The sequence below is a fragment of the Lytechinus variegatus genome, chromosome 5, assembly GCF_018143015.1.
Source record: "Lytechinus variegatus isolate NC3 chromosome 5, Lvar_3.0, whole genome shotgun sequence".
In the NCBI taxonomy this organism is placed as follows: Eukaryota; Metazoa; Echinodermata; class Echinoidea; order Temnopleuroida; family Toxopneustidae; genus Lytechinus; species Lytechinus variegatus.
Window position 1 is genome coordinate 8,678,496 of NC_054744.1, and position 243,637 is coordinate 8,922,132.

Here is a 243,637-nt window from a genome sequence, read left to right on the forward strand (position 1 = left end):
TATATGGACCTAGTTAATAAAACTTGGCCATAAGGTTAATCAAATATTACTGAACATCCTATTAGAGTTTCATGTCACATGACCAAGGTCAAAGGTCATTTAGGGTCAATGAACTTAGACCATGTTGGAGGAATCAACATCGAAATCTTAACCTGAGGTTAAGTTTTTGAAATGTCATCATAACTTAGAAAATATATGGACCTAGTTCATGAAACTTGGACATAAGGTTAATCAAGTATCACTGAACATCCTGCATGAGTTTCACGTCACATGACCAAGGTCAAAGGTCATTTAGGGTCAATGAACTTTGGCCGAATTGGGGATATCTGTTGAATTTCCATCATAACTTTAAAAGTTTATGGATCTGATTCATGAAACTTGGACATAATAGTAATAAAGCATCACTGAAAATTTTGTGCAAGTTTCAGGTCTCATGATTAAGGTCAAAGGTCATTTAGGGTCAATGAACTTTGGCCGAATCGGGAGTATCTGTTGAATTACCATCATAACTTTGAAAGTTTATTGGTCTAGTTCATTAAACTTGGACATTAGAGTAATCAAGTATCACTGAACATCCTGTGCGCGTTTCAGGTCACATGACCAAGGTCAAAGGTCAATGAACTTTGGCCGAATCGGGTGTATCTGATGAATTACCATCATAACTTTGAAACTTTATGGATCTGATTCATGAAACTTGTACATAAGAGTAATCAAGTATCACTGAACATCCTGAACATCCTTAAATAAACAAAAAAAAAAATCTTTCTTCAGGAATCATGTTAACTGATGTCTCATACATGTGTCTTTTCCAAGTCCATAATACAAGTCAAACTGGTTTTGTAAAGTAGCGGGAATGCCGGGGTAATGCAGTTTTGCCACTTTGGGGTCTCCAAAAGTTATATATCTTAATAAAGTTGAAATATGGATTGAGGTAGGGTACAGTCGTCATGATTCAAGTGCCAGAGCTTCATTAAAGTAGTAACCTGCAAAGCAATTTCTCCTGTAAATTTTCCAAGAGAAACAAATTAGAACAAATAAAACAAATAGTGTTTTATCGATACCGAAATGCATTTTGCCCGTATATATCATAAATTACGGTGTGGCAGACACACCAACAAAAGCAATACGAGAAGCCGATGGAATCTATTGGCCCGAATTCACAAAGGTGGTTTTGAAAACCCACGGTTGAGTCCATGGTTTATGCAAATTTCATGTATAAATTACGCTAAATTTAGCGCGTATCGGGCGTGTGTATGAAAAATGTCCACTCCTGATGCGCGCTTTTGTCACAGTGCGCCAAATTGACGCCTGTTGCCGTGGTTATCAACGCTATTTTATTCATGAGTCCACTGTTTTTATTCATGAGTCCACTGTTTGAAGAGTTGATAACCACGACAACAGGCGTCAATTTGGCGCACTGTGACAAAAGCGCGCATCAGCATTGGACATGTTTTATACACGCGCCCGATACGCGCTAAATTAAGCATAATTTATACAGGAAATCTGCATAAACCATGGACTCAACCGTGGGTTTTTAAAACCACCTTTGTGAATTCGGGCCATTGTGTTGGGATTGTTCTATCTCGAATGACATACCATTGGTCGCTTTATTGTCCGATTCGTGAGTGTGACTGTGACATAGAGGTTGTTTTGGTCTCGTTTTAGCGCAATATCACCTCTTACATTTTGATATATTTGCCCTCTGATCTTTCTGAGCAAATTAAGACACTAATACTGTCATGAAGCATATCGATGTTTTCGCTAATATATTCTCTTTCATGTAGAATGTTGACATTGTGTATTAATTGCCGTTATTTATAAAACAGTTTAGGATTCATGAATAAGAATACTCTGTTTTAAATTATAATTTGCATAATTTATGTAAATTAGGTAATAATAAACAAGAATATCCCAATCATTTTATGACAATTTTCTTCCCTTTCTTACCCAAAGTCTTTATTTCCAATTTTAGGGCAGTTCTGGTTAAATATATATTATTAAATACTTGTTTTCGCTATATCGACATAATATGCAAATTTATGCAAATTACTTGCTTATTTGCATAGATACAGCTTGTCTCTTTGGATGATTCTTTGGACTCAAGGAAAATTTGTGCCAAGTGGGATATTTGTACTCAAAAATGCAGCGTTCAACCTCTTAACAAGTCTACTACATAGCATGTTCCACAATGTACTTTGGCAAACTGAAATACCATTCGTTAGTGGAGGCATTGTTGTTTTTTGTGGATGTAAATGAAAACCGCAATTCAAAAGAATATATCAATAATCAAGACATCAAATTTGGTGCTTATCTCATTAGATTTTAAACCACCATGTCATTTTAGTACAAATGACCTTCCTCTGATCATGCACAGAATCTTTTGATCATGCGCAGAAAGGAACTACGAACTGGCTTTTTGAGGTGATGACCCCTTTTGTGTCTTGCTAGAATGAAGTTCGGCAGAGACCTAGAGAGCACTTTTCTGGTTGGTCTGTTAGTCTGTTCCAAAATGTTATAGTTTTTGCTCAACTTGCTCTTATATCGTTATTTCTGCATCAATTAAGTTCACATACTTGGTGCATATGATCCTTGGGTAATACTACATGTATGTTCATGAGGATGATGGGGTCAAAAGGTCGAATAATATGAGGTCATGTCTGTTACAAAAATGTCAAGGTTTTTGTTCAACTTGCTCTCATTTATGTTGGTGCTTGGTACATATGATCCTAGGGTAATACCACATGTATGTCCATGAAGGTGATGGGGTCAAAGGTCAAGTTTTTGTTCAAATTGCTCTCATTTCTTTAGTTCTTCATCAATTATGTTGACACTTGGTACAATATCCTTGGGTAATACCATATGTGTGTCAATAATGGGAATTTGGGTCAAAGGTCATCTAGGGGTCCAAAGGTCAAGTTTTTGTTCAACTTGCTCTTATATCTTTATTTCTGCATCAATTAAGGTCACATACTTGGTACAGATGATACTTTGGTAATACTACATGTGTGTTCATGAGGATGATGGGGTCAAAGGTCATCTAGTGGTCCAAAGGTCAAGTTTTTTTACAACTTGCTCTATTTTAAAAATTTCTGCTTCAGGTGTTTTACACTTGATAGAAATAACCATTGAGTAATATCACACATGTGTTCATGAGGTTGATATTATATTGCAGATTTCATCTATCACGATTTCAGGCAAGACCCGTGGTTCATGAACCACCTTGTTTCATAATTCTAGTCGAATAATGCAAGTAAAAACTATTTGTAGTATTTCATTCCATATTCATCCAATACAACAAAGTTTCATTTTTGATTGTCAGAAATTGAATAGGAAATAGCCATGTAACCTGTCTCCATAAGGATGAATTTGATGATGATTAAATATGTGCAATTTTTTTAATGACTTAGTTGTTGTAGTTTTAAAGGAGTTGTTATGTTTATCCATGATTCAGTGTTGTAAAGTGTAAAGCACCAGAGAGAGAGAGAATGTGATATGCTTTTCACACTGCATTTCCTTAACCCCATACTGTCCTTAACCCCGGACTATCCTTAACCCCATATTATCTTCTTTTTTTTCGATTCACACTGTCTTTCTTAACCCCATACTATTTGCTTAGCCTGGGTTAATGCCTTACCACAGACTACTAGTATCACACAACTCATGAATATTGATGATTTTACCAGACAGAGAGCGATTAATGAATAATGTGCCATTTCTACTACTGTGATTGGCTAATGCTTAGCCCCACTTTTCCTGAGCTTTTTTCATTTCACACTGCATCTCTTAACACCGCAATTGTGGTGCTAGCACCACAATAAGCCGGCTAACCCTGCTTTTTTGCAGGGCCAGATCGTACCGTACTATTTACCGTGTTAGCCCACTTTGCTAAAACATAGTGTGAAAACAAAGTGGGCTAAGCTTAATCCCGGGAAATTGGTGGGGCTAAGAACCCCCTTAGCCCCACCAAAATCCCGGGGTTAAGGACAAAAAGTGCAGTGTGAAAAGCACATGAGAGTATGTGGGGGGGGGGGGAGGGGTGATTGGGAGGGAAAGATGTGAATATGGAAGCATTGTGGTGTAGCGGTTCGGACCTCGGACCATCACCTAATCAGAGGGTCGTGTGTCGGTCCATCAAATTTCTAGTGGACCGACACCATTTTCATTGGTGTTGATTTAGGTCCCAAGAAAGGGTAATCAGTCACTCATAACTTAGAGACAGCTTTATGAAACACCAACCTGGGGTAGGATTTGAACTCGTGACCCACTGATTATGAGATGCGAGTCATAACCACTAGATCATGATTCATTGGGAGGATGAGGGTATGCATCTGCATTGATTTTGTGGCATTTGCTCCGGCGACGATTGCTACGATTCAATGGTCAAAGGTCAAGTCCATCTCGGAAATATGTTGATTTGAATAAATAGAGAAAAATCAAACTAGCAAAAGGCAGAAAATTTCATCAAAATCGGATGTAAGATAAGAAAGTTATGACATTTTAAAGTTTTGCTTATTTTTCACAAAACAGTGAAATGTACAACTCAAATGAGACAGTCGATGTCCCTCACTCACTAGTTCTTTTGTTTCTTATTGTTTTAATTACTAGTATATAATATTTCATTTTTTATAGATTTGACAATAAGGACCAACTTGACTGAACCATATAGTATTAATCAATGCCCATTCCACGTGTTCAGGGAGGAATTAATTGTTGTTCCAATCGACAATGAGGAGAAAAATATAATATTCCATATTTCATATAGTAAAATACAAAAGAAATAGTGAGTGGATGACATCATAGTCTCATTTGCATACTGACCAGGATGTGCATATAACTGTTATGTGAAATTAATCAAAGGTTTAAAATGTCATAACTTTATTATTTTACATCCGATTTTGATGAAATTTTCAGTGTTATGCTTGTTAGATTTTACTTTTTTTCTATTCAAATCAACGTTTTGTTGGGATGGACTTCTCTTTAAGTCAAACATAATACCAATTCACCTCCATAACTAATTAAACCCCTAATCCTAATCTGTACATTATTCTGAACCCCCAAAAAACTCAGGTAATAATTTTCATGCAACAGGCCCCAGGTGGGTGTTTCATAAACTGTTCGTAATTTAAGAGCGACTTAAAAACGACTGGTGAACCTTTCTTACGCGCTAAATAATAGCCAATAAACATTTAATGGTGAATATCGTGTACCACAAGGAAGGATCACCAGTCGTTCTTCAAGTCACTCCTAACTTACGAACAACTTTATGAGACGGTCCCAGAGTAAATGTCACCTGTGCATAGTGTGTTTGAGACGAGGTATCCATTTACATGGTTAAACTAAATGAAAATGCTTCATTTCTTACAAATTCAATTGCGCCAACAGGCCTAAGCTTCCGGGGGGGGGGGGGGGTTAAAGAGAAGAATCACACACACACACACAAAAAAAAAAAAAACAACATTTGAATGGTGTGATAAGAGGGATATAATTCTATAATTGTCATGAAATTGAACAAACTGAAAACAAATATAAGAATAAACTATGGAATATGGAAATCGTAGGGAATATTGGTGCCACTCTGGATGTGGAACCCGGCTCTGGACTTGATAAAACAATGATTTATAACATGGTTATAAAGTCCGCCTTTTTAGTGCAAATACTGTTCCAACTCCCAAGAGTTTGTGCAACCATCACACCACCTCTGTCATAAAAATTTTGATAAAGTTTAATAAATCCAACAATATTTTCATGATTAAGCCTTTATAAGATTTTCTCTGAGTACAGGGCACAGGTTAAAGTAACTATTTATCGGAATTAAGTAACCATTTACCACAAAGTCGTAAATTTTGCTTTGGCCGGGTGCCCCCCTTATAGCAAGGCCCAAAGGTCGCTCGTTTGAGTGTGTGATGTCCCGTTGATTTTGAGAAGGCGGTGTTATAATAATCAAGGTACTAGTATCTAATCGTACCATGACGGCGATACAATCAGAAAATTCCTTTTTTTCTGATGTCGAAACGGAAAAGGAAAACAAGAAGACGCGTTTGATTTTCCGAGCCAAAACCAGAAACAGAAATGAGAATTTCAATTCGGGTGGGGGGGAGGGAGGCATGCTGTGAAAAATTATAATTAACACACACAAAAAAGACTAAAAATATTAGTACGGCTCTCAGAAGGGGGGGGGGGGGGTGGGCATGGGCCCGCCTCTGTGGTATGCTTAAATGATAGTTCACCTTGACAAAAAGTTGATTGTAAAAATATATAGCAGTGCAAAATGATAAAACACATTGCTGAATGCTTGAGAAAAGTCCATAAAAGAATAAAAAAAGTTATTAGAATATTAATCATTTGATTTGTGACGTCATATACGAACAGCTTTCCTACATATCGTACTAAAAATCAATGAAATGTCAACTGAAAATGGTCATTACTGTATACCTTCAGTACTAGTATATCAATAGACAAATCATTTCACACCCGTTCCTAAAAAGAACACAAAAAGAAGTCATCACAAACCGCATTAAAGATAAATATCTATGCATTTTATATTACATAACATCTGGGGGGGGGGGCTTTAATTGACGAGTGGATACCATGCGGGACCAAAAAAAAAACACATAAAAAGGATGTCTTTTTCAAGATAGGACACGTTACGTACATTACGTAATTTTTTTTTCATTTATTTATTTAATCACGGCATACCCACTTCAGCCTACTGGCTGTTCTTCTGTGAGTCCGTGCAAAGGTAAAAATCATATGAAACAACATATATAAACAAATTATTTGATGATAAACAAAAGTAGAGAAAATGCATAAAAATAAAACAATAAAAAACAACAATAACAATGAAGATTCATTTACAATATGAATAGGACAAAAATAAGGCAAATGACTTATAAAATCAAAGAAGTACGATAAACGAAATTTTGCAATGAAAATAAATCACATAGAGGTGAAGTAATAACGAAATTATATATATGAAAAAAAATAATAATAACCGGGGTTACGAACCTACGGAACCCCCCCCCCCCCCGAGATCCAGGATACTTAAAAAGAAAAGGGATGTGCAGGTGATCTGAAATGTGCAATTATGCTTTTCTTAAATATATTTATGTTATCTATATTTTTTATATTTTCTGGAAGTGAGTTCCATAGTTTTTATCCCCTAAAGGTAAGGCTCCTTAATTTATAATTTGTATGACTTTTGGGAATTGAAAAATTGTGAGAAGAATATCTGGTTCCATATCGTGGAATATATCTTTCAAACATACACAACAAATAATTTGGGGCATCATTATAATAAATTGTGTGCATCATTGTTAATTCTCTCTTGCTTCTTCTGACTGCAAGATTATCTAGTTTTAAACTGGATAACAATTGATCTGAAGAAAATCTTGGTTCTTTCCTAAGTACTGTTCTAAGAGCTTTGTTTTGTAATATCTGTAATTTCCGTAAGTTCGTAACTCCTGTGTTAGAGTAAATTATGTCGCAGTAATCAAAGTGGCATTGAATCATCGATTTAAAGAATATTTCTGCTTGATGTTGTGTAATTATTGGACGAATTCGCTTCAGTAAGAATAATTTATACATAACCTTTCTTCTTACTTCGTTAACATGCAAATTCCAACTTAAATTTTCGTCAATTATCATGCCAAGGTATTTACATGATGAAGTCCTACGGATAGGTTTGCCTTCTACTAATAAATATGCGTTTTGATCACTTTTACTAAGCTTGTTCCTGGTACCTATCAAAAGAAATTCACATTTTCCGACATTTAGTTTCAGTTTGTTGCAGTTCAAATACTCATAAACTTTGAAGATCTTTGTTCAATGTTGATATGATATCCAGTATATTATCGTTACTAAAATACATACAGGTGTCATCAGCATACATTAACACCTTACTTTCCTTGACTGAATTTGATAGGTCATTCACATATATCGAAAAGAGCATAGGCCCCAATATGGAGCCCTGTGGAATTCCACAGGTGAGTTCTTTTGTATCTGAACTTATACCATTCATTGTAACAAACTGTTTCCTTCCTGTAAGGTAATCTTTAAACCATTTTATAACTCTGGAGGACATACCTATGAAACTTAATTTCTTTAGTAGAATTCCATAATCTATGCAATCAAATGCTCTTTTGTAAATCAAGCATGACAATTCCAGTGATGCAACCGTTATCTATATTATGCAGTATATCTTCAGTAAGGTTTAATAAAGTAGTAGTCGTGGAATATTTTGGTCGGAAACCTGATTGATTATTGCACAGTAAATTGTTAGTGTTCAAAAACTCATACATTTGTTTAAAGACAATCTTTTCGATCACTTTTGCAAGTATGGGCATCACTGATATCGGTCTGTAATTATTTTTTTCTTGTTTATCTCCCTTTTTCTTAAAAATTGGGGTTACACGAGAAATTTTCCATTGATGGGGTACAATTCCTTGAATCAATGACATGTTAATGATTTGACTCAGAGGTTTTGCAATGAGTGGTGCTATCGTTCGGATAATCACAGCCGGTATCTCATCTGGACCTGTTGCTTTTTTATCAGAGATGCATTTTAACTCCTTTAAAACAGTGCTTTCAGAGACCTGAGTAAAATTAAATTCGTCGTCATATGTATTAGGCCAATATTTTTCATATGTCATATCCTGAGTTTGTTCGTTTATTTCAGCCTGTATCTTTTTACCGACTGAAATGAAATAATCATTAAATTCATTTGTGACTTGCTTATGGTCATGAACTACGTCGTCATTTAAACGAATTCGTGGAATACTATTACATGTCTTCTTCTTGTCTGGTAGAGATTGCTGCATAGATGACCAAATAGCATTTTTGTCAGATTTGTTTGATATGCAATTATCTATGAATGAGTGCTTTGCTCTTCTGATAGCACTAGTGACTTTATTTCTTAACTGTTTGTAATTTCACCAGTCAGTTTCATTTTTAGATCTCTTGGCTGTTTCTTTGGCATTATTTTTCTCATTAATCAGATCTAAAATATGTTGAGTAATCCAATTTGATGTCTTATTTTTCTTTCGCATTCGTTTAATAGGTGCTATAGAATCCAATATTGTATTCAATTTGTTCTCAAATAATCCATATACTACTTCAGGACAATCAAATTCTCCCAATGATTCAAAATCTACCAATGATTCAAAATCTACACTTCGCATTATCTCAAGAACCGTATCAGGGTTTAAATTTCTTACATTCCTCATGACTCTATATTTACGCATCTGTTTCACATTACGAAGTTTCCCTTTCACACAGTATACCATATAATGATCACTCAGTGTGCTCAGTGTGTTCAATACTCCACTTGCCTGTATTTGATGAGGGCTATTAGTTACAATAAGATCAATCAGTGAACTTGAATTACTCGTTACACGAGTTGGTTCTACTATTACTTGTTTACATCTAAAATTATGAAAAATTTCTAAAAGTTGTTTTGATTGCCATTGGCAGTTTGTTTTATTCATATCACAATTCATATCACCTAAGATTATAAAGTCTCTGCCAGTCCCATCGATCATTTCAAGGTTGTCTTCGAATTTTGAAAATAAGTCAGATTTAGACGATGGTGGCCTATACCAGGTGATAATATTATATGGTTTTTGTTTGTATTTATGTATTTCTATAACAATTATTTCGAGTTCTGCTGGCATAAATTCAGGTTTAAGAATATAATCCAATCCTTCGCGAACATACACGACGATACCTCCACCTGATCGGTTTCGATCACGACGTTCACATGTGTATCCATTTATTGCAATCTCTTCATCACTGATATATTCGTCTAGATGGGTTTCACTTAGCGTGATCACATCAAAACAACATTTACCAATTGTTATTTTCAATTCATCAAAGTAATAAGGGTGTCAAAAACACTAAAATAATGGAAAAAAGGGTATCTATTTCGCTAGGAGAGCTACGTGTTAGGGTCAAATTTGCGAGGGTATAAAAAAGACTAAAATGTTTTACAAATAATGTACCTTTGCCCCAACAGATAATGCAACAAATAACAAGTAGATTTTAAATTTAATTTTCCCTTTTTTTATTACAGGAAATTGATCATGTACTTAAACAAAATAAAACCAAATAATCTTACATTAATCTCTTGAAGTGTCTGATGTACAATCCAGGGTTATAGTTCACTGTTATAGTCCAATATATATATTCCAGGTAGGCTGGGAAGATTCCTTATTGATGATGGCGATGATGAAACTGATGTTGAAGTCCGATGAATAATAAAAGGCACTGTAACGAGTTGAAATGTCCGTGAAGACGATGTTGATGATGATTAACAGTCAAATTCAGCAATCCATGGGTTGAAGCGTGTTCATTGAACAGGTTGATGATGTTGATGATCTCGATGAGAACTGATAATTTCTCTCTCAAAATAACTGCAAACAGTTCATTGATGGTGGGCAAATAATTCCACACAATATAGATATTCCAGGGAGAAATAAACTGCTCTGATCTGGTGAAGTGATCTCATATGATGTGATGTGATCTCCTGCTCTCATATGATGTGATGTGATCTCCTGCTCTCATATGATGTGATGATCCTTGGAAAATCTGCCAGCCTTAAATACTAATTACAAGTATTCTAGATCATTCTCAAATTTCAACTAATCTACAAGCTTCTAGAATTCACTCTTCTGGAAGCTTCTTTATTTCTAAAACATTCTTGAATGACCTCATTGAAATCAACATGTGTAAACAAAATACCTAAGCCTATTCATTTCCACTACCAATACAATTCTATTGTTTGGCTTTTCCCTATTCAACAATAAAACTCCTTGGCCTATAAATAGGCAAGGCCTGCATAATAAAAAGACATTCTGGAAAGTTCTTTACAATTCTTGGCTATCCTTAAAGGGAAATAACTAAGAGATGAATGTAATTGCTTTTAATATTCTTTTACAATTATTCTTATATGTAACAGTGTCAAAAACACTAAAATAATGGAAAAAAGGGTATCTATTTCGCTAGGAGAGCTACGTGTTAGGGTCAAATTTGCGAGGGTATAAAAAAGACTAAAATGTTTTACAAATAATGTACTTTTGCCCCAACAGTGTTTATAGTCCGATTTGCGCTAGGTGTGGGAGGTGGCTTGGGGCCGTACTAAACCCAATGATATAGGTAATGGTAAAACGGACGTCTGTGACATATAACAATTAAAATATCTATGTCCTTGTTTAGGGGTTCAATTCTGGCAATACTTGCCAAGGGTACCGTTTTGTTTAAAATACTTGTTAAGGGTATAGGGTTTCACACGCCAATACTTGTTAAGGGGTGCATTTTCAGAATATGGAAAATACTTGTTTAGGGTGTTTTTTGAGACCCCATGGTCGCGCATGGTATCCACTCGTCAATGGAAGTGCCCCCACCCCGGGTATAACATTATGGAGCAGCTGCTCGTTTATGACGTCACAAATCCTAAATTTAAAAATTCTAATAACTTTCTCGATATTTAATGGGCTTTCCGTAATCATCCAATATTTTTTAAATTATTTTTTGTTTTACAACAAAATTTTCTTCATCCAAGGTAAACTTCCCCTTTAAATGCATTTCGTTGGCTTAGACCAAACCAAACAGTTGCGTCCCATAACAGACGTACAAGATGAGGGTTTGGGGCTTGATATCATACCCCAAACAATCATTTCACCTAAATATCTGCTTTTAATTATATCGATTAATTGTATCTTTATATTTTTACTGATAACAAATAAATTGAGATAAACCCAAGTTTCTCTCGTTTTCAACCTATCTTTAATAGTGCACCTTTTCAAAACTACGTCCCCCTTCAAACCCTTGTCCAAACCCAGCCCCCTTCAAAGATGCAGCGTCATCGCGCCGCTGGGTCCAATCTCAATAACATCTCCCTCTCACGTCCCTGATCGAACTGATGGTCCGTTAAAGGAGTACCAGACTGGCCTAAAGAATATAGAATTACAAAGGAATTAGATGAGTGCCCATTGACCATGACCATAACGTACTCGGGACTAAAGCAAAAACGCAATCCTCATCATCACAAGAGCTCACAAGAACTCCGGTGATGTTTCTCCTGCCCGCGCGCCCATATGCAGGAGTGTTTGTTTCGTTTTCCTCATTTCATTCCAGTCGTCTTTAATAATTATCCTTTAAACTACCCGCTCTCCGTATCAACAATATTTATTGCATTCCTTCGATTTTATAATGTTTGTTCGCAAGGTGATATAATTCCGATTCACACTACGGGCAGATTGTCATTATTTATTGAGTGGCAAGGTTACATGTTTGTTGAGCAGTTAGTACCTGCTTGCTTATCACTGAACTTTGTTGCTTCTGTCTGCTCTAAAATGTAAAGTTTAAAGGCTTCACTTAATTAGATTCCTTTAGCGAGGAAGGGGAAGGACAATCTGATTATTTTGTTATTCTACTTCCGGTCAGTGTACTACGCTGGCACAAGTGTATACAGATGGGGGGGGGGCTTATAGGATCATCGATCCCCCAAAACGATCAAGAAAAAAAGGGAGAAAAATTAGAAAAGGGCAGGAAAAAGGATCAAATGTCAAATGCGATATTATTTTCTGAATATTATGTCAATTTTTATCACAAAATTTCTGTTTGCTCGATCGCCTCGCTCGCTCGCAGCTTTTAAAGATTGGTTTGATCACGTTTCTACTGTTAATATTTAAACTGATACATCATTGTTGTTATTTTTTCTAAATCAAAGAACGCGAAGCCTTAATTTTTCATTGAAGTATAATAATATATTGATTTCAATGTCTATTCTTTTCCAGATTACCATTTTATTTACTATGCGTGTTTGTTTTGGGGGTTCTTTACATTATATATTTTGTGTCTTCGTGTAGAATGGTGTTTTTTAAACCACTAGAGCGCCTTTTTTGAGTGTTTTCATGAAGCTGGGGCACAAATTGTGACATTTCTGCATAACTCAATACTAATTATGCTACATATTTGTTTGTAGGTTTTACATTAATTAAGACCATACAGTTTTCTAAAAGTTTGGGGCCATTTAGCATAATTTTTAATTACCTTATTTCTGATCTCGGCCGTCGTTCCCATCGAAATTTGGCAAGCACATTCTTTACCGTATAAACTACAAGCCAGTATAACAGATTTTTCAAGATAATTATCTCTTATTTATTATGAATAAAATATTATCATGACCTTATGACCTTAAATTTGGGTGGATAACCGCTTTTTATTCTATTTTTGTTTTGCTAGCCAATTTTTTCAGCCCCTGGTCCCCCTACCTTTGGGAAGAGATTTCCACCCTTGCATGCACACGGATGATGTGTGGTCGACGTCAACGTCAGTATAGTCCTAACCCCGGGGGGGGGGGGCCACTTCCATTCACGAGTGGATACCATGCGCGACCATGGGGTCTCGAAAAGCACCCTAAACACGTAATTTCCATATTCTGAAAATGTACCCCTTAACAAGTACTGGCGTGTGAAACCCTACCCTTAACAAGTATTGGAAACAAAACGATACTCTTGGCAAATGTTCCCTGAAATGAACCCCTAAACAAGTAAAGGAATGTTTTATTGTTACGGGTCCTTCGGTCGTCGGCTTTACCTTATTTGGTTTAGTACGACCCCACCTTCTACACCTCGCGCAAATCGGACCCTAAACACGAAGTGTTGGGGCAAAAAAGACATCCTTTATAAAACATTCTGTCTTTGTTTTATCATCCCCGCAAATTCGACCCTAAACACGTAATTTTCCTAGCGAAATAGATACCCTTTTTTCATTATTTTTGTGTTTTTGACACCCTTATCACGTTACGTACGTAACGTGCCCTATCGTGAAAAAGACATACTTTTTACGTGTTTTTTTGGTCGCGCATGGTATCCACTCGTCAATGTAAGTGGCCCCCCGGGGTCCTAACCGAAGTTAACTCGGGTCAGACTCAAGCTAGGGTTACATCGGAACCGTATCAGCTGCGAATCAATCTGAATACACGTAATCGGGTGGTTTTGGGAGTATTCTGTCGAGAAAATTCACTCGCAGGAAGGATTTGGGAAAATTTGAATCCACCGAAGCCATCCGAATTCGGCAAGAATCGTTCCGAATTTATTCGGGCGAATTCGGTGTTGGTGCGCTGCAAAAACTCTGGTGTTGATTTAACACCAGCCCGGAATCTATATCATGTCCACACCGGAGAAGTATTGAAACAACACCAGTTTGGAATCAAACCGATGCTGTTTTAAAACTAATTGGTGTTGTATAAACACCTATCTGGTGTTATACCAAAATGAAACTGGTGTTGTTTAACACTTCTCCGGTGTGGACATATATAGATTCCGGACTGGTGTTAAACCAACACCAGAGTTTTTGCAGTGTGTAACCCTGGCTTAAACCAACCGACACGGGTGTCATTATGTCAGCATACCACCAACTACTGAGTTTTACAGACGACTCGCATAAAATAACTTTAGTTCATTCACCGATACAGTGTACGTTGTAAATATGAATATTTTTAGATTGTTTACCTGGACGACACTCTAGCAGATCACAATCAAGAACCAATATCAAAGAATCAAAAGGTTTTAAAGGAATGGTCTAGGCTGGAGACATTTTTATCTCAATAAATGTAATAAAATTCATACAGCAAAATGCTGAAAAATTGATCAAAATCGGATAACAAATAACAAAGTTATTGAATTTCAAAGATTTGCATTATTCCGGTGAAACAGTTCTAGGCATGTTTTGATGAATAGTCATTAGGTGGGCTGATGATGTCATATCCCCTCTTGTTCTTTTGTATTTTACTATAAATTAGGATTATTCAAAATTTTTCTACCAAGGACCTAAACAATTGGATTGACAACCGATTAAATGCATTCGTTATTTATTGCCACAATGGAGACACATCATTTATACATGTATGACAAAATGAAACATTTATGATTTCATGTAAAATTAACATAAGAAAAACAGGAAAGTAGGGATGTGACATCATCAGCCCACCTGATGAATATTCATGACGATGTGCACTGCTTTCACAAGACTTTAAAATTCAATATTTTAAATTCAATAACTTCGCTATTTGTTATCCGATTTTGATGAAATTTTCACTATTTTGCTCTGTGAATTTCACTCTATTTATTTAGATATAAATATTTTTAGCCCTGACTATCTCTTTAACTCACCATTAAAGTTTAATATTTTCCATCCTAATGTGTTGATTCAATTCCATTACCCAAACGAACTTCTCTCTCTCTCGAATGTAAATGTTATTGAACTCATCTTGAGCATAATACAAACACAATAACCTTTAGACAAAAGGAAGAAGGTCGTGAATTTTTGAGATATTACACTGCAAAAACTCTGGTGTTGATTTAACACCAGCCCGGAATCTATACATATATGTCCACAGCAGAGAAGTGTTAAACAACACCGGTTTTGGTATTAGTCTAACACCAGATAGGTGCTTATACAACACCAATTAGTATTAAAACAGCATCGGTTTGATTCCAAACTGGTGTTGTTTCGCTACTTCTCTGTGTGGACATATATAGATTCCGAGCTGGTGTTAAGTCAACACCGGAGTTTTTGCAGTGTATGGAATATTCTCTGATCGGGTGTAATCGGCGTGGTTTCCTAAATTTTAATGATAATTGAGTTTTTACCACATTCTATCCTGATTTGCATATTAATTTCAAAATGCATTTGCATACCGTGTATGATTTATATGCCTTTTTTCACTTTCCATTACACCCCTCTTCTATATACTTCCGGCATTCAGAGTACACTCTAAAAAAAGATTGAGCAAAAATTCACCCAATATTTGGTAAAAAGGGAACAAGGATATTTGCTGCGAAATTGTTTCCCCTTTGGGTAAAATGCAAGTTTAAAGGGTGAATTTCAACGCAACGTTACGTAAAGTTTACAAAGTATTTGGTATCATTTTACCCAACAAGAATACTTTTTTCCCATTTTACCCAATATTGGGTCAACTTCTTCACCTGTCTATACTTAATTTTATCTTAATTTCTTTCCTTTTCTTTCCAATGTTACCTTTGTTATTAATTAATCTTTGGTCATGATTTAAAGATGTTATAATTTGTAAACAAATTGTTGGCATTACTCCCACGTATTTAAGATCGCATGCTCAATCTGTAATGAAAATCGTAAGTCAGGTAAAGTGGTACTAGTGGGATTCGAACCTGCCATCTCCTGCTTGCCGGGCAGCGACTTAACCACCAGGCTATCCTGGTTTACGGCCAAGTCACGATGAACTGGAATTCAAATACCCTCGATCCTCTTAATTCTTTCTGACTCATAAATATGCAAATCGCCGTGGACAATAGATAGTAATAAGAGGCTTTAATTGGAGAAATTATAATTTGTGAAGAAATTTTCGATGATGATGATGATGATTTTATGATCTAAATATTCTGAATATTTTCAAACAATACCAATATTTGATAGGAGTATTTATGCACGATTTAATTAATAATCGGTTGCCGCATAGTTTTATTGATTATTTTTCATTTATAGACCATCCTTAAAATACAAGAAATAGAGAAAAGCGAAATGTTGATCTTGACAAAATTAATACAAATTTGGGAAAACAATCAATTTTATTTTCTGGTCCTACTTTATGGAATCATCTGCCAAGTAATATTAGAAACACCCCCAGTCGTAAGACATTTAGCAAATCGTTAAAATTAATACTACTGGAAGATTATGATTAATTTGGTATGGTAAAATACTGCCTGAAATAAAATAATTCTATATAAAGATTTTGTGAATAATTATAATAATTCAATGGTGTAAATATGTTTTCTAAAAATGATCGAAATTTTCTGCAACAGTAATAAGGAGAATTAGTACTGAATTTGATGTACAATATTGAGATTTAGTAAAATTTATTGTTTAAACTACCGTATGATAATGATATTATTCGGGGCTAACCTCGATTAGCATCTTGCTATTATGTCAGCTCCAATTACCAAATGTTTTGTTTATATGTGATGCACCATTCCTTGTAATTGTACCTGGCAGTGATATTTGGTAATAAATAAATTCAATTCAATAAAATTCAATTCAATGATAATAATAATAGTTTTGTATTTGTATATCTGTATCATCATGGGGCGATCACGACAGTAATTTGGACTGTTATTGACTCACGCCAATAATGTAGGCCCTAAATCATTGTACTTTTATTCTCAACACAATTTGAACTGCACTTGATTGTCATTTTTAGGGGTAAACATCCAAAGTACCCCATTATACACCTGTCACTAAACTGTCTAAACTTCATTGCACGTGACATGGGGAATAATGATTGAAAAACATATTGCATCGAGACAGTAGGGAGTTTCCGCGCCACGGCGCGGCGACGGATTCATGAACACGCACAGTATTTTGGCATCCAATTCGCAGACGCTTTTTGCAACGTTGAGAATCTATTGAAAATGCCCGTCAAATCACAATGGACAGATTTGAGGTCATTGTCGAAAGTTGGTGGACCGGGACAGCCTATCGTCTTAACTTAAGATTCGGACTGGACCAAAAAAAAATTGGCAAATATCATGTCGTTTGTCCAGATCCCATGACGACACTTTGGTGCACCGTTCTTCGACAAAGGCTGTTTTTTTTCATTGAAGGGCTTTTGACAAAAGATTCTCTGTGCTATAGAATTCGTCTGCGAAGTGATTGCTAAAATGCACTATCGTATTTAGCAAGTGGAGCGCCTCTGGCCGTCTCACCTGCATTACGCGATTCAATAAAGCAGCAGTGCTGACTTTGAAAACTCCTATAAAATAATCATTCACAAAAAACATCATTCATATTATGATACAATTAATGCTACGTACACTGACCCTAAATGATATTTGAACTTGATCATGTGACCTAAAATTTGTCAGTGATACTTGATTACCCCTATGTCCACATTTCATAAACTATATCCCTAAACTTTGAAAGTTGTGACATCAATTTAATTTGACCTCCAAAATGACCAAAGTTTATTGACCTTAAATGACCTTTGACTTTGGTCATGTGACCTGAGATGTTCAGTGATACTTGATTACTCTTATGTCTATGTTATATGAATCAGATCCATAAACATGTTATGAAGGTAATTCAACAAATACCCCCAACTTGGTCAAAATTCATTGACCCTTTGGACCGTTGACCTTGGTCATGTGACTTGAAACTCAGGCAGGGTGTTCAGTAATACTTGATTAACCTTATGTCCAAGTTTCATGAACTAGATACCATACTTTCTAAGTTATGATGTTGTTTCAAAAACTTAACCTTTTGTAAAGATTTGATATTGCAATATCAAATCTTTACAAAAGGTTAAATGACGCCGCCGCCGTCGGAAAAGCGGCGCCTATAGTCTCACTCTGCTATGCAGTTGAGACAAAAATGCCTGTCAAACAAATGAGAAAGAACACGCTAAGAAATAAAGGTTCAAAATTGAACCCCAACAGGTTGATGCAAAATCAGCACCCGGCAGCACCCTATGGGTTCAAAAATTGAACCCTGAGTTTAGGGTTCATTTTTGCACCCTGCGGGTTTAAAACTGCACCCCTAAATTTTAAGTTGAACCCCTAGGGGTGCAGTTTTGAACCCGCAGGGTGCAAAAATGAACCCAACCGCAGGGGTCAATTTTTGAACCCCACCCAATTCAGGGGTTCAATTTTTGAACCCATAGGGTGCTGATTTTGCATCAACCTTTCGGGGTTCAATTTTGAACCTTTATTTCTTAGTGTGAACAGCAAGGTCTTTGTTGAAAATTTTTGATAAGAAGAGCAGTTTCGTCCTGAGTTTCGGAGTTGATAAACATTTTTAGAATTTCAAATTTCTTGTGTACAGAGAAACTGCTGGTTTGATTCACCAATTTTTGACAAAGACCTCTTGGTTGTCTATTGTCATGCAGGACATTGGACAAAATTTTTTTTTGTTCTTGAATTCGTCGTGTATTGTGGAGCAAACACTTTGAATCTTTAATTTTCCAGATGATCGTAAAGTTATTTTATTTATTTATATTTATTTATTTATTCATATATTTATTCATTTATATAAAAAACATACAATTTACACAAATGAATGATACATACAGTGCACTTACCGTAGTTGATAAAATTTAGGAATATTGAACTAAGACATAAATAACCAAACTCTGATCTTGATTCAATGAATATTGGTAACAGAATTTTAAAAAATGAATTTATTATGGTTGCTTTGGGATGTATATGTCAATAAATATGCCATCTTTCATTATAATTCATGTACACCATGCAAGGCAATTACCTCTGCTGCACTGAATGGTACTATTATATGATCACAGAAGAGGCACCCAACTTGCATAAATTACGGCATTTTTTCGGTGCAAGTATAGGATTAAGGATACAAAATTTAAGGACATATAATTCATACAAAATGAATGGAAATGCAAATATTTTTGGTATCGACAAAACACTGATAGATTGCATTGGCTTATCTAATACGAGTTATGCTACCGACTAATTATACCAGGCTATATACATGTAATGACTTTGCATTATGTTCTCTGTTAGAAATAAATCAATACGAAAATGAATTTGACTGTCAATTTGTGTAACGCACAGATTTATAAAACACCCCGGGTAGCAAAGGCCTATTGAAATAAATATATCGGAAGACACATATTGATACCGCCATCCTCGGATTGTTTATTTTGAGGTCGAGTTAGCAATCTTTGCTATTTTATAGGTTCTTAAATCTCAATAAATCCCATACACGTGATACAATTTTATTGTTTAATGCCACCGTAGACCATTCTTTCTTCTTTCATTGCTATCTATCTATCTTTTAAATCAAATACTATCAAACGTGCCTTATTTTCGCCCTCGATTTTTATGCTTCAAACGAAAAAAAGAGTCATTTTTCTTTAAGCGAGACCCGATATTGAACGGCCAAGATGATTTGGGACCGATTAATAAGGAATCGTGTTCTCCTCTTAGTATGTCTGACGCCATGTTTATGTAAGTACTATTCATCACCTGTATTACGTAATCATAGATGTAGTTTTAAATAATAAACCATACGTATAATTATATTCATGGTAATAGACTTGAAATGAAATTAATGGCAAAGGCAGGGGCCGCGAAACGGTTTTAAAAGAAAGTCGGAGGGGAGGGGGGCGACAATGTAGAAAGTCATAATCAGATGGTCATTTTTTACACGTTTATTGAAAAAAGCCCCCGCCGCCCCCTACCCCCGAAAGGGTCCATTTCATTGACAAGGTTAAAAGTATTGCAATGGTAAGTCATTAATTTCGGTCGTCCTGATTCCCGTTGATATCTCGATAATTGCTTAGAATTTTTTACAATTATTATGACGTGGTCGTGATATAAAGCAGTTAGCACATGTTTTTTCCCCCTGTTAAATTTAAATTTACTTACGTGCAGTATAAATCTCATTTCTACAATAAGATATACTGATCATTTTACTATGCCAAAGGAATATAAAACATTTCGCACAATACATTTTATTCCAAATCACAATCCACAAATGGAGAAAAAAGGCATGTCCTTTGTAAGCATACTATGGATTCATTCAATCTATAGGAACATTGACGTCTAAATTGTAAATCTCGTAGCTCATATCTATACACGAAAGAAAAATCCTATGCATTTGCTATTCTTTGCGTATATGTAATGTAATGTTTTTGGAATGTCGCTTTTAGTCGAAAGCTTCCATTGAAAAAGGTTTGAAAATTTCTGGAAACATTTATGCATTGACTATGCTGACGATGTTGGCGAAACGGAAATATAGCACATAACAGGTATTTGGTTCTCTCTATTTTGGGAGGAAAAAAAACACAACAAAAGAAAAATATGTGTCGGTGAAAACCTCGGGGTGCTGCGTATATTATTCTCTGGTAGCTGTTAGAAATGGAGAAATGTAACCAAAATGACCTATATTTTGTAGTGAAACCTTTTTCTTTTTTTCAATTTGCTTGTCCAATTTCTCTGGACCAAAATAACCGTCATTTTGTAGTGAAACCCTTTTTTTTCCTTGTCAAATTTGCATCAGCAACCCCGTAAAAAATTGTTTCTAGGGCCCCGGTAAAACAACTTTTGCAATTAAAAAAAAAAATCCCGTTTAAAATAGAGCGTTCTTTTCCTTCCATGATTACTTGAACAATTTAATGTCAAGAAATCAAATATAATCAGGCCGTGTTCTTTGAATTAAAACGTCAAAACGCCTTACTTCCATAAAAAAATATAGAATTTGCAATTAGACGACTTCCATCGAGAGGGCAAGTCATGGGTCAAATTTTGAATACATAAATCTAATTTTGTGACAGATTCTTAGAAAAATGCCACATTTCACCCCTATTCATCTCCTTTCCCGTCTTTTTGTCGTTTTTTCTTGATTGTGAATCTGTTTTTCCTATTTTTATTACATTTTATTTATTTATTTATTTATTTATTTATTGACCATATGGTCCCAAGCCCCCCCCCCAATTAATACGCCGGTGCACCTATTAGTTATAAACTGACAAGGCACAAAAATGTGAGCTTAAAATGATAAAGGCTTCTGTATTTTTCTTTTGCAATAGACCGTGTTGCGCAGTCGACGACGGCGCCGCCAATGCTTCTCACCGGTTTCCAATGCGACTTCGAGATCAGCATCGTCGATGGATGGTGCGGTATCAGACAGGAGGTCGACGATGACTACGATTGGATCAGGAAGACGAGTGATGACCCAAGTTTCACGGACCCCCATCCTTCCGGAGATCATACTTACAATGTACCACACGGTATGTGTCGCTCAGAGTCGTATCTACGGGGAAGGAGGGGGGGGGGGGGGGGGTAAAATGGGCAAAAACGTAAAAGAAAAGAGGGAGACACAAGTCATTAAAGAAGAGGATAATTTTCAATGTAGTATATGTAGATTATGTTGCGCCGCCCCATGAAGGAGAAGTGTTAGATCTCTTAATCTATACAATTCTCATCTATTTCCTTAGATTGTTATATATTTTTTTTCAATTTTCATCTTGTATCCAATAAGACATACATATATTATACAATTGCACGAACACTTAACTGAATTAAACTTGAGCAATGAGAGATTAAAATATGATATAAAAATATGACATACAATATTTGAAAAAATGAACAAGTCACTATTTGAATAGGGTGGTCATAAAAAAATGGAATTGTCTAGATAACCACCATTTTCTAGATAATCACGTTCACACTTTAAAATTTGTATAGGCCTATCTATTTGAATTGTGTATATTTGTTTTCAAAATGATGTTTTATCTTTGAACATTTCTTTATAAATATGTTAATATTCATTTATACCATGGAATGTAATGATAGATGTATGTTCCCTACTGAAAGAACACAGTGTTTTCCACAGTTTGGAACACAATGTGAAATCACCTTCACACTGCTAAATTCCAGCATTTTAACAGCGTACATCACATACTCACATAGTCGGCCATGTGAACACGCTGTGAACAGTCACTCTGTCGAGGTGTCCACAGTATGAAAATATATTCACACTGTCGAATTTGAGCATTTTAACAGTGTGAATGATATCTTCCCAGTGTGAACAGACTGTGATCACACAGTGTGACACTGTGTTCTTTCTAGAAGGATTAGTATATTATATCATATTTTTCTGTTGCAAATAAAATAAAGTTTGAATTTGATTGGAGAATGTAAACTTGAACTTTGAAGTTCCTTTATGCACTAAACAAGTGGATGAAAGTCTATTTAATGTGCATTCTGCAAAATGATCTTACATTATTATGAATTTGCCGTTTTCTTTCTTCTAAACCAGGATAAAATATGAAAAGCATTATAACCATTTACATTATTAGTTTTATCAGATATTTTATATCATTGGTATTGTCGTTATCGCTGTTACTATCAGAACTGTTAACTTTCACTATCGGCATAGTACTGCTATTATTATCATTATTATTACCATTATTTCATTGCCAATAATCATTAAAGTTATTTTTATTATCATCATTATTACTATTATAATTATTGTCATAATTATCATGATGATTATGGTTGTACCATCATTAAATCAAAATGATTGTATTATTAGTATCATCATAACCATTATTTTCAACTATCACTTTATTTTCAATTTTCTTGCAGCACACTACCTTTACGCATCCTCCAGCAACGGACTAGAGGGCCAACTGAACATGCCCGATTTTGCCCAGAACACGGGACCGCAATGCTTGGAGTTCTTCTACCAGTTCGGCGGGGACAACTCGGGGCAGCTCAACGTCTACCAGTGGCTGTCGGCGACGAGTATGCCATCATCTACGCCTGCGTTGCAACTGATGGGCAATACCGACGATGTTTGGTTCCGTGGTCTTCTAACAATCATGCCACAGACGGACATCTATACGGTCAGTTGTTCATTTAGGCAATTGGGTTTTTGTCCCAAATATTTGAAAAGAAGAAGAAAAAAAAAGAGGATCATCTCTCCTTAACAAAGGCATTTAGGTTTCGTCTCTGTTACTTAGCTGCGACGTATATCCTGCGTCCTTACCCCCTACACTTTTTCCTTTTCCCTTTATTAAGGGCACCTGAGTGCGTGGGTTAACCCCGCTAACTACTCCCCTTTCTTGACCAGGCCAGCAGTAGTAAGGTTTTAAAATCCGAAATAAATTCTATTGTTTCCCCGCCGGTGCATATATTCAACCTTTCCTTAGAAAATGGTACAGTTCCAAATCAAATGAAGATAGCCAAGGTAATTCATTTATCAAAAAAAGTGATAAGTTGGATGTCTGTAATTACCGACCTATCTCTCTTTTGTCCACATTTTCCAAGATCCTTGAAAGAATAGTTTACGTTAGAACCGAAAATTTTTTGTCAATGCATAATATTTTATCTGATGTTCAATTTGGGTTTCGCGAAAAGCACAACACCACTCATGCCCTGATGAATTTTGTCAACAAAGTAGTCAATGCTCTAGACAAATCTAGTCACCTTGTGGGTATTTTCCTGGACTACTCCAAGGCCTTCGATACCATCAATCATGAAATCCTACTAAAAAAATATCTCACAATGGTGTGCGAGGGAATGCCTTGGAGTGGTTAAGGAGCTACTTATTCAACAGACATCAATACGTATTTGTTAAAGATCACAACTCCAATTTGAAATATGTTAACTGTGGTGTCCCCCAGGGTAGCTTGTTGGGCCCACTTCTTTTCACAATTATTATAAATTATTTCTGTAGATCATCCAAAATATTGTCCCTTATATTGTTTGCAGATGATTCGACCTTATTTTTTCTCATCAGAATCCACAAACTTAAGTTGATGTTATCAATTCTGAACTTATTAATGTTAGTGAATGGATAAGAGCCAATCGATTATCTTTGAACCTTAACAAAACAAAATACATGTTATTTAGTAATTCCATAGACAAGTTACCGATGAATATCATGTTTGATAATACCCCATTAGAAATGATACCTTACACCAAATTTCTTGGAATAACAGTTGACAGTAAACTTTCTTGGAAAAATCATATTGAAAATATATCGAAAATAATTTCACGAAATAGAAGAAATAGAAATTAAAGTAGATAAAAGGTAATTGCACAACAACCAGCATCAAAGAAAATGACTGGAGAATAAGATGAAAATTTGAATGCGTCATTTTATCGAGCAATTTATCCAGGTGACCGTTTCATAAAGCTGTTCGTAAGTTAAGAGCGACTATAAGAACGACTGGTGATCCCTTCTTGTGGGGAATGGTGTACACCAAAATGTTCATTGGCAATGGTTCAACTCAGGGGCCGCGGAACGGATTTCCAAGTGGAGGGGGGGGGGGGGGGCTGACCATGCAAAAAATCACAATCATATGGTCAGTTGTACGTTTTTGTACACGGTTTTGGAAAGAAGTGGGGGGGGTTTCAGCCCCCCCCCCCGCTCCCGCAGCCCCTGCAACTCGTAAGAAAGGTTCACCAGTCGTTCTTAACGTCGAACTTAACTTTCGAACAGCTTTATGAAACGACCCCCTGGATGGATGCGTCTATTAATTCTAACAACAATCGTTCTCCTCAGTCACAGCTCTGCATATCTTTACATGCTATGAATTATGAACCTATTCTGATCTGAGATTTATAGACTGTTGGTTCCTGATTTATTTTTTAGAGTATATAGGTCGAATTACCAACAAAATGGCGAATTATATATACATTTTAACATTCATAAGAATACCCCAGAAATAACCATTTTCAGACAAGCCTTGGTGTCTTTTATCCGAGGGTCGGTTCTTCAGGTAAACTTAAAACTTGAACGTCGCAAATTTGAATTGTATGATTATTGGGTCTCATGACATTTACTCCGGCGACCATTGGTCCGATGGAAAATCTGCATGTTAAGCTAGATATAAAATCTAACCCTCAAAACTTAAATAAACCCTAATCCTTATCTTTGCATTATTCTGAACCCAAAACTTTATTACAATCCTTACTCTAGCCTCATGCCTCTGAGATATTAAGGCCGGAGCAAACGTCGCAGGAGAAAATGTCGTGTCACCGATTATTGACTACCAAGCTTATTCAAGAAACGAAAAAAAAAACAACTTAAAATCATATCCTTTTCTGATACTAAGAAGCTATCTACGTAGATCCATTCTTGTGTCGAAGTTCACTCGATTTTATTATCTTACCTTAAATAGCTCTCTTTTACGACAAGCATGGAACCGGGTGTTAATGAGTGGTCTACAATTTATGACATGCTTATCTTGATGTAGTTGAGAGCACAGATTGTAGTTTAAATAGCTACCGTTTGGTATATTTCAGGGACGTATTAGTAAATGATAAGTGTTTCTGTGTTGGTTTGTGTCTGTCTGTGGGGGGAGGGGCTCTACCCCGAATCTGACCCCCCCCCAAAAAAAAATACACAAAATTTTCTCCCAACACTTTTTTTTACCTGCCCCCGTCACAAACTTGGCCCTCCATTTATTTTACACCGGACATGATTATGACTCTGTGGTAGAGCGCCCGCCTCATGAACGGGAGGTCGTGGGTTCGATCTCCGGCCGAGTCATACCAAAAACTTTCAGATTCGGACCTTCTGCCTTCTTGCTAGGTGCTCAACATCTAGATTGGAGAAGGGCAGGGTCCGATGGAAGAACAGCTAACAGCTGAGAGTGGCTATTCTGGGTAAATAAGAGTTATTATTATTATTATTATAATTAAATCCAGTACCGGCATTGTTATGTCTTCGATTTTACAGGTGTCCTTTGTTGGTGTTGCAGGATCGAACCAGAAAAGTTTCATCACAATCGATGATGTCAAAATAAGCGATGGTCTTTGCCCGATGGGTATGTAGATTTCAGAACCCCCTCCCGTCACCAAAAACCACACATCATTCACAATGGCGTCTTGTCTTAATATGTATAGCATAATATTTCTTAAGCTTTTTTTTAATAAAAACTTATGTATTATATTGTTCAGGATCGTTCTTCATTATTCATTTGCTGTTTTTTTTTTTTTTGGGGGGGGGCTGACGCATAAGAAAGCTGGAGTTTTGAAAGGGGCCTATTGTCAAAAATGAAGGAAAAATAAAGGGTAAAGGAAAAAAGAAAACTTAAGGAAGAAATAAAGAGGAAAGGATATTGTTTGAACTCTGCAATTGATATATTTCTTAACATAGGCAGCGGAAGCGGGGGGGGGGGGGGGGGGGGGGTGACCTGCCCCCCTTAAATTTGAGGTGGACCCCCCTAAATTTTTTGTGGTTCCCCCTAAACGTTTGGTTGATAACCTATGTGTTTTTTTGGTCGATTTTTTTTTACCTGTGTCCATTCCAAAATTCCAGATGGACCCCCTAATTTTTTTGGATTCCGCCGCCAATGTTTCTTAAGACTAAAGATGTTTTATTCTTATCAAATGTCCAGACAAACGACCTCCTCTTTAAAATGGTGGCTTAATGGTAGAGCGCCGCGGCCCCATGAACAGGACGTCATGGGTTGGATTCCTACACAAGTCAGAATCGAAGACTTTTAAAATGGGACCTTTTGTCTTCTCACGAGCTCTTCTGGTAATGCGCTCGACGTATTAGAAAGGAGAACTTGAGAAGGGTCATAATCACATTATGTCATGCAAGGCCTGCTTCGAGAACAGTTCATAAGAGGCTACCCTGAGGAAATAAGAATTATTACTATGATAATGATTAATTTTGTGATTTACATCCACTGTTGAATATCACCCAGTTAATTTTAGCTGCACGTTTGAAAGCGTCGGGTCGGGAGATGAAAACATGTGCTACTTCGTACAGGACCCAACGGATGATGAAGACTGGATAAGGAGTAAAGGGTCTACTGGTAGTACATACACAGGCCCATCAATCGACCATACACTCCAAACGGCAGAAGGTATGGAGGGTGATTAAAAAAAAGGGATGATGGCGATGACGACGGTGGTGGTGAGAGTTATGATGACGATGACGGTGATGATGATGGTGATGATGATGATGGCGATAATAATGGAGATAATGATGATGATTGTGATGATTGTTACGACGACGATGATGATGACGATAATGATGTTGGTGATGATGATTACGATGGTGATGATGACGGTGATTTTTATGACGATGATTATGATGATGCGTGACGATGATGATTATAATAATAACGATAATCTTAATGATAATGAAAGTAATAACAACTCTGTACTACTAATAAAAATTGTAATAATGGTGATGCAAATGATAATGATAATAACAGACAAAAATGATACAAATGACGACGCTGCCCATGTTAATATCAACAAATAAAGAAGGGTAGTAAAGCATTGAGGCACACATTAATTTTGTCAGTCATCTTATTTTACTTGAATTTGACAATTTTATCAAAAGTTGAAGTTATAATTATATTTGATAATTTTGATTAATACCGTTTTTTTTAAATCCCATCCTCTTCAGGTTACTACCTCTACGTCGAGGCATCCTACATGTCCATTGGACATAAGACCCGGGTAATAACACCGACTCTCCGTGGAGTGGCCGACGGGAGCCCGGACGCTTGCCTTACGTTCTTCTATCACATGTTCGGCGCGGATGTGGGCGAGCTCAAAGTGTACGTCTTGCCTCTCGGTACGAGCTTGGGCGACGATACCGTTCCGGATTGGGTCCTCTCCGGAAACAGGGGCGACAAGTGGCGAGGGGCCGAGGTGGATATCACCTTGGCTGACGATTTTGTGGTGAGTATTCATGGTAGGCCTATACCGCGTGACCTGACTCTTAAAAAAATAACAAAGTGGTCATAATCATACACGAACAAGACACTAAAAGGAGTAGTAGGATAGTAGTAATAATGGTAATGTGCAATAATGGTGATACTACACTACTACTACTACTACTACTACTACTACTACTACTCCTACTATATACTTATTCTTTTTCTTCTACTACTACTACTACTCCTACTACTACTACTATTACTACTACTTTATACTTCTTCTACTACAACTACTACTATTGCCTTTACTACTACTACTTGTACTACTACTACTAATATTTCTACTACTACTATTACTACTACTATTAATAATAATAATATATTTTATTACTACTAGTAGTAGTAGTAGTAGTATTACTACTACTACTATATACTTCTTCTTCTACTACAACTACTACTATTGCCTTTACTACTACTACTACTACTTGTACTACTACTACTACAGATATAAGTAACAGTGATAACAATTATAACAGTAATAATACCGATGATGATAATAATTACAATAATGATGGGGATGATAATAACAATAGTCATAATGATAGGAAAATAATAATAATGATAATGTTGGTGATAATGATAATACATTACGAGCAAACCAAACAAATCTACTTCTATAACCATAAGAATAAAAACGAAAGTATAATTCCCAAGAAATACCACCGAATATGTTCATATCTACCACTGATTAAGATATTCCACCATTGAACGGACTCGGTAAACTAATCCACCTTCTTCGCATCATTTTTTAAGGTCATGTATTTTTCATTTTTTTTAGTGTGATCACAGCGTGCTCACATAGTAGACTATGTGAAATTATTATTCACACTGTTAAAATACTCGATTTCAACAGTGTGAATATATTTTCACACTGTGGACACCTCGACAGTCTGACTGTTCACAGCGTGTTCACTGTTGTAGACTATCGATCTGATTATGGTTCACACTACAATTGTGGTTCATGCTACAATCTAACAGTGTGAAGGTAATTTCACACCGTGTTCCACACTGTGGCACACACTGTGAGACACTGTGTTCGTTCCACAAGGGCAACGAAAAAAAACATAAAATGTATACCCTCTATATTCCATCTCTTATCAGATTATTTTTGAAGGTGTACGAGGCGAATCATACGAGGGCGATATGGCGATAGACGATCTTGATTTTAGGAGAGGAGATCAATGCCCAGGACAACGTAAGTATACCCAGTTGTTGTGTGTCCGGACGATCAATTTTAGAAAGTAATTTGGAAAAATTTACAAGCGAAGTTTCATAAATTTTTAGAACAAACTGTTAGGAAATATTATAAAGAACAAAATAGAAGATGATTACAAGTATTGAATTAATATTTTTAGTGTAATCCAAAGACAAAAAAGACGGCTTCAAAAATATAAAGTGTCCGGTCACCCGAACCCCCAACCTACTGTGAATTTTATTGGTTTAAGTGGCGTATCTTGAGTAGAGCAAGGGGTATGTCCCCCGGGTTCCACGTAAAATGTTGGGCCGCGGAAGGGGGGCGGGGGACAAAAGTAAAGATCTAGAACTAGACTTATTGCACTAAAATTGCCCTCGTAGTTGTAGCTGTTCGAACTTTGCACCTTTGGTTTATCTTGAATTGGTCTCATATGCCAATTCATACAATTACCAGCTTGTCTAACTGTTAGGCCCCTACTACCATTTTGTCTTACCATCAGTTCATATACTCACTTTTGTTATAATGTATTTTATTGAAATATTTATACTTCTTGATTTGTATGATTTTTTATGAAGATTGTGGTAAATAAAGTTTCAGTTTCAATTTCAATTCAAGTTCATCCAGTGTTCACAAAGTTTGATTGCCATTTCGTCCACTCAACATTTCGTCTAAATGGACTATACCGGCTAACTGACCAGTTGATAAAATAGCCATTTAGTCCATATACCAGTTAGTCTAATTGGACTAGAGCTAGGCCTTGGGTGAAATGAATGAAAAGAAAATAGGTATTAGACCAACTGGTTATGAGCCGAAAGGGGCCGAAAGGGTCAAAGACGAACTGGTGATAAGACGAAGTGATTATTTCACCAAATGCTTATTGGACCAAATGGTTTTTCAGACGAAATGTTAATGAAGGGAATGGCATTTGACTAAATGAAGGTCGACCATGTGATGATTGGATGAGTTGGCAACAGAGGCATTTACCGCACCTTCGATCCTGTCTTTGTCCCGTACAGACAAGCCCCCGCCAGGTGACCAGCAAGGGACGTGCGATTTCGAGGAAGTGGAACTTTGCCTCTACACACAGAACCAGGATGATGACGTCGACTGGATCTGGCAGAACAGGGCCAGTCCGTATGTAAATGCTGGACCTCTCTATGACCATACCACTAATGATGAGTTTGGTGAGTTCAAAACTCCATTAATACATAACATAGTCCTCCGCCCAGTTTACGACTGGACCACCTTCCGATATTGAAACAGATCGTAGACCCTTATCTTATTTTCTAAAAACGTTAATGAAAACTTGAAAAGTATCTTTTTATTTGGGCTTCAAATCAATTATACAGATACTAAAAGAAAGTAAACAGTTTTGGATGATTTTTAGGTGTTGATCTACATCTACCACACTCCGACCAGGTGTGGTTAATTAGGTTTCCTCGAAATGCCAAAATTTAAAAAAGCGCCTTATTGCCAGCTATGCTAAATACCGGGCTAACATTAAATGCAAGCCTTAACGACATTGAAGGCGTTAAAATTATGAATGTTGCATTGTTGTCTCTTGCTTTCTTTCTCGTTAGGCTTCTATCTCTTCCTGTACGGTTTCGTTGGACACCGGGTCACCGCAAGGATAACATCTCCTTTCGTACCAATCCAGTCCTCACACACCTGTCTTCAGTTCTGGTGGTATCTCTATGGGTTAGACGACGAGTCACTCAGCGTTTATTGTGTCCAAGACGGAGGGCAAATGGGTGATCCTCTGCTCAGCATGTCTGGTGATTACGGTCCTTACTGGAGGAGGAGTCGCCATGAGATCCCGCCAGAACTTACTCCATGTCGGGTAAGGATTTTCAGATAGCTCTCTATCCGGTTAAAATTACACCATTGCGTACCGCAACTGGGCGGTTCCTGTACAAAGCCTAAAGGCCATCGCACACCTTACGACTGGTCCAAGATCCGATTGCGGAACAAATTGCATTTAGCTCATTTTCTGAAAATGTGAATGAAAAAACAATGTTTTTATTCGAGGTTCAAATTTACCGTAAGGATACTAACATAACGATTTTGGATGATACACGACTATATTTTGGATTGTCAATTGGTTTCAAATCGTAGCTAATCTTACGATTGATATGACGTCTTTACGACTAGATATTAAATTCGCTTTTATTATAATAAGGATGATAGCAGAGTCATTTATTTGAACATAATATATTCGTATGATGCTTTTAAATATTACACAGTAAGACATTCCATGTCTCAATATTAACATCAAATTCTACTACGTTTTATTTAAAAAAATCGGGTCGCAGACCAATCGTAAGGTGTGCGGTGGCCTTAAGGGGGATCAGAGGGAAAGAAAAAGTTAATGCATATCTTAGAATTACAGATGACTGAAAAACAATTTTCACATTGCGGTGGTACGTGTAGGCCTATATATATTTCATCTGTCAAGGAATGACACGTTCCATTCAACGACAATCACGCCATCATCAATGTTAGTGTGAAACCCAGCCTTGTTTTTATTTCTAACAACTATTCTCATTGAACAATGTGCACTTTGTCATAATCAAAGTTCAGCCTAGAGCCGTTTTTGATGTAATATACGTTTGAATCAAGAAAGTTGGGAGTGGTGTTAAAAGAAGAATAGCTAACTCTCGCCTTGAATAATTAGACTATTTCTTGGTTGCAGAAAAATGTTTCGTAGGTTCAAATCATGTGCAATACTGGGAAATGTAAAACGCTGATGTGACATGATTTTCCTGTGTTCATCGCAACCGGATCGCATATTCACGCACTTTTAGATAGAGTTGCTCTTAAACGGAACTCAAAGCAGAGCTGGCGGAACGTCAGGCTCATGCAATGTAAGTGGAGGGGCACCTATCGTTTGGCAGACAAAGGTGCCCCTCCACTTTCTTTGTCCGAGCCTGATGTTCTGACACCTCTGACTCAAAGAATGAAACGAAAACTATATTGCGACATTACTGATCAGTTGAAAATCATGCTAGGTTTGATTTGGGAGATTTGTTTGATTTCAACTGTTCATGCAACGGGTCTCTGTTATATCTTTTAGTTAGTCTTTGAAGGAACGACTGGCATTCACAATCGAGACGAGATTGCAATCGATGATGTTGATGTTTATCAAAGCCAACAGTGCCCACAAGGTAAGATCAACCAGTTCTTGTTTTTAGACATGTAGTAGGTTTTAGTTACAACAAAGAGAAAAGTGAGGAGTGTGTGAGAGAGAAGATTGTTTGCTGGGTGTGTGCGTGTGTGTGTGGGAAAGAGAGAGAGAGAGAGAGACAAAGAAAACTGATGATCCCTAAAAGAAAAAGGTTCTTCGAAATCATTAAATGATATTGACACACACACACACACCACAACCCACACTCGCACACCAAGACTCATTGACACCCTCATATACTCGCTCACATGCCCGCACAATCAAACAAAGTGAGCGAGATACATGGACCATAAAAACATGAAAGATTGTAAGATTTTATTGACTCCATTGGCCCCCTCTCGGGGTATGAGAGTACGAACATATTTACAATACATGAAAATAAAAAATAAGTGAATATTTACACAACCTGTACATGTAAAAGATGTCATTACTAGTCTAGAATGCATTAGATTCGAACAGATTCGTATTGTGATTACGAAGGAGATGATGATAACGATTATGTTTCGTCACCAGATTGTCCAGTAAGTACGCCCAAGGTATCAAATACCATGATAATTATTTTGGATATTGTTTAAGAAATGTTAAGAAAAGTGTGAAATAGATGAATGAATCAGAGGAATGTTAGTAAGTAAGAGGGTCTAAGAAAACAACCTTCCTTTTGAGGAGGAGCCGTGGTGTAGTGGTTCTGACTCTCGCCTTATAAACAGAGGGTCGTGTGTTCGAATCCCACCGCGGTCTGGCGTCCTCTGGCAAGGCGTTAATCCACACTTTGCCACTCTCGACCCAGGTGCTAAATGGGTACCCGGTAGGATGTGAAAGTCATTGTAGCTTGTCCAGTACTGTGTGCGCCTCACAGGCGACTGACTGGAATACTCCCCAGGGAGTGGAGGATGTGCACACATTGTGTGCGGGAATGACTGATTGAATCCGATGACCGGGGTAATAATATATCTGTAAATCGCTTAGACACGTCGTTCCGATGGATTAAGCGCTATATAAAAGCGGATTATTATTATTTGCTAATTTCCCATTGCACTCAGATCCGTATCCTGTTGACCCAACAACTACTCCGCCTACTACCAACAGTGTTAACTGTGATTTCGAGAACACCAATGACGCCTTGTGTTCCTGGACCCAGGGGATACAAGATGGGTTCGATTGGGTCCTCAACAGCGGTCCTACCGAGGATTACAATAGTGGCCCGGATGTAGACCACACTCTGCAAACCGATCAAGGTAATCCCTTTCTTCTTTTTCCTAACGCTTTGAGACCTTTGTAAGGTGCATTGCACTATACAAAAACTGTTTTATTATTATTATCCCTCTACAACAAAATGCCATCTTTAAAAGCATTCAAAAGTTTCTTAAATTGGTCGAACAAGATCTTCCCATTGACCTTCATGAGATTTGTATCGTCGGTTAAATCAATCTGAATGAATGAATGAATGAACTCTATATTCGGCACGCAGGTTCATTGTAATGAATATAGAGTACACAACTTTTCCTGCGCGCGCGCTGCATCTCCCTACCAACGCACTATCCCAAGATCGTCGCGCAATTTGGCGTCCATTTCCTCTCATGAGCCTGCGGGCAAGACATGTTGTCACACAAGGCGAGGGGTAGGAGGGAGGGTTCAAATGGGTATATCCAGTTATCTCGTAAATAAGAAAATCATGGTAAGTATTTTCATAATTTACATCAATAACTGGGATATACCCATTTGATTTGCTAGACCAACACGGATTCAACGTGAAGGGAGGCATGTCTAGACTAAGAAGTGCGTAAAAATAGGGAGATGAAGACACGAAGGCCGTTGCCTTAAGGACAGGGGAGGCGATAAAGCCTCATGTGAAGAAGTCCTTAAGAGCAAGGAGTGAAGGAAAGAGGAGCGTCAAAAGGCGGACCTCGAGAAGTCGTGAACGACGATTCCAAGAAAGAGCCCAAGAAGAAAGATACTAAGTATCATGGGCCCTCGGCCTAGTGTCAGGAGAACAACATCAACGGCTGACTAGAGCGTAAAATTCGGAATTTGTTGAAAATTTCAACAAGAATTGTGATCGGAAAACTGAAGCTTTTAAGGCTTAGTAAGTGATCAATCGAACAATCTGAGAAGGCGAGATATCTCAGAAGCCTCCGCGTGGGAGAAAGCGCCCAGAATTCGATATCTGTCTCAAATGCGTGAGGGCAGAACATGTGCAGAATTCTGATAGAGAGCTGTGGTAGAACGTTACTAGCGGTCCGAAGGGGACCAGGAACGACGGAGAGTAGGAATTTAAGAAGAAAACCACTCGTAAGGCAGTCAAGGGTCGAGAAAGCGACTGAGTGCCATCCTGTTAATAAGAAATGCCGCGGACCTGCTGCCTATGTAGAATAAAGCAGTCTGGTCAAAACAGCTCAACCGGGCGTGTCAGAGAAACAGGGCGGTACACATCACAACAAAAGTGTGATAGACCGAGTGATCGAGAGAGAACTCAGGATCCCCTTTCTCCCGTACTTGATCTTACGTGAAAGCGACAATCAAGAGATGTTCTAACGAACAGACATCGCCAGATATGATACCTCAACAGTTACGTTCCCAACGGAATCGAATGAGGTAGCAACGGCCCTGTCCTATCAAGTTAGGGACGGAAACTGGCTAAGAGTGTCGATGTCCTCGCTTGAAGAAACAAGCGAAGGAAGAAGGAGACTTGAGGAAAGTAATCACAAAAATTTCCATCAATCTGCGGTGAGAACCAGTTGTTTATGAAAACAGCCACAAGGCCTGGTCTCTCAGGTGATCGTAAGAGCAAGCACCGCCGGCGCCGGTTGCGGCAGCGTGGAACAGTCCGATATCGGAGAATAAGGAGTTCCAAAAAGCTGCGGGGGGCGGCAAAAATGACGCCCTAAGCAGCGGGGGATGAGCATCTAAGTTTCTAAGAGAAGAACTCCAGTGAAGTAAATCACTTACATGGAGAGACTCATCCACAGTCGGCCCGAGAAAAAGCGGGTCGTGGTTAGGTAGGCATAAGCATACATACATCCACGGTTACATCATCCTCGGTCGTGCGGTGACCATGGCCACATGCATTGCATGGAGGGAGGATGAAAGCAGCATGCGAGGCGACTCGAGAGTGCCGAGTGAAAAAGCTTCTAAATGAGAAGACGGTTCGACAAACGGGCACGGTAAGACATCCACCGTAGACCACTCCACACAAGGAGGAAACGGCGGAGACGCCCGCAAGCTTGACCCACATAGAGGGCAGTCTATAAGATAGACTGTTAGAGCTCGACCGATGGTCTGGCGGCGTACAGTTTGGTGTAAACTCGCCGACCCGGTACGGTGGGTGTGCCCAGAAGGTAGGCATAGAATGCCGACAGAGAAGTCTGGGGCTTTAAACAAGCTTGAACGCACGTACATAGCCAACAATCTCATGAGATGTACGGCGGTTTCTTTCCTCCGAGATGATGCTTACCCGACCGGGAAGGGCTCGGGGAACAGCTGTGAATGTCAACAGGAGGGATATCTAGCATATGAAAAGCTGATTCCCTCCAGGTATTCGGTGCGGGTGCTGCCGGCGGTGTCCGGGGGGACGACCGGTGATGGCAGCTCGGGCATGGCTCGAACGAGCCGCCCGAATACGAGACAAATAGGTTAACATAACCATAATGCACCGGGTGGTGAAGGCGTAGCGATTACTAAGCACAGGAGAACTTTTAATCGCCGTGACATTCAGATCCGATATACATACTCATAAGTCCGGAGAGCTATGAGATAGTGAGACATACCGCTGAGCGGTGATGGTGCTCATATCGGAGTCGCCCTCTCTTCAGCGGCGATCGCTGGAGGACGGGTGTCTGTACTAGCCCTGACTCTGGCCTTGCAAGGGTAGGAGCTAAGTAAGACAGGGCACCCTTACTTTCGAATAGAAAGTGAGGTTCAGGCCAGAAACCGACGGTCCCGTCGCCTGGGCGGACGGTCCGCGGACGTGATAGGTTGCCCTCTCAAAGCAGCCAAACATTCTCACGAGAGAAGTGCGGCATGCGGTATGTAAGAGATTCTTACCTCCAATCTACGGGCCCGCTTAGGGGGTAGAATGGAGAGAGTTACCGCTGAAGGAGTCGTCGCCGTACGTGAGCTTGACGTAGAGGGCGAATTCGGGAGTACCTGCATAATAAGAGGGAATACCCATGCAGGTAACTCGCCGATGGCTCCCCGGAGTGCGGGTTGGCGAGAGAAGTCTCAATCCGCTCAATACCCGACACCGGCAATAAGACCGCGGCGGTCTTATAATGACGGAGAACACGAGGGTAAGAACCCGTAATGCTCGGGGACGCATAGATGCAGCCTGAACGGATGCAACGTCCAGCCGTCGGTCACCGAGAGCTTGCCGACATATTGATGCTTGAAAGCCGTATGTCGGAAGCACCTGCATAGAAACGGGGGTCACCGTGTAGGTGAACAGCGTTTCAATAAATGCCCGGTGTGAGAGGACAGGTGATTGCTTGAGCCGCACAGTGCTTAGCAAGGCGGCTGAAGCTGATATGAAGCGTGGGTGAATTACCCGCACTGCTCATGGGGCCTGACCCACAATTATCGGGAATCTGGTGACATATTGGAGGGCGATGCCCGTATGTCGATAACACCTGTGTATTAGCGGGGATTTCCCTTGCAGGTGCGTGAGCCGGCGAATCATGAAATCGCCGGTGACTCTCCGAGGTGCAAGATGGCGAATGTCTGCTTAACCTGCCCGGTGCTCGACACGGCGGTTTTAGCTGACAGGGAGCATGAGGATAAAGATCCGTGATGCTCGAGGGCGTTCTGTTGTAACATGAAGTTACGACGCCTGGCCATCGGCACAAGAATCAGAAAGAAAGGTCTGCCCGCAAAGCGGGATTAGCGACCTAGACTTTCTTCTTGTTCTTCCTCTTCTGTGCGGCCCCCGCCGGGGGGCAGAAGAGGGTACAATCATCGGGAGTCTGGCGACATAGTGGCGGGCGACGCCCGTATGTCGATAGCACCTGTGTATTAGCGGGAATTTCCCTTGCAGGCGCGTGGGCCGGCGAATCATATTGCCGGTGACTCTCCGAGGTGCGAGACGGCGATTGTCTGCTTGACCTGCCTGGTGCTCGACACGGCGGTTTTAGCTGACAGAGAGCATTAGGATGAAGATCCGTGGTGCTCGAGGGCGTTCTGTTGTAACATGAAGTTACGACGCCTGGCCGTCGGCACAAGAATCAGAAGGAAAGGTCTGCCCGCACAGCGGGGTTAGCGACCTAGAATTTCTTCTTTTTCTTCCTCTTCTATGCGGCCCCCGCCGGGGGGCAGAAGAGGGTATAATGATCGGGAGTCTGGTGACATAATGGCGGGCGACGCCCGTATGTCGATAGCACCTGTGTATGAGCAAAGACTAGGCTCGATGCCGTGTAAGACCCCTCTAGGGAGCGTCGGCAAAGGGCTACCAGCCCCTAGTCGGAAGAGGCACCTGAGTCCGACCGTGTCGGACTCTCAATTCAATCTGACGCCGTCAGATTCGGCCGACGCCTCCTCTCGCTCGGCTAGCTCTCCCCGTGGGAGAGCTAAGGAGAGGAAGACAGGCGCAGTCCAGTCTCTGGTCCAGCCTCTGGTCCAGCGTCTGGTCCTCGGCTAGCTCTCCCCGTGGGAGAGCTAAGGAGAGGAAGACAGGCGCAGCCCAGCCTCTTGTCCCTTCTTCCGCTCCGGCGCCGGAGCAACCGAAGAAGAAGAAAAGAAGAAGAGGAGAACCACAGACGTAAGCCCCGCTCCGTCGGGCGGTCTGTCCTCTGATTCTTTTGATGGCCAGGCCTCTCAGCTTCTCAAGCTAATCTAGAGTGCCCTCCAGCACTGCGGGTTTTTACCCCCAGGCTTGCCTGCTTCAGCCGACGGTACTACTAACCGAGCGGATCAAGCAGACACCGGCCATCCAACACAACGAGGTGCCTCTAGCGATTCTCACGAACCACCGGCCCTCAAATAAATGGCCAGGCGTCGTAACCTCCTGTTACAATTAAACGCCCTCGAGTATCACGGATCTTATCCTCATACTCCCTGTCAGCTAAAACCGCCGTGTCCAGCATCGGGCAGGTCAAGCAGACAGTCACCATCTCACCCCTCGGAGAGTCACCGGCAATATCATGATTCGCCGGCTCACGCACCTGCAAGGGAAATTCCCGCTAATACACAGGTGCTATCGACATACGGGCGTCGCCCGCCACTATGTCGCCAGACTCCCGATGATTGTTCCCTCTTCTGCCCCCCAGCGGGGGCCGCACAGAAGAGGAAGAACAAGAAGAATTTAGGTCGCTAATCCCGCTTTGCGGGCAGACCTTTCTTTCTGATTCTTGTGCCGATGGCCAGGCGTCATAACTTCATGTTACAACAGAACGCCCTCGAGCATCACGGATCTTTATCCTCATGCTCCCTGTCAGCTAAAACCGCCGTGTCGAGCACCAGGCAGGTTAAGCAGACATTCGCCACCTTGCACCTCGGAGAGTCACCGGCGATTTCATGATTCGCCGGCTCACGCACCTGCAAGGAAAATCCTCACCTACACGGTGACCCCAGTTTCTATGCAGGTGCTTCCGACATACGGCTTTCAAGCATCAATATGTCGGCAAGCTCTCGGTGACCGACGGCTGGACGTTGCATCCGTTCAGGCTGCATCTATGCGTCCCCGAGCATTACGGGTTCTTACCCTCGTGTTCTCCGTCATTATAAGACCGCCGCGGTCTTATTGCCGGTGTCGGGTATTGAGCGGATTGAGACTTCTCTCGCCAACCCGCACTCCGGGGAGCCATCGGCGAGTTACCTGCATGGGTATTCCCCCTTATTATGCAGGTACTCCCGAATTCGCCCTCTACGTCAAGCTCACGTACGGCGACGACTCCTTCAGCGGTAACTCTCTCCATTCTACTCCCTAAGCGGGCCCGTAGATTGGAGGTAAGAATCTCTTACATACCGCATGCCGCACTTCTCTCGTGAGAATGTTTTGCTACTTTGAGAGGGCAACCTATCACGTCCGCGGACCGTCCGCCCAGGCGACGGGACCGTCGGTTTCTGGCCTGAACCTCACTTTCTATTCGAAAGTAAGGGTGCCCTGTCTTACTTAGCTCCTACCCTTGCAAGGCCAGAGTCAGGGCTAGTACAGACACCCGTCCTCCAGCGATCGCCGCTGAAGAGAGGGCGACTCCGATATGAGCACCATCACCGCTCAGCGGTATGTCTCACTACCTCATAGCTCTCCGAACTTATGAGTATGTATATCGGATCTGAATGTCACGGCGATTAAAAGTTCTCATGTGCTTAGTAATCGCTACGCCTTCACCACCCGGTGCATTATGGTTATGTTAACCTATTTGTCTCGTATTCGGGCGGCTCGTTCGAGCCCTGCCCGAGCTGCCATCACCGGTCGTCCCCCCGGACACCGCCGGCAGCACCCGCACCGAATACCTGGAGGGAATCAGCTTTTTCATATGCTAGATATCCCTCCTGTTGACATTCACAGCTGTTCCCCGAGTCCTTCCCGGTCGGGTAAGCATCATCTCGGAGGAAAGAAACCGCCGTACATCTCATGAGATTGTTGGCTATGTACGTGAGTTCAAGCTTGTTTAAAGCCCCAGACTTCTCTGTCGGCATTCTATGCCTACTTTCTGGGCACACCCACCGTACCGGGTCGGCGAGTTTACACCAAACTGTACCCCGCCAGACCATCGGTCGAGCTCTAACAGTCTATCTTATAGACTGCCCTCTATGTGGGTCAAGCTTGCGGGCGTCTCCGCCGTTTCCTCCTTGTGTGGAGTGGTCTACGGTGGATGTCTTACAGTGCCCGTTTGTCGAACCTTCTTCTTATTTAGAAGCTTTTCACTCGGCACACTCGAGTCGCCTCGCATGCTGCTTTCATCCTCCCTCCATGCAATGCATGTGGCCATGGTCACCGCACGACCGAGGATGATATAACCGTGGATGTATGTATGCTTATGCCTACCTAACCACGATCACTACGACCCGCTTTTTCTCGGGCCGACTGTGGATGAGTCTCTCCATGTAAGTGATTTACTTCACTGGAGTTCTTCTTTTAGAAACTTAGATGCTCATCCCCCGCTGCTTAGGGCGTCATTTTTGCCGCCCCCCGCAGCTTTTTGGAACTCCTTATTCTCCGATATCGGACTGTTCCACGCTGCCGCAACCGGCGCCGGCGGTGCTTGCTCTTACGATCACCTGAGAGACCAGGCCTTGTGGCTGTTTTCATAAACAACTGGTTCTCACCGCAGACTGATGGAAATTTTTGTGATTACTTTCCTCAAGTCTCCTTCCTCCTTCGCTTGTTTCTTCAAGCGAGGACATCGACACTCTTAGCCAGTTTCCGTCCCTAACTTGATAGGACAGGGCCGTTGCTACCTCATTCGATTCCGTTGGGAACGTAACTGTTGAGGTATCATATCTGGCGATGCCTGTTCGTTAGAACATCTCTCGATTGTCGCTTTCACGTAAGATCATGACAGAGACTTTTCGCCAGCTCCCTCTGGCGTACACTTGCTGCTGCTAGGGATTCCCCCGCCCAGCGGACATCCATCGCAGCCTAGCCTCACGGTGCTTCAATCAGTACGGGAGAAAGGGGATCCTGAGTTCTCTCTCGATCACTCGGTCTATCACACTTTTGTCGTGATGTGTACCGCGCTGTTTCTCTGACACGCCCGGTTGAGCTGTTTTGACCAGACTGCTTTATTCTACATAGGCAGCAGGTCCGCGGCATTTCTTATTAACAGGATGGCACTCAGTCGCTTTCTCGACCCTTGACTGCCTTACGAGTGGTTTTCTTCTTAAATCCCTACTCTCCGTCGTTCCTGGTCCCCTTCGGACCGCTAGTAACGTTCTGCCACAGCTCTCTATCAGAATTCTGCAGATGTTCTGCCCTCACGCATTTGAGACAGATATCGAATTCTGGGTGCTTTCTCCCACGCGGAGGCTTCTGAGATATCTCGCCTTCTCAGATTGTTCGATTGATCACTTACTGAGCCTTAAAAGCTTCAGTTTTCCGATCACGATTCTTGTTGAAATTTTCAACAAATTCCGAATTTTACGCTCTAGTCAGCTGGTGATGTTGTTCTCCTGACACTAGGCCGAGGGCCCATGATACTTAGTATCATTCTTCTTGGGCTCTTTCTTGGAATCGTCGTTCACGACTTCTCGAGGTCCGCCTATTGACGCTCCTCTTTCCTTCACTCCTTGCTCTTAAGGACTTCTTCACATGAGGCTTTATCGCCTCCCCTGTCCTTAAGGCAACGGCCTTCGTGTCTTCATCTCCCTATTTTCACGCACTTCTTAGTCTAGACATGCCTCCCTTCACGTTGAATCCGTGTTGGTCTAGCAAATCAAATGGGTATATCCCAGTTATTGATGTAAATTATGAAAATACTTACCATGATTTTCTTATTTACGAGATAACTGGATATACCCATTTGAACCCTCCCTCCTACCCCTCGCCTTGTGTGACAACATGTCTTGCCCGCAGGCTCATGAGAGGAAATGGACGCCAAATTGCGCGACGATCTTGGGATAGTGCGTTGGTAGGGAGATGCAGCGCGCGCGCAGGAAAAGTTGTGTACTCTATATTCGGCACGCAGGTTCATTGTAATGAACTAGCAAATCAAATGGGTATATCCAGTTATCTCGTAAATAAGAAAATCATGGTAAGTATTTTCATAATTGGTTTTAAAAGATCGTCACACTGTACTGCTGAATTTTGAATGGATATGAATTAAGGGTATGAAAATGAATGAAATGTCAGTTGGAAGAAAGTAAATGTTTAATTGACTTGAATTTAATGTAATTGAATTAACTTGTTGTGAGGGAAACAATAGCTCATTGCCACAGTCCCTATAGTTATTATTTCTAATTGATTTGAAATTGGAATATATTTGTCCGTTTCCTATCTCTTTTCGTGTCTATGTTATGTCTTTACCACTTGGTAAAAGGTAGGTAGGGGATGGAAATTAAAGGTATGGGATTTTATACACATTGCAATATGTAATTTTAGTATAAATGAAATATCTTCCCACCCTCCCCCTTCTTCATTTTCTTTCTCTGCTCCTTAATTCTCTCAGATATTCTTCGTTTTTATTTTTTTAACGATAACCCTTTCTTTAACCCTGAAAGGACACTACATGGTGGTGAATTCATACGAGAACATTCCCACAAATACCAGAGCAGTCTTGAGGTCGCCTTTAATCACACCCCTTACGAGCAAACGTTGTTTCAAATTATGGTACTACATGAGCGGATACAACTCGGACTTCTTGAATGTGTTCATCTTACCCTACGGCTACGTCCTACCCATGGACCCTAATTTGCAGATCTTCGGCAACCGCGGTCCTCAGTGGCTCCAGGCCCAGTTGACAATACCGTCATCCACACGGAGTTTCTATGTGAGCTTCTTACTTTTTTTTGTCGTAGATCGCATTTTTCTCTTTACACTCAAGTCTTCATCAATCTCTTTTCTAACTATTACATTCTCATGCCCTACGGGACGGCCCTGAGGTTGAAATCGCCTAAAGATAACAGGCCTTCCATTAAACATGATCATAATAGAGCTGCTATTGTTTGACATCTCGAGATTTACTTAAGTTGTTTGATATACAGTTTGGTAATGGTCAAGAAACACTTAACTTACATACGAAAGGCAATCTTCATCAACTGTTATTTCTTCCTTGCAAGTTCACGTCCTAAATGTCACGAGAAGCATACACCTCTTAGTCGATTACCCCGAAGTCCTCCGCCAGGTAGTGTTACTCCGGGCTGACGAGAGTGGTGGTTTTATTTATGATTTGGGGGTTTCGGAGTTTGGGAGGGCCCTAGAATTTTGATTTTGATGGTTTCAGAGATTTTTGAAGCGACAAATTCTTTTATGAGATTGTCCCAATGGGTGATTGTTTCGGGGGAAATGGGTTTGCTAATTGTATTGATATGAAGGTGAAGTTTACCTTGAATTGTTCATCGTGAGTCCTGTTTAATCGTTTTTTTTTCTTTGAGGCGTACTATATTTATGTGAGTGCCTTATTTGAACTAATGCATACAACCAGATACGATATCGTCTCAATGGCCTTCTGCCTTTGAATATCAAAATCGATGGTAGCTTTTGATGAGCAGGTAGAAATCTTTCTGAGGTATTAAAATAAATAAAATAGACCCTCTATCATCTAATTGTTCTTGAAAGTACATTAGATATCATTTTAGTGTGCACTGAATATGTGACTCGAGTGGGCAATAACAATGTGCTTACTTTTGTCAGCAGCATAGAGGTTGTCGCTCGTATCACTATCTCGTACACATGATAAAATGATGAACTCAAATTTTGTTTAATTATGTTGAGTGAAAATTTAGGTGATGATAAATAAGGATATATTTATGTTCTCCCTCAGATTGTAGTCGAAGGAACAGTTGGCGATTCAGTATACGCTGCTGATATCGCAATCGATGATTTCTCGATGACTACTGGTAGCTGCACAGGTAAACTTGTATGATTGTCTCAAGAAGATGATTCTGTCCAAAATAATTTTTTCTCAGAACGTTTCCTCACATTATGTATATATGAATGGTCACTAGGCCATGGTCCGTTTCATAACGACGTACAACTATAGTGACTCTGTCATTGTTGTAACTACATGTACCACGGAAACCTTGATTGTGCCAGAAGAGCAAAGTTACTCACAATAGTTGCTAGACTCTATGCAACGGGTCCAGTCATGTCGTTGGTGTTGTTTTATATCCCAACGCTGCCTCAGTAACACTTTACATAGAGTTCACACGATTCTGGAATAGCGTTGAGATAAGTTTATCAACCATAACCGAGACAATCATGTTCACATTTTGTACCATACACACTAAGAAATAAAGGTTCAAAATTGAACCCCGAAAGGTTGATGCAAAATCAGCACCCTATGGGTTCAATAATTGAACCCCTAATTTGGGGTTCAATAATTGATTCCTGCAGTTGGGGTTCATTTTTGCACCCTGCGGGTTCAAAACTGCACCCCTAGGGATTCAATTTAAAATTTAGGGGTGCAGTTTTGAGCCCGCAGGGTGTAAAAATGAACCCCAACCGCAGGGTTCAATTTTTGAACCCATATGGTGCTGATTTTGCATCAACCTTTCGGAGTTCAATTTGAACCTTTATTTCCTAGTGTGTAGACACAGTGGCCCGTTTTCTGAACTCGAGTTGAATTAAAACTGGTCAGAAATGGATAGCCAATTGTGACACAAATCTCTGACAGTATACAGGTTCAATTTACCAGCTAACTTCTCCCTTAAATAATTCATAACTATTTTCAAATAACAACTAAAATCGTTTTATTCATCATATAATCAGGGAGAAAGACCACGATAAACATGATAAATACTAGTATCCGATTTTAACGAAATTTTGACAATTTTCGCTTTAGACAAGAGCGGGTTGTTCTTTTAAATTTTGATACCCTTTGTACCCGCCACTTATCTTTACAGCAACATCAGATCCGCAGTATCCTTTTGTCGCAAACTGTGATTTTGAAGATGGCATGTGCGGTTACACGCAGCCCAGCGAGGATTATGAGAATGAAGACGAGTTTGACTGGTTCCTGAATTCTGGTCCAACAGGAACAGACGGTTCGGGGCCCGATGCTGACCACACAAAAGGGACAGCTGACGGTGAGTCGCTCTCCCGCGTTTTCAATGCAAGTTACCGATTTAAGAATACACATATGTTCCAAAACCTAACAAGTATGATGTTACAAGCTTACTATTAAACATCATGACCTTGCAAGGCACCATCTTTCCGTCAAAATTCTGTTGTGCGGTACCCCTGAAAATATCTTCTATGCCAAAGTTTTCCGTTTCTTTTCGTAAAGGCATGAATGCCGAATTCAGAAACTTCATGTTCTTTATGGGAGCGCTTTGGGTACTATATTTCGAGGTGGATACCATGGATACTGGCGGTATACAATAATGCTATATTATGATTACCCAAGCTAGTACTACAACTATAACGTAAATTAAGAATTGGTCCGAAGATTCGTATATCGGTAAACCGATTCATCAAAATTTCCGTATGTAGTTCACTGGATATATGATAGTACATTGAGATATTTGCAAGTTTGTGCGCTTAGACAAGAGTGACTTAAACAGTGGGATCCTCTAGTGATAGCAGGTCACAACTCCTCTCTAGAATTCTTCAACAAAGTTACCGTACATATTGATTCATTTATTCAATCAATCAATCATTCACTTCCGGTGCAGGTCATTACCTGTATGTAGAAGCTTCTCAGCCTCGTCGACCAGGCGATCGAGCTCGGATCATCTCCCCGCCCATCACCTACTTCAATGACAGTTACTGTCTGCAGTTTTACTACCACATGAGCGGGGATGACACCGCTTCCCTTTCGGTGGTGCATCGCGGCGACTATTATCCGGATGAAGAGATTGCGCGCCTTACCGGACCGGGTGGGAACAAATGGCAACCGTACAACGTTGATGTCAGTGTCAAATACGGACCAGTTGAAGTAAGTTATCAAGTGGCCAAGAACAAAACTTCTTGGGTGCTTAACCCGGATGCAACATACAATTTAAGTAGTTTATGTCTGCTATAATAATAAACAAGTTTCAGCTAGACCTTGCAGTACAGCATTTGTATCATGCATTATTGGCAAGAAAATTTTAAGGTGTACTTAATGCTTCCAAGCAACGCATGGTCTTCAATAAAGATCAAATTGACATCAAACGTTTTAAAACCAGAATTTAAAATATACCTCTGTTTGTGAAATGGTATATGAAGATGCAATGAAATGTTGATGGAATGCGTTATGATAATGATGTAATTTTTTTTTAATGATATGTTACTGCAGATTAGCTACGGCAAGAGGTTCGCTGTGTGTTAGATATAGAGCTCCTTGGAGTCAGCGCGTCCATGCCAATTTAAATTGTCTGGTAGAGAATCATAAAACTCGCAGATAAGCCTCAGCACTTACTGTCTAGGTAAAAGAGATAGATAAAAGAGATGGCTCACCTGACAGGTTCACCTGAAAGGTTCACGACTGTGACTTTTCAGAACTTCTTCTGTTTACTGTTTCCGGCAAGCATTCAAAGTAACACTTCCCGCGCGTTTAGCATCTTGATTCTTGTCTACATATTTGTCAATGATACAGCAGTTGTAATATTCTGAACCTAAGCGTAATATTCATCGATGTGGTTACTCAGGCGTATTGTTACCTTCCTACTCGATTTCCCAATATTTCCACTGTTTCTGATGACTTCCAATGTTTTGCCATCATCCACGAATCATGTCAATCATGGCTCTGTTTCGATTCTCGCCAAGATTGTTTTCACAGGCACGGTTGGAAACAGCTACCGAGGTGATATTGCTTTAGATGATATCAATTTCTTTCCCGGATCGTGCGGAGGCTTTCCTGCTACTTCGTTATGTAATTATGAATATGGATACGAGCACTGTGGCTTTACGCAGAGCACCGATGACCAATTGGACTGGATCTGGTATGATGCGTTGGCTGGAGAAACCCCTCCCGTTGATTGGCCAGGTAAGATTTTGAGTACTATGAGTTGAAAAAAAACGTACGTTCCATTCCTAATCAAGAAAAATGGTTCCAAACTCAATCTTAAATCCTTTGAATGAAAATTTGTAGGCAATTTGCGTTTAACTTTCTAGCCACATCGCATTAGTCTTTATAGCAATCCATGTAACTCGAGCTTAAATCCTTTGAATGAAAATTTGTAGGCAATTTGCGTTTAACTTTCTTGCCACATCGCAGTAGTCTTCATAGCAATCCATGTAACGAAATGGAAACTTGTGTCTATGCTATGTTTTTTGTGTGTGGGTGTGTGCATGTGTGCTGTATAATGTTACGGTGCGAGGGTGTGCGCATGCGTTCGTGTGTATGAGATGGGTATGGGTGAGGGTATGTTTAAAAGGGTGTTCGAGTGTGTGTGTATATGCGTGAGAGGGAAAGTGGGTGCGTGTCTGTGGATATGTGGCGCGGTGGTCGAGTGGTCTAGCTCTTGAATAGAGACATGAAGGTCGGAAGTCCTGCAGTACTACCCATGAGCAAGGTATTTGCAATAAAAGTCAACTTCCATGTGATAAAATAAGTGAACGCGTCGTGGTCGAGTGGTTTAGGGTGCTTGATTAGAGGCATAAAAGTCTGGGTTCGATCCCCTGTGCTACAGCTTTGTCGTTGAACAGTTACCGTAATCTGCGATTGGTTGTCAAACCATAGAGTTCATCCTTGCTGCATCGACCTTCAGAGGGCGAAAAAAGGAATGGGGAAGAATATCTGTCATCGGGTAGGCTACAGGGTCATGTGAATATTTGCGGGTGAGTGTGTGTCATTGTGTGTGTCTGTGTGGGGGATGTGAACGTGTGTGCATTTAATTGTTTGATACATTAAATGAGGAGTAAGCTGAAGTTACTAAATGAATATTTGGCATACTCAATGGATATTTGATAACGCCAGCAGAATAACCCAATGAGATGTTGTCTATCTTGGATGCTGAACAAGCTCGCTACCTTGGCGATGGGAAAGGGGCGGTGGTTAGATCTATCGCTACGTGCATGAGCCATGTGCAATATCCAATTTGTTTATTATGAAAAACTCAAGCATATTCCTGGAGCATTTGCTTCTGATTTGTGGAGTGTGTTTTCCTAGTGTATGAAGACGGAACGTGGTTACAACCGTCACATGTTGTATCGGCATATAATAGTACACCAAAACAAAGAGCTTCGGTTTTGCTCCAGTGAAAGAGTTTATTTATGTGATCAACATTTTTTTTTGTAGCTCATCCGGCCCAAAGTGCCAGATGACATTGCGGCTTGGCATCCGTCGTCTGTCATCCGTCCCCAAAATGCTTCTTCGTCATTTCAAGTCCGATTTCAATTCTGAAAATTTTGGTTCCATTTGGTAGAGCTTTATGTGCTAGGTTCACCAAACTTTTACACAGAATTGTGAAATTTTGAGAAGAAAAATTCTTATGCTAAATTATGCAAAATTAATTTATGCATATTTTCCAGAATTCACATAAAATGCTTCTTTTTCTTTGTTTATTGACCGATTTTGATTTTTTTTCGTCCATCTGGTAGAGCTTCATGAGGTACACCAAATTTCTACATTGAATGTTGAAATTTTGAGTAGAAAATTATTTATGCTAATTTATGCGAAATTTATTTATAAATCACAGAAAATGCCTCTTATTCTTTATTTGTTGACCGATTATAATTTTTCTTCCATCTGGTAGAGCTGAATGAGGTTCACCAAATTTCACGAAATTTTTTCGTAAATCACAAAATATCTTCTCTCTCATTTCTTCACAAATTTCAATAATCTTTCTACAATTTATGTCACCCATATAATTCTCTGCAGTGTCAACTGGGCTGAAATTATAAGTTGTGTTAAATTTTGTTGCGAGATGCCGGAAGAGCTCCACATCATTGATGTGCTAGTTTGTTTTTAGACATGCAAACCTGAGCTCCGTCTAACAAGAGTCACGATTGACCCAAAAACTCAATCATATGGAAATCCATCAGTGCCATATTTTTTTTCTACAGGAAATTTGTACAAGGTCCTTTGTAAGCAAAAAAGAAGCACACTGAATTTTCAAGAAAAAGATAAATATATGAATATACATTATATCTAGAATATTTTATAAAAATATTAATATTCATGTTAGATGTTGACGTTGCTGGCTTTCCATAGTTGTGGTTGGTCAGGTCAATTGTAACTTTTTGTGAGCAATCTCTTGATGGCATTACCTTCCATGTCACATGACCTAATAAATCTCTGCATTGCTTGATTATTATCTTTTTTCAGGATATGGGTCATTTATCTACGTCGATGGCTTCAATAAGACAGCGGGATCCAAGGCTGTGCTACAGTCAGAGACCATGTCACCAACGAATAACGACCACTGCTTTTCTTTCTTCTATAAACTGGAAAAAGGCATGAGTATAAGTTTTATCAGGGTTTCACAAGATGGATCCCGTCAGCAACTCTTGTCGTACAATAAGCCAGCAGAGATGACGTATGTCGAGTATAACATACCCATAGCCGAGCATCCCAACATATATAAGGTAAGGGAGGCGACCTGTTGGCTAGTTTTCGAGATTGCAACGGGGATGGATTATACAACATAGCAAATCTCTTAAAAATGCCCGTCCAAAATGAACAGCCGGGAGGTCGTTGTCGAAGATTGGTGAACCGGGATAGCGGATTTTCGTAAAATTCTGAGCCGACGAAAAATTGCGAATATGTCGTTTGTCCAGAGTAACGGATGATACCGCTGCTCTGATTCACTGATATTCGACAAAGACTGCTTCTTCATGAGGACAAACGCTTCTCTGCGTTCCGGAAAGCGTCTGAGTAGTAGTTGCAAAATTCTATATTATCAAGAAAAATGAAAGCATTTTTCTAACACACGATCACACGCACACTCACGCACCACCGAACACAACACAACCCCACGCAAAAACCGGGGTGTTAAAACTGACACCAGTTGGCGTTTCTACAAGACCACACGCTGAGGTGTTAAAATTACACCCTAGAGATTGAACATAACATAAAGGAGTGTTAAAGTAACAAGAAAGGTGCTATATTATGTTGGGTGTTGAACAAACACTGTAGATCTTACACCGGAATAAAATGACCGATGTGGTCCCATCTATGTTCACCGATTAACACCACAGTTTTGCTGTGTAGGAGTGTGAAGATGCATATTCTGTTGGACAACATAACAAGTCGTCTAGCAGAATATTGTTAATGTCACAAACTCTGATACACAGGTAGTTTAGTTTGCCAACGATGTCACCAGGCTTTTGATTATTTCATTTATGTAGGTTTACTTCGAAGCTACCGTAGAAGACGACATGACTGCGGGGCTAGCTGTCCTTGATAACACCTTCTTTATCTTCGGTGTTTGTGAGTCTGGTAAGTGTTTGATTATTTTAAATATTTTCATTAATGATCATTCTGGTGATTCTTTATCTTTCCCATAGCTTTTATTCACAATTAAGAGGATTCGTATGATTTACACGTCCAGTCCACCTTTTTTTTTACTGTAGCTTTTTGAACATTCTTATTCATTTTTCTTTCGATTATACAAATTCTGAAACTATTTATGAAGATAATCTGGGGCCCGTTGCAGAAAGAGTTGCAATCAAACACAACTCTAAAAAATCAATCGCAAGTCCCAAATGCGCGCTGTTGATTGGTTGAAAATCAAGTTGTGCATGATTTTTAGAGTTGCTATTGATTGCAACTCTTTCTGCAACGGGCCCCTGATTTGTAAATAAAATATAATAATAGAAACATAATTTGATTTGATTTTTGTTTTCAATTATTACAAAACTTACAGGTCAGCCAGTATCTGATTCAACTACCACAGTAGCCATTATCCTCGGTATCCTGCTCGGAGTGGCAGTACTCGTTTTGGTAGCCATGGGCGTCCTCCATTACCGCAAGACAGCGGAGAAGTCGGATTCTTACCCTGCAGCAATGTCGTACAAAAATGGCGGGTCCAACCCCACTCCAGTAAATTCAGTAGATTTGACTAAAGATCCCGGTATTGATAATCCTAATTACACAACAGCTCCCTTTTCATCTGCGTAGATCACAGCATAATTCCAAGTGTCTGTATGCTAAGAATCTTGGCTGTGGTTAAAGTGGTATGGACGGGAAGGGGAGTTCAGATCAGTGTCCGTTTTGCTTTTAAAATTAGCGTATTTTCAGTCGTGAGCGCTACTCAGTCGCTTTCTACAACGCACCAATCCCTGTGAAAATGCAAGTCAGATCACAATGGAGATCTGAGAGGTTTTTTTTTCGAAAGTTGGAGGACCGGGCTAGTTCAAGTTCAAGTCTATTTTTCATTTCCATTCACAACATTATAAGCAAATACAAATCAAACATACATAAATATAAAGTTAAAAAATACAAATGAACTATGATAACGATGATTACAAATCAATTACGAGTTCCAAAACATTTGTAAAATAGTTTTAACGGAATCCGATATGGAAATGAGGGGATCCACTAAAAAGCATTGCTTGTAGAGCGTGGATCTCCTAAGATAATATATTAAACATTTGAAAAATGGGACTCATTCGCAAGTGTAAATACGTTAAGTTAAAATACAATATCTGATGGGAATAATGATAAGATGGCTAGCAGATCGTCTGAAGATTTGGAACGGATGAAAACTTGCAATTATGCGGCTTATCCAGAGTCCTGGTGTCCGTTGCAGAAAGAGTTGCGTTTAAACGCAAGTTTAAAAAAAATCAATCGCATGTCCCAAATGCGCGCTGTTGATTGGTTAAAAATCAAGTTGCGCATGATTTTTAGAGTTGCGATTGATTGCATCTCTTTCTGCAACGGGCCCAAGGACGACACTGCTGTTATGATTCACCGATTTTCGACAAAGACTTTGTCATGAAGGGCTTTTGACAATAGATTCCCTGTGTTATAAAAAGCGGCTGCGTAGTGATTGCGAAAATGCACTATCAAAGTTTTATTGCTACCGAGTCACAGCAATAGCAACTGCAGCAGGTTCGAAGTATGTATATAGAATGCTGGTGAGCAAAATAATTTACATGACTCCTGGTTTTGCCCGTGTTCCCTTTTTGTGGAACCTTTAATAAGGGGGTTTGCAAAGGATTCTGTATTTTCTCGAGAAGTGCAACATGGTCATTGTAAAATCTGTAATATTGTTTTGAAGGCTTTCCTATATTTCTTTTTTTTTGTATTCCGAATTAACTTCCAAACTGTAGAGTAGCATATCTAATAATGTATAGTAACTGCATAAATTTGCCATTTTTATTTTATTTTTAAGGGAATAATTCTTGATTAATGACAACAGTAATTCTAAGTCCAGTTGGATACTTACATATGGATGGAAGGGCGGTTTCCTTGTGATCTTTTGATGACCGATGACCGGGGTAATAATATATCTGTAAAGCGCTTAGAAACGTCGTTCCGATGGATTAAGCGCTATATAAAAGCGGATTATTATTATTATCTTTAAAATATATCATCGATTAGTTATGTATCCTTTGCTATTTCTTAACGATTATTTGTTTTGTGCCCTTTTTAGATTGAAAGATATTTGTGGATTTTAAAATTGAAAATAATAATTTGACGTGATTATACTTATTCCATGCTTATCATGTCTGTTTTACTTGATTCATAAAAATTCCCCGAATGTTCGAGTCGAGAAGATTTCATTTTGTAAATATATTCTTACAATTGAAGAAAATAAAATAAATTTCAGCAATTCAATGCAAAACGTCCAAGGTCAACGCTGTAACGTAAAGATTTGCTTACACAAACCTAAACTATTGGGGTATCTTTGTATGTATGAATTTTGGGACCATTTTATATCACGCTTGATACTATACATCGTGTCCAGTGTTTACCGTAAAAAAATGTTATTGTAGCAACTCATACTAATATTTCTTAGCTCAAATACGGAGGTATACATTCTGTAAGAAATTAAGACGAATCAACAGTAGGTTTGGATGTGCAATAATTTGACTAAAATAATGATTTTTGATGGTATTGATATCATGAGCTATGAATTTTAATGGGAGTTTTATCTTTCCTTCGGACCTGTAAGAAAGGTTCTTTAGTCATGTTAGTGGATTTCAATAAACTCTTTACCCAATCTAAACGGATGTCAAAAACACATTTATTCTAAAACGTGTATGAAACTGAAACCTGGTCTATTTGATTTTCCTCATCAAAAAGTTACAAATTCACTGTGTTTAATTATTTTGAATTTAAAGAATGGTTTTCTATTCTGTAGCCAAATGAACTCGCTATAAAAAAATATCTGAAATGAATGAAAGTGAAGATCCAATGTGGATGGAAGTGACGATATTTTACATCAATGTATTTTGAATACATGAATTTACTTCTGCAGTTATCAACATTTTTTATGTACACATTCTATTTCTTTTAATTCATACAGAGCATTCACTGAATATACTAAACTGTAAAAATATTGGGTAAAAATTTTACCACCACGAGGGGAATTATGTGCCCAACCAATTTGGGGTAGTATTTTACCAATGCGGGAAGCATATTGTCCAGCAAGGTTAAAAAAATAAGCAGCAATTACTTTAAAATGGGCTAAATTTTCATCACACTGGATAACAAAAATGCCCAAAAGAAATGTCCAATGTTGGTTGGACATATGCATGGAGCACTTTTACCCAATATTTTTTAGAGTGTAGTCGATCCACAGGTCATCAACCCGTATTCTTTTTTAATATCATGTAGTCATGTTATTTTATGTTAGTATGATTTATCTTTTTCAGTATGTGATCTAAAAACCTATTTTCCGCTGCAACAAGGCTTTTTCCAGCAATTCGTATAAACATGAACATAGAGTAGAGCAGGGGTAATAATAGCCTCTTGTCCAGGCCCTGTCGGCTGCTTTCCGAGCGAACATGGCTAAGCAACGCCAGGCCTAATTCGCTTTGCGAATAAGGAAATCCCTCGCTTCGCTCCGAAAACAGCCGCCAGGGCCTCGACGAGAGGCTAGGGTAAAAATAATGATAGTAAAAATCATAAAAGATAAATAAAAGTAAAAAGGATTGAAATACACACCAGGTACAGTGGAACGGAAAATTGAATTGATACATATTAATAACAAACATACCTTTTAAAAAACTTAAAAATAAAAACCAAATAATCACATTCGACATTTTCATGTATAAAAAACTACTTACAAAATAATCCCAATGGATTAGAATTTCCATTAGAAACTATGGAAATGTATTTTTAGAAATGATATTTCAAAAAATGTCACAGAATTAAATTACAAGACAAATTATAAAGAATCTTGTAAATATTCAGCTGAACTGTTTGTAATTTTCTCATAACGTCACATAACATTCGTATTCATGAAATACCGAGATACAAATAGTTGTACTTCCATTTACAAAATACCTTACACGTGTCAGATAGCATATATTCAGTGTGAATGTGTAATACAAAATCTGAAATAAAATCACTAGAATTTGACCATTAAGATATAAAGATTTACTTTGCAAATGTATCGCAAGAGAAGAGCGACTTTTCATGAATCAATTTTATTGACGAATATATACAAGAACTGACTAGGAACTTAAGGTTACAAAAAATACCATCAGAGTTATTGACTTTTGGTGTAATAAGGCTTGAAATGCCCTTCATAGTGATAAAAGGTCATACAAGCAATAAAAGGTCCTGCCAATTATTCCAACTTACAAATTTAAAGGGCTTGTAATGAACGTTAAAATCCAGTAATAATATTTATGATTATTGTTACTAATGACGATTGAAATCTGTCAATACTTAGTTTCAAATAGTGTTAATAATCATATAGATCACAATCTTAAAAGATAACAAATGAAAGAAACCACGCCTAAAACTATAGATTTTCAATACCTTTGTTGTAGGGTCGTAACGGTGAAAGGGGTAGCGAGTACCCTTTAAAATTTAAAAATATTTTTTCTTCATGCGAACACAAAGCTCAAACAATAGAAAGCAAATATCGAAGGAAAAGAATAACCTCCAATGTGTATTGAAATTATGAATAATTACACACCTAGAGCATTTACCGGTCTCTCCATTCACCAAGGGACATCTACTCAAATTTCTACATCATAATTTATGAAAGGTCTGGTTTTGATAATGATCTATAGGCATTTTCAGATAAGGAAATGAAACGTTGATAGGGCCTACTATATCCCCAATCTTATTCCTCTCGGCTCACAGCCATCCCACTTTTCATGCATTCTTTACTAGGTTCTATTATTATCATTATTGAGTTATCATATTATTTGTTTCGGGGTACATAAACACAAGCATTTCCCTCTTTGAAAAAATAAATAAAGATGGTATACTTGTTCTGGCAGTATATGATAATTAAGTGGCCTTCAGATATAGCCGATTATTTTAAAGATTAAATAACATAAATGACAGGTATGGAGAGGGGCATAGTCATATTCAAAATGGGTTGTGTTAAATAAAATCAAGCACGAGTTAGGCTCTTTACGGAAGGCGTTTTTTTAAGCAGGGGGGAGTCTCCACTAAAATAACAAGTATGCTAAACAAGCGAGAGGACATAGATTAAGAACCCCCCAAAATATATATATCGTAGAAATAAAACAAATAATCGCATGCAGTGGTTGTGCCGGCCACTACCGCTTCGTCATCTATGCAAAATTGACGGACTTGGGTGGATTGTTGCGGAACTGAAGCACCCCCATAGCAATGAGTACGATTGCGATGACGAGGAAGATACTGAGAATGAGACAAACGACAATGCCCGACGAAGATGGATTCATTTTCTCGCTACCGGGATCTTGAGGAAACAAACAACAAAAGAAAAATATATATGGTATTCTAAGATTAGAAATGACCTTTTACTTGTAATCAGAATGAAATTCTCCTTCAAAATTTTATTCGGCAAATTTTTTTGAAAATCATACAACGTTGGTTAGATCAGTTTTAGACAGAGGCAGCCCCCATGAAGGAGCAGGGGCGACCGCCAACATGGTTTTCCATTTGGTGAAAAAGAATTATAGAAAAAAAATGAGAGAGAAGAATATATGTGTACCAGAAAGTGATAGATGAGACCTCTAACTCACTAACCCATAGCATTCAAAATGAAAATAAAACTGTTTCACCGTAAATCGCCCCCTCCCCCAAATTTTCATAATACCCTGGCTCCGCCCGTGGGTCTAGATTGTCAAAGACAGTTGCCGACATGTTTTTAATACTAATGGGTGGTATGAAGTGATAAGTTAAGGCCTACGCTTGGTTTATGTATAATGCCTCTTGACCTCGCACACGAAGTGAATAATACCATGGTCACATTTGCTCTACGGCGGCCGTACGGCGAGTCGGAAACAGTCGTTTCATTCATTTTTATTATAAACACCGACATGTAGCTGGTACTAAAAATGTTAAAACGGCTGGTTTCGACTCGCCGTACGGCCGCCGTAGAACAAATGTGACCAAGTGAATAACGGCTAACCCCTAAGAGGATCGACTCGTTAGCATATTTAACAAGGCAGTGGAATTCTCAGTGTTTTGAAATGTACAATGAACTTGTAAATTCTGATGGCTGACAGTGGTAATCCTAGTAGACAATAGAGAAGGAATGTGTTTACATGCGTTAATTTCATTGGGGTCATTCATGATCTTTCAAGATTCATTTAGGACTGGACTGCTCAAGAAATACGCTGTATGTTCTTTTCACAGACAGAACTAACCGTTTCTGGAAAAAATGGAAATTGAGAAAGGCTGGTAAATCCTTCAATTATATCAGAACTTAGAATTTCAGAGCCTAGAATTTATCTTCGTCTAGGGTTTATTTATGTTATGTGGAATTAATCATCTGTGGAATTATTTTCATGTCACCAATGAACTGTTTGCAACTATTTTAAGAGAGGAATTCTCAGTTCTCGTCAAGATCATCAACCCATTCTCGAAAACATTTATCAACTCATGGATTTCTGAAATCGACTGTTTATCATTATCAACTTTGTCTTCACGGACATTTTAGCTCGGTAAGGTGACTATGATCACCCATCGCAATTCTGCATCACTTTCGTCATCGCCAGCATTGTGGACTTACGGAGTTTTACCCAGCCCATTTGGATATAGGCCTACGTTTTGATCGGAATAGTTTCAGAACCGTCTCCTCAAGTTGCCTACTAATTGAGACGTAAGACAATTCGTTGTTTTGTTTTATTCTAATAATGAAAGAAACACAGAACATTTTAACTTTATTATCTACATTTTTAAAATGTTCATTATTTGTTGCATTGGTCTAATATCGTTACACCGAATAGATTAACTTGAACGACAACGGGGACAGATCCCATTCCCCCAACTTTTGGTAAAAATAGAGGAGGTTAATTATTATTATTATTATTATTATTTATTTCGGCAATGAAAATTGAAAGAAATTGGTACAGTGTATACACATTATTAACATAACAGAGTATAGATTGAGCACCCACTGGACTGCCAGGGTCAAATAAAGTTAACTTAATTACTGTAGTCAATAAAGACCATTTGACCCTATCCAGTGGGTGCTTACATAAAACAGAAGCGGATAAAAGAGTGGGTATGAACAAAAATGTTTAAGATCAATTATAATAGAATAAAATAACATAGGTCTACTTAATAACACTTCATCTTAACTTAGAATATCGAAATTAGCTGTTTAAATAAAGAAATAATGAACTCATGCAAGGGAACTTATGGTCATTCATTAGGCATGAAATTTTTCCTTAGTTCATTTGTCCATAAAATAAGTGAGTTTACAACCACCCCAGAGCGCAAACTTGCCGGCAATTCATCCCAGTAACGGGGAAAAGAATTGATGGCTGAAAGGTGAAGTCGATTTGTTCGCGCTCGGAGGTGGTTGAACTTCACGACCTCCAAGTGCCTACTGTTAATGACAATGGAACATCTAACTGCATCACAACGTACAATACCATACAAAGCCTTGACAACATAAATTAGTAATGAAAATTTCCTCCTTGATTCCAATGTTTGCCAGTTGAGTTTTAGTAATCTGTCCTTCGCATGAAAACTAATGAAAACTAATCAGTCGGTGAGGAATAGCAACCTTTTCAACATTGCATTCACTAACATAGCTTGCAAGATGTCCAGTAACGAAGAAATCACTAATATCAACTGAGGCATGAGAATAAATTTTTCCAGTCTTCCAAAAACTTTTCAAAATGGAATTCGTAACTGATGTCTTTAAGATCGATTAGTTGAGTCATGGGTGGTGTAAAGGCCACCGCACACCTTACGACCCAACCAGTCGCCAACTGGCTTGCGACTGGGTGAGGGGAGATGTGACGTCACAGCTCTTGTCAGCTTGAGCGTCGCAGACCGGTCAGAGACAAGTCGCAAGGAAAATGGGAAGGATTTGACATGTCGAATCCTTATTTCGAGGCTTATGACTGCCTTGCGACTCATCTCCCCTCACCCAGTCGCAAGCCAGTCGCCGACCAGTCGGGTCGTAAGGTGTGCGGTGGCCTTAAGAGGTACAAGTAGGGTATCAATACATAGCTGAGAAGTTGTTACTTTAAAATATGGTAACTCTTAATCGGAATGATTAATAATCTCTGGATATTAACCCTCAGAAATTTGATCTTTTCTTGATACGTACTGCAGCTCATTGCGGAAAGAATAGCGTTTGCCACAGTATGCTCACAGTGTGGAACACAGCGTAAAATCACACACTCTTTAATTTGGGCATTTCATCTGAGTGTAAATGACATATTCACATAGTCGACCACATGAACATGCTGTGAACAGTCACACTGTCGAGGTGTCCACAGTGTGGAAATGCATTCACACAGCTGAATTTGAACATCTTAACAGTGTGAATAGTATTTCACATATATAGTCCACTATGTGTGAACACACCGTGTTCTTTCCATAACGCTCTTAAACACAAAATGGTTTAAATTAAGGCAAGAAAATAACCAAAGATCATTCGCATATATAAAGAGACAAGATAAATTAAAGAAAAAATCTTTGAGGAATCACTCACATACACCACAGAAGTTAGTGCCGAGAAAGAAATTATCCAGGATCACGAATCCACCCTTCTGGCTTGTTGATGTAGCCTTTATGATAACCTACAAGGATTAAAAAGTATGAAACACCTTTTATCTCTTTTACAGAAACACTTGAAATACATTACAATAAGTTATGACGAAGTTGTGTTTTTTTTTACTCAAAATATGTCAATGATGTTTATCACCAGTAGAAATAGTGTACTTCATCGACGCATGTATGTCTTAAACTGTAACTGTAGAGTAACTCGCTCCCGACTGAAAATGTAATTAAAGCCATTATAATGGAGCCATTTTTTAACATGCAAAACAAGAGGACTGTTCACTAACAAAGTAAGAACGTTCGAGAGACAAAAAAATGTATGAATTCTGTGATTTTTACCCGGGGGGGGGGGCACTTACATTGACGAGTGGATACCATGCGCGACCAAAAAAAAAACACGTAAAAAGGATGTCTTTTTCAAGATAGGGCACGTTACGTACGTAACGTGATAAGGGTGTCAAAAACACAAAAATAATGAAAAAAGGGTATCTATTTCGCTAGGAAAGTTACGTGTTTAGGGTCAAATTTGCGGGGATGATCATAAAACAAAGTTAAAATGATTTATAAATGATGTCCTTTTGCCCCAACACTACGTGTAAAACTACGTGTTTAGAGTCCGATTTGCGCGAGGTGTGGAAGCTGGGGCCGAACTGAACCAAACTGTATGTAAACTGAAAGGTAAAGCCGACGACCGACGGACCTGTGACATAACAATCGCTGTACTTGTTTAGGGGTTCATTTCAGGGAATATTTGCCAAGAGTATTGTTTTGGGTAGGGTTTCAGACGCCAATACTTGTTAAGGGGTGCATTTTCAAGAATATGGAAAAAACGTGTTTAGGGTGCTTTCCAAGACCACTTGGTCGCGCATGGTATCCACTCGTCAATGGAAGTGCCCCCCCCCCCAGGATTTCTAGTCAATGAGAACTGGCCTCGTCTGCTACGTTCTTAGTTGTGCAGATGCTTTAAACTTGCCGTTCGGGCTTGTTACCCTGTGAGCATGGTTATGTTTGGCTTGACGTGCAGATTTTCACTCGTAGCAATTCTCACCCGACCAAATGCCATGGAACCATTCATTCCTGTGTAAGACCTATAAGCTTGCGTACTCATATCTTGGGACCAATTGTTGAGAGGCTTGAGATCAATCGCAACTATAAAATCGCAACTTCATTTTCAACCAATGAAACACGAGTATTATGAACTAATTGTTCTTGATTCCTTGAGTTGCGTTCAAGCGCATTTCTTTCTGAAACAGGCACTTGGGGGTGTTTCACAAATAGCCAAGGGTGACTTATGGGGTGTTGCGAGAAACTTGCGATCAGTTGCAAGTCAATTTTTGGTACCTAAATCAATCATATGTCTTGCAGTTAATTGCAAATTAGTGATTAATTGCTAATTTGCTCCTTGAAATAAGAGGTTTAATCTAATTTGCTACAGCTAACGTTGATCTATCAGTTGTAAACTTGCAACAGAATATTTGCAATTAATCGCAAATATTTTCTTGCAACACCCCCTTAAAGTGCTGACCCGTCGTGATTTAACGCGCATTCTCATTGATTAATACGCAGTAGTGGGCGTCCTCTTGGTATAATTTGACCAATGAGGGGATGTCTTTTATACTGCGCGCAAATAGGAATTTAAGTGCCACCGCACACCTTACGACCCGATTGGTCTGCGACTGAGTGAAGGGAAATGTGACGTCACAGCTCTTGTTAGCTTGAGAGTCGCAGACCGATCAGAGACAAATCGCAAGGACCCCGGTTTCATTGACCAGATGGCTGCCAAGGGTCTCAGATTCACCAAATTATATGTAAGAGATTCTGTCCGTACGCCCAGCAGATCGGCCACATAGGCTAAGGGTTTAAATCAGTGTAAATGTATATTACTACCTTTGTCAAATGGTATAGGAAATTACTAAGGAAGTTCATAAACTGCAGAAATACATGACTAAATACCTACTTCTTAAATAAAACATTATTTATGAAGAATATTTAACATTTTGAAAACATCTAAGGCTTTTCAATTAGAAAAATCAACTTCAACCACCCAACACTGGATTATAAAAAGGGTAGTAAATTAGGATCCAAATTCCAGGGGCTGATCCACTCTTTGAAAACGACACAAATGGACCCGCGCCTGCCACTCAAGTAGGAGTGGTGTCGGGTGGCTGGGGGGCGGTAAAATGCATTGAAATGAATGATACGTGCATATTGGCCTAAATGTTTGATACAATTACTTTTATCGGTTAAAACAGTTATTTTGCTATATCATTCTCTCTGTAGAACAGCTTCCTGTACTTGGTATATGCTACATATATTTTTCAATTCATGATAATTGATAATTAAGTTGAAGCCTACCCAATAGTCTTCAGCCACTCCCCTTGTCTCGACAAGGTACATTACACTTTTCATGTCGGTTGGTTTGGTGTACGACAGGAGGGTACTCTCCGAGCCATCAAGTGCCACTTGGATGACATCCAAACGCATGTCGCCTTGGATTGCGTAAAGCATCTCGAGGCAATTGTGATTAAGCCCCAGGCCATACCGGACTGTTTGAAACTCTGCGGCCTCACCTGGTTTTCGGTTGGTCCCATTGACATAGATGAATGAACCACGCCCTGGAGTGAATAAGGAAAATTAACATCTCCTCCTTGAAACAATACAAGATTCGACTTTTTATAATTCATCATGATTATGCTTAATTCGACTTTTTCGGCAATTCGTCACATTCCCTATTTTCAAAATAAAACCCCTTTTTTATATAAAACCTGCTTTAGTTCACGTGATATATTTTCTCCAATTAATTTTACAAATGGAGGAGGAGGTTTCAGGAGGCACTGACATCAACATGCTTATAACGAACTGGCTCATGCATTTTCCTTTTTTTCCATGAGGGAGGGGTCTGTCTCGTTTACATAACGACTTCATAATTGAAACCAAATAACTGCAACGTTGTCTTACACAAACTCCGGGGGTATTAAGTACCAAAGTAAAGAACTCTGCCTGCATCCTTCTCTGTTACGCATTCTTCTTACTTCTTATTTGTCAATACCATATATACATACACACACATACACACACATATATATGCACGTAAAACAGGAGACATGGATGCTAGACATAGCTTTCTAAATCATATACATGGCGACCTTTCGGCCTCGGGCCTTCCTCAGGCCTATGCACATTGGAACAAACAAAACAGAACAAAAACCATGCAAATAAAGTTATGACACAAAAGTATATACATGTAAATACATATATGTATATATCGTCGGCCTTATGCCAAAAGGGCCTTAACTGCTTTTGGCCATTCCGAGATAATGGCGTTTAAAGGTTTTGGCCTCTCTAATAATCAAAAGTTTGTGGTCGTTTTTTTTGCTTTTGAAGCCAATTTCGATAAACGTGTTAAGTTATTAAGTTTTACATGAAATATGTTAAATTTATTATAAAATATTCAGAACCCTTAAAATCGGGTTAAGGCCCTTTTGGCATAAGGCCGACGATATATAAATTGAGAGGATGTTATATGATAGATACAGCGGGAATAAAGCAATCGACGTAGCCGGGGTTTAGTTCGTCAGGTTTATTCACAACAAACTTTCGGCCATATTTTGGCCTTCTTCAGATTTCTGAAGTACAAGAGAAACAAATGCATAAACAAATGTACAAACAATTTAAGTAAGGCTAATTCACAAAGCATCCTCTCATATATAATAGAAAACACCTCGCAATGTATAGGTCTTTGCTCTTCACAATTATATATCTATTTATTTATAAACAGGGGATAGCTTTTTTCGATACCTACCAGGCCAGTCAATCGGAAACGTTTCTCCACTTGTCACGTCAAACCACTGCCAGTCGAGCTGATCATCGGGACTTTGTTGAAGTTGGCACAACCTAGTTGGGGCTAAACCATACTCGAATTCACATATGGTCTGAATGATTTGAGGACTACTGCTTCCGCAACTTCCTGGAGTAAGGGTTATGTCGTCGAGACCAATATCACCGCGAAAACTGTTGCCAACTGTACCTGTAAAGACAATCTAAAGGGAATTAAAAGAGATGGGTAAGTATGCATATAGGCATATTAATTTCTCAAAAAATATATCATGGACAAACTCAATGATGACAGTAGGTCTACAAAAAAAGATGAGGGAGTACTTGATTGCCTCCGCTGCCATAAACCTCTGGAATAGACTTCCCTGATCTCTTTGGTCTCTGACAGGTTCAAAGTCTTCAAATCATCAACCAAATACTTACTTCAGGCACGCTGAATTTCTCATATGTAGTTTTTAATTTTCCTGTATTATGTGTGTGTGTGTGTGTGTATATATATATATATATATATATATATATATATATATATATATATATATATATATATATATATATATATACATATATATATATATAAATATTCGAAAATAGAATCCATGAAACATAAGGACAGGTCCCATCACGCAAATGCCATGCATGCAAAATCAGCGCTATACCTGTCGAGGCAGGGTTTATGTCGTCCTTTACATTTTTGCCATCCCTATTTTGTAAAAGGTGTTTGACGTTCTAATTATCAATGTGTTGAATCAGAATCGCGGGGTGAAGGAATGTTTTCAGTTAACGGCCTGGTCCCACTGGCCAACGGACACATAACTGATACAGTGGACAAACAAAATTTCGGGATGGCTCCATCCCTTTCATCCGCTCCAGCCAATGGACAAAATGTGCAAACAATGAAATCACAGTGGACGGATGCTCGATGGATATAGAGCGTATGAAACACGGATGCAAAGAGTTCACAACGGACACATAAACGTTTTTCAACGGATGGCAATATCCTTTTCCGTTTTACATCCTCTCTGCATCCGTAAGTACAGTGGGGCCAAGCCTTAATGTTGTCAACATGGAAACATTTGGAACACTTCCCTAGAATAATCAGTGATCAAAAACACGTACTTGAATGACTCCGTACTTGGTTCTGATGTCAAGGTTATAAGGCTTCCACCCGTCCCCGGCCGGACCAGTCAGGCGTACAAGCTCCTGCTCGTCGTAGTAATCGCCACGCTGCACAACCGTCAAGGAAGCCGTGTCGTCACCGCTCATGTGATAGTAGAACACCAAGCAGTAAGTGGTGTTGAAGTAGTTGATGACTGGGGAGATGGCACGAGCTCGATCCCCCGGCCGACGGGGCTGTGAAGCCTCCATGTACAAGTAGTGACCTACGAGTGAAAATGACAGAACAATTATCAAGCTGTCCCTATCATTGTAAGTGCTAAATTAGCACTTCACTTTTCACAGTGTTGGCTTCCAAGTAAAACAAAGTAATGACCTATATTTTGGAGGAAACCCCATTTTGTACTTGTCAAGTTTATCGGGACCCAAATTACCTTCATTTTATAGTAAATCTGTTTTCTTGGCTTGTAAACAAATTCTTGGTAACATAATGACCTTCTTTTGGTATAGTGAAACCTTTCTCTGTTTTAGCTTGTCACAGCTATTGATCCGCTTTTGGTTATTTTGTTTTCCTCCCCTGCCTTAAGTGCCCTAATTGTTTTCATACATTGGTGTATGAAATATGATGATAATCATATTGATGACGAAAATATGATGAAAATAATGTTCATAACAATATTAATAACGATAATAATAACTATTTTATATCAAACGTTTGGGAGAAACGTTTTGTCTTCTCTAGAAAGTAGATTTGGTTCCCTTTAAGAATAAAAATTATCATATCAGTAATGATGATGATGTTAAAGATAATTATAATAATAATAATACACTGCTTTTAGTGATGAGAATAAAAAGTGGGGTATGTGTCAAAAATAGGAGCCAGACACGGAGTTATTGGTGGGTCGAAAAGAAAAGATCTAAAAACTGCGAGTTAGCAAGAATTTTGATTTTTTTTAGTAATCCAAAAATACTCATTTCCTTATACTATAGATTTTAAAATTAAAAAAGAATGTATACCGACATTATTTTTGTTCTTTTCTCTTTTTATCTGTACGCCAGCGATGATAATATTACATTACTTACATTGCCACTTCAGATAAGACCGTTACTCCTGTCTAACACTGTACTTCTACACTACTGCTGCTACTAATACTTCTACTTCTACTACTATTACTACTGCTACAACAACACCTACTACTACTACTTCTACCACTGCTGCTACTACTACACTACTACAACACTACTAGTACTTCTTCTACAACAACAACTACTACTATTACACTACTACTACTACTACAACTACTACTACTACTACTACTTCTACTACTATTACTTCTACTACAGCGACGACGACTACTACTGATAATAGATATAGTAATAATGAACAAAGAAATCCATGTAGGCCTACAATGGCATTTACAACTTTGGAAATATGAACATGGTGAGACCCATGACCATTTTGTTGGGAAACAAACAGTCTTCATCACACCTTCAGGTGTCCCTCTGGTATGGTCGGCACTAGGCCCAGATCCATCTGTTCCAGTGGGTCCAGAATTTATGAACCAATCAAACTCGTCTTTGTCCTGCCAATTATCCACAGGCTGGGTATAACCACACATGCCATCTTCGAAATCACAGTTGGCCACAAAGGGGTACCTTGGTGCAACTCCTACAATTTTAACAAGAAAAACGGTAATCAATCGTTGTGACCTCTTGAATCGTCTGTTTCTATTTTAATGAACCTTTTGGTATGCCTCTAGAATTGTCAGTATTTAGTAGGCACGTTCGTTGTTGTCTCATGTCTCATTTCTAAGAGCTTATGGTGACCTTTCATGCTTTTGAATGACTACACCAATGTAAGAAAGATCTGTAGCAGTTTATGTTTATCAAGCCATTGTAGTGTATATCTGTATATAATTTCTCTATTGTATTCTGATTGATAACGAATTTTATTTCATTTCAAAATTTCAACAGTTACAAAGCAAGCCAATTAACGTAATGAAATGAAATAGAAACCTTCTGAAAAGCAAAGCTTGTTATTAAAGGTTTCCTTCAATAAATAAGACATATCAGTGCAAAATACAAAGTTCAATATATATATAAAATATACAAATCATCATATCTTTCTTGTAGAAGTTGAAAATATATATAATATACAAATCATCATACCTTTCTTGTAGAAGTTAAAAGTAGATCCTTGTAATTAAATATATATTTTGTTATCATATTCTCTCAAGTAGAAGATTCTGTACTCGGTTTAGACTGCACACCTTAGGGGCCGCGGAACCGGGAGGGGGGGGGGTGCTTTTTCCAAAACCGTGTACAAAAAAGTAACAAGTGGAATGCCTCTGGCCGTCTCACCTGCATCACGCGGTTCAATATAGCAGCAGTGCTCACTTTGAATACTACTCTAACTCGCACAAGATGTTCAGTGATACATGGTTACTCTTATGTCCACTTTTTATGAACTAGACCAATAAACTTACAGAGATATGATGGTTATTCAACAAAAAACCCCAACATGGCCAAAGTTCATTGACCTTACATGACCTTTGACCTTGATCATGTGACCTGAAACTCGAACAGGATGTTCAGTGATACTTGATTACTCTTATGTACAAGTTTCATGAATCAGATCTATAAACTTTCAAAGTTATGATGGTAATTCAACAGATACCCCCGATTCGGCCAAAGTTCATTGACCCTAAATGACCTTTGACCTTAATCATGAGACCTGACACTTGCACAAAATGTTCAGTGATGCTTGATTACTATTATGTCCAAGTTTCATGAATCAGATCCATAAACTTTCAAAGTTATGATGGGAATTCAACAGATATCCCCAATTCGGCCAAAGTTCATTGACCCTAAATGACCTTTGACCTTGGTCATGTGACGTGAAACTCATGCAGGATGTTCAGTGATACTTGATTAACCTTATGTCCAAGTTTCATGAACTAGGTCCATATATTTTCTAAGTTATGATGGTAATTCAACAGATACCCCGGATTCGGCCAAAGTTCATTGACCCTAAATGACCTTTGACCTTAATCATGAGACCTGACACTTGCACAAAATGTTCAGTGATGCTTGATTACTATTATGTCCAAGTTTCATGAATCAGATCCATAAACTTTCAAAGTTATGATGGGAATTCAACAGATATCCCCAATTCGGCCAAAGTTCATTGACCCTAAATGACCTTTGACCTTGGTCATGTGACGTGAAACTCATGCAGGATGTTCAGTGATACTTGATTAACCTTATGTCCAAGTTTCATGAACTAGGTCCATATATTTTCTAAGTTATGATGACATTTCAAAAACTTAACCTCAGGTTAAGATTTCGATGTTGATTCCTCCAACATGGTCTAAGTTCATTGACCCTAAATGACCTTTGACCTTGGTCATGTGACATGAAACTCTAATAGGATGTTTAGTAATACTTGATTAAACTTATGGCCAAGTTTTATTAACTAGGTCTATATACTTTCTAAGTTATGACGTCATTTCAAAAATGTAACATTTCTAAGAGTCAAAGATATTTTCAAACAGGACCCAGATACTGGCGCAGTTTTCTGCACTGTAAAAACTGTGGTGTTAAAACTGACACCAATTGGTGTTAATAGAGGACCTCACCCTGAGGTGTTAAAATTACACCCTAACGATTGAACATAGCACCAAAGAGTGTACATGTAACAACCAAAGGTGTTGTTATAACACCTATAGGTGTAAAACTAACACCACCAATTCAACACCGGTGTAAAATAACTGATGTGGTCCTCTATGTACACCGGTTAACACCACAGTTTTTGCTTTGTGCTTACCTTGACAAACGCCATTTCCCAGCGAGAAGTCATCAACTGCTATGTCAGCTGCATTCCGTATATCTGCTATTGTTCCTTCAACGATGATCTGTGTCACAGATATTATAAAAAAACGAACAGTTTTCATTCTTCAGTGCGATAAAAAAAAATGTAACACAAACTCTGAGGGGTAATATCCAGAGATTACCAAATATTACATTTAAAATTTACCAAAATATGAAAGAGCAAATCCTCAGCTTTTTGTTGAAACACTACAGTACTTGAGTCTTACACTTTTCATGACTCAATTTAATAATCGATGTTAAAGAGATGAGGCTTAAGTGATGTCTCAGCTGAGTCATTTCTTTGTCAGATTTGTTTGAATAATTTTTTTTTACATTGTTCAATTTGAATATGGAGATAAATGAATCGAATGCCCCCCCTCTTTTTTTTGGGGGGGGGGTTGGGGTACGTCAGATAATGAAAGGTACTATTCCTCACCTACTAATCAGTTTCAGTTAACTTCACCCACTTTACCAAAACTTTGATTTTTTTTATATGTACCTCCGGTCTTTCATATAAATATATTCATCCACGCATTGTGTCGGGAGAAGAAAATGAGATTTTCTTTTTATATTCCGGCGAATGATAATTGTAATCAATGGTTCTTTAATATTAACTATCTAAATTTGAATTACTTTTATTGTGTTACAAATTGTAGTATACCTAGAACAGAAGAGGTTGGGGGTCAGAGGCGATTAAAAAAAGAGAGAAAATTTGAAGAGTAAGAAAAGTAATGTAGAGGAAGAGTATGAAATAGGAGGTATGGTTCCTGCAGCTTTATAACACCCCTTATTCATGTTATTATTCAAATGAGAAAAATATGACTTCACATAATTATTCAAGAGTCGGCTTGCCCCGTACCTTTCAAATATCCCTATCACCGTCCCTACTAAAGGTTTATCGTTGTCTCTTCTTGAAAAGGTCCACGCCTATTATGTTTATTTCATAGTTCTATGAATGTACTTAATAGTCGAACATTTAAATTCAAAATTACTCTCATCCGCATTATATATTTTTGTATGCTGTACAGTTGTATGTACAGTAACTTGTTTAAAGGATTTGAAGAGAGTCAAAAGAACCAAGTCGTTTTCTTTTGATTGGAATTTTATAATACTCCTCATTTCATATCACTATAGATTGGATTAAGGTCTGAAGATGCTCAAAAGGGGAGTGACTTGCAAGCTTACGTAGAAAGCCCTTCTAGACGAAGGCACCGACAGCCGTCCCTCCAACCACTGCGACTCGATGTTGCCGAATAGCTGAAAGTCGGGATCCTGAGATTGCGTGTCACCGTAGGGGACGATGTAAATGTTGAGGAAGTTGGTGTTCCTGCCGTCCATGTAGTACCAGAACGTGAAGCAACGTGCATCGTTTGGTGAAACCAGAGGTGAAATCAGCTCAGCCCTTGAGTTACGAGGTAAGTCCTCGTAAGAGTCTATCAGCATATAGTGACCTTGCAATCGGAATGAATACAAGGGAACTATATTAAGAGCCAACCTTTTCCCCGGATACATAGATATCTTAAGCGGAAGCGTAATAAGCCAACGATTTTGAGAGAGCCAGACATGCCGTCAAGGGGCAATAATTCTAAAACGCTGCTGCGAGCGAGGAAAAAATGATCTTTTTAATACGAAAATCTAACTTTGTGATGAATTCTTATATAATACTCACAAAAAATGTACTTCTCCACCCATTTTCCTTTTAATTCTGTTTCTTTTTTTTCATTCTTGGTCGTCAAATGGTGGGGAGGGGATATGGCCCCCAACCCACATCTCTGCACCACAGATCCTTATCAATTTGTTAAATTTGTTTGAATTACTATTATGATGATCACAGTGATAAAGAAACCACAGTGCCAGTACATGGTTACAAACATTAAAACTTTGTTGCAGTCATACCTACGAACCGACTCTAAACAAACCGATAAAAGAAATATCTTTGATCTCTCTTAATGAGACGGTTTCGTTGGTGTCACTCCGGCATTATACTAGAAAATGTTTCCTCCAGACATATATTGATACCTTTCTTCATTTTGTTAAATTTGTTTGGATATTTATGATAGTGAACAGACGGAACTTTTATATTTTCAGCTTCGGAATACATGAATAGGGAATGATTTTCAACTTACAGTTAGACAGTATCCATCACTCGCAGTTTTTAGGACACCTAAAACCCATCTTTCGTCAAAAAGGATTAACAATTTGTATAATTTAGGATTATTATCATATATATATACAATTCCAATCTAATATTTCTTTGCCAACGCTTTGGGCCTAATGGGAAAAGCGCAACATGGACGCAACCGTGTTTTGGACTAATCACGTATGGAAACGCTGATACTGACCTTAAAAGTGGAAGCATAAACACTGCCTAAGTAACAACGATAACGATGTTATTGTCATTGTCTCAAAGACAAAACATCGTGCATCGGCGCCAAGTGCCAACGGCGATTCCCCGCCAATTCAGACGAGCTGAAAAAGCTTCCCGAATCGAGATCGGGCTGTTCTCCGTTTCAATAACAGTAATTCCAGATGAACAGATTTATTTGAATCATACGCTCAAAATATTGACAGCTTTCCATACCTTGATCAGTTTGCAGGGTGTGGTCGACGGAAGGACCGTTGTCGTACGCTCGGGTTTCACCGCTGTATAGGACCCAGTCAAACCCATCTCGGATACCCTGGCTCCATCCGCACATGGCATCATTGGTGTTCTCGAAATCACAGTTGATGTTATTGGTCGTAGGAGGTACGGTCGTTGGAGGATTGGTGACAACTTATTGTGAATGTAATCAATAATAAAACAAATTATGTGTTGATGTTGTCTTACGGAGAGTGCGACCAAGCCCCGGACAAAGAACTCTACGTATATTTGTCGAAACATAGCTCAGTTATCCCGAGGCAATCTAATCATGGTCTGGTATTTGCATTCCTAATTGCTATCAAAATACCTGATTACTACAAGTATATCGATATATTTTGTTGATAAGATATAAATGTTGATCTACTTGATTATAAAGGACGAATATAGGACAAAAAATAGTAGCTGCATTTTGTCACTGTGCTTTAAGAACAGTCTTCACGAGACTTGCAAAATCAAATAAGAATGCAGGCGTTTTCCGACCAATCAAATCACAACGTATTGATATCAGTTATAATAACCCTTTCACAATTGATCCAGTTAGCGACATCCTGCAAAAGTTGCAATAGTTTTTTCCCCTACGGTGTTGCACAATGGATAGCTTTGTGTCTTGAGAGCTGCACTTGAAGTCGTTGAAGGCATTCGAACGAACCACAGAAGGTCGTGACTGGTCGCATCTGAACTTTGAAGATGTTCAAATTCCAAACGCGACCAAATGCAACCGATATTAACTCGCATCAGATCGTACCACCAGTCCTGCCGCGATCGCCTGCATGCGAGGGGTGTATCTGTCCAACGTTGCACCATTTGATGTGTTCTACAAGGAATCATTTAAGGTTATTTATACAATCATCAATGGGGTTCTTCACACCATCATGAACCTTATAGATTTTATAAAGAACCTGAAAGAACTCAATGCAGAACCAATGGCGATTCTAAGGGACTGTTTATATTCCATTTCTGCTTCTTTGTGGAAACAAAGGGTCTTGAAGAATGAAAAATAAACTTTGAATTGAAAGGGTGGTAAAACAAGTTCCATATACGGTACAGAGAAAGGTTCTATTCGGCGCCATTGATTTTCTAAGAGTATAGCATGACATACCTTGACCACACCTTTGGCCTTCTTTGACGGTGACATCGTCGATCGCTATGTCATCACGCATGTGGATGCCAGTTGTCCCTTCAAATACCAGCTTGAAAAAAAATAGGTTAAACAAAAGGGAGAATAGGGGGATTACTTTCATTGGTAGTTGAATAGTAAATAGTTCATGCAGGGGGTATGCAAGCCCTCAATTAGTCCACGTCCTGGACGATTTTTATTGATTAGGCAAACCAGGGGCAAACCCTATCGGACCGTACCGGTACCCCCCCCCCCGCGCACACATAACCAACACACACACGCCCTCCACTGAGTCACTTACCCCCAGTGAATCACCTAACCCACTGATGGGATGTAATGTGTTACGTGTTTGGTAGTCGTATCGTACAAAATAACAACAGTCCAGGAGGTGGACTAGCACTCAATGTAAGCAACGAGTGATTTTGATATAATTGTCTTCTTACTATGCCCAAACTATACAAACCTACGCTTATACATTTTTTTTGTTATGACGTTTGGTCAGTTCTATAATTTCTGGCTGCCTTTGAATTATAAATTTAGACACGACCATTGTATAGTCAATATCGACCTGTTTAAAATGATTTCACGTTTCATTTTTCCATCGTGTTTTTTGTTTGACTTGCTCCAGTGATTTTGTTCTCTTGTAAATTGAATGATTTCAGTTTATGTTCGATGGTGTCTTTTGACCACAATATATGTAACTATTCACTTTTCAAGTATGGATCGAGTGCATGTCACTTTTTTTTCTTGTCTGATTTGCTCTGAAGCGCCTTAGATTGAACGTGCGCTATATAAATCATATGTATTATTATTTATTGTAGGGCCTACACCTATCCATCCATCCATCTAGCTATTTTATATATATATTTATATATATCTATCTTCAAATCCATCCATATATATATATATCTATCTATCTGTCTATCTTCAAATCCATCTATCTATCTTTATCTGTCTATCTATCTGTCTATTTATCCATCTATCTTTCTATCTATATTTCTTACAATCCAACCTATTACAGTTTCTATCTATGTATCTATCTATCTATTATTCTATCTTCCCATCCATCCATCCATCCATCCATCTATCTATTTCACTATCCCTCTTTCTACCTATCATTCTATCCTCCTATCCATCTACATGATCTACACATCTACATTATCTATCTATATTGTTTTTCTTCTTGAAAATGTTCTTACCCTACAAGGGGTAAGTGAAGATGAAATCTCGTAGATGCTGTTTCTCCACTGATCACCATGGTTACCGGAAATGCTCAAAAGAGGTGTGTCTGGGATTTCATCACCATCCTTGATGCAGTAGACCCTAAGGATTTGTTCATCATTCCCGTAGAGATGCCACCAGAAATCAAGACAAGCTTGGCTGACCTGCTGCGGTATGGGTGGTGAGATCATCCGAGCAGTCTTGCGATGTCCCACCTCCCCATATATGTATAAGTAAAACCCTACAACAGAAAAGGGGTTAATACAGTTTTTATGTAGTGAATTCAGTTAATAACTGAGATTATTTATTACATATTACTATCTATATCAAGTAGCTATTGTGATTTTAAAAGGATAATTCTTGGATGTATGGAAGTATGGTCATACAAACGATAACACCAATAGTTCTACAATACCTGTTTCAAGAAACCTCACGAGATGCAGGCTTTTGCAGTTTTCAATCTGTGTTCTCAAACCAAACCTATTCGACAATGAAATCGTTTAGGTCTAATTAATCCCGAAGGAATTATTTTGTATTGATTATAATTGATAAGTTACCTCTTTTGGAATATAAAATCTAATTCTTAAAGAGGAGACACAGTTTCTTATAGAATGCAAGAATTGGATTAAACTCTGCACTCAATGAAAAATGTTAAACTTTGCAACTTGAAAAGGAGCATCCCAATGCAACACCGGCAGCAATTTTACCAGGTACGACTTTGCACCCCTGTGTTGTGCTCCCCTTTATAACACAAGTGCAACTCTGCACCTCTGTGGTGTTGTACCTTTATAAAGTACAACTTTGTACTTCTGTGGTATTTGTGTACCTTAATGACAGGTGCGACTTTGCATCTTTCAGACCAGAGAGGTGCAAAATAAGTGCTCCCAATATGAGATTACCAATGTCACCAACGTCTCAGAGAGTAATCTACCTACCAAATTCATCTTTGGTGGTATGGTCATAGAGAGGTCCAGCACTAACCCAAAGACCGGCCCTGTTCTGCCAGATCCAATCAACATCATCATCCTGGTCCTGTTCATAGCCACATATCTCTATCTCCTCGAAGTCACAGGTTGCCTGCTTGGCGTCAGAAGGTGGCGTGTCTGTGAAGAAAAGACTTATTTTAAAAATTGAATATTGTTGCGTCGGGTTGACGTAGGGCACACTACTTGTTCAACAGTTGCGAGTACTGTTTTGGAAGGCACAGTTTCCTTCTGTGTTGATGAGTAAGCTTCCAAAATGTTACTTTTGTTTTTATACATACCAACACCAACATTCATGGATTCAAGCAAATATTTGCTCAAGCAGACAGTTAATAAAAAAGAAACGTGCATGGATATTTCAAAGTTCAAACCATAGCTCAAATAAAGCACAATACATCAGTCAAATTACTCAATACAAAAAGCAACATATTTTCCTTCATGGCTATATGTATTTCTATTCGTTTTATAGCTTTTTAATTCAGATCGTATCGAACACTATGGAAATTAATACCAGTATAGCGTTATGAGAATTTTTTTTTTGTTTAGGGGACCGGACATGGCGTATGGGAGAAAGGTCCTAAAATTCGCTCGCCCGCAAGCAAATAATTTGACATTTTTATACAAAACTCTAATTTTGTGATAAACATTGACATGGCCCCCTAACACTCCCACATCTGTACGCCAGTGATTAAAACCCTTTCCCGATGGCATGCTTACAACAAGTTGAGTATTATTCCAATTTTTATGGAATACTATTCTGAATTACTCTCTAGATTACTGCAAAAGATTAAAAGATTTCAATCTTTCAAGAGTAAGTTTTTTGGGGAGAGAGTGTGCATCTTTTTTACATTTTCACTCCAAAAAGTTGAAAATTCACTTTTGAAAGATTGAAATTTTGTTCCATCAGGACTGATCCCTCATCTTACTCTGAGAGGGGTGTTGATTTATACTGAGAGGTTAATACCGACCTGAGACTTCCAAGATTTCATTCGGAGGAATTTACCTGTCTGTATCGAATGTGGACTTCTTAGATGTTGAATGCATGTGAAAATAAAGCCTAATACATATATCGTCACGTCGTAAATAACTATTGAAATCACCAGATCTCGTATAAAGGAATAATTCTACCTTAGACGGTTATAAGTAATCCTAAGATGATCAGAACCAAGTATTTAGCGGGACAAACACAAGACCATCCCGTTTTCCCCCCAGCAACCTTGTAAATAATGTGTGACATATTGGGGAGACTGCGCCTTTGAATGTTTTCTTACATATAGATGGTGCTATACAAATTCTGTTCATTATCATCATCATCATCATCCTCAGATTACTTACGATGACCGGGACACATTTCTCCCCTCTGAAAACTGATGTCATCCAAAGCGACATGGCCTATGTATGTTGGACCCCGCAGGTACTCAAACACAATCTGTAACATGATTGATGAAATTACATAGAATATGTTCTTAATATTTCGCATCCGTTACTGGGAAAAATAATTCTTTGCAAGTTTAAAAAAAAAACCCACACAGATTCAGGTCTCTGCCAATGTATAATCAACAAGTGCTTAACAGTGTTGTTCGTCAATTATGTATCTATATTGAGACCTATGATTCAGACGAACTGTTTGAAAATTGGCAGTGCCCGAAATGCATTCTGCAAAGTGTATTACCTTTTTGGAATGATCCTGATGTATCTACTGAAGTCATGTATAACTGTAATAATATTTCTGTCGACGCAAATGATGATATGTCAACCGAAACTAATGATTTTGCTCTAAAAGGTATTAAAGGTATTAAATTAGCTCATCTTAATGTCAGAAGCATTGTTAATAAAGTTGCTGATTTACAATGTTTGCTGAATAATAACCCTTATGATCTACTAGGAGTGTCAGAAACATGGTTAACAAAAGAACATTCTGATAGCTTGATTTTTGTTAAAGGTTATAAGTTTGAGAGGAGGGATAGATGTACTCATGGAGGTGGAGTGGGATGTTTTATATCAGAAAATTTATCATATATAAGAAGATTGGATCTTGAATCTGTTGCCTTAGAAATAATTTGGTTGGAGTTGCAACGTAGAAATAGTAGCTCATTATTTATTGGTATATTGTATAGAAAACCAGATAATCATTTAGATTTTTTTGACAGTCTTGAAAGTAATCTCGAGAAATTGTATACAGTTACAAACAATGTCATCCTTCTTGGTGATTTTAATTGTAATATGCAAACCGTGAATAATCTTTCTAGAAAAGTTTCCAGTCTCCTTACTACAATGCAAATGACACAGGTTATATCTGAACCCACTAGAATTTCACCACATAGCCAGTCAGTAATCGATTTGGTATGTATTTCTGATTCACTTGTTGACAATATTATTAAATCAGGAGTGCAGTCAGCTGGACTTAGTGATCACTCTGTGATTTTTACTGCAATTAAAGGGAAACATCAACCCCTTTCTCCCAAAATAACTAAATGTCGTTCTTTCAAGTACTTTGACAGTGAGAAATTTAAAGATGATGTAAGGAAAGTTGATTGGCATGAGTTTTATTCCTGTGGGACTGATGTTGAAAAATTGTGGCACTCCTTTAAAAACGCACTCCTAGACATTTGTGACTGGCATGCCCCCGTGATATCAGTGCGGCAAAAACAAAGAGGGGTACCTTGGATAAATGATGATTACTTGGTGTTAGCACGCGAAAGGGATTATTATCGAAAGCAATTTAGAAAAACAAGATTAATTCATTGGTGGAATAAATTTCAGTCTTCCCGTAACAGAGCTAATAACTTGATTAAAAATTTGAAAAAGAAGTATTATCAGGACAAATTTAAGGACTGCGGAAATGACATAAAAAAGAACTGGAACATTTTATCGAATCTTCTACCTAAGAAACATAAAACCACGAGTCATGATGTTAAGTTAACAATTGATGATGGTCAAATACCTAACAATGAAATAGCTCACGTTCTAAACAAAGCCTTTAATGAAGTCGGCTCAAGGTTGCAAGCCCCTTCGAATAATTTCTCGAAAGATTTATTAAACAATTTACAAACTCTTTTTATTCCAGATTGTGAATTTAAATTTTGTGCAATCAAAAAGGAGTATGTTTTGAAAGAGCTATTACATATTGATTGTTCGAAAGCGGTCGGAGTAGATGGTATTTACCCTAAGTTTCTTAAGCTAGCAGCAGAGAGTATAGCTGGACCTTTAACCCATTTATTCAATGCAACTTTGCAAACTAGTGTTATTCCAGAAGATTTTAAGACAGCAAGAATTACTCCTGTACATAAGGGAGGATCTTTTGATATTGACAATTATAGACCAATATCTGTGCTTCCAGTCCTGTCCAAAATACTAGAGAGAGCAGTACATGATCAATTGTATAAGTACTTAAATGTAAATGATCTACTGGCAAATTGTCAGTCTGGCTTCAGACCGTCTTATTCCACTGCCACTTGTCTAACTGAGATTACAGACTTTTTGTATGATAAAATGGACCGAAAACATGTTACTGGTGGTATTTTCTTGGACCTACGCAAAGCTTTTGATGTTATTCCTCACAATTTTATACTTGCAAAACTTAAGTATTATGGTATTACTGGCAATGAATACAATTGGATGGAATCGTATTTAACAGACAGAAGGCAATTTGTAATGATTAACAATTGTCGCAGTGAATTTTTAAAGATAAAATCAGGTGTTCCACAAGGATCTATATTGGGTCCATTGATATTTTGTATTTTTATTAATGACATGTGTAATTTGAAATTGCATGTACATTCTAAAATGTCTCTTTATGCTGATGATACCGCCATTTTTAATCACGGTGAATCAATTAAGGAGGTACAAAAGTATTTGCAAGATGATTTTGATTCAATATGTAAATGGTTAGACTTAAATAATATGCATTTACACCCGCAAAAAACTAAAGCCATGGTATTTGGTCAAAAGAAAAAGTTGAGGGGTGCTCATTTGCCAGTGAAATTCAGGAACATACAATTAGAAAATGTAAAAAAGATTAAATACTTAGGTGTCATGCTCGATCCGGGCTTGACTTGGTGTGAACATATTACTAATATCGTTTGTAAAATATCTCGAGCAATAGGTTGTATAAGGCGGATTAAGCATTTACTGTCCTTTGATATCATGAAGAAGCTGTACTTTTCTATGATTTTACCTTACATTGATTACTGTAGTACATCTTGGGGAAGCAGTGCAAAAGTACATTTAGATAAGATACAAAAACTTCAGAATAAATATGCCAGGATGCTTTTGAAAAAAGATTATAATACATCACAAATATCTCTGTTGCAGTCACTGATGTGGCAATCAGTAGATCAGCGTATAAAATATCAGTATTGTGTTTTTGTATATAAAATAATGAACAATTTAGTTCCAAATTATTTGAAACCTTTAGTATGTAAACGGCCCGTGAAATACAGGACACGGTTTTCTTTGCGATGCCCCCTTCAGCTTCCCAAAGCTAGAACTGAATATAAAAGAAAATCTTTCGCATATTTCGGACCCAAATTATTTAATGCACTTCCTTCAAATTTACAAGCCTGTACGTGTACCTCCTTGTTAGTTTTTAAAAAATTATGCAAAGCCTTTCATACGAATTGATGAAGAGCGAAATAATATTCCATTGATTTACAATGCTATGTACTTGTATGTTTAGATTGTCACTTCCCACTCTAAATTTTTTGATGTTAATTGTTTCTGATGTTAAATAGTTTGTATTTTGTATTTTTGACGTTGAATGTTTTTTGATGATATATTTTATATTTATCTTGACATGTATTTTAAACTGCAGGGCGCCTTTGTAAAGCAGTTTTAAGAACTGAACAGGCCTACCCTGCAGTATAAAATAAATAAAACAAAATAAATAAATAAATAAATAAATATTGGAATATTGCAAACCAAGAGGGTTCTCATTTCTTATAACATCAGCTTGAAACGAAATATTCCAATGCTGATTATTATACTAATTATACTAATGGAGGGGCGGATTAGACACAACGGTTTAAATGAGCCGACTATTGTGCACAAACGATAGAGCCCTTGAAGTGGTAGTTTACCCAATCATGCTGTATCCACCACTGGTATATTCAAACTATTTGCCATAATTTTAGATAAATTATTATAAGAAATGTGATGCTTCATCGGAACATGAAAAAAAACACCTGGTCTCATTTTGGCACTTTATAATCGGTCGTTTGTAAAGTCATGTAGTTATTTACAAAAGTTGCAAAAAATGCCCCTCACATCAAAATTATTTAGTAAAAGACTATCGCAGCCAATGGCCAAATTATGATCAATTGTACAGGCATGTACATTAGGTTACGTGTTTAGTTTTCATGCAAAATATGTCATTCAAATGATACAAAAACCTATCGTGTTATCTTCGGAAATGTAGAGTAGGTGGCGAAGAAGAGGAAGCGAAGATAGCGAGTGAAAAGAGAAAAGGGAACTAGACGAGGATTCAGAGAAGTCATTGAGGTGTAAAGACAGTAAGTAATTGGGGAAGATAGACAGGAGATGAGAGAAAATTAGAACGCAGAAAGGAGAGAAGAGATCACATTCATCAAACAGGCACGATGATGAGCATTTCCTTTGCTAAACAGGCCTATCGAAGTTTGGCAGAAAAGGTGTCCTGGTACTGGGGTGTCATTCTGAATACATTTGGAAGTTGCAGCGTTATAAACTTATACAAGTTTGTTTCACTGATTCCCATATTGTATGGATAGGTGTATGTGTGTTTGTGTGATGGTGTTAGAGGGTGAGCGGGGGTTGTGTGTGCTGGGATCGAATGAGAGGGGGAGAGACAGAAAATTGGTGAAAGTGTGTGTGAGTGAGAAACAGAGACAGAGAGTGTGTTGGGAAACAGAGAGAGGGGGAGGGGTGTGCGCCATGGGTGTCGATCGGTATTCTTGGTTGGGGGGGATGATTGAAACAAATGTTCATGTGGATCATGTGGATGGGGATCTTTCAACATTACCCCCACTAAAATCACAAGTTAGGACATTTGAGAGTGGTTGATATGCATGGAGTTCTTGGAAATTCCTTCATTGTTGTAGTGTACTGAAAATTCAATTTGTGTTACAAGTAAGCCTATTCTAAACTAATACGAAAGAAAAAAAATGACAAAAAATTGTCTGGACCATGTACATAGTGATCTGTTTATTGAGCATGATGTACACATATATATGTATATATATTTATATATATATATATATATCACCCTCACTAACAATGCGAGCGCGAAGCGCGAGCTGAAATTTTTAACATGAAAACAAGAAAAATGTACCTGTTTAGGTTTGTTTTTAGTAACTCACGGGGAGGATAGATTAGTATGTATCTCACTAGAGAGCGAGCTGAAATTCCTTTATATGCTGACCTGAAAGCTTGATATTCTAAGCATTTTTGGTACCAATGATTAAGATGGATATCTAGAAGAACAATAGATGCGAGCGCAAAGCGCGAGCAGAAAATTTTGATATTTCGATCGGGGGGGGGGGGCGTTTCATCAATATTTTCGTCCGACAAGTTGTCAGATCTGACTTTCCTGGATTCTGATTGGTTGAGAAGCACTGTTACTATAGTAACTGTCGGATAAAACGTCTGACAAGTCCTTTCATGAAACGCTCCCATGGAAAAAAAGATAGTTTAATGGACGCTTTTACTAAAGAACAAGATATATTATATCCAACAAAAGATTATTGCAAATCGAAGCGGGAGTTCTTTTGAGGTTTAGAACTAAAAACGGGACATTCTATTCACCTATTTAATGATGAAAAGTATGGGTTGTTGGTACAGAAATCATGCGAGCGTGAAGCGCGAGCTGAAAACTTATATATTCCAATCTGAAAAGCAGACATTTTGAGCACGATTTTAAATGAAAATCGAGTTGGTATCTCAATCTCGCTTGCTGATTTCAGTGTAGCATTACAATCTTATTCTATTTTTTAGTTGCACATGCGGAATTATTGGGGGGGGGGGGCAAAACGATATCTCCCCCCCCCCCGATCGACACCTCTGAGTCTGTGTACACAACTTCTCTTAAATCTAACCCGACTGGCAATATCTTTTTTCTTAATGCATGATGATAAAATGCAGATTCGGACCAATTAAGACTAGCACAAATTACAAACTGTGTGGCTTCTCGTGCGCCATCGGGCTTACCGTCATTCCATAGACCTATATGGTCATTCCTTAGACTATTTATCTTGCCACCCTTTTACTCTGGTTTATTTTTCCACCCTTTTGAATTAATTGATTCATCAAAATTAATTTATTCACCACTGGTGGGATGAAACACCCTATCAACAAAAGTTGTTTTTCGTTAGGGTCCTTTTATGTCATGTGTTAAAAAATATCATATACATAAACATTTCATTCTTTTTCATTTGAATCTCCACTCATCTGTTTAATAGTCCTGAAAAAGAATGCTGTTATTCAATAACAATATACGCAAATTGCGAGGGAAACAAACTGATTGATGGTATACTATAATCATTTATGATCAAACTTTTTATTTTTTCATCATCATTATTATAATTTTTCTACCCTAAATTATTGGGGGGGATGATAATACAGGCCATCCCCCCCACTTGAAATATTGGGGGGGATATATCCCCCCCATCCCCCCCGTGATCGACACCCATGGTGTGCGCATTGGTATGTGTGAGGTGTCTTTAACTGTGTCTTTGTTTAATGCATCGTGTGCTTTCTGTTGTTGCTCCTGCATCCAAATAAGTGTATGTGTGTGGGTGTGAGGGTGTGTGTGTAAGTGAGAAACAGAGACAGGGAGTGTGTTGGGGAGTAAGAGAGAGGGGAGAAAGGGTGTGCGTGTTGGTGTGTGTGAGGCGTCTTTAACTGTGCCTTTGTTTAATGCATCCTGTGCTTTCTGTTGGTGCTCCTGCATCCGAAAAAGTGTGTGTGAGCGAGAAACAGAAACAGGGAGTGTGTTGGGGGAGTAAGAGAGAGAGAGGGGGGGGGGGAGAAAGGATGTGCGTGTTGGTGTGTGAGGCGTCTTTAACTGTGCCTTCGTTTAATGCATCGGTGCCTTCGTTTAATGCATCGTTTCCTTTATGTTGGTGCTCCAGCATCCGAAAAAGTGTGTGTGTGTGTGTGTGTGTAACTGAGAAACAGAGACAGGGGTTTTGTTGGGGGAGTAAGAGAGAGATAGAAAGAGTGTGTGTGTGTGAAGTTTGCCTTTGTCTAATGCATCGTTTGGTTTACATTGGTGCCCTTGCATCCGAAACTCGAAGAATGCAGTATGTGGACTGTTATCTAAAGTAGATAGCAAGTTATTATTCCTCCCATTTTCTCTGATTTCGTTCTGCAAAATCCGAGATAGCCGAGATAGAATTGTTCAGTCACATAGATAGGCCCACATCATAACTATTGTGCGTTTCATTAAAGGACTTGTGGGACGTTTTATCCGACAAGTCTACAGTTATTAAAGGAACTATACTTTTCCACCAATCAAAATCAAGGACAGTTGTCAGATCTGACAACTTGTCAGACGGTAATGTTGATATAACCTTAACCCGAACACCCACTCCTCGGGATTTTCTTCCCACATTCTGACGCAATGGTCTGCTCATGGCGACCATTTTCGTTCAAGCTGTAATAATTGTGGAGATCAGGGGCGGATCCTGGATTTTTCGAAAGGGGAAAATTTGGCAAGCCAAAAAGAGAGAAACGGGGGGGGGGGGGTAACAAAAAACAAAAGAAAAAAGTCTTCACTTTGAAGGGGGGGGCATGCTTCTATTTTAATGGCACTTGTACATTTTTTACTATGCTTCTCAGAGGGAGGGGTAGGGCACGGGCCGGCTGTGCCAGCTGGATCCACCGGTGGTGGAGATACTTACGGTGAAATCATCTCCCAAGGTGATGTCCATTTCGGCTCCTCTCCACTTTTCACCCCTGTTTCCCGCCAGCACCCAACCAGGATCGCCCCTGATCGTATCCAGGGGCACCGTGTAGATTTTCAGTTCGCCCACTCCCTCCCCGCTCATGTGGTAGAAAAACGTGAGACAAGCTTCGGGACTCCCGTCGGCCACACCACGGAGAGTTGGCGTGATCAGCCGGGCGAAACTACCGCGGGACCAAAACGCATTTTCGACGTAGATGTAGTATCCTGAATAATAGTACAATAAAGATAACCTTAACATGCATGTCTACAGAATTAAAATCATAAATCAATGATAATAACAATAACAGCAACAATAATAATATTATTAATAATCATGATAATAACAAAGGTAAATGAAAAATGATAGGATTTGAATAGCGAACGCCTCCATCTTGTTAGGTGCTCAAGGAGCTAATACTATACTACTACTAATAATGATAATAATAATAAAAATACTACTACTCCTACTGGCTACTACTACTACTACTACTGCTACTACTTCTACTCCTACTCCTCCTCATCCTACTACTACTACTACTACTACTACTACTACTACTACTACTACTACTTCTACTACTACTACTACTACTACCACCACCACCACTATTACTACTACTACTACTACTACTACTACTACTACTACTACTTCTATTTCTACTCCTACTACTCTTACTACTACTCCTACTCCTACTACTACTACTACTACTACTACTACTACTACTGCTGCTGCTGCTGCTACTACTATTGCTATTAATACCTATAATCATAATAACAACAATAATAATAGTAATGATAATAATATTCGTATAATGGAGATGATGGTGATAATAAGCAGTAACAGAGGTACAAAAATATGAACTGTTATAAAAGTAGTCGTAGAATGGTAGTAGTAGGCCCACATGCAGTAAAAGAAGCATTACTTACAGAGCAGACATAAAAAAAGTATTCTTAAAAGCAGAGGTATTATTGCAAGTCTAATTTGTATAGCAATAGTAAAGAAGGGGTAGTAGTATCCGTACGAAAGGTCGAATTTAGTGACGGAAAAGGGTGTTTTAACAACACTGGCCAGTGTTAAAGTAACTTCGATTTAATTAAACTGACGTTGTTTCAACAATAAACTGTGTTTATCCATTCCGATAACTTGCTGACGTCAAGCTAACACTTTGAATTGTAAATGGTTACTGAAGGACGGTGTGGAGCGTTGTGGCCAAGTGGATTAGTCTTTTGACTTTGAAACAGAGGGTCGTGGGTTCAAATCCCAGCAAAAAAATATCCACATTGTGCTGCACTGAACCCGGGTGAGGTGAATGGGTACCCAGCAGTATTAATTCCTTGAATGCACTGAGCGCCTCGGAATAGATTATTTTTAGATAGATGGCGTTATATAAGTGCCCATTATTATTATCATTATTAGGCAATTTTCCTTCCACGATGCACGACAGATTCAAGAACACAGTAAATGTATCGAAAATTCCCGTCAAATGACAAAGAACAGCTAGGGGTCTTTGTCGAAAATTTGTGAACGGAACAGCAGTTTCTTTCAAAGTTTTACAGCTGACGAAATATTACAAATACACAATAAAAAAATAGCACATTGTTTGAGCCTGTCACTTTAACAAGATTGTTTTTGGGTAATTGTTTAAAGTGTTTAAACAACTTGTTTAAAAGTTTAAACAACTTGTTTAAAAGTTTAAACAATAGTTGGTAGAGTGATGGGCTTAAACAACGTGCTTAAAATTTCAAACAGCGTTTTTACAGTGTATGTCGCTTGTCCAGAGTCAGAGACTACACTGCTGTTGCGATATTCACCAATTTTCTACAAAGACTTCTTTGCTGTTCTTTGTCATAACAGGCATTCGACAATATATTTTCTCTGTTCTTGAATTATCCGCAGTTGCTGAGCGAAAACTTTCTAATAACTTGCCTTGATCTGTCCAGAGTCAAAGACTAAACTGCTGTTGCGATATTCACCAATTTTCTACAAAGACTTTTTTGCTGTTCTTTGTCATAACAGGCATTCGACAATATATTTTCTCTGTTCTTGAATTATCCGCAGTTGCTGAGCGAAAACTTTCTAATAACTTGCCTTGATCTGTCCAGAGTCAAAGACTAAACTGCTGTTGCGATATTCACCAATTTTCTACAAATACTTCTTTGCTGTTCTTTGTCATAACAGGCATTCGACAATATATTTTCTCTGTTCTTGAATTATCCGCAGTTGCTGAGCGAAAACTCTCTAATAACTTGCCTTGATCTGTTCCCAGCGTGTGATCCGCAGTGGGAGAAGAATAGATGGTTCCGTCAAGCCCTTGTTGTCTTCTCCAATCCTTGTCATCTGATTTGTCCTGGGCGATAGAACACAAACCCTCCTCAAATGTACAGGTAAAATTCTCTGCAAAACAAAATGATGGATAAATGTTTTGTCAACTCGGCGTGGCATCAATTAAGTTGATTTGAAAAATGATATGTTAAAAAAAATGAATTGATACATCCATTTTTCATCCATTGGTCTGTATGCATTATATTCACTTTATAAACCAATTATTGCTCTCATAAGAATATTATATCTAAGTGTACGTGTGGTTGTGTGTACGTGTTCTCTGCGCGTTAACACTACCACAGATACATGTACATGTAGGTCTACATAATATCAGTGAAAAAAATCGCCGAAAAGGGGTTTGTGTGGTTCAGAGGGTCATTTCAATGTGTAAACACAAATTAAACAAGACAAAATGGCGTCTGAATAAAATCAATTGAACAATACTATGTTATGTGTTCAAGGCGCTCCTATATTACCCCGGCTAAGCTAGTCTACCGATTCCGGCGCTCTGGCAGCTTTTTGAGGAATGACTCTCTGCCGATACCCATTAACCTCACTTGGGTTGAGTGATATGTGGGTGAATTTCTTAAGGAAAACACGTCAAGGCTGGGAATCGAACCCACGTCTCTCAATTGAAAGACAGGAGACTTAACCACTAGACCACAATGCCCCCATGTGTGTTTGTGGAATATAATTTCAATATAAACTGCTACATAATCACACGAGAAAAATATGATTGTCAGTTTTAAGATCATAGTAATAGTGGTACCTAATGGACATGCGCCTTCGGTTATCGTGACGTCATCCAAAGCAATATAAGCTTGGGTGTCTAAACCTGCGATAGCTTCAAACGAAACCTGTAAGAATATAAGGTAGAAGGAAAGAATTATCACAATAATACCCCATGGTAGAAGAATGATGTTGAAAAGAAAATGAAAATCTTATATAAATCTACAGCAAATCAGCAATAAAACACATATGCGGCGCCGTTTTAACGCAATTTCGAACGGTAAATTTCTGAGAAAGGGAGTCGTTTAATCTATTCAAAGAATTATTGTGAGGTAACTTTTAAAAGGGCTATTTTCAAAATGTAAATAAAATATTACTGGGGGATGGTAGCAATGGGGTAAATCCATGACGTCATACTATTCAATGTGTGAGGGGGGGACGGCGTGTTGAAACAATATTTAACCCCCCCTGAAAAATAGGTTCACGGATTGGATTCACGCCAGGGGATGGTAAATACAAAACGATTCCAAATTTGAATTTGAAGGGTTTTAAAGAAATCAATGGGCACTACACTGTATTGTAAGATGTTCAACGATACTCGAGTATAATTCACCTTCAGTTTATCGAAGCTAGAGGGGAAAAAATGTGAATTTAGATGGGCAATTAAACCTACCTATCATGCCTGGTCTATTGATCAACGAATACGACCCGTGATCAACCCATCGTAAAGATTTATTTTGTTAGCACTAAGTATTAAAATCTGCTATAAAATAACCCATAATTTCTTGCAATAATCTATAATCATTTGCATGCATCCATGTGCATGCATACTTTATTTCATGAAAAATAGCGAAATGGCAGTCTTATAAATTCCAGATTTTTATTGTCCATGAAAAAAAAAACAAAGTTCAAAGGTCTTGTATTTCTTGGGAGGGGAGGGGGTAGGAAAATTATAGACACACTTCCCGAGAGATATGAATACTAAAAGATTATATTTATTTCAGAGATCAACTAATTATTTGTATATTGTGTCAACCAAATTCTTTTTAAAAGGGATAGTTTTGTCTTTATTCAAAAAAGTTATAAACCGTTCTGGAAATATCAAAATACACTTAGGGGATGTTGCAAGCATAGGCGGCGGAGCAGAGGATTATCTTTGTGTGTGTGTGTGTGGGGGGGGGGCGCAACAATAGCCGTCCCCCCTCAAACACAAAAGATTATCCGCTGCTCCGCCGCCAATGGTTGCGAGAAAATATTTGTAATCAGTTGTAAATATCCAATCGCAATTTTCGAATTGATAGATCAATTCAACCTGTAGCAAACCATGTGACACTTCTTGCTTCTAGAAGCAGATGAGGAATCAATCGCGAATTTGCAATCAGTTGTAAGACATATGATTGATTTTAGGACTGAACTAGACTTGCAATTGTTCACAAGTTATTTGCAACACCACTTTGATTATTGCCATGAAAGAATGAAAGAAAGAAAGAAAGAAAGTAAGAAAGAAGAAAAGGAGGGAGGGAGAAAGGAAGGAAAGAAAGAAAGAGAGAAAGGAAGAAGGAAAGAAAGAAAGAAAGAAAGAAAGAAGGAAAGAAAGAAAGAAGGGCGGAAGTGAGGGAGGAAGGAAGGAATGAATGAAGGAAGGAAGGAAGGAAGGAAAGAAGGAAAGAAAGAAATGAAGGAAGGAAGTAATGAAGGAAAGAAAGAAAGAAAGAAATGAAGGAAGGAAGGAAGTAATGAAGGAAGGAAGGAAGAAAGAAAGAAAGAAAGGAAGGAAGAAAGAAAGACCGAAGAAAGACAGACAGAAATAAAGGAGCACTCGGTTCCGAGACACACTAACCCAATGACCATCTGACTGTTGGGACATGGTGACGACACCACGGTTCCAGGTGTCCCCGGTTCGTTCGATCCTTTTCCAGTTTGGGGTGGAGGGTCTACTCTCGAATACCAACCAATGGTAGACGTTCAGCTGGCCAGTGTTGTCACTGCTAATCTGATAGAAGAACTCAAGGCATTGTGGCTTTGAATCGTGGAGTACGAATGGCAAATTCAACTGTCCAGATTGGCCGTTCAAATGGCGACCTGTCTGAGCGTAGAGGTAGTGTCCTAGACGAAATGATAACGAGAATGTTGATAATGTAATGTCACGAATAATATATATATGGTCAATTCCAGCGTAACGGACATGACGTTCAGACAAATTTTTGTAATTCAAAGGTTTCTACAGTAGAATTAGCAGTCTTTTGATAATTGTTACTAAGCTTATCAGACACATTTAAGTATCAGTTACATACACATACAATTTCAAATCGTTTCGTTGAACAGTTGCGGAGAAATTGCACTCTTTGTGAGCGTAACGGACATGACACGAAATGGACGAAGCATTTTTACCTCCTATTGCTTATCAAAATTCCTGTGAATTCTTAGATTGCATGCACCTGACGTTGGTGTTAATTTAACCTTAAGATCATGCTCTATCCATAAAATGGTGTTTAACAACAGTTTTACAGTGCATTCTGTATTCCTAGCTCAAAATGTAGCGTAACGGACATGACACACGAAGCGTAACGGACATGACAGTTTCGTCCACTTTTTGTAAGCGAATATAATTATTTTATTACAAGATATGGTACAAGTCTAATTGTTTACATGTTAAGGCTAGAGGTTAGAGACACATATCATAACTGGTAATCTGTAATATCTCCTATTATTTTGCAATTTGAGAGGGGGTCTTTTTGTACAATTTTTATAAAACAAAAAAATATTTAGAAAAATTTATTTTACACCGATTAAAAACGGTTAATGAGTATTTTCCAGTTACTACCATCCACCACACCTAATTAAAGGAGAAAAAGTTGATAGAAAAGATTATTTTTTATTCATGCCCTAATATTTGATAATATACTAGCGTAACGGACATGACACCCTTATGAAGTGAACTTCATCAGCACTTCTTAGTCTGAAAATGAAAGAAATATGAATAATAAATGTAATTATGTAACAGCAAAGTACCTTTACTAACACTCTAAAGAAAAATATGTAGATATTATTAGCAGGTATCATTAAATTGATAGCTATAGCCGAAGTGATAATTCTACATTGAATACAATGTTTATCATACCACTACGACAAACTGAGAAGACCAAATCTCATTTTTTGTGACAAGAAAACAAGATTTACCAGACCTGTATAAATCCAAGAAGAGCATATTATGGAATGTATTGTATGATAAAGAACATGTACTAGTATTAATGTCAGTTTTAAGATTACAAAAGATGATTTTAAAATTTAATAGCAGTACCTGGATAGCGGTCTTTCATTATCGATTATGTACGAGTTGAAAGGTAATCGGAATGTTTGTAAATAGCTTCTGAGATTTTTTTTTCATTCAAAATAACAGTATCATCCTGAGTATAATCATCCTTTCATCAAATCTTGGATGTTCTAAATCTTACAATCTTGCTTGCCGACAAATGTGGCTTTATCTAATTTTGTTGTATTGTCCGCGCTGCTTGTGTACAATTGAAGATACATCATTCAAATCGTGATTATGGCTGACCAAAATACTATGATGACATAATTTATTGATCGCGCCACATTCTTTCCACGGCCCCTTTGCTTTGTGATACTGCAAAGAAGTGCCACTGTAGATTCATGGATTCATAGAGCTACATCATGAAACACAGATATCCGAATACAAACTTGCTTTTAAATGTGAGCCCAATTCCCATGCCATCACTGAAGAAGTACATGTAGAGGTTGGTGAAAGTCAGATACTTTGAAGTAATATCATCAATGATCATGAATTCACAAGTTGGAGTTTTATCATGCTCCAAACTGTCAGTGCAAGAACCTAAGATAATCAAATGTTTGTTCAAACACAAATGATGCAGATTGTGATCGTATGTTGCCAGATCTAGCTGCATCTTATCCTAGTATTATGTGGCATACCGTTAATTCTCAGAAAAATCTACCAGAACAAGAGCTGAACTTTCATCATTCACCAAGTTCTAAAAATAGCTTGAATGACATGCAGATTCTAGGAAATATTACATTCAGCTATCCTCAAACAATTGAGACTAACCTCAGTCTGTGACACCGAGCCTAATATTTTGTGTTTGTAAATGCTGCCATTTGCCATATATAAGGCGTCATGTCCGTTACGCGAATTGTCATGTCCGTTACGCCATTTTTATGAAAATGAGAAGTGGTAAGGGAAAATGATTGCTACACATGGTAGGGGGTTTAATTCTAACATAGAATCTGAATCTGCAGTACCTTTAGACAAATTTCCTGTAAGCTGTGAAAACTTTAAGTGAAAAACGTAACGGACATGACACTGATAATGGTAAAGAAATCACACAAATCTGAAGACAGATTTCTGTAGAATTGATGAATGGCATAAAATTTAACGATTATTTTCTGTTGATTTAAACATTAATCAACTATTCAAAAGTTAAAAGAGACCTCTGGGACCTTGTTTGCTTTAGTAGAGACAGGAAAGATGAATTGTATAAAAATAGCCACATTTTTTACATTTTGCAATATACTATTCTATTTTTTTGATGAAGGAAAAAACTACAAAATTTTATCAATATTGCGATTTTTCTATTGGAAATTAAGACTTTATAGATTACATTTTAAGAAAATTTGACTGCTTGAGTGAAATCTGAAACTTCATTTTTTCTCTAAAGTGAACATTTTCCATGGAATTGCCCACATGCCTTTATTTTGTATTAGGATAATCATAGGAAAAAAATAGAGAGATAAAACAATCATACACATTTAAATTCCTGACTGAAATCCATATCAAAGCCTATTTTTTTTTAGAGTTCTCTCGAAGCTCTCAGAGCTTCCAGTGCCTCTTGGTTGGTTAGGAAGCCCGTTTCACAGGACAGGAGCTGCTTTTGGGAATGCACGAGACCCATATGATTGGGTTGAGAAGATTGGAACACTTAGAAGATTTTAGTTGAAGAACGGAAGTTTCTAACAGTTACATAGTAACTAATAATTTCATACTGATACGCCAAAGATTTATGATTGATAAAGATTAATGATTGATAACAATAGAACTTTATAGATGGGATGATATCTAGTCTAAGTAAGAATTGGGATGATATCTAGTCTAAGTAAGAATTGGGATGATATCTAGTCTTATTAAGAATTGGGACGATATCAAGTCTAACTAAGAATTAGGATGATAGCTAGTCTAACTAAGAATTGGGACGATATCTAGTCTAACTAAGAATTGGGACGATATCAAGTCTAATTAAGAATTGGGACGATATCTAGTCTAACTAAGAATTGGGATAATAGTCTAACTAAGAGTTGGGACGATATCTAGTCTAACTAAGAATTGGGACAATATCAAGTTTAATTAAGAATTGGGACGATATCTAGTCTAACTAAGAATTGGGACGATATCTATCCTAACTAAGAATTGGAACGATATCTAGTTTAACTAAGAATTGGGACGATATCAAGTCTAATTAAGAATTGGGACGATATCTAGTCTAAGAATTGGGACGATATCTAGTCTCTTTGGAGGTGCACAAGAAAGGAAGAAGAGACTGAATGTAAACTCATTTTATTCCCGAGGGGACTTGTGCTAAAATCGAATTGATAGATCACAAATCAACGAATCTCTTAAAAGAATAACATATCTATTAATTCGTCAGGTCAGATTTGGATCTATATATTTTTTTTCTAATTTATGTTTGAGTTTTCTCCCCCTCCCCCGTTACTTTACTTTGACAATTTTTTCTTCCTTTCTAATTCATCTCTTACCCCGTCTTTATTTGTTTGCCCTGCAGTCTATTTTATTCTCTCTCCCTCTCTCTCTCTCTTCTTTTCACTTCTACATCACACTCTTTGTCTTTTAAAATAGTTGCCGTTATATGTAAGTAAAAGTTTCGCAGATGTGGTTTACGGTAGAGTAAAAGTTTAGTTATTTTCTAAGATGAGTTATTACTAGACACAATATTGCACACTCAATTTATTTGTGTATAATTTATCTTTAAACTGTATGTAATTCATCCAATTACTGGCTACGAGTTCCACTCTCAATCAGTCAATCAATCTATTTGTCGATTTATCAATCGAACAATCAAATTTACTTATTTATGAAGTGTTTATTTTTAAGAAGAGGTGATTGCGTGCAAACACAGAATCTAAAAATCTACAGGGTAAGATATGTGCAATATCGTTACAGTTGGCCTGCCTTTTGTCAGGTTTTCATTTCGCTATTGACATAGTATATTATATTGACATTATAAATATAACCAGTGGCGTAACTACGGGGGGGGGCATGGGGGCATGTGCCCCCCAATCGGCTGGCAAAAAAAAACCGGGGGAAAGGGAGAAAAAGAAGGAGAAAGAAAGAGAAACGTAGTGGAGAAGAAGAAATTATTGTATTTTATATATTATGTTATATTATATATATTACATCATATTACATAATATTTTTTTTTCATAAATTTATGAAACATAATTGGCTTGGGCGCATAGGGCTAATGTGTTCATCATTTCTGGTGATTGCATTGTCTGCGTAATGAGATATATAAATATAGATGTATGATTATATAATCCTGTTGTACTACCATCCCGTTTTCAAGTCAATATACACCAAATATATTTCCTCGCACTTCGAGTATTTATTGTTTTTTAAATGACTATTTCATGATTGCCCCCTTTTAAGGTCTGAATATGAAACATTTCCTGTCCGTGTTTACGTTCGCATTAGTGGACTGGCGAGATGCCTGCTCTTCATATAAAAAAAATTCAGCTCGCGCTCGCATCATTTGGTTAGTGAAATACGTATGGTCTTGGTAAATTCCTACAAACAAGCCTTAGAATGCCCCTCTTCAGGTCTGAATTTCAAAAATTTTCAGCTCGCTCTTCGCGCTCGCACTACTGATTAGTCAGATATGTATCATGTTCATGATTACAATGACTACAAAAGGTGTTTCATGGGTTAGGTGTAATTCTAACAAAATCAGCAAGCGCTTGCATGGCGCTCTCATTAGATGACTATGGTTAGATATGTATAATCTTTATGAAAATGTCCCTTTTTCGGGGTCAATATATACAAAAAATTTCAGCTCGCGCTTCGCGCTCGCATTGTTTTGTTTTGTGAGAGAGGTACGTACCATGATTACAAAAAATGCTTATGATATCCTTTATTAGGTCTGAATATCAAAAATTTTCAGCTCGCGCTTCGCGTTCGCATTATTTGATTAGTGAGATGCATGTCCGTTTAATGGCACCATCCTTAAAATATTAGGTCAGTATACCTGGAAAATGAGCGCGCTTCGCGCGCACACTAAGTGACACGCCTTTTTGCTGGTGCCCCCCCCAATGCCATGGCCCATGGTACGCCACTGAATATAACAGAGATAATGAGGGGGAGAAGGCGGCGGCGATGGGTGCGAGGAGGGGGGCGGATGAATGACCCGCCAAGGAAATAGCGCCCACCCCACCCCCGACTCGTGTTCATGATCTAAACAAAAATGTGTGGTGTCTGATTATTCATTTTTTTTAATTTCCTCCTCAGTCAGGCACGGATCCAGCATAATATATTGAGCTCGCTCTCCACACTCTCATTATTTAATTGGTGATACTTTTATCCTCTTCATTAATCACTAAAAACAGTCCTAATTGAGTCCCTTTTCACGTTGTTATAGCAAAATTTTGGCTCGCGCTTCGCGCTCGCATTGTTTAGCTGGATACTTATCTTTTTAAAATCTCCTTAGAATCTTCAGGTCTAAGGACAAAAATATCAAAGAATTTGAGCTCGCACTTCGCGCTCGTATTATATATTAAGACCACATGAGATATCTTTAATTAGGACTACCCCCCCCCCCCAAAAAAATCAGATTTTAGCGGTCAATCGAGAAAAATGTTAATAAAAATATTTTCGGCCCCCCCCCTATTGGCGAAAGCTGGATCCGCCCCTGTCAGTATCTCTTATTCGGTGATAAAAAGTCAAGTCCACTCCAGAAAAAATGTTGCTTTAATTGACAAAGAAAACCCAACAAGCATAACGCTGAAAATTTTGTCGAAATCGGATGTAAAATAACGATATTATGACATTTTTTTTTTCATAAAACAGCTATAATTATGCACAACTCAGTGACAGGCAAATGAGATAGTTCATGATGTCCCTCACTATTTCTTTAGTATTTTATTGTTTCAATTATACAATTTTCCAGATTTAGCAATAAGGAGCAACTTGACTGAACCATAAACTTTTGAAACAATGTTTATTCCACACGTTCAGGACAGTGATGAGAAAATTAGAATATTTCATTATATACATATGCACAACTCAGTGACATGCAAATGACACAGTCGATGATGTACCTCACTCACTATTTCTTTTATGTTTTATTGCTTATTATTATTATTGCTTGGGTGTTAATTATACAATATTTCATTTTTTTTACAGATTTGACAATAAGGACCACTTGATTGAACCATATAGTATCAAACAATGCTAATTGCACATGTTCAGGGAGGAATTAATCGTTGTTTCACACGACAACAGGGAGAAAATGGGAATATTTAATATTTCACATAATAAAATAAAAAAGAAATAGTGAGTGAGTGATGTCATCAGTCTCCTCATTTGCCGGTATATCGACAAGGATGTGAATATAACTGTTTTGTGAAATTAAACGAAAATTTAAAATATCATAGCTTTCTTATTTTACATCCGAATTTGATGAAACTTTCAGAGTTATGCTTATTGGATTTTTCTCTTTTTATTCGAATCAACTATTTGTTGGGGTGGACTTGGGAAGGGAAGGGCATGTTTGAAAGACGAAGCAATCAAAGATGTCGTACCATGTATAAGATGCGTAGTATGATCTACACTAGGCTCGGGATCTGTGAAGGTGTCATCATCACTTGTCTTCTTCAGCCAGTCAAAGTCATCGTTGCTTTCTTGAGTTACGCCACACCATGCGTCGAAGATGTTGATCTCAAAAGCACACTGGAAGACAGGTGGAGCCGTAGCCGTCAATATCATACGACCTATTCGTGTGAGAGATGATACATTACCAGGGGTAGACCCCATGTAGTAGGCCTATTTTCCAATAGGAAGGTACTTTTGAAATTTATTTTTACAAAAACAAGATTAGGTATGTTATGAGGACTATAAATAAAAGCAATAATGTCAATATTTGAAATTTAGGCCTATATCAATAGCGCATATGGTCGACATACTCTATGCGCTTTACAAATATCAAATTACGGAATCGTACATTATTCCTAATCTAAATTATCCATTGAACCTACAACCTAACAATTCGAATGAAGAGCGCGAGCCAGTTTTATTCTATTTAATATATTTATATATGCTCACCAGAAAATGGGACATTTTAAGCACCGTCGACTGTATGAATTCATGAGCATCTCTCTCAATATGTAATGTGAGCGCGAAGCGCGAGCTGATTTTATTTTACAATTTACATGCCCGGATATCATACAAATTATACGCAGCGTTTAAATTCATGAGCGTGATGCACTCTTAAAAATGTTGGGCAACATACTGTCCACACAACTGGTTGAAACTTTATCACAATTTCGGTTGAAAACTACCCAAATTAACCAATTGTTGTGTGGACAGTTACTCAACATTTTAAGAGTGTATATTAACCAACATTTTAAGAGTGTATGTATCTCACTACGTTAATAATTTGAGCGCGGAGAGAGAGAGAGCAAAAATATTTTGATAAACTGACATGATAATGGTTGGCCATGCAAACCCGGAACGCGCCCTGATTTGAAAAAAATAGAATCGACCTAAAAATACATTTCAAGGACTGTTTAAAGGATTTTGTAGGAGTTAATTAACACATTTTGTATTTTACCTAACAAAATAACACGCCGGAATATATTTTTTGTGATGAAATTAATCGGGGATATTTCAAGCCCCGTGATTTCACAATTTCATGCATGATCCCACCACAGTCCAGGAAGTTGTGTTGGAAAGTGTCAGAATATAATAAAACAGAAACACTTATGGTGATTATATGGATTATAATTTATTTCGTCTAAACTTCAATGACGTTTACCTTATTGTACTCTTCAGCTAATATATCTTCTACGAATTATCATAATTCAGATTAGGTAGGCCTACTTACATAAACATAGAAGCACGAATAAGATAAGGACAATATTCCTAAAAACTGGAATCAAAATCATGATGGAAGAGAAATCAATATACGTTCCCAATCAAATAACTCCTCATCTGATATAATCTAGTTAGACTGTGTTAGGCGTCCGTTTTAATATCAATAAAGGAATACAAGCAACATAAAAGGGACCAATACAAGCACTTTTCAAATGCGAGAGGAAGTAGAGAAATAGAGAGGGGCAGAGAAGACAACAAACAGAGACGGAGAGAGAGGGAGAGAAAGAAAGAGAGAGACAGAGGAAAGAGGGAGGGGGGGGGGTAATGACATGGCAAAAATTGTATAGCTGAAAGATTGAGCTTTATTGATGTGCGGTATTTGTTTACATCATTTATGACCTTTATCACAAGATCAATAATCAAGGAGTTTTAAGAGACGGAGAACCATCCAACACATTCCCTTTAAACCCACTACGAAGCCACAAGGATGAAATATGTTCATTTGATTTGTGTAAATTATAAAAAGATTCCGACCCAACTACAGACTTCGCTGCATCTGATCGGATATTATGAGCAAACGCATTGCTAATTTGTAGGGGGAAGCAAAAAAAAATAAATAAATGTTGCAATATTTATTTATAATGATTTAAAATTACTCTACTGGTTGCATGTGGCTGCATTTGTGACACATAGCCTCCCAAATAGATATATTCCCTGAAACTAATCCCTTTTTTTATGTGGAAGTGTGTGGAAATTTGTAAAATTTTTATTTAAAGATGTCAAATTCTCAAGGTTTTTCTCTTTTTGAAATTTGTATCATACATTTCTTTGCCGAATGTCAGGAAATTGGCTTTGAGATATAATTTCGTCATTTTGTTTAATATCCACATTTTGTGATCAAATAAAATGGAATCAAATCAAATATACCCAATTATCGATATTGAAAACAAATCACTTCAGTTTTCCCATGAAACTGGCGGCATCAAAGGTCGCCAAAAGCTAGTGTCACTCCTTTTCTTAAAACTCCTTGGTTTTATTCATATTTTAGAACGAATTTATGGTATCAAAGTTCTTCCGAACAGTTTATTTTTACGACAATCGTCTCACTGACGTAATACAGTGCGTCCCAGAATAAACGAAACCGAGATTGATCGATGATTTATCATAACATAATTATTTTTAATCAAATTTCATAAACGACCCATCATTTTAAAGCTTAGGGTCTCCTCATTCATTTGAAGAAATCAATATAACCCATACGTCACGCATGAATATGTAAAAACAATTTAAAGAGAGGAAACCAAAAAGTCATTTGGCGAGCGATATCTGACATTCTCTTTAAAATTTACATATTCGATAAGTTCATTTCCTGCCCTTTCATATGACACCACAACCAATAAAAATGCTCAGAAATAAGAAAGTTATGTTCGTTTGAAAAAGTGCTTGCATTTCAATAATTTCATTTGATAAATTTGTTTGACTGTTGTCTTTCCTCGCACTAGACAGAGGTAACAAAAGAATTTATGAATGGATCATCGGTAATGAAAGGAACTGGTTGGCCGATGTTAATCAAGCTAGCTGAAAATGACTATCAAACGAGTTTGTTGAATGAAATTATTGAATTGCAAGCACTTGTTAAAATGAACATAACTTTCTTATTTCTGAGGCATCTTTATTGGTTGTGGTGTCATATAAAAGGGCAGGAAATGAACTTTCTGAATATGTAAATTTTGAAGAAAACTTCAGATACCGCTCGCAAAACGACTTTTTGGTTTCCTATCTTCAAATCGTTTTTGCTTACTCATGCCTGACGTACGGGTCATATTGATTTCTTTACATAAAAGAGGAGATCCTGAGCTTTAAAATGATAGATCATTTATGAAATTTGATGAAGATTAAGTTATGATAAATCATCGATCAATCTCGGTTTCGTTTATTCTGGGACGCACTGTATATCGACTCTTACCTGGGGCCAGAGTCATGAACTTTCGATAAGGGGAGCGGCGAGATCTAAGATGACGTCATATTTTTTTTCTGAATTCAATCTATTTTTCAAAGATAATTTATGGAGATGGGTTTAGAAAAGGAATACTCCAGGCTGAAAACAATGTGAATTTGAACAGATAAGTAAAATCGGACAAAACACTGAAAAGAAATAATTTATGACAGTTAGGAGCATTGCATTATTTCGGTAAAATAGTTCTATGCATGTCCTCATGAATATGTTGTGAGCATGCAGGGGAGCGTTTCATCAACATTTTTGTCCGACAAGTTGTTGAACTGACAACTTTCCTTGATTTTGATTGGCTATGAACCACCATTACCATGGTAACTGTCAGATAAAACTGGACTTGTCGGACGTTTTGACCGACAAGCCCTTTCAGGAAATGCTCGATCCCCTGATGATGTCATGTCCTTACATATTCTTTTGTGTTTATTATATGAAATTGTATTTATTCAATTTTTTTCCACCAAGAATAAGATTGGATGACAACCTATTTAATGCATTATGGTATAATCTTTGCTGTAACTGATGTTGCTTACAAGGGAAACATAATTATCATACACACATGAAAATATCATAATGATTTCATATAACATGGGCTGAAAATATGGACTTGACAATCAGCCCAAGTGAGGAATGTTCACGACGGCCTGGATATAAGAGTTTCGACAAATTTAAATATTTCTCGACTTCAATCGTTACTTGTTATCAGATTTTGATGAACTTTGTAGTGGTTTGGTCGTTTACTCTTCTCGATTTTATTTTCAACCAGGGGCCTGTTGCATAAAACTTTTTTACTTGAGAAAACTCAGGTATTTTTACCCGAGTTTTTGCCCTGCGTTAAAGTCAACGGCAGAAATCAGACTAACCTTAGTTTTCAGTTTTTACCGGAGTTTTCTCAGGTAAAAAGTTTTATGCAACAGGCTGCTGGAGTACCCCTTTAAATCTTGCATTAAGTGATTGTAACAAGTGATGACAATAAAATTGTGTTCCATGGAGTTGATTTTACCATAGCAAACTGTTTGCATAATGTTCCCAGTGTTTTGCCTATAAACCTCACACACACACACATCCTCACACACCCGCACCAACTCCCACTCCTCACCCCACACATGCACACCAGTAATTTTTTGTCGAAAATCGCAATGCAAAACAGCAATGCCTTTGAGGACTCTGGACAAACGACTTGTTTGCTATTTTTCGTCCGATCCGAGTCTTAAAGATGTGCTGTCCAACATTCGACAATGACCTCTGATCTATCCATTTTGACGGGCATTTTCAATAGATTCTCTACCTTCTAGAATGTGCCTGCGAAGTAAATGCGAAAACACGCTATGGGGGGGGGGGGAGGTGTCACATTGCGATGCAATAAGCTAGTTCGTAGTTCCTTTCTGCGCATGATCAAAAAGGAAGGTCATTTGTCCTGAAGTAACATGATGGTTTAAAATATAATGAGATAAGCACCAACTTTATGTCTTGATTATTCATATATTCTTTTGAATTGCGGTTTTCATTTACATCCACAAAAAACAACAATGCGTCCACGAACGACTATTTTACAATTTGCCAAGTACATTGTGCAACATGTTATGATATGCATTCAAAGTAGGAATGCAACAAATACCTTCATAATGTGTTCATTTGTGTGCTATTCTAGTCACCTGGGGAGCGTTTCATCAACATTTCTGTCCGACAAGTTGTCAGACCTGACAACTTTCCTTGATTTTGATTGGCTGAGAAGCATTGTTACTATGGTAACTGTCGGATAAAACAGGACTTGTCGGATAAAACGTCCGAAAAATCCTTTCACGAAACGCTCCCCTGGTCTATTGAATTTTTTCATCCTGCTATGTAAGGCAAGCTTAGGTAATATCTTGCTTAGAAATCTGCCTATCATAATGAAAGAAATGAAAGGTCATTTGACCAAAATTGTGGACTGGTCTATTGACCACTTCGTAGTTACTTTATGGACAAAGCAAGATATTACGTATGCATGCCTTAGATAGCGGGATGAAGAAATTGAATAGACCAGGCGACTAGAATAGCACATCAATGAACACTCTATGAAGGTATTTGTTGCATTTCTACTTTGAATGCATATTAGAGGATGTTGTTCAATGTACTTGGCAAACTGTGAAATACACCAGTCATTCGTGGACGCATTGTTTTTCGTGGATGTGAATGAAAAACACAATTCAAAAGAATATATGATTAATCAAGACATCGAATTAGGTGCTTATCTCATTAAATTTTAAACCACCATGTCACTTTTGTACAAATGACCTTCATCTGAACATGCGCAGAATCTTCTGATCATGCGCAGAGTGGAACTACGAACTGGCTTGGCGGGTCCAGGATTTTCAAAAAGGGAGAGGGCACATTTTCCGAGGAAAAATTTGACAATAAAAAAGGGGTCTTCACTTTCACAAGGGGTAGGGGCACACTTCTATTTTAACGGCATTTTTACATTACAAATTTTAATTGTGCCTCTCAAAGGGGGGGGGTACGGGCCGGCTTTGCCACCCCCCCCCCCGGATCCGCCTGTGTGTTCAACTTAACATTATCACTTTAAAGTAGATTCTATGGACATTTTTATCCAATGCTTCTTTGTTCTCAAACATTCGATAAATTTCATCTGTTATTAATAATTGTACTTCAACACGTACAAATAGAATTACAAAATTGCATACTAACTTATAGTGGTTGTTATGTTACTTAAATTTACAGCCTTTCCGGCCTAACAACACGGAGTTTGCAATTCACATTGTACATGGAACTATTAGTTACCAACTGTCGGGGGGGGGGCTTTCCCTGGAGATTCTAAAGAAGAACAAGCTCAACAATGAATTATGCAAATGAGTCAGGTGCGCTGCTATGTCAGTTTATACAATATTTTGCAAGGCATACTTGAAGTCACCCATGCATTTTATGCCACAAACAAACAGCACCCATCCCGCACCGAAATGGTCTTTGCAGTCCTCACGAAAGCATGATATCATTCATTTCCCTGCAAGCTTTTCTCCGTGGCGCATAAAAAATGAAGCTCTCTGCTGTCTTCCTTCTGACCCTCCTTGGGCATGTCGTAGCCATCGGCGATTTTCTTGACCAGTTACCCGACATGCTGGACAAGATCCTGCATGAGGACCAACACCGACCTGTCCACGAAAAGCCCAATGTCATCCTCCTAGTCGCCGACGACATGGGCATGGGCGACCTGACGTCATACGGCCACCCGACCCAGGAGCCCGGTTTCATTGACCGGATGGCTGCCAAGGGTCTCAGATTCACCAATGGATATGTGGGAGATTCTGTCTGTACGCCCAGCAGATCAGCCATCATGACAGGTGGGCTAAGGGTTTAATCGGGTGTAATTGCATATTACAACCTTTTTCAAATGGAATAGGAAATTACTAAAGAATTTTATAGACGGCAGAAATGCGTGACCAAATATCTGCTTCCTGAATAAAACATCAACTACGGAGATTATTGAACATGTTGAAAACACGTAAGGCTTTTCAGTAAGAAAAAAGCAACTTTTTTTTGCACCGTATAATTTTTAAGACCAACCACCCAACACTGGAATATAAAAGGGGGTGTACGTGTGTGAAGTAGGATCCAAATCCCAGGGGCTAATCCACTTTTTGAAAACGAGACAAAAATGGATCCGCGCCTGCCATACCAATTCCACTCAAGTAGGTGTGGTATTGGGTGGCTAGGGGGGGGGGGATAAAATGCATCAAAATGAAAGATACGTGCATATTGGCATAACTGTTTGATAAAGTTACATTTTTTGGTTAGAACTATTATTTTGCCATATAATTCTGTAGTAGACTCTCTCCGAAAGCGGCCTTTATAACAGATTTGTGAATTTCTTTTTTTTTTTATTGCTTTGTATGTTAAGGAGGAAAATGATTTGAAATACTGATTTAAGCATTGCGCGAAGACGAGGAGACAAGGGATTTCTTGTTCGCTGATGAGATATCAGTTCTTTAATTTTGTGGAGTCAATTTATTGATTGATTTTATTGATTTTATTTGGCAAGTCGTCACAAGATGACACAACATAACATATACAGTAGCATTAAAATAAACAAGCTTTACACAGGATGACCCACGAAAACTCTTCTTCTGGGTTGATCTGCCTCCTTCAAGATTGAGGATTCTTACAGATAAAAAGCTCGAAAGCTTATTTCCAGTGGTGTCCTTGACATGTATAGAATTATGATAATAAAAAAAAAAATATCAGAACTTACGAACCGCAGCTGTTTGTGTTTGGAAGGGGAAGGGGGCTTCACCTACAATTACATAAATTTTTGCCTTTTGAGATGGGGATCAGAGCTGGCAACGGATAAAGTATATAGCTGTAGCCTTGAGGACTCCATGTCTGATATTTTTTTTTAATTTTGACATATACTTCTACAGACAGTCTGTAGAAGTATGTCAAATATTAAAAAATATCAGACATGGAGTCCTCAAGGCTAATATACATGTAGCTGCACTTTCAGATATGCAAATGCGCTCTTGCTGCATGCCCTTTGATAGCAAAGCTCGTTGGTTTCTCGTGTAAGCAGACGTTATTTTAAAGGGATAAAAAAGAAAGGTATCGATATTTTGAATAATATCTAAAAATACCAAGCATACGGATGAGCTGTGATGCCCAAATATTAACCTCACACAAATGGCATGTTACTAACCTGATTAAACAAGGACGCGGTTAGAACATTTTGGTCTTATTTTTATCATTTTATATTTTCACCAGGTCGCTTGCCCGTACGTATTGGGACCTATGGGGAGACTCGTGTATTCCTACCCTGGACGAAGACTGGTCTACCGAAAAGTGAAATCACCATAGCCGAGGCCATGAAACAGGCCGGGTATGCAACAGGCATGGTTGGAAAATGGCATCTTGGTAAGTAATTCAAGTAATCGTGGTAGAGAGGTCGAAGAGGGGCGGAGAGGGGGCGTCATCAAACAGACAAGGACCCTACCCCATACACATGCACACACGTACGGCAAAGAAAAAGGCTTCTCAAAAAAGGAAAAAAAATGCTAGACATAACATGAGGTTACATAAGGTTCAGTTCTCACGCAGGTTCGTCCAGCTCCTTGTACAGTGACTGCACTACGAGTGCTGATTTTCTAGTTTAAATTTGAACTAGAAAATCAGTACCCGTAGTGCAGTCACTATACACTCTAAGAACAAATCAGTCAAAAATGACTAGTTAATAGGGTCAGCTGGGTGCAACTGTTATTCTAGTCATATTTGACCATTTTCTAGTCATATTTTACTAGAACAGAGTTATTTCTGACTAGAATATATGTCAGAAATGTGAATATCAGTGATTGCCATATCAGTTGCTCCCAGCTGACTACTGGTCTAGTCAATTTGACTGATTTGTTTTAAGAGTGTACCAGCACTGTAAGTGCTAAATTAACACTTCATATTTTACAGTGTACAGTGTTGTCTGAAGAATTGGCGCGGTCCGGGGGAGGAAACTTATAATCAAATTTAAAACCTGCATTACGCCACCACAAATCAATCCCTTTTTCAAATTGTAATTCATCTTTATTCCTTTCATTAGGCAATAAAAGCGAGTGCAGGTTTCTAAAATGGGAATTCCACCCCTTGGAATGAATAAGTTACAAGGCCTTATGAAATGCCTAAAGGACAATAATGATTTACTGTTTTGCATAAAAGTTACGCTTAAATGTCAAAATGTCAAAGGTAATTGCTTGAATCTTCCATTCTTGCATAAATGTGATTTTCGAGACCTTTTTGTCTAATTTTCAGGAATCAATGAGAATTCTCCCACAGACGGTGCTCATCTTCCCTTCAATCACGGATTTGATTTTGTGGGCCATAACCTGCCCTTTACCAACAGTTGGAATTGCGACGATACCGGGGTAAGTTATTTAAAAAATTGTAAACTTTAAACGCAGAAATGGACCAGCAACCATAATCGCCATCTCAAGCCCTCAACTACTCAAATCTGGCCCGGTTCCTAACCCACAATGCAACATTCAGAGCAATGTAGTCTTGTAATACAGGGGCCGATTGCACGAAAGGGTCTTTGCAAGGACCGTCTTTCGTGTCGCCCATCTTTTATGATGCGCCATGTGAAACGCATTTTAAACCAATCATCTGCAAATATATTCTATTCGTCCGTTAAAATAAACAAAATATTTGTTTATAAAATGATGTAATATGTCATGAAATTGTATAAAATTTGATTTCAGAAACACTCCACTTATAGCGTATCATAAAAGATGGGCGACACGAAAGACGGTCCTTGGAAAGACCCTTTCATGCAATCGGCCCCAGGCCAACTTGAATCATATGCTAAATTCATTACTCGATTCATCCACACGGCTTCAATTATGTTACAAAGGAGCATAAGTACTTCTTTCCCTCTCAAAATAGTTTAGTTTCTCAAAAGAAATAAAAAAGGTATTTAGGCTAATTTATCATGTTTCATTGAGTTTTGTAAAAAGTATAATTTTAAGACTACATTTAGATATTAATGAACAGTTAATGAGAGACCATTTACAGGAATAGTCAGGTGTAATTTATGCAATACTTAATTTAGTATCGCTATGATAGCCTTGTTTAGAGGGATGTAGGGATTCTATAGAGGTCTTATCGTTTGCAGTTCATCGTGTTACCATTTCATTCTTTGTGCTGAATGCACGTTTCTTATAAGACCTATAAAATAAGGCAATGAATTTTATTGAAGGCAATCTCCCAATTATGATAAAATTATCTGACGGTTGGTTAATTTTGTCTCGTCATTTTTCTCCTTTTAAGCTTCATTTAGACTTTCCAGAAAGTAGTAAATGCTACCTTTATTACAACGCAACACTGTTGTCGCAACCTTACCAACACAAGGGTCTAACCCAAGCGTTTACTCGTGATGCCATCAATTTCATTGAAGATAACATTGCCGACCCATTCTTCTTATACGTTGCCTTTGCCCACATGCACACTAGTCTTTTCTCAAGCGACGACTTCGCTTGCACTTCTCGTCGAGGTGAGTGTAGCTTCACTGTTCAAGAATGTGCATATTTAAAGGACAATTAAGTCCACCCCAACAAAATCTTGATTTGAATAAAAAGTGAAATTAAACAAGCATAATACTGAAAATTTCATCAAAATCGGATGTGATATAAGAAAGTTATGACGTTTCAAAGTTTCGCTTATTTTTAACAAAATAGTTATATGAACGAGCCAGTTACATCCAAATGAGAGAGTGGATGACATCACTCACTATTTCTGTTGTATTTCATTATATGAAATATGAAATATTTGTATTTTCTCGTCATTGTCATGTGAAATGAAGTTTCATTCCTCCCTGAACACAAAGAATTCTATTATTTTAACATTTTGTGCTTCAGGCAAGGAGGTCTTAATCGTCAAATTTGTAAAAATTGAAATATTGTATAATTCAAACAATAAAAAAAGAAATAGTGAGTGACATCATCGATTCTCTCATTTGGATGTAACTGGCTCGTTCATATAACTATTTTGTTAAAAATAAGCGAAAATTTGAAATGTCATAACTTTCTTATTTTGCATCCGATTTTGATGAAATTTTCAGCATTGTGCTTGTCTGATTTTCCTCTATTGATTCAAATCAACATTTTTTTTAGGTGGACTTGACCTTTAAATTCAGGATATAATTATTTTCGAACACAACATGAAACATAACCTATCCTTGTTTAAACAAAAATATCGTGATTTTTTTTCTCCTTAGCACGTGAACATTATTTGAAAGGTGCGGCACCTTGATTAATTTTTTTTTGTATTCCGTGGAATTATAATGGACATATCGTCACATTTGAAAAATAAAATGGAAGTGATTTCTCATCTTAAAAAAAGAAAGATTTTTTGGGGGTATATTATGCGCACCCCTAAAAGTTATAACATTCTGCATTTTTGTATAGCATTAAAAGTTACTCCGTTTGGACAGGGGTGTCCGTATCAGAGCATGTTGACCATTGATATAAAAAAAAAGCTGGATCGAACTCGTTTATTGCTGCACGCAAGGTATTGAAGCTATACATCAAAATTACTCCATGACACAACAGTATTTTGGGAGCATACTATGATTTGGGGCTATACAAAAGCATGAGAAAAACACTCAAGCAGACATGCCAACCGTTCTCTTTTTAGAGTATTTGTTCCTCTTTTTGCTATAAATACACCAATACTTTTTGTATGATTTGTTTCTTTTTTTAATTCCCGATTATGGAGTATGTATTATACACAGTGCGTGACACTAGTGCCGGTCCGACAGTCCCAGACCTGTAAAAATCATTGTCGGGCCAGTAACTCGTTGCATGAAAGGAACAAGTAAATTCTTTCCTACGAGCACATGTTTTAAAGGGTGAATTATCAAGTTTTGAAGTAAAGTCATTTCACTTGTTTTTTCACCGATCTCACTACAACAGGCTGGTGATTGTAACGTTGAGACAAATTTTTTAAAATACTCTTTTTTGTCAAAACATTTTTTTCCTTCTAATTTTTGTTTGTTTGTTGAAAGTTGGCAGGTCTGCTCAAGAGAAAAACAATGAAATTTTTTGTGCGCTTGGCGTTATGGAGGATAAACTGCCGATTCGTCTTTTGCCAACTCGTCCACTCATCAACATGATCTACCTTTATTTAGTCTAACGCAATTCCGTCCATCAACATTTCACTGCTTTCCTATTCGAAAAGAGTAGGGAATTTTTTCCCGGGAAAGTAGCCACCCAACTAACTCAGTATACGCATTAAAGTAATATCTAGCTTGACACTTATATGACACATTGTGTTGGTAGTGTCGTTAAACCCTAATCACTCTCTCCATCAACATTTCGTCTAACAACCATTTGGTCCAATAATCACTTCGTCTAATCACCAGTTCGTCTGACCATTTCGTCTAATAACCAGTCGGTCTAATACCCATTTTCTTTTTATTTCGCCCAATTAGCACTAATACATTTACATCAAAATGGTTATGAACTAAATGGATATTGTACTAACTGGTAATAGACGAAATGGTGAGTGGACGAATGACAATTAGACCATGTGAATAGTGGACGAATTGATGATAGACCAAAGTTAATGATAGACGAGTTGGTCATTAGACGAATTGGCATTAGACCAATTAGTTGTATGTTTTTTATGTTTACTGTGCTCTTTCCTGATTCTTCGATGGTGAAGACAATCATCTATTTAAACTTCCTAGACAATAATTATAAATGATTTGAGAGCCAAATGAGATGAAATATGATATATCTACTGTTAGTGATTTATGTAACGATTGGCTATCCATACTGAAACCACAACTTTAAACCCGAGTTTAAGTTAAACCCGACTTCAGAATACGGGCCATATGAATTTACCGATTTTTTTTTTTATCCACTTGGTTGCTACACAGCATTTAAGATTCACTTTTGACTTTGATCATGTATTTTTCTCTTTACACTGTGATTGGAGGAGCATCACATTGATTAATTTTGACCGTATCATCTTTTTCAAGGAAAGCTATCACACAATGCATTGTCATTTCTTGAGTGTGACTTCAATACGGCGATCGCCTTGCGAACATAATCCTCACGGGCTTTCTTGCATTGTATTTACGTTATTAGGTCGTTATGGTGATAACTTGCTGGAAATGCATGATGCTGTTCAGCAAATCGTTAACAAGTTGGAAGAAGAGAAACTCGACGACAACACCATCATATTCTTCATCTCCGATCACGGGCCCCATCGCGAGTATTGTGAGGAAGGAGGGGATTCCAATATATTCAGAGGTAAAAATTCAGAAATAATTTGAAACTATAAACCCACTGTTAAGAGTCTGTAAAGGCTTGTTCGGAGTTGACGCTACAACTTTTTTTTTTGGATAAAAGTAATTATCCATCAAACGTAATTGCTTCTTTATCTTAGACCATAATAAGTGCGTCGGTGTATGCACCATTACACTTGTCTATAGACAAGTGTTTAAAAAATTAAACTGTGAATGCAAACATAAAGGACTATTATGGATATTTCCTAAGAATACCCATTTTTCTTGCCGGGAAAAAAAAGATACACATTTTACCTATATTCTGATTAATGTCTTATTTGTATTTTCTGGTAGGTGGTAAATCCCTTTCTTGGGAAGGTGGGCACAGAATTCCATACATCGTTTACTGGCCTGGGACGATTAAACCTGGAGTTTCCAACGAGCTCGTCACATCAATGGACATCATCGTTACAGCAGCTGACTTGGGCGGCACCAAGCTTCCGAGAGACCGTATCTACGATGGGAAGAGTATCAGGGAAGTCCTCCTGAACGACGCTTCGTCACCCCATGACGCGTTCTTCTACTACTGCAAGGACACCATGATGGCCGTCAGGATCGGCAAGTACAAAGCCCACTTCAAGACCCAACGTGTCCGCAGTCAGAGCGAGTACGGTCAAAAATGCGCTGGTGGGTTGCCGCTAGAGGATTACTTCGACTGCAACGAATGCGAGGGTGAATGCGTGACCGAGCACAACCCGCCTCTTCTCTTCGACCTTGACAAGGATCCCGGCGAAGCGTATCCTTTGGAAGCCTGCGGACTCGACGCTGTGTTTGTGAATATCAAGGCTGCTGTGGCGGCACACAAGAATGCCTTGGTCAAAGGGGAACCTCTTCTGGATACGTTTGATCACTCAATTGTCCCGTGCTGCAGTCAAGACACCAACTGTGTCTGTAACTATGTCCATGAGCCTGGTTTGCCCCAATGTTACCGGTACCTTGAACAGCTAGCCGCAAGGTATTACAAACCATAGATTGATGAAAATCTATACAAAAAAAGAATGTGACCTTGAAGTTGAATTTATATCATAGGTTTATGCAAGAAGAGAAACCTATCACTGAAAAAAACAAGTCTTTATGAAAGTCAAATGAACCAAACATTAGACACTTTTGCACGTTCCTACATTACTAAGTACCAGTCTGCCAAAATATTTGTACTTACATTTTCTTTTATTAGAGCATCGTATTTTAATTAATGTTGATTTATTGCATCTACAATTTAATTATTAGTCGTTATTGGCGTAACTTTTTTTACGATGCGATGATGCCATTTGAATAAACCCCCAAAATATCTGGCATCCCCTGCTTTTGAGTGCTTTTGTCTGTCGTCCTTTGTATTTGTAGTCAAGATAAAATGTATTATAGAGTTATGGGTAGTTTATTGTGTAGATGGTTGACTACCAAATTAAAACCATTCAATAACTTAAGTAAAGAAAGTAAACAAATCAATCCGAAATTATGGACAGTCTAAATCGGGTATAGGTCTAGATTTTCACGGTTTATTATGTTTTGCTAAGCTTCTTGAGGAGCTAATCGTAGAATTTGGTAAATTGCCAATTCGTCCACTGCCAACTCGCCCACTCTCCACATCGTCTACCTTCATTTAGTCTAATGCCATTTCGTCCTTCCACATTTCGCCTAACAACCATTTGGTCCAATCATCACTTCGTCTAATCACAAGTTCGTCTATGACCATTTCGTCTCATAACCAGTTTGTCATTTTGCCCAATCAATACTTATCATAAATTAGACCAAATAGTATTTGGACTTAATGGCTATTGGATCAACTGTTAGACGAAATGGTAGTGAGACCACGTGGATATTGGACGAACTGATGGTAAACCAAATTATAGTAGACGAGTTTGCAATTGGACGAATTGGCATTGGATGAAATGAAAAATAAACCGAAAATTTGACGGTAATGTAATGCAAACATAATTATTCAACTCCCCTGATCAAGAAATCTGTATCTAGAAGCATAACCATGATGACCTAGACAAGAATGAATAAAGGAAAAGATATACACTCTAAATTGCATAAATTTTGAATACATCCAGATCGATTGTAGTTGGGAACCAGTCGAATACGGGATTGATTTGCACTGTACAGATTTATTCTTTTAACATCAAAATGCATATCCTTTTGAGATCTAGATGGACATTCAATAAGCCAGTTCATATTTCCTTTCTGCACATGATCAAAAGATTCTACGCACTAAAGTGACATGGTGGTTTAAAATAATGAGATAAGCACCATTGTTCATATATTCTTTTGAATTGTGGTTTTCATTTACATCCACAAAAAACAATGCGTCCACGAACGACTGGTATTTCACAGTTTGTCAAGTACATTGTGCAATATGTTATGATATGCATTCAAAAATAGGAGTGCAACAATAATTGGTGTGCTATTCTAGTAACCTGGTCTATTCAATTTCTTCATCCTGCTATGTCAGGAAAGCTTACGTGATATCTTGCTTTGAAATCTGCCTATCATAATGGAAAAAATGAAAGGTCATTTGACCAAAATTGTCCATGAAGTAACTACAGGCATGGTCACACCGCCCGAGCGTTGTTGGAGCGGTCGTGGAGCGGAGAGAAAAAAAAATCATCACCGCTCGCTACCGTTTACTATTTTCGATTTCGATTTTTTTTTTAATTTTCCTCCCAATTTTCCCCCTAATTTTGAGAGCGAAATTCGACCCTCTTTCCCTACCGCTCCACGACCGCTCCAACAACGTTCGGTGTGACCAGGCCTTACGAACTGTTCTATTCCCAAACGTTAAAGGCTGGTCACACTGCCCGAGCGTTCGTGGAGCGGACAGAAAAAAATCATCACCGCTCGTTACCGTTCACCATTTTCGATTTCGATTGTTTTTTTTGTTTTCGATTTTTAAATCGAAAACAAAAAAAAAAAAAAAAAATCGACAATCGAAATCGAAAATGGTGAACGGTAGCGAGCGGTGATGATTTTTATTCTCTCCGCTCTACGACCGCTCCAACAACGCTCGGGCGGTGTGACCAGGCCTTTTGGCAAAACAGCGAATATTATTTCACCCCCTCACGACCGCCGCTGATCCTACAGCCCTCTGTATGTGAGAGATAGGTAGTTTAATCCAGCAGACGACGTCTTTGGAAGGCAAATGAGCAAACATATTCTCAGAATGCTTCGCAATTTTGACTTTCGATCGAATCTGCTAGTAGTGCTTCATCAAAAAAGTCCAATATTCACGACATACTTCTTCATGTTTCAAAAGTACTAGGTTAAAATGTGTTTTGTTTGGTATATTTTTGATCAGTGGCGTACAGATGGGGGGGCTTAGGGCACTTCCCCCTCCAAAAAAAAATCTCAGGAACAAGAAAAAAGAGATGAAAGTAAAGAAAAGGAAAAACGGGAGGGAAAGATATCATTTTCTGAATATTACATCAAAATCTGTCACAAAATTGGATTTTGTAATAAAAATGTCGAAATTTTTGCTCGCTCGCTTAAAGGGATGGTCCGGGCTGAAAATAGGTATAGCTTAATGAATAGAGTAGAATTCACTGAGTAAAATGCAGAAAATTTCATCAAAATCGGATTACAAAGTTATTGATTTTAAAGTTAAGCAATAATTTGTGAAAACAGTCGTCATGAATATTCATGAGGTGGACTGACGACGTCACATCTTCACTTGTTCTTTTGTATTATTATAATTATATGAAATGAGGTTTATTCAAATTTTTCCTCCAAGAACTAGAAAAATTGGATTGAAAACTGATTTAGTGCATTAGATATTTATTGCTGCAATTCATCTCATAAGGGAGACATTATTATTCACACAAGTATGAAATAATAAAAAAAATATGATTTTATGCAATAACATGAGAAAACGGAAAGTGGAGAAGTGACATCATCAGCCTACCTAATGAATTTTCATGACTGTTTTTACAAAATATTGCTAAATTTTAAACTTCTATAACTATCATTTGTTATCCGATTTTGATGAAATTTTCGGCATTTTGCTCAGTGAATTCTCTATGTATTTAAGATATAAACATTTTCAGCCTGGACCATCGCCTTAACTCGCTCGCAAATTTTCATAGATTTTGCCCAATACACCATTATCTTGCCCCCTCAAATTTCTTGGCTAATTACACCACTGTTTTGGATGTTTTTAAATGCATCACATGATTCTGCAATAGGTTTGATTTGTGATACTGTATGAATAAATAAATGATGTAGGATTTTTTTATAGCGCACGTATCCACCTTGCTAGGTGCTCAAGGCGCTCTAATATTAAGCTAGTCTATATACAGATTCTGGTGCGCACAGCTTTTTGAGGATTTACTTCCTGCCGGTACCCATTTACCTCACCTAGGTCGAGTGCAGCAATGTGTGGATAAATTTCTTGCTGAAGGAAAACACGCCATGACTAGGATTCGATCCCATTGCCCTCCGTTTGAAGGCGGGAGTCAGAACCACTAGACCACGACGCACTCATATTATTTATGGTTAAAAACAACGAACGTAGAGGCCAGCAACACACGGTTGGGGATAACTGATACAAATATTGTGAGGGATTTCCCCTACCCTTTAAGTTTTTTTTTTTGGGGGGGGGGTGCCTTTACGAGTCTATTTTTTTTAGGCGGCCAGACATGGCAATAAGGGTAAGAATTATAAAAAGTTGCGAGTGAAGGAACCGAACGAACCTAAATTTTGTGATTTTTATCACAATCTAATTAGGTGGTAGATTTTGTCATAATATTTAAAAACATATATCATATTTCACCTTTTTCCCTTTTTTTCTCCTTTATTGATGGTGATTTTTGTTTAGGTCCATGGCCCCAAACCCCATGTCTGCACGCCTGTGAGTAGTGGTAGTCCGTAAGTTTTAAGGATATAAATTGCCAATTCGTCCACTCACCACAATTCATGTTCTACCTTCATTTAGTCCAATGCCCTTCCGTCCATCAACATTTCGTCTACCAACCATTTGGTCCAATCATCACTTCGTCTAATCACCAGTTCGTCTCTGACCATTTTGTCTCATAACCAGTTGGTCTAATATTCGTTTCGTTTTCATTCATTTTGCCCAATTAACATTTTAATCCAATTAGACCAAACGGTATATGGACTAAATGGCTATTTGACCAACTGGTATTTAACAGACGATGTCTGCAATTTAGCTTATTCTGCCTACATAAAAGAGCGACAGCTTACGATCATTATTATGTAGTTGTTCATCTCATGGAATCTGCACGGAAGACAATCGAGCTTTGCACATTTAATTGCCTAGTGATCTTTGAAATATATTCATAAAAGATTGTAATTATCATAATGGTGATTGTAATGATCACGATGGTATGTCAGTTGTGAAGTATGTGTACGTTTTTTTTTCTTTCCATTTTCTCATTTTCATCTACTTGCTCTGATCTGTTAAAATCAGCATATTCCGAGCGTTTCTTTCAATTCCATATCCTTTTAATTAATTCCTTTTTATTTTTCTTCTTTCTTATGTACTGCAGTCTTTCGGAATTCTTTTTCTTTACTTTCCTTTTCAAATTTCTTTTTTCCCTTCGTTTTTATGCGTTCCCGGGTGTGTTTTCCAAATCGCAACCCTATTGCCTTTGCAATTAATGAACCCGGGCAATGTACACACTGTCTCTTTAATGTTCTATGGAAATACTTAAAAAAAAAACTCGCATGAACACAACCATTGATGACGTGCTGCAAGGGGGGGGGGTCCGAAATTCGAATTTAAACAGCAGCCTGGCCTAGAGGGTCGTCTCCTCACCCCTCCAAAAAAGAAAAAAAAAGCTCGGACAAGAAATCTATAGGCAGCGTTTCATGACTGACTTGTCATACATTATCCGACAAGTCCTGTTTTATCCGCCAGTTACCATAGGAACAGTGCTTCTCAGCCAATTAAAATCAAGAAATGTTGTCAGATCTGACAACTTTTCAGACAATAAAATGTTGATGAAACGCTCTCCAGAAGAGACTGCCGTGTTTGAACATGAACCAGTACATTCCAGAACTATAAGAAGTGGAAAAGAGGGAGATGGAAATTAACTTTAACACCCAAAATATACTCTGCGAATGATAGGCCTGATTCAATATTTAAATAATTATCATAAAGATACATTATCATCCTTCTGACTATTCCTTCCACCAATACCAATGCATGTATGGTCAAGAGCCTTTCCACACTGCCGCTGTATCCTGCATCATCTTTTCCAAATTTAAATAATAATGTTCTCGAAACCCATATGTTTTAAAATAATTTTTATAACCCAAGATTTATATGTTTTCATTAATTTGGTAATTTTCGATGCATTGCTGTAATTTGTTGTATAACACAATTTAGGTTTAATGTAATTAGTATAATGAGTGATTTAATGTTATTTTGTACAGCCCATAGAGAGTCTCTCGCCCCGCCCGGGTCTCTCGACTATTATGAGCTGTATAAATTTCAAATTATTATTATTATTCAATTCAATTCAAATTTATTTCCACAATTAAAAATATACGTATACAAATATACAAATCATTGACATTAAGAGATATTTTATACGTGGAGTGGTCAAAGAAAGCACAACTGCTTGTATATAGATTGGCCCCAAAGTAAGAATAAATCATATTAATACATGTAAAAATAACAATATCATCATAATCATAGCATAATTACAAATAAGTCTAAGAGAAAGAAAGGAGGGGGGGTGGTGAAAACAAATCATAACAATAAATGGAAAGCCGTCTTCAGAAGTGTTCTGTTTTGAAGACATGCACGTTTAAATTGATTTAAAGATTTTGATGATTTAACCGAATGAGTTCCAAAAGAGTGGTCCAAAATAAAAAATAAAAAACAGATCGTCTAGTTAAAGCTATGCATGGCAAATTAAGGAGGGTGGTAACTGTTACAGTTTCTAGTTTGATATGAGTGAGACAAATTATTCATTTTAAAATAATCTTGAAGAGACTTAGGTAACATATGGTTGCGACATTGGTACATGAATAAACAGGTCTGTAATGATATGAAATTTTGAATCGGTAAGATATTGTTTCGTTGGAAAAGAGGTGCACTTTGAGAGAGGTAATCAAAAACGAGTAATCCGTCTAATAACTCATTGAGTTATTAGACGGATTACTCGTTTTTGTAAAATAAAAATTGTATATTTCTTTTAGTTGTAAATCCCCATGCAATCACTCCATAGTTAATGGTAGATGTGATAAAAGCATGATATAACATTTTTAGAACTGAACTTGGCAAAAAAATTAGGTTATTATTATTATTATTATAATAATTATAATAATAATTATTATTATTATTTTTATTATCAAATTATACAAACACCCGCATGATAGTAGGCTAAAAGAAACAACTTCACATCACACCTGTTCTGAATGACAAAAGACACTTCATCGTTAAGCTATCCGATAAATCTATAACAAGAGACAAAAGAGATGCCCCCTGTCACCAGCGATGTGGGTCACGCGCACCTCGTCTATTACCCCTCCCAAGGAATCGAAAACATTCGAGAGAATTGAATGTGGAGCGTGTGCAGCGCGCGCCCATAGCTCCAGCGGCGACGGCAGCTGCTCTCCGGAACGAGCCGCTGGTTCTCGCCGCGGCCCGAAATACACACACGTACGTTGTCACACACAATTACAATGCCAGATATCCCATTGATTTAGCTTGCGGTGCATGCTATTTGTACACAGTGCAGTCAGGATGTAGGCTTTAACCATGGCCGCCGACCTACTCGAAAACTTCCAATATGGTCTGTCGAGTAGCGGTCTTTCTGGGGCAGACAAGACCGTCCTCCTCCTTAAACTTACAGACCCATCCCTGAAATGCATCGAACAGTACCAAAAACTTAAGAAGGTAAGTACGAATGTGAATTATTTACTATCAAACAGTGTGTTGACGATTTTCATTCATTCATTTCAATTCAGGTTCGAACCGCCGCCGAACGTGTGTGAAAAGCCGTAACCATATGTGGCGAAATTACTCGCGCCCAACTTCAGATTCCATATTGTTAATTAATGACCAGTCTTGTTATTGTATTTATTGAAATGTTTTGCAACTATCTTATTTCTTGTGGTATTGTGATATTGCTGTTAAAAAAATATTAAGACTCCTTATCCCAATTCGATTAATTTTCTTCTGTCAGCGATTTTTTAAATCGCTTCCCGAACGTTTCTTGGATTGCTCTGCCACAGTGCACAGCTTTGAATGGCCATTTCCCACCACTCGCGTCCCGCGGCTTTGTCAGCAGTTTGGCGCGAAGGTAAAGAGCAAGTGAATGTTATCAATAATGTGTAAGCATTTACTAAAATTATAGCAGAAATGCTCAATTGTTGGAAAATTATGCTAGGATTTTGTCCCACAAAATTATGTCATCGGCCATCCCAGTTTAGCATCCTTAATGAGCTGCAAAAGAGATTAATTCAGCAAGGTCCAAGATAATTGATTAAAAAAGGTCTTTTTTTAGTTTTCATTTCGGCAGATTTGGATGAGGTTGACAAGTACCGGTAGAATATCTTTCTACAGAGTTGTTTTGCTTTATATGCCTTATGGAGCAGAACTTCCATATCTTTTTAGTGATTTTGTTTTATACTTTGCTTAACGGATGAAAACCTTCAGATTTTCAATTTGTAGAATTAGAAAAAGGTTTTCCATAAATCTCTTCATTTAAATAAATTTCATTTACAAGGTTTGATTCCCTATCAATGGCCACTCTCATACCTCTGTTTATCCATCACATTGTGATGCTCCGTGCAATACGTGACATTTGTTGAGTTTTACAGTACATGTATGTTTGGACAATGAACTACAAAATGACAAAGGCCGACAGTGTTATCGAGATGGAAATTGACATTAAAGGAGAATGAAACCATTGGAACAAGATAGCTTGTGTGAAAACAGAAAAACCAAATAAACAGATCAACAAAAGTTAGAGAAAAATCGGACAAATAATGAGTAAGTTATGAGCATTGGAATATTGCGATCACTAATGCTATGGAGATAGCAAATTGGCAATGCGACAAAGATGTGTGATGTCACTTGTGAACAACTCTCCCCATTACTTTAGTATATTTTCCACTTGAATTGCCTCTTTTATCACATCTATCCATAGATCATGTGTTCTTTCTACAGAGGGCATTATTACATATTTTTTAAGAATACATCATGGATAAAGAGTTTGTATCATCATTAGAAAAAGCAAAAAGAGACATTTTGAGGGTATTTTATAGTCCACCAAAGGGAAAGTTGTTCATCAGTGACATCACAATCCTTGTCGCATTGCCAATGGGAGAATCTCCATAGCATTAGTGATTGCAATATTCAAATGCTCATAACTTTCTCATTATTTGTCCGATTTTTCTCAAACTTTCTTTATTCTTATTCTTTGATTTTTCTGTTTCTACACAAGCCTATTTGTTCCAAAGGTTTCATTCCCCTTTAATTTGATTGATCAAGTTTGTATAAAAGACTTAACCTATTTTGGGGTATGAATTGATGGGGCTACATGTACATGTATACATGTAAACGTATTGATGACAATTCTAGAAGTTACCCTATCTTCAAATTAATTCTAACTCCACTTGGTTGTAATAAATTACACTGTACTACCCCGTATTTTCCACATTTCTATTAAAAAAAAGAAAGAAAATATCATTGATTTCCAGAGAAATGTAAGTTTGCAATTGCATATTGTTCACATTGTTATTTCTTTATTAATTTTTTGTGGGGGAGGGAGTACAATCTTATGAATGAGTATTGAGTTTAATGGCCAAAGCTGCATTCTGGGAACTATTCATTGGTTTCTAGCATACACCAAAGGAAAAAAAAATTTGGGGGCTCCGGGCCATTTCGCCCCGAAATTCTCAAAAGAGCCATGGAAAATCTCCATTCATTGCATTGTTATAGTTTATCTAATGTTGCAGAAGTAGAAATTAAGTTGTACCCCCACCTCCATCGAATCGAGGTGGATTTAGGTAACCAACGTGTTCGACCGAAAGAACTCTGCTATTATAGAAAGTGAACGGTGCTTCTGAAATTCATGGTATTACATTGTAAATAATGCCAGTTTTGAATTCCACATGATCTTTGTATTTCCTACAAACATTTAATTTGTCTACTTGGAAATTAACTGTAGGGGCCTGTTTGGTTTCATATCCTGCAAGAATAGGGGTTTTCCCTTTGGGTTTTCTGAGTAGGGTACTCTTCTCCATGTGTGGGAATGAACAGTTCCGTTTGGAGCTGATCAAAAATTACACACAGGACCTATATTTACATTCTCCTAGTAGTGTATATTACACCATTACATTTATTAATAAACAAGTCAATACAACTCAAAAGGAACTGTAGTGTAATAATAGACAGGCATGGAATAATTGTGTTTCTCTATTTTTTAAAAGCATTTCTACATGTAGTTGTAAGAGAAAATTGTACATTCCTGTACTTGTACGTAGAGAAATTGCTATTGAAGAGAGAATTTATGGCAGTCATAAAAAAATTAGTATTTTGTGATGCATTATTTCGTGGGCAGGTGAAAAATACTACAAGTACAATGTATTGCACAATTTCTTAATAGTATTTATATGATGAAATAAAACCATAGATTTGAAATAGAAGTTTGATATTCCCCAGGGATTTTACATTCTGCAACATGTGATTTCTTTGATTAACATGTAGAGTTTTGTAGACTGCCATTGAAGTTCATCATAGACTATTAAAAGCGCATACATGTAGGCCTGCAGTGTACAAATGCATAGTGTAGAACAACTATAGCCTCTAGGCCTATGCAAATTTAAGAAAACAGTGTTAATATAATTTAAAAATGAATGGGAAAGAAAGAGAAAGAAGAAAATACTGGAGCTTTGCAATAATGGCAGCCAAATTTTCAATATGAGTTCAAAATTAAGTTATCATTTTATTTGGAAAGCCCCTTTTCCTATTGAAATTTCTATGTTCATGTACATCTGGTTTTGAGATTGTCCATGACTACCTAGCTGTACTGCCAGAATCAGGCTTTCTGGGGAAGTATAAACAGAACCACGATCGTAAACGTGTTTAAATGACGTCATTTGGTACATGTACATGCTTCCGGTGAGATGAAAATCCGTGGGCAAATACAGTCGTATTGCTCCATGTTATCTCCACGTAATAACAACAATCGGAAAAAAAACTTTCGAAAAAAGGTGCGCCAAATTTGACCTCGCTTTACGATGCGAAGCCAGCTGGAAACCATGATTTGCTCTGAAAAGTTAAGCATAAACAGCACTCCCAGAACCACGTTTACGATCGACCTTTTGAATCGACGTTTGAAATCGCTGATTCTGTCCTCGCTATGGAAGCATAAACACACCCATAGTTCTGCATACATGTACATGTAGGCTTCAATCAAATTTCTGACAAACACTGTAACAGATTACACAAGTGAGATATTGCACCATGGAGTGTCATAAGGATTCCATGAAGTGGTTTGCGTTCATTCAGCAATCAGCACATGTGGTATGGTAGTTTGGTTTAAAAAAAAAGAAATTAGAGATTGAGATTGATGAAAAAATTGAGTGAGAGCTACAGATATCAGATAATCTTTGATTTTTTTTTATCTTGAAATCAAATCAGAAATTACATTGCTGTAAATACACATCACATCTCTGATATCTGTGTAAAAAAAAAAAGCTAGACAAAGAATCGCTACTTTTATTTTCATGTGGGTGTCTATTTTTCTTGATTTATGGAGATATCGATACAAATTAAATGTTATCTTTTGATATGAGTTTTACCTTATGTATGATGTTTTTGGCTTTGAACAAATGACAACAATCAACTGGTAGGCACAAGCCTTTGGTTTATTCAAACAGACAAGTGGGCTGAATTTCAAGCCTATCAGGGGCTGAATAGATCTGTATCACTTGTTGCATAATTGGCATGAGCGAATGGGAACCTGTGCTAGACTTGTTTTATGACATACTCGTTGGTTAAAGTGTCAGTAATGTGACTAGACAAAGATACCAAATATCCTATATACAACATACTTTGGGACCAGTTTCCTAATTTGATTCGGAGATAACAGGCATAGGTTATTTGTGAAAGATCATTTACACATGTAGGATGTCATAAAAATCTTAGTCTCGTTTATTTTGATCTCTAAATTCTGAACCTTCCAGTGATAATTTTTTTAAAAACCATAGTTGGGCACAGTAGATATACAATTATTATTGACAATTGATCTATGTGTTTAGACATGCAGTTTTATGTCACAGGGTCTTTACCTTTGATAGTTTAGAAATGATTACATTACAAAATTAGACTTCAACCTTACATGTGGCAGTGTAGTTATGTACAGTACACATTATTTGTATTATTCTGCTGACTTTTAAGTTGTTCAACCACAAACTCTGCAGAATCCATTATTACAAGATGTGATGAGTTATTTCCTGAAGATGAGAAAAACTCTAGTGTTTAACTTTTTCCCCATATTCACAAAAAAACTTTTGAGTATAATTTCATTTTAATCAAAGCCAAGGGTTGAAAGAAATACTCAATAGGTGGTTTCAAACCGCCTCGATCGCAAGAATCCCTGTTAAATAACGAGAAATTTTTAGGCTAAAAAAATGCCCGTTAATTATTTTCACATTCACACTGTCCGGAAACATACCCTCTGGGATATGTTTCTGAAGTTACAAGCATGTGCAATGTGGTCTGATAAGCAGGCAAAGCATGAGATTCAAAATCGCTAGCACAGCAGCCACCCATGGCATCTGCGCCCAACTAAAAAAAGTTCCAGTAATTTGCTTTCACGCTGCCAATATACCTGCGACCTTGGAAAAATCTCGCGAAAGTTCAAGTACCTAGTTACCTACATGTACTATTTAGCAGGGTTTTTTTTCAGGGATATTACGCGTTGATTTGCTTTCACACTGCTAAAATTACCTGGTATTTTTGACAGGGCAAATTTCCCAATCTGGAAAAGACGAATTTCGAGGCGGTCTGAAACCACACCTACATATACATGTACCGGTACATGTAAGGAAAATTCTCTGCAAACTGGGTCTGACTTTTTTACTTGTTTACTTTAAGTTGATCTTCCAACAGGCCTGGCATACGTGTTTCTTTAAAGGACAAGTCCACCCAAACAAAAAGTTGATTTAAGAGGGAAAAGTGAGGGACATCATTGACTCTGCATGTCACTGAGTTGTATATAATTGTTTTATGAAAAATATTAGTGAGACTTAAAAATGTCATAACATTGCCCGGGGCAAGTACATGTAAAATTTAGAGTCGGGCAAGTGTTTTGAAGTAAAGACCAAAACTACATCTACTTGCCCGAATTGGGCAAGCAAAATTCTCACAGTAGAATGACCAAAATTAGGGTCAATGATATGATATTGACTCTAATTTTGGTCATGGCAGGCAAGATAAAATCACTTTGGAAAAAGACATTTATGCAATAACAAGGTAGATCAGTTCATCTCAAAAGAGAGAAAAGGGTCAATGGTATATAAAATCGCAAAACTTTCTTTTGAAGAGGAAAAAAAAATTTCAAGGATTTTTTTGGGCAAGTGAAATTGATTTTGGGGCAAGTTTACTTGATCGGGCAAGTGCTCCTAAAAATTTATGTACATGTAGCACCCTGCTATCCATTGATGCTATTGACCTTTGGTGCCTTTAACCTATTTCATACTGGGACTGGATGGTACATGTACGTATATATATGGGAAATGCTGAATTGTGTAGTCCATAGCCTGTTTACTGACTCATTTTGAAACGTATGAAAATTAGAAGTAAATTATGTGTAGTTGTTATCTATTATTTACCAGGCAGCCAGGCTAAACTGCAGTTGACTTGTGTCTGAATTTGTGGATAAAAGCAATTTTATGAACAAAAGTCAAGTCATTGTATGGAAATATGACTGTATTTCTGAGTCAAATCTTCCTGATCTGCAGTTTTCTGTAACCGTACAGTCATCTAACTTCCAGGAAGTTGATGGAGGCAGTTCAGGGATTATTCTTGGAAAAAATGTAGCCATTCAGAAATTGAATTAAATGTACATGTATATTGAATCCAGTTCCTAAGAAGTTTGCACTGTTATCATCATCATCATGCTTGGCACATCATTCAGGCATGTTGGGGAAAACAGTATTTATATTCTTGTTTCTATTAAAGATCTTGTTTCTATTAAAGATCTCTTATTTTATGTACATGCAGGCAACTATTAAAACAAACTTTGTTCCTTTAAAAAAAAATCATTAGCTGGGCCAATACACCTTGTACACAATACATGATGTAAGCCACAATACAACATCTGAATGTACAATGCGGTATGTTAATGTTATTATTGTAGGAGGTTAAATGTGCAACATTTGTACCGTTGCTCACGTACTATGTACACTGCTTAATACATACACGTACAGGTGACATCACAATACAATTCAATTCATCGCATTTTAAAATGTAGCAATGCAAATGCGCACTGCTGCTGCAGACGTGATGCGCGCTTGAACCACAGAGTTATTCTGATTTTTGCTTTCAATAATTTTTTCCTCTTTCCTAGAATAACGTAGGGAATAAAAAATGATTATCATTGTAAGTACATATTTTGGCTATCTTCCAAGATGTTATGTACAGTACGACTCAAAAAGTGATGCGATACCGGGAAAATTATCCCCTGCAGTACCTTTTAAATATTAAAACATCATGTTGTCTTGTGACTTGTGTAGTGTTTGCACATCCATGGACATTGTCTTGTTCAGAATCCATGGATTAAATAGGCTGAGTAGTAGGCCATGAACATTATTAGAGATCTGTTTCTTCACTTTTTAACAGAGATCCTTGCCCTAAAACCACATACATCAAATCTTCACCCCAAAATCATGATTCATTTCCTTTAGTTCTTCTCCCTTTTCGCTTTATTGATTCATTGTCAGTGTTTGTCACCGAGGGAATGTTAGACACCGTTCTCATTATACACAACTTGCTTACTGGAAACCGGTTCAGGAAACTAGTTTGGAAGATCGGTTTGCTAGCGTTCCCATTTGATCACCCCATTGGTTTTCAAAACCACTTCACGTAAAGTGGTCTTGTTGCTATGGGAACGCTCTCAGCGGGAGTGAGAGCGCTTATGTTGCGCATGAAAAATCGAAACCACAGTGTGGACATTCTACACACAGTATGTGGAGTAGCGAGCTCAAAATGTGCGAAGATCGCTTCCCGAAGAACGGTGATTTCCTCATGCTAAAACCACTTTAACGAGGCAAAGTGATCTTCAAAAGTACATTGCTTGATCGTGAGGTGGTTTTCTGAACCGGTTTGGAAGATCGCTTCCAAGACCGCTTCGACTGTTCTCACTACACATTAAACTAGTTTCTACTAAAATATTTTTAGGACGGTATAAATGAGAACGGTGTCTGAGACTCTGTGCAATGAACGATGCTGTTCACACTGCCTTTAGGAGATTGGTACCCAGGAACACGAAACACTGATTGATATTGTGAGGGTGATATACAATGTACATGTAGATGCAAGATATATTACCAGGGGGAAAAATACATGTTACACCAAGTTTCTTGGCTAAAATGTCCTCAGCCCCGCCCCCATAGTCCTGTAAACTACATGTACGAGAGTGCCATCTATAATGTAGGAAACTTTGGCTAAAGAACTGAAAAGTAACCATGAAAATTGTTTGTGTTTGTTATTTATTGTTGTACATACTGATAAATAAATCTAGGCCTACAACACTTACAGTGTACCAATATTGCTAGTGAACTTCTTTGCTTTTCATGGCGCTCACGTTGAGGTCTGTGCACTTTGGTATCTTTGACATGATAGAGGGTCATCAATGTGTACACTTATGCCTAAGGTATCTGTTTGCAGTCATGGAAGCATTCTGCCATATCAGGTTGATAAGAACTAGATACCCTCTTCAACTCATGACCCCCTCCTATCCCCACACATGACGATCCACGTGTGTGATGGTATCCATCCTAACTCTATGAACACAAAAGTATATCGATCGATCGATTAGGGCCCCTGGTGCATTAAACAAAAGTTTGACTGTGAAATCACAAAATCTAATACCTGAAAACTGCTTACTCTGAACTCTGAAAATCACTAACATGGAAAAGCATATATTTTTAAGGCCTGACTTTTGATGGAATTCTGTGCTTATTTTGCTCATTTCTCAGTAATCACAGATTTTCTTCCAGAGCCATTTATGTACAAACGCAAAGGGTATTCCCAGAACTTGTACATGTACCAACAGAAAGTGTACAGTGAACTATGTACATCTTTACAAAGTTATTGTAAACTGTAGATTGTATGTTAATTGCCTTTTTGTTGCCAGGTGTAGCCTGAGTATTTCTATTATTTAGAAATACATGTAAGTTTCAAATTTGATAAAATTTAGATAATGTAGAAGTAGGTGTAAATGTACTTTGTATAAACATCACCACGTTATTTTCCAATGTGAGATTGCATTCTGTGTGTGTAAGTCTTCTTGTTCAAATGTGAAATGAACTTCATTTTATGTACATGTAGGCATGTGTCGATTTAAGTGAAATTAAAGTATGAAAGCAAATCTCTAACATTCTGATTAATTTGGTACTTGTCACCTTAAACAGGAAATGAGTTAATTTTCATTCCAGATATCTACAGTAGCTATCTAGTTAAGAGAAACACTAAAATCGCCATGGCAACAATGTATGTTGAATAGCCTTTGAAATGAGCCAAAATAAACACAATGAGTTGGATGGAGTTCACAAACTTTGGCCCATAGGCGATTCAGGTGTAAACACAATCATGGTTACAAACTGCATGTCATATTTGAGTCATCAACTTGGCCGTCAAAATAGCAACTGCTTTGCTAATATACGAGGAGCATATTGCCCATAGATGAACCCCCCCCATTGCAACAGTTCTTATGTAGATCCTAAGACACTCGTATTACACTGGATCTGTTGATTCACAAGGTTTGATACATGTAGGTATGCCTACATGTGTTATATGTAGCAAATCATACAGCCCTTTAAATTTCATAGTCTGCAGGTAAGCCTGAGTCATATCAATTATTTTCAAAACCGGTGTTCGACAGCTTTAATTCAATTGAACATCGATGGATCAAATTTTAAAGGCTTAGAAAATCAATTCATTGTTTGTGCTCAGGCCGATTAAGAACCGATATTGCAGGATTGTAGTACCCCCTTCCCACCCTTTTTAATATTCCATGTGCTCATATTTTTTTTAACCTTCCCTTCCAGTGATGAAGTGTTCCAGGTTAAAGGGGAATGAAACCTTTGGAATAAGTAGGCTTTTGCGAAACGGAAAAATCAAAGAATAAGAACAAAGAAAGTTTGAGAAAAATCGGACAAATAATGAGAAAGTTATGAGCATTTGAATTATGTCAATTATCACTAATGCTACATGGAGATCCTCCCATTGGCAATGCGACAAGGATGTGTGATCTCACATATGAACAACTTTCCCTTTGATGGACTATAAAAAACCCCTCAAAATGTCTCTTTTTGCATTTTATTTTGGCGATACAAACTCTTTATCTATAATGTATTCTTTAAAAATCTGTATTACATGTACATGCCCTCCTATAGAAAGAACACATGATCTACTGATAGATGTGATAAAAGAGGCAATTTAAGTGAAATATATACTAAAGTTATGGGGAGAGTTGTTCAAAAGTGACATCACACATTTTAGTAAGTATTGCTAATTTGAGGATCTCCATAGTGATTGCAAAATTAAAATGCTCATAACTTTCTCATTTTTGTCTGATTTTTCTCAAACTTTCTTATTTTTCTTTGATTTTTCTGTTTTCACACAAGCTATCTTGTTCCAAAGGTTTCATTCTCCTTTAAGGTGTACAATGTTGATTGATTTGTAATCTCATGGTTATATTGTTTGCCTGATTTCCTACCTATGGTGCAATCAAAGGTAGTCTACAGGCATAAACTCAAATTTGACACTTAAAAGATAAATTCTAGTTGTGGTAACGATTTAAAAATGAGTTCGTACAGAATCCAATGAAATGACCACCAAAGTGTCTGTTAGTGTAGATAAAAAATATGTGCCAAAGCCCAAAGGATTCTGGAAGAAATTGTGTAATTGCATATGCATGGGATTCGGGTCAAGCGTCGGGCCAGCATTCAAAGCAATAATAATACACTATCCCACGTGCGCTTATCTGTGTTGATGATCTTCAGTGTGAACATTTTTCAGCGTAGATTTCAAGATTTCACAAAGTTCAGTTTATGTAACTACCAGATCTAGATCCTCAATAATATAGTTATAATAATATAATAGATATAATCTTAGTTTACTACAACTACTTTCATTTATCTTTGACACTAAATGAACCAGGTTATTTGGACCCCTCTCTCTTAGCTGGGGGGGGCGTATGTCCCCCTGTTTGGCCTTCGATCGCGCGAGCACCGTGAAAATTTACAGTGGTAGACTCTGATATAATAATAATACATGTACATGTAATAATAATAATGATAATATACAACATTTATATAGCGCTTCATACAATGTTTCTACATGTAAGTGCTGCATTACCCCGGCTATAGCACGGCTACCCTGATCGGGTACCCATTTACTACACCTGGGTGGAGATTAGCAAATGTAGATAGACACGAGTGCAATGGCGGGACTTGAACCCCGGACCTTGTGGTTCAAACTTCAAAGTCTGGAGGCTTACCCTCTGAGCCACAACACCTACATGTATACATATGGGTAATAATCTGTGTAATAAAACTGGGTTCTAAAAGAAACTTATCAAACTTCACAAGTACACCACACAAAGTCCACTCAAAAAGAACAAAATTTTGACACAGGCTAGCTTAAATTACCTTTACTATTAAAGCACATCAATAATTAAGAGATTGGCGTAATAACAAAGAGGCTGTAGCCCCTCAAAACTATTGGTTCCGGAATCCAAAGTCACAAAATTGCAAAAGAAAGACCAATTTATGGGATTAAACCAAATGGTCATTCTTTGCTTGATTGCTATTAGGCGGTTTCAAACCGCCTCGATCACAAGAATCCCCGTTAAATTACGAGAACTTTTTAAGGTTAAAAAATACCCGTTAATTATTCCTGCATTCACACCGCCCCGAAACACATCCTTCGGGATAAGTTCCCGAAGTTACGAGCATGCGCAGTGTGGTCTGATAAGCAGGCAAGGCGGGAGATTCAAAATCACTTGCCCAGCAGCCACCCACGCCGCCGCGCCCAACGACACGCTGGGATAAAAGTTCCCGTAATTTGCTTTCACATCGCCAAAATACCTGCGACCTTGGAAAAATCCCCACGAAAGTTCTCGTAATTTCGCCAAGTACCTACTATTTAGCGGGTATTTTCTTTCGGGGAAATTACGCGTAGTTTGCTTTCACATTACCAAAATACCTGGTATTTTCTGATCGGGGTAAATTTCCCGATCAGAGAATACCTGGAACTGGCGAACTTCGAGGCGGTCTGAAACCACCTATTGAGTCCATTTATGCATTTTGCTTCTTTGACCTAAATATGTTAATTTCAACTTCTTAGTATTGCAATCAATTAAAACATGCCGATGGTCATACTGTGAACTTTAATAAACTGGTATTAAGTTTGTTTAATCCCATTTCATTTTCATTGGTCTTTCTTATGCCATTTTGCGACTTTGGATTCTGGAACCAATTGATATGAGGGGCTACAGCCTCTACGTGATCAAACCAATCTCTTAATTATTGACGTGCAGTGCTTAGTAAAGATTATTGAAGCTAGCCTGTGTCAAAATATTGTTCATTTTGACTGAGTGGACTTTGTGTAGTATGCTTGTGAAGTTTGATATTAGTTTCATTAGGAACCCAGTTTAGATTGAGTCTTCTAAATCCTTCAACTTAGAACTGTTGATACTCTTCACACATTCCCCTGTACGGAAGGAAAGGAAGTTGTAGCTTCCTCTGTCCTTCTGACGTGATTCCATTATAAAAAGGGAGGAAGTAAAATTGTTCCCTTTGCACATGTTCACAATGGAGTGTCTTACATATATACGTAAAATACGTTAGGCCCTGTTTGTTTTGAAAGGAAGTGCAAATTCTACTTGCATGTACATGTAATAACATGAATAAAAGATTGTACATGTACCTACTCTATACTGTTTTATCAATTACACTTGCAAGCAATATGCTTTACATTGTACAAGTCCCTTACTGGGAATAAAGCGATTTTGTGTCTCGCCCACTTATGAAAATAACCAGAAATATCGTGATTTGCAAGGGCACGCAACAGAATTGTATCAAAACTTCATTGTGAAATGACTGGGATGATAACACTTGTCATAAGAGCCTTGCACGTAAACTTTAATGTTGACCTGAAAATGATCTTTTACCTCACCATGTGACCTCCGACTGCAGCATAACATGCAGGTCTCCCAAGTCCATCTACCATCCAAGTTTGGTTGAAAAGCGACTTGCGGTTGTAGAGTAATGTGTCATTAGGTTTGTGACGGACAGACGACGGACGGACAACATTTGGATCCCTAAGTCTCGCCTTTACCTCTGGTGGGCGAGACAAAAAGGACATAATCGGTTGATTAGGCCTATAATATACAAGACATGTTGCTTGGTCAGTGAATACATGTAGTTACCTTTGGAAAATATCTTATTAAAAAATTTTAAGAAAAGAAGAAGACATTATACTCTATTATGAAATAATGGGTAATGGGTAGGCCTTTACAGTATACATGTACATGTACTTGTACAGTTGTTGGCCCTACAGATTCAAATGACATTAAATATTGAATAAAATTACATACAAACATATGATAACCTTGAGACCTTCAAATCTGTACTAAAGACCTAGAATATCTTTTCCAGCAACTGTGCGAATAATTGCGTGACAACGTGTATTTAGGTGCCTTTGAATATTTTTTTTAAGGATACATGCTGGTTTAAATCCAGTTGTGAAAATTGCCAGTATGAGTTCCTACATGTTCATTTGTAGCAAACCTTTGGCATGCTTTCATGTTTTCAAGAACAATCAATTTATGTATGGAGACATGCAGAAATGTACAATATTTATTATTTCATACACATTTCATGTGCCGTTGATTTTCGACCCTGCATGACTGTTGCAAAGTCGGTGGTTGTAAATCATGTCAGCTAAACAGCTGATGCAGAACCAGATCTAGTCATACTGCAAAACATCTCAAGGATATATATGTTCTCACTTCTAAGGCATATGAATCATGCAAAACAACAAGATGGTCAAAGTTCGCATTTAGACCTGGGGAGCATTTCATGAAAGGACTTGTTGGACATTTTTTCCGACAAGTCCCGTTTTATCCGACAGTTAACATGGTAAATGTCGGATACCATGGTAACTGAGTGCATGTCAGCCGACCAAAATCGACGAAAGTGATGAGATCTGATCACTTGTCAGATGAAAATGTTGATAGAACACTCTTCAATGGGGGGGGGGGGGCATTTCATAAAGGAGAATTAGACCATTGCAATGGTAACAGGGCTCGGCAGCCAATCACAATCAAGATGTCCATGGCACAGTGGATAGGGCCAACAGGCACAATGTACCATAGTTGTTATTTTGATGAAACAAGCCCTGATGCAAATCCTGAGAAAATGTGACTCTCATATTTATTGATTAATATTTTGTTTTTATTATTGTTAAAAAAGTAGAAAGAGATTTGTCCATTGTGCCAAAAGTTGGTCTTTCAAATTGTTATTCTGAACAGACTATAGGTTTGTTATCACAAAGGGTATCCTAACTTTCGTAGCAGATTATCAAAAGCTCTTTAATCTGAAATGAAAATAGGATTTTTTATTCTGAAGCGTTGTTCATCTGACAATTAAATAAGGTTCAATATTTTGAACGCTTTATTTGACAGAAAATTTAATAACGGTTGTTATACCAAAGGTTTGATAGTAAAAAATGCAATACATGTATGTTTAATAATACAATGTAAGAACATTGTACATGTAAATGAATCATCTGAACCATATTTACAATGTAAAGGTTAAGTCCACCTCAAAAAAATGTTGATTTGAATCAATAGAGAAAAATCAGACAAGCACAATGCTGAAAATTTCATCAAAATCAGATGTAAAAAAAGAAAGTTATGACATTTCAAAGTTTCGCTTATTTTTAACAAAATAGTTATATGAACAAGCCAGTTGCATCCAAATGAGAGAGTCGATGATGTCACTCACTTACTATTCCTTTTGTTTTTTATTGTTTGAATTATACAATATTTCAATTTTTATGAATTTGATGATTAGGACCTCCTTGCCTGAAGCACAAAATGTTAAAATAATGGAATTCCACGTGTTCAGGGAGGAATGAAACTTCCATTTCACATGACAATGACGAGAAATGAAAATATTTCATATTTCATATAATAAAATACAAAAGAAATAGTGAGTGAGTGATGTCATCAGTTCCTCATTTGCATACCCACAGAGATCTGCATATAAACTGTTTTGTGAAATGAAGCGAAACTTTGATGAAATTTTCAGTGTTAGGCTTGTTGAATTTTTCTCTTTTTATTCAAATCAAGTTTTTGTTGGGGTGGACTTGTCCTTTAATTTCCTGAATATTGAACCTTTGGATTAATTATCCGTTTCATTTTCAGAGTATCAGTCTGTTAGATTAAAAAATCTTCAGACTAATGAATTTTCAATCTATTGAACCTTTTAATAGGTATCTGAACCTTCTGAATAACAAGCCGTAACCATCATGTACGGTGTACATGTACATTAAAATGATTTTGGTAGAAATTTGTAATTGCTTGAATACGCAAAGCATTCTTTCATTTATGGACTTTTCTTTATTAAAGAACAAACATATTTTTCAGCATTTTTGGTTATTAGCTAATTTATTTATTTTTTCATCAGCAATGCATTTTGGCCTTTAAATCTGGATTGATAGCCACAGCCCTTGATTACATACCAAGGGCATTGTGTGAACGAAAGTTCAGAATGTGTTTTGTGCTGATCAGGCATCTGAAATCTATCCGGCCTGTTTGATCATATTACCCTCTAGGTACAGATGGAATGATAAATGATGACCATTGCACCAACTCATTCTCCCCTTATAAATGTCTGATATTTTGCGGCTACATGTACAGTATGTAATTTGTCATTCCCTATTTAATAAGAAAAGCAAGGAGCTTCTTGAGAAAAGTAACATTGTACACTCAAATTGGTTTGTATTTTTCAAAATTGAAGAATTTTCCATAATTTTCAGAAGTTGTTGCTTGACAGGTGTACATGTAAAAATGAATGGCCTTTTACCATCCTGCAATAAGCAGGACTTTTTATTTTAAAAAATATTTTTTTTTCCTTTTTCACAAAGTGATAATGAAATACTTGCATTTATAAAGACTTTAAACTCTTGTGGAATTAATTTGAAATTCAGTATACAGTAATTCATTAAACTTGTCCACTGCGAGATATATTCTCCGCCTACCTGGTAGAAGTGTAATTCTGCATTTCATAGTGCAGCGAGGCATCATCCATAATGGTTCGATGAAATTGTGGTTGCAGAACTGGAGGTTTTTATTTTAATGCTTTTTCATATTTTTTTATTGAAATCATGCAGAAACCGCAAGCATCATCGATGTTTCATCATGACTAAATGCAATTTCTCCTCACTTTAATTTCTCCCCTGTATACAGTATTCAACTACCTGTAGTAAGAGACCCAGCATTCAATTCAAAGGCAACAGCGGTGTAAGTATACAATAGGGATCTTTATGTTACCATGGCAACACGTTTTCAGCCTTCCTTCTCCTGCCATTCTCTATTTTTATGGGTTTTTTTTTTGCTCTGTACTTTTTCCTGTCTTCAACATCCGCTCCTGCATTTCTTTATCTGGGTTTATTTGAAAAAAAAAATTGGTTGGTGGTTGCATGTATATGTATGTGAGCTACAATGTACACGTTGGGAAAACCCATCATTAAACTTAGCTGCTCTGTTATATAAAGTACATGTATACCTGAAAGGAAAAGTTCATGAAATACCCGGTATATTAATTGCCCTACTTGTACATTAAACAATAATTCATAGAAAAATAGTTATCCATCAAGTTGAATTTCGGATCATATCTCTTTTACTTCTTTGTTTCGCCCATGTGATGTTTAATATCTTGAAAGTGAAATACGACATATGTATGCAGAATATCTGAGAAATATTTATATTTATTTGTACATGTGGACATCATTATCATTATAATAATTGCTATTACATGTAGTTCATGATCAACAGTTAACAAAGATCTGTAATCATTTCCTTTTGTAAGCTGACACATTCACTTATCGCAAGACTTTAAAATATCTTTCTGTTGCCAGTTTATGCAGAGGAAGGAAGAAAAAGAACTGTGAATTAATCAGTGAAAATGTGACATGATTTTATTGTATTACAAATTAGAACTCATTAATTTGTATTTTGGATATGAGCACTTGGTTAAGTAGGATTGGGTTACATGGACATGATGTATGTTTATATTTGATTATCGCATGATATTGAGTCAAGTTGTTATGTATCTTGAATGTACTGATAAAAGCATGAACCTTCAATATCCTCTCTCGCCTCAATTTTGCAAGATGATAAATGGAGATAAGATTTATCTTGTTTTGAACAAAGCTATTCCTATCATTTGCCCCTCTACATTTATGTCCCAATATTTAATAATATACATGGCTTTTATATATCTTCATATATTTTTTTTTGCATTTTCTATATTGTGACAGAATTCTAGTTTACATGTAGAATATGATTTTTATAAGGAATTAATTCTTTGCATTTATTTCTCATTCATTTATTCATTCATTCACTCACTCGCTCACTCACTCACTCATTCATTCCATTCATTGTGTTACGAGTATTTATTTAGTTATTTATTTAATTTATTTATTCATTCATTTTATTAATTATTTTATTAGTTAGTGTTTGTCTCGCGTGCATAGTGGAGCAAAACTAAGTGCCACTTGACGGCAGCAGCGTTGTCAGCATTTAAATTTTAAAACCAAGATTAAGTTTTTGAAATGTATAAAAATCATTATTTTGAAAGTAGATGGGTCAATTACATGAAAATTTGACGTAAGGGTATCAGTAATCAAATATCACTGATCTTTAAAGGACAAGTCCACCCCAACAAAAACTTGATTTGAATAAAAAGAGAAATATTCAACAAGCATAACACTGAAAGTTTTATCAAAATCGGATGTAAAATAAGAAAGTTATGGCATTTTAAAGTTTCGCTTATTTTCAACAAAATACATGTAGTTATATGAACGAGCCAGTTACATCCAAATGAGAGAGTTGATGACATCACTCACTCACTATTTATTTTGTATTTTATTATATGAAATATGAAATATTTTTATTTTCTCGTCATTGTCATGTGAAATGAAGTTTCATTCCTCTCTGAACACGTGGAATTCCATTATTTTAACATTTTGTGCTTCAGGCAATGAGGTCCTAATCATCATATTCGTAAAAATTGAAATATTGTATATTTCAAACAATAAAAAAAGAAATAGTGAGTGGGTGACATCATCGACTCTTTCATTTGGATGTAACTGGCTCGTTCATATAACTATTATGTTGAAAATAAGCGAAACTTTGAAATGTCATAACTTTCTTATTTTACATCCGATTTTGATGATCAACATTTTTCTGAGGTGGACTTGACCTTTAATGAGTTTCAGGTCACATGAAAATGGTCAAAGGTTCTTTTGTGTCAATTAACTTCAAATATATCATTTATGGTTTATGGATCTAGTGCATAAAATTGGACATAAGGGTTATCAAGTACATGTAGCACTAATCATTATGCACAATTTTTGGGGTCACATGATCAAGGTCAAAGGTCATTTAAGGTAAATGATCATGTAGCGTTGTGGCCCAGTGGATTAGTCTCCGGACTTTGAATCAGAGGGCAGTGGGTTACATGTAGAATCCCAGCCATGGCGTAATTTCCTTCGGCAAGAAATTTATCCACATTGTGCCGCACTCAACCCAGGTGAGGTGAATAGGTACCAGGTAGGAAGAAACTCCTCAGATGCATGCTCGAGCGCCCGATCAAGGTAGCCGTGCTAAAGCCGTGGTAATAACAGTAGCAGGGCCCGCTGGGAGAACAGTTTTCGGAATTGAAGTGGATACCCTGGGTAATCATGCCGTTATTAATATTATTATTAAATAATTAACATTGAAATATTTGAAATTTTGAACTTTGATAGTAAATCGGTCTATCGCACGAAACTTCCAGGACGTAATCAAGTATCACTGTTAATTTTGCATGATTTTTTGCATGATTTTAACATGATTGAGGTCAAAGGGTGAATGAACTTAGTAATTTTATTATCATGTGAATCTATTTTGTTTTGTGAATAGTAATACATGTAGTTGCTTTCGAAATTCAAATCCAGCACTGCTGCTTCATTGAATCGCGTACAAGTAATGCAAGCAAGACTGCCGCAGTCATTCCAGTCTTTTTTTTGGGGGGGGGAGGGGTGACAACTGTACAGAACTCCTGTTATTGATTAATGAATGTGCATCAATTTGTATTGTTTAAACCTTGTCTCACTGATAAGTTATCCATTTTGCTTGATTAAAGGTGCAGACTTTTATATTATTATTCGAATACAGACAAGTTCTAAAGGGGAAGTTTACACTGACAAAAAGTTTATAGTAAAAATACCAGGAAATATACAAGAAAAATATTGATGAAGTTTTGAGGAAAATCCATCAAAGATGAAAGAAAGTTTAATAATAAAAACTAAAATTTGCAATGTAATTAATATAAGCAGCTGCCTGATATGTATACAATGCATACATTTAATGATTAATGATGACTATTTTTTTATTCTTTCAGTAATGGGCATACAATATTTTTTCAGTTGATTTACTGAAGGTACATTTTAAAAACATTTTATTTTTATTTTTTTGAAAAAAAAAGCATTTGATTTTGTTTACTACACAATATGGGGAAGCTGCTCACATAAATTCTAGTAACTTGTATAATCTTTAATAGATTTTTCTGCTATTATTTTAATCCTGTTTTTACAATTAACTTTTTGTTTTTGTTAGGGGGAACTTTCCCTTCAGTAATATGAATCTGTGTTTTTTTTTCACAAGAAAAACATTTCTGTTGAAGTAAATGATTGCCATTGATTGTACAGTATATACATGTACTTTGCACATTCATTAGAAGATTATTGAAAACTGAATATATTTGGCCATGATTTTTCAGTGCAATGTGAACATTGTGACTCAATATAAAAATAAAATAAAATTTCTTGGAATGATACCTTGTTCCATGAGATGTGCTTTGAATAACCTGTGTCCTGGAAGAACACATCAAAAGAATCATCTTGTCTTGAGAAGGCCTTTAATTTTGGAACTTCCTCTTGCCACAGAGTTGTGCTTTTACAGCTGTGTTGACTTACTATCTTTGCAATTAATCATGAAAGTGTTTATTCAGAGAACATAACTTTTCAGTAGGTGGTTTCAAACCGCCTCGATCATAAGAATCCCCGTTAAATTACGAGAACTTTTTTAGGCTGAAAAATACCTATTTATTATTCTTGCATTCACACCGCCCCGAAACATACCCTTCGGGATAAGTTACTGAAGTTACGAGCATGCGCAGTATGGTCTGTATAAGCAGGCAAGGCGCGAGATTCAAAATCACTAGCCCAGCAGCCACCCGAGGAACCCGTGCCCAACAACATGCTGGGCTAAAAGTTCCCGTAAATTGCTTTCACATTGCCAAAATACCTGCGACCTTGGAAAAATCTTCGCAAAAGTTCTCGTAATTTTGCCAAGTACCTACTATTTAGCGGGTATTTTCTTTCGGGAAAATTACGCGTAGTTTGCTTTCACATTACCAAAATACCTGGTATTTTCTGATCGGGGTAAATTTCCCGATCAGAGAATACCTGGAACTGATGAACTTCGAAGCGGTCTGAAACCACCTAGTATCTTTATGTTATGATATTTGTATTATTCTTTGACCAACTTGAACACACAAATAGTTGAGAATAATAGGCTTTGTGAACCAAGTTCAGTGTCCTCTGATTATTTTTTAACATTAAAGTGAGCCGCAACAAGCGACTACATGTACATGTACTCTTTAAAAAAAGAAATCATATTAATTATTAAAGGACACATCTACAGATTGCTTTTTGTAAAGTATTCAAATTGATATCAATCGTGTCACCCGTGTTGTAATTAGCATTCTGAGCAATTTCATTCTTGGAGTACATGTACTTTTGAGTGTGTACAGTCATGTTGTACAGGGTATCGGTAGGAATGGGAATAAATGATTGCATTTATTTAACTATACATGTACTACATTACATACAAATGTGTTCAGACAGGACACCAAGCTAGGACCTTTTTTATTTTTTCAAATTGAACACTTCCCTTTTCCCTGACTACTAGGACCGGTATGTGAATTTTAAATACTTGTGATGCACATTTCTTGGTGTCGGTGCAAAAATGCATTCAACACCACATTTTATCGCATTTGCATGCATTCAGAAACGCCCATAGTTCATTACTCTGATTATCAGATTCAATCAGTCATTGATTCATCCTTCTCCTTTATAGGTGATTACATTCCCCAGTAGAGAGGCCAAAGATGGTGAGAGGGAATTCAAATTTACAGTTCAGCCGTTGCAGGCCCCTCAGACCAGCAGCTTTGAAAGCATTCAGCACTATCGCAACAGGTAATACAATTGTAGGTCTCTGTCAAAATGATATCTATCCACTGCAAAAACAGCGGTGTCGATTTAACACCAGCCCGGTATCTGTATGTCCACACCAGTGAAGTATTGAAACAACACCAGTTTGGAATCAAACCGATGCTGTTTTAGTACTAATTGGTGTTGTATTTAAACGTCTATCTGATGTTTGACCAAAACCAAACTGGTGTTGTTAAACATTTCTCCTGGTCATATATAGATTCCGGGCTGGTGGTCAATCAACACCTGAGTTTTTACAGTGTATTAACACGTCGTCCAAGCCCATAGCCACTGAGGGGGTTCGGAGGGCTCGATCGAGCCCCGTAAAATGTCCAAAAGCAAGAAAAAGGGAGGAAAAGGAAAGAGTAGGGAAGGGAAGGGATCGAACCCCCTAATTGAAAACCCTGGCTACGGACCTGTTTTCTTTAAGTGTCAGGATGATTTTCTTTAAGTGTCAGGATGATTTTCTTTTAAAATTCCCTTAGAATTCAATTTTTGTTATGAATTGCGTTTACCAGAAGTCCCCTGTTGTGATATGATTGGTTTGGGATTCCTTGTAATATGATTGTTTGGAGAATCAGTATGGCTCATTTAAGAGTCATTCATCAGAGTCAAATGCATGTTGTATCACATTTCAACAATATTTTTGAGAAGTGTTGATGCATACATGTACAAACACTTGGGTGGTTACTTTGTTGGAAATTTCTCAATAATCCATTTTATTGTATATTGTTTAAAATTGTAATAAGATTTTATGAACTGGAAATAATATATGTTTACATGTATATTAAGACAGTATTGTCTACTTCGTATTGAATTGATGATCGTGTTGTAAAGAAAATATTAAGGTGTATCAATAATGTCTGAAAATATTAAATTCGCAAACGCCTAATTTTTTGTTATGATTTTTTATTAGTCGAGGAGAGCACAAGCTTGACTCACTGGGTAGTATCCATACCAGGGTGACGGTGAGTGGAACGGACGATGTCTACCAAACCACTCAGAAGAAGATGAAGCTAGCTGACGAGGAGATGAAGAAAGTCAGGTAATAACCCTCAGGAGGACAGTGACTCCGACAGGGGACGCTCTTGCGGTATCTGCTCTGGTTGTAATATCTTGGGAGGGAAAAGGGCTAATGTTAGGATTGTTTTGAGAGTTTCTGGTTCTGTAAAGATTAGGATAAGGGTTATGGAGGTTAGGTTTTAGACTGTTTGGCATATAACGAGCAGATTTTTCATTGGAGCAATTGTCGCCGGAGCTAATGTCACTGTTAATATCACTTATCAGTATTAAATGTAACTAGTTTTAGAAATATTAGAAAAGTCTGTTTCCTACTCTTTTGGCATTTTCTTAAATGTAGTTCTGGTGTAGAGAATTGTGTCTTATCAGTATTCTTCTGGAATTGCATATTCCAGTTTCTTTTAAAAAATTTTCACCATGAAATGAAAAGGATTATGCATCTGTATAGGAGGATATTGTGTTTCTCTTGGTTTAACTGGATGTAACTTCATAACTGATTGTTTTGTGATGATATTTATAATGATCTTAATTGTTTTATTTTGTTGCTATGCTTTTAACAGCACAAAGGAAGTCAAACAGAACCAATTCAAACCTGGCCACCGGGTCAAGCGGAAATCCATCTCGGCCCATGCCAAGAAAATCATCTCCTCATCCTCCAGTACCGGCAATCCCGCAGTATCTTCCAATTCCACTTCGTACTCTTCCACATTATCCACGAGTTTCAACGCTTCCCCGATGTCGACCACCAGCCAGTCGTCGTCATCTTCTCGGAACTCCAACTCGACTTCGACATCCGCTTCATCCAAAAGTGCAATATCCGCCAGTAGAAGCAGCGGTGCCAAAACCAGTGGTGCTAGTGTCAAGGGAAGCGGGGGCTCCTCGTCTACACAAAAATCAGCAGTACATAATCGGTCCTACAGGTGAGAATTTTTTTTTTCCTCCCACTCATTAAATTCACCTTCAGTATGGATAAAAATCCTTGTTATTGTTTGGTAGTTTTTTAGTGGAATCACAATTGTGGTAGCCGACTAGACGATCATGCCGAGTTTCACTGAGGCTTATGCAGATATAGTGTAGCTGGAGCCTGGTTAATGGTTTAAAAGAGCTGTTTGCCACGTTCAGGCACATGATGTTTTGCGCTTTGATACTGTGGAAAGTCTTGAAGATCCAAATATTTGCTTTTAAGGCACTACCTAAATGCCCTACATGGACTATAACTTTTATGCAATGGCCCCTATTAGATAATGTATGTATGGTATAGAAGGTTTACCACTGATCTTCAACTGAAACATCTGTCATGTCAGTGTGATTGATGTTGTACTTGGTAGTTCACTGGCTTCTGGGGGCAGTAGATAATGAACAATATGGTAATTCACCTCATTCATATTCACCCAAATTAACGCGATATACCGAGTAACTTAATACCGAGAGATTGTACAGTTGATAGATTTTTATATGCATGTGTTTAGATATGTCAAGCTTTCTCATTACAGCGGAAGTATGGTCTAGATATTCATGACATTTTTATGTTTTTATTATTTTTGTTAACAAGCATACAATCTAGCCAGGACAGATAAATGAGCTTGCATTGGGTGCCAAATGGGGGAAGTACTAAAATAAATATTGGGAAATATGTTTCTGCTATCTTGAAGTCATGCCAGAAATAAGGGAAGGTGTGTTTATGAATGCATTCTCTATCATGCAATGTGATTCGGTAAATGAGCATGTTCAGATGGGAAACTCAGAGATTAACTTTATTCTGCACTAGAAATCGACCTGGAAAGTGAGCGTTTGCAAAATTCAAACGGTCAGCTTGAATACAGGCGTGTGTATAACTTCCTCTTTAATGCAACTGTGATTACTAAAAAGTCAGCAAGTTTCAAAAGCACTTACATGTAAAGATAAATTATACCAGTTGTGGTAACAATCTCAAAATGACTTCGAACAGAATCCAATGAAATTACCATGTAAGTGTTTGTTTGTATAAATAAAAAAAATATGTGCCAAATAGCTCTGGAAGAAAATGTGTAACTGCTGAGAAATGAGCAAATAAGCACAGAATCCCATCAAATGTCTGGTATATTCAAACAATATTGATTCACTTTCCCACATATGCTTTTCTGTGTTAGTGATCATCAGAATTAGCGATTTTGAGCTACGATTTCATGATATTACAAAGATAAGTTTACATTAACGTACCAGATCTGCATGTATGATAATTATTATCATACATGCAGATCTGGTACGTTAATGTAAAATTAATATTTTGTCAATTAACCCTGATTTAAAAGACTTTCTCACGAAACAATTGTTTGCTACAACAATTGTCTTTTACCTTTAATCGGAAGAAGAGTGAACTTGCCTGAAAATTTGATGCATCGTGTATCTGAGAAAATCTCATAGAAACATGCCAGTTGATTTGGCTCAATGTACATGTACTCTGTTTCAAAACTGAAAGAAATGATTAGATAATGAAGTGATTAGCAATGATAGCATATTGGTGTATGTGGTATTAAGAAAGCAGGTACATGTAACATGTTGCAATGCTTTCAAAACACGAACCTGGAAAACAACAGCAAATAGTACATGTAGTAAGTATGGACAGGTACCTGTGTAATTTGTGCACTTTGTACCATTCTAATCATGGCCCGTTTAATCATATTCAGTTTTATCCATAGATACCAGCATTTTTGTCGGGAAGTAATCCCTGTTTTGCTTTTGAATTTCGGCAGTAAAATCAAACTGAATCGAACTGATTTTGATGTCATGCAATGGTGTCATTCCCATGGATGCTGTACATGTATGTTAGGTCAAATTTTATACTAAATCATATTTTTAAGTTGTGATTTTACAATACATTTGCATTAAATTATGAGGAACATGTGAGTGACACTGGGATGTTGCAGATGTTGCGGTTGGTGAAATAATTTTCACCAGTAAATAAGTAGTGATTGATGATATAACATTGCTACGAGCAAACCACAAATAGATGACAAATTTTCAACTATTCATATTTCAAATTTTTCAGGATGACTTGCAAGTTTAGCTCATTGTTGGATCCAAATTTAACTTGCGATTGATATCAAGTTCCTTGCAATTCTCCCTTAGTCCCACGTGTACACGTGATACCACAGGGTTTTTAAAGATTTTCAAACACCACCTGTGTTGTAATACTGTAATCTAATGACCCTGTGTATTTACATTCTTTCCAGGGAGCGAGTGATCCATTTATTAGCCCTAAGAGCATACAAGAAGCCTGAGCTGCTCTTGAGACTCCAAAAAGATGGCATTCCCTCAAAAGAAAAGAACCAACTAGCCACAGTCCTCCCACAGGTAAGCACATCAAAGGCTACGTCCGATTGTTACTTCTTGTCTGGCCTCCGTACCAGGAGCGTTTCATGAAAGGACTTGTCAGACGTTTTACCTGACATGTCCAATTATATGTGACGGTTGCTACTCGGCCAATCAAAATCAAGTAAAGTTGTCAGATCTGACAACTTGTTTGGACAGAAATGTTGATGAAACGTTCCCCAGAGCAAGGCTTAAGGCACTGCCTCTCCAGTGGCGACGCCAACTTTAAATTCTTAACCAAGCTTAAGTTGCTTTTTAATGTTTTAACTTTAAAAGGATGATCTATTTATGAATTTCATGAAAGGGGCATCCAGAAAATTGCCCCTATGTGGCTTTGGACTATTTAGTGGGAAAGAAAATTTTGTAATGCAGTCGGGACTGCCACAGGCGTTCCCCATGCTTCCCCCCCGAGAGACGAGCTTTTCAAAGATGTTTGGTTCATCCATAGTTTTGTTCAGTCAATTTTTGTATGTCTGAAAATTGATGCTTTCAAAACATGAACCTGTAAAACAATTTGTTAAGATGTGAAAGGCATTCTGCAATGCCAATGATGCTTGAGTCAGTTTAACACAGCTGAAATCATGATTCCACGTACAGTGTACTATTGGTCTTCTCCTGTTTGGAACACATGTTGTATGCTGCATCGAAGCATTGACCTTGATTTCCTTGGTCAGAGTCAGACTCACTGATTTGTGAAGTGTTGTGCATGGTCTTGAAAGTGGGGGATACGCTGTAATTTACGGTAATGTTCTGAAATGAATGTTGGTATGTGGTCATGTTGTGATTTGTGTTTGTGTGTGTAATTTTTAGCCTTGGAAATTTGACTGAACATACAATGATGACACAAATCAGTTCTTTCCAATTATCCTAGCTGGTATATATCCTTTGTAAGGTAGTCCAGAGTTACAAAAACCAACCCATCTCCCAATTTTCATTGGAGTTTTCAGTGAGACCTTAGTTGAAGAGCCTGCATACTGTGGGCTCGAACATAGATATTTAATAGCATACCATGATTTATGGTTCAGATATGATATGACAATACACTACTAGGTCTCACTGAGTCATTTAATTGTACTCATTGCTTTTTTTCTATGACTGATGACTGGTTTTCAGCGAAGACTGTTGAATCGCTAAAATGAAGAAAACAGGAAGAAATTTTGCATCACCAAAGACTTATACCTCGGTCACATTTGCTCTACGGCAGCCATGCAGCGAGTCGAAAACGGTTGTTTTAATTAAATTTACCTATTTGTATCTGGTGCAAAAATCTTAAAATGGCTGTTTTCGACTCGTTGTACGGCCGCCGTAGAGCAAATGTGACCGAGTTATAAGAATATCAACTATTTCAAGTCCTCCATTGCCTTTAATATTTAGATCTATTTAGCAGAACTTTCACATGAAACTACATTTCAAAACCTTTCCAACCAAGTGGAACTACATGTATAAAAATAATAGTACCACACAGGATTTCCCAATTTTTCGTCGTTTGAAGGTTTGAAATGCTGTCCAAGCAACGACCTGTGATAGTCGTCTACAATTATTATTGCAATGCTAATCGATGGAACAGGAAGGACTAATGTATGAATGTAGTACTTCTACTTGTGACGTTTACGAAGGAGAGGAAATCCTTGGGGAATCACTGATGATTCAGACAAGGATACCAAGAGACACAGATACTGAGGATTTCTCACAGGAAACTTCTCCCTACAAACTTGAGATCATGATTATAATCCCATTGTTTGTGTACATGATTCAGTTGAATTATCGTTTCCTTATGATTACGAAACTGGTTAACAATTACCAAAGACAATCATGTATTATACCGGTAATTAAGTAATGCCGCTTGTACATGTAAATGCTTAATATCTAGCAGAACATGGAAACGAGTAAAATCATTGCATAGTGTAACATTTGGTATCATTTGTGAAAAAGTGCATTAGTCTCTAAGCAGGTATATGTAGAGTTGGATGTCTGTTTTTACTTTTAGGTTTCATTAAGTTTCAGTATGTCCCTTTGAAAAGATATTTTATAAAAGGAAATTGAAAAGGGCCATCAGTAGCCAAAGTCAATGATCCTTACAGACAGGTGGTTGCCATAAGGGGTTGACAAACAAAAGTTGAAGAGATTTTGGGTAAACAGAAAATTAACCCTACCATCTCAAGTCTTGTGTACATGCATAAGGATATGTAATTAGCCATGGACCCTGGATTGTTGGTTCCTATCACATCCACCAAACCATAAAATGTACCCGGTATTTGAACGGTTTGAAAGCTCGGTTCTTGTCATATCTTCCAAAGAACGATGCACTTGCTGATTGACTGCTACCTGAGAGGTAGCGTATTCAATCCGAGAACAGCACTTGGTTAACCTAAGAAATCCAAATGAGGTTCCTCAAGGCCCAGTGGATAGCTGTTCATCCGGGTTTGAGTGATTAGCCTTTTGTTTATACATGCCTTTTGTTTATACATGTACTCGTCGGTCTGTTTCTAATATACACCTCATTTTAGATATGGGGCCATGTCTTATTAAAGGCTACTTGTATGTGAGGCAGGAAGAACGTCCATTCTTCGTATTCCGGCAAGAGCATTGTTGCTGGCTCATAAGCGCAAGAACTTTATCTGCTTTTGTACAGTAGTGAATGCATGTGGCACCGGACGCATGACATGTACATTTGCCAGCGTTTGGAGACCCAGTAGCATGTCATGAAACAGATAGCAATTTTGACGGACAACTGTTAAAAGCTACTGAAATCCTTGTACTTTGATTGGCTGGGAGCAAAGAAGTCGTCAGTGCAAATCGCCAATAAAATTATTTGTGAAATGCTCCCCTGTGCAAGTTCTAGTGCTTTCTGTTTTGATTAGTATTTTGTTTAGATTTTATATCAGCCAGGTCTGAGTGGACTTTTATTGGTAGTCTTTCTATTAAGTCTTTCATTTTAATGGTGTTCAGACAGGTGTCTCACTGTTTGCTCAGAACAAGGAAAGCATTAATTACTTATTGCAGTTAAATCATAGCACCTGGTAATTTGAACAGCATATGCTGTTAGTGTAATAAAGGTTTATGAATATTAAGCAGTGTTGTAGAGCTCTACGCTTGGTGGCACTGAGCTGGCCAGCCCTGTGCTCTGAATTTGAGCCTGGTACTCTTCGTAAAAAAGAAAAAAGTAAACTCAGTCACGCTTTTTTATTACATAAATTCACCCCTCTATTGATGATTTTAGCTTCTTAAAGTCCTAAACCGAACCAGTGTTTTGGCTCAGTTGGTAGAGCGTCTGTCTTACAACCGGGAGGTGGGGGGTTCAAACCCCGGCCACGTCAGACCAAAATACGTTAAAAGATGGGAGTTGCTGCTACCCTGTTTGGTGTTCAACAATTACAGGGATAGAGCCTCGTCGATATGGCGCTTCACAACGGCTGCTGGGCCCACAATCCGGCAAGCAAATTTTCTGAGTATTTCATGCCTATTTCGAACAATAAAATATGGATTTTCACTTGTTTAAAACCCTAGACCCCTATCTACATGTATGTCGGGGCGAGTGTCATGCTTTGACGTTTACACTTTGCAAGGCACTCAAAACTGGTTTGGCTACAGTACAGATATATTAATAGGTACTTGTACATGTATATCTTAAAAATGGTGATGTATCATGTGATGGACAAGGTTTTATATAGATTTCTTTTTATAGTGTATACAGCCTTGTTATTGTGGGTGTGTGAAACAAATTTTGACAGACATGCAAGACTGATTGGAATAGGGTCTGGGACACTAGAACCTGTCCTTCCAGTCAAAGACTGTTGTTAATGAAGGTCATTTTATAGGCAGAGCTAAAAAGAATTACAAGTGCCTGTATTAATCCAGACTTTACTTAACTAGCTCAACTGGAAAGTGGTTGATAAAGTGAATCCCCACCTTTTACTGTGCATGAAAAAAACCCAAACATTTATTTGCTTTTGTTTTGTCTATTATGCGAGGAATGTTATTATTCCTGAAGAAAAAAGAAGTAAACATTTCAATGGAAGGGATGATGTGTGAACGACAACTCAATGCAAGGGGGGGGGGAGGGTGTTCTCTGAACGTGATATATGTACTATGCTTATCAAGACTGATCTATTTGTGTGCACTATGGGCATGTCTACTTACTCTCACAATTTTTTTTTTGGGGGGGGGAATGACCACCCCCCTGAGAAAACAAACATTTTCTTACAAGACTAAGATGTAAAATTCCAATTAGCTACAGTAGAGTATTTGCAAATCATCTGATAAATCGCAAGATTCCAGTTTGCTTTATGTATACTATGAAATAAAAAACAAAGCTCTTTAAGATAATTTGAATCGAGATTTAATGTGAAAATGGTACTTGACAGTATCTCTAGTACTTTTGGAGTAGGCTGAAAAAAGTACACCCAAGCTGTCCTTTGAGAATCTTATCAAAAATCACAATGAGAGCAAAGATCGGTGTGCAAAACTACCTGCATGTATGCCGCTTTCGAGACTCTGTTTTCGTAAGGAAACGCTGGCCTTATCTCTCAACTTGTGCAAAGGTCATTTGATAAATGGTCTGATATAATATGTTTTTAAATACAGAGATAGACCTGCCTGTGTGTACAGTACCCTTTATACATTACAGCTGTTGTCATTTTATACAATGTATGTTTACAGTTTCAGCCCTCTTTTTTGAGAAATATTTTAGATTGCTGATGGAAGTTTAATAATACAGGAAAGTTTTTGTTAATGGAGAGTTATGATATTTAGAACTGCTGGTGAATGTACGTTGAACACGTGATAGTGTTTCATGGCAAAATACAAACATAAATGCATGTTATTGTAGCAAAACATGTTTACTCTGGTTACATGTAAGATCTAGGTTTGTAGGCCTATCTTGCTTTGTTGATTTCTTTGGACTGAGTTAGGACTGAGAATCGGGGAAAAGGATTACACGGGGGCTGGGGGCGATTTGTCCCCTGATATGCTCAAAAAAGACCTCGAAAAAAGAGCCCTGCAAAATCCCTGTTCATTATAAAGCCTATCCATTGTTGCAAATTTAGATAGTAAGTTGTAAAAAGTAGCCCCCCCCCCAAAATGTTATCTTTCTGCTTGCTGAGGATCCGTAGGCCTATTTCTCTGAAATGGAACTTATAGGCCCGTATTCTGAACTTGGGTTTAAATTAAACCCTGGTTTAAAGTAGTGGTTGAACTATGGAGAGCCAGTTGGGGCACATATTCCTATAACAGTACACATTCAATTTATTTGCTCACATGACACCAAAATTATTCATAATTACCTGGGAGTGATAAGTATTTTTCTTCCTTATGAAAGCAAAAGGAAAGAAAGTACATGTAGTAAACATGAGAAATATATAATATACCGGTAAACAGAATTTTTTTTATTTTTGGCTCCCCATAATTTTAGCACAGAGTTAGCCCGTAGTCTAAGTTAAACCTGACTTCAGAATACAGTTCATAAAGGCCAATAGGAGTATACAATATGCTATTAAGAAACAGGAACCAGAAGGAATGAACTGTAAATTTATCTCAAAATGTACACGTATGTAGATATACACACAGACACTGCCTTGCAACAAATGAATTCTCTCTATGACACAAATGTACTCTTTGGGTGACCAAGTGCGTCCGCTGAGGACGATCTCTGTACACACAATTGTTGTTACTAGACATCAAGGTCCAAGGAATAGTCTTTGACCTTACACAATGCGCTTCCGTTTTCTCACCCATTCATCCCTCCCTAGGCGTTCATGGATCTGTTATTAATTGGGGGATTATAGCGCAATGAGTAACTTCCACTGCATGCAGATTATGATCAGAGACGAGCTGTCACTTTTCTGGCTGGCGTGAACTTTCCCTTTGTAATCGTATAATCTCTCGCCTTGCATGTGCGATCTGTATCTTGTTGTTGTAATGAGAGCGTGAAACGAGGGTCTCTTTAGTCTAGATCTGGACGTTTTTAGCTCTTTGTTCAGAAAAATCCTACAGTCACTCAAATGTTGCGAATAGTGGAGGACTGGTAGTGTAAACTGGCATATACTACAGAGTGAGTCAGAAAAAAGTGTCCCGTTAGTTTGAAGTTGTTTTGTCTGAAGTATGAACATTTAATCATTCATTGATTATATCGTCTTGAAAGCGTTCATCTCCCAGTACATTTTCATGTGCATCTTTGCATGCATGACTGACAATCTCTGTTGTCTCAGACAAGACACCTTCAATCTGATGGGACATTTTTCTGACTCACTCTGTATATACATTGAGTGAGTGCAGGGTTTTACGTACATGTACCTAGATCTAGACTAGGGTCTGCCTTTGCAGAAGAAGTCTAGCCTGCTGTGCAAACCCTTCACTCGAGTTTAGGGTCTGAATGTGCAGCCTACTCATGCATTGTGTACTGAAGGCCCTCTCGCAAGTTTTGTTTGTGCTAGTCTTTGCGTGAAGACACAATCAGGGTATGTGCCTGCAGACAAGAAGTCTAAGTCTATTAAAGACATAGCCATGTAAAAGTTTCCAGTACAAAGAAGGTCTATCCAAGATTGTACTATTTGGAAACTTGGAAAAAAGCCTGTTGAAGTTGTCAGGTAAAAGTGTTTCTAAACAGCTTCAACCAACTGCCAATATACTGGAGAAGTACAATGCAGGTCTACAATTATGTTGTATCTAGATCTAGGGCTTCTACTGTCTTTGAGTTTATGCACTATCCTTTGCTAAGGCACAATAATTAGAATAATTCCACTCAGTTCTCTTTTTTTCCCTTGACAGCCGTTAATATGTTGTTTAATAACTGTAATGACATTCCAGTAGCGGGGGGGGGGGGGGGGGTCTGAACATGTCTATGATTTAATAAATACCTTCCCTATAGATACGCAAGTTCAGCTACTGGGATTATGAGTATGATTCATTTTATTCTTGAAACACGTAAATCCTGTTTGTTTTTTGTCCTTCATCCTGATTGCGATTCAATTCATTATAAATATGAAAAATAATGAAAAAAAATTACACAATTAAAATTAATGTAACTGAGGGGGTGGGTTTTTCTTTTTCACCCATTGCTTTGTAAATTGCTCTGCTTTTACACGATTGCAAATATAAGCTGGGATGGAAGGGGAAGTCCCTCGGCTAAATCTATTCAAATCAAAGCAGAAAAAAATGAGAAGAATACAGAATGATGAATTTGTGAAGTTGTCATGAATCAAATGTTACTTCTTGAAATCAATTTGTTGTAGTTTACTAATGGAACAAAATTATAATACATGTACAGTACTTGCTTGAATATTTTAGTAATTATTTCTTTATCATTGATTTACTTGCTTGAATATTTTAGTTATTATTTCTTTATCATTGATTTACTTGCTTGAATATTTTAGTAATTATTTCTTTATCATTGATTTACTTGCTTGAATATTTTAGTAATTATTTCTTTATCATTGATTTACTTGCTTGAATATTTTAGTAATTTTTTTCTTTATCATTGGTTTATTTTTTTTTCTCTTGATAATCATACTTGAAGATAACTGAAACTAAAAGTGAAAGTATAAAAACAAACCTTGTTTTCGCTCCATCTTCATTTTTTCCAATGATTTTCCTAATAGAGGTTTGATAGTTATATGTATTCTACTTTTTTTCCCGGTTGGAGGGGGGGGGGGATATTTTTCTTGTATTTAATGAAATTACATGTGTACATGTATGTGTGTGTGATGCGAGATGCCACAGGGAATATTTGCATTGAGTGGTTGTATAATGTGAGATATACATGTAAGAAAAACTTCTATATTAAGGTTTGTAAAATTCAGAATTTAAAATCACATTTTAATAGATGTGGTTATCACAGTTCTTTCTATTTGTACAGTATATGTATGTACATGTACAATGTACATTATAAGCCTGCAGGCTACATGTCATGTACATGTAGTTTTTTGGCATGAATGCAAATAACCCTTGTCCTTTTGTGATTGTCTAGAAACTCCAACATGTAATCCATTCTCGTAAGCAGTTGACAATGTATGTCTGCAATTGATCAATCATCAAAATTCCATTTCCAGAGAGAAAGAGGCAAAGTTTCTGCGCATTGTGCTTTATTTCTCTGTGGCAGTCCCAGCTGCTAGGCTTATTGATAAAGATCCAAAAAGGCTTTGAAGGGCAAAAAGAATGGCATTGAGGACACATTTTGGCATCGGATTTTGCAATTGATAGGGATGTACAATAAATCCCAGAATGAGTCACTCTCTTGTTAGTTTGTTGATTTTTCCATTTATCTCAGCTGTACATCTAGAGCTTGCTATTAATGTATCGGGTGATGACATGTATGTAGCGCGAAAGGGTGACCAATGTGTACATGTTCCCAAAACTTTCAATATTTCTGGGAAAAAGATGCATTACGTGTACTACAGGTACATTAGTAGAAGTAGTATATAAGTAGTAGTACATGTAGTAGTAGAAGTATTATTATTATTATTAGTAGTAGTAGTAGTAGTAGTAGTAGTAGTAGTAGTAGTAGTAGTAGTAGTAGTAGTAAGTAGTAGTAGTAGTAGTAGTAGTAGTAAGTATTAGTAGTAGTAATAGTAGTAGTAGTAGTAATAGTAGTAATAGTAGTAGTAGTGGTTGTTGTGGTAGTAGTGGTAGTGGTAGTAGTGATAATAGTAGCAGTAGTAGCAGTAGAAGTATAAGCAGCAGTAGCAGACTTTATACACCTATCAATTGTAAGACGCACCCCTTGACCCCCGGGATGGTGCGTCACTTGTCAGATGTGAGTCGGATTTTCATGTACCATGACGCACCTGTGTGTCTCGACTGTGACGGACCTTTTCTTACGATGACTGTGCCTGGACGAAAAAATATGACGCACCAGTGCTGGATTTTGACTGACCATCGACTGTCTCTATGACGCACTCCGTCAAGTAAATCTCCGCGGGCGCGGCACGAACGTGCCGCTGTACTGTACGTACATCTCTCGCGAAGGAACCTTGCAAAGTACTATGGAATAATACCCATTCAGGGGGCGAATGCACGAGAGGGTCTTTGAAAGGACTGTCTTTGGTATCGCATTTTAATCATGAACTACCGTATTTGCCGGCGTCTATAGTATAGGCAGCACTATTTTTTGATGAGAAAAAGAAGCAAAGTCGGGGTGCGGCCTATACGTGACGATAGTCAAAAGCCGTGTCCCGCGAACGCTGAATACCGTGATGTTGCCAGTACTAGGTCCGAGCTGAATAAAATCCCCAAATGGCACTCGAAAAATCCCCAAATTGGAACCTAAATCCCCAAATTATTTAAATCACAATAATTTATGAAAAAGTGAGGATATTTATCATGGTTGTTGCCCCAAATTAGTTGATGTGTTCATACAACACACAGCAGATTTTTTTTCTTTTTTTTAGGTTTCGATTCAAAGTAGATTGGCAACCCCACCATTTACCGCATATTTTCAACCAATGAAGTTCAATGTAAAATGAATTCATCGGTTGAATTGCGGATGATCTACATATTTTAGCATAAGAGTGATATATCTCATGTATTTTAGCATCATATTACTGAAAAATAACGAATCGGTGCTTTTCATCAAAACCTTCAAAAATACCCTAAATTGCATGAAAAATCCCCAAATTTCTTTTAATCCCAAATAATTTTTTTTCATCCCCAAAGGCTTCTCAAAATCCCCAAATATTGAAAATTTGGGGATGGAGATTGATGGCAACACTGAATACGTGGTCAAAACAGCACGTATGCGTACGTTTGGGACTACAGTGACGCTTCCATTGTCCATTGTAATGGTAGTTAAAACAGCGCGTTTATAGGATGAAATAGTAAAAAGCATGACTTAACTAAGAAAACATTTCAGTACCGGTACGTGATAACTTACTTTTCAAATTAAATTCTATTTAGGTCTAAATTTGTTTCCATATAACGTAGCAGAGCTCAGAGACCGTGCAACTCAAGCGATCTGACTCTGTCTGGGGGTCTGGGGCCGGCATTCCCCGGCAATAGCATGTGTAATAGTACGTTTGCAATATGTATTGGTAGACTTATGACAACAACCCATCTAATTGAAATGAATGTCATTACTATTTATGAAATTATGTGGAACATTGATTTAACATGTTATCATTTTTATCTTCCTTGCAGGAGCCAGGAAGATTAGCAGCACCTCGTTCTACATTTTTAAATTTATTTTTACATCGTCATCGATCGTAATGGAAAATAAAATGAAAATATTTACCTTTTGATCTTTTCTTTTGTTTTGCATCTCCAAGTCTCATCGGCCAATAAATAATAATAAAAACCTACCTTGCGATGTGTGCTGTGGTCTGCTGCGGGAAATGGCGGTAGTGGTGATGATTGGCTGGTTGGTTGTGAATACAAATATTTTGGATGAATTATGTGATGATAATGCAAATGGTGACAATGATATTGTGTCAACGAATTGCCATAAAATGATAATTAAAGTTACAACATTGAGATGAGTGATTTAGATTTTTACTGGTTAGGCATTATGGATTATTATGATGGCGACGAAGATGATGATGATAGAGCACGTTTATGTTGACAATAGTAAATGATGATAGTATACACGATTTTTTTGCGACGATAAAGATGACACGGTGATACACGAAGTTTGCATGCAATTTAATATTCTATTGCAGGTGGAAAAATAGCGTAAGTATAAAAAAGAATCATGCCGCCTTCAATATTTTCCCGCTGAAAGAGACCGAGGGAACATGACAAGGTATGTCAATTACAATTGCTTTGTGCGTGAATTAATAACGGTCTTTTTCAAGGCCACGTAAACTTCCAAGAAAGAATCAGTGTTCATCTCCGGGGGGGGGGGGGCACTTCCATTCATGAGTTGATACCATGCGCGACCATGGGGTTTCGAAAGCACCCTAAACACCGTAATTTCCATATTTTGAAAATGCACCCCTTCTCTGTTAGCTCCATGGTGAAACCCTACCCTTAACAAGTATTGGAAACAAACGATACTCTTGGCAAATATTCCCTGAAATGAACCCTTAAACAATTAAGTACAGGAATGTTTTATTGTTACGGGTTCTTTGGTCGTCGGCTTTACCTAATGTACGACCCCACCTCCTACACCTCGCGCAAATCAGACTCTATCTAAACACGAAGTGTTGGGGCAAAAAGGATATCCTTTACAAAGCATTTTAATTTTGTTTTATCATCCCCGCAAATTCGACCCTAAACACGTATTTTTCCTAGCGAAATAGATACCCTTTTTCCTTATTTTTGTGTTTTTGACACCCTTATCACGTTACGTACGTAACGTGCCCTATCGTGAAAAAGACATCCTTTTTACGTTTTTTTTTGGTCGCGCATGGTATCCACTCGTCAATGTAAGTGGCCCCCCGGGGTTCATCTTTTTTATTCATAGGCGGGGGGCAGGTCCCCAAAAAAATTGAGATGGGGGACGATCCCCCTAAATTTTTAGTTCATAACTTTTTTTTTGCTTGTCAATTTTGTTTCCTGCATCCCCCTCCCTAAATTCTGGTGGACCCCTAAAATGTCTCTTGTCCTCCCCCCCCTAAAATTTAGGTTGATGACCTTTTTTTTTGCTTGTGAAATTATTTTACTTACATTTGTCCATCACTAAGGTAGACCCCTCTAATTCTTTGGGCTTCCGCCGCCAATGTCTTTATTTCACTTGGTCTTTACCTCTCTCTCACTCGTTATTTATTCAATTCAATTCAATTCTGGTTTTATTGTGAAAATGGTACATGACAAAAGTCCGAAGACTCATATTATCATATTTACAAAGTAAAGATGTACATGTATATTATTAAAAGATTACATCACAATTCTAGTGCTTGACAAATAATCAACAAATAAAGCCAGAGAAAATAATTTGGACAATCTCAAAAAAAGATTATTGATTGAAATTATAACATTGTAAAACTATCATCGTCAAAATCACATCAGCAAAGTTGCAAGTATTAAAAGCATATATAAATTAAGTTACACTTTTAAAATATATTTAAAACAAGAAAAATATGTACATGATATAAAAAATTGTAAATAGCAAGACAAATTAAATAATATATAAGTCCTATAAAAATATAAACCAAATCAATGTTGTGAATAATTGCAATTTCCAATTAGTTTGAGCCTTGTATGACAGTCATAAAACAAAAGCGAAATAAATACGATGTTACAATAAATTGGTATGAACTTCTGGAATTAACCATGTGATATGCTGTAGATAGTACACCACCAGTCACAATCCCTTGACCACCCGTTTACCATGTTTACCTGCCTAAACCAGAGAACAGCAAATTCAGTGCAATGAATCCAATGTTCTCCGGCCGAAACAGGCAAATAGGTAGTCAAAGAAATGTGACTGGTACAGTATATGCTTTATAGTAAAAAATAAATAAATGAACCAAAAAATCATTGAAGTTGGGCAGAATTACATATCGAATAGTCGTATTACATGTAAGTGGAACTCAAGTAAGTAAAAAAAAGAACATTGGAATAAAAAGGTGACAAACATAAAATAAAATCAATAAGATTAAAGATAAACAAAGTGGAGTACAAAAAGTGTTACAGTTGCTAAAAAAATAAAGCTGCATATAAAATTACATTATATTACAGAGTTCAACAATTGCACAAAGTGGGGGATTGGCGACTGTTGGTATCTTTTTGTTCTAGTCTGAGGAATCTCAAGATGATGTGCATTTCTTATGGAAAGACCAGTTCTAACCCTACGGGTTTCAGGCAAGAAGTGGTGATGTCGTTTCGATTTTAGCAACGAGCGTGCAAATCCTTCAAGAAGCTCACTCCGTCTGTCTTTAAGAGATGACACATTCATACTTTGTAGAAGTTCAATGTATGTCAAGACATTTGGCCAGGCAATGATACGCAGAGCCCTCTTCTGAACCCACTCAATGCTAGCGGATTGTTGGCAGGTAATGCTAAATGCCCAAACGGGCACGGCAAACTCAATCAATGGCATGTCAGTACATCTTGTAGATTATTTATCTCATGTGACATCACCGACTTCAATAAAAAAAAAAACATTGAAACACTGCCCGTGCTTGCGTATTTATTTAAAGGACAAGTCCACCCCCCCAAAAAAAACTTTGATTTGAATAAAAAGAGAAAAATTCAACAAGCATAACACTGAAAATTTCATCAAAATCGGATGTAAAATAAGAAAGTTAATATGACATTTCAAAGTTTCGCTTCATTTCACAAAAAAGATATATGAACAGCCAGCTACATCGAAATGAGAGAGTCCATGATGTTATTCACTCACTATTTCTTTTGTTTTTTTATTGTTTGAAATATGAAATATTTTTATTTTCTCCTCATTGTCATGTGAAATGAAGTTTCATTCCTCCCCGAACACGTGGAATTCCATTATTTTAACATTTTGTGTTTCAGGCAAGGAAGTCCTAATCGTCAAATTCGTAAAAATTGAAATATTGTATAATTCAAACAATACAAAACAAAAGAAATAATGAGTGAGTGACATCATCAACTCTCTCATTTGGATGTAACTGGCTCATTCATATATTATAACTGTTTTGTTAAAAATAAGCGAAACTTTGAAATGTCATAACTTTCTTATTTTACATCCAATTTTGATGAAATCTTCAGCATTGTGCTTGTCTGATTTTTCTCAATTGATTCAAATCAACATTTTCTGAGGTGGACTTGACCTTCAACTTTATTTGTATGAAAAGAAGACGTTAATTGAAAGAAATAAAATATATTCGCCGAGCTTGTTTACTGTCGCAGCGCTTGTTTATCTCCGCCACTCTTGTTTACCTCCGCAGCGCTTGTTTACCTCCGCAGCTCTTGTTTTCATCCGCAGCGCTTGATTACCTCGATCGGCCGTTTCTTCACGTCGATGGTGGATTATTTTCCTTGCGTCGCCTTCCGAAAAAGATGAAACAGTAAGAAGAATTACAGCATGCGTGTTTATTATTTCCCATTCCGTGGCGATTGTTGAACAATTTTCCAACCAAGATTTTTTCCGACTTCGCCGGGTATTCTGTCATGCATTTTTTTTTCAAAGATGATTCGCAAAATGGGGGTGGGGCCTTTACGCCGGCAAATACGGTATTATTAAGCAACGGTTTTTGTTCACCAACAAATGAATAAAATATGTTGGCAGGCATTAAAAAAAAAACCAATGTCCTACGGCGCATCATAAATCCGCAACACGAAAGACGTCCTTTGCAAAGAACCCCCCCCCCCCAAGATAATCAGTTTTTGATCTGAGAGGAACGACGTACGAGACGCGCGCTGCAAGAAAAACTTGTTTTTCATCCTAAGCCATCGTGCGGGCTTGCGGGCTGGATATATAAAAATGGATCTAAAGAAAAGTGAAATAACTTCTTATGCAAGGTGACAGAAAATTCAAGACAAGATTTTAATCCAAGGATGAGCATCCCGATGAGCATGCAGGGTTTAAATACAAACGCCCGACGACGTGAGTAAAGTGCGTGGACAGATCTAGAGCCGTTCGTACCATGCTGAGGCTTTATGACGCACCCCGGTAAAATGACTGACTATGACGCACCTATTCTCCATGCTCTGACTGACCAATTGCCTCCATGACGGTACCCTGAGTCACTAATTTGTTGGTAAATGACCCACCCATGACGCACCATTCCCGGGGGTCAAGGGGTGCGTCTTACAATTGATAGGTGTATTAGAGTAACAGTGAGTATGAGAAGGATGAGTAGTTTTTATGGAAGAGGAATCCATTTTGTTTTCCATATAGGCCTACATTAAAAAAAATGTATATCCAGCAATACCAGCATGTACTCAGACTGTTAGTGTACATGTATGTAAGGTCTGCAGTTTGTACTGTAGAGGTAGCAGTGACATGTACTGTACATACTGTATCAACACTATCCTAAACTAGCTAAACAGAGAACAAAAGGAAATATAACAGAAGGGATTAGGGGATTAAAGTGTGATTGTGCAAAGGATTAAGGCAGGGATGTGCAATTCAAAAGGCTTATTATATTTAGGTGTACATGTACATGTGTTGCGGCGTAAGGCTTGATGTAATGGTTTATTGTGTAATCATTATGTAATATGATAACTTGCAATACATATCTAGTGCATTGTCCATAAAATGGATTTGCTGTTATGAGCAGATGAGATCTAGTCTTGTAGATGGGGAAAACTGCTGAATATCTATTAAGTTGATTTCTACAATGTAGATATCTACACTGTCGGAATAATGCATAATTGACCTTAACTTTATTGAGAAACAGTGGTCAAGGTAAAAAAAATGACAGTTCAATTTTGACCATAACTACAAACTGTTTAAATTATCGAACTTGGATCGTGGAAGAGTCCGTCTTATCTTGTAAAATTATCTTATGCCGCTCCCTCACTTTTACCTTGCCACTTTATACTACTTTGCACTTTATTTTATGTGAAATAAATGAATTTGATAATGATATTAATATGCAACATTTATATAATGTTCTAAGGGCTGCATACTATTAACCTGTCTTTAGCACGGCTACCCTGATCGGACACTCGAGCATTGGAGGAATTCTTCCTACCAGGTACCCATTTATTACAAAAGTGGCAAATGAAGAATAAGCACCTTGCCAAAGCCAGGACGTGGGTGGTGTGGTGAGATTTGAACCCCAGACCTTGTGGATCAAAGTCAGGAGACCTATCCACTGAGCCACAAGACCTCTGCTTTTGAATAATATTTGAATGACGACAGCATTGTAACTGGTTTTGGGAACACAGTACTTTAGCATTGGCAGTGGCTGCATGAATCACTTAGTGTTGTCACTTGTCAGTGATCATATTGCTAATGGACTTCTGGTTGACACACTATTACATGTCACATGCTTATACTTGACCTAATTATTTGTTCTATTTAAGACAGCATTGACCTCTTCAAGAAATATATGTCTGTTGGTCAGAACGTTTTTAATTCCTCTTTAGACAATTTTGTTATGCAGGACGTTGACCTATGATTACTTTTTTTACCATCACATTTTTAAATGGCAAGTCACCAGCTATTGATTAATGAATTTAACCCCCCCACCAAAAAAAAAAAATTGAATGAATGAAGTGATGAATGTATGGATAGGTGGATGGATGGATGAATGAATGGGCGAATGAATAAGTAAATCCATAAATGGAGAAAAATACATGAACGTATAAAAATGCATGAAAATAATGAAATAATAAAGATAGATGATATTGATAAATGGGTAAATGAGCAAATGAATACAAAAAATAAATAAATGAATGATTGAATTAAATAAATAAACAAATAAATTAATAAATGGATAAATAAATAAATGAATACCAATGAATAAATAAATGAATGAATAAACAAACAAATAAATAAATAAATGAATGTATATCCCTGTTTTAGTGAGCAAATCCGCCAACTGAGATGAAGATATTGGTTGATGAATTGATACATGAATTATATTTTGTAATCAAATGAATTGATAAACAAGTGTACGATTTATTCAGTTTGATAAATTGATAGTAAAGTATTATTGTAAATGGATATCGAATAGAGAAATTCAAGCTGAATGAAAAATTTGAATTATTGAAAATATATTAATTTAGTAGTTTAATGAAATTACATGCAATTCACAATCAGATATTTGTTTGGTCTATATATGGCACCTTGGCAGAAAAGCCGCATAACTTGTTATGTATTGAATAGGAGGTAATATAACTACAACTACATTGACATTTGAACAAAAAAAATCACCAGGCTTGCAAAATTACCTCTCCCAAAAGTCAATACTCTCTTTAAACCTCTGACATTTATGATGTGGTAAACCACCTTTTGAAATAAATAGTACAGTAGAATTAACTGCGATGACATTATAAAGATGTTGTTGCCGTATCTTGCTTTCTGTATTGCGTAAAATGCAGATTTTAAGTACATAAACATTGGAAATGGAAATATTTTAAGCAAAACGGAAAAAAAATTGGGAAAAAATGAGGGAAAAAAGTTGAAACAGTAAATGTCCTCTTGGTCAACACCAATATTGTTTGCTTTCTGCTTAGTCTCATCTTATAGCTCGTAGTTTGTTTATGGCTAGTTTATTTGTTAACAATTTGGTCTAATTTCTATTTAGTACATTTGATGTTTTAGCTAATTTCTAGTTGGGCTACACCCATTTCGATGTGAATAGATGAACTGTTTGTCCTGTCTGTGGATCAAAGTCTGTCTGTCCCTCTTTCTTCCTTATTTCTTCACGGTTTATTTATCTGCCGGTAATCTTAAAATTTTCTCTCTCTCTCTCTATGCTTGCTTTACAGGTAGCAACTCTTGCCAGGGATAATTCCTACGTACTTAACAAAAACTTGTACAATGAAGTCAACTTAGATTGGCCGGCATACTCAGAGGCAGACAAGCAACTCCTTCAAAGGTGAGGGGAACTGTCATATCATCTTCAAGAAGTATAATTGTCATTCACAATTAGTTCCTATAAATAACTTAGATAGTAGGAAAAAATGAATTCTGATATATTTTTAGTAGTTCTGACACTGGACTTTGAAAAAAAAAATTAATTTATTATTTATTTTGAAGAGGAGGAGGAGGGGGGGGGGGGGTAAATTACACCTGTGTAAATGTAGTTATTATAATTTTATTGAATGGTATGAACTCCAGTGGCTATCAATATAGAATTTTTTTCTTAATCAGATCTGTCATTTGTATAGTTTAAAGCTCAGTTTGTTGAGCTCCTGACACTCGCTTGAGCAGGAGGTTGTGGGTTCAATGGTTGGCCGAGTCATACCAAAGACTTTTATTGAGAAAATTGGTTTATCTGCCTTCCAGCCAGGTGTTCAGCATTTTAGAATGAAAGAAGGGTTAGGCAGGGTCTGCTGGCAGAACAGTTCTTTGGAGCTGAGGTGGATATAGCCTGGGTCTGTAAGGTTATTGTTATTATTATTAGAGATTTGGCTTATCAACAAGAATGTATACCAGCACCCATGCATACTACCCTGCTTTATGAAAGTTCCTTGTTTGTTTACTGTATGTTCTTCTGTTTTGGGGTAAGACACAATCTGATTCTGATTCAAAGTAATCCTCCTTGATAGTCAGGTTATGTATCAGTCGCCTCTTGAAATTGGGCTAGTTCACAAGGTTTTTCTTTATAGATTACTTTTACAGGGAGAAGGGGGTGGGGTGGATAGGGGTTAAGAAGAGGAAAGGGGGTGGGGAGTAAGGAGGGTGGGGAGAGACGGGGGAGATGAAAATGGGAGGGCGAAGTAGAATTGGAGGGTTATAAAACCTTTTTTTTTCTCAAAATAATAGTTTTTATTTATAGCAAGGCCCTTTAAGGGCTAAATGGATGTCTCAAAGATACCAGCATTATATGCTACAAATAAAATACAGATTGCATGATTTTTTTCCTGTTCAATTGAGGTTGTGGTTGAAAAATAGCTACATAAAAGACACCTTAGCATTTATCATAAGTATGTTCACACGTACATGTAGTGTGTAACAATCTATTTATCTCAGCTGTAATCGGGAATAAATTGTTTATCTAGAATAAAATTGATTGAACACATACCCCAAAAAATTCTTGAAGAAAATTAATATTATGAAGTCCTTAATTGTCTATGGGTTTACTTTTTGAATTTGAGCAGGAAGAAAGCGGAGTGCGGGGTAAAGGACTCTCCATCGCCCCAATCGCAGCCCTCCCCTCACCATACATCAACCAACTCCGGTCTTACAACTGCTACGGGTAGCCCAAGTACTCATGCCACCTCCAAGTCTACCCCAAGCCATCGGAAGAAACCGGACTCTGGCACCAAGTCCTCTACTGTAAGTCGTGCTCATGTGTGATCGTCTCGCTCACACAAGGAAATTGAATACGGTTTGAATTGTTAACAGGCTGGGGAAGCAACCAATTTGGGGATCTCTTATTCCTCAAATTGAGTGAACAGCTGTACAAAACAAGCAAATTTGTAAATAAAGTTTTGAATTCAAACAAAGGGTTCACACTTCAAGCATATGGAAATTGTTAGATGAGATAGAGAAAATTAGCAGAATTCAGCAGCAATAACTAAAATCTTATTGTGATTTTCCTTCATGAGTTTATGATCTGTTTTTAAAAATGATTTTGTTTAAATCTTTGGTTAAACCTCGGTCCGGTCTGATTCGGTGAAAATGATTCGAAGAAACTGTATTAGCTTGGATTAGCAGGGATATTTGGCAAGAACGCATGGCTAATTTAGTTGATAAAGACCCATTTGTGGGGGCGTCGCGGTCAAGTTGTTATAACTCTCATCTTACAAATCTGAGGGATGGGACGATTCCCAGCCATGGCATGTTTTCCTTCAAGAAATTTATCCACATTGTGCTGCACTCAACCCAGGTGAAGTGACTGGGTACCCGGTAGGAAGAAATTCTTTGAAAGCTTCAGCGCCTAATTGCCTATATGGCAGCACAGCTAAAGCCGGGGTATTAATAGCAGTGTTTTGTATGGTCAGGCAAAAAGCGCTCTATGAATATCCAGCTATTTTTATAATAATTATCATTAAAGTCTCATGGTTCATGAATTGAAATTTAGGGATTGATGACTCCTTACTGTTTACAGAAACGGCCACTCTTGCCAGAAGTCAAAGACTACAAGACAAAGAAGCCTCGTATTGCCCATGGTTCTGCATCAATGGGAGCAGGGCCTAAATCTGTAGACCAGCAGCCCCAACTGAGCCCTAGCAGCGCCCTAAGCATCACCAAGAAGGTCCCTAGCCCGATAGGCCTCTTCAAGAAAGTGCCTAGCCCTTCCTCGACCACCAACGCCCCTCCTTCCACCACGACCACCATCAGCAACTCACCTTCCAGCAACCATGCGCAACAAAGTGCCTTGTCGTCACCGTCGGTCAGCACCACCCGCAATTCCCCGGATTGCTGCGACTCGACGGGCAATGGCACCAACTCCAGCATCGCCGCCGCACCTGCAGTGGTGACCGGAGGAATCACCAAGTCTTCAAGCAGCAGCAGTAGCCGGGATCATAGTCGTGCTTCGGGGCGGAGTGAGAAGAGTTCGAAGACATCGTCGGTCTCCAAGTCCGTCAAAGAGGAGAAGAGGCCGGTTGGCAAGGAGTCCCCCTCTGGAGATGTTTCTTCCACTTCCGTTGTTCCAGAATACCAGATGTAAGAAATGATAATGCTCATTATTTCATTTTGGGGTACTTGTTTAACACCAGCTGTGAAATCTTGATAAGGCAATATGTTTTTCCCATCAACAAAAGGGAGAAACAGTTGTTTAGTTTTGAAACTGTTATGACTCATTTTTGTGGATCCTTGTCTTTGGGATGGAGGAAATCTTGGTTTCATAGCCTGATGTACAGTCAAAAAAGATAAAACTTCAAACACCCATTCTTTTATAGTATCATGGGGCATGTCAACTTGATCATATTTTCTTTTCATTAAAGTTTTAAAGTTACAATATTGCAGTGTTATAGTCATATTGTGTATGCCTAAGAAATACTTTCTCTTATTGTTCATATTTTTCTTATATTTCAAGATTCATCATTCTTGATTGACAGGTAGAATAATTTATAATAATGCTCCCAAGATGTTATCATTAGGAGCATTCCAATTCACCCATAATGCTATTATAAGTGATGGTAATGTATGTGTAGATAGTGATGAAGACAATGTTTCGGAATTCAGCTGATGAAAAAAAAAATTGTGCTATGCTTATTCTGTCTTGCAGGGAGTACACGACAATCACAACGGTTGAGCAGCGCAACAGGTATAAGGAGGACTTCAACAGACTTTATCCCGAGTACCGAGAGTTCCACAAGTCGATTGAACGCATCAAGCAGCAGTTCAAGGACCTGAGAGATGAGCTGAATGAGACCAAGAAAGGCAGCAAGGAATACGATTCTCTCCAAGACAAAGTGATAGAGGAATACAACAAGATCATTCAGGTAAGTCTCCAGAACCGCAAGGTCCAGGGTTCTGGATGGCCTTTGGGAATTACTTCCACTCAGGACTATAAATCATCTGAAATTTACAAACAAGACACATATGTCCTCACAGGCGGGGGTGTTTCACAAAGACATAAGCGCAACTTACAGTCATACTTAATGCTATTAATATCCACATAATATTTATCATATAACCTTGTGCTAACGTGTATTCTCTGAACATGATTGAGCAAGGACCAATGCATTGTGAAACTCCTCCCTGGAATAAAAAATCACGATTCCATCACAGGTATTTTGATAGCAGCTTCATTTGCGTGCATATATTTCTGTCTAACACTCCCCCCCCCCCTCTCTCTTGATTCCATCACATTTGCAGGACGAGGGCTACGGGAAAAAGGAAAAACGTTGGCGGGAGCTCCATGATCTTCTAGGTCACATCAAAACGCTGATCATGGCTTACGACACCAGCTTCATGCAGACGGACAACTCCTAGGGATGCTCCTGTGGAATGAACGACCTTCAGAACATTGCTTTTCCAGAATGATGCCTTTCATTTGTGGTAATAGGAAGGAATAATCAACTGCAGTAGACTTGTTCAAATTTTAAACAGTAAAAGTGAATGTATGAACAAATCCTACCCAACCTGCTCTGCATGAGAACAAATCGGTCCTTCAATCTCTTAATTGGTTTTGACAAGTAACAAGATTTCATTTGTGAGTGCAATTTGATTTGATCATTGATCTGCAACAATCCTGTCAAGAGTTTTGTATGTTCCAGGATGTCTAGTGTAACCTGTTCCGAGCCAGTCTGGCATGATCCTGTATTCCATGACTTGATGCCATTCTGGGCCCTGTTTCACAAAACTTGTCATCAAGAATTCGGTAACGAGCCACTGTTAACCTAGCTTCTGAAATGATGGCATTTGATTGGCTGAGAGCCAGTTTGTGATACTTGTTACCAATTACATGTGTAGTGAAACACAGGCCCAGAGTTGATTCATTAAAAGACTAAAATTCATTTGAAGACATTCAAAGAAATAAAATCAATTTTGTTTTGACATTTCATCGGTCTAGAATGATTGGTCTTAGATTTGATTTTGCCTATTAATGAATCACATCCTGGTTTTCCTACTAAAAGGAAGTAGACCTTGATAGCATTTAATGATAATCTTTTTTTTTTTTTTGCAGAGCAGGTCTGGAATATGAAGGCAAAAATGGGAGATCATATTAGTTCATTCTCACAATTTGTTACTGTCACTTTTCAATTCATTCAATTGGTCTTTTTATTTTTTTTTTCAACCATTGATGTTGGTCTTGGCTGATTAAGTATCTAGGGGTGGTTTCACAAAGAATAAAATCTGGATTAAACTTAAATTGTATCTTATACTATTGTGTGGTAGATCATACGGTAATGTAATGGTCAGATACGCAGAGGGCCCTTTTATCTGTTAAATCATCAATAAGATTACACATTGAATGATTAGTGTATAATGCCTACTAAGCTTGTTGTATGCAAGCTAATGGGAAGCCGAAAGTCTAACAACCTTCATAACCGTTGCACATGTACCTTCCAAAATGTACCGTTGCACGGCTAAGGATGCGACGTTACAATATAATTCAATTCAAATAAATGCAGGTGCAGTTCACATTTGGCCTACTGGCTAAATGCGCTCTGTTGCTGCAGATGCATGCTTGATGCTTACATTAATGCTGTCCCTCATTTTCATAGATTATTGTAGGAAAAAAATTCTTAATTTCGCTAACTTCCAAGGCCTTTTACTAACACATATAGCGAATATTCCTGTTCATGCAATGGTGCGACATTTCGCATTCTGTGTTACGAAGACATACTCTTTTCAACTCGGCTACGCCTCAACGAAAAGAGCATCTTTCTTTTGTGTCGTGCAAAGTCTTGTACCATCAGACCTGTGCCTCTTCCCTATTTGAACACCGTGTACATTTTAGAGTGCTCGGAATCACTTTAAGCCACAATTCATTCTTTGTGAAACCACCCCCTGACTGTAAAGCAATAGTTGCAGTGACAAAGAATTCTCTTGAAGCTATGGTACATTGAATTAAAGTTGTCATGGTTACCATGTCAGTGCCATTTGAGCCAAGGAAATCAATTTCCCGAATCCCATTTTTGCCTGCAAAATTATGAAATACAAACAAAGTGATACGATTTACTGCTATATAAGCCTTATTTATGTGTATAGAGAAAGAGAGTAAATTATGAAGAAAAAAATACCGAGTGTTTATTGATATATATAACAGATAACGGTCATCATTGTGTACTGTATATTGAATTGGCTGCCCCTTTGTATCTCAGAATCTTTCAAGCTGTTTATTTTTTAACCAATATGTGTAGAAAAAAGGCATGGCATTTGATCGTGTTTATGCTCTGAGCGAATTCAATGCATTGATGGAATATAGGTTAACGTAATTTCCTTGGGCTTCTGAGGGTATTTGTGGCAAAATGGAATTGTTTAACCCCAATGTCAAAGCGGAGTGGCAAGGGATATTGTTCCCAACAATCAAAAGATTGAAAACTCTTTTGTAATCCAATGCTGTATTTGTGTAGTCAGTAGAAAGTTAAGACAGGCCTAGAGCTAGAGAGACATTAACATATATATATCATTTTGTAAAACGGGGTTGTCACGCCCTTCTGGCATTTAGGAATACATTTCAATTACAATCAACCTGATACATGTAGTATGATGAGTACAGTGCATTTTGATTAGGTTTGCCACAGCTATTCTCAAGCTCGTCTAAAAGGATTGAATTCTTTCAGCAGTAACATTCCATATTGCCAGGGGATGGATTCATTTCTTTGAATAGTGTCATGTTTATTTGACCCTGTTTGGGAAGTTTGGAATATGTGAATCCCTCAGGGTCTCTTTTATTTAATGAGAAATTGAGCTCGTGCCATTGTTTGTTTGGGAGACTCAATCCAGCAGTATTATTTCATTGAACAGCTTGGAGGATTCTGAAAAGAGAGAAAAATAAAACCCTTGCCTGTCAGATACTTAAAGCCCTCCATGAATAGTGACCCTCTTGCACCCCTCGGGGAGTGAGTGGAAGAATCCTAATATGTACACATGCATTGATATTCCACAAGGCATATTGGGAATGTTCCACTCCAGGTCAGGGGGTTGACTGAACAAATTATTTAGGAGGGATGATGTAGTGATATACATGTACCGCTGTACAAGTCTTATAGAGGTATATCATGAACTTCCATTCAATCATTTGTTAGGAATTTAAGTAATCCCGAACAAAATTTGAATTCGGAATGATTTCAATGAAGTTATCTAAACTGCTTTTGTTTTTGAATTAAAGAAAAACCATTTAATTGTCTTGATAATAATGATTTTAATGACCTCTCATCTTACCCCACCGGTGACCCCTTCATAAGTCCATTCATAGACAGCATGCTGTTGACATTCCTTACATTCCAGAGCACCGTGTCCATTACCCTTAGGAGTGTACATTGCCAGACTACACAAATGTTCTTGTATAGTAGTCTTAGTCAATCAGCCCCAGTACTGTACCTGACATGCCTTCTTATGGGAGAAGACAGTTTAATAGTCTATCAGCATGAAAGTTGAGGAAGGAAAAGAGATGCCCATATTGGATCTGTCTAAAGAACTAGTTGCGTGATTTGGCGACCGACTGATCACGGTGTCCTTATTTGTTTTAGCGTAAGCCAAGTGCCAGACTGTTGGAACACTGTGACAACCGCTTGGCACATGTAACTCGATTCATGATGGTAGTATATGGTAGAGCAGACATTTCTGGGTATCACTTACTTGAAAGGTCTGGTGATGGAGACTACATTTACTGACATCGTTCTCCATGTGGTCATAGAGTATGCTGAATCGGAGGCAAGCGTTGCCTTTCTCTCTCTCTCTCTCTTTTCCTGTCCTCTCTGCCCTTCCCCTATCCTCCCAATCAGCGGTTCACATCGTTGTTGATGTACGGTTATAGACCTCGATAAGAAGCCCTTGTTATGGTAATAGCTCTGCATTCCAGCAAGGGGGTATCCCCTTCCTATTAAAAGTGGAACAGCTGATTGGAGCTGAGAGGTTGATATCGGAATGAAGGCCTTGGGCCGGCCCAGCCAGCTGATTGATCCTGCTCAGTTTAGTCTTGTGCTGCCACGTGACATGTCACGCTGTTTTTTCCTTCACCTTCAAGCACTTTCTCCCTCTCCTTGTCTCTTCATTCTCTCTGTCTACATGTACCTGTTCTTCTTTCAGCTCTAGCTGTGTGTAGCCATACATTCCAATGAGTGGATAGTGCATATTAAATTAGTCATCATTACAACCCCCCCTTCCCAGCAAAACTACCAAAACATATGTTCAGAATAATGTACGTGTTGCTTGATATTCAGGTGTCTTTCCCTTGTTTGGTTCCTGATATGTCACCTAGGAGTATACATGTACTTTGGAAGATGCATCATCCTTGTGAACAAACACCTGCCCCCTTTCAGTATAATTCATACCCCTGAATTCTTTCTCCAATAGATGTCTTTACGCCTATGCCCCTCCCCTTTAGTATTGCTCCTCCCCCTTCAAGGTCGTCTTCTAGTTTCGGGAATTTTCCCTTTACCTGTTTGAAGGCTAATTGGGTCAGTGGAAGGTTTAATTGGGTTAATTACAACACGTGCTTGAACACGTTTGTGCATCATTTGAATTGGCCATGGTGATGGGCAGTGAAATAGGATGTTCTTATGCAGCCGTCCATGCCCTCTTGATATACTGAAATACACAAACCTTGTAGAGATGATACTGTGACATGGCAGACTGTTGCTTCTAAAAATATCTTCTTTCATCCCCCTCCCTACCCCCCCGCCCCTGCGCATATTGTCTTGGTTGCTTCTTGTAGATGTGAATGGATCATCCAAGTATGGTCTTGCTCCTCTAAACGATGTCATCCTGATATTTTCCAAGCTTTTCTTCGTTTCCACGAAGTAAGCATTGGCAGCAATCCTCTTGTCATTAATTTGGTCATGGATGCTCGTAGACCATGATCCAAGAGACACATTACTCGTGTCAAGATGTGTATAATCGTGCTCATTGTGAGTGCTTCTTACCACATTTCGTCTGGGTACAGTAGCACAAATGTGAATCGCATGGCAAGCTTAATGAAAGGATTCCTTTCTTTCAGATCTATGTGAAATAACCCTACCCCCCCCTCTTTAGTAATAAATTGTTTCTTAAAAATGATATCACATGTACAAGTTTGAGTATCTGACAGGCAATGGTTTTTTGTTTTTTTAAGTATTCTTATTTTGTGCTGAATATAATGTGAACCATAATGGACAATGTTTTCATGACCATGGACTACGGACAATGTGTATATTGGCCCTGAGGGCCACTTTTCGAATAATTCTTTTCTTTTTCTTTCTGAAATTGATTGAACATCTGTCGATGTTCTCTAATTATTGGCTAATCTTCTTGTCATCATCATCTTTCCTCCTTGGTGAGAGTGCCTATGATATAATCACTGCATGCCTAACTTTTATGCTAAATGTATCAATTTTATTTTATTTTTTGTATATTTAAAATCCTTTCCCCACCCGTACTCGCGATAAGAAGTGCCGAAAAATTGAGAAAAATGTATCCATGCTGCCTGAACCGTATGCCTCTTTGTAAACCCTGCCCCCATTTCACATTTTGATATTGCCTGTACCTTTTGATATGTTCTAATTGTTAAAACACCATTATGAATTTGAAAAATATCAAGCCGTCATAATCTGTATAGGTTTATTGAGCCCTCATGCATTTGCAAAGGGACAGTTCCGTTGCTTCTCTGTGTGCACAAAGCAATGAGCCTTCTCCGGCCATTAATGCTACATTACTGGCCAGAATTCCATACGTAGATGGGCACATCAGAAACCTAGAGCATAATTTTCCATTCTAAGTGAATATCCTCACATAGCAGGATAATGTTTTATAATTAAGAGAGTAAATCAACGAAATGTATTAATGTTTCATGCATGTCGAATATATCTACCTTCCTGTGAAAAATATATGTACTTATATCCGTAATAGTTTGAATCCTTATCCTCAGTAAGGCTGATGAACCGTGTGTACAGAGAGGATTTTTGTTGTTGTTGTCGTCTGAACAAGATATGCATGAGATAATCTTATGATCCGTTATTGAACTAAAGCACAGTACTAATTCAGCCATGAGCTTGTTGAACTTTTTACATGGTGTGGGTGGGATTTTGTTTATTAGTTCACACTTGTAAGATTCAGTAATGAGGAAGGTGGTTTTACCTGTGGTCGATTTTTACCGTAGTGGTCTCTGATACTGTTTGCAACACCCGCAGCATGCTACCTATTGGTGAAAACTTCTCTAATATAATATAAAAATAATAATAATATAGGATATTTATATTGCGCACATATCCACCTTGTTAAGTGCTCAAGGCACTCCTATATTACCCGGCTAAGCTAGGCGTTCATAGCGCTCACAGCTTTTTAATGAATTACTTCCTACCGGTACCCATTTACCTCACCTGGGTTGAGTGCAGCACACTGGATCAGTATCTTGCTGAAGGAAATCACGCCATGGCTGGGATTCGAACCCTAACCAGGGGTGTGAGAGTTCAGCTGTTTAGCTGATTTCAGCTATATTTTTTCTTAATTTTCAGCTTATTTCGGCATTCTTTGTTTTTTGTCTGTACAAAAGTATAGGAGCTTTTGCAATTTCAGCTATTTTAATTTGTTCTTGCTCACACCCCTGCCTAACTCTAGAGATCATGTTACATAATAGCTTGAGTCCACAATAGGGTTAATCTAGGGTAGGGAAGAGAACACCCTCGTCAAATTCATAGCCAATCTCACGCATCAACAACTATCAAACTCGGTTGGTGGACCATTATTGTGGTCATCATTTGGTTGAATTCCTTTTTATTTTGCGTACTCTAACGATTATTAGCAGTCTAATGATTGCCCCTTTTTACAAACCTTTCCCACCTTGTTGCTAGTCTGTTCACATTCAGAGTGTCTTCAGAAGTGGTATTGGTACAAGCATGAATTGGAAAACATGTGCCTGGATTAATGTGATATTTTCTGAAATTATAATAAAAGGGATTGATGTACTTACGCCAAATGGTTATGGGATGAACAGGGTGCTGAAAGGAATGCGGTCAAATCGTATTGGGCGAGACCCACAAGAACGATTCACAGATTGGGGGTTAGGATAAGTGTGTATCTGGATGTGACGGGATCAGATAATCCTTATTTTTTTTTTAATAAATTTTTTACCCTATCCTCCAGCATGTGTCTCATTGCATAGATAGAGCTTAAACCTGACAAAATATTGAACAACCACAATAGACAAGAATTGATCATTTTCATATTTATTTTCTGTCAATCCACCAGTATGCCAGATGAACCATGTTTTTATGTTGATTTGTTTTTGAGGGTTAGGGTACTGTTTTGAAGGCTATAATGATAATTTGTGAACTATTTGAATACTTGAATTATGATATCTTGATATTTGCAGCCTGATCAATCTTTTCTATTTTGAAATTCATTCAATACCTTGTATACAATGGCGAATTATTATTTTTTTGGTGAAGTGTAGGTTTGCTATGACATTGTGAACAGTTTTAAAAATAACTTTTTTTAATTTATGCAAAAGAATCTTTTGCTAGGTTGGTGATTAGTATTTTTTTTGATTGAAAGGAATGAAGAAAGGCAAAAGTGTGTATTAGAAAACTTAATTCACTTGCGGGGAAATGGTACTATTTTTAGTGGCAAGAGCTTATATATGTCACCAGATCTGAACAGTGAATCAGAATTATCATTGTAATTTTCAAAAAGAGGCTATATTTTCTGGTAACTGTATTTTTGTATCAATCTGAGATCTGCAGGTTACGCCATATTCTGAATATCTGAATGATCTTGAGTTAATGTTGATATTGCCCTTGGGTTTTGAACTTCAGACGCCGTCACGTAGAATAAGGTATCCAAACCGCTCTGCCTTATTTTCTCTGTACGACTACAATTTGAGCACATTCCATTTTTACCCAAAACATGTTCTGTGTCTTTGTGCCAACAAAGTCATACCTTTCAATGTTGAGGTCAAGGGGTGGGAGGCTGAACAAATTAAATTGTGAAATGTATTAGATAGGAAACAGAAGGATAATGACTTAAAAATTTCGAATAACATTTTTTCCATATTTGACAGTATTAAGTCATGTTCCGGTGAGGCATATTGGTGAAGGGTCTGTTGTATATCTTGAATATATATGTTAATATCTGTTGAAAATATTTCTGACAAAGATTCTAGATTCTATTCTTTCTTTTTTTTTGTTTTCCAGAATGACAAAGATTACTGTACAGATTATCTGGCATTTATTGTTGTAATTTCCAGTCTCGGACCATTCCAAGTCAATGGTATCTGTAAAGGTGCTTTAGATATCGGTGTGAAGGCGCTTTCCTCTTTGATTTTCTGAAATGGCATGGTCTATTATTCTCCTGTTTCTATTTGGATTTTTCTTGTATGTGTGTGTGGGTGTGCGTGTGTTAAAACCATCCGAGATTTGTTGATTTCCTTAATTGCAATGTTGATTGATAGGTCATCGATGTCTTACGATGTTATATGATGAATTTTAAGGTAAAAGACATAAACATTTGCCATTGAATTCTCAATATTCTTTGTAATTGAATGAATTGGAAGAAAATGTGACAATGATTTTCAAGTTGGCAGCAATTTTGCATTAGTGTACTGATTTATTGCCTTAAACTTGATGCCAACTTTTTTCTTCAGCAAATGAAATGCTTTTGAAGTAACTAAACATTATGCATGAAAAGAAGAATGATGACTGAATATTTGAGTTGTCTGATATTTCACTTCTGGTACCTTGAGGCAAAGTTGAGTGAAAAAATATTTGACAATGAAAATTGAATTTTATTTTTCTTCTGTGTGATAAATGTAAGAGGCTATATGAGTATCAGAAATAATGTATTAATAATTTCAACATCATATCAGAATTTTGTTGATCTATTGAATATCACTTTGAATTGTAAAAGTGATCATTAAGACTTTGTGTCCAGTGTTGAAATCCAAGGTGCAAACACACTTCATTGTTTAACCCTATTTTTTTCTATGTGCTACTTTTATGTAACCTTTGACCTTGCAATACAAAATTGTGTGACAGAAACTCTATATCAATATTTATACTTCGAAATGCATGCACATGATATTTTTCAACCTACTTTTGCTGTAATGTTTGTGTGCAAGGCGAGATATGTGGTTTGGGGACTTCAAGTTCGAATAATAATGATTTTGTATGATGTGATATCGAGTACACGTATGAATAGTATCACTGCTTTACAGAACTATTTTATTGTATGGAATCGATTATTTTGTTTCTGTAAATAGTCAATTGAAATGTTAAAAAACGCAAAGCTTGCAACCTTTTGTTTTTATGTTGGCTTAATGAAAGCATGCGGGCAAATTTTGTTTAGTACAGATTAAGGTCACAACGAGATCTCACTATTCATCTTGTACAATGTTTTACCCTGATAAAATATCAGCTAAGAAAATCTAAATATGCAACATCTACATCCTTATGCCACAGAGCATGAGAGATTTGGGGCCCTTAACACAAAGCTTAGCAATAACCATAGACCACCTTTTTACGATTGATTCCATAGACTTCAATGTACAATCAATTGTAAAAATTGAGCGTATGAATAATTGCTAACCTTTTATGACAGGATCCTGGTCTGTAAATGATGTGAGAAGGTTCTTGAGTGGGTGCTTTGGGGGTGTTTCATTGAAAAAAACTGAAGATCGTTTCAAAATGCACTAAACTATGGCAGGCCAGGCAATCCACACCACTTGGCCATGTAACTTTGGAGATTTTTTTAAGACTTCTTTTTGGTCCACATGATTTTGAAGCCTGACAACCCCCTCCATAAAAAAATAAATGAATAAATAAATAAATAGGTAAATAAAGAAACAAAATGATAAATAAATAAATAAATTGATTAATAAATGAAATAACATAACAATGACAATGTTGCGGAGCATAATAGTGCCATGCCGTAAGACTTGATGGTGAAATTGAGAAGGAAACAAAAATGACTGGAATAGCTTGCCATAGCCATGTGTGATTGGAATGAGTGATTGAAATTAATCCTGTGTCTTTGTGAAACACCTCTTAGAAACAAATGAAAATACGGGTTACCTGTACATGTATGGGAAAAGAAAAATCAGTGTTAATGAAACAACATGAAAAACACACTATGCAGAGTTGTATGAAAATAGGTGTCTTGTACATTGTAACATCTTTATTCCATGTGTACGTATATTTCAAGGGATATAAAACACAGCCACTGAACATGAACTGCTTAAAAAATATGAATTTAATCCAGCTTGTCTCTGAATATCATTTCGGATAGTTTTTGGAAAAGAATCTTTTCTGTTCGCACCCTTATTCCTTGCTTTCGTATCTGCTGAAAAAAAATACCCATTTGTAACTTTTCAATGAACTTGCCTGTTTGGAGTTGTCACTTTTCTATCAGCAAAATTTCAAACGAGTCTCCTTTTTTTGTAACCTTGCGTTAAATGACCGTTTAATATGTTCAAAGATTACAGTTTTTCGTAATATTTGCAAAGAAGATATGCAGCAGTTTTATTTTTGATGGCCAGTAAATATTTCAAAAAGAAAATAAGAGAGCATGAATTTTTATGAATGAATATAGGTATAACAAATAACATTGACATGTGTCTGGGCTTTTCCCCCTTTGCTTTTTACTTTCAAATAGATTATATAATTTCCTTTGCGCTTCCTTTTTAGATATAGATGTATGTATGTATTTGTAATTGTATTCATTTACAAAACAGCAAGAGTATTAAGTAACAAATCACTACTTTTTGCAACAAAGAGGTTGCGTTTGAAGTAGTTTTTTTCTAATTGGAGAGAAATCTGTAACGGTACATGTATGTTTGGAGGATGTCCATAGTACTAAACTGCACGCATGCAGTACGATGTGTAGAGGCAACGATCAGTTATTATGTAGTCCCATCATCTCCTTTTCTTCATGCTTTCATTTTTGGTTAAGTCTCATTTATTTCATGTTTCTCTACACTTTTTTTGGCAAGAGAGATCGAGATCTAATGTATTTTTCCTTACTCATTTGAAAGGAGTTTTATTCTTATGCTAGTACTTTCAGTGGGGTATGTACCATGTTTTGAGCTGAAAGTCAGTGAATTGGTGAAAAAAAGACAAAATATTTTTGCTTGTTTCAGGAACTCACTGACAAAAAAGTATAGGGGAATGAGCAGTAAAATAATTTTGAAAGTAGAAATGTATTGTACGCATAATATTTTGAGAAAATTCAGTGAAAGTCCCTCTTGAAATGCATGTTAAGTATGAACGGAGCAGAATGGAGATTTTTCTTTTCAATCTTCATTTTTTATTTTGTTCTTTAGATATTATGAACATGTACTCGCTTTATTATTTAAGCGTATGAATTAGATTTTTGTTTCTAAGAGGGATTTATCATTGTATTTGTGACCTCGACTGCTCCCAAGTCATTTTCCCCCCTCCCTTTCTTTTCTTGGGTCTTTGTGATGACTGAATTATATTTGTGATGGCCGTCGATGAACTCTTCAATAAATATGAGCATTGAAAAATAAATTTGACTCCAGTGAGTACTTTTGTGTTTACCCTGTATTCAAGTTGTAGGGAGAGTGATTTTGGCTCGAATGCACGAAGATTGTTTTGAAAACCAACAGAGATGTCCTTTATAAATTATGCTTGAATACCGCATATGGTTAAAAAAAAATGTCTAATGCTGATGCAGGCTATGTCACAGTGCGCCAAATTGAAGCTTGTTGCCATGGTTGTGCTATGTTATTCACGAGTCCACTGGTTTGAGCAGTGGACTCAACGATTCAAAAGTTGGTAGCACCCCTTTATTGGTCCGACTCTGACTCAGTCATGCGTGCATTATGTAGTTAAGATGGGCTTCAAATGAAAGAGGGGAAGCATATATTTTCAGTGATGTACATCTCATGAAGCAAATTTATGATTATGATGGCAAAGAAACACTGAATAATCAAGGTTTCCCTTTTTTCGGGGATGCACTTTATATCGTATTTCCTAAACATGATCACTCATCGATGTACATCTCATGAAGCGAATCTATAATTATGATGGCAAAGAAACACTGAATAATTAAGGTTTCCTTTTTTTCTGGGATGCACTTGATATCGTATTTTCCTAAACATGATCACTACACGGTGCAATCAATGCCAGAATACAGGTATGATACATTTCAAGGACAAGAGGTTTTAAGTGCATTGTACTATTTTTCAAGACCACTTTCAAGTTAAAAATAAATTATTCATGAGTTAAAGTGAATTTCTTATTGTAAAAAGAAATCCGCTCTTATGTTCGGGTGAAAATCCAGCACAAGGTCATATTCCTTTTTTTTATTTGAAGACTGTATCATATCCCATCTTGCACCATTAACATTTTTTTTTCGGGGGGGGGGCTTCCATGGATTTTGACTGATTTAAAAAAAATCTGATCAAAAGCTTGTGCTGACAGATTGGGTGATTTCAAGTTCAGTGTTGACCTTTTGGTGTTAGGTCCATTTTTATACGAATATAACACCAAAGATAGAATGTAGATGGTCCCTAAGTCACTAGTTATTGAGATGTCAATAATGTGATCTGGATCCGTTTTACAAACTCTAAATGTGTTTTGGAGCTAGGGGAAGCAATTAAAATTTCAACACCAACACTAAAACCAAGGCCAACACCGGACTTGAAACCACCCATTGAGTGACATTAATAATAATAGCTGGATTATAAAGCGCTTTTTGAAAGAGGATACAAAGCGCTGCTATTATAACCCCAGCTTTAGCTCGAGCGACCATCACCGGCGCTCAGTGCATACAAGGAATTACTTCCTACCGGGTGCCCTTTCACCTCACATGGGTCGAGTGCAGCACGGTGGATAAATTTCTTGCTGAGGGGAAATACGCCATGGCTACGATTCCAACCCACGACCCTCTGTTTCAAAGGCGAGAGTCGGAACCACTAGACCATGACGCACCCCTGGATCAGATGAGTAAAAAGTAGCAATTGCTTTTGCTAGGCTTCTGTCAGAAAGTTCAAACAGTCGCTATGTGTTTTAAATCCGACAAGTCCCATTTTATCCGACAGTTACCATAGGAACAGTGCCTCTCAGCCAATCAAAATCATGGAAAGATGTCAGATGTGACAACTTGTTACAGGGCCCCGGGCCGCGGAACGGTTTTCAAAGTGGGGGGGGGGGGCCGAGCCAAAAGTGGGGGGCTGACCATGCTAAAAATCACAATCATATGGTCAATTTTTACGTTTTTGTACACGTTTTTGGAAAAAAGTGGGGGGCTGAAGCCCCCCGGTTCTGCGGCCCCTGCTTGTCGGATGAAAATATTGATGAAATGCTCCCCAGATAAACTATAATGTTTATTTAGTTAGAGGGCGTAGTAATGTCTATTGATAACTCTGGCTCTTTCTAAATTAACCCCCACTGTACGAAATCCAAATCTCGGGTTAAATATCTCTTTAAAAAACTCACTCAACAGTTTGAAACATGTTGACAGCGGTCGGATTTGAGTGGTTTCTATTCCTACGGAAAATCATCATCATTGCGTCCTCAAGACTGAGACTAACCCAGGGAGCTCCAGACAAGTTTGAAGATGTCAGCCCACTCAGCCCCACACATGTAAGTCTGTGTTGGTTAATTTTCTAACGTTACTGTAAGTAGTACTTGTAATTGTAATTAAACATGCATGCCCAAGGTGACCAGATTTCACAAAATGAAATACGGGACAAATGAAATACGGGACAATTGAAAAATGAAGACCAACAAATAAGGCTACACATTGTTAGATTTGTGAAAAAAAATATAAAGAATTGGAAGGGAGGGCGAATGAAAGAATGAAGGAGAGAAAGAAAAGACAAAAGAAAAGAGATGAATTGAGAAGAAAGAGAAAATATGAAGGGGAAAATGAAGGAATAAAAAAATAAAAGAAATTTAGAATAAAAGAATGAAAGATAGAAAAAAGGTTTCTTTGAAATGAATATAGAAAGAAAGGAAGGAAAGATGAATAAATATATGAAAGACAAAATAAATGAGAGAAAGGAAAAAAAGTAAGAAAAAGGAGGAGGAAAGAATGAAAGAAAAATGTTTCCTTTTTTGACAGAAACAAACAAAGAAAGAAGAAAACAGGGAGGAAGGAAGGGAAAGAAAGAATAAGGGAAAAGAATAAGAAGGAAAAAAATAAAGAATGAAAGAAAGGCGAGAGGGAGGGAAGAATGTAGGAGCGGAATGAACAAAAAGAGAAAATAATGGAAGGAGAGAAAGAGGAAAAAGAAAAGGCAGACTGAAGAAAGAAAGAAAAGTTTAAGAAAAGAAAGAATGAAGGAAATAAAAAAAAAATTAATAAGTAAGAGAAAGAAGGAAAGAAAAATGAACAGAGAGAGAGAGAAAGGTTCAGGAAAGATAAGAAATTAAGATAGATGGAACAAAAAAGGGCAAGCAGGAAGGATAGAATTAAAAGAAGAACTTTGAGAGGAAAAAAGTTTGAACGTCAAGCAAAAAAATCCATCATCTAGCAAAATTCATAATGATATTTGGTGTTTTTTTGTATATATTTTTAAAATCTTAAAAACTAAAATGTTTTAGAAATGAATAAAATTTCAAAGTGAAACATTGTCAAACTTAAAAATTACATGAAACATCACGGCATCACACACACCAAGACTCAAAACGAAAGCTGAAACACCTAGATCTAGTTATGAAAACTCAATAACTTTGTTCCTCCGATTACATCTCCAAATCAGAAATTTGAGAATCCATAATATTATTTTAAAATTTGTGATTATTTTGGTGGAAAAACTGTTTATCATGTGAGATTGTTTGCACCATTGAGAATCTGCTCCGATCCATGCCTGGCTATAGTAGCCTGCCACACACGGGCAGATAGGACGCCAGTTCATTTGCAATGTAGGGGAGACCGGGGTTAGTTGGAACATGGGGTAAGTTGAAATATTGCAATTTTCTTTAACACCTGTAAAATAAATTTATGCAATACTGCCTCAAATTTATAATACAACTGTTGTATTATCAATAATGTGAAATTGAGGGCAGTATTGCATAAATTTATTTTACAGGTGTTAAAGAAAATTACAATGTTTCAACTTACCCCATGTTCCAACTAACCCCGGTCTCCCCTACTGTATTTAATTGGGTTAGCAAGAAAATCACTGCAGAACTTGCAAATGTGTACAGTTAACGATTTTATTGTTGTCTCTGCTTCGTCATCTGTTGGTTATTTGATGAAAATTTATCACTTTTAAATGTAGTAATTAACTACCCTTTGTTAAATATTCTGAAATACGGGACAAATAGGCGTCCCGGGAAGGGTTTGTCGTGACCCCGGACAAAGGAGCAAAATTATAGGGACAGTGATTTTCCGCGATCGCGGAAAACGGACGGAATTCACGGAATCGGCTGTTTGAAACGGAAAGTGGCTTTTCAAACGGAAAACATGTTTTTTCTCAAAATGCACAAAAAAGCAACAGAAATTAATCCCAAATCCTCAACAAAATACGAATATCAACTGAAAAAACACGATCTCACTTTGCAACAACAATCATGACAATCAACACATCGTAACTACACTCGAGCCTCTCCATCACTCGATCGTATCCAAACTAGTTTACACTTACGTCCGCATAGAAGGCAGAATCCGGCCGTGTGTTGCTGCCCTCTACGTTCGGTCATAATATAATGATCACGGTGATTCATCAAATCCAAAATGGCGGATATTCGGAAGTCGTCGACTGATCAAAACGATGTCCGAAAATTTTGAGCAACGCTAGCATTTTGACATCGCTACTCGTTGCGTATTGGTTTTCTATGTAAACGGAATTGTCAATTTTCTTGTACACAAAGTCTATGGGGAAACGGAATTTCCGTTTTCAGACATGCTGAAACGGAATTTGAGATTTTCTGAAACGGAAAAGGCAATTTTTAGAAACGGAAAATCACTGTCCCTAAGGACGATCCTGGGAAATACGGGACGTCTGGGGCCCGTTGCATAAAACTTTTTACCTGAGAAAACTCAGGTTGTTTTTACCGGAGTTTTTGCCCTGTGCTAAAGTCAATGACAGAAATCAGACTAACCTTAGTTTTCAGTTTTTACCAGAGTTTTCTCAGGTAAAAAGTTTTATGCAACGGGCTTCTGGTCACCCTGTGCATGCCATTGATTGTCATTGACTTGTAGTGTAGCTATATCACACCTGATTCGCATATAACGCAGTTCCCAACTCTCTCTCTTGTATCCTTCCTCCAGGCCTCCATAAAGGGAAATGGGGGAAAGAGTTCCATATGCACCCCCACTAATGTTAAAAATGGTAGAGATTATATTGGCATCGATCCGGCAGGTCATTAATAATTATGAGCTAAGAGATCTCGTTCCACCGATGACGTTGCTCATTAATATTACGATAACACATTGGGAATCGCAGGTGCACCTCACCACTTAAAACTTTACCCCTATCAAGTGAAGTTCTGGCGTAAATCCATCAAAATCCGGCACTTGGTTCTTATGGAAATAACCAAAATAATGACAATGAACCCAAATCAAAGTGGTGGTTTGTCTAACTTGAATGAAAAGGCCGCTTGGAGCTAGTAGAAAAGCAGAAATCATTAATGGAAAAAAGATTCACAATTCGTATTTTCAATTCCCCATTCATATCAATGTACGTAAAACAAACGGTACAAACCGGCTTATGAATAATATCGCACGCCCTCTTTAGGGAAAAATTGATATCAACGCTGATCAAGAGGCATCTGTGTGATATGGTTCAGTAAGTGTCATAGCACAATTAGAAATCTTAGCTATAATGTAATGTCATAGTTATTGGAGCAAAAGGGTGTGAAAATTCACGTGCACCATGTGCATATGAAGCCTTCGCACGCGAGATGAATTGAACCCATGGACCCAGTCAGTCTGCAAGCCCCTGTGTTAATGAGCAAGATTTATCCAAGTCCTCTCATGGCTGAAAAATCCCTGCAAAATCTTGTGAATTGTGAGACTTTTTTTTCAAAGAATTTAACCATTTCCTCTTTGAGTAAAATTGATTATTCTTGTACAAAGGGAAAGAGTTACCTCGAGCGAAGTTTGTGCAGGCTCCACTCCACTTCACTACCGCTACACTACACTCCACCTACCCGAACTCGATCGGACATTCCGTGTCACAAAGGTGGGATGGAAATCATGTTTATCGTAAAAATTAAAGAAAAATGATATAATGAGAAAGATAAACAACTTAATATCTTACTCTTCACCCGTATTTCACTCCGTGTCCATCCTCCGGTTATCCTCAAAATTAGTGATTTTGGGCCAGTATCTTTTTCCTCACACGTTTTATTCACGGCTGATTTCAAATCATCGCATGCGATCGCGATCGGTTTGACCTGCAAATTTTTAGAAATGAATAAAATTTCAAAGTGAAAAACACATTGTCAAACTTTAGATAAAAATTAGATGAAACATCATGGCATCACATGCAGGCATCTCTCATCCCATTACAAGATCAACACTCAAAACGAAAGCTGGAACAACTAGATCAAGTTATGAAAACTTGCTCCTTTGATTACATATAAACAAAATCAGTTAGTTATCTGAGAATCCATAATACAATTATAACAATTTCCCGCCGATTTTGTGGGAAATAACTATTAATCATGTGAGATTGTTTATATCATTGAGAATCTGCTCCAATCCTACATGCCTAGCTAGTAGCCTGCCACACACAGGCAAGAGGTCAGTGCAGGCCATGTGCATGCAGCAGCAAGTGCATGTATGCAGACTTTGCGTGTGTGTTTGTGTAGATCGAAGAAAATATATGTAACTATTCGTTTGCATGTCTCTGCCTCGTCATCTGTTGCTTATTCGATGAAAATTCTTCACTTTTTTATGTTTTAATTATATTTTGTTCAATATTCTGAAATATGGGACAAATAGGCGTCCTGGGAAGGGTTTGTCGGGACGCCGGGACAAAGGGGCAAAATACGGGACGATCCCGGGAAATATGGGACGTCTCTAGTCACCCTGCTCCGTTCAGTGAGAAGCTTCGCACCGTATTGCATCGTGAACTATAGATTTCTTTTGAAAATCTTCCAACCGTGGATTCCATTGAAAGATTGCTGATATTTGAGGTGTGTCTCAAGTTTGTCCCCAGTGACTCGGATGACGATAAGGCTTATTATGCAGTGAGAGTCTCAATATGACAAGATATAGGGAAAAGGTAAAAAAAAATAAACAAAAAGGGGAGACATGAATAGTTGTACAGTATACATAAATAATATTAAGTTAAGTGTAAGAGCAACAATTTGAATTAGAACTGAAAGAGTGTACAAATAATTGTTTGATGATATGAGTTTGATGAAATAAAAAATGGCAAGACTTCCATGTCCCCTCCACTAAAATTGAAAAAAATATGGAGGTTTATCATGAATTATCTAACATATGTCTAAGAGATTTAGGAAGGAAAAGTTGGATATATTTTTAAACCAAAATATGGCTTTATTCCGTCAAAATATCAAGTGTGTGGTATTCCCAATGGCACCGGTTTATTTAGTCAGAAAAATAAATGCATGCCAAATACTCTGAGAGACTAGACTTGTCATAATATTGGCTGATAACCTTTATGAAACCCATGGCTTTCAACAATTCCTGCTAGCTCAGTGAGTCAGGTGACAAACTGGAGATGTCTCGTTCTACAGCAAGAGGTTCGAATCCAAGTTCAAATCGGAAGTAAGAAGAAAAAAAAGGAAAAGTGAAAAGAAGGGGGTTTTGGAGAAGTATTCTTAAAACTTTAATAGGGACATAAGTAAATCTTTCCTTAAAAAAAACGAGATCAAAGGTCAATGGTATCAGGGAGCAGTAAGCGGAAGGGATGACCAAAGGTGGTGGGGGCACTCGAAAAAGAGTAGGCACCACTCCTTCTGAACTCCCATCTGATCAAAGATCCCTGTGCCAGGGCATATTAAACTTACAAGAATATGACCACCCCTGCGCAAAAGTAATAAAAGAGCAATAAGCAGATGAAAAATCAAATTGAATTAAGAATAAGCCAGTGAAGTGAATGTAATAAAGTAATGTTCTGATATACACTCTTAAATCAGTCAGATAATAAGAAAGTTATGAGCATTTGAATATTGCGAATTTGGGATCACTAATGCAACATTGAGCTTTCAGCAGTGCGACAAAGATGTGTGATGTCACAGGTGACCAACTTTCCATTTGATGGACTATAAAATACCCCCCAAAATGTCCATTTTGCTCTATCTTATGTGATCTGTTCATCCTAATGTATGAATTCTTTGAAAATCTGTGTTGCATGCCCTCCTATAGAAAGAATCTACTGATGGATGTCATAAAAGGGGCAGTTGAAGTGAAATATAAAGTAACTGGAATGTTGTTCACATGTGGCATCACACATCTTTGTCGCATTGTTTGCCAATTGGAGGATCTACATTACAATAATTTCCAATGCTCACAAATTTTGTATTATTTAATCAATCTTTCTCAAACGTTTGTTGTCTTGTTTCTTTGATTTTTTGTTTTCGTACAAGTTATCTTGTTCCAAAGGTTTCATTTTCCTTTAACTCCTTGCATGCTAAATTAAGTTTTGGGGGACAATAATGACAATTGTTTCCATGCTCTTTTCTTTGTATCAAGATTTTCATTGATACTGATGATTATTCTTTGGAGGTTGTCCAAGAAATTTTGCCATTTATTTGCATCTTTAATATGAAGTAAGGGGAGAAAACTAATTATTACGATTGTTGAATTTAATTGTACAAATGTGCAAAATTGTAACATCAGCGTGCAAAGGGATAAGGTCGTAGATTGCTGGTATCAGTAGAAATGACTTGAGACATTTGCTATGCGTCACAGTCATCAATTCTGTGTATAATGAGAGTGTTAAGAGTCATTCCCCTTCAGAACCAAGAACTAAGTTTTCTCTTAAATTTATTTTCCTACAGAGGGTATATAGAGTACTATTCACGAGAACACAGCCCTAGAAAAGAGGTTCCATCTGGCAGAAGTGGCCCAGTGGAAAGCGCAGGATATGGAGGTAGATCAGGAAAAAGTTGCCATCATGCTGGAGGATGAACTCAAGAAATTCAGGTCAAATGTCCAGATGTCCAGAAACCAGTGGTAAGTTGTGCAGTATTTATCATTTTTATTTAGATGCATAGGGTTACTTTTAGAGGGGCAGATATTTTTGACGTCTTGTGAAGTTGTTTCAAAGAGACTGATTTTTAATGTGTATGCCTTATGAAAACCATCCAATGAAAGAAAGAGACGCTCTATTCAACGAGGTGTTAGCATCTTTCTTTCACCTCATGCGAAATCTCATACCATCGCACTCATGCAAATTCGCTATTTGTATATTGGCAGTCCTTTTGTTTAATGAATCAAAGATGAGCATTGTTTATTAAGAAACAGGACTTTTCTTTAACAATTTTCTAAATGGAAAACAGAAAATGCTTGGTACCTATTTCAATGTCACAGTCATTAATCCTGCACATGAGACCTACAGAGCCATTTCACTTCAGAATTGAGAGTTGAATTGTATTGTATTTTGATATTTGTCTTCACAGAGGGCATCTAGTGCTATTCACTAGAACAGTTCCCTGGAATCAAGGGTTCATCTGGCAGAAGAGGCCTAACGGGAAGCAGGGAATATGCAGCAAGACTAGGGAAAATTTGTTGCCATGCTGGAGGACGAACTCGACAAACTTGGGTCAATGGTCCAGATAATGTGCTGGGATATGCCACCAGAACCAGTGGTAAGTTAGGCAGGATTTACAATTATTGTCTGCAGAGTGCATCCCAGAAAATAATGAACCCAGAATTATTGATGCTTTAGCCTATCCTTCATAATCAGTATAACAGGGTTCCCAGCCCATCAGGGATATCAGGGAAAATTTACTTTTTCCAGTCAGGGAAAATTATGATGATAATGTGTGTATTTTAGTTTTGTCAGACGTGTATCAATCAGATATGATTATTTACGTCTGGGACCGACCTTTAACGTCACCATCCGAAAGACATGACCAGGGCTCGAACGTCTGCATCAATTTGTAACTTCCCCACAGCTTGGATTACAGGCGCACGCCACAATGATAATAATAATATGTCCATTTATATAGTACAGTTGATACTATGTGCTTATACTCAACTGCGCTTTGATACTTGGTATCATATTATTACCCTGGCTGTAGCTAAGCTAAAATCAGGGAATTTGATTTGTAAAAATACCTCAAATCAGCAAAAAATGCCTCAAATGAGGGGATAATCAGGGAATTTTGATCGGTCCAAAAGTCAAAAGCAGGTATATTTTGTTGCATATCAAAAGAAAACCCATTGAATGACTGGTTATGGTGTTTTTTTTACATGTAATTCACTGCAACAACTTAGAAAAGATACAAAACTGGGAACGGGTTCAAATAATTATCAGGGAATTTTGTTTTCTTGAAATGCAGGGAACCCTGAAAGAGGTGACTGATCGTTGTGAAGCTCAGATTCTAATCTTTCATCTGAATTTAATTGGACAATTAGTCATTCATGAAATGCACAAGTAGAAAAAAGGAACATTTCAAGAAGGGATACCCCAAAATCATTAGGTGGATGGTATCTGAACTTCAAAAACAAAACCACGCATCACAAAAATTAAATATCTGCTCTGTGCTGTTCTGATGATTTAAAAATTAGGGCAATACCAGCACTAAAACTTTGACATCGAAGTCAGCCACTTATTTTTTATCATCTCAAACGGATGTCTCTTATATTATAGTGTTCATCTAGGCTGTGTTACACAGAGGTTAGCAATTGAGTATCTGAATATAAAAGTGGCGCAAGTCAAAATTTTTGCAAAATTGAGTTAAATATGGGAAATTGTTCCTTATTCAATGACTCATCTTGTGTATTAATTATAAATCTGAAATCATCTCAGAAATGCCTTTACTAAAGGAGGAAAATCTGGTATGTGTGTAAGAAAAGCCAAAGCCCAGGCTTTTTCTTACATTCATATCATAGCACCTTCTCTCATTACTTCTACTACTTACTACAGAAGTCTACCATGTATATGAATATAAGAATGACCCAAGTCCATATGATTCTAAAAACGACCCAAGTGAAAAGTCATGGAATTGCATTTACCTTTTGGCTATGGCAGCTTTCCAGTTTTGCCGTGTCTCACAACTCTCATACTCTGTGATCATACTCTGCTATTATAATTGGTGTTCATGATTTCCATTTTTCCCAGTTTTGTGACATCCCAATTCTACATAACTCCTGGGATGTCACGGGATGTCAGGGAAAGCAGCAATTTAGTCATGGAACAAAAGTTGCAAATATACATACATGTATATGCAGAAATAAACATTATGCCATAAATTGCAACATTCAGATGTATTTGCTAAAAGATATCTAATGTAAAATACTAAATAAGCAAGTAAAGTTTGAAAGTGTTTATGTCCATATATGCCAACTCGTTGAAACAGTGTTTCTGAATAATCACAATAAATTACCATTAAGTGCATTTTTCCCAGTGCAGATCTATATTTCTGAGAGAAGGAATGTTGTTCAAATAATGTGGAGCGTTGTGGCTCAGTGGATTAGTCTCTGGACTTTAAGACAGAGGGTCTTTGGTTCAAATCCCAGCCATGGCGTAGTTTCCTTTAGCAAAAAATTTATCCACTTTGTGCTGCACTCAACCCAGGTGAGGTGAATGGGTACCTGGCAGGAATTTATTCCTTGAAATGCCGAGCGCTGGAAGCTAGCTGCTTGAGCTACATGTACAGCTGGGATAATAATATCCAAGTCTTTGGCAGCGCATGGAGATGTTCAGTGGCGTACCCAGGATTTTACAAGGGGGGGTTTTCAACCTCAAAGGATTAAGTACCAGAAAAAAAAGACAAGCCAAAAAAAAAAGTCTTCAACCACAAATAAAGGGACATTTCGCACCAGAAAAAAAATTGACAAACAAAAGGTCTTCAAGTTCAAGAGGGGGGGGGGGGCCAATTGTGGCTCGTCAGGGGGCAGGGGTATGTCCCTTGCACGAGTTGTGGCTCATTAGGGGGGGCAGTCTGCCCCTCCTGCCCCCCCTTAGGTACGCTAGTGGAGACGTTATTCATAATGTGTTATGCGCTATACAAGAATTGACTATTATTGTTATTATTTTTTCTTTTTTTCTTTCCACTTTACTCCTGCAGTATTGTCACTCAGTGTATAACATGGATGCACCCCAATCTGCCAAGAGACAAGGAGATAAACAGCAATCTTGAAGTCATCTTCTACTAGATGGAGTGTCTGATTTGAAAAATTATTGTTGGTATTTTTTATGTGATCATGTATATCAAATTGATTAAACCAATTATCAGTTTTTGTCTCACCTGCATAGCAGTGTGAGACTATAGGCGCCACTTTTCCGACGGCGGCGGCGGCGTCGTCAACACCAAATCTTAACCGAAGATTAAGTTTTTGAAATGACAGCATAACTTAGAAAGTATATGGACCTAGTTCATGAAACTAGGCCATAAGTTTTAGTATTACTGAACATCCTGCATGAGTTTCACGTCACATGACCAAGGTCAAAGGTCATTTAGGGTCAATGAACTTTGGCCGAATTGGGGGTATCTGTTGACTTACCATCATAACTTTGAAAGTTTATGGATCTGATTCATGAAACTTGGACATAATAGTAATCAAGTATCACTGAACATCCTGAGCAAGTTTCAGGTCACATGATTAAGGTCAAAGGTCATTTAAGGTCAATGAACTTTGGCCAAATTGGGGGTATTTGTTGAATTACCATCATAACTTTAAAAGTTTATTGATCTGATTCACGAAACTTGGACATAAGAGTAATCAAGTATCACTGAACATCCTGTGCAAGTTTCAGGTCACATGATCAAGGTCAAAGGTCATGTAAGGTCAATGAACTTTGGCCATGTTGGTTTTTTTTTGTTGAATTACCATCATATCTCTGTAAGTGGATTGGTCTGGTTCATAAAACATGGACATAAGAGTAACCAAGTATCACTGAACATCTCGTGCGAGTTATAGTAGTTTTCAAAGTCAGCACTGCTGCTTTATTGAATTGTGTGGTGCAGGTGAGACGACCAGAGGCATTCCACTTGTTATTCAGAATTTGTTATATCAAATATGAGACTGTATATATTCATTTTGCTGTATGAACCCATTTTTATACGCCCATCCTAGACGGGATGTATTATGGTATCACGTCCAGTGTCCGTCCGTCCGTTAACTTTTCTTTGTGAACGCAATAACTTCCATTTGACTTAACCTAGGCTCATATAATTTGGTGTGTATGATACTAGCATAGATCCCAGGAAGCCTATTGATTTTGAGTTCAAAAGGTCAAGGTCACAGGGACATATTCTTACCCTTCTGCAGTCCTTGTAAATGCGATAACTTCAGTTTAACTTAACCTAGGCTCATATATTTGGAGCGTATAATACTAGCATGGATCCCAGGAAGCCTATGGACTTTGAGGTCAAAAGGTCAAAGGTCAAGGTCACACTGACATGTTTTCATCTTTTCTGCATTCCTTTTAACACGATAACTTCAGTTTAATAACCTACATGTAGGCTCATATAATTTGGTGTGTATGATACTAGCATAGATCCCAGGAAGGTCGAAGGTGAAGTCACCACCTTCCACTTTTCTTGCTTGACCAATAACTCCATTTTCCGCAATACAGGTGTTATGTGCTCGCCTTAGCAACACTATTGTTAAAGGGGAATCCAGCCTTGGCCATAAAATATTATGTTGGGAAGGAGAAAAATAAATTAAACAGAATGGTGAAAGTTTGAAAGAAATCGGACAAGCAATGAGAAAGTTATAGCTGCTTTAATATTGAGATCACTAATACTATGTAGATTTCAAATTGGCAACTGTGTAAGTAAATTATGACAAGGGGCAAGGACAACTTTCCCATAGGTCATGTACTTTATTATCAGGGATTTGTGGTTTTCTCCTAAGTACCCATTCCCCTGGGGCAGTAATCTAAATATAACCCAGGTAGTATATTGTAGTATGTCCTCATGAAAGAAAAATATAATTTGAAATAAAACTTTTGGGAAAAATGACATTTTAGCCATAATATGTATTAGAGTACATGGAAGAGTAGTCCTTGCCTTACATCACTATGACATCCCATCTGCGGCCAATTTGAAGTCTCCATGGGTATAGTGATTACCAATATTTACAACTTTTAAAAATTCATAACTTTCTTGTTGTTTGTCCAATATTGTTCAAACTTTCACCTATCAACTTGTCTGATTTTTCTTTTCCTTATAAAAACAAGTTTTTATTTGGGTTGGATTCCCCTTTAAGTTTCTTATTATGAATTTTGTGCAGTTCCATGCAGCAGGTCCAAGCTATTATCTCTTAGCTGGCATTTCATTATTTCTGAATTATCTGTTGTTTTTTGTTATTGGATGCATACTATAGAGGTGTTGTGAGAGCTGATAGTTTGCATGCACATTGCCTTGGAGTCAATCTACATATTGTATGATTTTTTTTTGTAAAATTTCTAGTGATTATGTATGCTAATTGATGCATCATTTGTATATGTTTTGCCTAAAAAAGGTCAAATTGTCTAAATTTTTGGTGTAGAAACTGTTCTTAGTGTTATTATCAAATTTTCTTGAAAAAATTTGTGATATCAAGACAAGATTTTTAAATTAGTTTGGTACTGCAATTTCCTTTTTATTTCTTTGCTTTTTCTTGCTTTTCATTTATTTTTGTCTCATCACATAGCAGAGCGAAACTACATGTACAACCTAAGGTTAATTTTTTTTAATGACATAATTTTTATAGACCTAGTTTATGAAACTTAGGCCTACACATATGAGGATGATGAAGTATTACTGAACATCATAATGAAATGACTTGTCCTCGAATTGTTTTAGGGATCAGTTCTCACCTTTAAATCTGTGTCACTCATCCCAGGTTAAGACAAAATCCCACTTTTGATAGACCTAGTCTTATAATTGAGTTAGAAAGTGCTTTCATATTACAGTCAGACCGCAGGTCCCTATGCTGATGAACAAAAAGGCCAGATTCATCCATATCATCTTGTGGCTGAATACTCCTGGCAAAATTCCGTGATTCGTGAGATTTTCTTTCTCTAAGAATTTACCTGTTTTAACCTCAAGTTAAATGAAATATTATTGCACCATCAAATAGAGTATTCGTTACTCTTTCATATTAATCATTTATTTTGTATACAATATTTTGTTAAATAAGTAAATTTCTGGCCTGAAAATGTGCCTCAAAACTGAATTTTCTTCCTCTGTTTTCTTTTGCAAATTGTGCAAAACTTTTTATTTTGAGCCTCAATGATATCTATATCACCATAAAGCTGAACTTCTGTACTTTCTCACAATGCCACTCTTGATATGCGACACCTTTTAATCTGGTCAAGATCACACTTTTCCCACCAAGGTACAAGACGAGATTTCTGAAATTTTGTACTTGCATGAAATCCAGAGTTCTGATTGGCTGGATAAGGTTCACAGAACAACAGGCGCGGGGTATTTGAGATTACCACATGGGAAGTGTGACCTTCCCACGAACCCAGGCACTGGGACCGTTGGAATTTGCCATTGTGTGGTCTCTTTGACCAATCAGAGTGCAGTATTCTTGTTTTCAAACTGCTTTATGTACTTGGCAAATGAAAAGTGTGATCTTGACCCGATTAAACCAATTCTTATTTTGAAACCTATATCATTTCAAAGCATACATATTCAGCTTTATTGTGATATAAAACTCATTTGGGCTCAAACAAAAATGAAGTGTGAAAATAGCAGCTTTTGTCAGGTAAAAATATTTATTTTGTAGCATATTCTAGATCAAAATTTTAACCTATATTACAAAATCTTTGAATAAATCCAAATACATGACCTGAAAGAATGATTCTCCTTCCTTACAATGGTACCAAATTCATAAAATTTGATGCACAATCAGAGCAGCAATGACTGAATGAAAAGAGGTGTTTTGGTCCGCATCAAGCGCATTAAATATGCAAAACATCTCAAGTCATGAATATCACTGGGATGAAAGAAGCCACTTTCTTGGGACCTGCAGTCTGACTGATTATTTGATGTTTTACGTTTTATTGTCTCGTGGCAGCAACGGTGTCGCCAACATTGAAATCTTAACCAAGGTTAAGTTTTTGAAATATCCTCATAACTTAGAAAGTATATGGACCTAGTTCATGAAAATTGGACATAAGGGTATTCAAGTATTACTGAACATCACTTGACCAAGGTCAAAGGTCATTTAGGGCCAATGAACTTAGATCATGTTGGGGAATGAACATCAAAATCTTTAACCAAGGTTAAGTTCTTGAAATGTCAGAACTAGAAATTATTTGGACCTAGTTCATGAAACTTGGACATTAGGGTGATGGTGTATCCCTGAATATCCTGTCCGTGTTTCAGGTCACATGACCAAGATCAAAAGTAATTTAAGGTCAATGAAATTTGTCCGTGTTGGAGGTATTTGTTAAATTAGCATCAGAACTTAGAAAGTTTATGGATCTACACATGTATTTCACGAAACATATTCTATATAAGGGTAATCAAGTATGAATTATAGTTTTGCATATGTTTTAGGTCACATGATCATAGTCAAAGGTCATGTTTGGTCAATGGACATAGTATTTTATTTTCATTTGAGCGTTTTTTTTGTGTACAAGTATTCAATAGCCATTTTCAAAGTCAGCACTGCTACTGTATTGAATCGCTTTAATAATGCAGGAATTTCCACTTGTTAAGTATACATGTAGCATAACAATTCTAGGAATGTTTCACAAAACAAAATCTGACCTAAAGTCAAGTCATGCTGAAGCGTTAACATGCTCATGATATTTGATACACAGTCTGATCAATTCATTTGCATTAGAGTGCATCCTTTGAGAGTGATTTAAGCAATATTATGATCTGGGCACCGTCTTACAAAGAGTTATGATTGATCCAATAAATTGTGACTATGGAAATCCTTTAGTGTCATAATTTTTTTCTACAGGAAATTTGCAAAATGTCCTTGTAAACGAAGGAAAACTATTCATGTCTAGAATTTTTTTGAACAAACATGCATTTTATATGTTAACTTTGCTGGCTTTCCATAGTTGCGATTGATTGGATCAATCGCAACTCTATATAAGAAGGGGCCCTGTTATTTTCCACATGTAAGTAGAAATTTAATCTCACTTAACTTTTTGTGAAACACCTCTTTAATTTGTCTCTTAAGGCCTCCGCACTCCTTACAAATTGTCCACAATCTGGTTTTAGAACAAATCTCATATTGTTAACTTTCTGAAATGTGATTAACAAGTGTATTTTTTTTTCGAGGCTCAAAATTAACTGAGTATAATAAATAATTTTAGCTGATTTTAAACCTTTATTTATTATTAAATAGTAAAGGCCAAATTGACTAATTTGTAGTAAATTGTATGATAGCTGTGACATCACTTCAACTAGATGTTCATTTTTCAATGCAAATGATGATGCTAGTGTACCGTTAGTCACATATTTCAATATGAGTATTCGTAGGATGACTTTATACAGCAAGCTGTCACATGTCTCAATGTACACAACGTTTTACTTCGAAATCGGGTTGCAGAACAATCAAAAGGTGTGTGGTGACCTTTACATCTATGTCAGATAGCTTGGACCTGCCCTACAGTGTACAATTGTCTGTGCTATATACTACAGGGGCCGCGGAACGATTTTCAAACTGGGGGGGGGGCTGACCATGCTAAAAATCACAATCATTTGGTCATTTTTATGTTTTTGTACACGGTTTTGGAAAAAAGTGGGGGGCCTGAAGCCTCCCAGCCCCTGGTTCCGCGGCCCCTGTACTATACTTACTTTGTATTCATGAGGTGTATTTTTTTCTTTTAAAAAATTATAAATTGTAAGACCAGCAGCCTGGAAGATTCATTCAAGTTGCAGGACCATAGCAGTTGACCTCGTTGATCGATGATGGTAGGCCCTGAACCTCACAAACATGGCTTCCTGTCTGGTTTGAGCTGAGGTCTTCTTGCCAGAATCACACAATTAGTGACATCACTACCAAGAGATCTATTTTTCAGTGTGCAGAGAAGGGCACTGGACACAGTTGTGCATGGTATACAACTTACCACAATGTAAGTGCTTTAATTATGATTTTGTGTCGCCTAAAGTATGTGAGACAATGCAATTGGTTTCCCAGTAATTATTTATTGAGGGCGATAGAAAATATTGGGCGGAAATTTTACCCATATCAGGATTTCTGTCTTTCTTTATATACCTCCCAGTGCTAATTGTTCCAGCTGTTGCTCTAACTTTATCTTTGTTTCACATTGTTGCAACATTGTATATTCCACGACTGACTTAATGTGCTAAGAAGTTAAACAATTTTTATAAGAAATTTATATATACAGACATTGATCAATTTTTTTAGCTGCAGAGCAATGAAAGAGCAACGTAAATTATTTTGCAATATATTCTTTTCTGTATGTGTCTTTTCAATTTGAAATACAGTAATATTCCACACTTATTGCGGTCATTTCACCATGTACCTACATAAACCTCATGTTTGTGCTAATGCCTAAGGCACCACCAAAAACATGTTTGTGCAAGTGCCGAGTGTGTATCCATCATGACATCATGAATGTGAAGAGATAATGTGGACTGCACGAATGTTTAGATATGTGATGATAGATGGTAGGACCTAAAAATTGGTTTGTCTGCCCAAATCTTCAACTTCGGATATAAATTTTTCAACAATTTTTATGAGGGTGTGCACTTCAATGTTTTTTCCACGATGTGTAAAAGAAAATGCTCCTTCAATCAGAGCAATATACATGTATGAATCTTGTTTCAGAAGTGCAATGTCAAATTTTTACATCTAGAGCCTTGCCAATGTAGTGTTTCAAGTTGACCCATTATCCATATTGACATTTGAAATATTGACGGAGCAGTTTAGCCAATATGGCTTTGGAGCTAAGTGGCATTGATAAGATCGATCAAAACCTGGTTTGCTCTCCATATGGACGCGGGTACCCATTTTTCCTACACAAAGAGAAGACAGAGGAACTGGTGATGAAAAGAGTGCTGCTGACTTTGAGAAATTCATTTCAGTTGCATGTGTCATCTTTATATTTTGTGTTTGGCCACAAGGAATGGTGTTCCTTTCAGCTTATGTTTCAGTGTTTGCCTCTTTTAGTCGATTTGACATTTTCCGAACCTAGAAATGTTCTTTCCGATGAAGTTTTTTTCTTGATTCGTGTTCCTATGGGGTCCTAGAACAAATTCAGATTGGTTGCCCAAAGTTGCCGTTTGGGCAATTTTGCTAATTTGCATAAATCCAAAATGGCCGCCAGATGCCATCTTGAAAACCTAACTTTTGAACCCCTGTCCACAAAATGATGATTAATGACTCGTTTTAGGGGTTTAGAGATGTGTAGAACTGATTTCTGTAATCATTTTTGCAATATAAGGTCATCTTCAGGTCAAATCCAAGATGGCCGCCATATGCAATCTTGAAAAATTGACTTTTGTTCCCCTTGCCCCAGAATGACGAGTAATACCTCTATTTAGGGGTTTTGGGGTGTGCAGAATCCATTTCTGCTTTCTATTTTGCAATATAATGTCATCTTCAGGTCAAATCCAAGATGGCCGCCATATGACGCCATCTTGAAATATCAATTGTTGAACCCTTTGCCCCAGAATCATGAATAATAACTCTATTCATGAGTCATTAGGTATGTTGATTCAATTCATGTAGTTATTTTGCACAAAAGATAATCTTCAGATCAAATCCAAGATGGCCGCCAACCGCCATCTTGAAAAATTACTGTCTGAGGCTTATACGTGTTAGAACTAATGTAAAGGGATTTCAGTAAGAATACTCATTTCTTTTATTAATTCTCAAGTTCATTTCAACATTAATTGCTCAACTTAGAATGAATCCTCTTTAGGTTTGGGCTATCCATTTCGAGTGTATTTTTTTAAGGTCCATTCATACCTTTGTACTGAAGAGGCTTTTAGGGTCTTATTTCAATTTGAAAGTGTTTTATCAATATTATTTTTCTAAATCAATGTGTCCAATGATTGGTAGGCATCAGTTCGCCTTAAAAGACGATGGTGTAGCGCTAGGCCTTACATTTTCGAGAGTGACTATAGAGCTCCACTCTAGAGTGGCAGTCTCTAGAGCAAATTTTTACAGATGAAGGAGGATGGCGCTGAGACACGTTTATATAGAGATGCTGCCCTAGCCTTCCTCCTAGGCCTTTGGTCTGCCAATTTAGCATTCCGATTATTTTCTGACGTCTTGACCCCTGTACTTAGTAGCTCTCCATAGAATGGATGGCGACTATCATCTACACCTTCATAAGTGTTAGTGTCTATGCCGGCAAGTTTTATGTCATATTTGCATGTGTCTTTAAAACGGAGGTGTGATCTATCGATGGGGTGAGACCAATCACACAGCTTACCTTACCTTGGCGAATCCAAGAAGGGATTCGCCAAGGTTTCATGGGGCAAACATGCCCCAACCACCTGAGGTGCCTTTGACTAAGGAGCGAGAATAAGCTTTTGATGCCAGCACGTACGCTGAAGGGCCTCTGTATTTTTCACTTTGTCCTGCCATTTAACGTGCATGATACGTCCGAGGCAGCTGACATGGAAGGTGTTTAGCCACTTTTCTTGGTCGGCGTACGTTTTCCAGGACTTACTTCCGTGCAGGAGCTTGGCCATGACTGTGACAGATTTTACAATCCTGATGCTTATATGCTTGTCCTGTGAAAGGGGACAAGAGACATATAGTCGGTCCAAGGTAGGTGAGGAGTCCACCATAACCAGACGAGTGTGTGCTGTTGATATACATATCTGGAGGACAGTCGGTGTCTTGAGTCTATCAGGATTTCTGACTGTCTCAAAGTCTGATGGATGGTCCAAACCCCTTACATGCACAAGACAGGCAGCTGTTATGTATGACTAGGTCTTGTACTCCCACTTCTTGCGAGGCAGGGGCGACATCGTTTCCGTAAAACATTTCACGAATGAGAACAATCCTGACCGTGGAACAGTCTTGGGGAGCCTATCTTCTGCAGGAGGCTAAAGAGTGCACTCCTGCTGACCAAGTCAATTGCTCTTGTCAGGAGGAAAAGTCCAATAATAATTATAAAGGAAGTTAATAATTAAATCATTTTTTTTGAAAAAAAAATACGGAGAAATCACTTTTTAATTCAAATAATACTTTAAAGTCATTTCACTGGAAAAATATGGTTGCACAGAAATAAAAAAGGGATCAAAACTCCCGAAATCATAGCCCAAACCTTGAATGGTTTAATTCTAAAGTAAGCGGTTAATGACGAAATCTATCAACCATCTGACCATCTTAGACATGACTTGACCTCGAACTAAAAATGGAGTGATTAAAAGAAATGAATCATTCTCACTGAAATCCCCTTACATGAGCTCCAATACATAACAACAACCTTATTAGGGACAGCACTTCTTCAAGGTTCAATAGTCTCGGAAGTAGTTTTTTTTTTCTTAATATGGCGTTTAGTGGTCATGTTGGATTATTTTGACCTGGAGATGATCCTACAAAATTATGAACAGAAATTGAATAAACATACCAAATAACTCACGAAAAGAGGGATATTATTCATGATTCTGGGACAAAAACTTGAGAATTAATAAAAGAAATGAGTATCTTACTGAAATCCCTTTACATTAGTTCTAACACGTATAAGCCTCAGACAGTAATTTTTCAAGATGGCGGTTGGCGGCCATCTTGGATTTTATCTGAAGATTATCCTTTGTTCAAAATAACTACATGAATTGAATCAACATACCTAATGACTCATGAATAGAATTATTATGCATGATTCTGGGGCAAAGGGTTCAAAAATTGATATTTCAAGATGGTGTCATATGGCGGCCATCTTGGATTTGACCTGAAGATGACATTATATTTTGCAAAATAGAAAGCAGAAATGGATTCTGCACACCCCAAAACCCCTAAATAGAGGTGTTACTCGTCATTCTTGGGCAAGGGGAACAAAAGTCAATTTTTCAAGATTGCATATGGCGGCCATCTTGGATTTGACCTGAAGATGACCTTATATTGCAAAAATGATTACAGAAATCAGTTCTACACATCTCTAAACCCCTAAAACGAGTCATTACTCATCATTTTGTGGACAGGGGTTCAAAAGTTAGGTTTTCAAGATGGCATCTGGCGGCCATTTTGGATTTATGCAAATTAGCAAAATTGCCCAAACGGCAACTTTTGGCAACCAAGCTAAATTTGTTCTAGGACCCCATAGGACCACGAATCAAGAAAAAAACTTCATCGGAAAGAACATTTCTAGGTTGGTGTATTGAGCCTATGAGACTGTCAAATCGACTATTTCTGGTGGCATTAGGGGAATTTTCAGTGGCTATAGTTCCAGTTGGTCATTTTTGTCTCGCCCACCAGAGGTGAAGTCGAGACTAAGGGATCCGAATGTCGTCCTTCGTCCACAACCGTTAGTCGCTTTTCAACCAAACTTGGATGGTAGATGGACTTGGGTGACCTGCATGTTATGCTGCAGTCGGAGGTCACATGATAAGGTCAAACATTTTCAGGTCAACGTTAAAGTTTACATGCAAGACTCTCTTATGACACCTAACCCTGCAACTGTAAGTCGCTTTTCAACCAAACTTGGATGGTAGATGGGCTTGGGGGATCTGCATGTTATGCTGCAGTGGGAGGTCTCATGATAAGGTCAAAGGTCATTTTCAGGTCTCCGTTAAAGTTTACATGCAAGACTACTCTCTTATGACACCTAACTCCGCAACTGCATGTCACTTTTCAACAAAACTTGGATGGTAGATTTATTTAGGCGACCTGCATGTTTTGCTGCAGTGTGAGGTCACATGGTAAGGTCAAAGGTCATTTTCAGGTCAACATTAAAGTTTACGTGCTCTTATGATGAGTGTTATTCCATCCCAGTCATTTCACAATAAAGTCAATACAATTCTGTTGCGTGCCCTCGCAAATCACAATATTTTCGATTATTTCATAAGTGGGCGAGACACAAAATCGATTTTGCCTTGTTGTCTTTTCCAGCCATTTGATATTTTCCTGTTTATTGTATTTTTTCGGATTCATTTGACTCTGATGAAATGAAAGGCAATCTGAAGTCTTGGTATTATAGGTTTAGAGACAATGAAGACCATTTTTTGCTCCTCATGCATGTCGATCTTGCCACCAAAAGGGAATACATCTGATACATTTTCTGGCTTTGTAACTCTACTTTTTAATTCTTGTTTGAATTCTATTAAAGGAGATTCTTTGAGTCTTTGTCAACATTCATTTTCTATGTCCAGGAGAAAACTCTCTTTCGTTGCAATGAATTTTGAATAGATTTCCTGTTCAGAGGAATCTTCATCATGTTCAGGCATTCAGAAATATAATCCCTAAAAGTGAAGTTAGGTTTAACTTAAACTCAGGTTTTAAAAGTTGTGGTTTGAGTATGGATAGCCAATCGTTACATAAATCACTAACAGTAGAGATATCATATTTCAGCTCATTTGGCTCTCAAATCATTCATAATTGTCTAGAAAGTATAAATAGATGATTGTCTTCACCATTGAAGAATCAGGAAAGAGCCCAGTAAACATAAGAAACATAACATAATGAAATATTTTGACACTTTTGGCTTCCCATAATTTTAGCACAGAGTTAGACCATGGTCTAAGTTAAACCTGACTTCGGAATACTGGTTACTGTGTTTAACCTTAACTACATAGCCCAGGCTATTATGAAATTACGGACAGTGGGTTTTCATCATTTTTTTCAATAAAATTTGTAATCTCTATTTTCAGTCATACATGTAAATACATGAAATCAATAGCTTGTAAACAGCAAAGGTAAAAATGATACATTTATTAATTTTGGCAACATCCAGAAATTGCATTGAAATTTGTCAAATGAAATCAGTTTTTATCAATTTTGGATCTGATAATGCACTTTGTCTAACTTTGTAACTACATACCATCGCGTTATGAATTTTGTCTTAAAATTTGCATGAGAAAAATTTCATTAAATTTTTTGTCCTGATCTTAACAGATTTATCACAAAAAATATGTGGGGCTAAAAAAAAGCAACACCCCAACCACCCGGGCTAGATAGGGTTAAGGTACTTGCGTAACATTGCCAGTTATATTTGGAGAAGGGCCTCCAATCAATGATAAATTTGCGTATGATATGGTGCTATGTAAAAGTCTCTTAATGCGAATTGGCGAGTCTTTCACTTCTTTGCAGTGATCATACAATGCATTTGCAGACCATCATATAATTAGTTCCTTCTTATATAGTTCCAATGATCATGTCTGAGAAGCTTGTCAGCCAGGTCCTGAAGCTTGACATGAAGTGATGCTAGGCTGCTCATTTATCCATCTTCTGGTCTTGGCAGGGCAGTGATTGGTAGATTTTTCCAAGTGTCCCTGTGGCTAAAGAAATGGTTTCCTCTATTCAGCATGGAACAAGTTTTGGAAATTTTGTTGTGTTCGGTCCGTCAGATTTGACAGTGCATGTTTTGGTAGATTTTCCTTTTGGCGAAAGAAGTGGTTTCCTCCATCCAGTCTTGAACAACTTTGGGCAAGTTAATTGGGTGCTGTCTGTGAGAGTTCTCATTGGTTCCTGATGACCATTCGGCTGAAGAAATGGTTTCTTATATCCATGGAAAGATTTTTTTGAAAATTTTATTGGGTGCCATCTGAAATTTGACATTTCACTTCCCTACTATGGTTCATGCATTGTATGGTAATGATTGATGGGGAATTATAAACCATTGTGGGATATGAACTGGACTCCTTCAGGACAAGCCTATTTTGAAGTCCTAACCTCGTTAGATCTATCTATCATTGTCGGTGCCTCGCCTGATCACTCAGAGTTCATGGTGGCATGATGGATACAGTATGCAAACAAACATTTGGTTCTTGTATGTATGATGGTGAATGAATGAATAAATTAGCTTGATAAGGGAAAACTTGATTATTTTTCCCGTTGGTTTCTATTTTGATAGAAATGCAGTATTCATTGAAATTCATAGAAATGAAATTGCATCATGTACAGAAAAGGGTATATTTATTTGCAGAATCGTAATTTATTCCATATGCTCTTTTAAAAAGAAAAGCTCCCCCCCCAAAAAAAAAAACCTAGCCAATGAACATTTTTTAATGACATGAATTTAATGTTAAAAATATGAAATTTGAAAAATTGATTTGTAATACTAAAAAATGTTTTTTCCTCCCAAGTATAAACCATAAACAGAACATTTTGCGATTAGAAACACCCGTAGTAAGCGCCTTTCAAATGTTAAGTATTATTATTATTTGAAAATTTAAACATTGTAGTGTCAGTCATGGATAGTTAATGTTGAAAGGATGTGAAATGATCGACAATGGGCAGTTACAGGGAGCATTTCATGACAAGTTTTTTTAGTGATTATCACTAATTGGCTCTTAGCCAATCAGATGCAAGGATTGGTGGTGAAAAATAAGGGACGAACAATCTTCATGAAATGCTTCCATGGATGGATAGTTCAGGGAGGTATGGGAAGAACGCACAATCAGTGGAGAAGGGGGAGATGGTTGTAAGGAAGGGAGCAGATTAAAATGTGGTTTTGTCCAAGGGTGAATGAAAAGACTACAAAGGAGATTAATAGATTCTTCTGGCAAGGACGAGGGAAAGGGAGTAGTTGGGAAAGAGGATGGGGGTAAGGGGGAGATGAAGGTGAATGAAAGTTCCCCATAAAAAAAATTGTTGCCCCCAAGACCATAATCGATTGGAAAGTTCATGCATTGTCTTGCACACTATTGGCTACACAAAATATTAACAAAGCACTTTCATTATGGAAAGTTGTATACCATGCACAACAGTATCCAGTCCGCTTCTTTGTGCACCGAAAAATAGGTCTCAAGGTAATGATGTCACATATTGTGTGATTTTGTCAAGAAGACCCCCCAGCTCAGACAAGGCTGCTGGTCATGTTGTGAGGGTTGGGGTTTGCCCCATCGAATCAAGAGGTCATTAGCTGCTATGGTATCTTGTATACTTGAATGAATCTTCTGGGCTGCTGGTCATTTTTTTTTTGGCTGTTTTTCTTTGAAAAATTCAATAAATGTTTTTGGAAATTGAAAATTCATTGCTGTTCAATTTTATGCTTACTCTGTCCCCTGTGAATATCATCTACACACCTGCCCCCTTTTCATCTATTATGAAACCCCCCTTCCCCCCATGCAAAATTTCGCTTTGTTCCTTAAACCCCCTGGGCGGGCCCCATTGCATGAAATCTACTATTACAGTAATTTTGCCATCCATCCAGTGGTGTAATGACCCCCAAAATTCAAAATTTTAAAGGGGGGGGGGGTCAGAAATGGTGTATGGGGAAAGTTTTTACTGTTGCAATATACCTCTTTGTCATTTTTTTTGGGGGGGGGTCCATGGTAGACCATTGGATGGCAAAATTACATTAATAGTATACACGCATTACACATCTAGGGCATTGGTAAGAATTACAAACACAGTGTACCTTTGGGAGAGTTCTAACATGCCCAAGGTAGAGCCGAGTGAGGGTATTAGGACCGTCTCAAAGGTAACAAGTGTGTGTAATTATTCCAAGCAAAATGATGTGTATTATTTGTTTTATAAGATCATAGTGATGTGGATCCTTGTCATTTGATAAGCCACTCTCATCTCAGGATTTTTTGTGGTATTTTGGGGGCCACTTTTCACAACCTACTGCCTGAATCTGCAACATTGGACAAGCTTTAACATCGCAGTGATTTGAATCTTTTAAGACTCTCGGGCATTTTAATAACGGTGGAACTTCCCCCAAGTACAGTTACCACCTCAAAACTCCATGGAAAATTTTCCTGTTCACTGAATTATATAACTGGTCATGTGATTGAAATTAACCAATCATATGATAAGGATCCATATCACTATTTCATATTAAGTTTTATGCAACAGGGCCCAAGGCCGTTATTCTGAAAATTGTGTTATCTTAAGCAACCCTTTTGTTAGCACATATTTCCTTGCACAGTGAAGTTCTTTATTCTGTGAATAGGTCTTATTTGTTAAGTAACCACAAAATACCATTTAATTTTTTTTAAGGTAAATACCACAGAAAATGTCATACAAAAGATAAAACAAATTTCAGATTACCGGCCAGCTTTGAGGTTGTCTTGGCTGCTGTAAATATGCAGAAGGTAATCATAATGTAGAAGGCTGATGTATATTCAAATTGTTAAAATATAGGTTTCCCTTTTTTCATAAGGAAATTCCTAAATAGGACTGTATTTTCCTGGTACACTTTCCATCTTTTTCAAGTTTTCAGAAGAAATATATATTTTTGCCTTCACCGAGTGATTTGTCACTGAATATTTTGGTAATCACTCTAAATGAATTTGCTTTTTATTTTCAATGACCCTCACGATTTGTTTCTTCACTGTACAAGCCAAATGACCTTCAGTTAGCCACCCCCATGCGCCTCTTATCCAGATTCTTGTCTCTGTAAAATGTTGCAAAATGGATTGAAATTGATAGCAAACTTTTATTACAAATGATAGTTTGATTCTAGTAAGTACTTCGTTATCCCCTTATTTTTGTATCATCAAATATTTCAACCCAAATGAAAGTAAATCCCAATTTTTTTATTCATCATCATCATCCAAAAGAAAATTCATGAAGAGTAAAATGTTTAGTCATAGGTGAATGCCGCAATAACAAACCACTTTGCAATATTCCAGGTACAATTACAATTAAAGATATGGGTTACATCATCTTATTTTATTTCACAAGAGTGAACTTCAGAAAATGAACATGATTTGGTCGAAAGTTTTGAATTTGATAATTCAGATTTATTTAAATAGTATTTTCTGACAATGAGCTGTACTACACTTCGTATTACTATTTTGTAAGGAATATATATACAAAGCAAGAATAAGTATTTCAAATTAGCAATGTTATATAGATTATGTTGTACATTGGATTAAGATATAAGTTTTCAGTTGTTTTTTTTACCATTTATCATAGGGTTTGGATCTGAGGATAAATTGGAAGTTTGTTCAAATCCTTTGCAGACGTTATTATTCGATCAGGTTAATAAATGTAAACATTCATTTCATGAAGTTCACTCTCATCATCTTCTTTGTTCATGTGCAAAACAGAACTGCCGAGGAAGAAGGGAGAGGGGTGAGAAAGACAGGGGGGGGGGGGGAAGAGAGTGTGTGTGTGAAGATGTTGGGTGGAAAGAAACATGGAAGGAAAAGAAATCAAGAAAAGTTGTCATAGAAAAGGTATATGGGATGGAATTTTTTTTTTTGACACGGGAGAGTGACAAATCCATGAGTTACAGGGGTACTCCGGGCTGAAAATATTTATATCTTAATAAATAGAGTAAAATTCAGAGCAAAATGCTGAAAATTTCATCGTAATCGGATAACAAATAACGAAGCTATTGGGTTTTAAAGTTTAGTAATATATTGTAAAAACAATTACTAGTATATGCACATCATGAATATTCATCAGGTGGGCTTATGATGTCTTATCCCCGTCATAATTGTTTCATTTTTTTCATACATATGTGAATGATGTGTCTCCTTTATAATGAAATGAGTTACAGCAATGAATATCTTATGCACTTAAAGGGGAAGTTCACCCTGACAAAAAGTTTATTGTAAAAATAGCAGAAAAATTAATGAAAAATATTGCAGGTTTGAGAAAAATTCATCAAATAATTAAAAAGTAATTAGAATTTCAATTATTTGATTTGTGACGTCATATGCGAGCAGCATTCCTACATAGCAAATGGTAAAAAATCTAAAATTAGTAGATGTGAGGAAGTATATAGATACAGAGGGTAAGAAATACGTTTCAAGAAAACTATTGAGCAATATCATTAATATAGAAGTAAATGAGAGATTGCATAGTTTAATGATAAAAATACAGCAAATATGAAGAGAGATATCGTGAGAGAGAGGGAGAGAGGGGGAGAGAGAGAGAGAGAGAGAGAGAATGAGACAGTGGGAGGGGTGAGAGAGGGACAAAGGTTTTATATAAGGAACAGAAACAAGAATAAATACAAGTAGCCAAAAGAAGGTGTAACACGATAATTTACTAATCAATCGTCCTGGGTGTTGTTCCATAAACCTGTTTGTACACTGTAAACACTGTGGTGTTAAACTGACACCAGTTGGTGTTAAAACTGACACCAGTTGGTGTTAAAACTGACACCAGTTAGTGTTAATAGAGGACCACACCCTGAGGTGTTAAAATTACACCCTAGAGATTGAACGTAACACCAAAGAGTGTAAATGCAACAGCCAAAGGTGTTGTGATAACACCTATAGGTGTTAAACTAACACCGTCAATTTAAAGGGATGGTCCGGGCTGAAAATACTTATATCTACGTAAATAGAGAAAAATTCACAAAGCAAAATGCTGAAAATTTCATCAAAATCGTTGGTTTTAGTTCTTGGGGGAAATTTTCTTAATAAACCGAATTTCCTACAGTAAAATACAAATGAACAAGTGGAGACATGGCATCATCACCCCATCTAATAAATATTCATAACGACATGCCTAGAACTATATTTTACCGGAATAATGCAAATTTTTAAAATTCAATAATTTAATTTTGATCAAATTTTCAGCTTTTGCCTTAATTGTGAATTTTACTCAATTCATTGAGGTATAAATATCTCCAGCCTGGACTATCCCTTTAACACCGGTGTAAAATAACTAGTGTGGTCCCCTATGTACGCCGGTTAACACCACAGTTTTTTGCTGTGTAAGTTACGGACGACTGGAACACATTTTTAGGTGCTAAGTCAGCTGATTCAGATATATCATTTTAGCACGAGAAAGGGTCACCAGTATCGTAACTTACAAAAGGCTGTGTGCAACAACACTCCAGACAAAAAATAACGAATTTGAAAATTCAGCGCATCTTCTTTTCATACAGGAACTGTAGGTCCTATTAATTCGAATTACAAGGTGTAGAAAATAGACCTGTCTTATAAGGTTGCGGAAGATACCAGCAATTGAATACATAAAACATTAAAATGAAACATTTTTACTTCTCAAATTCTATGCATAATTTCTTTGTAATACTTTGTTTGTCAAATTATAGCTTATACCAGGTGATAATTCAAATTTTGATTCGCAAAACGCAATTTTTTGCGCTTTTATGCTCATGGAGTAGAGACGGTAAAAAATATTTTAGAAGTTGTCTGCGTTTTTAATAAGTGCTTACAGATTGGGAGAAGAATCAATTAAATTAAACTGGCAATAAAGGCAACGGTAGCAAATATTTAATCTTATGAGACCCTGAAACCCCCAAAACAAAAACAAAAAAATCTCGCGAGTGAGCGAGGAGATTGGGCCAAAAAAAGGTGAAATTTGAAACTTTATAAAAGATGCATTTACCTTTTGTAAAAAAAAATCTGCATTCTTTTCCCCATTTTTTTTCTTGCGTTTCGGCGCCTGCTCAAATTGCCGCCTGTAAGTTACTGCTTTAGAACTGAATTTTCATCTTTTAAGAATGATGTAAACTCGTATTATGCCTATAAAATCGCAATATTTAACAGGGATGCAATCTTATGCGATCCCAGCTATACAAAACATTACCCCTTAAAGGAGAATAAAACGCTTTATATAACTCGTAGAAAACAGAAAAATCAAGGAATAAGATCAATGAAAGTTTGAAAACAATATTGGCAAAACAATACAAAAGTTATGGGTATTTGAAAGTCGAATTCACTTCTTTTATGGAGATCCTCCGATTGGCAATGCAACCAAGATTTGTGATGTCCGTCACATTACAAATCTCCCATTCGTTACACTGATAAAAATAACCCAAATCAAAACATCTATTTTAGCCCATTCTTACTATTTGTTAATTTTAGTTTCTCAAATTTTCATTGATTTGTTTCAGTTTTCTGTTTTCACACACGCTAACTCTTTTCCAGGGTGACATTCTCTTTTAAATAAAGCATGTAAAGACTACATTAATGCATTTACTTGCAACCAATCAATAATTTGTCAGGAGCGGATCCAGGAGGGGGGGAGGGGGTCGGAAGGTGAGGTGCTCGTAAATTTTTGTTGAGATCAAGCGCCTTTCATTTTGTGAGTGATGCCGGGGGCACTTACATTAAGTGGATATACGATGCGCGAAAAAAAAACACTTAAAAAGGATGTCTTTTTCAAGATAGGGCACGTACGTAACGTAATAAGGGCGTCAAATTTAGGGTCAAATTTGATAGGGTATAAAAAGTAATATTTTTTAAAAGGATGTACATTTCTGCCCAAATAGTTAACACTAGATCTACATGTTTAGAGTCCGATTTGCGCGAGGTGCGGGAGGTGGGGCCGTACTAAACCCAACGATATAGGTCAAGGTAAAACCGACGCCCTTGACATATTATAACAATTGACATATCGCTGTACTTGTTTAGGGGTTCAATTTAGGGAATACTTGCCAAGGGTATCGTTTTGTTTCCAATACTTGTTAAGGGTATGGTTTTATACACGCCAATAGCTTGTTAAGGGGTGCATTTTCAGAATATGGAAAATAATTGTTCAGGCTGCTTTTCGAGACACCATGGTCGCGTATGGTATCCACTCGTCAATGGAAGTGCCCCACCCCCACCCCCGGGAGAGTGGTGCCCCTTGTTTGCTTGTCAAACGTCCTTAATCCGCGGTTGCATGTAATGTTTCTACATCCAAAATCATCATTTTCGTACCTACGTTAACTTTGACATGGAAGAGCAAAATAGCGAAAGACTTTTATACAGCACGGAAATGTCCCCAAGATTTTAGGGGGGAAATGCAAGTTTTCCCGTACGTCATAAAAATGGCATGTTACAAGTTGCCGCAGACGTGCAAAAGTGAACCGATTTCGTTTACGTGTTTCGTCCCAACGAATCCTATTATAGTATTCAAAGGAAAAGTTCACCCCCCCAAAAAAAAGTGGATTTGAATAACAAGAGAAAATCAAACAAGCATAATGCTAAAATTTTCATTGAAATCGGATGTAAATTGAGATAGTGATAGCATTTTGAAGTCGGTGATGTCACACATCACTATTCAAACTACGTTTTGAAGTGAAATATTTAACAAAAGAGTAACTAAATAAAAAGATAAAGGTTGCAACCATGATAATTCCTCACTTTTTAAAAAAGGAATCAAGGCAGGGAAGGATCCAGGATTTTTCGAAAGGGGGGGACACATAACAAATTGACGAGCAAAAAGGAAAATTTTTCACTTTTAAAAGGGAAAGGGGACAAAGTTCTATTTCAACGGCATTTTTACATTACAAATTTTAATTGTGCCTCTCAAGGGTGGGGACACGGGCCGGCTGTCCCCCCCCCCCCTAGATTCGCCAGTGAATCAAGCATTGTATCACATTATAATGAAGAGAATTAAGATATTTCATAAAAAACAATACAAAAGAAATGGTGAATTTGTAGATGTCGTTGTGCAAATAGCTGTTTTGTGAAAATAAGCCCCCCCCCAAAAAAAAAAATAATAATAATGCGTCATAACTTCCTTATTTCACATCAAATTTGGAAGAACTTTTATGCGTTGTGCCAGTTTCACTAGCTGATTCGTTTTTGACAATCAGACCTGAAATGGAATATTTTGAAAACTTTATGGAATACACGAAAATAATAGGTACTTGACAAATCAAAGTTTGCGAGCGCGCAGAAAATGTTAATATTCAGACCATAAAACTGACATTTTTACAGAGCACTTTCTAAGAATCAATTTGTAAATCACAAAAAAATATTAAGTTCGATTTCCGAGGTGAAATATGTTTTGTATATTGACTTCCAAACTTGATATTTAAACTCCATATTGAAATTAAAATCACCTAACAGGCAATGCGAGCGCGAAGCGCGAGCGAACATTTTACATAGTGACATGAAATATCCTTCCCCTCATCTTATTTTATTCACTCGTCTTCCTCCTCTTTTTTTTATCCTCTCTCCTCCCCCTTTTTTCTTGTTTTTTTTAATTTCCTTTTTCCCCCTTTTTTGCTCTGCCAATAGGGGGGGGGGGGGGGGGGGGCCGCCCTCTGGATCCGCCTATGCTGTTCCAATATTCAGATACTGATACCTAGTATAGTTCATTTGATAAAAAGTCACCTTGCTGCCTGATTATAAAACTGTGTCCTCTCGAGTGGGAAATCATTCTGATTGGCCAGTCAACAATGACGTCAGACCTCATCTCACCGTAAGATCACATCCGGATGCCTTCTAAGCAACGTTCTCCTATATTCGCCCATGGACCTACCAGCAAATTCGCCTGACCCGCCATCACCTCCTTATGAAAGCTTCCCAAGTTCCTCGCTGACCAGGCTGCATGCACGATTGGTGGCTCCACTTCCAATTGTGGGTCAGGATCGAAGGAGTCGAAGTCTTAGCCGACACCAGTAATTCTCGCGCCGATGTATATAAAAGAAAACAAGCGAAACAATCTTATATTATTATGTTCCGTTTCTCTTCTAAATTTATATGCAATTTTTCCGTACGTCATAAAAATGGCATGTTACAAGTTGCCGCAGACGTGCAAAAGTGAACCGATTTCGTTTACGTGTTTCGTCCCAACGAATCCTATTATAGTATTCAAAGGAAAAGTTCACCCCCAAAAAGTGGATTTGAATAACAAGAGAAAAATCAAACGAGCATAATGCTGAAATTTTCATTGAAAACGGATGTAAATTGAGACAGTGATAGCATTTTGAAGTGATATAAAAAGAAACAGTCGGTGATGTCACACATCACTATTCAAATTACTTTTTGTAGTGAAATATTTGACAAAAGAGTAACTAAATCACAAGATAAAGGTTGCAACCATGATAATCCCTCACTTTCAAAAAGGAATCAAGCCAGGGGCGGATCCAGGATTTTTTGAAAGGGGGGACACATAAAAAATTGACAAGCAAGAAAAAAGTCTTCACTTTTAAAAGGGAAAGGGGACACACTTCTATTTCAACGGCATTTTTACATTACAAATTTTAATTGTGCCTCTCAAGGGTGGGGGCATGAGCCGGCTGCCCCCCACCCCTGGATCCGCCAGTGAATCAAGCATTGTATCACATTATAATGAAGAGAAATTAAGATATTTCATAAAATACAATACAAAAGAAATAGTGAATTTGTAGATGTCATTGTGCAAATAGATGCCCCCCCCCCAAAAAAAAAAAAACAAGTGGAATGCCTCTGGCCGTCTCACCTGCATCACGCAGTTCAATATAGCAGCAGTGCTGACTTTGAATACTACTCTAACTCGCACAAGATGTTCAGTGATACATGGTTACTCTTATGTCCACTTTTTATGAACTAGACCAATAAACTTACAGAGATATGATGGTAATTCAACAGATACACCCAATTCGGCCAAAGTTCATTGACCTTTGACCTTGGTCATGTGACCTGAAATGCGCACAGGATGTTCAGTGATACTTGATTACTCTAATGTCCAAGTTTAACGAACTAGACCAATAAACTTTCAAAGTTATGATGGTAATTCAACAGATACCCCCGATTCGGCCAAAGTTCATTGACCCTAAATGACCTTTGACCTTGATCATGTGACCTGAAACTCGAACAGGATGTTCAGTGATACTTGATTACTCTTATGTACAAGTTTCATGAATCAGATTCATAAACTTTCAAAGTTTTGTAATTTCATGTAAACACGCTGTAGGTTCACTATTAGGTACTATTAATAAATACTATGACTGAGACAGGAATTTATTCTATGAATGCCCGTGGTCTAGGAGACCGATTTAAACGGATACAGGTGTTATATTGGTTACGCAGTAAAAATGCGAGTATTTTCTTTTTACAAGAAACCCACTCTACCATTGCTAATGAAAAAAGTTGGGTAGAGGATTGGGGAGTGGGTTCAGTTTTTTTTTCGCATGGAACCTCCAATAGTCGAGGAGTATGTATTCTTTTGAAAAACGTTTTAGATATTACTGTTAATAAAGAATATCACGATGAGTTTGGTCGTTTTGTAATATTAGATACCATTTTAAATCAACAAAAAATCACACTGATAAATGTGTATGGTCCTAACGACGATAATCATACATTTCTTGATGAAATACTTCATAAGTTACAAGAATTTGATTGTGAATCTGTTCTTTGGGGTGGGGATTTTAATCTGGTTTTGGATGTAAACAAAGACAAAAAAGGTGGCCGCCAAACCACACATTTGCACTCTTTAAATTCAATTGATATAATAATGGATGAATATAATTTAGTAGATATTTGGCGCTTTCATAATGTTGATATCCAGAAGTTTACTTGGCATTCAAGAAATGTATTCTGTCGCTTGGACTTTTTCTTAGTTTCGCACAACTTGATTACACAAATTGATAATTGTGATATCCTACCTGGTTTCAAAACCGACCATTCGGCGATATTTTGTAATTTACATTTTTTAAATAAAACTAGGGGGGAGAGGTTTTTGGAAATATAATACTTCATTATTACAAGATGAAACATACACGGAATTGGTTCGTGATTGTATAAAAGAAAACAAGAATATGTTTTTGAATAATTTAGATCCTAATACGTTCTGGGATTTTCTTAAATGTCAAATTAGATCATTAACGATTGGCTATTCAATAGAGAAAGCCAGGCAAGGTAGAGCTCGAGAAAAAAATATTATAGCTAGACTCAAATTCCTTGAGTCCAGTTATTCCCAGAATCAATCTGAAGTGATTAAAAATGAGATAATATCTTGTAAAGAGGATCTTGAGATGTTATATGAGAGAAAGACAGCAGGTGCAATTATAAGAGCAAGAGCTAATTGGATCGAAAATGGTGAAAGAAACACACGTTATTTTATAAATCTTGAAAAAAGGAATCAACGACAGAATGTTATAACTAAATTACAAATTGATAATCATATAATTGTGACTTCACAAAAACAAATACTAATTTCTCTCAGAGACTATTATCAAACTATATTCACATCATCTCATCCATCTCAAATTGATCTTTACGATATTTTACCTCAGGGTGATAAATGCAATATTTTATCACCAGAGTTACAAAAGAAATGTGAAGGTGTTATAACAATGCAAGAATGTGTTAATGCTCTGAAATCAATGAATAACAACAAGACTCCGGGAACGGATGGGTTCCCGTGTGAATTCTATAAATTTTTCTTTAAAGAATTAGGAGATGTTTTAATCAATAGTTTTAATTATTCCTTTATACAAGGTAAATTGTCATTGGATCAGAGGAGAGGAATTATTCATCTCATTCCTAAAAAGACCAACATCCTTTGCTTTTAATAAGTTGGAGGCCCATCTCTATTTTAAACACCGACTATAAACTTCTTGCAAAATGTTTAGCTTTGAGATTGCGAAAGGTGTTAGGTGGTATTATCAATAATGACCAGACAGGATTTTTACATGGTCGGTATATTGGTGAAAATATTCGCTTAGCCTTAGATATGATTGAATTTACAAATGAACACGATATTCCAGGTTTTATGTTAATGGCCGACATAGAAAAGGCATTTGATAAATTAGAATGGTCCTTTTTACTTCAAGCTTTGAAATATTTTAATTTTGGTGAAGATTTGATATTATGGATTAGAGTTATGTACAATGATATATATTCTTGTATTTTGAATAATGGACATGCTTCAGAATTTTTTCAAATTTCATGCGGAGTAAGGCAGGGCTGCCCTTTAAGTCCTCTTCTTTATATCATTTGTAATGAAATTATGTGTTTATGGATAAGGGGAAACAGTGATATTAAAGGTATAACAGTGAATGGAATAGAAATTAAGCTGAACTCTTATGCAGATGACACAACATTTTATATAAATGACGTCAAGTCTCTTAAAATCATTATGTATATTTTGGATGAATTTAAGGTTTTTTCAGGGCTTTGCATTAATCGAAATAAATCTGAAATTGTAGCACTTGGTTATTACAAAGCACATCCTCCAGACATATTCTTTTTCGGATTAAGATTTTATAATGGCCCATTTAAATTATTGGGAGTATATTTTTCACCTGACTTAAAAGACATATTTGAATTGAATTTTATTCCAAAGCTTAAGAAAATAAAGAATGTTTTAAGAGTATGGAAAATGAGAAATTTAACTCCAATAGGGAAAATAACTATTTTGAAGTCACTCGGCCTTTCTCTAATTATATTTCTGTTGTCTGTATTACCAAAACCTCCTGAAGATTTTTTGAAAGAATTAGAACATTTAATTTACTCTTTTATTTGGAATGAAAAACCGGATAAAATCAGTCGTCTTACAATTATTGGAGACTATAGTCAAGGTGGATTGAAAATGTTACATTTACCTTCTGTAATTTCTGGCTTGAAAATTGCGTGGGTTAAACGTTATATGAGCACAGAAAATAAAGGAAAATGGAAATGTTTTTTCGAACACAACTTGGTCACCTTTGGAGGAGAATTGTTTTGGACATGTAATTTAAAATACGATGATCCCAAAATATTACAAATAAAAAATCAATTCATTCGAGAAATTTTAATTACTTGGAGTCGTTTAACATTCTCTCCTAATTTATCTGATTTGAATATAAAGAATCAAGTGTTATGGAATAACTCATTGATCAAAGTAGATGGGAAAGTTATATATAAACAACTTTGGCTTAAAAATGGGATCATCAGTATTAAACATTTAATGGATGAACAAAACAATTTTCTCTCACATACAACTTTTTTACAAAAATACAAAATTAATTGTAATTTTCTTGAATATCATTCATTGATTTCTGCAGTACCCAATGAATGGAAACATTTTAGTCAACATCTTTTTGAGAGTAAAACAACTCAAGAAGATTTGTTGTATAATTTAAATAATGTTTTTAAGGTATGCAAGTTTATCCATAGAATTTCTGTTGATAAAATCTTAAAGTCCCCCACTTCGCAATCAAAATGGGCATCCATTTTAAATGAACCGGTTAATAATTGGAACAGATTGTATATGATTCCCTTTAAATGCTGTCTTTCTACAAAACTCCGCTACTTTCAATATAAACTTTTCAATCGGATAATGGGGGTGAACAAACATCTTTACGATATTGGCTTGTCTGAATCTAATTTATGTACATTTTGTTCTTCCTCTGTTGAAAGTATTTCACATCTGTTTTGGGACTGCCCTGTAACTCAACAATTTATTCAAAACTTCCAAACCTCTTATTTGAACAATAACGTGTATTTGAATAAGAATTTATTTTTGTTTGGTTGCCCTGACGCTCAATACTCTACTGTAAACCGTTATATTCTTTATGCTAAATATTTCATTTTTTCCACACGTTGTAAGGGTAATCGGTTGTGTTTTAGCTCTTTTAAGAGCGTATTGAAACGCTATTGTGAAATTGAAAGGGTTCTCAGTCAAAAACATCATAATTTTGTCATATCATTAGATAATAGCACGCATGTACAGTTGTTGTAAACATGTTCGCTTCATGATTCTTTTGTAAATTGAATTGCTTTCGTGTTTGATTTCTGAATAAAATCTTTCTATGAAAGAAAAAAAAAAACGTTCAAAGTTATGATGGTAATTCAACAGATACACCCAATTCGGCCATAGTTCATTGACCTTTGACCTTGGTCATGAGACCTGAAACTTGCACAAAATTTTCAGTGATGCTTGATTACTATTATGTCCAAGTTTCATGAATCAGATCCATAAACTTTCAAAGTTATGATGGGAATTCAACAGATATCCCCAATTCGGCCAAAGTTCATTGACCCTAAATGACCTTTGACCTTGGTCATGTGACGTGAAACTCATGCAGGATGTTCAGTGATACTTGATTAACCTTATGTCCAAGTTTCATGAACTAGGTCCATATATTTTCTAAGTTATGATGACATTTCAAAAACTTAACCTCAGGTTAAGATTTCGATGTTGATTCCTCCAACATGGTCTAAGTTCATTGACCCTAAATGACCTTTGACCTTGGTCATGTGACATGAAACTCTAATAGGATGTTCAGTAATACTTGATTAACCTTATGGCCAAGTTTTATTAACTAGGTCCATATACTTTCTAAGTTATGACGTCATTTCAAAAACTTAACCTCAGGTTAAGATTTGATGTTGACGCCGCCGCCGCCGCCGCCGTCGCCGTCGGAAAAGCGGCGCCTATAGTCTCACTTTGCTTCGCAGGTGAGACAAAAAATTAATGCGTCATAACTTCCTTATTTCACATCAAATTTGTAAGAACTTTTAAGTGTTGTGCCAGTTTCACTAGCTGATTCGTTTTGACAATCAGACCTGAAATGGAATATTTTGAAAACTTTATGGAATACACGAAAATAATAGGTACTTGACAAATCAAAGTTTGCGAGCGCGCAGCGAGAGCAGAAAATGTTAATATTATCAGACCATAAAACTGACATTTTTACAGAGCACTTTTTAAAAATCAATTTGTAAATCACACAAAATATTAAGTTCGATTTCCGAGGTGAAATATGTTTTGTATATTGACTTCCAAACTTGATATTTAAACTCCATATTGAAATTAAAATCCCCTAACAGGCAATGCAAGCGCGAAGCGGGAGCGAACATTTTACATAGTGACATGAAATATTCTTCAGTCTTCCCCTTAGTTTATTCACTCGTCTTCCTCCTCTTCTTTTTTCTCCTCTCTTCCCCCCCCCTTTTCTTCTGTTTTTCTTTTCTTACCCCTTCTTTTATTTGCTCCGCCAATAGGGGGGGGGGGGGCGGCCCCCCTGGATCCGCCTATGCTGTTCCAATATTCAGATACTTATACCTAGTATAGTTCGTTTGATAAAAAGTCACCTTGCTGCCTGATTATAAAACTGTGTCCTCTCGATTGGGAAATCTGATTGGCCAGTCAACAATGACGTCAGACCTCATCTCACCGTAAGATCACATCCGGATGCCTTCCAAGCAACATTCTCCTATATTCGCCTGACCCGCCATCACCTCTTCACCTGATGAAAGCTTTCCAAGTTCCTCGCTGACCAGACTGCATGCACGATTGGTGGTTCAACATTCAATTGTAGGTTAGGATCGAAGGAGACCGACACCAGTTAATTCGTGCGCCGATGTATATAAAAGAAAAGAAAATAAGCGAATCAATCTTATATTATTATGTTCCGTTTCTCTTTTAAATTTATATTATCCAACAAAATAACAGACCATGTAGGGCCCATTCTTCTAACATGTCTAAGGTAACAGGGATCTGCAGCCAACCACAATCAAAGTTTCCATGATAGTTACAATAATACCAAATTAAAAGAAAACATGATTAAGACTTCTGGGTCCCGTCTTACACACTTAAAACAAATCAGTCAAATTGACTAGACCAGTAGTCAAGTAGTCAGCTGGGAGCAACTGATATGGCAATCAATGATATTCACATTTCTGACATATATTCTAGTCAGAAATAACTCTGTTCTAGTAAAATATGACTAGAATAACAGTTGCACTCAGCTGACCCTATTCACTAGTCATTTTTGACTGATTTGATTTTAGGGTGTTCAAAGAATTATAGGATTGATCCAATCAATCGTAACTCTATGGAAATTCATTATTGTCATATTTTTTATACAAGAAATTTGCAAAAATGTCCTTTGTAAACGAAGGAGAACACACAAAGTTGTCAAGATATCAATGAATTTATGGATATACATTCATATCTATAATTTTTTTAACAAACATGCATTTAATATGTTGACTTTGCTGGCTTTCCATAGTTGTGATTGCTCGGATAAGACGGGCCCCAGGTATTCAGTCCAATTAAAGTCGATTCCTATTGAAAAAAAATCATGTTTCGTAATCGTATATCATAAAAGATTATTTTTTAACTTGCTAAACGAGATCTTTCCAAGAAGTTCCAGATCTCAATTCTACAACGATGTCAGTCTTTAATCAGAACAATTTATAAATGACGAAAACTAACCGCAGAATCCTTAAAAAGCTATAAAAAAATTCCATGTTTTATATCTGTACAATAGAGTGTGTCCTACAAAAAACAAAACCGCGATTCATCGATGATTTATCAAAACTTTGTAGACAAATGACCTATAATTGTAAAGCTTAGAATCTCCTCTTTCATCTTAATTTACTTATATTATTTCTCATTTACGCACGAGTGAGCAAAAACAATTTGTGATTAAGGTAGAGCAGATATTGAACTTTTTAGGCATGTGATTTTTTTTTTTGAAATTCAGATACCCCCCGCCAAATGAGTTTTTGGTATCCTTTCTTCAAATTATTTTTGCTCTAAATTATTTCAGATTGATTGAAGAGAAGATTCTAGCTTTACATTGGTAGGTCATTTCTCTAATGTATTTATGATTAAGATATGATAAATCATCGCTTAATCTCGGTTTCGTTTTTTTTGTGGGACCAACTGTATATACATTTTCTCTTGATAGTGATATCTCAATATGCCTGACATTTCAGCTTTTGTGCTATTACCAGCAAGGGCAAACAAGAGCTCTTGGCTCAGGTATATCTACTTACCATTGTAACTTTAGCTCAACTGCAATTGGGTGACATCACTGCAGGAATGAAATCTGGGAATCTGGTTATATAGGAAACGTCCACCCTGAATAGAAAGACTAAATCAAACAAATAAAACGCTGTAAATAATCAGATCAATAAAGTTTACTTTTACAATTTTATATACATGTTGATTAGAAATTGGGAGAGTTGCCGGAGAGATGATAAATTGAAATATTACAATTTTTGAATATTCTAAAAAGTGGTATTTCCCTTTGATATAGAAGTAAAATGAAATTAAAAATCAGTGAAATGTTGAGTAATCGTAAAAAAAAAATTGGCAGTTATTGAAGTTGTTTACCGGTATATATTTTAAATTCACCTAGGCAGAATCCCACACACCGGCCTCAAAGCATTTATGGAAATTTAGAAAATATAACTGGTTAAGTTCTGCGTATGTGTGTGTGTGGATTTCTCTAGATTATCATTGTAAATATTTGGTCATCAATATTCTTGTGTTAATGTTCTATACCCAGGGGTTCTATATAATGGACCCCTTTCACAAGCTCTGTTTCTATGGAGTTCGAAAACTAACATGTCTTATTATTTTTGTCAAAATATGTCTTTTGTCATTGTTTGTGATTTTTAATAGGTCCATGGTTATACTATTTCACGAGAAGATAAAGATTTCTCCGAATTTGATTGTGGCACATATATAGCCTTGTTGTCTTTATGAGACTAATACCTTGGTCACATTTGCTCTACGGCGGCCGTACGGCGAGTCGAAAACAGCCGTTTTATTGATTTTAATTCAAACCATCTATGTGTAGTTGGACAAAAAATGTTAAAACGGCTGTTTTCGACACGCCGTACGGTCGCCGTAGAGCAAATGTTACCAAGTTATAAGGAAGTGGCGGCCTCACTCAAAAGATATTTCCTTGATATGAAGATGATGAGATTTTTTCGGAAGTGAAAGTATCGTTCTCCTTATAAATGAAATTGTGCATTCATTGAAAGAGGATTATTAATCAAGGAGTGTGTTTCATAAGTAGGTTTAATATAACATTGCCAATGTGGGAAGCCTGTGATTTTATTTGCCCTTTTGCCATCGTGATCGATGACAGTTTGCTACGATGTTAAAGTTACCAGAAGGGTTGGTCGAGTAAAAGAAGTCATGTTGAAATAAATCGGGATTTCAGTAATGAATGGGGCCTAATATCTTAGCGATATGGAAGTGTCGATCCTGGCCTGGTGGGGGAGAATATGGGGATATTTCCCCCAATAATTTTGACAACTAGAAATGTTTACAAAATGCAATGTAAATGTACGTTTTAAACAGCATGGGAAAGCATTATACACTGCTATAGAACCATTAAATCTGGCATTAAAATACAATCAAACATAGTTATAAACTTTTCATTATTTTAATTATGAAAAGTCTGTTATATAATTTAGCGCGCAAAATTCGGACGATTTCTCGCTTCTGCCCCTCCCGTCATCCAAAACATGGATCGACGCCCCTTACCATATCATTGAGTCTATTTAACCTTAAAAAGTATTTTCATGGTGATATCGACTAGAAATTATCATTTACGTATTATGACATGAATCATGAGATAAATACTCGACTACAAATATTGTAAAATATTTTCATGTGGACACAATATGGATACGAGTGAAGTCATTTTGTTTTTCCTACCGTATAAACTCTTGGTACTTTGGTCAAACCATGGAGCTAACAGCTCTATGGTCAAACCATGGAGCTAACAGCTCTATGGTCAAACCATGGAGCTAACAGTCAAACTTATACAAAATCGAAATGTGAGCCCCCATCCGCCCCCCAAAAATGAGGGGGGGATGGAGCGAAATTTCTGAAAGCTGCTTTAATGCGAAAATGTCGACCTTTGACATACAAAAATCTGATTTAATGATAGGTTTGAAGATCATTTATTAAAAAAATATTACATTCCATCCCTTCCATATGTTATATATATATACAGTGCGTCCCAGAATAAACAAAACCGAGATTTAGCGATCATTTATCATAACTTAATCATAAATACAATAGACAAATGACCTACCAATGTAAAGCTTAGAATTTCCTCTTTCATTTGACATTACTTAGAGTATTCCTCATTCAGGCATGAGTGAGCAAAAACAATTTGAAGGATACCAAAAACTCATTTGGCGGGGGTGTCTGAATTTCAAAACGAAAATCACATACCTAAAAGGTTCAATATCTGCTCTTTTATTTCTTACCTTTATCACAGAAAATGGTTAAGAAGTAAAAAAGTTATGTTCTCTCGAAACAATGCTTGTATTTCCATAATTCCATTAAATAAACGTGTTTTCACCGGTTTCCCTGCACAGAAGCTATCGTGCGGTTAACAAAAGACTCAATGCAAAGCTGGGGAGCGTTTCATCAACATTTTTGTCCGACAAGTTGTCAGATCTGACATCTTTCCCTGCTTGTGATTGGCTGAGAGACACTGTTACTATGGTAACTGTCGAATAAAACAGGACTTGTCGGATAAAACGTCTGACAAGTCCTTTCATGAAACGCTCCCCTGATCGTCAACAAAACGGGAATGTCGAGTGATTTTGAACGCTAGCCTGTAAAACCTCTTCATTTTATGAAATTATTGAGATTCAAGCCTTTTTTCAAATAACCAGAACTTTGTTATTTCTTGACCCTTTTCTGTAATTGAGGTATCAAATTAAAGAGCAGATATTGAACAAAAATGTGGTTTTCTTTTTTTAACCCAGTTTTTGTTCCCTAATGCATGAAAGTGAAATAATCTGAGTAATTTCAGATGAAAGAGGAGATTCTAAGCTTTACAATGGTAGGTCATTTGTCTATATGTGATTAAGTGATGATAAATCATCGCTAAATCTCGGTTTCGTGTTTTATAGGACGCATTGTATATATATATATATATATATATATATATATATATATATTTTTTTTTTTTTTTTGGGGGGTCCATTTCCCCGAGTCCCATCTATGTACCCGTGATAAAACACGATATAAATATGTACCTCCTAGGGATGCCAATTGAAATTGATAAGAGGGCCTGAAAATCACCTAGAACACAATATTTTGTACACAAAAATGCAAAAAAGTATGGCCTGAAAATATATTGCCAGAGCCTGAAATCAGGCTTTTGCCTGACTGAAAACTGACATCCCTGACCTCCACATGGTCTAGAAGCAATTTATGCCGTCAATGAGAAAGGTATTGAAACTATTAGCTCAATGCGATTTTTTCTTTAACTCTACCATTTTAAACCCCTGCCATTTTCACCCCTAGGTGCCACTGCATTTTTACCTCTGCCATTTTCACATGTCATTTTTACCTCTTGTCATTTTTACCCCTGCCATTATTACGTCTTGTCATTTTTACCCCTGCCATTATTACCTCTGTCATTTTTACCTCTGCCATTACTACCTCTGTCATTTTCACATCTCTCAGTGTCATTTTTACCTCTGCCATTATTACCTCTGCCATTTTTACCTCTGCCATTTTACCCCTGCAATTTTCACCTCTGCCATTTTTACCTCCGCCATTTTTACCTCTGCCATTTTCACCCCTAGCTGCCACACCTTTGCCGTTTTTACCTCTGCCATTATTAGCTCTGCCATTTTACCTCTGTCATTTTACCCCTGCCATTTTCACCCTGCCATTTTTTACTTCTGTCTTTTTTACCTCTGTCTTTTTACCTCTGTCTTTTTACCTCTGCCTCTATTACGTCTGCAATTTTCACCTCTGCCATTTTCACCTCTACCATTTTCACCTCTGCCATTTTTATCTCTGCCATTTTCACCCCTAGCTGCCACATTAACCTCTGCCGTTTTTACCTCTGCCTTTTTACCCCTGCCATTTTCACCTCTGCCATTTTTTACCTCTGTCATTTTTACCTCTGCCATTTTTATCTTTGTCCATTTTGTCTGTCATTTTTACCCTTGCCACCTTTACCTCTGCCCTTAATTTTACCTTGCATCTAATGAGAAAAGGAAATTCTTTCGATCGCAAGAAGCTTAACCATATATTTTTTGGGGCCGTAAGTTCCTTTACCCTTGTACCCCCCTGTGCTTTTCTAAGTTCATCATCTTATACCTCCGAAATGATGATCTTATCATGGATTTTCCTCCTCACAAGTTCAAGTTTATTTAAACCATAGGTCCATATATAACTGACCGTTAGTATTACTAATCTCGCATGTTGTGTGAGGGATAATGACTGACAATTATGACTGCCCTTTTGTTTTGATTTTATTGGTACTTATTGGCAAAAGGCCGTTTACAAACATCAATTTTCTCAGCCATTTTAAACCTTCCAAGCAAAATGTTCTGTTTTGTCTTGCGTTAGTCAGCCTGTATGCAGACTTCACCAACTTTGTTGGATTGTACTTAGTCACTTAACCAGCAGGTTAAAAATAAGATATTGTACGATTTTGTAATAAAAATTGTTATAGAATTGTCAGAAAATAACCGTATTTCACATGTTTCACTTACCTGGTTTTCACCACAGTTCACTCTTCATCTTTCCTCTTGATATAGGCACAATTTCGGGAGAAAAGAAATCCTGGCTGGCATATATACAGTTTGAGAACAAATTTCCGATGTTTAAATTCTGTTGTCGTGTGCCACTTTGGTCGGACATTTAAAATGCCATTGTTGTTTCCAAAGGGGGTCCTGCTTGCATTCCTTTCGGCAAATACATCCACATTCATCTGCATGCCTATTAGGCTATCAGCTATTCAAAATGTTCCCGCCATTGTGCTCTCGATCGTTTCGCCCAAGTGCGTAACCATGCATGGGCGTTTGCATAGTGATTGCCTGCGTCAATGCCGTTATCACTTAAAATACTTGCTTACTGAAAGGGGGGGGGGGGGCTTCAGCCTTCCAAAAAAGCTCAGCCAGGGTTTATTTTTCATTCTATGTCAGTGATATTATGAGAATTTAAAAGTTATTTTCTCTACTCCATTTCTCGTAAAATTACGTTATGCATTTGGTCGCATTTTATAGCCGTTGGGTATGCGAAAAGGGTGGCCGATTAACAAAATTTCCACGCAGTGCCGTGGATAAATTGGGCATACATTCGTAATTCCGAAGGTTCGTTAATCCAAAAACGAAATAAGGTTCGTAATTCCGAAGGTTCGTTAGTCCGAAAACGAAATGAGGTTCTTAATTCCGAAGGTTCGTTAATCCGAAAACGAAATGAGGTTCGTAATTCAGAAGGTTCGTGAGTCCGAAAACGAAATGATTAACGAACCTTATTTCGTTTTCGGACTAACGAACCTTCGGAACAACGAACCTTATTTCGTTTTCGGATTAACGAACCTTCGGAACGACGAACCTTATTTCGTTTTCGGATTAACGAACCTTCGGAACATCGAAACTTATTTCGTCTTCGGATTATCGAACCTTCGGAATAACGCCACAAATTTTCGGATTAACGAACATCGAGGTATAGGCAATTTACGTGTTTCGGAATAAAGAACCTTCGGAACTACGAAGTGTAACCGATAAATTGTACCTACATCTCAGCCCCATGGCCAAATTTGTTATGTGAGGTCTCATTTTGAAGTTAGAACTAAAGGCTAAATATATTGCATCAAAATTAGATCAATACAATACCAGCAACAGAAACTACAGCAAGTTACGGGGTGCATGGCAGAGGCTGTGGGTGCGGTGAATGATGTTGAAACTAACGCTTGACTCACGATTTTTGTTCATTTTTAAAGCAAATTGCTGGGTAAAATGCGGATACTTTACAATATAAAGTTCCATTATTGTCTAAAAAAACTTTGGAATTATTTATAAATATTTAAATTATTAATTATCTGCCTAATTGATATACTTTATCAAATTGCCAATAATACAACTTTTTTTCTTAATTTCTTTTAATTTCACTTTATTTTTTTTTAATATGACTATAGGCAGCACTTTTTTAAGTTGAGTTCATTTATATACAGGATATAGGCATGCCTGTTAATTGTGTTAAGTTAATTCAACTTAATTGAATAATAACTTAAACATGTAGGCCTATTATTAAGTCATATTATATATTTTGATATGTAGATATTGACTGTCACCATCATATTCAGTTTAAATGCATAGAACATCTAAACTTGTATTTTTGCAATAAGCTTTTTTCTGTCCATGGTATTGGTATAGTGACTTTGCCAGTCATGTAAGTGTAACAATAATTTTTTGTTGTTGAATAATTGCGAAATTAAACAGTAAAATTAGATGTAATTAATATGACTTTTTTCATCTCATTTCATTTATTTATATTTCAAATTCTCATTAAAAAGATCCGGGGGGCATTTCCATTGACGACTGGATACCATGCGCGACCATGGGGTCTCGAAAAGCACCCTAAACAAGTATTTTCAATATTCTGAAAATGCAGCCCCCTTAACAAGTATTGGCGTGTGAAACCATACTCTTGACAAGTATTCCCTGAATTGAACCCCTAAACAAGTACAGCAATGTTTTAATTGTTATATGTCAGGGACGTCTGTTACGGTCTTAAACTGTAAACTCCTGCTATAGTGTAACTCGCTCCCTAGCTTATTGAAAATGTGTCCAGTGTGTGCGCACACTGCCTCTGTGTTGTTTGGTATCATTTTGTTTGTACACCATTGACACCAACGCACCGAATGCACGCATATATAGGATCCACTGCATGCACACGTACACGATCGCCTATGATTTGCTCTAAATGAAAAATATGCTGCAGTTTATTATATGTCTTAAATCTGTTCTATTTTGTGATGAGAAAGATGTACTTTTTAGAACGGACTACAACCCCAACCCAAAATAAAAACTTAAGTAGTTTAAAAAAACATACAGAGTGTTTGTGCGTATTCAATCACTTCAGTACAAAATATTTACTAAATATTTTGTACTGAAGTGATTTTCTCGCATAAACTCCCCGGTAAACTCGCCATTCACTGTGCGCTCGTATATATATATATATATATATATATATATATATATATATATATTTGCAATAGAACACTTTAACGCGAACTTACCCGGCGAGTTACAATATAAACACGATTCGCTTATAATATTGTAACAGACGTCGGTTTTACCTTTACCTATTAAAAAATTCAATTGGGTTTAGTAGCCTACGGCCCAAGCGGCATTATGTACATGTCAAATCCTTCTCTTTTTTAACTACTTCATTTTTCTTTCCCTTTCCCATTTTGTTCTTTGTCTCTTTTTTCATTTGCACTAAAGAAGGCAGCCCCGCCCCGCTCCATTTCTACCAGTTCCATGCATGCATTATTCATTTGTACCGCCGCCGAAACAGATTAATGTGATTATTAACAAACTATTGAGCCAACGGTAAAGATGGAAATAAAATTATAGAGTTGGGTTATGGAATACCCTCGGATGACGGGGTATAAACATTGATTTGATTTTGATTTGATTTATTTATTTCCGTTTCACAGTAATATAATGAACATAACAATAATATAATAAACATAACAAAACAAGGTCGAAAATACTACGAAATATAATATGTATATATCAATAATCATAAATTTAAAGAACACAATTGAGTAAATAAATTTATCTGAAATGACATTTGTATTTGAAAGTAAAACGGAGGGACTTGCCGAAAAAAGCAAAGCTTGTACAGGAGGCAAGCCCCTAACTTAGTTTCATTATAAAACTACAACAAACAATTTTTAGTGGAGTCATGATTTTAATATTTAGGTTTATTACCTGGGATGTCTAGCTGCCAGAGCACGTCACATCTGGGGCTCGTCACACAAAACTCAGCGATCATCGTAGAATATTCTTTTTTACGATTGATTTGCATTGCCTTGCGCAATCAAAAAATCAAACGCACGATTTATCAATCGCTAACATTTGTGTTACGGGACTCTGAAGTACTTTGGAGGGGCAAGGACTATAGAATCAAACGACACACTGTACTTTATCTACGTGTTTTTGATAATATTTGCAGACCATTATTAAATACCAGAGATGAGAGGGGTGCTTGGTTCCCCGTCTTTAGTCATGATAGTAGTCTGCGTAAGTGAGACAATGATACCAATATCCCAAGGCATTGACGACGGCGCCATCTTTATCAAATCCTGACAACCTAACAAAATTAATCATAAGGATAATAAAAGCTCATTGATCATGGATTCCATATCACATCACGAAGGTCAAAGGTCATCGAACCACTAATATAATGCTGATGTAGCATTACAAAACACAAAATAGGATTTTAGATTAAATACGTGAATAAATATATTATTATAGAATCGTTATCAAATATCGACAGCTTATCTTCCTCCCGTCTTTGAATTGGGGAAAGACTAAAATGTCATGCGGAGTCAATAAACTTTAACCATGTTAAGGTATCAGCATATAAACCAAAGGTTGAGATTTGAATACAATTTTATATTCAAACTTAAGTCTGATAACCATGTATATCAGCGACTAAATTTGTATAAAGTCAAGTCACTATATAAGGGACAAAGGTCATCTCATATCAACTGTATTTCTGTATATCAATATATACATTAGTCGTTCTAAAGTATTTTTATATTTTAACGAAATCTTCGTGAGAATATATCGGATATCGACAGTTACATGAAATATGTTACCCAGTCAAATTGAATGTCAATTCAGATCGAAAACTTCGATAAAAGTTAATAGCATAGTTATCTTAATTTCAAAAGTAAATGGTCATATCCATTCGTTTGCTTATTCCTTGAAGCTTATATGAAGAAAATCAATTATAAGGGCATCATCTCAGAGGGAAATGTGACAATTTTTTTAGACCTTGAATAAACTATTTTTCGGACAACTAGGACTCCTTCTTATTGGGCTCTTCTTGTTATTAAAGCACGAAGAAGCAATGTAAACATGCACCAAAAGTTTCAGGGATAATTAAAGGGGTATTGAGGCCAACAGCCAAAATGCTTCCACGACCTCAGCTTTATTGCCCTTGGATTATCAAAATGTACAAAACTAATCACCATACCCCCAAAAAATAAAATAACGGGGAAAGGGGGGGGGGGATATTTGATATTTCATTGTCGAAAATGTGTTATGGAGGTGAGAATATCACACCTCATACGCTATACCTTTAATGTATCGTACATGTATATAGCTTTCCCCGAACATAAAAATCCCATGAAAGATGGTCTAGATTACAAACTACGCAAAAAAGTACGTCGCACTCTCCACTTCCAAAGATTTAATTGTTAATCGAGTAGGCACATAAAAACCATGGACTCTATCTGGGGATCGCCTTGCGCACGTTTCGAATGTGCTAATTTTAATTTATTACCCAAACCTGACGACCAGGGGCCCGTTGCAGAAAGAGTTGCGCAAGCCAAAAATCAATCGCAAGTCCTAAATGCGCGTTGTTCATTGGTTGAAAATCAAGTTGCGCATGAGTTTTAGAATTTCAATTTATTGCAACTCTAAAAATCATGCGCAACTTGATTTTCAACCAATGAACAGCGCGCATTTTTGACTTGCGTTTAAACGCAACTCTTTCTGCAACAGGCCTCAGGGCTACAAGGCTGAGCAGGTGCAGCCAATGAAAATCGAGAACACCACAGAAGTAGCCGTAAAGGCCTGATTACCATAATCGTAAACTTGATGAAATCGCCCACCTTTAAATCGATAAATATGATGGCAAGAGATGTCAAAACAGAACTCTTGCCATTATATTATTTCTCTGAGGATTAATCCTCATCCGTAACTCCAACTGTAGCTATGGCTTTTTGTAGATGTAGAAGTGTTTTCGCTATCGTCCTTGCCATCTCTCAGCTCAACAAGGGTAAGTGTAACCAAGACGAATTTTTCATGTGCCATTGAAAAATTGAGAAAACGAGGAAGATGAATTGAAGTGCATGGAATAAAATGAGATGCAGAATTTCTCAGTCCGACAAGCTGTCGGGGAACTACAAAGCAAAGATTGGACTTCTTCAAGGATGCTTGCTTTCACCGTTTCTTTTCCTCCTGGTCACTGAGTTGAACATTAAGACCACCATATCAGGCAGGGGTAACGACATTCGCTGGATCCAAGATTGGAAATAAACAACAAAGTAAAAACAAACACATTTGTAGACATCCGAAAAGATGGATTATTTCTATTTCGTCCAATCTTCAACTCGTCTACTATTATTTGGTCTACCATCAGTTCGTCCAATATCCACATGGTCTAATTGCCATTTCGTCCACTCACCATTTTTTATAATAACCAGTTGGTCCAATAGCCGTTAAGTCCATATATCATTTGGTCTAATATTAAACTAAGTGTTATTAATTGGGCAAAATGAATGAAAGTAAAACAAATATTAGACCAACTGGTTGCGAGACGAAATGGTCATAGACGAACAGGTGATAAGACGAAGTGATGATTGGACAAATGGTTGTTAGACGAAATGTTGATGGACGTAATGGCATTAGACTAAATGAAGGTAGACCATGTGGTGGGTGGATAAATTGGCAGTGGACGAAATGACAATTTACCGAAAAGGTTCTGCAACAGGAACTAAGCTTCGAATCTTTAGATTGTATTGCATGTATGAGTGCTGATCTACGGATGTAAAACCTGGAGGACAACAAAGATAATGCAGAAATAAAAACCATCCATACATTCTTCAACACCTGTCCGAGTGGAATGTACATGGATACTGAGATGAAATAAGACCAACCCAGACCAGTGCTAGGCCTATTGGCTTATGGCGCTTTGCTGATGGCATATGCTGCAAACTTTAGCTCGGAACATCATTAATTATGTACCTTGTACTATTCGTATGAAAACAAACCTCAAGATTTTCTTATGAGGCCTACCTACTAAAACATGGGCACTTGTATCACTAATTATTCTCGTATCATTTACAGGTTGGGCATCTCCTGAGCAATCGCAGAAACAGCGAGGCGTCGATATCAATGGGAACTGCGAGCCGATCATGCAGGACGGGAAAGAAGTTCCGCAAAAGATGACGTACCGAATCGATGGCAAACGTTCCTACGGCAAACGTGGGAAAGGGTCTTTCCCTGTTCAGAAGAAAGCCTGTGAAATTGGTTAGTCTACTTGATATAAAGCAGGGCTGCAATCCTTTGAGAAGAGTTTGGAGTGAGACATTGCGAGGGAGCGAAGCGACGAAGCCAGAGGGCGCGGAGCGCCCGAGGGGGGATGGTGTGGAAGGGGGGTGTCCCCCCTTCCACGGTAGGGAGCTTTTACAATTTTGCAATTTAAATGGTGCAATCTGGCACATACTTTTAACTCTGATTCCATAAATACATAAGGCAGGATTCAAATAGGTTAATTGATTATTTTTAATGAAGTTCACTTACCTTGAAAAAAAATCCACATTTTTAAGTGCATTATTCCATATCAACTCTCTTTATAATAGCAGTGAAACCTCAACCTGTGATTATCTGCTGCTCCCAAGACGATACTAGAACAAGTGGTCATTATGATGGCTGTCCATACTGGGTGTCAATTAGCAAAGCCATTTCCCTACCTCTCATCCAGTTAAATTATTCTAATGGGCTTTGTTGTAACTGGAGGTTGCTCTCTGCGACGCCATCAGCCTGTGATTATCTGCTGCTCCCCAAGACGATACTAGAACAAGTGGTCATTATGATGGCTGTCCATACTGGGTGTCAATTAGCAAAGCCATTTCCCTACATCGCATCCAGTTAAATTAATCTAATGGGCTTTGATGTAACGTTATACAAGCATCCTTCCAAAGTCATTCTTACTACCATAATAATGGCATATAAAGGATCTGATCAAAACATATTTTCAAGACAAGACAAGAGACAACTTACCTACCGGCTGAAATCTGAAGTAGAAGTATACTGAGTTGCGCGGGCGCCGGCGCGGCATCTCAGCGCCGTGCCGGTGCCGGCCGGGCCGGCGGGCTATCGCATGGCATGGCTGCTGGCATTGCATTGACACTCGATCGCTCGTTGTGCCTCGTGCGCACAAAACCCCCGCTTCATAGTAAAATTTCGACGCCACCCGCACTCACACGCGGAATACAGTAAGCCAATCGCAACTCAATATCTTGTCTTTGCGCGGCAAACCGAAACCAATTTGCATTGATGGTATATTAGCTTTGCGCATGTGGGGTTAAAAACTTTGAAACTTTCGCCTGGCCGGGTTATAATGTTATTGAATATCCGATATAGGCTAATAAACTTTTTTTCTCTCTATTTTCGGGGTTCAGCGTGAGAATTCCTATGATCAGCGTGAGAGTGTGAGAATCGGGTGAAATGCTAGGGACTCACGCAGATTGCGTGAGAGTTAGCAGCCCTGTATAAAGTTAGCCCCATTTTTCGGGATACTTTCTTGAAATTGTTTCCCTTAAATCCTTCAATTAGAGATTGGCAACGAGACGCAACGAGACACTTCGGTAGATCTTGAGCAACCGATCATGTTCTAATTTTGCTTGAAGATTATTCTTTAATGTATATGTATAACACCAACATGTAATTTGGAAGCTAAAAATATAAGACCCGAAGCGGATTCCGCCCCCCCCCCCCCAACATATCGGCATTTTCGCGATATAAAATCCGCTGCGCGAAATTTTTCGACTGCGCAGCTCGCTGATATTTTATTTGCGACGCCCGGGTAGCGAAGTTTTTTTTCCCCACACGAGTTCCAGATCCCAATGTGAATATTCATGACTTGCGTCTTCGGAATAAGACTAAGAGTACGCATCTCGTTCCATGAATGAGGCAGCACCCTCATTGCCATTAATGACAAAAGATATTAACTTTATCTCGTTGGTTTAACGTAAAGTTCGGAATTAACCGGTTCTAAGTTAACCATTAATATATTCCTCATCTTACGCATAAATTTGCATAATTGATTCATATAAAAAATTGTATTATTTCGGAAAAATAAAATTAACCATACAATCTTGTAGATTTTATCGCACGCTACCCCTGTGCAATTTTTCGCTGCTCTCGCGCGATCGGCGGCCGAGGTCTCGGAAGTGATATGGGTCCAAATATCCCGGCTAGTCATATTTAAAATATTTTAAAGGGGAATCCAGCCTTCGCCATAGAATGTTGTGTTGGGGAGGAGGAAAATAAAGTAAGCAGAATGGTGAAAATTTGAAAGAAATCGGACAAGCAATAAGAAAGTTATGGCTGCTTTAGAATTGAGATCACTAATACTATGTAGATTTCAATTTGGCAACTGGGTAAGTAAATCATGACAAGGGGCAAGGACAACTTTCCCATACGTCATGTTCTTTATTATCAGGGATTTGTCGTTTTCTCCTTTAAGTATTCATTCCCCTGGGGCTGTAATCTAATTATAACCGATGTATATTGTTTTAAGTCCTCATGTAAGAAAAATATAATTTGAAATAAAACTATTGGGAAAAATGACATTTTAGCCATAATTATGTATTGCATTTCATGGAAGAGAAGCACTTGCCTTACATCACTATGACATCCCAATTTGAAGATTCCATGTGTATAGTGATCACCAATATTTACGACATTAAAAAATTCATAACTTTCTTGTTGTTTGTCCAATATTGTTCAAACTTTCACCTATAAACTTGTTTGATTTTTCTTTTCTTTATAAAAACAAGTTTTTATTTGGGTTGGATTCCCCTTTAACTACAGAAGATGGCAGCATGTCGCCCTCTTTGGTTCCTGGGCAACCAATGGACTGTGCCGACATCCAGGCTCGTGGGGCAAACGTCAGTAGTGGCGTGTACGCCATATACCCTGGAAAGCATACCAACGTTTACTGTGACATGGAGACCGACGGGGGCAATTGGACGGTGAGTACATCACAGTATAGACCCACTTCTTGGGTAGAGTTTTTCCAAGACGATTGCCCACCCATTGAATTTTAACCTGTGTTTGTGAGTAGCGTATAACTAGGCACAAATTTTTGGGGGCCAGATAAGGCATAAATTATGCACTGTTAATAAATTTCCCGGATAGCAAAGTATCTGGGGCCCATATGGGAATCATGACTTGTGGGCCTACTGGGGCCCATATGTACCATGTAAAACCCATATGTGGCCCATATGGTTTCTCCACCTAGAACCCAGATAATAAAAACCATATGGGCCCCATGTGGTATCTATATGGGCGATGTGGTCTTATTTCAGGGTCGACCGAGCCCAGATAGAAACATATAAAACCCATATGCGGCCCATGTGGTATCTATATGGGCGAAGTGGCATAATTATGGATCGACTGAGCCCAGATAGAAACATATAAAACCCATATGGGGCCTATATGGGTTTTCCCACCTAGAACCCACATAATAAAACCATATGGGCCCCATGTGGTATCTATATGGGCGAAGTGGCATAATTATGGATCGCCTGAGCCCATATAGGAACATATAAAACCCATATGGGGCCCATATGGGTTTTCCCACCTAGAACCCACATAATAAAACCATATGGGCCCCATGTGGTATCTATATGGGCGAAGTGGCATAATTACCCAGATAGCAAAATATCTGGACCCCATATGGATCCAATGTGGGTTATCTGGGACCCATATGGCCCATATGGAAACCATATGGGCTAGAAGTGGGTAGGTCCACATGGGGCCCATATACAGTGCGTATCAAAAAAAAGTTTACACTTTGAAAAAACCCTGTAAAATTATACATTTGTAATATCCTGAAGATTTTTCCACATTTTAACATTGGTACAGATCCATTTAAGCAAATGACGATATAACTATCGAAAAATATTTCCGCTTGAGTGAGCACCACTTACTTTTGAAAAGTTAGTGAAAAATGATTTGCGCAGAACTTTGAAATAGCTATGCGAATAAAAGTAAACATTTATCATGAAGAACACGTAGAATTTAGCAAGTAAAATTGATTTGAAGATATCTTTGACCTCTTTTAACTTGTTTCCTTGCCCAATACACTTCGAAGAGTGCATTGCGCCCCGCCCCACTCCCCCACACACCAAGGCCATCAAGACGATATTTTATTTACACTGAGCTGTGATTTACATAAAATGAATTAGGCTTGATTTTTATTTTGTTAATCATTGTCAACTTGGGAAAAGTGTGGAGAAACAAGTATTAAATGAAAAATTAAGTGTCAACCCACTTTAAATAATAAAAACTTAGTGAAAAAGTGCTGGAGATGTCTGATGTAAACTTTTGTTCAGATTCAGTTATGTCCTCAGATCCAGCTGGCACAAAAAGGGTATAAGTTATGCTTACTAAGTGTTGAAATTTCAATTTGGGTGGCAAATTTGTTTAAAAATGCTTGAATGTATCTGTTTTTATCTTAATTTACTAAAAGTGCAAGGGAAAGGTAGGAAAAATGTATCGCAAGGTAAATTTGATTTTGCCCTTTCCCCTTGACACTGCGTGAAAACGAGCATTTCTGCGCAAACAGATTTCTGCGAGCTTTACAAAAATGGACAGTGCTCACTCAAGTGTAACATTCTGTCAAAACTTTTACTTTCATTGGATAAATGAGACCCAAACCGAAGATTATATGTGTAAAAATTACCCACATGTTGTATATTTGTTAATACCCAGAGCTTTTTCAAAGTGTAAACTTTTTTTGATACGCACTGTATATGGGGCCCATCTGCGTTATATCTGGGCCCATATGTACCAGATGAATATCATCTGGGCTGGAGATGGGCATTTCCAAGTGGGACCCAGATGGGCTAAAATATGTGGGACCCATCTGGGTTAAATCTGGGCCCATATGTACCAGATGAATATCATCTGGGCTAGAGATGGGCATTTCCAAGTGTGACCCAGGTGGGCTAAAATATGTGGGGCCCATCTGGGTTAAATCTGGGCCCATATGTACCAGATGAATATCATCTGGGCTGGAGATGGGCATTTCCAAGTGGGACCCAGATGGGCTAAATTATGTGGGACCCATCTGGGCCCATATGTTCCAGATGAATATCATCTGGGCTGGAGATGGGCATTTTCAAGTGGGACCCAGATGGACAAAAATATATGGGACCAATCTGGGATGTATCTGGGCCCATATGTACCAGATGAACATCATCTGGGCTGGAAATGGGCATTTCCAAGCGGGACCCAGATGGGCTAAAATATGTTGGACCCATCTGGGTTATATCTGGGCCCATATGTACCAGATGAATATCATCTGGGCTGGAGATGGGCGTTTAGTGGGACCCAGATGGGCTAAAATATGTGGGACCCATCTGGGATATATCTGGGCCCATATGTGCCAGATGAATATCATCTGGGCTGGAGATGGGCATTTCCAAGTGGGACCCAGATGGGCTAAAATATGTGGGACCCATCTGGGTTATATCTGGGCCCATATGTACCAGATGAATATCATCTGGGCTGGAGATGGGCATTTCCAAGTGGGACCCAGATGGGCTAAATTATGTGGGACCCATCTGGGATATATCTGGGCCCATATGTACCAGATGAATATCAGCTGGGCTGGAGATGGGCATATCACTGGATCGATCGATCTAGACTGCTGTCATGAATATTCATTACAACAGTAAATGACCAAAATTTTAGCTAAAACAGCTACAACAATTGAAATGTTTTTGTTTATGCAAGGATTCCACCGTAAAAAGTTTCAGAAAAGTATGTAATTTATTACTATAAAATTAAAAATCGAAACATTTAATTTCAGGACAAAATTTTCAAGGTTAAATATTGAAAATAGTTATTAACCATTGCCTGTCAAGTATAGCAAACTCGCTGTATATATAGAAGTCAATAACAAGATTCAGTGGTTAGGTATAGGATAGGATTAGGATTTAGGGTTAGAATGTAGGATTATAGGATATGATAAGGAGTAGAGTATTGGGTTGTAAAGTCACCTTAATGACACAAATTAATGTAATTTTTTAAATTTATTAAAACATCGTGAACCTACATGGGGCCCACATGGGACCCATATAAAAACGCAGTATTGTTTTCATATGGGCCCCAAATGGGCCATATGGGCCTGCCCATATACAACCCACACTAAACCCACTCGGCCCAAATGGGCCCCACATAGGGTGTACATATGGGTCCCAGATTGGTCAAGTGGGGCCCATACATAGCCCAAATTGGCCCCATATGGTTTACATGGGTACGATGTGGGCCTGCCTATATTTACCTCACGCGAAACCCTGGCCCATATGGGGTCCAGACGGCGCGTTTCCGTTTTACACCCTGGCGAAGGCATTTTCCGGAAAAGTAGCCAAAAAGCGACTAGTAAAGAGTCTACACACGTCGCTGGTTGCATGCAGCGTGCGACACAGGCGAATCCACAGAGATCAGTGGTCCACCACCGCATGCAATTTGCACAGTTACTGATCAGAACACAGAGTTCCTCGGCACTTCATGAATCATGTACAGAGAGAGCGGCAGTCAGGATCGAGTGAAATCCGTACATGCTTTTGCAGTCGCGTTGTTTATGATAGTTTTTTTTCTAAAAATAAATTATTAACTAAATGAATAGAATGACAGACAAAATCAAAATAAACAGATACTTATAATGGAAAGACAAATTGAAGTTTGATGGATTGATACACTTAGAAGCTGCCGAAAGATAGATATAGAAGACTGATAAATAGATCGATAGACAGATAGATAGATAGAAATAGAGAGAGAGACAGAGAGAGAGGTGGATAGATAGATAGAAAGAGAGAGAAAGAGGGAGGGATGGATGGATAGATAGATAAATAGAGAGAGGGGGAGAGACAGAGAGGTCGATATATAGAGGGAGAGAGAGAGAGAGAGAATGATAGATAGATAGATAGATAGAGAGAGAGATGTTATAGATAGAAATATGGACGGACAAAGAGAAAGAGAGAAAAAAGACAGACAGATGCTAGAGAAGGAGAGAGATAGAGAATTTGAGAGACAGATAGATAGACTCAAGAATGAGAGAGACAGAAAAGATAGACAAATTAACAGATAGATAGATACATAGATAGATAGATATATAGATAGAGAGAAATAGAGAAAGACAGACAGGTGGATAGATAGAGGATTTGAGAGATAGATAGATGAGAGATAGATAGATGTTACTCGGATAGATAAAGAGGGAGAGAGACAAAGAATATTAACAGATAGATAGATACTCTAGTTAAAAAAATAGATAGATAAATAGGTAGAGAGAATGAGAGAAAGACAGACAGATGGATAGATATATAGATAGATAGATAGATAGAGAGAGAGAGAGAGATATTAAATAGATAAAGAATGAAAGAGACAGAGAAGATTATTAACAAATTAACAGATAGATAGATACTCTACTTAAAAAAATAGATAAATAGATAGAGAGAAATAGAGAAAGACAGACAGATGGATAGATAGATCGATAGATAGAGAATTTGAGAGATAAATAGATGTTAGATAGATAAAGAATGAGAGAAACAGAGAAGATAGACAAATTAACCGATACTGTAGTTTCATAGATAGATAGATAAATAGATAGAAGAAAGACAGACAGATGGATTGAGAGAGAGGGGGAGAGCTGGAGAATTTGAGAGATAGATAGATGTCAGATAGATCAAGAATGAGAGAGAAGAGCGACAAATTAACAGATAGATACTGTAGTTACATAGGTAGGTAGAGAGAGAGAAATAGAGAAAGACAGACAGATGGATGGATAGATAGAGAATTTGAGATAGATAGATGTTAGATAAAGAATGAGAGAGACAGAGAAGATTATTAGATAGATAGATACTGCAGTTACATAGATAAAAGAGATAGAATTTGAGAGATAGATACATAGACAGATATAGAGAGAAACAGACATCAGCAAATCGGCAAGGCAAATGATCAAGGCAAACATTCATATTGAACCTGGAAAGTATAAGCTCAGCTGCATTTGCAAGTACCGTATGTTCTGCGGATAACTTCGGTGCGGACTTTGGATCGCGCGCCCAGCTGATAATATACCCAAACAAACGTAGACGTAGACTCTTCACTAGTCGCTTTTTGGCTACTTTTCCGGAAAATGCCTTCGCCAGGGTGTAAAACGGAAACCCGCGTCCAGACGGGGTGTACGGTGCAAAAAACACATGGGTCCCAGATGGGCCAATCATAGCCCACATGGGCAACCCATATGGGGCCCATATGGTAGCAATGTGGGCCTGACCATATTCAACCCACACTAAACCCACTTGGCCCAAATGAGCCCCACAAAGGGTGTACATATGGGTCCCAGATTGGCCAGGTGGGGCCCATATGGGCCCATACATAGCCCAAATGGGCCCCATATGGTTTACATGGGTACGATGTGGGCCTGCCCATATTTACCCCACGCGAAACCGTGGCCCATATGGGCCCCAGACGGGTGTACGGTGTAAAAAACACAAGGGGCCCAGATGGGCCCATGTGGACCCATACATAGCCCACATGGGCAACCCATATGGGGCCCACATTTTAGCCCAGATAAGCCCACAAGTAACCCATATAGGCCCCATATATTTTGCTCACTGGGTTGTCCTTAAAATAAAAGAAGTTCCTGCAGCAGTCTCGAGAACACCTGCAATCTTACCAGATTGCGCAATCTTACAGGAAATTGGTATTTGGTGTATGGAATCTTATAAATTTCCTTAAATAAAACACCCTTTTCCCCTTTTAAACAGACCTGTTCTGTTAATTGCAGAAAATTCCTGTTTTCTGAATTCACAGAATGATTCTGTTATTGCTTTTTGCAAACTCTTCTTTTTTTTCTGTAAAATCACGGGGTGGGGGGGTTATCCATGGATCTATTACGAATTATTATTTGTGATAGGTCCATGGTTTAACAGTGTGGAGCAAGTTTTCTACTAAGCAGCAAGCGAGGAAAAGAAAGGAAAAAGTAAAGGAAACGAGAGAAATGTGAAATTATTTCCTGAATATTGAAAAATCGATATTTGTAGAAAAAGTCAACATTTTTGTCGTTTGGCTCGTATGCCATGTCTGACCACATTAACCAGTAATTGGTGCATTGCGCTGGTGTCGTGTACCCGGGTCGTATGTAGGACACAATAATTATTGAAAGAAAGGGGAGGGGGAATGTCCATAGCGTACCTACGGGGGGGGGGGCAGAGGGACATATCCCTGCCCCCCGGATGAGCTTGAATACCTATTTTCCCCCCCCCTGACGAGCGTGAAGGCTTGAAGACCCTTTTTTTGCTTGTCAATTTTTTTTCGGGTATGATTGAAGAGCTTTTTGATTGAAGACCTTTTTTTTCTTTTTTGCTTGTCAAAATTTTTTCTGGTACGATTGAAGAGCTTTTTGATTGAAGAGCTTTTTTGTGTTGCTTGTCACATTTTTCGACCGGTTTTGCCCCCCCCCCCCCCCTGTGGAAAATCCCAGGTACGCCACTGGGGATTGTACTGTATAACAAAGGAAATCATAGAGAAAACAAGTGACATGTTGAGATAAGGGCAGAAAAGGTCACAATTTGTTAAAAGAATACACACATTTTTCTTTGCTCCTTCCCGCGGAATGCAATAGGTTTTTCAACGTAGAACTGATGGTTCTGAGAATTTCAACCGTAACTGGTCTGATTACAAGACCGGTTTTGGGAGTATCTCTTCCGAGCACTGGCTCGGTAACGATATAATTCATCAGCTATCGAATCAAAGGAATTACGAACTGCGGGTTGATCTGGAAGGCTTCAAAGGAAATACTCTATATGCCAATTACGACACCTTTCGAATTGACAATGAAACACTGGGCTACCTCCTGACTGTCAGCGGCTATTCGGGTAATACAGGTAATGAAAAAAAAAGGTCTCCACTATCTTCCGAGTATCTTTATCAAAGGTCAAGTCCACCCCAGAAAAATGTTGATTTGAATAAATAAAGCAAAATCAAGAAAGCATAATGCTGAAAATTTCATCAAAATCGGATGTGAAATAAGAAAGTTATGGCATTTTAAAGTTTCGCGTTTCAACAGTTTTAATTATGTGCACAACTCAGTGAGATGCAAATGAGAGAGTCGATGATGTCACTCACTCACTATTTCTTTTGTTTTTTATTGTTTGAATTATACAATATTTCACTTTTTTTTACAGATTTGACTATAAGGACCAACTTCACTAAACCATATAGTATTAAACAATGCTAATTCCACATGTTCAGGAGGAATAATTAATCGTTGTTTCACTTGACAATGAGGAGAAATTAAAGTATTTCATATTTCATAAAATAAAATACAAAAGAAATAGTGAGTGGATGACAATCATCAGTCTCATTTGCATACTGACCAGGATGTGCATATAACTGTTTTTTTTTAATTAAGCGAAACTTTAAAAATGTCATAACTTTCTTATTTTACATCCGATTTTGATGAAATTATTTCAGTGTTATGCTTGTTACATTTTTCTCTTTTTATTCAAATCAACTTCGTGTTGGGGTGGACTTTTCCTTTAAGAAAGTTGTATTAACTGTTTGCATGTACTGGCGTACAAGCCTATTCTTAGGTACCCCCACCTCCGGTACTACCCCGGTGATAGACATTAATCTGAATCCGTAGTCTCAATATTCCACTCATTTTTGTTCTAAAAAGCTTTTTTTTATATCATGACTAAAGAGCTAAATTCTCCCTTTTCTTTCTTTTCATTCTGGTTAAGGGGAGGGTCACCTTTTTTGTTCTTCTATCCTAAAAAATTACTTCTAACTTCATTCACTCTTGGTTCCTTTCTTTATCCTTTTTCTACTAATTTTCCATTTCCTTTTTGATTACTTTCTTTATGTTTTCCTTCTGTTCATCACAGGCGACACACTTTGGTATCACAATGGAAGGACATTTCTTACTCCTGACATGAACAGCCAATGCGCAAGGGACTACAGGGTCGGTTGGTGGTATGGTCCTGCCGGTCATTGCTTTACAGCTGCTTCTTTTGATATTAATTGTAAACCGCTTAATCAACCGGGCGGGATTTCTTGGATATCGGTGGTGACTCACAGGTTAAAGAAAAGTGAGATGAAGCTACGACCTGTACCGGATTACCCCATCAATTCGAACAATTAAGGGCAAGTCCAAGGATTTAGGCTGGTTTGAGTATGGGGAGGTGGAACTTAAGTGGTGGGGGGGGCACAGGCCGATGCTTTTTTCAGATCTTCATGGAAAAGTCATAGCCACAGATATGGGAGGCTAATCTTGCTTACTAGTTCCACCAACACCTACCAGGAGAGCATTACCACGCTCCTGGCGGATGATACGAATGATCCTGACAATGTGCTGCACAGCATCCAAAAAGAAGACCAATTTCATCTCCGCCGATGTATATGTTGAAATTTTATGTCAGGATTTTAAAGGTTTTCTTAATCACTGTAATTATAATTGTGAAGAGTGTTGGGTCTCTACAGTAGTCCACTCTATAAATCACGTTTAAAATATGATACGTATCTCTCCCTTTGATTTCGAGTGTAGGCCTACCGCCCCCCCCCCCCTCCCACTACCCTCGCCATTTTTCATTCAATTAATCGCGGTGTCACGAATTCACGTGCTATTGCACTCTTACAGACATGATTAATACTTGTACAGGGGCACGGATCCAGGTTTTTCCTTGGGGGGGGGGGACATTTTCCCGGGGAAAATTTGACAAGCAAAAAAAAGAGCATGTTTTCACCCCAATTTTAAGGCTATTTCTTCCACGAAACATTTGACAAGCAAATAAATAAAATGTAAAAATTAAAAAAAAAGTCCTCACTAGTATTTGAATGCCATAGATCTAATTAAAAATGAATGCTGAACATTACTTTTAAGGGGGAGGCATATGTGTAAAACGGCATATTTACATCGAAAATTGATTATGGCTCTCAAGGGGGGGGGGGCACGGGCCGATTGTTTCCCCCTCCCCCTTGGATCCGCCAATGTACATGAATATTCAGCTTTGAAATGATACCACTATCAGGCAATATCTCTCCGTTCAACTGAGATATGGTATGACAAGCCGAATAAAAATTGAAAAGGCGTAACGAAACCACATAGGGGCGAGTTGAAAACGCATCGTCAAAAATTAACATTCCATGCTTTGTGATTAGTAAATATGATTACCATGGAGATATAATCCTAATTTTGCCTAGCATCATCATCATCATAAGTGAATAATTATGATTATCTTAGAGATACATACTAATTTTGCCTCTCTGTTGCACTTAATCATATTTTATCGCAATCAAATTGCTTGATAAAAAGCTAACTAGTGCTGGTCAGATGCAGTTTTATCTATGGTGGGGTGGGGGTTTGGTCGTCATGAATTACAATTATTCAAATTATTCTTAGTTTACCAAATTTCTCTCTTCTCTCGCTCGCTGACAGGGCTCGCTCATAAAATGAAGATTTTAGGGCAGCGATCGTTCTTATATACCGGCAATGTGATAGCGACTATTATGTAGTGTCAGCAAATTTGTTTAACAATCAAAATTGACAACCACGTCAGAGAGAAGGAAATGGGAATCATAAATATGATTTATTGTTTGAAATGGGCTAATTCTAATTTCATAAACAAGGCATGTTTTGTCAGTACTTCCCTCCGTTTGATGGAAGAAACATAAATGTTGGTTTTGGACGGCAAACAAGTGCCCAGATACAGTCATATTTGGTAGATAGTGATCAAAAGTGTTTTATAGTTTCAATTATGACAACTACTCTATTTGAGATGGTATAAAGAAAATCGAAAGCTATGTTTATGCTTGGTTTTGATGTAAAAAGGTATCTACTTGAGATGTTATTAAAGAAATTTATTTGAAAATCTGTAAATTGTGAAGAAGATGCAATAAAGAATTCTGCAAAAAAAGGTGTTTTTTTTTAATCAGACGACAGCACCACTTTCAGCGTTAACCATTATTCTTACCTTCGGCATATAAATTCGAGCCGTGTTTAATACCTAAATTATAGTAAAACATTGCTATGATTGACCAAGGGACTCGGGTTTTTTAAAGAAAAAGAACTTTGCCTAACATGGCAACGGTTGAAGAAACAGACAAAGACCCCAGTTTAACAATGAAAGGGTTCCAAGAAACATTATGGTATACAACTATTTTGGATGTCTATTCGAGATAATCTTTGAATTTACCCTGTCGATAAAAACGGCGTTGTTCTGGGCACTTTGGGCACTGATTCGGAAAATTCACCATAGGAGGTAATATTTTGATAAATGATACGACATGTTGTACTCGACAATAACGACACAGTATAAAATGGATAACGGAGGTCTAGAGAGGCGAAAATGCAACGTACAGCACTGTACTATTGCTTTGGACCTACGCTAGCATAATTCTCACTTTTATAAACGACGTTCTAGACAGATGAAGGAAAAGAGTTTGGAAGATTAAAATAATTCTCTTGTACAGTTCACTTGATTGACTCGCCATTTGCAAACCACTCTTCAACCATTTAATAATAATAAAACGAATTTGTTCCATCACTGGATTGCAGCTATACAGTGCGTATCAAAAAAAACGGGACAGATTTGAAAAGTCCATAAAATTTTAGTTTCAAATCATGATGTCTATATTTTGGTGTTAATATGTGCTCTAAGGTCTTGTCTTTCAAATGCTATTATGAAAATTTAGTTTCGTTCATGCTTGAGCGAACACGGGACGTTTTTGTTGGGGATTCAAAAAGAGGCTTGCGCCAGAATTGCAGAATATGAGTAATATGATGATCGGACTTCTTGCTAATTAGCAGACTTCCTCTTAACCTTTTCATTATCTTTGCCATAATTTTCAAATCATGCGGTCAAAATTCATTTTCAGATCTATTTATTTGCTTTAATTATTCTGTTGTTTCTTTTTAATATGCTCTCTGTTAGCTTTGAATATTCCTTCTTCAAGCTAATTTTTTTTTCAACTGAATTATGGGAGAGCATGGATTTTTTATTCAAATCCTTTCATTATGTGCCACAAAGGTTATGGTGCCTTTTGAACAAAGCCACACAGATGGGCAGGCGCTCGGGTTGCTCCCCCCTCAATTAAAAAAATCATGACCAAGAAAAAACTGCACAGGAAATAAAAGGAAAGATAGAAAGTAAAACATATTATTTTCTGAATATTATGTCAAAATCTATCACAAAATTTGATATTGTAATAAAAAAGGTGGGAATATTTGCGTGCTCACTTCGCTCGCTCACAACTTTTTAATACATTTTACCCGATCTGCCATATCTAGCTCCTTCAAAATTGACTCAATACACCATTGTCATTGAAAGACATGAATCCCTTCCTGTGTTTCCTGTCAAGCAATTAAACTTGGTCAAGGAATGACCCCTTGAAAAATAGATTCATGTCTTTTAAAGGTACATAACATAATTTGTTTCACAAAATAAGACGATTTGAATAATCACAAGTTTTCCCAATTAATAATTCAAATCTTCTTGCTTGGGTTGACAAAAAAAATCTTCTTTTCTCGGTTACTTATGAAGGAAAATTAAAAGGTAAGAGAAGTTTAAATGAAAAAAAACAAAATAATTCAATCAAATAAATAACTTTGTAAATAAAATTTGACAGCATAATTCGAAATTTGTGGCACAGATAATGAAAAGGTCAAGAGGAAGTCTCCTGATTAGCAAGAAGTCTGATCATTGTATTACACATATTCTGCAATTCTGGCGCAAGCCTCTTTTTGAACCCCCAACAAAAACGTCCCGTGTTCGCTCAAGCATGAATAAAATTTATTTTTTTGAATTGCATTTCAAAGATAAGACCTTAGAGCATCTATTAACACCAAAATATAGACATCATTATTTGAAACAAAAATTTTATAGACTTCAAATCTGTCCCGTTTTTTTTTATACGCACTGTATAATGACATGAAAAAGAATCATTTTTTTAAATTTGCTTCGTATATAGAAAAGTAATTTATTAGCACCTCTAATGCATATGGCAGCACAATTATTTATATGGTAACGAAAAAAAGTCAATTTGCAGAATAAATTAAAGATGAAAATTTATATAGATTCAATCATTGATATTTACTTACATTTTTATTCGATTCAAATAAAGAAAAAAGCAACAAGAGTATAATACGTTAAGCATCTAATCATAAATCACTATATCATTTCATGTTTGCTTTCTTACACCGTCTTCATGGAAAATAAAAACTCATATTCAGTTTAACTGCGTTATGCAATTGTCATCATTTTAATCTTTCTTTTCTTTTTTCAAAGTAAGGTGATAATATTTCGTATTACTAAGATTTTTTTTATCAGAAAACTATTTTAAGCGAGATAAATAATGTAGTGTTTTCGTTCATCAATTACCGATATTCGATTTGCACTGAACTTTTAGTTGATTTTTTTTTAAATTTAAATACTTCATCCTTGTATATTCAGCATAAACTTCCCTTTGGAGGAGCAAAGTGTTCCACAGTGTGGAACACAACGTAAAATCCTCTTCATACTGTTTTATTTGAGCATTACAACAGTTTAAATCTCATATTCACAAAGTGGACACAGTGTGAACATATAGTGATCACACTGTGAACATTCCCACTGTCAAGGTTTCCACAATGTGAACATTATCTTCACACTGTTGAATATGAGCATGTTAACAGGGTGAGTAATATTTTAACATAGTCCACACTGTGCACATGCTGAGCACACTGTGTGCTGTGTGGCCCGGTTTTTTCCACACTGAACTAGTCCACACTGTGAACACACTGAACAGTCACACTGTCTATGTCTCCACAGTGTGAAAATATCTTCACACTGTTGAATTTGAGCTTCTTAACATAGTGAATTATATTTCCACATAGTCAAGTACGTGAACACGCGTTGAACAGTCACAATGTCCAGGTGTCCACAGTGTGATAATATATTCACACTGGTGAATTTGAGCATTTTAACAGTGTGAATCATATTTACACATTGTCGACCATGTGAAAACGCTGTGAACAGTCACACTGTCCGGGTGTCCACAGTGTGAAAATATCCGAATTTGAGCATTTCAACAGTGCGAATAACATTTTAACATAGTCGACCATGTGAACACTCTGTGAGTAGTCCCACTGTCGAGGTGTCAACAGTGTGAAAATATATTCACACTGGTGAATTTGAGCATTTTAACAGTGTGAATAATATTTTCAGAGTCCACTACGTGAACACACTATTTATGATCACACTGTTGGACACTGTGTTCTTACCAGCATGGTAAAACTATTGGAATTGTATGAATTACAATACAATCTTTGGAAAATATTGGACATCCTATCAAAATAAAGAGTCTCACCTTTTCTTACTTTGTTTTAAAACAGAAATATACAGCACATGTATCTCCAACTTGCAGCATTTAGTGTCCAATATAGCTAAAATCCTCATGCGTATGGTTAACTGTAATTGACACTTAAAAGTAATTAATATGCTCTAGTAAAAATATTATAATGTACACGTGTAAAACTACGCTTTGTGGACGTTTGAGGCTAACAAGTAAGAGCTCTTTTGATTAACGATATTGTTTTGGTTTTGCTGTTATAGAATGTATCATATTATTATATCCATTCATTATTTTGATAAGTCATTAATTTTTCTATCCCTATGTATTCACGGATACTGTTGCAATTAGTTATAGTATAGTATTGTTATTTTCTGTTGTTGCTTCTGTTGCTGTTGTCATGGTTGTTGATAAACCTTCTCAGATTTCTCTTGGCTGAAACATAGAGGAACAATGGCAAGAATAACGTCAGAAGATCAGCCGCGGCAAAACCAATCATGACCTGAAAGTGAGAGAGAGAGAGACCTAAAATAACAGAGGATATTATTGAGAAGACCAGAGCTATATATATCTAAATTTAATTGATGGATGGATAAAGCAAAAACGCCGTTTAAAAATTTCAAACGACGCTGTTCATTTATGAATCAATCTTAGAGTACTTTTTTATCAAAACTGTTTAATTGTCTAAATCTTAAAAACAAAGTAAATTATCAATAATTAATTTTCGATCGTTTTTTCGGTTGTTTTTACCGGTTTAAATTGCTGTATTAAGGTTCATGTTATATTCGAAAATTTAGACAGCGTTTTTACTGTGATTGATGATTACTAAACCTGGTTTTATCAATCGCATTTTTCTATCATTTTGCCTAGAAACACGAAATCAGAAAGACTTTGATATTAAGCTTGAACGTGTTTTAAAGAATGCAATTATCACGAATAGATATATAGAATAAAACGGAGAAAGAAAATTAATCGGCTGAACTATTCTACTGACTTAATTATTCAATTTCGCACTAACTAAACTCTTCCCAAACAAGTGGCCTTGGATTTTTTCTAATCATGTCGTTTTGTTCTGAAAAGTTTTACAACAGTATACTAAAATGACCGTTCAATCTTTCCACTCACTCTATCATAGCTTTTTATACGGATGGAATAAGAAAAAAAAACCTCATTAATTTGTATTTAGTTTTTAGATATATACGAACTAAGCATAAATTACAATGTTAATATATACACAACAAAAAAAGTAAGTCCCCCCTTGAACAAACATCAATAATTTCCGAACCAATTCGAATTATTGATATATTTTTACATGAGCGTGTAGGTAATTTTATAGGCTACCCTCTGAGTAAATGTTATGGACGTATTTTACGTCATGCTTCAGTGAGCACCGTCAGAAGGCAAAAATGTCACTTTTCAAAAGTCACAAGCCAAATATCATGACTTTGATTCCATTTTACTGGAACTAATTCCACATTCTCATCATGAAAAATAGTCAGAAGGCTTGTAAAAGGTACTTTCTAAAGTACAATACAACTTTTTTGCTAAATTTCATGGTTGAATAAACACGAGTCCAAATTTGCAATAATTGGATTTTTTACACATTTATATCACTAAGAATGAAAGAATATGATGACAGTTATTTTTGGGAAGAGTATCTTCAACAATATTCATCGTTTCACGGTTCAATGAACATTTATTGAAAACAAAAAATACGATTTTCAAATATCATAGACAA

General features: G+C 37.4%; 5 protein-coding genes across 5 annotated transcripts; 4 read left to right on the forward strand and 1 right to left on the reverse strand.

The window, feature by feature from the left end:
- The first annotated feature begins 19,882 nt into the window (after positions 1 to 19,882).
- LOC121415209 (MAM and LDL-receptor class A domain-containing protein 1-like) lies at positions 19,883 to 51,592 on the forward strand. Its single transcript, XM_041608376.1, has 19 exons — positions 19,883 to 20,003; positions 21,587 to 21,787; positions 23,148 to 23,407; positions 26,251 to 26,338; positions 27,227 to 27,388; positions 27,940 to 28,217; positions 29,357 to 29,450; positions 30,467 to 30,634; positions 31,031 to 31,290; positions 32,524 to 32,614; positions 33,675 to 33,869; positions 42,784 to 43,052; positions 44,046 to 44,133; positions 45,127 to 45,309; positions 45,898 to 46,160; positions 46,973 to 47,192; positions 49,476 to 49,735; positions 50,498 to 50,588; positions 51,016 to 51,592. Exons 1-19 carry the CDS (start codon positions 19,940 to 19,942, stop codon positions 51,267 to 51,269), a joined length of 3,489 nt encoding a protein of 1,162 aa, XP_041464310.1. The 5' UTR covers positions 19,883 to 19,939; the 3' UTR covers positions 51,270 to 51,592.
- Positions 51,593 to 55,551: 3,959 nt separating this feature from the next.
- Positions 55,552 to 95,115, reverse strand: LOC121414851 (MAM and LDL-receptor class A domain-containing protein 1-like). Its single transcript, XM_041607906.1, has 18 exons — positions 94,884 to 95,115; positions 87,880 to 88,145; positions 86,080 to 86,167; positions 85,239 to 85,382; positions 82,947 to 83,215; positions 75,406 to 75,499; positions 74,023 to 74,190; positions 73,066 to 73,328; positions 71,840 to 71,939; positions 70,690 to 70,881; positions 69,294 to 69,559; positions 68,065 to 68,152; positions 65,728 to 65,907; positions 64,242 to 64,504; positions 63,094 to 63,331; positions 61,647 to 61,906; positions 59,224 to 59,311; positions 55,552 to 56,004 (listed from the first exon to the last, which is right to left on the reverse strand). Exons 1-18 carry the CDS (start codon positions 95,113 to 95,115, stop codon positions 55,856 to 55,858), a joined length of 3,348 nt encoding a protein of 1,115 aa, XP_041463840.1. The 3' UTR covers positions 55,552 to 55,855.
- Positions 95,116 to 101,134: 6,019 nt separating this feature from the next.
- Positions 101,135 to 109,297, forward strand: LOC121415210 (arylsulfatase-like). The gene is made up of 6 exons (XM_041608377.1): positions 101,135 to 101,523; positions 102,938 to 103,087; positions 103,970 to 104,082; positions 104,984 to 105,206; positions 107,806 to 107,970; positions 108,300 to 109,297. The coding sequence occupies exons 1-6, from the start codon at positions 101,217 to 101,219 to the stop codon at positions 108,974 to 108,976; spliced, it is 1,635 nt and encodes a 544-aa protein (XP_041464311.1). The 5' UTR covers positions 101,135 to 101,216; the 3' UTR covers positions 108,977 to 109,297.
- Positions 109,298 to 115,528: 6,231 nt separating this feature from the next.
- LOC121415211 (RNA polymerase II elongation factor ELL-like) lies at positions 115,529 to 167,776 on the forward strand. Its single transcript, XM_041608378.1, has 11 exons — positions 115,529 to 115,866; positions 131,684 to 131,737; positions 136,622 to 136,740; positions 137,672 to 137,800; positions 138,336 to 138,695; positions 140,988 to 141,108; positions 158,419 to 158,528; positions 159,754 to 159,931; positions 160,707 to 161,266; positions 161,832 to 162,048; positions 162,425 to 167,776. Exons 1-11 carry the CDS (start codon positions 115,729 to 115,731, stop codon positions 162,539 to 162,541), a joined length of 2,103 nt encoding a protein of 700 aa, XP_041464312.1. The 5' UTR covers positions 115,529 to 115,728; the 3' UTR covers positions 162,542 to 167,776.
- Positions 167,777 to 224,487: 56,711 nt separating this feature from the next.
- Positions 224,488 to 236,774, forward strand: LOC121414853 (fibrinogen-like protein A). The gene is made up of 5 exons (XM_041607907.1): positions 224,488 to 224,551; positions 225,622 to 225,804; positions 228,373 to 228,533; positions 235,196 to 235,457; positions 236,460 to 236,774. Exons 1-5 carry the CDS (start codon positions 224,488 to 224,490, stop codon positions 236,714 to 236,716), a joined length of 927 nt encoding a protein of 308 aa, XP_041463841.1. The 3' UTR covers positions 236,717 to 236,774.
- The last annotated feature ends 6,863 nt before the right edge of the window (positions 236,775 to 243,637 follow it).

Coding starts and splice junctions, on each gene's coding strand:
- LOC121415209 (XM_041608376.1), top strand. CDS start 19,940: ATGATTTGGGACCGATTAATAAGGAATCGTGTTCTCCTCTTAGTATGT. Junction 32,615..33,674: donor AAGCCAACAGTGCCCACAAG/GTAAGATCAACC, acceptor CATTGCACTCAG/ATCCGTATCCTGTTGACCCA. Junction 47,193..49,475: donor CCCTCCCGTTGATTGGCCAG/GTAAGATTTTGA, acceptor ATCTTTTTTCAG/GATATGGGTCATTTATCTAC.
- LOC121414851 (XM_041607906.1), bottom strand. CDS start 95,115: ATGGGGTCTACCCCTGGTAATGTATCATCTCTCACACGAATAGGTCGT. Junction 86,168..87,879: donor AACAGTCAGATGGTCATTGG/GTTAGTGTGTCT, acceptor ATATTCTTACAG/GTTTCGTTTGAAGCTATCGC. Junction 56,005..59,223: donor CACTAACTTCTGTGGTGTAT/GTGAGTGATTCC, acceptor TGTTTCCTCAAG/ATCCCGGTAGCGAGAAAATG.
- LOC121415210 (XM_041608377.1), top strand. CDS start 101,217: ATGAAGCTCTCTGCTGTCTTCCTTCTGACCCTCCTTGGGCATGTCGTA. Junction 104,083..104,983: donor GGAATTGCGACGATACCGGG/GTAAGTTATTTA, acceptor TCTCCTTTTAAG/CTTCATTTAGACTTTCCAGA. Junction 105,207..107,805: donor CGCTTGCACTTCTCGTCGAG/GTGAGTGTAGCT, acceptor TTACGTTATTAG/GTCGTTATGGTGATAACTTG.
- LOC121415211 (XM_041608378.1), top strand. CDS start 115,729: ATGGCCGCCGACCTACTCGAAAACTTCCAATATGGTCTGTCGAGTAGC. Junction 141,109..158,418: donor TAGCCACAGTCCTCCCACAG/GTAAGCACATCA, acceptor CTTGCTTTACAG/GTAGCAACTCTTGCCAGGGA. Junction 161,267..161,831: donor GTTGTTCCAGAATACCAGAT/GTAAGAAATGAT, acceptor TCTGTCTTGCAG/GGAGTACACGACAATCACAA.
- LOC121414853 (XM_041607907.1), top strand. CDS start 224,488: ATGGCTTTTTGTAGATGTAGAAGTGTTTTCGCTATCGTCCTTGCCATC. Junction 224,552..225,621: donor CATCTCTCAGCTCAACAAGG/GTAAGTGTAACC, acceptor TATCATTTACAG/GTTGGGCATCTCCTGAGCAA. Junction 228,534..235,195: donor CCGACGGGGGCAATTGGACG/GTGAGTACATCA, acceptor GGAATGCAATAG/GTTTTTCAACGTAGAACTGA.